A 288358-nucleotide genomic window follows, 5' to 3' on the forward strand; every position below is an offset into this window, starting at 1 on the left:
CTGCTGACCCTTTCCTAAATCCCTACTGGTTCCTCTCCCTCTCTTCCAAGAAAGCTCCAAGTAAATTAAAGTCCCTAGGTTTTAAGTAGTTGTTCCACCACAGTCTGCATAGTGGTGAGACTGAAGTTTTTGATATGCTTTCTTAGACCATTTTTCTGTTCTATAGCTGTGGTAAGTTTGTTGGAAAGTAACACGTGGTTACTCTCCGTAAAGCACTGTGACCTAGTTTTTAGGCTAAAAATAACTGTTTTGAAATTGGGACTTTTTAGTTTTCTGATCTTACTTTTTCCTTTTCACTTATCATAGGTAAAGTCTGAAACCCATAGAAACATGTCTAATGCATAGTATTTCCAGGAGGTAAGTCCTCTGTGTGCCTAAGTTCCGTAAAACAGGTCCTTGCAAACACTCCCTTAAGAAACCTTTACCGCACTTTTGCTGCTGGTGATGGTAGTGAATGCCGGGAGCTCTGTGTCTAAAAAGGGAAGAGCATTATATAAACCTAGAGATAATCTCTGACTTCAGGAAGCTGTGAGCCTTCCTGGAGCAGTGAGGTTTTCAGTTTGCCTCCTGTTCTGTGCTCAATGCAAAGTGATGGTTTCTACCCCCCATTTTGGATCTAGGAAGAAGTTTTAAGTTCTTCTGGGACTGACTATGTGTAAATGTCAGCTCACTTACAGCTCCTCAGGTCTAGCTTAGGCGATTGGCTGCAAAGTAGCACCGATAGTGTCTCCCTTGGTATCCCAGATTCCTGGAACGACAGGAGCTCAGACAAACAGAAGCACGTTGTCCAGATGTGGATCCAGGTCAGCCCTGTATTGCAGTAGCTGGTGTCAGCCATCTTGTGGTGCCACTCTAGGTTACAGGAAAACTGGAGAGGAAGTGTGGGAAGAAAGGCCATGCCTACTGCAGAGCTTACTGCTATTGTGTGCAGTCTGCAGACACCTCTTGTACCAGAGGGTGAGAATGTAATTTGCTTTTTTGATAGTCTGCTATTTTGCCCATCAGGTGAGAAACACGTGTGGATTGGATGCAGAAGCTCAGTATTTCTGACAGAAGAGGGCCATGGTTCTGTAGATTGGGAAGAGGGGGGGTCTGTTAGAAAGCGTGGAGTAAAGGGGTGTGAACTGTACTGTGGTTGCTGTTGGGTTCCTGAGCTTGTCTGTTGCCAATGGTACTAGTTGTTTATCAAACAGGTTTTCTTCTCGTGCAGTTGTGTAAAAAGATAAAAGTAGTTGACACCTGTATAAGGCAGCGCTGCTCTCTGCTGCCTCTTCCCCTGCAAAGACAGGAACATCTCAGTTTGGTGAGCCCAATTAGAGGATGGATTCTGTTCAAACTCACTTTGTTGTTGTTTGCTAAATTTGGGCTTTTGCTTCATTGTTCTGGTTTGGTTTTGTTCCCTTGGGATGGTTCTGGCTGGCTAATTTTATAACCCATAGTTTCAAATGCAAATACCATCACTGGGAAGGGGGTGGGGCAATCACAAGTTCAGTGGTCATCAGATAATTGGGACCACTCCTTTAAGCAGGTTCAGCAAAGCTCCAAGATGCATCATAATTATCTAAAGACAAATTTGCTTCTCTGACCTGTCAGTTAGAGTGTATCCTCCACAAAAGTTGCTCCTGTTTAGTCATGTTGGTGAAACATTCTAGGCTTGTTTGGCAATTCACCTTGTGGCTCGAAACCATTGTATCATGGCAGGTTTGTTCCTTCTGCTGTATTTTTTACTGCCCCTTGAGTGACACCATTTAAATGATGAGTCTCTGAGAGATGATTCATACCAAAGAAGATCTAACAATTGTTACCAGTTATTCAAATCAGTGTTACTGATTTCCCGCATCCACCCACTGGTCCCTTGAGCTCTCCCACCCACTCGTTTGTCCTAATAATTCCCAGACTTTCTGGCTGTAGGCTCTGTATGCCCTCTTCTGTGTTTCTGTGCTGAGGTGTAAGTTATCTAGCTCTTCCCACAGAACATTTAGGGCTTGGCTACAGCAACTTATGTAGGTAGACAAGAACTCTAATTGAGCTAGCAAGGTCGATAGTTAGCAGCTTCAGTAAAGCTTCAAACCGTGTTCACAACACATCTACCTCACCTCACTGTGCTGTGGCTGTGATGTTGGCAGTCTCTGAGGGAGCTAGTTCAAAGCTAGATGAGTAATGTATCTGCAGGCTGAATTGCTGGGGTGCCCAGAACTACAAACTGGATTCTCTAGAGGAGTCCTGCAAAGAATTAGGCTAGTTACACATTGTGCACTAACAGAGACTTGCACCAGTAGTGACCCCATGTGCTGCTGCTGTTCAGTTCATAGTTATGATTGTTTCTTCCTTCTCACAAACAGATCTTCAACCCATGAGGCTTGTTTCTCCAGGCCTGTGAACTGAAATCTGTATTGTGCAGTGATTTGTATTGTCAATGTAAACAGTAAGCTGCTTTTGAGAGCAGCCGTGTTTTCTTCAAGCAGCTCCTTTGTCTGGCCCTGTTTTCCCGTCACGTTCTTTTCTTTTCATATCCCTATGCATTATTCCTTGGTCTTACCTGTCTGAGTCCTTTCCACATCTGTATTCTCATTTCTTTTACCTTCCTCAGTCCTCTCCTCTCTTAGTAATTTTTGTTGGCTGGAACACACTTGATTTGGCCAGAGTTGGATCTGGTGTCCCAGAGATGGAAAAGGATGAGGCTGAATCAGTTCTGGATACCCACAATGAAATATTTCAGAACACATTGACATTAGGGCAGCTGAAGTAGATTTTAGAGATATTTGTGGCTGTGTTAGACTGTCTTGTGCAAGGCCTAAAAGAAACCGACAGCTGTAGAGGTACAGATAAATGTATGGAGTTGTTCTCTCCTAAGCAAGGAGAACAGTATTCACCCTCCCTGTTTATTAACCCCAGGGGCAGGGTGTTAACTGACTTTGGAGAGTGGGAGAGTTGTAGCTTGAAATTTGTGCAGTCAAAAATCCTTATACAGGAAGTGAAAAGCCACTTCTGTTGTGGAGCTCATTTATTTGCTCTTGGTGGGAGGGGTTGGGATGGCAACAACTGAAAATAAGAATGTTCTCCCTGGTATGCGAGGCAAGTTGCTCATTTCACAGGCAGTGGCAAGGAAAATGAGAAGGGTATCAAGACACAGAGACAAGGTCTTGCTTAGTAAGAGGACATGGAGAGCCTCTTCGGATGACAAAATTCAGTCTGTTTACTAGTATTCCCAAGTTTTTAAAGGGGAAAAAAAAAAAGAACAAACACCCCACCACCCTGTTTAGGATTTTCCTGTAGAGGAGATAAGAGAATATTTTATAATACTAAAGAAAGGGATCTAAACCATAATACATCCCTCGCATAGGATTCCTGTGTTTTCTAGCTCACTGTGCGTTATTTTGATGGTTCTAAGCCATCCAGATAAGTAAAAGGATCACAAGGACTGTGGATTGTTGGCTGTGTTTCTGCAGCCTGTGGACTTAACCCCCATATAAGCCGACAGCTCTTCTGGAGAGGAGTGCTTTACATAGCAAACTCCTCTGGTGCTGGACTGTATTCACTGTTGTGTGAGGGGGTGAAACATCCTGTGTAGCGTGTTGGATTGGCAGGATAAGCTCACACAAAAAGAGCAATATAGCTGCCCCCTTTCTTCCTTTCTGGAAAAGCGAGTGGATTTACGGCTGCTCTGTGTGTGTAGTAAAGCTGGCACTACAACCCCTACTTTGTCAGCAGTAGGACAGTTGAGGGGAAGAAAAGCTTGGCGTAACCCTTGGTATGTTATTTATTATCACTTTGCAGCCCCCTGGAAAATGAACTTTAGCAAATTCTGAGCCGATGGTAAGGGTGAACACTGGGAAAGCCCAGGAATCAGCAAATCCATTGTGTTGTGCTGACAGAAAGATACTGTTACAACACACTTTAGCTGCCAACTTGCTGCAGTCACTCAATCCATCATGGTGGGCTGTTGGATCACAAGCCAGTGAAACTCAGCCTAGTGTGTTATTTTAGTCTTAACATGGACTGTGAGATAAACGGGGCATGAACCTGCCCCCTGGCAAGGGGTTGACCCCTGGCGCCCTCATTAAAGTGCCAATCAAAAAGAGTAATGGAACAGGGAATGGAAAGCTGGCTTCTTCAGCCTGTTACCGTGCTCAGCCTGAGCAACTTTCACAAGCCAAGGGAAACATTTCTTTCCTGAATAGGAGCCAGACCTCCAGAAGTGCCTCCTCTCTGCATGTCTCTGGGGGAACAAGTGCAGAGGCTCTTCCGGGTGTCTTGCTTGTGGTAGAAACCTGTTGGTTACTGCTACCTGTTCAGTGTGAGCAGTGAGAAGAAGTGTTGCTGAATGCAGCCCAGAAGGGGTGCGAATGGTTGTTCTGTGGAATATGCAGGCATTGTGCTGTGCTTGTGTTGAGCATCAGCTGGTCAGTTGCATGGTTTCTGTTGCAAATTGCTTATATTTCAGCATTTGTGTATGAAAGACAGAAACCTGCTTTTTCCCCAGAGCAGTCCAGTTACCAGCGTGAGTCTAGAAGGGTTGCTCGTGTGTGCCAGCTGTGAAAGTGGGCTCTTGTGCTGTGTGTGGGTTATTTCAAACCTCCCCAGGAACCCACAGCTGAGAGATCTTGCAGTAATACCGTAAGCTGTGGGTGAATGTACGGCGAAGGCTCAGTGCTAAGCTGCTTATCGTTGATGGTTATAATTCAAATAGGCATTTAACCTCTGCTTTTACAATGGATGCTTGTCTTTCAAATGCTGAGTGCATCCAACAGATGCTGTGCGAATTTCTGGATGTCCTGTGATGCCTTCTGGGTTTTTGGTGTATAAATACATGTTCTGCATGTCAGCTTCCCTCTGGTGTGTGCTCGAAGGAGAGGGCATAAAGGTTGCTATTGGAAAGAAAGAAAAGTGGGTGAAGGTCTGTGTGCTGTGTGGATTTAGCATTTGAAATCAGGAATCTCAGAGCTGGGGAGTTAGCTCTTAAACCTGCTCATAAATGTCAGCTTTTGGTGTGATCTCAGTGTGATTATGGACTTGGCAGCTGTTTATTTTTGCTCATGTTTTCTCAGTAGGTGGTTTCTCCAGGTAGATACTGGTTTGGTTTAATATATGTATTTATTTTCTTTTAATGGGTAGCATCAGCAGTTGGAATTAGTGTCAGTGAAGCAAAATGTACAGTTAGTGTCATGTTACAAGGCCTAAGAGCGAGAACCATAATAGATTCTTCTGCCACAAAACTAACAAGGTGGTCAAATGTCAAGTTGACATACTGTTGCATGCTGAGGCTGGTACGTATTAGGGAAGCCCTCAAGAAACATTAGAGGAAGCTAGTACAGGTAGCAAATAACTGCATCCAGCTCTGGAGCCCTCAGTACAGGGAAGACATGGACCTGTTGGAGCAAGTCCAGGGGGATGCTGCGAGGGCTGGAGCAGCTCTGCTCTGGAGCCAGGCTGAGGGAGCTGGGCTGGGGCAGCCTGGAGTGGAGAAGGCTCCTGAAGGGGAGACCTGAGAGCAGCCCCAGTGCCTGAAGGGGCTGCAGGAAACCTGGAGAGGGGCTTGGGACAAGGGATGTAGGAACAGGCCAAGGGGAATGGCTTTAACCTGCCAGAGGGGAGACTGAGATGAGGTCTTAGGCAGAAGCTCTTCCCTGTGAGGGTGCTGAGGCGCTGGCACAGGGTGCCCAGAGAAGCTGTGGCTGCCCCATCCCTGGCAATGTTCAAGGCCAGGTTGGACACAGGGGCTTGGAGCAAGCTGCTCCAGTGGAAGGGGTCCCTGCCCGAGGCAGGGGTTGGAGCTGGATTTAAGGTCCCTTCCAACCCAAAATAGTCTATGATTCTGTAAATAGCATGACTGAAGATCAGCTTTATACTGAGCTAAGTCAGAAAGAATAATATTACCAATTTATATACAGTATTGTGTTCTTGTTTTATACATATACTTGTCTGAACTTGGCATGTAAATATGCTGTCTTTGCTTAATCCTCTGAAGACTCATACTGCAACTGCTGTTACACCACAAATAAAGATATATTCTGGCACAGATGGTAGTGCTAAATATAACCTTCATATTTCTGGGATGTTTACCTCAAATACTGTTCCTTCCATGCTTTATGATTAAAAGAAAATCTGAGAAATGTATTGGCACACAGAGGATTATTCAGAGGGACCAGAACTGTACATGGGTAGGAGGAAACCATTGCTGGTCTTCCTGGTGTCTTGAGTTTCTGTTTCTGGGTCCTGACCTTACCAAGGAAGGCTGGGGGGGGGGTGTGGGCAGTGTGGTCCTCCAGATGGTGGTTTGCCTTCCTCCCCTCCCCCCACAACTACATGCAGGCACAAATTTCTTGCTCCACCATTATTTCAATACCCGGTGGTTTGCACTCCTGATCGTGGATTGTTTGCCAAAGGCCTTGAAGCAGCAGTCCTCAGGAATGCTCAGTCACCTTCCCAGGTCAAAGCAAATGTTTGCTTTTGCTGTGTCTGAAGGGTTGTGGGATAGTTGGTATGAGAGATTTCTCTTCCATTTGTTAAAATTTCTCTACAGCTACAACATCCAGGAGACTTTTTTTGCTGGCATTTTCAGTGTGCAGAAACAGTTGTTCCATAGCTCCATACACAGTCCTTGTCCTCTGGGTGACCCAGCCATTTATCCAAAATGTAAATGCACATGAAAGCTGTTTACTTTTCTTGTGGCCTTTTAGTACTTCTGAGTCAGACCAGAGCAGGCCTGAGGTGCAAGGTTATTCTTGTCCACGGAGAGAACTCTTTGTGCTGGGCACATTGCTGAGGTAATTGCTTGTGTGTCAGCTACAGAAAAAAAAAAAAACAACACAAAGGCAAACCCCCACCCAAAATTCCCAGCAAACCCCTCTTATGATACTGGAGTCTGATGGCACTGAAGCACCGTCAGTGCACTCCAGGCCATTGCCAGCACGGGTATAATGCAGTAGGTATGCAGCTCTTCTGCAACAGCAACTGCTCCAAGATTATTTTTATGGCTGTATAGAATGTGCTGTCATTCTACTGAGGAAAACAGAAAAAAAAACATTTTTTTCCTCCCCCAGTGTTTGCCAGTGGTTAATGGGTAACTGTTCTCTTTCTGGCAAGCCTCCCTTCATGTGATTACATTGCACTTACACCTATGAGACACACGCAGAGCTGGCCAGTGTGAGGAGTGAGAAGTATGTACATAGGTGCTTTGTCCTCACATTCTACCACTGCAGAAAATCTGCTGCTAGGGAGCTACAAAAAGCTTATGCTTCAGTCCAACTGACCTGTGGCCTCTGGTAATGAACCCTTTTCTCAGGTAGGTAAGTTTATGGTATTATTGAGGAAGATGTCCTTGTGCTGTCCCAGTTCCTTTCGTAAGGTTGTCGGAGCACAGGCCAGCTACCAGTAGGCTGTAATAGACTATAATAAAGCTCAATCCAAAATACAAGTGGGAAAATATAAGTGATTTGGTCCTAGCCCTACATTTACTAAAACTAAGAATCATAGAATAGTTAGGGTTGGAAAGGACCTTAAGATCATCAAGTTCCAACCCCCCTGCCATGGGCAGGGACACCTCACACTAAACCATGTCACCCAAGGCTCTGTCCAGCCTGGTCTTGAACACTGCCAGGGATGGAGCATTCACAACTTCCCTGGGCAACCCATTCCAGTGCGTTGCCACACTTACAGTAAAGAACTTTTCCTTATATCCAATCTAAACTTCCCCTGTTTAAGTTTGAACCCGTTACCCCTTGTCCTGTCACAGTCCCTAATGAAGAGTCCACCCCCAGCATCCCTATAGCCTCCCTTCAGATACTGGAAGGCTGCTATGAGGTCTCCACACAGCCTTCTGCTCTCCAGGCTGAACAGCCCTGACTTTCTCAGCCTGTCTTCATACAGGAGGTGCTCCAGCCCCTGATCATCCTCGTGGCCTCCTCTGGACTTGTCGTTTTTATGTTGAGGACACCAGAACTGCACGCAGTGCTCCAGGTGAGGTCTCACAAGAGCAGAGTAGAGGGGCAGGATCACCTCCTTCGACCACCTGCTGGTCATGCTCCTTTGGATGCAGCCCAGGATACGGTTGCTTTCTGGGCTGGGAGTGCAGTGAAGCTCCCTCAAGTTTCTCATCAACCCCCAAGTCGTTCTCCGCACAGGGCTGCTCTGAATCTCTTCTCTGCCCAACCTGTAGCTGTGCCTGGGATTGTTCCAACCCAGGTGTAGGACCTTGCACTTGGCATGGTTAAACCTCATGAGGTTGGCATCAGCCCACCTCACAAGCGTGTCAAGGTCCCTCTGGATGGCATTCCTTCCCTCCAGTGTTATCAACAGCTTGGTGTCATCGGCAAACTTGCTGAGGGTGCACTCAATCCCACTGTCCATGTCAGCGACAAAGATGTTGAACAAGACTGGTCCCAACACCGATCCCTGAGGGACATCACTTGTTACTGGTCTCCAGCTGGACATTGAGCCATTGACCACAGCTCTTTGTATGTGGCCATCCAGCCAGTTCTTTATCCAACCACCTTGTTGTTTTTCATGTGCCTTAGCATGCCTTCCAGGAGAATTTGCTCCAAGATTTTGCCAGGCACAGATGTGAGACTGACTGCTCTGTAATTCCCCGGCTCATCCATTTTCTCCTTCTTGAAAATGGGGGTTTTATTTCCCTTTTTCCAGTTGTTGGGAGCTTCACCTGACTGCCATGATTTTTCAAATACGATGGCCAGCAGCTTCGCAACTTCATTTGCCAGCTCCTTCAGGAACTGGGGATGGATCTCATCAGGACCCATGGACTTGTGCACATTCAGGTTCTTAAGATGGTCTTGAACCAGATTCTCTTGTTACAGTGGGCCTAGGGTCTTCATTCTCACAGTCCCTGCGTCTGCCTTCCAAGACTTGGGTGGTTTGGTCAGAGCCTTTGCCAGTGAAGAGTGAGGCAAAGTCATTCAGAACCTCAGCCTTCTTCAAATCCTGTGTAGCCAGTTCTCCCAATAGCTTCTGGAGAGGGCCCATGTTGTCCCTAGTCTGTCTTTTATTCGCTACGTACCTATAGAATCCCTTCCTGTTACCTTTCACATCCCTAGCCAAGTTTAATTCTAACTGGGCCTTAGCTTTCCTGACCTGGTCCCTAGCTTCCCGGACAACATCCCTGTATTCTTCACAGGCTGCCTGTCCTTGCTTCCACCTGTTACAAGCCTCTTTTTTCCCTCTAAGTTTCCTCAGCAGCTCCTTATCCATCCAAGGAGGTCTCCTGGCCTTCCTGCTGCACTTCCTTCTAGTTGGGATGCAACACTTCTGAGCTTGCAGGAGGTGATCCTTGAATATCAACCGAGAGTCTTGGGCCCCCTGCCCTCTAGGGCTGTATCCCATGGAACCTTACTAAGCAGGTTTCTGAAGAGGCCAGAGTCTGCTCTCTTGCAATCCAGGGCAGTGAGCTTGCTGCACGCTCTTCTCACTGTCCTGAGGATCTCAAATTCGAGCATCTCATGATCGCTGCATCCAAGGCTGCCCTGGAGCATCACATTTCCAACCAGCCCTTCCCTGTTGGTGAGCACGAGGTCAAGCATGGCACCTCTTCGTGTTGGCTCCTCTATTACTTGCAGAAGGAATTTGTCTTCCACACAATCAAGGAACCTCCTGCATTGCTTGTGCTGGGCCGTACCGTCGCTCCAACAGATACCAGGGTGGTTGAAGTCCCCCATGAGAACAAGGGCCCGTGAGCGTGAGGCTGTTCCTGTCTGTCTACAGAGCGCTTCACCCGCAGAGTGCTCTCGATCAGGTGGTCTGTAACAGGTCCCCACAGTAATGTCTCCCATGGATGTTCTCCCTTTAACCCTGACCCACAAACTCTCTGTGGGCTGCTCACCTGTCCCCAGACAGAGTTCCGTACTCTCCAGCCTATCCCTAACATAAAGGGCAACTCCCCCTCCCCGCCTGCCGGGCCTGCCTTTTCTAAAGAGCCTGTAACCTTCCATCCCAACACTCCAGTCGTAGGAGCCGTGCCACCATGTTTCTGTGATGCCCATTATATCATACCCCCGTAGAGGTGCCCACATCTCTAATTCCTCTTGTTTGTCCCCCATGCTGCGGGCCTTTGCACAGAGGCATCTGAGCCCAGCTCCAAATGCAGCCGGCTCATTGGCTGGAGCAGCTGGAATATCCCTACATTGCTCCGAGCATTTATTATAGGTGCTGACAACTGACTGGGTGTGTTGGGATGGAACGATGCCCACCTCCCCCAACACATCCAGTTTAAAGCATCCTTGACCAGTCTGGCAAGCCTCCTACCAAAACCACTCTTCTCTTTAGACCAGCTCCACCAGCCTCCAGTAGACCTGGCTTCCCAAATTGAGTCCCGTGTTCTAAATACCCAAACCCCTGACTCTGGCACCAAGTGTTCTAACCACTTGTTAACCTGTCCAATCTAGCCTTTTTAAGGTCCTCCCCTTTATCATGGAGAATTGATGAAAAGACAGCCTGAGCTCCAGAGCCCCTAACCACCTCTCCCAGGGCTCTAGTCCTTCTTTATGTTCTCCTACTGCTTTCTGTATTGTTAGCTCCACATGGATCACTAGAAGTGGGTAATAGTCCATGGGACTTACTAGAGCAGGCAGCCTCTCCGCAGCATCACTGATCCGAGCCCCTGGTAGGCAACACACCTCCCCTGAGACCAGGTCAGGCCGACAATGGGTGCCTCTGTTCCTTTCAAAGTAGGGACTACTATGACCCACCGCTTTTTCCTGGCAGCACCAGTAGAGATCTCCTTTACCAGTGCATCAGGTGGCAGTTCATGGTGCGAGTGCGTTTCCTCATTAGATCCCTGCAGAACTGCAAAGTGGTTCTGGGTGGGGACAACAGATTTAGGAGAAAGCCCCTTGCTTCTGATTGTCCTCTTCCTGCTTTTTTTGTAGTTTTGTTTTGTTATTAGTTCCCAGCTTTCTGGGTCAGTGGCCTCCTTTCCTCCACGAGCTAGAGGGGAAGCTTGAGGCCCCTGGACAGGTTGGGCCTGCAGCAAGCAATCCTGCTTCCTCTCGGCTACCCTGACATCGTTTATCCTATTGACAGTGTCCTGCAGCTCAGCCCCTGCTGCAGGAGCACCTCCACCAGGGAGCACCGAGTGCAGCCCTGCCCATTGTGCACACTCCCCTCACCAGGCCAGTGCAGGCACTCTCTGCACCCCGAGCTCTGCACTGCAGCCTCCCCTCTCATCTGCTCTGTCTGGTGCCTACGCGGCCACCGCCGGGGCAGCCAGAGCAAAGCTCCCAGACCAGGCCCTGCCCATGAGGCGAGTGCTCACCATCCCGCTCACCTGCCTGCACGAACTGTGCGCCCCGACTGCTGTGCCACGCACAGTTTGCCTGCCTTGTTTGCCGTGCTCCTGGTCGCTCACGAATGAACCAGTCACAACTACAACAAAGAACGTTTCAACCTGACCATACCATACTGAAATGTGTACGTACAGGTAGGATCTCACCCCTGGTTGGAGTAAAGTGTCAAAAAGTTACACTTTTTTTCCGGTTTATTCTGTGGCTTCAGAAAGCAATTAATTGCTCTTCTTCCAGAAGCAGCAAGTGGGCACGCACCTCATCCACTCAGCCCACCTCTGCAGTGCCAGATCCTGCTACCAGCTGAGGACTATCTCCAGGAATTACATTTGGTTGCAGAATGAGGTAGTGGTGACTGGTGTGGGGTTTGCCATTTTAGCAGCTGTAGTATGCAGACATGCCCTGTACCTTTGTATTTTTGTGGTACCCAGTATTAGCTTGTTCCCAGTAATCAGCTTGGTTCCCAGTAATACCTTGTTTCCTCAGCAAAAAAATTGACCTTGTTGCATTCCCACTGGCCATGAGGACATCATAGAGATAAAGCCAGTATGATCTAGAACTGTAATTCTCCATATTTTCATGTCTTTGTCAGACACAGGGCAACAAAATACAAGGTTGCAGCTGCTGCTGTGGATTTAGGTCAGATCAGGAAGGACTTATATAGTTCTACTAGTCCAGAAGTCTACTAGACTAAAATGACATTGCCATTTATGTTCTTCTGCATATCTTGCATATTAAAAACTTGCTTACCTAATTCAGTCGCAAGTCTGTCTCATTATAGTGACAGCAGCACACTGGGGCTGGGTGTTAGGAATATTAGGATGCATTTTTCCCAGGTAAAAGTATATTAAGTTATAATTTGGAAACGTCCATTATATTTTGGAAATGTCTTGTTTGCCTTAACTCTGGCACAAAAGATGTCTGGATTTTATTTTATAAGATGTGCTTTTTCATTGAAGTTTAAGTACCCTGGCATCTGATTTCTCACTCTGAAATGACTTTTGGATGAATCAGACCATCTCAAAGGCAGATCACCTAAGTGTTTAGGTCAGAGCAATGCAGTGTAAGTAAGTCTAGGTTTGACCTACAGTGACAGCCAACATTCCAGGGCATTGTCCAGCTTTTACCGCAGACATCAGAACTGGAGGATATAATAGCAGTCTTGAAGGCTTTGCCACTCCAGTCTCTCAGAGAATTATTCATTCCTGTTCTCTACAGTCATTTTCTGTTCCTGCACACCATTAATGGTTTTGTAAGGAAGGGCACATGAAGAGGGTGGGTGGAATCAATTTACTGCACTTCTCCAGAATTACTGTGAAATAACTCTTACGTCATTAATCTTTGTTTTACATTCCTTCAGTAGCAACTCCAGCAAGAAAACAAAGCTGGGCAGGGGAGAGAGAGAACAAGTTGTACAGTTCTCAGAAAAATACAGGTAAAATCAAAGCTAATGGGGAATTTAATCTTTATTAGAGTGTGAAGGTGAACAGCTGTTTATAAAGACCTGAGCAAAAAAGCATGAGGAAGCATTGTCCTCCCTGAATTGTACTGGCTATGTGCTAAGGATGGGGGACAGGGTCAGAAAGCTGTGTTCCTGTCTCTCATCAGGGATTTTTTTTCCTCCCCTGCTTCTACAATTTGAAGATTGAATCTGCTTTCATTGCTGTAGCAGTCACACCTCCTCCAATGAAACCAGTATGGCAAGCATACATAAGACTCAGACCCTGAAGACCTGCACTATTCAGTAAATTTGTTACATTTCTTTGCCTGCTTACTGCTTATGTTTGAGCTGGAGACGTGAACTTTACTCTCTGCATCCTCTGAAAACTATTTTTGAGTATGGCCCCTGGAATCTGAAAGTTGTATTTATTCACTGAGTAATAATGGTAGTAGTGCCAATAGCAATAGGAAGTCCACAGTAAGAGTTCTGAAATTCTATAAAAATAGTTGGGTTGCAGCAACAAATAACAGCATTTGCACTTTAAAAAAAAACAACAGTTCTGGTTCAGTTTGGCTTGGAACACTAAGTGAGGCAATATGCTTCTTCCAGCTCTGTACATCGCTCCTTGTCATCAGCACTGGGCTTGTATTGTTAAGAGAAAAACTTGGCCTTGTCCATAGGCAAGTAAGTGCGGAACTCCATCCACTGTACTGAGAAGAGCACAGCACTGGGAGCAGGATCCTAACGTACTGGGCTAACCTAAGCCACTTATGACCATGGTACTCATAAACTCTAGTTTTGTGGGTATACTTTTCAAAGGTTTAAATGTTGTGCTTAATCATTTCCAGCAGTCAAAAGAACAGGTTAAGCACAGTCCAAAAGAAATAAACAGCTACACAAATTAGATCCATTCTCTGTTGTGGTTCCCTGAGGTCAGGTAGCTCAAAGGGTGTACTCTCACACTGTTCTTCAGATGTTTGCACATCAGCTCCTTACTCAGTTGTTACAAAACTTAAGTATTCAAGCCATTTGCCTGTAAATTCTCCACACAGAGCTGTAAATTACTTTTTATTTTCCTTTTCCATCTACATACCATCTTTAGCAGCTTGATACTTGCTGCATTAAAAAAGAGTATTACAGGGGAGAGAAGCAGGGACTTTGGCAGTGGCGTCCAATGAGACTGACATGTTAAAGCACTGTTGAGCCAATGCACTGGTTGAATTCTGCATTTTACTTAAAAAATATGTGGAGAAGTAGACAAAAGTATTGCATTAAACCAGTTTCATTTGTGTAATGGACCTTATGGATTTAATTTCCAGTCACACACTAAACACACATCTGCTGATGCAACATTTTCTCCTTACACAATCCTCCACTTCTCACTTTACAGGAGGTGGGAACTGGTTTCATTCTAACTTGCAGTTTAAAAGTATTTCTGTATGCCTTTGCAAAAGCATATTAAAAGCTAAACAAAGTTGAGCATAAAGCTATGTTGGGCTTCTTACTTTGAGTCAAAGGGAATGTAGGTTACTTAGGCGCTGTAGGAAAGCTGTGTTGTGCAGGGCAAAACACTGTCCTGCACACAGCCCTGAACCATCTCCAGGGAGCAAACACATGGATGAGATCTCCTTATTTCTGTGCATACAGGTATGTAAGTACAACTCATTCCTCAGTCTTCTGTTTGGTTCATGTTGATGAGACAAACAGTAATTGGATGTACAACATTTGAAAAAGCATGTTATTTTTATGTTACTTCTATTATTTCAAAAGCTTAACTTTGAAGAGGTTGTCATGAAGAAAAATGACACAGTGGTTTTCTCTCCCCTCATCCCCAGCATTCCCAATACTAGCAGAATTCTATACTAGTCCTAATGAAGGGAAAAACTGGAGTTAAAGATTTCAGTTGCCAAGGCTGCTCACTTGAATTACTCTAAAAGCAGCTGAGGAGCAGGGGTCTTCAGTAGTGCGACTTTGCAAGGGATGAGTGCTGGTTTTGGAGCAGAATCAGCTTTTTATTGTCTTAATAGTTTGAAAATGTAACTGAATTAGTGAGTCCTCTTTGCAACATTTAACAAAATGCAGGGTTTTTTGTTAAAAATGACGATGACATTTCAGCGAGCAGCAGGTAGATGTGCATTTAAGGAAACCAACCCTAACCAATGCACCCTAATCACAGAGCTAAAGCTCCAACCCACAGGACAGCCATGTACCAACAGTTGCAATTTAACTGTTAATTTACCTTTTAAACATTTATCTATGTTCCTGCACTGTAAAAATCAGCTTTCTCAAGAGACAAAGAAGAGACACAATGGCTAGTTTCAGGTAGTGCAGTAAGACTCTGATAGCTCCTTTAATTTCTTTACACAGTAAACAGACTTCTAATTATACCAACACCCTGTACTGTCTGTACTTTCTTATTTACATGGAACTCTTTTACATATATACATGTTAGCAAAATACAGGGCATGTCCCAGAACCAAATGCATTTCAACTATATCTTTGTTATATAACTAATGCTTAAAAAAAGAAAGCAAGCCCACCACGCCCACCTCCCTTTTCTTACACACACATCTTACATCACACAGTGATCCATTTAGCTGAATACTACAATCAATTTCCTTACCATATAGGACTTTCTCTAGTGACAGAATACCATCAGCTCCAGACCAGTAATTGCAGTTCACTCTAGCAGTAGAAAGAGGTTCAAGAGTCCAGCTCTAATTGGTCTTGATTTTCACTGAGTCTTAACATAAGCTGTTGTTCATAATAAAGGCTCTTTGCATAGTTTATTTCTTGAGACAGCTTTACTGCAAGAACTTCAGATTTCACATTCACCTGCAAACAGAAACATTTTTCATAATGTGGTAGTGCTGTCACCTAAACCAGAATACAGTTATTTTTATCACTTCACTAACCAAAGGGGTTAGCTCTGAAGTCTCCTGTAAGGAACAGAAATGTTTCTGTGGTAATTCCTTCTCAGGCTGAAGTAAGGAAGAACTGAGAGGCAGAGACAGGTAAATACTGATAGGTACTGTAGGATGAGAGCAGAAACATCTTGCAACATCTTAAGTTACCTCCTTCACTTCCCCTCCTACTTTTTATCTGGCTCTTCTGTTTGGAGTGTAAACTGACATGGGTCAGGGGTGAGCTTGTAATCTTGCCTGTAAAACTGACCCCCACACAACTACTGCAGTGAGTGTTATATATAAGAGTGCCGGCTGACTTGTACACGTATGACACACTCCGATCTTAGTATTTATAGGAACAGAAGACTAAATAGGCAGGAAAGTACTTAAGTTTCATGTGCATATTGTAAAGTTAAAAGCCTTTTCCAAGTAAATTGACATTTCCTACTGTAACTTTTCTGCCTGCGGAAGTATCTTAGATTGTGCCTTCAGCTTTTCTCAGGACTTTGGGGAGCAAGTCATACTGTCACCCCAACCTTTCCAGTAGCCCCTAGTTTCACTGTTGGCAGAACAAGGTTTTCATTGTTAAGCAGCGCAGGAAACAAACACTAATGACTACGAACACTTGGGCACCTCTACAGGCATAAAGGGGAAAAGAAAGCCCCACATGAATGAAACAGTAGGTGCTAGATCCTTACCATTGGTTTCTGTTGTGATGGGCCTGGCATAGCTACACCACTACTGGTATTAACAGCTTTCTTTGTCAACTGTATGTACACGTTCCCATGGTCTTTTGAAACAAGGCAGTGGTAGAGATCATCATACTTGACTTCGAGGAATATGGCCTCACGGTCTGTGTAATCACCACTCTTCAGGAAATAAACAGCTTTAGATGAGATGAGAACACAGTAGCTGTCTATGTTCTCCACTGCTATAAAGCTGCAAAAAAGAGAAAAAAGAAAAATTAGTTGCTTGAAGCTAAATATAGTAACCTAACAAATGTCTTCACCTGTTGTGTTTTGTGACCTTTGAAAGGCTTTCAGAAAAATAGTGTAACATGTACAATTCATCTGTATTTAATTTAAACTGTTCAAAAAAAAAAAGCTGATGAAGTACACTCTTAGTTAAAAAAGATCATGCTGTAAATCAAATATTAGTACTAAATGTCGAGCTTCTAGCTCTGGACATGAAAAGGGCATATAAAAATACCCTTTAACAAGGCTTAAGAAGAGTCATTTCCTCACATCGGAACACTGCAAGTCCTCATACTGAAACTTAATTGTAACTCAACTTCAGTTCCAGTGCTGATACATGAAAGGTTTGCAGACATTTATGACAAGAGCATTATCCTTCTACACACTGTAGACCTGCTGTGCTTCCTTTGACCACACATCTCCCCTGCCTTTAAAAACAAAAAACAAGTTTAACCTGCTGTGCCTGGATCAGTAGCTAGAAAAATCAGCTGTTTAACACAGGGGTGAAAGGTTAAGCAGCAAGCAGGTTTCCCCAGAGAGATTAGTCTGAGTGATGAATAGTAGAAGTAGAAAAGAGTGAGTTCAGAATATTGAGAATTATGATGGCTGAAAAGGTAATGCAAATAATGTGTAACAAAAATAACCATAAAGTGAAGTAGATACGTGACACACAAGCTTCTCCCCCACTTACCATTTGCTACTGAAATGAACCTCATTAGTGGGGCTCTTGAAATGCTGAAAGTTTCACAAAATTAAATACAAAATTGTAACTATGGAAGAATGCTACATAGAGTAGTAATGCTCCATCCACAGCAGCAGAAGCATAGCTGTAAAATCAAACTAAGATGCTGCTGCTGCCAGGTGGGTTTAAAATGACTTATTTTCTGAACCGTTGCTTACGCAAGTCCGCTGTTGTCCTAATACCGTGTGCAAACTACTCCACTAGCTCTGAAATCATTGCAGTTTGTTATTACTCATGAGGTTTTGGTAGGTAAAAAAGCTTTACAGTCTGTAATGCTACTGCCAACTCTACCATTTAAGTAATACTTTGCACAAATTACTCTGAGCCGTATCCAAACAAATCCATTACTATAAATGGAATTTTAATAGCCAGAAAAATTTCAAGGTCAGATCATGGTTTCTTTGTGGTGTAAAAGAATAAGTCCAGTAACTTTCTATTGCTAGTTCTCTGAGAGACTGTGTTGTGCACTGACCTTGTTTTTTTCCTGCCCTATGCCTGCTAGCCCTGTCAGCTCACAAGTGCCCTTGCTTCCACAAACTTGGGGAAGGCAAACACACACAAGTCAACAACTTACACTGTCAATGAAGTGCTGAGAAGAGCACAGCCTTTCTAATTAAAAAAAAGGCCTGTAATACACTGTGCCCAGCTCTAACCTTGGATAAAACCATGGAATAGGAAAACTGAATTGTGCTCTTTTAAGTAAAATGGACAAATCCATTTATTTCAGCTTCAGAAAAAACCCAGGTGGAAGATGTTAACACAGTTACTGAAACTAGCAATTGCCCCATAGTTTTCCATCAGGAGTTCAGACACTTTGGGGTAAGGTTCTTGTCTTGAAAATAAGTAGGATGAAGAGTGATATTTTTTTTTGAAGTATCACAGAAAACTTATTTTTAAAAGAGCAGCATTATAGCCTGCAGAATAATAGGCTTGTTCCTTAGGACAGACATACAAAATCAAGTACAGCATCCAGCAGAGGTCCTAGCTCTGACTTGGGTTAGGCCTCTACAAGAGGCGGAACCAGAGGCAACTTCATGGCGCACTGACTTGCTCTGCTTCTTCTCCAGCAGAGAAAGGACCAGACACCCTGAATACTGTGTCCCTCTCTTTTGCTACAGTCACACGGAGGCTGAGAAGCTTGCAGTGGTTTTATCCATCCACAAAAGCATCACAGCTGTGCTGATGGATGGAGGGACATCCGTGAGGAGAACTGAAGCCTGCAAAGCTACTGTAATGCTCAGTGGAAGTGACTGGGTAATTGGGCTGTGGGTTTGTACATTCTCTGTAAGAACAACAGATTATAAATCTAATTTTCCATACAAGATTTTTACTGGTGTCATGTATGTATTTTGAGGGATGGAAATAGAGGTCACTGATTTAATGGCAAAGCATAGAAACATTAGCTGATCTGTGTTCAGGCTCTACATTTTGTCCCAGGTTTGAGTCACGCATTATTACCAATTTGCTCTTGCCAACTGTTTCTTTCTTCTCCGTGTCTAGTTCTCAAAATTGGTATTTAACCTTTTAAGATACTACTTCAAGATACTACTAGTTGGGTTTTTTTTTAAATCCATACTTCTACACTATTAAAAATATCTCAAATTAATAAAACAAAAAATTAAATGAAACATGATCCAGTAGAACAAAGTAGAAGCAACCAGAACTCTGGAGAATTTGTGGGGTTTTTAACAACATCAGGAAGTAATTACACAATATTTTCCAGAAGTGAAACAGCCAGCCTAACTGGAAAAAAATGTGGAAACATTTAGTTAGAACAGTAGAGCAAGGTATTAAACCTCCTTTTATGGATTTAACTCTGAAGGAAAATATGCAAATAATCATGTCTTTAAATGTGTTTCTGATTATGATGCTAGGATAAAAGAGGCATAATTTTGTACTTATTTTCATGACAAGAAATGCTGTGTTCTTGTTGAATGATGTTCCTAATGGTGAAAGTCACAGTGAATTAACAGTGTGACTTGATGACAAAAGCCCACTGATCTGCTTATGGGTGCACTTGCTAAAAGCTGGCAATGCTTTTGGTCACAAGTGGCTCTCTTTCACTTCTCCCTGCCTAAGGCCCAGACTGTATGCATAAAGACACTTACTTAAATGAGATGAAAACAGGATAACAACGGTGTGAGATCACAGGGCTGCAAGCAAGTAGCAGACTGGATTCTGCCTTCAGCTGCCTGCAAGAGCCTGTCAGAGCCTGATCACTGACACTGGTGAAATTAAGATACTAAAACAAATAAATAAATAAAGCTGCAGGTTGTTTTGGTCATTGGCTGTTAACAGCTCAGGAATAACATGTACCACAGGTGTCCAAGTTAGTGTCTCTAAATCAGAGCCACCTTAGCGAGCACTGTGCTGGTCAGTGGTGGTCCATGTTCTGCTGTCAGGAATCACTAGCCACTCACCTAGGCCTTGGGCTGTGTAGAATGGGAGGTAAGGGACAGAGAAGGGAAGAGATACTGGTAATGCCTGGATGGATGTTACAGGGGAAGAAGAGCACAGGCTTGAAACACATGCTGTTTTATCAGTGGAGGGTTGGAGATGCATCATGCTTATTAATGGACATGTTACTTAGAAACTTACTGAGATTTCATCTTTTGTAATGATAGAAGGGGACCAGGGACTTTAATAGCAGCAGGAATCAACAAACTGAAGCTCTGCTTCTTCCCCAGCCTCTATGTGAACCGCAGGAGTCCTATGGCACCTGCAGTGTCCTCTGTGCACAGCCAGTGGACAGGCTGGAGGTGCTTAGGTGCTCCTGCTGTGCAATTAATGGGTATCAACCCAAAACAAACAACATGCATGTGCATGTGGGTGTGTAAAACAGTTTTAGTCCCTCTTCCCCAAAGACACCAAGATACAAAGGCAGCAAACAGAACTACTTGGAGTAACTTTGCCAGTCAGTACTTACAACTCATCTTGGATGTTGTCAGTCAGTTTGAAGAGCTGTTCTTGTCCTTCTGCTTGACTTTCTGAGTAGCGGGGCAAGAGCCCTTGTGGTCCCCTGCAGCAGCGGGGCTTTCTAACCCTCTCTGCTCGTGTCCTGCATGCAAAATAGATGCAGAAAAATGACTCAGTGCCACAGCAGCACTTTTCCTTCCACTTAAATCTGTTAGCACACAGTTTTATTTACTCTGAAGTGTGACAAAGAAATACCAGATCTTTGCAAATACAGCAAATAGATACTGTAATACTTGATGTGGAAGACATGGTGTCTGTTCCTCTGGTTTTACATTTCAAAGAAATGTCTCCCATTTTTCTCCTACAGTTAAGGGGCAGTGTGCTAAATTAATAGGAAGGAGCAACCTAAGATGAGTACACTGCAGATGTGGGATCGATTTATCAGCACAGTTTTACTGATCTGTTTTTTCTCACTGCTCTATAGAAAACAACATTGCATCAACCTAGATAAAGCTCATGTTTATTTCAAAGCATTGAAGAGTTATAGAAATAGGAACATGCAGCTAAGACAAAAGAAAAATCCACATTAACTAGAGGCTCTGCAGTAGGATTTAGGATAACTTACCTTTCTTGAGCATCTATTAAAAATGACAGGAAGAGACATATGTGTGGCCTAACAAACATGAGAGGTTGATACTGGCCCCGGTGCTGAAGAACTACAGGCTAGGTTCCTCCCTTAGCAGTATTTTGTTAAAAAATAACACTCTGAATTCCTTTAAGCTTCTGGAACACCCTACCCCTGAAGAACTGTGTTTCCAGGCTGCCGAGCCCTGCTTTATTCTCTGTCCATTCCAAACAGCATCACCCTGGGTCTGCTGTGTGCTTTTTCATATCTCTGTCAGGCTACCGGTGTTAGGAACTTTCCAAGCCAAATGCACCAATTGTGATTAGTGCTCTCCAATTCCCATCTTGAATCTTTGTACAAACCCTGTGCAGTGAACTGCTCCCATCCTTTTCCATCAAAAGACAGGACAAAAATCCCACGTTAGGTCACATTTTTCTTTCTAAGCTGCCTGGCACTAGCACATAGGAGCAGCTGCCTTCTAAGCTTTGCTTTCTGCTGGTGCTTCCTCCAGAGTCTTGTTTCTGTGTCACCTTTCCCTTTCAGCTGCCCTGTCCCAGACCTGCAACCCAGGTACCCTTTTACTATTTGTTTTCCTTCGAGTCTTTGACATGTTCGCCTTTCAATGGCAACAGACTTGGGGGAGGACGGGGGTGGTTTGCCCCTTCCCTTCTTGGCTGCAGTAAGCATTACTGGAACACCATCTCTTATATGTCATTCATGATTTAGCATCACATTTGCTGCTCTCCCCCTGCAAGATGGGCCTCTTGGTGTTTTGGCTGTCCCAGCTCTGTCTGGTATCAACCAGGCATTTTGCAAACAAGGAATAGAAGCCAAAGATACTGACTGTGCCGCACAGCAGAGGAAAACATCAGCCAATTTCTTTAATACATTATGACTATCTGGTAAGTTCTGATTTTGTTTACGAGGTTATTGCATCCCTAACCTGCATAGTGAACCCCAGCAGCTCAGAAGTAGCGCTTACCAGTGATCCTCTTTGAGAGAAACCAGGAGAGACAGAACACTCTTGACTTCAGCTAAACTACGGTTATGCTAAGAGAGAAAAGTCAGTTTGTCAGCAGGGAGGATGAACTGAAAAGTGGAAATTCTCCAACTAAAAGAATGTGGAACAGAGCAAGGGCTTCAAAAACCATAACAAATGCTGTCGTTAATAGTGCCAGCAATATGTTGTTAGTCAAATTTTCAGTTTTCCCTCTGCTGACAGATGTTCTCATTGTTCTACCTGTCCCACTGCACCACTTTGCTTTTGGCTAGATGTTTATTAAGTACAATGTTATGCATCTAAGCTAAAAAATATCAGTCTGAAAACTGCAATTTGCAGCATAAAGATACTTAGTATTACTTGTATTCTTCCATTTGTAGCCTTTCTCTGAATCAGGGTTACCTAAACACTAGATGATTTCCACAACCCAGGTACGACTTCTGCTGAGTACCAGCTGTGCGCAGTGGTTAGCACTTCATTAGTAAGTAGTACAACTTTGGAGCAAGTCACCTCTCCTGCCCCTTAGATTTTTTAGGTCTAACTAGGATCCAGCTGTGCCAGGTACGGTTGTATGGTATTGTTCCAAACCTACACCAGAGGGGAATAAGTGCCTGTTTTACCTGTTGGATTCTTAGTAGTAAACAAAAGTATGTGCTTGCTTCATGAAATGCAAAAATGTTGAGGCAAAGGGCCAAAGAAATTAAAGAGCTCCAAGCAGTGTAATTCACTTCTTGCTGCTTGTTCTACTTCCTAACTTCCAAAAGCAGTAAAATGGCAGTTTCACTTAGCCAAGAAGTCCCCACAGGCTGTTAAACCTCTACAGCACCTGTAGCTTCTAGTGACAAATTTCAAGAGCGAGTATCTGAAGTGTAATAGAATCATTTAGGTTGGAAAGGACCTTTAAGATCGAGTCCAGCCATTAACCCATCAGGTTTCTCTCTCAATAGTTTCCAGAGCAGGTCAGATAATGTAGTTGTTAATTAACTGTTGGCTAATCAATAACTTTTTAATTGGACACTTTCCTATGATGCATTCAGGAAAGTTGGATAACTGTCCATATAGGAGTTAGCACCAATGCTGTAGAATGGGTTTTACATTAACCAGCTTCCAGACAAAAGCTCAAGTGTGCTGCAGTACCATGAGAAGAGGTATCTGAAGCACTGCAGGAAAAGACTCCTGTAAAAATGAGGAAAGAACAGGGCCTTTTGGTCAGACCTATTCTGAAGAAACCAGAACATCAGCGAACACTGGTTTGTAATATCTGGCTCAGAAGCAGGTCAGAGAGCAAGTAGCAATCCTACAAATAGACAACACCACAGCGGATTTGGCAGTTTCTGTCTTGTGGGTTTGGTTGTGGTTGGGTTTAGGTTTAGTTTTTGTTTTTAAAAGGAAGAAGTACTTGAAGAGTATAGTGCTTACTGTCCCCACTGCTCCTCTTGCCTCTAAGTATTCACCCTGGCGATAAAAGATAATCCTCACCTTAGTGATAAGGTCAGCTGCTTTCAACCAGGTGCCACTAGCATGAGCTTAAACTGCACTGATTTAGTCCATCACCCCCTTTGGCAAACTGCTCTGTTTGGTCTGGACAGCTAAAAACATTCCACACAACTTGATTTTTTCAATCTAAAACTTTGTTCTACTGTCTCAAGTTACGTTCTGCAAATAATAAGCAACACTGATGAAATAAAAAAGCTGCAGATTTGTAAAGCAGACGGTGGTGTGCCCACATCTGTGTTACATTAAACATGCACTCACCAGATTTGCTGATTCTTTTTTAATAAGCACACAAAGGCAACACAAGACAGAAATGCCCTCATGTCTACTAGTCACAGCAGGGTAGAGCACTGCTGAATGAAGACACAGAGATTGGAACTGGTGTCAGAACGTTGAGGCACACACTCAGTTCTTCACTGTTCAGACCAAGCTGAACGCTGGAGAATCACTGCAGATAACTCCAGGCACACTAACAGCAGCTCACGGTGTTCACTGGCTGCCTTCTGCGTAACACCTCACACAACTCCTGTGATTCTGCTGTTCTGTAATCAAACAGATCGCAACCTACTGAGGTAAGGAAGTTGTTCAGGCATTACCGGTGATAATTATTTACCAACTGTGACCAAAAAACTACACAAGACATCACATGTTTTACAGAATTGCTTATTCTTGTTCCTTCACTAATGTCACCATGTCAGGTTTACACTGTCAGGTTTATAGATGTGATTCTTGCTGAGATGCATACACAGTGGCTTTGAGAACAGTAACTGTTACTCATCTTTTAAGCGTTTTGGACCCAAACAATTTTCTCAAAGTGTACTTTTGACAAAGCCATTAAAAAAAAATAAATTAGAAGCTATCAAACTTTGTATTATCAAAGATGACAGTGTGTGAAACAAAACACTGCACTTCCAAAATGATATTCAGATGTCTATCTTTCATTTCCCCAGTATCGCACCCAGAATAAAGCAACTTTAGGAAATTTAGCAACATCTCCTGAGGAAGAAAAGCAGACAAGACAATTCTGATGTCAAACACAGTATCACTACAACTGTCCATTTAAAACATGTATCTGTGGGATTTCCTGTCTGTCCTTGGTAAGAGAGCAGCACTGGCAACTACAGACCTGACCAAAGAGCCCAACTTGAGCATGTGTACAGACCTTGATCCATGATCAGCAGAGTGCAAGAACACCCCAGATCCTCTACAAACAGCTGTCAGTGCCAGGAGATGCAGTTCTGGTGCCTGACACTAGTATTTAATTGAAGAGGCTTCACCTGCTGTACCTGTACTGCATGTCTGGCACCAAGCCTCCAGTCCATTCCAGCTGCAGACACCAGCGGGCAGATCAGGCACATAGGCCCTTCAAAGAGTTCTGTGGCCACAGGGCTCTGCCCCACACTCTCTGGCAATGAAGTCTTCCAGTGAGATCTAGTTCTTGCTGCCACAGCTTCCAACAACTGTCATTGACTCATCACATTCATAAAGGTGTTCCAGTTTAGCCACCTCATCACCCCAGCCCATTCAAAGCAGTAACTTAGTGGTTCTGGAACAGCTCAGATTCTGTGAGGGTTTCCATTGCAAACTTGTTTTTTCAGGTTTGTATAAAATTTGATGAAAGGCTGTTCTGGGCTGTAACTGGTGTACAGACTGCCAGCCTGGGAACAATTTCTATCCCTTGAAATAATTATAAGCTAACCTTAGTTCAAACAAAGGAAACCTGGCAGGTAATAGAAGCCGATGAAACAATTCCATGGCTGCTAGTATTTTCAAGATGTAATATCAATGTTACTTACTTGGCTCTGGAAAAAGCCTGCTTCATAAATACAGGGAGTGCTTTGCCGAAGGCTTTACTGCAGTTCAGACCTTAAGAAGGGACTTGCCTTAGTAAGTTCAAGGAGGAATGGCCTTCCATCTTCTATCACAAGGTATGCAACAACTAAAATACATGCTGCAGTTGCTGGGGTTCAGAACTGGAATGCACCTGCAGCCTTAAGTACCGCCATCACATGCATGTCATGTCCACAGAACACAGAATGAAGATGGTACTTGTCTCACAGACATGTAATGGGAGGGCTCAGTATAAAGCATACTCAAAAGTGCCACAATCAATTAAATGCTAAACAATATATACCTTAAAAATGAACCTGAGAGTTCAGCCATCACAGCAAAAAACTACACCTGATGCGGTCACACCACAGGGGCATATAGAAAACAAATGAAAACAAACATATGCCACTTCTAATTTGGTCTAAGATTTCATATCACCCCTTTACTAAAACCCCACTATTTCCATGATTTTGTTTCAAATAACAGAAATAACCTTTGCAGTAAGAGGGAACATCCCCTGAATTTACTGAGCATAAGGGGACAGGCAGCATTGGGGTTTATGTGCTAGCTGTCTGCATCTGAGAGCATTAAATGACTTGGGCCTAACCTCAAACAAAACCCATGACCATGTAGGTTTCATGTGGCTCTGCTGGCAGAGGGTGGTTATGCATTGCAAAGGGTTAAGTGCAGTTGCGTCCTGCCCAGCACTGGACTTAGGGGGAGCAGTTCCCACCAGGCAGATAATCTCTGGAAGACCTGGCTCCTGAACCCAGAGCTCTGGCGGAATTCAGTCACTGTCTTGGACACAGATGCTTTTGAGGTGTGTTAAAAACACATGCAGCGCAGGCAGCTTGAGTGTTGGATTGGGCATTAGAACGTCTCAGTTAGATGCAAGAATGTGTAAAATCGTAAGCCAGACAGCTCCCTGCTGACTTCATATCTGAGGAAGCTTATATGCGTTTATTCCAGCAAATGCATGGAATATATTGTGCCTGTTAAATGTGTTCCCAAACTGCTAGTTTCAGGCAGAAACATGCAAATAAATAGTGCCTAGGGTTAAAACCTCCCACTTACAGTCAAATCCCTCCTCTTCTGAGGGATCTACCAGCTCAGATGCTCAAGACCTTTATTTGACCCAATATACCTTCAGGAGAACTGCAGCATGCTGAGGAAGCAACTGTTTATCATGTAGGCCATTCCTGCCAACATAGGGATGTAGCTCTTCTTCCCTGTCCCCTTTTCCTTTGTATACAACATCAAAACTATACTGAAAACTGTTCCTTGGGTGTATGACTGTGTACAACCTCTTTGGGCTTCAAGTTCAAAAGGAAGTGAGAGGAACTTAACTGCAACCTCAAGCGTAACTTCTTTAAAACCAGCAGTGCAGCAGCTGCACTCACCCAAACAGCACATTCTCACAGTGTCTGTGTTACAAATCCAAGATATAGGTAAGTTGTGTGTGCCTGCATCCCAGCCAACTGCCTGGCACTTCCACCAGCCACCCTGTGCATCTTTTGACACTTCCTCCCCCTCTGACTAATGGCTGTGCAGCAAACAAACACCTTTTCAAGCACTTTGATACCATCAAACTTAAGGAGTTTACAAAATATAACACTGTAAACGCTGTTATCCCTCTTTCCCAGACTGCGTGTCTTGGCAGAGTCATCACAGTGATGACAAGAGTTGTCACCTTCAACTTTCCTGTCTCAAAACATGTTGCAAAATGCTCCCATTCACCTCCTGATTCAGTGTAAAAGGTACAGCTCCTACCAGGGATTGCTTGGGAACACCCATCTGAAAAACAGGAGCTCAACATGCCTTGGTGAAGATTAAAGTGCCCAGGGCCATGGCATTATTATGGTGCCTCAGGGCACAGGGCAGGGAGGATTTAAAACTTGAGTACAGTCTGCTGGCAGGCAGGGCAGTGGAATAGATGGAGTGTTGGTCTAACTTCTGTACTGATGTTTATAATGGTCCCTTTTATAATAGTCCCCTCAAAACCCATCAGTGCTAATGCCCATGTGATGTAAATGCAAACACAGCCACTTTACTTGAAGTGTAACAGGAATGTTTCCTTATTGTACTCCTACCTTTCTGGGAAAGCATTGTGCTTTCCCCACTTTGGGAAGAATGCAAACAATCAAACCAGGACATCAGCTGCTAGGTGTGCACAAAGCTGCTGTGTGAAAGGAACTGTGATGACTCCAGGTGTTTTCTCTTCAGACTCTTTTATATACTTCTCAGTTAGTACAACCAGGCTGCAGCCAGCACAGCAGAGTCCTCCAGCACAAGCTTTACCTAACCAAGCTACTCAGAATTGTTTTGATTTTTAAAGTCAGCAGTTGCAAGAAAATTCAAATCAACTGTCTGTACTTACAGAACTGATACAGAGAATTCCACATGTTAACACCAACATTAGGTGATAAAATCATCTATATAAATACCAGCCACATGCTAAATGAGGTGACATCAAGGCAATAAATAGCTCCATCTGTACGAAAGAGTTTGTAGAACAACCCAGAAGACATCTTTGAACTAAGAAGTAACTATGGGTGAAGTAGTACTGGAAAAAAAAAGTGGGTTGGATTGATTTTTTCTCTTTTAAATAAAACTCAGTTTTCTCGGATCACTTTATAAATCTGCTGCATGCTCCAAATCACACACACATGGATTTTTTTTTTTTCCCAAGTAAAGAAAGTTGAAGGTTTACATTTTTATAGCAATGTGACTATTTCTGAATGGCAGCCGTATATATTACATGCAGCGTGAGAGGGTTAAACAGGACAGCCTCAACTCTTTATAAACTTTTGCCCTCTGGATATGTACTCATTGGCTGCTGTACAAGACTTGAGCTGTATTACACGCCTTAACGATATGGTTCAACTGTCGGTCAGGCTTGGGGCCTGGCAATAGGCCAGACCGCAATCAATGGGACACAAACCTCCCCCTTTCAGATCATCACTAAGGCTCATATTATCTCCTTTTTGTCGTGCTGGTTAAATTTATGGAGCAGAACCTCGAAGCTGCATTCCTTGGCTTGGGCCGGCCCACGCGGGCCTCCCTTTGTTTGGTACTGTAAGCGAGGCGTGCTTTGGAGGATTGCAGGGTTGTTAGTTCAGGCACTGACTGTTTGCTCATGACTGAAATGAAAAGAGTTCAGTGGAAGGGCAAAAGGACAGCACAAGTGTAAAACCCCATCCCAGCAGGCCCTGGGCTCCCATCTACAGACACTGGACTAGGGCTGAGCAGAAAACCTCACCGACAATGACAAAGGGAAGGTCTGTCTAGAAGCAGGTACAGAGCCCAGCAGCACCTTAGTATGTACTTCACCACAAGGTCCCTCACTTTACATAAGCCTGTAATTACTACATAAATATGAACCTCAACTAATGTGCCTTGAAATACCGCTTACTGGTATTTGCTTTAAAGCAATGAGCAATGCCTTACCTTCTAATTTGAAAATAAAACCTCGCAGTGGACAAACACTCCTGACCAACCACATGGTTTAGTATTTCTACCATTTTAAACACGTGGAGTAACCTCAAAGAAGCTGATGCCTGTGTATTTATTCCTCAGAGGAGGATGTGGCAAGTAATTCTAGTAAGACACAAAACTAGTAGAAATACAATATGTAGCACAGATTTTCATTTTGTATGTCAGAAACATTGCCTACATCTTTATATTTGGTCTCAGAATGGAAAATGGCTACTTGCGAGCATGCTCAACACTATCTACTCCCAGCTTTATCACTGTGGTAATTCAAGGCCACTCCTTGATACAGGTCAGAAAATTAAGGATGTAAAGAAACCTTTTAACACAATCTCAGGTGAAATAATGTGGAGTGAAAGCAAATGGAAAGACAACTTAAAAGATGGTGTTCCCGATACATGCAAGAGAAACAAACACATACACGGACCCTACCAAGGACTCTTACTGGGTATATGCATAACACAAGGTACCGTGTCCTCGTTCCTCAGTACAGATGTCGTTTGTGCTCACCTTCATCACCACTAGGACTAACAAAACCAATGCCCAAAAGGCTGCCCAACCCCATCGCCCCTGTGGCACAAACAGATGCAGTCAGTGCCCTGGCCAGCAGCTCCTGCCACTGCTGCTTTAGAAAGATGCAAATAGACAACTGCTGGTTCCTGTTCCACTACACCAGTTTCTTCTTTCCTGCTATTTTTATGAACTAAAAATACTAGTAAGAGAACCAAAAATACTATAAAACCCCACAGAATGTGCAGTCTGGTGATTTGTCCTGGTACATTCCAACAGCCACGTCTGTTTTGAATAAAGCTTTTGTTCATTTCTGGTGCACATACGCTTTCAACTTATCCCACCTAATTCCAAGCAAGTAGATTTGTGAATGGAAATTGTGGATATTTATTGTCAGGTCTTGGGTGACTTTCCAGATTGTTCTGCTGATGCTAATGCATAAGCCTCAATTCTTTTCTTTCTCTAAGTCTCTCCAATTCCACTCTAGGAGATGCCACTGCAGACTTGTTTATTCTGCAGTGCTCTCCAATTATTTCAACCCAAGAAAACTGCTCCACAGAATACACCAAAACAGCAGCACCATTTAGCAAAGGGCTTTCCAAGTAAGAAGGATCTAAAAATCACATGAATGCCAGAAACCAGGAAACATACAGCACAGAAAGAGGCATTCCTTTCACTTTTTTGCCTTGGTGACCAAAAGCTTGTGCTGAAATGTAAGATAATTTGACAAAATGTGAAGTATTTTCAAGGGAAATATGTTTTTCTTCCTGTTTGGATGCATTCCTTTGAGTCAATGGCTAAATACTGCCCTTGACAGCAGGCAAGTGCTGTACCCACACTGTCCATTTCCAGAAACAGGAGCTTATGTGGCTCCTGTTCTGAACTCAGCAGTCCCAATTAACACCAAAGCCAGGCAAGTTCCTTCACCCACTGACAGGAACATACTTGCCTCTAGTTGTAATTTACCAAGGCACTAGTAAATATGTTGGTTATGTGGTGACTATCACAGTGGGAAGTTTGTATTCATTCATCTCTTTGAGACTATTTGTGGATATGCGTGGACATCTAAAGGAAAATGCAATTTCACATTTTATCCTAATCTGACTACTCACCATTATTCACTTGAGTTTTCACTCTTTCCCTTCACAATGTTCCATTCCAGTGCCTCTGTCCCTTTCTGTTCTTAACCAACAGCCTGAATGCATCCAGGGTATCTTTCTGCCTTCAAATGTCAAGTTAAACACTACGGTTGAGTGGAAAAACTTTCTTTCTTACAAAACAGATGCTGACATTTAGAATGACAGCTTGGTCCCTCATAAAGCCTCCCTTTTTAATGTTACACATGTTACCAGTGGTGAACCCAGCAGTTTTCTTAAACCAAGCTTTTGTTCAGTTGTAGCAGTAGGAATACATTCTGACATGGCAAAGCAAAAAGGTTTTAAACCAAAGAAACTGCACAAGCTTTAACTAAATGTTTAGCACTCCCTACTGGAATTTAAACCATCCAGAGCTTCTTTGCTAATATGCAGGGTGCACTAAACCCCAGAAGTACAGTGTGAAGGGAGCACTTATGAACCTCAGCAACTGTAACCCTTGGGCTTCAAAAACTGTCTTTCTACAAACAGCTAAAGTGTTTGCTTCCAGGTTTCCTTTCTCAGCCCCTGCTACTCCAAGTGTAGCTCGTAAGATACTACTTAATAGATCTGTAAGTATGTAAATACATCAACTTAACAGATGTAAAATGCAAGACCTGTACAATTAAACATGGCCTAACACTGGCCAGTAATTGATATTTTTTTCCTAAAACCTCCTTTTACTTAGAACATTCATATATAGCAGATGTGAAAGTAACCAAAACTGTACAACATTAATGAAGTATGCCGTATGTCCAAACTGTGAGCTTTTAATTCCACTCCTTCCAAATAGTTCCACCGAGTCAAGTTAAAATAAGGGGACAAAGACACCCAACTGTAACGACAACTTACTTCACAAACACTCCGAATGTCAACGGTATCTGGTAATGCAGACACCTAGGAAGGAGCTTCTGGAAACATTACTCAGGCCTAAAGTAAGGTATTTGTAGTCATGCACAAAAAGCATTACAGTTTGATTTTGTGACAGGTACCAAAAGGAAAGGGAATGGGCTCTGTTGGCACAGAGCTTTGGATCTCCACATCATCTGGACTCCTGGGGGTGCTGAGCAGCTAACAGTGCTCTCCTGCAATGAACCAACGTATGGTTCTGAAATAGTGACACTTTTATACGTATGGTTCTAGAATTACAGACTCTGCAATAAAATATTATTAAGCAAAATGAATGTTTTAAAGGTTTGTCTTTCTTTGATAGTCATGAAAACTACATGCAACAGAGTCATTTTCTCCAATCATGCATAGCAAATTCTGCTGTACTGTATGAGTATGTAGAGATTGAGAAGTGCAGTCAAGTGTGGAATGGCAGCACACTCCATCCCCAATTCTTACGATTTTAGGCACTCCAGAAAAGTAACCACATGCCTCAACTGCTTGGATTCTTTCCACAGAGTTCTGAGGGGCTGTAGACTGGTGGAGTGAGTATGCAAAGCAATCCTGCCAGGATTCCACTCCGAGTCACATATAATAATTACCTGAGACTTCCCTGACAAAAAGCCGTATTAGTTCCCTGATGTACAGTACATAAGACTTACTGCTGTACAGTCTAGGAAAGACCACACTTCTCTATCCTGAGTCATTGCTTTCGAAATAACCCTGGGGAAAAGCAAGAAAAAATCAAATCATTCTTACAGAAAGCTGTAAGAAAGAAAACCAGTCACAGCTACAAGGCAGATGGGTCAAATGGCAATGAGGAACAAATGAAGAGGCAAAAGGCACAGAGAAGCATTTCTGTTAATTCTTAGGGTAACTCCATTTATATAATCATAGAATGGTTTGGGCTGGAAAGGACATTAAGATCACCTAGCTCCAACCTCTGTGCCATGGGCAAGGGACACCTCACCCTGGACCACGTCACCCAAGACACTGTACAACCTAATTTCTATTACCTAGAAATCATTTCAGGTTCTGGGTTCTGGATTATTCTCTCTTTCTAGTTAAGAAACTAAAATAGCTGAGGTTCATTTTTGGAAAGAAAAAAAAACTTTAAGGTTTTGAGATTAAATTGTCCACACTGAAGAGGTGCAGGACTGTGGTTAAGGAACAACTTACCCTCCAGAACATCTACACCCTCTTCCTCAGTGAGCCAGCATGGGCATTTCAGGAACAGAGCTACAGGAAGTTATCAGTGATAAATTAAAAGTGAATAGAAGACTCCTGAGCAGGTAAAACTGGTAACAGAAAGTGATTAAAGTTTCAAGGGGGAAGCATCTGCTGAGGTGCTGCAAAATGTCTGGGCACAAACCCAGGCTTGCCTAACTTTAGGGCTCCAGTAAAGGCAGCATTTAAGATCATATTTAGAGAGGACAAATGAGGAGGCTTTTAAAACTCCAGTGAGGACAGTGAAGTACTAAAGGACCTGAAGAGGTCAGAAATATGGCAGGAAATGAAATACGATTCAACCTACAAATTGCAACCTGGTTCATCTGGGGAAAAATAATGCCATACACAAATATGAAATGACAAGGAGATACTCGCAAAGAAGTAAAATAGAATAAAATACAGGAAAAAAAACTGAGGGAAAACAGTGAGCAGGCAACTGGGTATGCGTTTGCAATGTGGTATGCCAGTAAACCCAGCCAGCACAGGCTTGGATGACTTGCAGAGCACAGCTTGTCACAGAGCAGGGATGTGACAGTCACTTTTCATGCAGTGCTTATGGGAACTTACAGTCTGGGGGGATTTCAAAGCAGCTCAACAGCAGCAATGGAAGAATCTGCATACACTAATGACAGAAGAATGGAAACCATAAAGTCAAGTTTAACAGTGACTGAAGGTGGGGCCAACACTGAGGAAAAGCCAACACCTACAGCCATTTGACAGAGTGCCATAGGAATGAAATGGACAAACCTGCTCAAAAGAAAACAGATCATTATAAAAACCTGATATCCCACTGGGAAAAGAGGAAAGAGGGTATCAAAGAAATCATATTGCCCAAGTCATTCACAGATCAGAGCGATGAATCAACTAAATTGTCTTGTGTAGCATTTCCAGATTTACACAGCACAATGAGTATCAGCTAATAAATACATTTTCTCTCTGGTTTCTACCATGAAAATCTTAGGAAGGGCTTACCAGAAGAATAATACCTCCTTCACCAGAGTCGTGGCCCATACACATTTGACATTACTGTGAAGGCTCTTGAAGTCAGATCTCGACTGAGTCTAGTGGTCAGGACAGAATTTGCGACACATAGAGAGGTGTTAAGGTTCAAACCATGTTTATCTATAAAACTTGAGAATCTTGAGGACATACTGTGCAGTATATAAGCTGAGCTGGTGTTCCATATAATTAGGTCCAGATTTTCTGCTTCTTCTGAGTACCACTGATGCTCATCCTCTCAACTCTACTGCTTTTGACATTGCAATCAAAGTCACAGCTCAGAGAAAGGGATGTATAACCAACCAAAAAAAAAACCACATGCTGTTGACACTGTCTCAGACTTTGCAGCCTGGTTGCACATTTCTGAGTGATGACATGAAAGTGGGGAACTAAAGAACAATGAGCACAGGCTACTGCTTTCCAGATGGAGTACAGCTAAAAGAAACAAATATTTACGTAAGAATTTTCTGTGCCCATTCATGGCTTGCCAGCCCAAACTGTTCTTTACTAATGTAGTCTAGTTCACTGACAGAATTCATTTGAATTGGGTAGGTTGTGAAGTTACCTCCTTACTTCTAAGTTTCACCTTGTGACTATCAGAAAACACCACTAACTGCTGCAACAGTTCAGCACTAATCTTAAACTTGCACTGACCTGGCAGAAGCCTGAGAGAAAGTGTGATGGCAGTTTCCTGCACTACTCGGTAAGTTAGACACATGTCTAAATATAAATGTTCTTTCCTTGTGCTGCACTAAAACTTAAAACACATTTCCAGGAGCGAACTTTCCAAGCATATCTAGAGACATAACAGATTTCTTGTTCTGAACTGGCCTTTAAGGCTTTTGGCAGTATATGACCAATATGGAAATAATCAGAACTCTCGTATGTGACACTGGAGCACTTGGAACACATAAACCCCACTCAAATAAAGGTTTCGAGTCCCAGTCATTAGATGTACACTGCATTGTCACAACTATTTTATGCTCCCCTCTGCATTAAAATTGAGAAGTATTAAGCCAGCTTTACTCATAAATAACAAGCATAATAAATTATATGATTACATAATAAGTTATAAGATTAGCCTTGAAAAAGTCCAGCCTAAAGTCACATTTAAGAAGTACTTTCTTGCACTGTAAACCCACTGCCTTTTCCACTATCACCATCAGCTATAAAGCCATTGTCTGCATCTCAGCCCTGTTAGTTTGGCTCCATTTTCCACACACACGGATTGTGCAAGCAACACAAACCAGCACATTCTGAAGCCAAAAGAGACTCGTGTCCTTGCAGCAGCATCACAGTAACACCAGCTACAGAGTCTTTCTCAGAGTTCTATTCAATTCAGTAACTTAGCTGGAATTAGAACGTGCCTTTTAGGAAAACCTACAATGTCAATTAAAATTCTTCATCTCGCCCAAAACTGATCGGTTGAAGTCAAACAGCTTAAATTGAGGGCTTTTTAAAAATTCAACCATGTCATTAGAGATTTGCAAGGGGCCTGTAATTTAGGGTTATGCATCATGCTATTTAAATGCAACTGGAATTAACTGGTTGACTCAACTCTGCGCCAGTACTGGAAACCTGCACACAGTCTCCAGATAAGGTCAGGCCGCTCTTACCACACTTTTAACTCAGGTTCTTTAAGTGTTCAAAAGGACTCTGAGAATCAGTTACCACCATAAGCAGGCATTCCAGGGTTAGCTGGTGCTGTGTACTTAGTTTGGAGAAGCCGACACAGCGCAGCATGCAAAAACATTGTGTTCAACGGAAGCCAGCAGCTTGGGCCTGGAACACTGTTCAGCTTTCATTCCAAACCACGCATATTTGAACAGTTAACAAATGCGGCAGGGGGATAGTGGTACACAGCAGCCCGAAACACATACAAATCCTTTGTTGGTTTGGGGTTTTTTTATACCCCCAAAAGAACAATTTTGTTGCTCCATTATATAAGCACATAAAAAAAAACCCAAACAAAAAAAAACAAAACATGAGCACAAAGTTGCTTATAGGTGGTGGCGTGGCTTTGGGTTTGTTCCCCCCCCCCCCCCCCCCCGCCATTACCTACATAGTCTCAAGTACATTTTTTTATCCAAAGAAATGTTTTCATTAGATTTTACAGACTGGAGAAGTAACTGAAAAAGGGTTTTCTTTCTTTTTTGTTCTGTTTCCACTTGCAGGAGGTTGCTGTGTCATAAACTTTTTGCAGGGCATGTGCAGACATTAAAATCAGTTCACTGTGCTCATCTATGACAACAGTATTTCAGAAGCTAGTGGAAGCAAAACTGTGGTTCAGCTCATGCGTTTTACCCTCATCTCTTAACTGACAGTGAACAGGGTAAAAGGAAATTTGTCACACAGGCAAACACAAGAGATAAGGTGGTTGGAGGCTCTCCCTTTCCCAGCTGCTGTCTAATGTGTCAACTGTTGATAACGTCACTGCTACTGTATAGAGGCTGTATGTCACAGAAGTATGTCAAACATGAATTTCAAGTGTGTGTGTGTGTCTTGAAGCAAACAATAATAAAACCACAGCTCAACTAGTAAGACAACTAACAGTACAGCCAGGTGTGTTTCTCCCCACCTCTGAATCAATCAATCAACCTACCTGTACAGGCACAGAATTAAGACACATATGAGCAAAACAGTAGATGTGGTTTCTCAGGGATGCACTTAAGAGTTCTTGTGTAACTCTCTGTATGCACATGTACTTACTGAGTTGTATCCTTGACTTCTTGGTTTTACAAATCAAGCTAAGTATCAAATACAGAACACGTACACATGTGAACACATCCATTTTCACAGCAAAGTACACTTAGGTTCATTCTTCAAAGCTTCCTGCACCTCACTCACACTTCATCAACCTCATTGTTCTTCACTGAAACACTGACAATGGGCACACCAGGACTCCAAGTGAGGCATAATAAAACACAGGAAATGGAAAAGCCAAATGGGAAGACAAGAAACCCCAACATTTTGCAAACATTCGTCTCTTACTTTCTGACAATAAAATGTACTTGGGATTGTCTTTCACTTCTTCAGCACACAAGATCTCACGTACATACATCAGGACTTCCTGGCATAGTAGTGTCATACAAAGTAAACTCCTGGCAACAAACAGAAGAATCTCCTCTCAGAGTTCCCTTCTGGAACTTGTCCCTTTCCCTCTTCCACATTCACAGTCAGTGCTAATGAACATCCATTTATGTTAAACATAATCATTGTGTTTTGTAGAGAGCACATGAAGCTTGTAACCAAACACAGGAAGTAAGACAAAACCTCTGTCCTGATGTGCTGACAGACAACACCCCCACACACAGAGGTAAACAGGACATTACTGTGGACATAAGGGCATTAGCCACACTTCCTGTAAGTGAGAACCACTGTACAAAATGAAAATTGGAAGGTAACGCTGTACTGTATACCAGAACTCTTCAAACTGTTTTTCTACACAGCTAAGTGGAAGCTGGAGGTAGAGGAGGGAGAAGAAGACTTCCACTTCAACTCTGTGTAAGGATTCCATGGTAGAAGTTTAATGTCATTCCCTATAGCCTTTTGAAAATTTTGCTTTCATCTAATGCTGTATCTGAATAATTCCTATTTTATGTTGTAGCTTTTCTGTTCAAATCTCACTCTTGCTATAGTAATGCCATCTATTACAAAAAAAGCAAACTGAATGAAATGGGCTACATCTCTAATAATGGCTCATAGCAAATTCGATTAAGCTATTGTTTTTTTGGGTAAAGAAAGATAACCAGATCAGAAGTTGCAGAAGGTATTAATACATATTTTCACAGTATTATTGACCAGAAATATAAACTGCTCACTGACCTGGGGCCACTCAGAGTTGCCGTGTCCCTCACTGCCTGTGCAGTTTCCGATGCAAAGTCCAGAGCCCCAGCTACAGGTTTGGTTACTGTGCCCACCAGCCCTTTGCCAAGGCCCGATATGAAGCCACTGACACCTCCTTCGGTCTTCACACCTTCCACAGTTGAAGTTATTACACTTGTCAGTCCTCCAATGATTCCTAGCAAAGAGAAGAACAGCACAGTAGGCCACAAGCGTTGCCTCAAAGCATCAGAGAGCCTTGCACAGCTGGTGCTGTCTGGCTCAACCATCTACTGTGCACCCTGATGGAAACATACTGGGCATTTAATGTAACGCAAAAACTGTGTCAAAATGGGTTACGTGAGCTCGACTTTATATTCCGTATATGCACACATGTAGGCACAGACAATAATAACCCACAGAAAAAAATCTAATTAATCATTAAATATGTGTTTTTAAAAATATTTCTATGTGGTTTTACTTCCCAGCTGTACTTACACTAACAGTCCTCATCTATTCCTGAGGTGAAGCAGTTACTTACAATGTGACAACATCCTGTTACCACAAAAGCTTATACAATTTGAGACAGAAAATAGAAAAGTGCATGTCTCCACGGGAAAAAGTGAATTCAAAGTGGCCCCACATGATTTTAGCTGCGATGCTGCGGACAGATTTCTGTGCATATCTCCATCGCAGGCAACCTGAATGCTCTGAAGAAATCAAGAGCCTACTGAGGCTTCAAAAGACTTGGAACAGTTCACTTGATCTAAGAACCTGCTTTACAGATTTCCAGTCTTGGGATGATGTGATTGCGTTGTTTTTAGTGCACTAGCTTAAGCCCCTATGTAAAAACACTTCCCACCATTCGGCCCTTGAGCTTCCAGCAGCCAGGCATTCTCCTATGGTCTGTAACTAAAATACAGTTCAGACAGCACCTTCACTCCCAAACTTGAGGAGCACAGAGTATTTAAGTCACTTCTCTTGAGTAACTACAGTTTATGGCTAATTCCTGCATTTCAACAGATAGGACGTAGCAGATATTTGCTCTTTTGAAAAACAGTGAACAAAACTGAATAAGGAGCATTTAAAAACTCTACAGAATTAAGACTAAAACAGTCCTGTAAGTTAATGGGTAATACAGCACAATTTCAGCATTTTTCCAATATAACTGATACCAGCCTTTATGGCACACTGCTATGAGAGAAACCTCTCATGATCCAGTTAAATACCTACAGTGTCTCCTTATGACAGAAGCCCAGCACAAAGACTTTTGCTCAGCACAGATAAGATTGCTGCTTTAGTGAAAGCCAGATTAGCTTCACACAGCCTGCAACGGTTGCACTAAAAGAATGACATTTAAACAAACTGAGTCAAGATGCTGCAAAATATAAATATTTGAATATTTGATTTAAACTTGGCTTGTATTGATTTAACTTTCTTCAACAGATAAATCACCAGCTAAATCGATGTGAGATGCTGGCCAAATTAAGACTAGTCCACTGCCTTTTACACAAATTCATCTCTTTTGTTCTTAGTCGACTTAACACTCCCCCCCCCCCAAAACAACAATACAACCCAACTGGTGAAATGCTACTTTAAACTGATTTACTGGTTCTGAGGAACCTCAGGTTTCTGGAACTGAAAGCAAACAGAAGACAGCTACAATCCAGTTGTACTCATTTGTATTTTAATGTCTGGCCCTCAAGAAACCTGTTTGCATGGGTATTTTATACCTCCACAAAGAAATGGAAGTTTTGGATGAACTTTCATTGAAGCTTTATTTTAATTTGCTGAAAAGCTCTTAGTTACATGTGAAAAGACTTCTCTCTTAAATGTAGTTTCTGTCAATGTAAGAATCAAAGAATCCCCCCCCCCCCCGCAAACATACCAATTCAAACATAAAGCCTGCAACAGCTCCACATCCCTGGCTTCAAATAATCACCCAAGGGTAATGCAAACTTTTCAGTCTCATCATTGCTTTTAAAAGAGAAATGAATTAAAACTGCAGCTAAGGCTTACCATGTGCAAGTCCATGGATTCCAGCCACGAGATGTTCTCCACTAGTTGCAGCATGATACCGGATGTATTCTCGTTCGGTCTGATGTCTGCTATCCATTGTCTTTCCCAAACCATCTGACAAGGTCCCAGCAAACTGCAAGAGAGGAACCTTTTCTGTTATTAAAAGAACAAAAGTTGTTTCTCTTATGCACACTTACTGAAGAAAACACCCAGATTCTAGATGTGAAACACAGATTTATACAGTTCCTGTTGTTACATGTGCTCAGTCACGCCATGAAAAAAGCTCTGAAGTACATTAAGCTGCTGCAACTCAAATCCTGAGGTGACAGGAAAAACTGAGTAGGTGCCCACTGCAGTGGTCAAGCCAAAATAAACGAATCCTGCACCAAAAGAAATGCCAGTGACCCAACTGTAAACTTCCAAAATGTCACGAGAATGTTATTTAGAGACAAAGCTTTTCTCCTCAAAGATGTCAAAAGCTTCAAGGCAAATATACCCGTCATGAAACTAAAACATTTGCAAGAGTTAATTGTTTTTAGTAACACAATGTAGAAGTGGCTCTGTTGTGAGAGGAGCTGTTGGAAGAGCACAGTGATACCCACTGCAGCACATGGGGTGAACCAGTGAAAGAGAGCTCCATTGGTAAGCGTCCATGGGTATTACACACTGTAAAAAAAAAGTCTAAGGGGAATCCTGAATATGTATGTGTGGGAAGCGTTTTAACTCCTCACACGTCAAACAATGTGGAGGAAGACTTGAGATATACTTAGAGATGAAAGAGAGCATGTAAGTCCAAACAGGATTTGTTCTGAGAATTCCGACCATTACCGAGTATGAGTCAATGAAAAAGCACCAAATAAAAATGATCTATTGTGATGTGCTGACCTTTGGCATGATGTAATCAGATATAAACCAGAAGCTTGGTGGAGGGAGGGAGGGAGGCAAGAAAAGGAGACAGAAAACCTGAAACCTTACCTCATATTGAGGACTCCTAGCAGGCATTTTCCTGAAATAACCTCCAAAATCCAGCTATTTCTGGTTCTATGTAGGTGGTCATCTTCTGTACCTCCCTCAACCAGCAGCCTTCTTCCAAGTTTCTAACAATAAATGGACTTCTGCTGGAATGATAATTTAATGCTTTGCTGTGTCTTAGACTAGGGCTGGGGAATGTTCCAGGTGCCACATGAATGTGCAAGGTACTCAATGGCTGCAGCAATGGTGAAATCATCACTGTCCTGTGTGATCAGAGCTCCCCTATCATAAAGGCTGTGTACAGATTCTTCCCTACCTGTTGCTCAGCTCTGCTCTGTTGCAGGTACTATCTTCTTTGCATCCCTATTAGTAGTATTAAAAAACCCTCTGTGATTAAGGTTTCTGCCACCTTAGGAGACAACTAAAACCTGCTGTGAAATGCTGATTCTAATAGATCTAAAGATGAAACAAGAAACAAACAGTTAATTAATGTGCACCATGCAACAAGGCTCCCCTCTTTTTTCTGCCATTATTTCCAAGGCTGCGTTTCTTTTTCACTGATGATACCACGTCCTGGGTTTAGATCTTTCTTTGCAGCTCAAAGACAAACTAGTCCAGTGGCTCCAATTATCTAAACAAGTAGACAACAGGAATGAAAATGAAATCTCATGACCCTTCTTGTGACTTGATGACACAAACACTAACCAGAACATAGTGATCAGGGACTGAATTACTTCTGACTTCTTTGTGAACCTCATGTAGATGTTAGTTTTTTTTTACAATTAGCCTGGAAACACAAATCAACCTGAAGCTACCTTTTAACCATGTTTAAGGCAGGTGGGTTTCTGGACAAATGCTTTAAGAAGACAAGAGTAGTCGCTATAAAAATTAAAAGACTCAATAAGCATTCAAAATTCAAACTGCATTACGGAATGTGCCAAGGCCTGAAAAAGATTTCTCAAGAACACATTTTAAAAGTTACATCAGTGCATGATGAGCCAGACAGCAAGAATAAACCAACTTACTAACAGTGGTCAAAATCGGGGAGCTCTCCTTACAGCTCAGCTCATTCCTCCCCTGCCTAAATTCACCAGATCCACCACACCAGCTTTTCCAATGACTATCGTCCAGTCTTTCCTCAGACTTTCCTTCCTCTGTAAAGAAGAATCTGACACCTAATAGTCAGTAACAATCTGGTTTAGTGTATAGCAAGAACTTTAATGTAATAGTAAATTACTCTCTTAGTAAGGAGGAAAAAAAAAATAATTATGTGCGTATGGTTTAAAGTCCTTGTCTCCTTTAACTGCAAAACCAAAGTTAAATGGAGACATTTCTGTTTCTGTTATTCAGAAGTAACACTGAATTGTAGCTGTAAATAGAACAATTTAACAATTCTAATGTACCACAAAATGTTTCCATTTTGCCCTGATATAGGTGAAAAAATCTAAACTCAACACACACATTAATTATGAAACATGAACTTCATGTTGAATCACTTTTTGACACCCCTCCTCCTCAGGTACTGTTTGTTTTCTGCCCTCATTTAACAAACTTTCCCAGCCATCTGCTCCATTTGTACCAAACCCAGTGGGTTCCCTCAGTGAGCACCCAGGAGTGGTCTCTCCTGAGCAATGCAGGTTCAGACTGTAGTGTCACTGTTACCCTCACTTGTGATTGTAACAAGACTTACACCATCTCTTGTACTGTCCAATGGAGATAAAACCATGTGAGTGAAATAACTGATGGAGGTACCAGAAATTTCTAACCATCCTTTTCAGTGCACCTCAGAAATACTGCCCCTGAAATGGCTTCTGAAGCCTATTTCAGCCAATGGGATTATTTCTCTATATAAAAAGGAAATATATAAAAAGAAAAATAAAGATTTCTATGATTAAAAACCCAACCAACCATTGTAAATTTAAGCACTTTAAATCCAACTTAAACTTTGAAGAGAGATTTGAACATGTTAAAGCACAAAGGCAGACTTCCCTTTCCTCCCTCAGATATATCTGGCTTTTAGGTGCCTCCTTTGACACGTGCAATATTAAATACTGAGATACTAGGCCTTGTGGAAGAGCAGTGATTGTGGCTTATTGAGCTGTTAACCCAGGCATGCAGAAAATAAGTCTCCAGATAAACAAAGGTGACACCAACAGTTTGATCCACCCTTGTCTTCTTTAGCTTTTGTTAATAAGGTGTGACCTGGTAACTTCAAAGCTTACTTAAGACCACATAAATGCCAACATAGCTAAATACTACAGTCTGCCAAACAAACATGAAACTAATCAAGTGACTTCTAAAAACCAATCTCCCTCCTCTATCCTAATTTTCACAATGAGTTCTTTGCCTATGTGCCAGTGAAAAAAGAAATTAGCAACTTGGTCTTTTACCTCTGCATTTTTCCCTGTTTCAGATATCCTTTTCCTTGAAATGGAATTCCATCAGGATACCTCAGTACCAGGTAAGTTACCTGCTTCTGAACCAAAAGGCACATGACAGCATTACTGATGCAGCCAGCCCACACACCAGGTACATGAAGGTGGGTATTTTGTCAACCTGGCATCCCCAAACAAAGCGAAGTGTGGGTCTACTCACTGAAAGTTCTGTCATTTCAAGTACTAAAAATATTTCACCTTATCATTAAGATGCACTGCTGAATGCTTTGCCTCATCCATTCTACCTGGACAGAAAAAGCTCTCCAAAAAGCTCCAGCCCTCTGAGCATTTGGCCACCTTCCTCCACAGATCCTCTCATTCTCCTCTGACCTTTTTTGTCCCCAGAGCAGAAGGTCTCTCCTGGATTCCCCCTCTGCAGAGAGACACTGATCTTTTCTTCCAGGTCTACATTCTAAAGACACTTGAACACTGGTTTTCATCCCACACGGGTTCACTTATGATGTGATGCTACCAACTGGTAATGTACTGCAAGCAGAAAATACACCCCACTGCACTTCATTAACCTAAGCCCATGGGGTCTAACATAAACTGATCCTCTTGAGGCAGGTGAAGTATTTCCCTCCAAATTCCAGGACATTATGCTACTGTGAGCTCTATCTTTGGAACAACATATAAACCACTCTCAGCATTTCATGATTACTGGGAATGCTATTACACTGCTCTAAGCCTGGGGCAGGCTGGCCTGAGCCGCCACCTCTGCAGACTCCAGGAAACAGGAGAATCATCATCCCTTGTTTTACATTTACACAGTGTCACCAATGAATGCGACTCATCCACCATGATCTGCAAAAGCAGTTCAGATAGTATCTGTACAAGAAAATAATCTCATGTTTTGTGGTTTTTTTTGGTGTTTATTTTTAAAGGCCCAATAATAAGGAAGTTGCCACAATGACTTGTATCCCTGTTTCAAGCAACAGAAATAAAACACAAACAGCCACATGCAGTGCTTGTGAATCAAAGCTGGTGCCAAACAATAAGGCTCTTTGGGCACAGGAAGAATTCAAAGCAAATGAAAACTAACTCTAGACTTTGTACTGTATGTTCCCTCTATGCCAGATGTGTGAAGCAGACAGCATGGAAATAAGGTTTAAGTCATCTTCTAAAGTCTTGTTAAGCTCTTGGCACTGCGTGGTCATCTAAGGACATCCCAAACCGATAAATACACAATTGTGACTTTAGTCCAAACATTCCATTGTAATTCTAACTTCAGAGAATGGTACAAATATTATTGACTGAGCAAACCAGAACATTCCACGATGGACTCTTAAGGGAGAAAGTGATGAAACAGGTCAGTTATAATTTCTGTGTAAAGCTCACAAGGAGTTGCAGTATTTAAAACGGCATAAAGCATAGCTATAAATTATATAATGAACTCAAGTAGATTGATAGTATTAGAAACCAGAGGCTACTTTGAGTATCCCACTCCCTTCCCTGCTGAACAGAAGTTGTGCCAGTTTCTGTTCAGGCAAGTGATTAAATATAATGGACTATGTCTGAATGTTCAAAATCTAAATGTAAATTTAATCCCTTGTGGCTACTTGCCTTGTAGCAGTATCGTTAATAATCACCTTGATGATTTTGTACATCTCTCCAACCTGTTCCAGTTATTTTAGAGGAAGCCAGTTTTTATGCTGACTTCCAACAGTAAAATAAAATTCAAAATTGAGCATTTATTTCACTATATTGAAGAAAAAATCATCACAGTGTGCACGTGACATCCATCCATGCTGTTAGGGTTTGTGCCTAGAGAAGGGCTTTAGAGCAGTAAGCCATCCTCAGATGGAATGAAAGCACTTACATGCTTAATTTTACAAACTGGATGTCAGTAAGCAGACAACAGCTTCCTCCCTCACATCACGGTGGCCATTTCTGCATTACACCAGGAGTGAAAAATGAAATGCTTTAAGTATGTGAAACAACAGCAGGTGTTTGTCAGATCTGCAGGGCCTAGCTATGTAAGTTGTACCACAAACTACTTTTAACCACAGCTCCAGTCAGTCTCTTAAGAGTTACTCAGATATTTAATCAGAAGAGTTTGTGAATTCAGGTGAATTTGGATGCCATAGATTTTTACACTTTCCTTTACACTTGCACACATACCTAGGTCAACTATTAAACCCAGTCGTGAACAGAAAAGACAGTTCAAACTGAGCCCAAAATGCATTTTTAATCAAGACAAATTGTGCTGAGAGAAATGTATAGTGGAGCTGGGTCTAGGACTGACACACTCTTAATTTAGAACATACAAAATGCTATCATAAGCTTCTCATTTTAAGGGAGATATAAACTTTGACCCTCTCTAAATTACTGACAACCAAGAGGAGGCAACAGTTTTTCTGACTGACCAAATATATGCTCCTTGAGATTCTGGGCCGCATCCTCCCCCACTATTTATGTCATATAACCCAAGTTAAGATTTAATTATCTCACATCCCATCGTTAACTAATCTTCCTAATGCAGCCTGACAGCAGCATGTTGGCTGGGTGATCTCTGACGCCCCCAGCACACTGCTGTGTGGATGCAGGATGGGCCAGGGTCCCAAATCCTGTGGTTCTCGCCATACTGGAGACTGGCAGGTTCCCTGGGGCCCCCCCCCGAGCTGCACCAGCAGGTGCCTCTGGCCATGGGCTCGTGTTACGGGGCTGAGCGAGTGATCCCTGCGGGAACTCCGGCTGCTCTCACAGACACAGAAGGCAGCAAAAGTCCACAGCGTGAACTTGGAATGACCCCAGTTGCAGAGTCACTGGCGGGTTCATCTGGAGGACAATTGCGCTTTATTAAACAACTAATACTCTTAACAGATAACTCCCCTCCCCCCAGATTTAACTCTTGCAGAGCTTTAAGGTCTTCCTGTTTGTTTATTTTGGGGGAATGGAGTTATTTGCTTTTCTCCAACCCCCTCCTTAAAAGCCTTTCTGTACACTGAAAACCCAGGAAAAAGCTTGGAGGGATCTAGTTCAGTTTCCAGAGTTAATACCTAACAACAACATACTTAGCATAGCAGGGTTGGTTTTTAACATCATCTTTACCAACTCTGCTTATTTTTATCCTCATGGCGCATTTGCACCGGCAGTAAACCCCAGTGGTCAGTCTCCTTCCAGCCACTTTTCTGCCTTGTTCCCCTGTGACCACGCTTGGGGTCTCAAAGACCCTCGCATTAAACCTCCCCCGCTTCCTGCATTCCACTAGATTTCCAAACAAAACTAAATGCAAACCTGATAATCCACTCTGCCATCCCATGTGCAGCGTAAACAGTGAACAGCTCTGAGGGGTGATGTGTTTGGATCTGTCAGTCATCTACTGTTACAGCTTCAGAAGGTAACTTGGCCATCTCCCGTGGATATAAAAATACTATTTTCCTTCCCCAGGGACACACAGCCAAGCAATTTCAAGTTTAAATCTGCACTATTTAATATGTATTCTATACAGTAGGGAGGTGTAATTAGCCTTTTGTCAAGACTGAAGTCATTCATTTCAAACCCACACCCCATTTTTCCCCTTCAGATGACAACGGTGATACATGGGATATAAGTGCCCTTTTCACGACATGCTCACCATTCCAAAACTGTAGATTAAGATCAAATTTCATTTCATCCCCATGATAAATGTCTTTTTCTAATTTCACAGCTTATGATTTGGCAACATTTTGCATACCGCATTTTAAATTCTCCTTTTTTTCACTTAATTCCCCAATGAGTCAGCAAAGCAGAAACATTCTATTCTATTTTGCAAGAAGATCAGCTGGCAAAACCCTTCAAAATAAAGCATGTGTAGAACTTAAAGCTTCTAACCTCCTTCTTGTCCTGTCACTTGCAGTTTTCTGTACGCAGACAAGCATCTCACTGTTTGTGGTTGTTGCACTATTGCAGGATCCTCACTTTTGACTAATTTCTCCTGGAAAAGACTCCATCAAAGCCACCACCAGTGCATCAGTTTGATCCCAAATGGGCACATTTAAGACATCAAGTCCAGATCAAAAGAGTTCTTCCCACAGAACTCTTCACTGTTCATTTGATCTTACTCATGCCCATTTCTCCACATAAAAATACTCTGCAGGCAAAGCCTGGTCACAAACACTTTGTATAAGCAGCTTTGCAAAAGAGAGGTTGAATTTAACCTGAACTGTGAAGGAAACTCCCAGCCTGGATGCTGGCCACACACATTTTATCCCATGATACAAATGAAAAACAGGAAGAACAAAATAACACTTCAAACTTCTCAAAGCCAATCCTTTATCCTAAAACCTTTTTCAAAGATACTGATTACAGACACCAGATGTTCTGCACATAAAAAGTGACACTTTCCATGGCTTTTGATTGTCACTAATTGGCCATAAAACTTGCTGTCTTTTAAAACTGCCAGGAAATGGGGAAATGGCCTCATAGCACTCTTAGCACTGAAAATTTCTGCCTGGGAATGTCAATTACTTTCCATTTCATCATCTGCACATTTTCATGCAGATTCTCATTGCTCAGCACTTGAACCTGCATTTGAACCGCTCCCCTCTGACTGAAGCACTGGGTAAACAGTAGACAATCTGCAGTGCCACCTGGATGTGTCACCAGAACCACAGCAGCCGCTACACATCCCTGAGGAAGACACAGAGAGAAAAACCTGAAGATTACACTGAAAGAACCACAAGGGACACTACATTTGACCTGAATTGTACAAACCTCTTCTAGGAATAGAAAAAAAAAAATATTTATGGCCATTGCTACTAAACCCCACAACTTCAATACCTGGACTCCCCTTGCAAAGGACAACTGTCAGCTTTCCCCAAGTAAAACCCAAGTGTAAATCTCTAGAGTTGCTCCCAAGGATAACATGTATTCCAGCCTTCCTCATTTTTATCCAGTATAAGGCTGCCAGTGATGACTCACCTTCTGCTGTTAGCAGTTAAACAGAAGAGTAGTGAGTCTAAGAAAATAATGACATATAGAACAGTAGAAAACTCAGAACCTGAATGCCACTGTGATCCTTCTACGCTATCAGTTGACTGTTTTAATACTCTCCTGAGGAAAATACCACCAAGCTCATCTTCCTCAGCCTCATATACAAAGGCTTTTGTCACAAGTTCCCTCTCACCAAGATATGATTTATTTTTTCAGCTACTCGAATTGCATTTTGAGCTAATATTCCTTGAACTACTAAATCACAGTGTGCCCAAATATGTGAGTGGCAGTTGTTCCTGCTTCTGAATGGTATCGACTAAGTGGTTAGTTACATGAAGTAAGAAGCTCTGAACAAAAGGGAACCATCAGCTTTGACTGCTCTGGAAACATTTCTATTCCTTTTGCAGAACCTCCATAAATCGTACCTACCTTCTGAGCTCTATTACATCCACACCTCATTTTATTTATTGCCAGTTTTGTTACAGTTAACATTTGTACAAGTCAAACACTTGTTCATGATTTGTTTTTAAATAATCCCTTTATTACTTCCTCTTCATTTTCCATTCAGTTATCTTTATTCTTCTGTCACTGCCAACCACCTGAGATTCTGATTTGATTTACCTTACAATGAGGGTTAAAACTCCCTTTTCCCTGCATGTTGGTTTCATGCTCCTTTTCTACAGATGCTTCCATGTCAAAACACTTGCCAGGAGCAGTATCTGTACCCTTACTAGGCTTACAATTTTCTTACCTGGTTCCAACACCATACTTCTCTTTTCCTACCTCTGTTAAGCACCTAAACACCTCTGCCAGCACTCTAAACTGAATTAAAATAGATACAGAATCTAAGTCCAGGGCACCCATGTCCAAGCAGAACTGTGCTTCCTCCTTAGCAATAAAGAAAACAAACACCCACCATACAATATGTTGCAAATCCTCTCTCTATGTATGTATGTTTTTGGCATGCTGGATGCCTGCTCCAAGCCTAAGGAAGCCTGCACCACTCAGAACTCTGCAAGCTTCCACAAAAACCTAACGAGGAAATGCAACTGTAACCATGGCTGCTGCTTTACCTTCCCTTAAGAAGACTACTGTAATTTCTCACTGGAAACTTCAAAGTTCAATATGAAAATTAAGCTCTTTCAAAAAAGTTCATTAAATTCTTTTTATTGGGAGGGAGGGACACAACAATAATTTCCATGCAGAAACAAAGCCCAGCTGCAGAATCATGACAACTACATCACTATGTGCTCATAATTCATAAAAGATAACAGAGTTCCTTGTAAGCATTGAAAGGATCAGACAAATTAAATACAGCATTGACAAGCTGATTAATCTTTTCAATTCTTACTACCAGTTATTTCATTAGGTCAGCACAACACCTAACTGCCAGTAACACATACAACCACGCTTAATTTTCCATGTGGAAAACACATCTATGGAACACTTTCGTTCCAATGATAATTCAGCGTTCAGTATTCATTTCTAATTATCACCTCTGAATCAGGAATAATTTAGGATTTAGTGCTATACTGCATAACGGGAAATATAAAAGTGCGGATGCCAAGAATGCAAGAAAGACATTTCAATGCATATAGCAACTACAGAAGTCTCCATTCAGAGGGAATGAAATTCCCTCAGGTGTCTATATTTAGGATCAAAGAACTTTTCAATATACAGAATCTGGAGTCTCCAAGGAATCAAAATTACAAAACTGTCTGTACTGAACTCTATTTAACCTAAGTTTTTGTGCCAACTTAAATATGCTGCAGCTCTCCACTTGAAAGACAGCATTACCCACTGCGTGTTCTGAAATGCATGGAAAAGCCATTATAGGGATAATCAGCAGAACTATAAAACAGAAAAGCAGTAAGATGACAAAACCAGATACAATTCCAATAGCTTCCTTTTCAATTCAGGCAAACAGTGTTCTTTTAAAGTGATGATTATCATATTAAGGTTCATCTCTCTAGTCACACCTTAAAAGCTGACGAATCTTAAAATCTATTCTAGATTCTTATTTCAGGCATTTTACAAGTCAGGTACTCTAACTAACCCAAATGGGTGGTGTTCCAGGCACCAATTTCTGTGCAGAACACCGGCCTATGCAGCTACAGCAGCTACCAGTGCCACACAACAAGCTGAAGGTGAGGGAAGCCTCTGCAGCACTGCTGCATCAGGTGGAAATTCATGCAGTCAAAACATACTTTAAAATACTTTCCCTACAGAGCACCAGCAGCAAGACAAAAATGACCTACTGCTTCAGTCATGATTTTCTTGAGTAACTGGAATTACTTTTTTTGATTTTCCAAAGCTTCACATGTCCTAGACACAATCGTAAGGCACATGCATGATACAGCAGAAGGGAGTAAAAAACAAAGTTCTACACTGTACCACATGTACAACACATCACAAACTGTACTTGAAATATCTATTTCTTATCATGGGGACATTTTTGGCTTAGTTTTCTAGCAGAATTAGGTGCCTAAAGCAGCGCAACATAAAGGGAAGAATTATTCTGATCATTTAAGCCTTTTTCTACTATTATTTTCTATGTAGCAGAATTAAGATCCATGTTTTGGAAGAAGGATTAATCAAGGAATTCCATAATGTACTAGTACACTTTCCTAAATGATTTAATTCTCTCCTTGTTCTGCAAAAGGATAATGCATCCAAAAAGCTTTTAAAAAGGAATTATGTGACATTTGCATCACAGACATTTCAGATATAACAAGGAGAAAGAAGAAAATACCTGGGAAGATGACAGATAAATAGTCCATGGAGTGATTTTCAAAGGTATAAATGGAAAGCAGGTCCTCAGCTCCCACTGAATTTTGAAGGGAGTTCAGCATCCAACTGCCCTTCTGCCTTTGAAAATCTCCTTCAGAACCCCCTTGGTTACAAACGACTCCAAAGTTCAAAGAATGACCTTGCCCTTGTGGGAAACAGAGGAAGGCTCGTGCCTTTTAAAGAAAGATTTATGAGACTGTTGCTGCAGATGTGACTGTGATGAGGAAACAACACTTTATAGAAAGGAAACCCTAAAGAAACACACTATTGGGTGGGGTGGATGGGTCACAAGAAAGTGGAACCATGAGTAGAAAGTACGGGCAACCACCTAGTGTGGACAGGAATATTAACACAGTGGTATTTTGTTTGAATTTCTTGGAATCGCCCCACATGGGCTAATGCTGGGAGCAAGATACTTACAATAGAGGAGGTGTGTGTTATCTTTCCTCATGGCTCAGCTTGTGGTGTGCCTGAGTTAGACATACTCACAGCTCTGCCCTTGGTGATAAGCTGGGGATCTCTCTGGCAGTTTAACTCAGTTTGATAATGTTAGTCTTGAGCTACCTGTAACTATGCAAACTCTACACATCACATTTTTCATCTTCTGAATTGCCTTTTCCCACTAACATGGGCAAGAAAGTAGATTTCTTTGTATACAAATATTTTACAGGATGAATCATGATAATACAGATGTACAGGCTTACCAGTTTGGAAACTGAAAGGAAGTAAAGAATTTTAAAAAAGCAATTTTAACACCACATCCTTATGTAAAGAAAGCATTATGCCAGTTCTACCTGGGATCACAAAGTTCATTTAAGGTGCATGTTGACACACCATGTATGCAATGAAAACTATTTCAAGAACATATATTTGTTCACTATAAAATACAGTATCAACCATGATCAAACCCACTTCCTCTTAATTGCTGCTGTCACAGATCATAACTCTCAGGCACTAAAGATAGTTATTTTCACAGATAACACATATGAAACTGAATTCTCTCAGTCATTATTAGGAAGGACAAAAGAATGTTCACCATGCAGAGACTTAGGAATTAAACTAAAGATAAATGTTCAGCAATCTGGAGACTCCCTTTTTGTTGCTATTTGGCACAGAAAAACATTAACTGAAGTGTTAGCATAATAACTGATATTCACATAAAAAACCAAAAGTTAACAACTTATATATATATATATATAATGTACGTAACTTTCTTCATTTGCATGTTGGAGATTACACTACACCTGCACAACATTTTAGTTCTCACTGTGCATTTAACCTGCAAATACAAGTGTATCAAGAATAAGGCCTTGAGTGGTTTCCCTGACTGCCGCAAGGTTCCTGGCATCCCTGCAGTGTATATATAAAGTGATTCCAAAGGAATCTACAGTTCAAAATCAATTTTTACAAAATGAACAGGACATAAAGCAATTTAAAGATGGTTAATAATTCTGTTTAACTTGTTTCCCCACTGCTTTTTGCTTATTGTTTTATCAAACGTATTAATATCATAATTATTACCTTTGCAGCTGAGTTTGATACTCCATGTGTGACATTTCTTATGAGACCACCAACGTTGCCATATTTTATAAGCCCAGTAACACCTTCTGAAACATCATTCAACAGACCCATAGGGTTGCCAAGGAAATCCACAGAGCCTAGAATCCTTGCCGCCTGACTAAGCAGCTCCTGGAAAATCAACAGGAAGAATGAAATTTCACTTATGGATCACACTACCAGCAGCACGGTTGATTAAAAGTCCCACCCACAATAAAAGGATATACAAACCCATTTTTTTTTTTTACTGAAGAAATGAACACACAAATAGCAATAAGATCAACAACAGTTTAATCCTAAAACGCAGTGTATTCTTAGAAGCATGTGATGCTATTTCTCCATGTACCAAAGCAACACAGCACTAACACTGAAGCAGAGTCAAGAAAGGGTTCTCACACCCTCAGGATAGAACTCATTGAGCAAGAGAAGCTCAGCCTCTGGCACAGAAAAATCTGTAAGACACTTACCTCTTGAAAGTGTTTCAAAATGTCATTAATGATAAACTCCTGAGTTTCGTATGGATGGACCCTAGTGAAAGGATCCAGATTAATCACAGCATCTTCAAATCGGATTAGAGGAAATCCCAGTGTGCTTTTCAATGCCTAATTAAATAAAAGATATTGCTACTTTAATTTTTCTCTCTCTCATCCACAGCAGCCAAGTGAATTAATCTTTAAATGGATAACAACCCAAAATTAACTGAAGCTGCTAGAGCAGTTTACCACTGCCATGCATGCTTTGATATAGAGGGCAAACACTCCAAAAAACTTTAACTTGTAAGCTACAATCCATTATTAGAACTGCATTTCTTCGGTAACTACACAGTCATAAAACACTCTTCCCAAGGCAATCTGGTTCAAAAAGTTTTTAAGATTCTACACTTAGCACTTTGCCATAACTACTCTAATGTTCAATTAAACAGAACTTTAAATGAATTTCCTTGATACGCAGTGAAGAAAAAACAGTATTTTACACCTGTTGAAGTTCTATGATCAGATTGAGTGTCAGAATGAGCCAGAATTTCTTGCAAACCTGAGGCTCATTTCTTAACATTATGTGGTGTACCGAAATTCTTTAAACCAGCTTTTTCAGTAATTTTCAAGGAAGGAAACTAAGCCACTAATTAGCCCATGGGCCATCTGCAGCATGTACAATCTATACATAAAAAACCCCATACTTAAAGTGGACAAACTACACAGCTGTATATGAAAACATACAGAAAATGTTGGAAAAATAAACAAGAAAACTAATCTTTTAAGAAAGAAAGGCGTCTCTTCTATTTCAGGTCTTGATGATCGCATCTGTACAGTCATCAACATCAAAAAATCTGGAGAAGGAAGAAGCCTGATACTCAAGTACTATCTACCTTCACCACAAAAGCATGCCTGGTTGTAAGTAATGTGAGTGTTTCTGCCATCTGCAGGCACCTAATGTACATTATAGGTCTGAATTCAGTTTGCAAGTAAGAAAGGGCCTATTTATTTTTTCAGTAAATGGATGACTAACTAGACTAGTCCTCATTATTCACTTGGGTAGCAAGTAATTTCCTGTTTAACTATCAGATATTCTATATGGCAACTTTGTTAATATTGGTACCCAATAAAAATAGTCTCTCTACACCAAATTACCAGACAGCAATGCCCAAGACAGGAACATTAGAGGTAGTTAGAAAAACTTCTACAAAGGCTCTGCTGTGATTATTCTCTCCCTCCCACCCTAAATTCTGCTGTGCTACAAAACTGAATGGAATTCTTTATGGGGAAGTCAGTATCTAGAATGCAGTCAGTGACTGCTATCCTTTGGGGGAAGGCAAAAAAATGTACACACCAAGCCTTCTCTTGGGAACACTGCTGGGGGCTGCCAAGACACATCTAGAGGCAATCATATATCCAAGGTTGCAGAAAATCCAAACAGAACAGCGTACATTACTGGGTTCTTAAAGGCACTCATCACTAACACTGTTTTCTCTCTCTAAATTTGAGATAATCAGATGATAAGCATTTTGAAGTTAAAGCTCAAGTGCAAACACATTCAAGACACTCCTGATGTTCAGTGGTAAGGAGTATTACTGCTGCTACTGAATGCTCCTCCTCTGCACAAGGAGTTGGTAAAAGCAATACAAGAATGCAGGACTACTGATACCCTGGGTCATCCTGGCAGGACTCCATGATTTACATTCATTCCATAAAACTTAACTTCTTTAAAAGCTTGCACACCCCAATGTCCTTAATATCAAGGACACAAAAAAGCCAACCCGGTGTCTCAATTTTGGGTTTTGAGTGCAAAAGCTGAATAGGCAGCAGCTCAATTCCTCTACAGTGGAGAGGGTTTTTATGATTTGGTTGGTTGGTTTTGCTTCAGCTCCCCCACCTTGGAGGAAATCAGCTGCATTAGTTCAGAGGGAACTGAAATACTGCCAATCGCTGCCACCTTGTTAGGTCCAGGAAGGTCCCAACACACAGCTTGGTAATACAAGTTGAGTGAGATTATCTTTTTGCTGTAATTTGGAATCCCTGGTTCACTTGAACAACTGTGCCACAACATGTATTACCATGTGAAAAGGACACAGGATTTTCCACTTCTCTAAGTCCACACTCAATCTGAATTCAATTCGATATTGAACCAAACTGCATAATGCTCACGCAAACCCTCCTATTGCAACAACATTTTTTGGACGAAAACACTCAGAGTTGTCCTGTATTTCTGCTCCCTATGTTGAGTAACTTCTTATTTTAATTCTTCACATCAGCCCTTCTGTTTGACAGACGCTCCCTTTAAGCTCTTGACACTACCATGAATGCAACTAAGATCCTTTGAAAAGTAGTGAGTTAGGTGAAGTTGGCTGTGCTTCAACTAAAATTACAAAAATGAAAGAATATCACAGAAAAGACTGTAAGTTATGCACATTAAATAACAGAAGCTATTGGAAGTTCTATTATTTGTAACTTACGTAATGGAAGAGTAAATGAAAATTAACAGCAGTTAGTTAAGGCTGCTGTTCCTTTTTCCTCCTACAATAGAATCTCTTTCCTTGGAAGCATACTCTGTGAATGCTCTGGTGTACCTTGAGGTCCAGAGGCAGCTTGTTGGAAGTGAAGACACTCAACTTGATTTGAGGGACACTGATTTTCAGGTTTTCAAAGTAGTATCGCTTTTGTCCTCCACCTTGTTCAACAACCTTTTCATGGAGGTTTTCATCATACTTCTCAACCTCTGCATCCAGACAAAACACAGGAATCAGAATAGATTGAACAGATTAAACATAAATAAATATGGGGTTATGAATACATACTTATAAAGAGTTAACAGATTCTCTGTACAAATAAAAAGTATGTTCAACTGCTTTTATAGCCAGCAGAAATACTCATGCCTTGTGACACAAGGTTGACCTTTGAGGCTTAAGAATGTTTTTTTTCAGATCTGCCTGCATCTTTAAAACCTGACTGTGTTTGTAGCTAGGTAAAGAGAAGTCATCCAAATGCATAGTTGAAGTTACTTGAGCTTTTAATCTTGCTTCTAATTTATCTGTGTCAGCATAGAAAAACCAGGAGACACAAACGATGCACCATTTCCTACTGTGTAGTCATGGTCTTACAATACCTTTTTCTACTTTCTCTATACTTCCTTACATGCTCAACTACCAACATAATGTACAAAACAAGTAAAGGTGACTATCTTTTCATTTATCACACAGAATGGACAAAATGCCTACATGGAACCATTAAATCAATCCATTTATGTCAAGAGTGAGCCAAACTTGGTTGACACTAACAAGTCCATGTGTTATCTGTATGAGCATCTTGGTGGTGTGAGAAAGCAGGGTGAAGATGAGAAACAACAAAGCCATACGAACTCAGGTTGAACAATTAAATGTGCCGAGTGTAAATGACAATATAGTTTTTGTCTGAATCTTGGTTGACATCATCACCATCAGTGGACAAACTACAAAGACTGGACAGTAGTAAGGAAATAAAAAGCAGCAAAAGCATCAGGGTAAACCAAAACAAAGGACAGGTTAGTAAACAGCAAAAGAGCAAAACTCAAAATCTTGATTTCTTCCTCATCACTATGCTCTAAGTTATTATATGCTCTGTGAAACTGGGGAATGTAATACTCTTTTTTTTTTTTCCAGAGACTGAAGATACTGTATTAGCAAGACACAGAACTCTTGAGCATCATTTGTAGGCTTGCCCCCGTTTGGAATCATGATAAAAATAGTTTTTTTCCTGGAGTAGTTATTTTAGTACATAACCCTACACACCCCACTGCATAAAAGCGACTTTTTCAATTGCCACTCCAAAACAGACATTCCAGAAAGTTTCCATCAAACAGATAAACTCTGCAACATAAGGATTAGAACAATATCTATGAGAAGATTTAAGAGGTCTGTCTTGCCTCACTGAGTGGAAAAAAAGTCCTATTACAATCAAAGCCAGGGGTATGGATGCCACAACTCAAAGGTCAAGCAGCCAAAATTTTCCTTCTGTTAAGGCAGAGGACTGGCCAAAAACAAATGAACAGAGATCCCATTTCTAGCCTTGGGTTGAAATGAACAAACATTACTAAACGAAGTGGTTTGGTAAATTAGTAACACAATTTCTTTTATCCCAATTTAGATGAATCCAGATACAGGAAGTTAAAACAAATACTAAACTTCTTCCCACAGAGGCTCAGCTCAATCACTGAGTACTGGACAACAGCACATTACATGGGTCACTAGCTGAATACTATGTACTTTAGGAGCTTTACAAGGGGCCACTGAGACATCAGCTTTCCAGCTTTCTGTTCAACAGAAGTTTCCAAGCAGCAAAGAGTTTGCCAGGTATTTTGACCTTATTTTAGATGCAAAGATCATAATACTCCTGTACGCTGTAAAACTAGTTTTTGTAATTTCACAGGATACCTGATTCAGACTGATCATAGCCAAAGAAACTCAACAGCTTCAGAAGTAGTTTCTCCTCAATTTGAACGGTGAACTTTCTAGCAGTGATCAGTAGGTGCTATGAGGAAAAACAGGTCTCAGTTTACAATATTAACACTCCATGTAAACCATTAAATAGGACGGTATGTTCTACCTTAACAGAGTATTTTCACTGGAATGGATCTGTAGTAAAATTCCCATCTATAAAATGGCAGTTTACTTCACTTAAAGTTACCTATGACTACTGACACTTATTTCCATTCTTTGGAAGGTATTGTGCTTCACTGACCTAATACTAACAGTTCAGAATCTGATGCTTTGCTGTTCTCCAACACTGAAATCAGCTGTTTGCAAAACAGTGTCAAAATAAACAGGGGAAGAATCCAAGTGAGAAAATAGGTCTTGATAAGCAATTCTGGTTTGCTCTCACAATGCATACCACAGCTGGTGGATACACTTCCAAACAGCTATAGTACACAGAATAGGGTTTATACTGCATGATAACAGCTTATCAGAGAGAAGCAATAACCTTGTACACAACTTATGAAAACCATACACAGATATTCTGGTTCTCTATGGTACCTATCAGTTCTGAGGGGGAATAACTGGGTTGAAAGGTAAAGTCACAGAGATGAACTAAATCTGGCCTAATCTGTTTAATTTTTAAATATATTTATTATCTTGTTCATCACTGTACTGTAGTTTTAAACTCTCTGACCATAAGAAGGTGGATATAGCCTCCTTTAAACCTCAGTATTAATTCAATAAAGCATATTTCTCACATTATTGGAGTATTAGTTAAAATCAGGAACAGTAAAGTTCATTTAAACAATTAACACCCTTATGGCACAATCAAAGGATGATGGTTTGTTTACCTTGTATATATCAGTCAGTGCATTTTTACTGGGAAATTTCATTGCATTTACTTGTACAGCAGGACCAGTTTCCATGGATTCATTTTCATTTGTCTTAGGGGTCAGAAAGAGCATGAAAGGCCGTGTGGTGCCAATAAGCTGGTTGTCCACCTACAGAGACAAGAGAATCTGAATAAATGACGATAAACAACAAAAGTGATCTTCCTTAACCAAGGACTTAAAAGCTTTCAGAAATACCTAATCCCTGAGACAGGGAGGTACTGAATATACTTCGTTTGGTTACTGATCAACACTGAGACCATACCAAAGAACTATTGAGAAATGCCCTCCATTTAAAAAACGGTTGTAACTACCAACAAAACCTGCAATAAAACTTCTGTATTCTCTGATTTTTTTCTCTGTTTCAAAAAACACAGCCAAAAATGTTCTACACCCCCAGAGTTAAACTACTCCTGCACTGTAGTTTATCTGATGCACATTAAGTATCTCGTGTAATGTACATCAGGACCCAAATTCCCTTCAGCTTACCTTCTGAATTTCAAAGAATGAACAGAAAACAGAGGTTAAGGTAAAATTCTGCAAAGTCAAAACCAACAACTATTTGTAAATAAAATATAAGAGGTTTATATTTGTCTTATCTATGATCTGTCATTCATACTGTGGTACTAGCAGTGTTAGGATTCCTGCTTTCAACAGCTGCTTTTTCATTATACAATGAGAAATACCAGGAAGGGAGAAAAACCTCAAACTGACCTGTCTGAAAAATAAAAATAAAATAATTAAAAAAAAAAATATTCTAACTTGCCTATTCGAAATCCATTGCATTAAATACAATCCTCGTCTCAACTACTATTAAGTAGAGGACATGAAAAAAGGAAACACCAATGCAAACTGAAACTTCTACGATATATAAGATTTGACATCTCAGAAACAGGTCTAAACATTTTTCAAACCTGTTATGACAACAAAACCCGCAGAAGACCCATGAGCAAATACACTGGTTTCAAAACAGCAAATACCTGTATGTCTTGCACACTGAGCTCCAACACCTGACTTGCTGACAGCTCTGTGTAGTGGATATTAATTCTTGTGAGGCTTGCAAACAGCAGCTCTTCAGGAACCTTGTTGACCAAAGACAATCCTATTCCACCTTCCAGTTTCACAAGCACCTGAGAAAAGAGTATTTGAACAGAAAAAAAAATCCCACTTACCAACCAACACTGAAAAAAACTGTGATACTGAATACACACTTCTGCAAAGATGTAATTTTTTTAGACTCATCTCTAGAGTTTTAACAGCTCATTGACAGTTCATCTTCAAATGAAGAGGTGTTGACATGCATAAAACCAACTTCTAAGCATGAAGAGTTTTAGCAGGAAAATCTACAAGTTCATAACAAGAAGTGATTATGGGGAAAGTTAACAGCTCCCCCCAGCCTCCTCTAAAATCTATAATGAAAATGATAAATAAGAGAGACAGATACTAGTCGTACAATCTTACTTCTAATTCCTGCTCTTTATCTGGGTTTTTCAACTTGCGCAGATCCTGTTCTGTAATGGGAAGTTCATCTCCTTCGCTGGATAAACGATCATTTCTACGTTGGTTAAAATCCGTTATCTGATAAAAAAATACATGACTAAAATGAGCACTTTCCGATTTACAAATAACAACTACATTGTCCTACCTTATAAAATTAGGTTTTAACAAATAAATACAGTGAAAATTTTTGCTGCAATTATGTCTGGTTTATGATATTCCCCTCCCACTTTGTATCACTATAAAGGAACTTCTGGTAGGAATTTAGAGATGCAATACAGAAAAAGGTATGTCAAGAATAAGCAAATAATGAAACTAGATTCTAGTTAGTTAATGAAGGGTTTTCACCTGTAGAACTCTAGTTGGCCCATCTGGAATGACTCTAACAGCCAGTAGTCCTGACCCAGGCCTCATCTTTTGGTTTATGAACTGCTGTTCAGGTGGAACTGGCCCCAGAAGATCAAGTGAAGTATCGGGACCAAGAACAACTTCTGCTCCATCATGAAGGCCTACTATTCCCCCCTTTGCCTGCAGAAAGAAGAGCAAGGTGAAAAAAACAAGTAAACAATAAGGAAAGGCTTCAGATAATAATTTACATATATTAAAACTGTGTGGGAAAAAATAGAAAAGCATCAAAGTTAATTCTCAACTCTGTAAAAAGAATCCAGGTTTCTGTGCTCATAAATTCTACCATCAGCAAGCAGATTTATCAAATAGTTTGCAACAGTTAGCTGTCTGCAAGTCTAGAGTTTCCTGGAACACAAAGAGACCAAACAGTTCAAACTGCTTCTAAAATTCTTATTACTAAAGTGTCAGAACCATGACTGTGAGAAGTGTTTGTTTATACACAAATCTTGACTTCATCAGGAACACTCTTGGACACAATCTGCAACATTTGGTATGCATGAGAATATCAAGGCCTTATTTATCCCTGCACTGTTATATTTCAACAATGATGTACTAATAATTTTTACTTTTGAATTAATAGTGCAAGATGTTTAATCATTTGAAATAGGTAAGAAAATTCAACCATGAATTTGAACCACATGAGCTGTTTGCCCAAGCATGATTTCCTCTGTAATCTGAACTTTGGCCTCAAAGCTTTTAGCTCAGTTCAATCTTAAACCCAAATGACTGTCATCTGTATCAGCAGCAGTCAAAACAAGTTCAACACAGAATCAGTACTGACCTGGACAACAAGTCCATGAATACCACAGGTCAACTTTCCGTCACGAAAGTTCCATGTCTGGGTAGTGCTGCGCCGTCGATCAGGCTTCCTCAACATCAGGGGCTCATACCTGCAATGAAAGCACACCAACTTGTCACTCCTAGTCTTGCAATGTGTTAATGGCAAACACTTTAATTTTGTTCAAGCTCATTTCCCTAATCTCACTTCTGAAGTGCTCTTTTTGTGCTGCTGAAAATACATTAGTCACGTTTTTAAAAATATTTCCAAGTCACAAAAGTGAACACAAGGTCTGTTCACAAAGACAGATAAAATCTAACTCTTCAACATGCCTTCAGAATAATTTCTTCCTTTATTCAGAGAGCATCACAGAATCATAGAATAGTTTGGGTTGGAAAGGACCTTATTAAGGTTATCTAGTTTCAGCTCCCCTAGACCATGTCACCCAAGGCTCCATCCAACCTGGCTCTGAATGCTGCCAGGGTGGAGCATTTACAGCTTCTTTGGGCAACTTGTTCCTGTGGAACATCATGTTAAGAGTGCTTTCAAAGACATGGTCCAGACCTGTTATCGGTAACAGCCGCCAGGCCTGCAATATCTAAAATCATACAAGAGTCCACATTCCGAGGAGATGCTTTATGGGGGTTTTGAGGAACAGATGAACCTTCATGGCAAAGCATTCCTGTGCTTGTCATTTTCCAAAGCTGGGATCGTTTTCCTGGCTCCTGTTGCATAAAAAAAAAAATCAACATTTAAGTGAACACAGCAGTACAGAGCAAATATTTCTGTTCTGTTTTGCTATCAGATGCTTTGAATTACAGTTCTTGGAATGACTTGCATATATTTATATTCTGAGCCCTGAATTAGAATTAGGAACTAGTTTGCATAAAACCTCTTAATTCAACTCTGATAGCCAATGAATATGCATCCTATATTAGCACTGTTAGATGCAAATCTGTATTTACAAGCTATTTTTAATCTCAGCAATAACTAAATACAGTTCCTATTTCTTAAAAGCTCCAGAAATAGAAGATTTAGCTTACAATGCACCAAAAAGAAAGCATGCCCTACTTTGTTAACTTCATTAGAACATCCAACATATAATTATCACACTTGATTGTCTTAGAGGCATTTACAACATTCCTTACTACTTTTATTCAAATTCCCTTTTCTGTCAGTCTCACACCCTGAAAGTCCTATACAGAAGCACCACCCTAACTCAAGCAACCTCAATTGCAATAACCTGTCACTTTCAGTGGAGTCTGTCTCCATCCTTTAAAAGTTCTCATGAAAATGCTCTTTTTTCCTCTCTCACAGCATATGATTTTACTTCAGCACCCAGCAACAGCATTTTATCAGAATCAAATTTATCTTGGTACCTTCTTTTTCAGTACAACTCTTTGAGTCTTTGGAGAAACATCAAGGACAAGCTCTGCATATGCAGCATGCTTATTCGAAGCAACTGGTCTTACACCTGGCTCCTGTAACCTAGAACACCAAGAAAACACCACCATGTTTATTCAGAGTAGCTGCTGCTTCTGCAGACTGGATTACCTCTGTACCAAAATCCAACTGAGGATCCAACTTAAGCTTCCAATACAGCCAATCAGAATAAAATTCATATTGTTTGGGGTTTTTTTCCCCTCTTGGTATTTTTGGAATTACCAGTGCAAGCTGTGAATTTGGGTACAGTCTAAAAAGGGGCTTTGACTTCTCATTGCTACTAGGAACTTCTCAGGCAAAGGAGATGGATTCCAAGGAAAAATTTCTACCTTATATTGAGGAAAGCAAAAAAGCATGTATCAATCTCCCATAGCTGTTTTCAACAGCATATCAACTAGCGCAAATTTACAATTCACAGGCATGTTATAAGTAGGTATGTCCGGCAGTCAATGTTCTTTATGCACCAAATCAAATTAAGCCCCTGGATGTGACCATAAATATCTCTGTTCTTCCAAGATCAGACAGTGGGAGCACAGCAGATGCCCTATGCTAAACTCTCCTATGTGATAAACAGTGGTAAGCTGCACCTATAAAACCAAGTTATCACAAACAAGGTAAGACACAGGGCTCACCAACTGCCAGACTTAACTTCTGAATTTTGGAATTTCTTCTGCTACCTACAAGGTTGACCCAAGTTTAGCTGCATTTGAATAATTTTCCAACAACAACCATTAAGAGAATATTAATGTAAAGCCTAAAGAACATGGTGAACATTCAACATATTTTCATCTAATAGACAGAATTACCCTGAGAAAGTATATGTAGCAGCAATATAGATGAAGTTCTCGTAGTAAAGCTGCTTGCTCTCTTGGAAGTCATTCATGCTACAGACGATTTCCGAGGAGCCAGCCCCTTTGACTGTCAGCATTATAAAAGGCTGTAGAATCGGTTCGTCCCAGGCATAGTCCAGAGAGGTCATGGGCTTTACCTCAGTGTACAGTCTCGGCTCGACAACACCATGCTGATTAAAAACAACTGGGACCTGCAACAGTTATGAGAGGGGATTTGGTTTCACACAGAAATTGTTAACCAGACAGATGTTTTGTGTTTTGCATTTTGCTGTTTGTTCACTTCTCAGGAGTTGATCACAAACATGTTCAGCTTGCTCCCTCCCCTCCCCAGTGGTTTCACATGCATTTTCTTCCATTCGGGCGTCAATTAAAGAGAGTCTCAAAGGGATGAGAAATGTCATCTTTGCTTTTATCTGTCATCCATGGTACAGAATGTCTTTAGTGCCATAGCAGCATCTCAAACCCACCTAATCAAAATTAGGAGACTTGCCCACTTCTATTTAACAGTTCACTACCAAAATCCAGAATGAGAACCAGTAACTGTAATGAGCTCTGTCTCTTGCTCTGACCACAAGACAGTCAGTAAGTCACAAAGTAAATCCTCTTATTTTTATAATCACTGACAGGGAAGCCCAAAAACAGAGAGAAAGGGAGTGGTAGCATTAGCCTGAATTCTTTTTAAAGGTTATCCAAGTGCTGAGAATAACACAGGTTAGATTAGAAACTATCACACTAGCAGAGTTTTCTCATCACTAATAATAGTATTCTTGTATGTCTTTTAATGCACTCATGAAAGCCAAACATTAGCGCTATTATTTGAACACGAAGAACCAGCTGAGGTACTACCAATTCCTACTAAAACTTCAGAAAATTACAATTATTATCTACAGATACCTCTTGCTACATACACTTTATTTCTTTACATAAGCTAGTCGGCTCCCTCTTCTAACAAACATGAAAGTCCTTCTTTTACTAAGAAATAGACAGAAAAGTGATTTTTTTTTTTCCTCTTTTACCTTGGAAAAATTGTCTATGCGGAAAGGTGGTGGTAACTGATCAGTGTCACTGAATGCAACGCGATATGTGGCTCCTTGAAGAGTAATTTCTACTCTTAAGAAGTAACATTTTCCCAAGGTGTCCCTGAACAAGAACAAACAAGTGCAAGAGAGGTAAGAGTAGGCTTCTGATCTGCTTTACCCAGCTGCTCAACAGCTGCTTCTATCAAAAAAAGGGAAGCATGCTATAGAAGTCTTATATATAATAGCTACCTCATATTAATATGGAATGAGTTATTTTTGTTGACCTCAAAGCCCCCAGACCAAATGCAGTTTGGGACATCCATTAGTCTCACACATAACAACTGATCATAATCATTACGTGGCCAGTGGAACACGACGCTGGAACCAGGAAGTGTGGAGATGTAGCCATCGGGATTGGACGTTCCCTAGTAACAGAAATTGGTAAATACATATCCTACAGGTATTAAAAAATACAATACCTCTCAGATACCAACACAGAAATTATTCTGTTAGGTGGATGCTGGTACTAGAGTAATGAGAAAAATCTCCATTACCAGCCAACAATACTTTCAAGTGTTCCTTTTGGTTAGAAGATGCTGTAACTGACTGCAAGTATTTTACTAACAAGTAACAACAGGAAGCATCTTACCCGACCTCTGGCAAACTCCCGCTGGACAAAGGCAAGCTTGTAGGTTGATTTATTATCTAGCAGGTAACGGGGTGCGAATGTTACCATACATGTGTCAATATAACGGCCTCTGCCTTTTTTAATATCAATACCTAGTGATAGAAACAAGCGAAAAACAAAGCTATTTCTTATAAAAGAAAACAAGACATCTGCCACAATACCTTTCACATAACAAAGGTTCTTTTTCTTGGACACCTGAAGTTCACATGGCTGTACTACTTCTAAGTAGGTTTGAAATCCCACTGCATTACTGCCTTTGATTATTTAGAGTGTCTGTACACTGTAACTGGTCACTCATGTGCTACTTCTGTGGCAGTACTATGGCAGAAACTGCATATCTAACATACTTCTAAGTATATTAGAATGTTGGAATAAAGACACAGAAACAGAACAATGTGTAAATGCAGTTATTAACACTCAGTGATGCAATGTGAAAATAAAAATAACTTAAAACCGATTTTTAAGCTAGTGAAAAAAAAGATACATAAACCCACTTAAAATACTTTTTTTTTGTTTAATAATTTTCTCTGGACCTGCAAAAACCTATAACAACATATGCTTCCCTGCTGCAATTGTTCTGTTTCTGGTGCCACTGACATCATATCTTCACAAGTTCTACAGTGTTTCCCAAAGGTTCCCGTCAGCACATACCAATGCTGTAAATGAGGCCTGGCCTGTTTCCATGCTGAATCACCTTCAGGGATCTCACACCACTACCACCATCCAGGGAAAAACCCTGGCACCAGCCAGGCATGCCTTCAGGATGGATTCCTCTTCCAACCCGCATTGTACAACTAAAGGTGAGAAGAAAACACAGCTTTACTCATTTAAATGAAGGATCAGGTATCAACACAATACTGATGATCAAACACATACCCAGGTACAAAAGAGCACCTGTGTTTAAATATAAAAATATTAGAAGCCACAATAAATCTCTTCTTGAGTAATCCATTCTGCATTTCTGCCAGAAGCTCTTTTAACATATGTTTAAATTCAGTGCAATAATTCAGCAATTATTCAATTAAAAGCAAATATTCAGTGACCACGTCATGTAAAAGGCTTGGAAATTTTCAGACTAATTAAAAGACACACAAATGTTGTCATGGTTAATTTGAAAAGAAAAAATTAAATCATTTTTTGTGATAAATTAAACCATTCATCATTTCAGCAAGAATTCCAGAACACTTCAGGTAAGTTTGTTTTAAATCATGTTCTTATATTAATGGAAAAAGAAAGTTCTCTCCTTGTTGCCAGTTAAAGTAACTGTAAAGTTTCCTCTCCAAAATCCTGCCATTTCCTTTTACATCACAATCACAGTAACTCTGCTGCATGTGGACTTACATGGTTTACTAAGTGAATGCTACTACTTCTCTGTTAATAGTCAGATCTTAGGATTAGAGGGTTGGGTGGGTTTTTTTAGTGGTAACAAAGTAATTTATACAACTTGATAATTCTCTTCAAAAGGTTTTTGATTTTCTTACAAAGAAGTATGAGTTCAAAACATACAAAATAAACCCAAAGCAGCCTGCAGACACAACAGAATTAGCCAACCAAGGACTTTTCAGTACGCAATGTCTAACTATCCAATACGCTTATTTCAGTATTTAGAATCTTAAAAACTTCACAGGCTCTCTTAACAGGGACTTTTCTTACACAATATTCATAGTAGTATCAGCACTCAATCCTCTAAGAATTACTTTCATACTTTGTAAGGCTCCTCCTGTCTGCTGCTCTTACAGTACTACTTACAAGTTTGGCTGTTCTTTATCAGCGTAACAGAAAAGAAGTGGGCTGAGGCTTCTAGCAAGCTCATGCTCTTCAAATTGACCTGCAGCATCTGTTTTTGCATTATCTTGTCTGAAGATAAGTGGTAATCCTTTAAGTAAACACAAAAAGATGGAGTATTAAACTGTGCTTCGCCTTTGCATAAATTAAAATGAGAATGGTAAAAACTACTTCAAATTAGGGAATACCCTAACACTGCATGGAATCTTTATTTCCCATTTTATGATTACAGAAAATACTGTAAACTTACCTGTTTTGTTGATTAACCAGTATGGTGCTGAAATCAGTATTTTTAGAGAACCTTCAGCACGACACACAATCCGGATGGTCAAGTTTAACAGCCGTTTGTTGACATCATACAACCGCATCCGCACCATGTAGTTTTGTGTCCCAGGAGGAATTAACAGCTCTTTGCAGATTGGGAAGTTTTCTAGCAGTATCCCTACAAAAATAAAACCAAACATCACCTACACAGGAACATTGGTTTCTGATGAGCAGAGAGGCTGGTGTTTCTTACAGCTGAACCTTTCTGAGTATTTCATACAGTTTATCCATATTAACTTCAAAACCTCTCCAGCATAGCAACCTCTGACCTCATAAAGAAATGCCTCAATTTAAGTCACAAGCAGCAAAAAAAGTTCTACGAAGAACCCTGCTTAGGGCTAATTACCACCTTAAGCATCAGAAGTCCAGCCACAGTTGAGTGATTTCATACACACTGTCAACACCAACTTTTTCTGTCAGAAAGAACAGCAAAAGATCACACAAAATTTGGGGAATTTATTTCATTTATCCTCTTCTTTATTGCTGTTCTCTACAGTTTCCACTCTCAGGAAAATGAGAAAAGACCTTGAATGAGGAACAGATCAAGATAGCTGACAGATTTAGGGGATGGCAATATTCCTAATTCTCTTGGGATGCGGGCACTTGGTTATTAACTCTAAGAAACCCTGCAACCCAATGAGACAATCATACAAATGCTTTCAATTTTCTCAATACTATGGTTCTTTAGACAAGAAACAATTATACAGAGGTACTCCTCCAGGAGGATCTGAAAGTGGGATCTGAAAAGAACCTTACCAAGCTCAATGTTCTGAGATGTATCAGCTGTGTGCAATGCTGCCTCTTTGCCAGGTTTTAATGTCCCTTTAATCGGTGTTCCTTTAACGTAGAACTCAAGTTCACAAGGCAGCAAGTTGCAGATTACCACCGTTGGCAATAGATAAATAGTATGCCCAGGCTGCCTGAAGATCTGTTTAGCACTGTCAGAAAATATGTTGGAAGGCATGTAATCTGGATAATTTTCTTTCTTTATAGCCACACAAAACCTGTGAAGGCAAACACATGTGAGAAGTCAATGAACTTGACAGAATAATTGAACCCTGTCTTTGTGTACTGCACTGGATCCCACATTATGTTGTACTTTCAGGAGTGACAGCAAAACCATCATTTAGAATTGTTCTCCACCTAAGCACTTTGGAGTTTCATTATAAAGTATTTTGTATTTATTCCTAACATTAAGACAATGGGAGTTTTCTGGTTTTAATCAAAATAATTAATTTAGTCACTGAAAAACTTAACAGAAAATTGCATTTACAGATTACCAACTTTCATAAATTTGAAAAAAACATGTTATCAAGCATCACTAAATAGATTTTAGCTATTAGAGTATAATCATGTTCTTAAGCATACATGACCGGTCTTGCTTAACATCTTCGTCGCTGACATGGACAGTGGGATTGAGTGCACCCTCAGCAAGTTTGCCGATGACACAGCTGTGTGGTTCGGTTGATACCCTGGAGGGAAGGAATGTCATCCAGAGGGACCCTGACACACTTGTGAGGTGGGCTGATGCCAACCTTATGGAGTTTAACCATGACAAGCGCAAGGTCCTACACCTGGGTCGGAGCAATCCCAGGCACAGCTACAGGTTGGGCAGAGAAGAGATTCAAAGCAGCCCTGCAGAGAAGGACTTGGGGGTGTTGGTCGATGAGAAAATGAACATGAGCAGGCAGTGTGCACTCACAGCCCAGAAAGCCAACCGTATCCTGGGCTGCATCCAAAGGAGCATGACCAGCAGGTCGAAGGAGGTGATCCTGCCCCTCTACTCTGCTCTTGTGAGACCTCACCTGGAGCACTGTGTGCAGTTCTGGTGTCCTCAACATAAAAAGGACATGGAACTGTTGGAACAAGTCCAGAGAAGGGCCACAAGGATAATCAGGGGACTGGAGCACCTCCTGTATGGAGCCAGGATGAGAAAGTCAGGGCTGTTCAGCCTGGAGAGGAAAAGGCTGTGTGGAGACCTCATAGCAGCCTTCCAGTATCTGAAGGGGGCCTATAGAGATGCTGGGGGTGGACTCTTCATTAGGGACTGTTGTGACAGGACAAGGAGTAACGGGTTCAAACTTAAACAGGGGAAGTTTAGATTGGATATAAGGAGGAAATTCTTTCCTGTTAGGGTGGTGAGGCACTGGAATAGGTTGCCAAGGGAGGTTGTGAATGCTCCATCCCTGGCAGTGTTCAAGACAAGGTTGGACGAAGCCTTGGGTGAGATGGTTTAGTGTGAGGTGTCCCTGCCCATTGCAGGGGGGTTGGAACTAGATGATCCAAAGGTCCTTTTCAACCCTAACCATTCTATGATTCTATGATTCTAACATGTCCTCCTTCCCAGTAGATGTATCCTTGATTTGGCTACCTGATGCTTAGTTTTTCATTACTTGAGGTAAAATAATGAGTAAGTAAGCCTCCATTTTAAATAATTTGCTAATTTTCCTCCCTGTGATACATTCAAAACCAGCAGATTAAGAAATGAACTACAGAACTAACACACAGCAGTACCTATAAACATTATGTAAAGGTCTTTTCCTGAAACAACTTCCACAATCTCTATTCTTGTATTTCCTAAATTATGAGCATCCCTAAATCCATCATACCACATAACTACAAAATTCCATTAAAGTCCTCACCATGCAATGACATTCTGGAGCTTAGAACAGAGCACAGGATATTCATGACAAAGGACGGGTATTTGGGACCGCACCATGGCAAACCACCATTATCCTCAGTGAGACAGACTAGATAATTTAACAGCAGTACACATTCTGTTTCCTAACCTTTTCCTTTTTACAATAAATATAAATATTGTGCTTACTTTGTGTTCTCAGACTAATGGCACTGTCAAAGGGGCTTCAAGGAGCCCGGCAGAAACTCAGCAGTTATACTTCAGTGCTTTCTCATTTGTCAAAAAACCAAACAAAACATCCCATTAAACTGCAGCAGCTTTCATCTCTAAAGGATCTTCCCTGTTGGTTACTTTCACATGATTTCATTTATTAGAAGCAGATAATACAGAAAAACAATCAGGTCTTAATTACCTGAAAAAACGGCTGTTTTCAGACTCCATTGAATGACACTCTTGCTTGCTGCTACAGACCTCTGCTGTCTTCTGAACATTAGTCCAGTGAATTGGAGCCTTACAGAAAAAGACTCCCATTCCTTTTGGCCTGGCTTGCAAACGCCAAGATGTAAGATGTAATGGAATTGCAAAGGAATCTCCTGGCATAACTGCTGGAAGAACTACAGGTTCTGCAACCAGAGAAGAAAACATACATATTTAAACAGGCCCTTTAACTGGAAACCATACAGTTTTTCATATAGTAAGTCCGAAATTTTTGAAGCAACCTGGTTTGATTTAGCATAAAACACCAGGTACTTTATGTTTGTTTCAAACCCCAATCTGTTGTTTCAAGTCCTATTAATAATCTGGCAGCAGACAAACTTAGGTGTGTAAATCTCAGACAGGAGCCAGACAAAACTGCTAGAATTCAAATTCTTGATTGGATGCTTTAGTGAAAATGCTTATTTCAAAAGGACCTTATTCATTACATTTTGTGTACATCATGAACTTATCGCTACATTTTTAGACTGCTCCTTTGCATGCTAATTCCCCAAGTCTTCTAGACTGCTGCTAAAAGATACAACATACCACATACAGAAGTAAGATTCAGTCTTTGCAGAGTCCCAGCTTTCTCCATTTACCTGAACAATAAGCAAAATTCCTAGCGGGTTCTCTGGGTTACTTTGCTGATTATTTTCTTCTTAATATTACCAACTTCCCCTCCAGGGAGGGCTACTTTGTATAGACGGGTGAATCTTTTTTTTGGAGAAGCTAAAGATTCCCCACAGTATGTAAGAAATATACAACACTTACTGTCAGGAGCAGACGGACTGTCCAGCCTTAGTTCCATTGGTGTTTCCAGCTTGTTCTTCACCATCAAGGCTGAGCGGACTGTTATCACTTTCCGAGCACTACCTTCCATGGTAACTTCAAATACAACACGAACTGGAGGCAATGAAGAAAACTGGAAGATATTTAAAAGCATTAAAAAGCTCAGGTAATGATTATATCTAGAAGAGATAATGGGTTGCCCAAGGAAGTTGTGAATGCTCCATCCCTGGTGGTGTTCAAGGCCAGGTTGGACAGAGCCTTGGGTAACATGGTTTAGTGTGAGGTGTCCCTGCCCATGGCAGGAGGGCTGGAACTAGATGATCTTAAGGTCTTTTCCAACTCTTACTATTCTGTGATTCTGTGATTCTAAGAGGGACGCCTCAGTTTTGAAGCAGTAACTGCTGGAGTAAAAACTTGCCAACTGAGTGCAACCATGTGCAACACCTAAGGTATACATGGTTTGATAATAATGATTTATAATCCTGTACCTCCTCCTCAAAACACAATAAAATTAACTAAAAAATGTAATTCTATGTACTAGTAACTCCATCATCATTTTCAGAATGATGCAAGTTTAAATAAGAGCAATATAGACCCTAAAAGAACACTTTTTACATTCTCTATTACATTATTACATAAATTCATGGATTTTGAACTCCAAGCCTAATATGAGCCACTCATCATTCCTGTCTGTCAAAACTAAAATAAATAAGGTGAAGCTTCCTTAGAATATTCATACTTCCTTCACTCTTAGCTGCCTTCCTACTGAGGTGCTCTATCTCCTACATTAAACAAGTCCACTTATATCCTGAAACCCACATTTTATATGGGCTCCCATGCTGGAATTCACATACTGATTTGAAAGTTCATTCTGTTTGCCTGACTTCCACTTTTGATTAGGTTCTAGAAGGTTGGAAAAGCCAACTCACTGTAGAATTATGCTAGTCTTATTTAAGTAGCTCTTAAATAATAAAAATATATACTCACATAGACTTGCGGATGTATTATATTTGTTCTACTTATTGGGCTTCCAAGCTGGGAAAACAGTAAACAAGAAAGTAAGTTGTTCAACTTTTCAGCTATTACCCTCAGTTGTAATATAGAACATTAATACAGAAGAATAAACTGAGTATTTTTATCGCTTTTTGTTGAGCTGATCTTCAATACAGTTTGGAAAACATTTCAGAAATCTATTAGCAAAACCTGTTTGTAATACTGCTTTGAAAAGAACTGAAGAAAGAAGGCTTGTTGAAAAACAAGAAAGAAGCTACAGAAGATGTTTCTGAACAGCAATTCTCGTTAATTTGCATCCTTTCCCTTCAATAATCAAATTAATCAAAAGACAGATGACGCTTTTTATGATTCCATATGAAAGCATCAGAAATTTCTGATTCAAAGGAGAGACTACTGGCTCTTGTCAGTAGTTTCATGAAACTAAACTCTAATCCTATTTTATACCCAAAAGATCTCCACTTCCAACTTCTCCAGTGCTCAACAATTTTCAGTAGCTGAGCTCAAAACTTAAATAGTTTTGCAATCCATGAGATCATTTTGATCACTGAGCCTGAACCACCAACTGCCAGCCTTCTGATTATTACACCTGCATTTTTCCTTCACAATAAGTATATTTTGTCTAAGCAGCCACATATTTCAACAATCTCTAGGCTTACAGGAAATTGCCAGTCTTATTTATCTCAAGTAAATTAAACACATGAAAAGCATTCCTGCAGTAGAAGAAATAAAAATAGCTGCTGAATTAAAACTCAGTCTCCACGAGTTCATGATACTAACATATTAGTGCATCACTGGGAGCTCTGACTGCAAAGCATAGACTAACCACCAACTACTCTGTGTTTTTGTTATGCATAAAACTGCCAGTTAGGAACACAGCATCTCCAAACTGTTCCAACCCAAGCTAACTGGGAAGAGGACCATCTCGTACAGCAGCTGCTTTAAGATCAAAATCTTGGAGACATCTTTACTCCCAGATCACATATTCTTTTAAAACTAGCACTCAAAATCAGAACTTACAGTAGAAGAGGATGAGTTCTTATCTGGTGCAGCATATCGGAAAAATGTTCCAACTTTATCTACAGACACTGGACTGACTTCTTCCCAGCCATTCACTCTCACTTGCAACTGGTGAATTCTTAGATTGTGAGTGTGCCTATCAAGCCAGATCAAGTTAAATTACTATTAAGCATTATTATGCATCAAACAGTTCAAGAATATCCCCTAGATTCCAAAAAAAGGAATCTCCCTGAAGTGTTAAAAAAAAAAAAAGTCTCAAGAGATTTTCTATCTCATGGATCAAGACATGATTTTACATCTGTTCAACCTTCCCTAGCCATCATACAGAAGTACAACTACCATGTAAGCAAAAATAAAAGCATGCTACATATTTGCTAACATGTTCTTCTAGTTCTTAACACTGACAACACCAGTGCTCAAACAACCAATGTGCCCACTACCCCCCATTTAGAATAAAGTACACAGGATTTGTAATTGAGGCCCGTAAGTCTCTCCAAAAGCTTATGATGATCCAACTCATATCTAGAACAGCTGCCACCAATAGCAATATATGCTGGTTTCTAGACAACTAATAATTTCACTCTGTGAGTTTTATTAAAACCAAAATATTAACAGGAGATTTAAAAAGTATCTGCTTTTTATTTAACATCTGCTAGTGTCCTCAACAACTATGATCCTATATATTTCATACGTGAGTGTGCCAAAACACATCTCACAGCCTGGTCACTTCACCTGTGTCTGAGTTTTCCTCTAGCTTCAAATTCAAATGGAATCTCTTGCCCAGTAATAACTTCTTGCCATTCACTGACATTGTGGGCATCATCCAGCAACGTCCCGTTTTCCTCAGGAACCACACCTGGACTCCCACTGTGAGACAGGGCAGCCCTGAGAAGACAATCACATCATTTCAAAAACTGACAAAGAAACGACTTCAAGTAACAAGTGTTTTTTAGTCTGCCTCAGTCTATACATTCCTGCAGTAAACACATATATACCATGAAGGGGGCTTATATTATCTGAAGGTGGCCTACAAGGATGCTGGAGAAGGACTGTAGCAATAGGATAAGGGGTGATGGGTTCAAACTGAAATGGGGGAAGTTCAGGTTGGATATAAGGACGAAGATCTTCCCTGTGAGGGTGGTGAGGCACTGGCACAGGGTGACCAGGGAAGTGGCAAATGCTCCATCCCTGGCAGTGTTTAAGGCCAGGCTGGACAGAGCTTTGGGTGACATGGTCTAGTGTGAGGCTTTCCTGCCCATAGCAGGGAGGTTGGAACTAGATCTTATCCAACCTTAACTATTCCATGATTCTACAAATGTCTCTGATGGGTTTTTTAACTCTGCTGAGACTCTTGAAAAAAGATAATCTTTTTAGCTGTAAAGCTATTTTATTGCCAAAGAAAAGGCTCTTAATTAAGAAAGACTAGGAGTTGCCTATGTTTCTCGTGAAGAAAACTAAAGTACTGAAAACATTATGGTTTGGCTGACATGGGAGAGAAACCAGACAGTCACAGTGATACCATAACAGCTTCTTACCTGGTAGGAGTTGTAGTTAGGGTGGCAAACCAGAGCGTGCATCCGGTATGATTTCTTAGAGCAAATGGGACAAACGGCTGCCTGCATTTTGGAGTCTTCATTTCAGCTATAAAACAGAATAAAGATTTGTCTAAATGCGTAGGAGAGAAGCATTCATCAGATGTCAGTGTAGGATGAGTCACAACTGCTGCAGAACCACAACCTGCACTAACTAAAGAAAAACAGATCAAAGAATCAGGATAACAGATTGTTAAAATGTAGTAAGTATTACAAAAATGGTACAAAGCAATATCTTCCCCTACACCACCCCTGTTGGGAGCTGAGCTTAATCTAAATATTCTTTTGTTTCTTCAGATGAAGTCTTTTAAAACACAGTGATTCCAGTTCTAACATGTGGAAAACCTAACTAAAAACCCAATCATAAGCAGTAACTTTTCAGGTACATCCAAAGGCTCATAAAGTACTAAACGCATATTCATTTATGATTAATAAAATGTATAATGCTCTATTCAACATGACAAATACAGGACTATCTGCTATCCCCTTTAAATGTGACTTTTATCCTCAAAGACTGAACAAGTAGCAGTATTTCCCTATCTACAAAAATTCCTACTAAAAAGAAGTATGAAAAATAATTTGATGCAACCAAAAGGTTATCTGGCTTTGTTAAAATGCTGGGACAGCAAAACCCCAGAAGAAGAAACTTCACCTATCATGCTTGACTTCTTCCAAGTATGCATTACTATACTAACAAGCACATAAGTGTTGCTCTCATCTTCTGTACTGCAGTACATTGTATCTGTGAAAATACTTACTGTGTTTGGACAGGATAAAAAAAAAAAAGCCTATCAAATTCTAGTTACTTACTTAAAAAGGAAGATAAATGGTTGCTACTTAAGTACATACATCCTTTTGAATGACAGAAGTAGAAAGAAGTCTCACACAATAAATCAGCTGCTTAAACTAAAGGCAAGACAGAAATTAAATCTATTCCACAGAATTTATCTGCAGTCATCCCAGAGGCTGACTGATAACAAGTTCAAGTACTTCATGTTTTGAAACACATCCATCCCACCATATGTCTAACTAGTAACTTAAGCACAGGTCTACAGAGGCAAGAAGGGGTAGTGGGTAGGTACGGTTTTGAAGGAGTTACTGATGATCATATACAACTTTCTTCTAAATAGATGACAGCAAATTCCTGTATAATTTAAACTGCAAGTGGAGACTTAAATCTGATCTCTCTGAAGCTTACAGGAAAGTTCTTTCCAGTTAAATGTCGCGAAGATGGAATTCTTGAAAATGAAAACTGGTTGTTGCCAATTGCAAATAAAACAAATCTTTTCAGTGTTGAGCTTGGCTTTGTACCATCTTTTTGGCTAGCCCAGGTTCTACAAAATTACAGATCAGAAACCAAATGGACTTTTAGTTTGGCATTTAATCAACTGCCAATTTATTGAGACTTTTAAAAAAGAATTGTTGGGACCATGGCCTGAATTTCCAAAGAAAACATAATGTAAAACTTGCATTTTGAGATTATTTCCTGAAAATAAATATTATCATTAAAAGGAGGGTTTTTTTCATAATTCATTTAGTAATTCAGTTGTAACAGCCACTAAAAGCCAATGAATAAATATTGAAGTTTGTATTGTCCATTTGATTTCACAAAGAAAATCCTTCCTGAAAAATACCTCAGAAAAATAAACCCTTCTATCATTTCCCATTTTGTTTTTTTTTTTAAATGTCTATGAACTGCCTGCAACCACTCAGAGAAAATGTTCCTAAGGGGCAGTCTAACAAGCCACAGATGTAGATTTATAGAATTCTTTCTGTCCTCCCATGCAGCAACTTTTCTTCAGGGGCAACATATTCATCAAGTATGCTTTCTGGTCTTCCACAACGTCAAAAATTTCTTAGAAATCTTACTTTAAACTGCATGGTTTTGGCTGAAGACCATAATGTCAAATATAGAACAAAATTAACCAGGTATTTATTAGGAATGCCTTACTCTGAAGGCTTATTGAAAACAGACTGTCCCTTCTGAAGGCATATTAAAAGTTTTAAGTTGCTAAATAAACATGGTGAATCAAGCATAAGTATCAATATTGAACATACTGCTGGGTAATTTCTGAATATAAAATAAAACCTTGTGATTTTATGACACTGTTTTTAATCATACTATATTGTCTCTCTAGAAAAGTGATGCTGACCAGTCAATAATTCTTATAATGTTCCTCAGAAAGACAGTCAATTCAGGACTAGTTATACCTCTCCCTTCTTTCCTGAAGGAATAGAAAGACAGCATGAAATTCTAAGTTAAGCTGCTTAAAAGCCAAATAGCAGTTACGTTGTTTGGTTTTGGGGTTTCGTACATCTGTTTTTTTTTTTAAATATAGAAGCCAATCGATCAGCTAGTCACAAATACAACACAGGATTTATTGTACAAGAGACTTCCAAAGAAGAAAAAATAACCTTTTTGTCTCTCTGTGCTATACAGTACCTCTAGCATAGATCTGATGCTCTAGGTTAGTCAAACTGGCTGTACTCCTAGTTCTAAGGTAGACAAGAGGAAGGCCTGGCAGAGAGGAAAGACAAAGTTAGCATGTAAGAAAAACTGCCTATAACAGGTAGATTCTTCCCTATCATGCATCAGGAAAGAGATAAGACAGTTGGCATCATGCAGTCAGTGTGCGAGTCTCTACCCTTGTGCTTACACTAAGTTGGCATTTAAATTGCAGAAATTTCTTCCAGAAGTAACACTGGGAGAAAGAAGCTGAAAAGACCTGCCACATATCAAGAGCTATTACTTAGAGAATTATTTCATGAATATAACAGCATTTTTTCCAGATATTCAGTCGTGCAGGTCTTTGGGGGTACAGAAAGGAAAAGATAACCTCTGAACCGTACATGCCCTAAAGTCAACACTCAATTTAAGCCTTGACAGGGTAGTCACTCATTAGCTGAGAAAGTGTGAGGAAAAAAGGAAGCAGAAGTAGCCATGCAAAGTTCTCACCCAAGGCTAAGTAGCCAGAAAGGTTTTTTGTTTTAAAGATGGAACACAATTGAACAGAAAATAGCTTTTTTGTCTTTTGCCAAATATCATTAACTATTCATTGTATGCTGTGAACACCAAATATTTATCTCTGTAATACATTAGACAGATTACTGTGTATGTCAGGACTGTTTCTAATAAAGTGTGATTAATAAGGATCATACTCTGCCCAAAACATGGTGGATCCACCGAAGAATCCATCCAGTCTTCTGTACTGATTTCATTCACCTCTTTGTCCTGTTTACAGTAATCTTCCATCCAGGACTGTTTGGTACACGTGTACTGCTCTAGAGGAATATAAGCATAGACAGTGTATGTCTCCAAGGTGGCAGTAAACAAAGCAATTGAAAAGCATGTTACATTCTTAACACTGAAGAAACTTCACTTTAATGGCAGAAGTTGTATTTCACTGCTTTTTCTATGAGCCACTTACACAAGTCAAAACCAAACAAGCAATCACAGCAGAGTCTTCAAAGCCAAATATTTTTATATTCTTAAGATTTTTTTTCCTTTTTTAAAACTTTCAGTGGAATTCCATGTTCTCAAGACACTCCTGTGGCAGTCTGAGAGCTCTCTCTGAAAAGGCAATTAACCTTAAATACTTTCACGGTAGAAGTAGTTTCTGATTTATTTTTGATTTATTTTCTGATTTATATTCTGATTTATTACCTGCACATTCCTGCCTAAATAAACATATAGAAACCAAGAGAGTCCTCTGCACAGTTTTAATCATAAACTAGTCTTACTACTTGTTGTCACTAGTATTAAAAAGCATGATGGGAACTCTTAGGAATCTTTGACTTGCTTCTTTCCCTCCCACCTTGTCTCCCTCTTTCTGCCACAGGATTGCAGGAGAAAGGAAGGAACAGTCAAAGATCAAGGAATGCTCTTCTGTTACATTTGCAAGCTCAGACATTGACATTTTTCTTATTATGTCAGATTACATTCAGATTTCCATACAGAATAAGCAATGATCTTTCTGGGAAATGCACACCATCATAGGCTCACAATACAGAAGCTTACATGAAGTTTGGGTTAATGATGAACAAAATATTTTGATTTCCTGAGGTGGGAATTGACAGTTCAGGTTTTCAGAGACCACAAAATTGAAATGAGTAGCTACCCACTACACCTGTCAAGGTGTTGAAAAATGAGTTGTGCTCAAAAAAGTATTTTTAAGTATTGTAAAGCAGGGAAAGCTTTAGATGAAAGTCTGCTTCTGATTAAAACTAAATTTCAAGTGGCATAGGAATTTGATAGAATTCCTATGACCAAAGAAAGAATTCCTACCATCCTCTAAAATATGCAGCTCATTTCTTTTCACTTCCTCAATATCTGATAAAATACAGGCTGCCTAAATGCACACCTGTGTACAATATCATGGGAAGTATGTAGGAACTGGCATCAAAAATCTCCCTCCCTCCATCTCTGGGACACCAGCAATCAGAAGTGCCTGTCATTTTCAGTACACTGAAACACTGAGAACTAGACTCTACAGTGATGCTCTCAGGGAATATTCATGCATACCCATGAAGACAGAGGTAATGTTTATATCCAGACGGTGTTCAGCCTTTACTTCCAGCTTCAGTCGGGAAGGGTGGAGGCGGCTCGAAGCTTGCTGTTGCCAAGAAACTGAACACTGCCAAGGCTCAATAAATGGCTCCCAGCCTGAGTATGAACAGAAACAGTCACATGTATTACACATTTGAATGCCAAATTGGAATGCTGTTTACATACCTAACTTTTTAATAATGCAACTTTTTAATAATAACTTTCTAATAATGTTTACATACCTAACTTTTTAATAATGCAAATAATGAGATCCCTTTCAATCTGCATTCAAGATGAACTTGTAAGCCTATAGTTAATACAAAGTTGCTCCAGCTCCTCCACTTGAACCAGTGTTTAATGGATGTTGGGTCTTCTGGAAATATCTTAATTCCAAGCAAAGCATTAGAAGGCAATTACAGCTTTGTACTGAAGTTAACTGAAACTAGGTTCTCTGACATAGTTTTCAAAATGATTTTAACACAATTATACCTAAGTTGGCCATTTGGCTATACATTCAGTATCACAAAGGTCTAAAAGCTATTTAAAATCCCCCATCCTATGTATTTTTAAACACAAAAAAAAACTCAGTAACTTAGTTACTGATAGATTATTCCTGAGGTGGTTGCCACCAATTTTATAACAGAAAATTTAGTTTCTCCAGAGAAAACATGTAACTAGATTATTTCTTTTGTGCCTGACCAGTATTGAGGCATAACTTGCTGGTTTATATGTAAAATATAAATTATGATGGTCTTATATTAATCCATTGTCTTCAGCCTATTCACCTCTTCAGCCTCTTCACCTACCCTCACAGCTTTTCCTTCCTGAAATAAGTAACAAACTGAATGCATCAAAACAATTAAGTACTAAAAAAGAGAAGTGAATGCAGAGACAGCTAGTTACCCAACTGTCATGTTCCGGGATAACCTTTTTATGCCATTACATTTGAAAACTCCAGTGCAACTTTCAAAGCCAGGTTGGATGGGGCTTGAAGCAACCTGGTCTAGTGGAAGGTATTCCTGCCCATGGCAGAGGGTTGGAATGAGATGATCTTTAAGGTCCCTTCCAGCCCAAACCAGTCTGCGATTCTATGAACTTTCATATCAGCAATCTCCCTACTTTTCACATCCCTTCATCTGATACCAAGTCAGGATATTTTGTCTAGGATCCCATGTTCTCACACACACACACATACTATCACAAAATTCAACCCTTCACATTCCCTTACATGCACTGCATGTTGGGTGAAGTTCAGGCTACTGCAGTAGGCAAGGCTGTTTTCCTGAACTAAAGAAAACAACAAACCCCCCAGTATTTCACCTGAAAGCTCACGATTGTAATAATCTCCAGAGAGGGTAAAACGAGCATAACCTTCGGGGTTGGCTCTCAAATGCTGGAGGAAATTCAAACCTGCAAAAAAACAGTGAATATTACACTAATGCAAAACAATCAAATTTCCCAATTTCATGAACTGTTAAGCAAGCTATGGAAGGTTTTATATTGCCTTTTAAATTTAAATGGTACAAAAAGTGTATCACAATATGCTTCAAATAACATTTACAGAGAGCAATGTTTTACAACATGCTCAGGACAGATTCCATTTGTTATGTTCTGAAACCAGAAACTTACCACTACAAAGACTGTAATCTTCTTAAACACAAAACTTCAAACAAACAAAAACTAAAAACAAACAACCCCCCCTCCCTCCTCAACCACCACCACCAAAATACCATCTGTTAAAATTTCATGAGCCTTAAGAAACTAAAGCATGATGCTGAACATACACAGTAACTGGCAGTAATTTTATGCAGCTCACTCAGCAAAACAAGATACTTACGTGAAAAGGTTAACTCAGCAAGGGGAACATCACAGTCCATGCAGTCATCAATAAAGCAAATGCATATAATTTCTGCTTTTATTTCCACTCCAGAGATGAACTGAAAAGGCAAAATCCCCAGGCTATCTCGACCAGAAGAGGTCTGGGAAACTGATTTCAAAGGTTCAGCATTCTTAAATAACCAAGTGGCGGCTTTTTTCAAGTCACCTTAGACAAAACCAAACAAGCCATCCATCATCATCGACATTATCAACAAAATGTATTTAAAAAATATATGTAAGCAAACTAATTCCTTCTCTCTTCAGAAGTATAGCAAGACACCAACAGTACCCTGAATGTCTTCTACATACTAACATAAATATGAGAAGATTACAAATACATTAGTATTTGCTAACAAGAAGAAATGTGTTTTCAAGTTTGCACACTGAGTGGCAACATAATATAAAGCTATATTAATACTATGAATGCCTATAAACAAGGTGGGAAACATGACAGTGCTAAAGTCACTTGTGCTAAAGCTCCATCTCTTTTCATGTATTACATGTAGAAATAGATAAAATATATAATTCAGAAAGGAGAGATGAAAACACATGCTCTAAGGAGAAAGAGGAGGATGATAGCAAGAAATAGGTATACCATAAAAGAAAAAAAACAAACCCAAAGCCCCAAAACAACAATCCAACCCCCAGACAAAAATACACTGTAACACTCCACATAGGTGTCCTGGGTTCAGCAGTACCAGTCATTTTTCTTCTTCTTGGTAGCTGGTGCAGTGCAGTGTTTTGACTTTCAACTCAGGAACAGAGCTGATAACAAGGATGTTTTGGTTTGGCCAAGGACTTTGCGAGCCTCATGCTCTGCCAGGGAGGAGGGGAAGCCAGGAGGAAGCAGAGACAGGACACCTGATCCAAGCTAGCCAAAGAGGTATTCCATACCACAGCACATCATGCCCAGTATGTAATTGGGAGTGAGCCAGAAGGGCTGGGACTGTGGGGTTGGAGGAGGTATCAGTGGGTGTTTGGTCAAGCTGGGGGTTGTGAGTTATCAGTTGGCTGGTGGTGAGGTGTTGTATTCTCTTCCCTTGTTATTTCCTTTGTCATTATTATCACTGGTGGTAGCAGTAGTGATTTGTGTTATACCTTAGTTACTAAACAGTTGTTATCTCAACCCGTGGGAGTTGCATTCTTTTTGACTCTCCGTCCCTCTGGGAGTAGGGGGAAGCAAGAAGTGGGGGGAAGTGAGTGAACGAGCTCCCTGACTGGGTTTAAACCACGACAATATGACATCCCAAAAGTAAGAAGAATCCTTCAGGTGTAGGTTCTACACAGCAATAGAATGGAAAAATGAAAATGCTTAAGATTACATGCCAACACACAGCCAAAGTAAACAGGAGAAGGAAATACTGCCTGTGCGTCAGCTACTTTACAGTCTGAAAGTTTTTACTTAGTTGGAAGTTAGGCAGTCTGCAAGGCCTGTTATTTGAAGTTACCTTGGCAGATCAAAAGAGCTTTACGACAGTCTTCCATACTGAATCCCAACTCCTGGAGCCGAGCCAGCTGCACCTCTGTAATTGAACAATTAAATAACCATAAATCCATGACAGTTATCTACTGGTGCTCATTTCTAAAATCAAGCTACATCTGTATGAAAAATAGGGGTAGTTTGTAGAAGATTACAATTGTAGAAAAAGCATATGAGTCAGTACTGCTTTGAAAAAATAAAGCTAAAACAGAACCCCCCAACCTGGTATGCTGATATTCTGGAGTACATGAGCTATTTTTATTCTCCTACAGGAAGCCAATGCACTCCATGAATTTAACTTGGGACTACAATTTTGTAAACCAGCTCTTCATTCAGAACATAATTACCTGGAACTCCCTACACGACTCTCCAGTGCAGTAACAAAGAAGCCTTTTCACTAGTGTGTGTTCTCACTATTGTCAGACAGTGGTTCTGACCACACACAGTATTTGTAAATTTGTTTGTAAAAAATCATGTCAAAGACTGCTAAAGAGGTTAACAAGTAATTGTGATGCTTTCCACTTCACGATCAGTTTACTGTGTTTGAAGAGGTAGCCCCTCTCCCGCTTCAAATCATTGCTACATATGAAGTACTCCATGATGATTTACACTGACAAGCGATGCTAAATAAACTGTAAAACAACCCACTGTCATGCTGCAAAAAGAAATAAAACACCCCCCCCCCCACTTTTTAAAACAGTATCATCACAATGTTATCGTTGATAATTCAAATTAATGAAGGCCTTTACACATGAAGATATCAACATCTTTTGTGTTAAGCATAGAGTCTAGCTTCACACAGCGGAAACCTCCTTCAGATATAAAAAAAACTTCGCTCCAGCAGTTACAAACATACCAAGAACAGGATCCAGCACACGTTTGGATGTATCTCTGTTTTCATGTGTCAAGGAGGAAGTTTCATTCACCAGTGCTGAACTGGAAGGGTTAGCAATATTTTCAGCAGTTGTCTCAGGCATAGCTGCACTAGTCTGTCGAGGAATTGACTTTGCAATTGCCAGGAACAGTTGAACATCATTGTAGGACAGTCTGATATCCAGTGCTTGCAAGTGAATCTAAATGGAAAATTAGAAAATAAGATTCAGTTACCCTTTTCTACATATTTTTCTTGTATGCTTCAAATATTAACGAAATTTTTCACAAAGGAAGACAAAATTTAGTATTAGAATCTGATGACCACACTGTTTTAAACCTCCAGTAATAAAATTACCAAGCTTATTATTATTTACTAACAACTAAAAGCTTGTGTCAGTGGAACAGGCTGCCCAGGGAGGTTGTGGAGTCTCCTTCCCTGGGGACATTCAAAACCCGCCTGGACACATTCCTGTGTAACATTATCTAGGTGTTCCTGCTCCAGCAGGGGGATTGGAATAGATGATCTTTCGAGGTCCCTTTCAATCTCTAGCATACTGTGATACTGTGATACTGTGTGAGCGAAAAAAAAAATTAAAAATTCTTTGGTATAATGGTAAAAAAAGATTCCCCTCTAATAAGCACTGAGATACAGACCACAAAACCTTTTCTTTCAGGTATTAGTAACTATCTAACATGTCAGCCTACTTTTTTCCCCACTACTAATCTCCATAATATATCCCAGAAATCCCTCGCTCCTTACCACTAAGTGCACTTTCTGCATGGTTGCTTCTTTGCCTTTTCCACTTGAGCAAAAATCTGTCTTACTCTTTTCTTATGCATTTGAAAGTAGTCTGTGCAAGATCATGGTCTAGTATCCTCTATTGCATGCAGTTTTATTCAGGTATTTAATCTCACCTCTAGAACAGGAGGAAAATCCTCACTATTGAAAGCATCCAACAGACCTGAACCACTCGGGTAGGAAGCATTCCCAACAAGCTCCAGCTGAATTTGTACTGGATCAATGATTGACAGTGCAGTCTTTTGCTCATTTCCTAACCGGCATGAAAACACCTACAAATTAGAAATGGGTTTAAAAAAATTAGGAAGTGAGAGAAAAGGTCTAGCAAGCACCTCAGAATCAAAGACTATCACGAAACACGACTATAGCCATGAACAAACTCCTTTTTACAGAGCAAACTTTAAGACAGCAAATTCCAAAACTTCTCCAGACAATTTCTTCCAGTGCCCAGCTGTGCTGTAAGTTCTGGAAAAGAGATTCTGGTATGTAACCAGATATTCCCTTTAATGCTAAACTTAACCCCACTCTATCTCTGCCCACCCTCTTCTTCCAAGCAAGGTCTTTTAAACTCTCCCTATACACACTACGTAACCCTCAATTCTGAATGCTCTTATTGCTCTCTCTTCACTTATTCACAGCTTCTTCAGCGCTGTTTCCCCAAGGCTGGCTGCAGCACTCCAACTCTGGTCCTGCTCTGTTGAAGAGGATGCAAGGTCACTTTGCGTACTCAGAATTCCTATTTCAAAAGTCATCATATATATTTATAGTGAAGTATCTTCACAATCTCCTCTAATTTTAGGTGTTTTACAAAACCTAATTGATTTCTTCTTACCTCAATGCCAAACAAACTACCAGAGAAAGGACGATCCAACAACTTGGGCTTATAAGTGAGAACGGTTGTCCCCTTCAAAATAATGGCACTGGTATCGAAACAAGACATGTCTTCAACAACCACAAATTCGGTCCCTTAACAAAACAAAATGTCAAATAATCAACAAGGCAATTGGAAATACCACTAAGGTATTTTACGCATTTGTAGCAGGTCCTTTAACTGACCTGTTTTTCCACTAGCACATGGCTTCTTATCAGAAAAGCTCCTAAGAAAGGCACTAGGAAAGAATACATTTACCTGTCACATTAACCTTTACTTCCAGTTGTTTTTCTGTAGACACATGCAGTGATGAACGCTTTGTAACTACTCCACTTTTCACTGCTTTGGGAACTACAGTTGTCTCACTGCTGTAAGTTCGCTGCCAGGAAGAATGGTGAGTTTCCCGCTTTTTGGTATCTCCAGGGGTATATAAGAAGTCATGAACAAGTAACAACCAGTCAAAGATCAGAAATACACGAAGATTGTTCAGAACAACTGTGAAACTGGAGGAATCCTTTGTAGACCTTTTAGGAAGAGAGAAGGATACATATGAACTTGCATATATTTAAAATGGTGGAGAAAACTATCAGTATTTAGCAAGTAAGAACTACATGGAACTTTGTAGCGATATATTTAATTTACAGAGTGTCTGGCCTTTGGAAACCATATATATATTTAAACAGATTGAAATACATCAAGTCGCTGCACCCACAGAAACACAAGAGATATTAACTGCATGAATTCAAAGCTCTAATGATACAAAAGATACGCTGAAAAGCTATGCAACAAGAAATTAACTTACAAAAGTTCCTTTAATACATTGACATTATCAGTGTTACTTTGCAAAGCCTGCAATTTTAAAACTGATCTTTTTAGTATTGTTTTACATCTGTTCAGTATCAAACCTAACATACTGCCTGTGAAATTCAGACCTGGCTCCATATCCCTCTAAAGCATTAGATGTACAATGTGTTTCCTCTCACACCCTGACAACATTCTGCAGCACAGGAAGCTGCTTTGTCATCCAAAAAAAATGCTAGCCAGCCTCACTGAACTTTTAGCATCCCATTTTGAGTATCTGGCTAGGGGGAATAAAAGAGATTGGTTTCATTCTCTAGATAGAATACCAATTATATTTGGTCATGCTAACTGGGAAAAAACCTACATGCTTAAATACCATGAAACAATTTTATACCCACCACACTCTGAACTATAAAATCTCTAAAGACTGCGGTTCCTTTGTGAGAAGCAGCCTGCCTGCACTGCTTCCCACACTAAAAGCCTTTAACCCTCCCTGGCTCTCCAGGAGATTTCCAAAGGGCACAAGCCAGTATAACACTATCACTGAGCTCTGCAAAAGCTTACATCTAGTGCCAGGGATACTCTCACCAGTAAAAACCTAACACATGCTTATGTGGTTAAAATTTAAAAACATAACAGTTAGGAAGAAAATCTCTGAAACTATCACCCATAACCAGATTACGATGTACTAGGTAAGCTAACCTCCAATCTAGGCAGTTACTGGATCATCAGTTACACCAAAACCATTCCAGTTTTTTGTTTGGTTTTTGTTTTGTTGGTTTTTTTTTAAATCCTATTGCATTTTAGTTCCATTCAAATAAAAATCTTGGGTGCCTTTCTGTACACACACTTATGAAGTACTCAAACCCATCAGGCATTCTCTAAAACTTTACAACAAATTTCTCTCAGTTGCCTGAAGTTTGTTTGGTTGTTTTTTTATGAACAAATGTCTTCCAAGATTTTCTACTGGACTAAAATAGTTCACAGATTTTTTCTTATGCTACTCCTGCAACTGCTTCAGAAGGTATTATAAAAGAGTTAGAATACTGCGTTTGGTAAGTGAGAGTGATAAAAGGCAAAAGCCATGTCTCTAGCCATATCACTTCCCCCTCTTCTTTGCTTGTTAACATCCTTCAACAGAACACCATGTTGTTACAGTTAAATACTGACAATGTATTCCTGGTTTCAATAACAAATTAGAACAAAATAGATATCCACTGTTGTGCCTTTAAGCATTCTAAGGGATCTGGATAAGGAAAACCAAACAGGGTAGGACAGAATACAGAAGTGAATGTAGAAACCGTCTTGCGAAAGAGGTGCCATTTCTGTACTTAATCGATTCTCTCAGAAAGGCAACTGTGACATCTACTGGGAAAAAGCTTTTGTGAAACATATAAAATCATATTATATTATTTTTAATATGCAAGCATGTAAGTGATAGGGCAGACTTTAAGCACTGCTGATTCTAGTAGGCCAGAACTTCATCTGATTTACTACACATTAAAACCTAAAGTTTACTGTAATGGGGGGGGGAATTAAAAAAAATCCAACAACCTTTAGATAATGAATAACTGCAGATTTCAGTCTATTGAGCACCACTGACCACCCCAAAAGAGTCTTCAGATTTGAATACATTGCCAGCAGTTTTGTCTACATTAATAACTGCTATATTAAGAACAGGACAAACCTGATCAAGTATGTCATTATTTAAAAACAAACACATAAATCCCAAGATTACCAACCTGAAGTGCAATTCGATCTGGATTGCTCCTGGACTACTGGTGTTCTTTGATGACTGAAAGATGCAGTTGAATACATTTGGTGTGCCCGTAGCAACCTTCTGTCCAGCGTAACGTGTGTCAAATGCCATCATGGAATGAGAAACCAAATTTACAGACTTTGTTCCATTTGAAGAGCTTTCAAAAAGCAACTTGGATTTCTTGAAATCAAACCTAGGAGAGTAAAAAGCAAGACAATGTATTTAAGAGTCCTGTAGCTCATTAATTTCTAGAAGTACCTTGTTTTAAACGTGCATAGTATACTGCCAATATCTTTCATTTACATATTTTCTAAACCAACTACAATTGCACCTCATGTCAGAGACAGAGAGTAGATCTATACTGTAGGTAATAATATTTCCCACTGATACAGAACCTTCTGGATTAAAAAAACCCAACAAAACAACACAGCAGAAGTCTGGGGTTTTTAAGATTCTCTCTCAACATTTTCTTAAATATAATTCCATTTGCCTCGGGTAAGTCAACTGATAACTAAACTAAACTCTGATTTGAAGGACAACTTAAAAGGCACAGTATCTTTTGACCAGTGCCATTCACTTCCATCCTTCAGGTCATCTGAAACTCTCAATCTGGACTCTGATTAAAAAATTCAGTTTCATTGCATTATTAAACCATACTTTCATGTATTACGTTAACTCCTGTCCTACAGTCTCTCAGAGTAGCGTATTATTCAGGATTAGGTATTCAGTAACAACAGAATTCATACCTGGCTAAAGAGCTGCATCCATCCTTCCCTTTTGGATCCATGAGTTCCAAGCTCACATTAACCATGTCGATAAGGAATGACATAGAAGTATACACTTCTCCACTCAGAACTGTCTGAAAGTGGAAAACACCCACATTCCTTTTAAAACCACCTGTTTAACTTTCATTTCTCAACTAAATGTTGTTATTTCAGACAAAGAGCTGCTGTATCTTTCTCCTTCAAAGAGCTTCATTAACCATTGCTGGGTCAAAGTTACGTTTCACAACGGTGTGGCCTTCAACTTGAAGTTAATCCGTTTTCACACTACTGTTCTAGAGTTTCTTTGTTCTTAAAACATCATCATTATTCCCTAAAAAAACCCCCAAAAGCCAACAATTCTTTCAAACTATTTCTGGTACCTTCTATTATTAAAACAGGTAAGTGGTTTCTAAAATTTAGGGTGCTTTTTTTAAGTTTTAGGTGAGAAGCCTGCCACAAAGACCAAACAAATACCCCTGACATTTCAAGACAGAATTTCTACTGCATAGAGTTCCTCTTACATGAATTTTTGGATCCTGCAAGTCATAAGGCCGCATGAACTCTTCTATAGGCTCCCCAAGGTTGTTCTCCAGCAGTCCCCTTATCAGCTTATACTTGTTCAAATCCAGAGTGCAATGGACTGATGACAGGTTGCCATGTATCGATATGTCTGCAACTGCATGACTTAACTCTCTGCAATAAAGGAAAAAAAAATCAGTATTTTAAGATGCTGTAAACCAGCAGGTGACACATTTAAATACAGTAACAGGCAAATAAAACACTGGGTTTAGGCTGACAACATAAAGTGATCGTTTTTACACTCACTTGTCTAAGTTTCTTTCTACTTGTAACTTCAATCTGAAAGGTTCTGTCAATAAGCTTCCTCCTGTTTGCCTCACGAAGTAGGATGGAAAGCTCAAGTCTGCCTTAGTACCTTCCACAGCCTTTGAACACTCTCTGTGATATCTTTCTGCAGCAAATATGTCCATGTCCTGCAGATCAACCACAATGCAGTCTAAGAGGCAGATGTGACCCTCTGCAAGTGCACAGGAGATAACACATAAAGAAAGAGAAAAAAAATTAAAAATATCTCTACAAAACAAATACAGTTTCTCCTGGAAGTTATTCCATTTCTTTAATCTTTTTTATTCACACTCATCAGTATCTGTAACTACCAGATACCAAGCTCACTCACAGGTAAATGTAAACTCTTAATTAAAAGTCCAACAGTACTCCTTAAATGTCTGCAATATGCATGTCAAAACATGGCCAAATTGCAGAACTGGTCTTCCAGAAACTGAACTACAATTCCCTAATCCATTAAGCTGCAAAAATCAACCTTGAAACTAACAAGTCATTTCTTTCTAAACCTACAACTTTCAGACCCAGAACCTTACTTTGTCAGTGCCACATAAGATACAAGCAAAACTGCACTGCATTATTTTACAAGGAAAAAAGAGCAGCTATGTAGGGTTTCTAGTGTTTGTCACGCACCTGGGCTGTCAGGGTTCGGTACAACAGGGAGCTTTGGTTGCTGCCCTTGTTGCTTACTCAGTGTATTCAGCACAGGTTCATTCTTCAGCTTAGACATGTTTGTTCCTGATGATTTTTTCATGAACAATCCTTCCATTGCTACTTTTGATTCATCAGCACTTGTTTTCTTCATGCTATGTTTGGGAGTTCCCAAAGGAGATGAAAATTGAACTGAATCCTGCTAATAAAAGTAGTTTTGTAATTAATAATAGATTTTTAATTTAAATTCTAAGAAACCAATACACCCAGGTTCAAGTTGAAACAAATTCCTATCAAATAACAAGTATTTTATTTGAATGCCAGTATCTTTTACTGTAGAAAGATGGCCAAAGTTTTTTCTTATAACCCTAACAGAAGAAAAAGTTTACTGCAGCAACATTTTAAAAAGAACCCTGTGAAATCTTTCAATAAGAAATTAATTCAAAACTAGTGGGGTTTGAACAAATTAAAGAAACTCCAAACATATAAATGAAATGAATACAAAATAGAAGGGTATGGCTGTCAAGATGTCAAGCATTCCTGTAGCATAAAGACTGTTAAATATTTACAGCTGGTTTTCAGAACATCTTCAGAAGATGAAAACAGGACATTTCTGCAAGATCATGTCAGCAACTTAGTATTTTATTAGAATAAGGGAACAAATACTTCAATACATTAAGTTATTTTACGTGCTTTAAATATTTCAGTCATCATACCAAAGTGTGTCCCAAATTTTCTCTGCAGTAGCCAAGTTTAAGATTGAACAAATCTCTACCCTTATTGTTAAAATGCCCACAAAAAAAAAGAAAAGAAAAAGAGTATATAGTTCACTAGTAAAATAGTCCCATCAACATCAGGAATTTATTTTACCAAAAAAATATCTGTGGAACAAGCTTATACACTGTGTTTATACTCTGGAGCCAGTTTCAGGGTTCATTTAGCCTGCCCTGATTTAAATTTATTAACTTTATATTTCAATTTTACTCAGCTTCACATGCCCCAGCAGGTAACAGTCACTTGGCTTCAGCGTTCCACTTGCCCCTTTACTCTGGGATTGACCCCTTTACCCGTGACACTAGTATTGTTACTGCCACTTCCCACCTTCTTTCCGTATCCAACTTCTGATGGCACTGTACAATCCTTACCCATAAACTTTCTTTTGGGGTTTTAATTATTAATCTTACTTGCCTTATGTAGTTTTTAAGTATTATTCATTGGAAAAATTCATTGCAGCCAGGATCAAGGATTTTAAGATTAAGAATTTGAAGACATTAACATTTAAGTTTACATTGTAAAGACAAGATTGAAAAGTAGATGCAAAGAAAAATCACCAGATCATCTATAAATACATCAATTTATGCAATAAATACAAATTAATAGCTCCTCAGACATGCATAAAGAGCACACCACAGCAAATTTAAATCTTATTCTTACAGAATTCAGCAGTCTTTAGAACAGAAATGTCATTTTTAATGTATAAAGGAACTTCTGAAGTGCTAAATTCCACAAGAATATTTCCTTTTTTAATGAACAAGGATCACCTGAAAGCTACTCTAAAGACATAAAATACCTCAAATAAAACTGCATCCTTGTATTCATTGCCTTGTAAAAGCCAATCCTCAAAAATAAACATAGGACAGAGAAAAAAAAATGAAAAAAAAACCACCAAAACCACATCAAATGCCACCCACTTCAAACCCTGAAATTTCCACAATGCTAAGTAACACAATATTTTTAAGTTGAAATAAAATTACGATGCATACATCCTTTCTTCTAACTCAAGAATCTACCACAAACCTTTAATCACACTGGCACACTAGAGTACAGAAGACCACTTACTATTACAGTCCAGGATTTCCTTACAGCAAAGACCGGTATATTTAAACCAGATGGAGGTAACAGACACACCACAAACCTGCTGAAGCAGTTTAGTCTACCTAATTTCTGCCCCCTTTAAAATGGGATTAGGGGGTTCCCAGAGCAACTACCCATATTGCATAGGTTAGATATAGAAAGCCAGCAACACGGACCTTCCTTACTCCAAACTTCATGGCTGCATCCCTCACCAGCAACACCAACTATTCCCTGTCCTGCATCTAGCCTTACCTTCAGGCATTCACTGGAAACCTTTCATTAGATTTCACATAGTCAAAGTAACTACAGAAGCTCAGTTTCATTAAAAGTAGAAAAAAAAAATTACAATCCAAACTTACTCTGTTCTCCAATGTGTTCCAGGAAGTCTCACCCCATACAGATCTCTATTTCCTGCCATTCCCAGTGCTGAGATATCACTGGTGAGAGTTGAAGCAGCTTCCAAATAGGGTTAGCTGAAAGCCCGTTATGCTCCCACCTTTAGGCGTGCACCCAACTGTGTCCTGTCTCCTTATAAGGCCAGTTCTACTGAGTTCCACAGAACCATCTCCCCTTCCCCTGCCTGGATGGTTTCAGTGAGCCAGCCAAGGTGCAGAAGGGAGCAGCTGGGTCCAAGCAGCAGCAGGCTGGGTCCAGCAGCTTACCCTGAACACTGGCATGGACTGGTCACTACTAGTAGCACAAAGTGTATATATACAGTAAAGCGTAAGAATCATTTCCCATTTTGATATAGGAACGAAATGCACAAAAACTAGAAAAAGAAACCCAGGCTGCTAAATTAAGAAGTAATGTTCTTACCTTGTTCTTTAATGAAAAAGTGCCCGGCATGCCCGCAAACAGAAATCTGTTCTTGACTTTCAGTTTTCCAAGATTAGCTACAATAAGACTATTAGACTTTGAGCTCTCAGGTATAAGCAGAACAGGAGCACCAGCCTCAATATCAAGAAGAACTCGTGAAGCTCGCTGTGCTTTATCTCTTACCTGGGAAGAGCAAAAATTCAGTACAAAAAATAAACATTAAAGTATAGGAAGTGGGTGATTATTTCACAGTGATTAGCACTGAGTTCATGTGTAGTATGTGCAGCAATATGGAGTGAAGTGTAATATCACCACAAAGAGGCAGAACAGACGCTACTTAGCTCACTACTTAAAGACTACTTAAGACAAAATATTCATAAAAGGGGGAAAAAGCATAATTTAGAGAGGTGTTTCAGCATCAAACTTCCTGATGCACAATGAAGCATTCTAATACAGGCAAGTATTAACTCTTTCTTCCAACTATGAGAAGTGACTTTCTGAACAAGACTGTTAACTATATTCATCACTGCCACATTAGGTTTTGTACAAAACAGGCTATGACTGTCATGATTATTTATCTACTCTATCATGCAGAAGTTTGGCGTCTGATTTTCTCAGTCTACCAGCCATCACCCTTAACCAAAGACATACACCTGAGTAGAACAGAAAGACTTCTCATTCGGTTCTCCTTGGGTATTGTAACTACCTGGTGAACAGTGGAGAAAAAGGCAAAACCTTAAGCCCTTTTTGTCCAGCATCACAAAAAGGAATATACCTGTATGGGTGCAGGCTGCAGGACCCAAGTGCCACAGTTTTCAGTAACATGTAAATTGGTATTCTATGCTTTCAAATAGCAGTAGGACACTCCTAAATAAGATCTTTTAACTACAAGATGGGTATTAGAAATCTCGACCAACATCAGAACTCTAAAACCTCATCATTTCAACTCACCCGAGTTGATGCATTAAGATCAATCTTATACTGCAACTCAACTGTGAAAAACAGACGAGGAAAGAACAGAAAAAAACAGACATACTGTTTGTCCTTCAATTGCTGCTCTTTGCCGTCCCAAGACATCCTGAAGCTGAGTAAAATGTTGGATGAATGACACCACCTCTGCCTGGAAACGCTGAGTGTGCACGTACTGAACAGATGCCATTCGCAGCGTGACACGAATATCACAATCCCGTTGCAGCAATGGATCTGGCCTCCCATATCTGATAAAGGTTGAAAGCAAACTCTAGTTATCCTAGCCAGGTTTTACAAATAGTGCTATTGTTTTGTATTAAAGATAGTAATACAGAGAACATAACTGATGTGCACAGTGTAGAATGAAAACTATTCCAACTGAAAGTGTGAAAACCTGGGTTTATATTAATTATTTCTAAATTACATATATTTAAGTGCTACTGAGTTTTAATTAAGCAAACATGAAAATGCTACATTTGGAATGTACCTCTAATCTCTACAGCTAACAAATATATCTTTGGTGATTTCATACATCTAAAGAATGGTGTAAGGTACGTAGTGCACGATACTACGTAGATTCCACTCGGAATCTGCGTGCTGTTACATTTGAAGTAAATTCCTTAACATTACTGGGATAATTTCTAACCTGATTAATTCCAGCGGGTGAAAGAGGGGGTGGAAAAGCATGAAATGTCACAGAGTAAGAACTATTCCTTTACATAAAGTAGAAGAACTTCAAGAGCACGCTATGACAACAGCAAACCCTTAATTCCAAAATTAAGGAGCAATGGAAAATCTGTTTCATCAGTTGAAAACCTTTTCCAACTTAAAAAACAACTTAGTATTTTATCTAGGAACAACCTATCAACTAAATACTTTCAAGAGGAGCTTTAGACAAAATAAAAAAAACAGTTTTTAGTTTTTTAGCTAAAAAGTCTTAAGTTTATGACTTAAAATGTTCAAAGTCTCATTTAAGTCACAAGCATCCAAAGCAGAATCATGCAGACCCGACAGCTGTGGGTTTGGTTTTTAGTGGGGTTTTCTGGGTTTTGGTTTGATTTTCCTGGGGAGCAGGAATTAATGGTGCTAATACTGAGTAACAAGAAGTTTAAATTCATACTTAAAGACTTGGAAAATGAGTGCTTCTTCTCCACTTGTAGTGAAACGTTCTCTGTAAAATTCTCCATGAGCTGTAAGGTCACTTAAGGACAGACTGCCAATACTTCCTTGCACGGCTAAATCTCCCTCTGCAAAACAAAAGGCAGGCAATTAGTATCTTCAAGCACAGATAAGGTACTAAAACTCTAAAGTCTCTGCTAGTGGCATAAATATGTTACAAGTAATTAAATCATATTAATGAAATATTAAATCTCATGTTCAAAGAAAATCATGTCTTTTTGCTACAAAGATTATATTAACCCAAACATAACTCTACGCTTTACATATAAAATGTGATTACGCCACTTTGATTCATGAAAACTTAAACAGAACTCTTTTTTCCCCCTCTAAAACAGTAATACTGTTGTTCTGCTCTGTGAAAGTGAAGTACTAAAATCCTGGCCAACCTCAACTAAAATGATCAAGGATTTGACAACTGGAAGGGAGGCAAGGACTTAAAATCAAGCCTGAAATAGCAGAAGCAGCTGCAGCAGGAAGAGAATGTGCCTCTTTCCCAGAAACAAACACACAAAAACCCCAATCAGCTCTAGAAAAGTCCCCATTTCAAACCACAAAACCAGTGCACACCTCCTCCTACTTCAAGCTGCATAAAACCTTAGCCATCCAACCTACTCACCAATCACTTCCAAGTGAGCTGCAAGTTTTGACACACTGGCTTTAGCAAGCTCACTAGTTGTCTTATTCAGTACTAATGATAAAGAATGGACCTGCGCAAACAGAAAGGAACAGGTTGGTATTAAACAATGTGACTTCAGAGCTGGAAAATCATTTTAGCTTTTTTATTTTCCAAGACAATTGCATTTCAAGACATAAATGGCAAGCAAGAATTAGCTGACTGGGAGACACTGGAGGAAGCGAACCTTTATACTTCCTTGCTTGCACATTAAAAGGTCTCCCAAGCAACTCGGAATTGTCATCAACAAATCCTAGCACTGTTAACTTCATCCTTTTCTCTTTCAAGACTCGTCATTTTTACGTTAGACTGCAGGACCTCTTGGCAAAGACACATAACTAAATGTATATATACACATTTATACATATGTATATAGACATATATGTTTATATACTTACTAAAACATATAGGTTTTAAATAAAAATAAACTCTGTATAGTACCTAGAACAGCACAGTGACAATTTCAGTATGTCACATCTATAACACTGAAGTAGCCATCTCATTTAAGAGATCACAGTTAGTCTATGCCCTGCATGATCCTGAGAAAGAAGAGTCACAGACTTAGACACCCCAGACTCTTAGGCACAGAGCAGACAGGATGAGGACTGGGGGGTGTCAAACTCTACCCATAACAGCTCCACTGATGAACATGGAGAACTCTTACTTCAGCATCCCTTCAAGTGCTGACCCACAGATCTGAGGGTCACAGATCAAGGGAGGCAGTCTGCAAAGGTTTTGCTTTTCTGTAATTTTTGCACATTTGTTTTTAAACTACATCTACACACACTTTTAATCTACTGTTTCTGAACTTTAAATCTGTTTCTGAATTTATGCACATTTCTCCATGAGACTATAAAGCATCTGAGTTAAATGTCACCTTAAGTTCCTATAAACCATGTTTTATGACAGACAATCCAATTACTATTTTGCATCTCAAGTATACCTTCAGATCCAGCTTAGTGTTTACAGGCTCTTGGGCTTGAGAAGCTGACAAGGTATTTATTTCTGATTTGACTGCCTGCTGAGTATCTTCAGGTTGCAGCTTCATAGCATGGTTATCAGCAGTGGATCCAATCCCAAAGAAATCCAGTATCACTACCCAAGTTTGCAAAGTTATTAAGACATCTAGACAATTAAAATCAACGTCTACACTACGGTTAAGTCTGTTATAGTGAGAAGAAAATTCAGGATGTTTCCTATCCACTAGAAATATATTGATATGAACCAATGAATCATCAAAGTTACTTTTTCCACAAGGTAACTTGGATCTGTCTGCTGTTGGAGAAGGAGGTGGAGTCAGAGGATACTCGGAATCAGCATCTTCTTTTTGCTTCTTACGGGAGGACCAAACTGGTCTTTGGTACAGCTGAAAGACATTAGGCGCTTCTTCCATATGGGAAGGTAGGGAACGGGGCATATCTGGATACTCTACATTGGATACAGAGGGACAAGACTGGGAAAGATATTCCTTATGTGCTAAACTGGATGGCTTGGGTGCTCCACGGGACACCATGAGATTCTTGTACAAAGAGTCTGGGTTCTTCTCCAGAAGATCTTCCATCAGCAAAGAACGCAGGGCAATCTGAATAGACAAAGTCTGAGGATGATCTTTAGCAAACTCAACATCAAAATCCTGAAACTTAAGGCTGACAAGGCCTTGTGCACCAAGTGTAAGGTCACCACTTAACTGCACCTGGAGCTCTGAGATATGAAAGTTTGCTTGAATCTGAGTAAAAGATTTTGTTTCCCTGATAGCTACCAACTTGTTTGGAACAGAATTAAAACTAGAATGGCTGAATAAACCATTTTCTTTCCATTCATTTGAGAATTCTGTGCCTGTACTGGGAAGTGATGTTGAAGGAGAGCTTTGACAAGTCGAAGATACAGAAGTGGTTGGAAATCTGTTCAAGTCTTCACTGTAAATTAAATTATCCAGAGTCTGAAGGACCTGCTCATAGACATGTTTTGCTAACACGACCTACAATGTAGAAAAAAAAAAAAAATCCTCACATTAGAGCTCTCTATATTAATAAAATCTGTACCTATTATTTTAAAACTCACAAATTAAAAGGCTGTGGAATTTCAAACCAGACAAATCTTAAATTTGTCCACAAGTAAAAAATAATCCAAAACAAGGTACAATGCAAAACTGAATCAAACCAGTTCTGTATTAACTCTGCAAGATGACAATCTGGAAACATACAATACAGGATCCTAGAATATGATACCTCGTATTCCCAGGGAAAGTGTTAATTAAAAATAACTCATCATACAAACTAGCCTTAATTTACCATGCTGAGATTATGGAGGAATACATGGATTCTACTTAGCCATTGTCTCCTTAGCTTTAGAAGTTTCAGTTTTGTCTATTTAAAATCTCTATTCCTGAAGAGATTTTTTAGAGATAATGGTTTTTTTAATTCTTAGTTTCTACTAGAACTGCAAATAAACATATTTGGACAGTGACACATTCATTTTCCTTCTGTGATAGGTGTTCATGGTAAGTAAAAGTTAGACTAACTTATAAAGATGTCTAAAATGCTCCAAAACAAGATTAAATTTTGGTCATTGATGTTATGATTTAAGACTGTTTCTTTTATCCACATGTATAAGGACCTGATTTCTCAACTACCAACATATTAAACCTGAAGATATTTGCCTAAAACTACTTATCTTCTATGCAGGGAAACACTTTTATATTGATAATGGAAATACTGCATTACTAAACCTGAAGAGGGTTAACAAATTTCCCTTCAATCTTCATAATGCTTGATATTCCGAAGTCTTCATTACTCAGAGGAAAAGTTAAATCTTTTTCGAGTGGTATCTTTTCCAATTTAAACTGGATGGTGGTGTTATTCAGAATGTGGAAAGCTGTTAAGAGAAAGTCAAAACAGTATCATAGTAGGTGAATTGACTATCCTGTAAAGACTATACAACAGAGGTAACATAGTACCTACTTAAATTGCTCAGAATCTCTTAGAAATGCTACAATAAGTATATGTAACTATGTTACGTTAAACTTCTGCATGAAAGACACTATTTTTTGTTTAGAAGACTAATAATGGATATAAATAAAATAACTTGTCCTTTGTAATTAAAATTGAGCAGTGTATTCCAGGAGGATGGGTGAGACAGAATATACAACAGACCTATGGTCAATATTTTTAGTACCATCCACTACTCATATTAAAACAATTAAGAGTTCTCTGATTAACATACCATGGCCTTTATGTAATGATTCAAAGAAGTCATGACGAGTAAAATGGGGTTCCTCCTGGCTACTAATATTAGCAGGACCTGAAGAAGAATGCAGCCTATGAGATATTTCAATTGCAGGTTCCTTCTTGCTTGTAAACTGGTTGCTATTTAAAGAATACATTTTAATGTCTTTAATTTCAACCTGCAGTCTATCACTTGTAGATTCGTCTTCTCCTGGTACAAAATTCTGAATGGATATTTGTCCTAGATGACCTACAAGCAGTTCAGAGCTACCAGGCTTTCGAGGTATGGAAACTATCGGTGACTCAATGTTTACATTTAATATAAGTTTAATAGTGTCAATTTTGAGTGGCTGTAATCCAAAGGCATAGCCTTCATTATCTTCTAAGTTGGCAACATCTCTTGATCGTGGTGTTGTGTCAAACAAAGAAACCATTTCACTGTATTCAGCAGTTTTAGTTGCCAAGACTGTGGTAACTTTTGAAGCTGCACTTTTCAGCATGCTGCGGAAATTCTCTTCCAATTCATCCATTGACAAAGTTAGTTCTTTCAGAAATTTAGCTGAGTGGTTGTAGTGTAAAGAGGCCATTTTGAGGTTCAGAGAACATTCCTCTTTTGACTTTTCTGTGAAAGTAAAACTTAATGCATCTGGAAGGCTATTCCCATCATCAAGCCTGAAGAATAAAGATTCCAAGTAATCTACATCACCAATGAGATTTTCATACCTCACTGTATTCCCTATGCTGACAACATACTGGTTCTTAACACTATCTTGTGTTAGATCCATCAGCTGAAGGCATCCCAGAGAGCCATTTACATCAAATTTACTACACATGGAGACATTGACTTTGGTGCCACCAATACTGGCTGTTGCAATTTTTCTGCCATATTTTTCTCCATTTGTCATGCCAACTGTCCTGAGGAGGAGTATATTTAACCAGTGAATATCAACTGCTACCTCTGTATTCTGTACGTAAGTTGACTGGAAGGTTTCCTGTTCCCTCCAATCTTTTTCCAAGTCAGTTATTAAAGGCTGAGGACTGGAATCTTCTTTCTCCTTCGGGAAAGATTTCTGGAGAAAGCAAATCAGTTCAACAATAGTCTCCGGGTTAAGGATGATATCCAGGTTGTTCACCTGTACAGAGATCACCTGCAGACTGGAATCCAAATTCATTGATGGACATTCAGCACTCACAAACTGATACTCTAATTTTATCAGGGACTCTTGATCTTTTCCATTGTTACCAGATGAAGTACTTGAAGCTGTAGTGCATCTCTTTGCCAAACTAGCTGCATCAATGGGATATGATTCATGTGGTCCATAAACTGGAGACTGAGCCCTGCTGTCTCGAAGACTTCCTGTTGGCATATCAAAACTCAGATTCTTATGAGAAGCCATCAAAAGATCAAAATCCGTTCCATATGTTTGCATAGTATCAACTAGTAGCAGGCCATGAACAGTCAGAGACACCTCTGCATCATATGGCCTTTTCACAAAGTGGGCATTGGTGCCAAAAACCTTGAGTACAGAGATGTATCGTCCATTACTTTCAACACCCAACTGCATACAATTTACTTTGAATTCAGCCAAAAGCAGCTGGGACTCAACAAGAACTTCCCTGGTGTGTTGCTCTAGCATCACAACACTCTGGGTTAGGTTCATCACAGAATCATGTAAACTGCCAAGCTGGTCTACCTCTGCAAAAATCTTATCTTTCCCTAAATGCAGGGCATCAGAAGACTTAGTTTCAGATGTACTCAGCTGCGTACAACAGTTCTTCAGAGCCAGTATTTTGTCTTCATTGATGTGGATTTTCAAGTCAGGTAGACTTCCAGACAAGACAGCTCCTGGGTATTTTGGGTCAGACGTGTAAATCAACCTGCGCTCCAACTGCAGGTGAACATTGAATTTTTCTACCACATGAGTTGGACCCACATCACTATCTTGAACATGTTTCCAGTTGTCTTTCACTCGGCCCACCATGATCTGAAGGTCCATAAATGAAAGTGTGTATCTCTCATACATTCTTTTACTCATTAAGTTTGCTTGTAGATGCTCCTCACTTATTTCTAGTTCAGTAAACTCAGACATTTTCATGCCACTATTAGTGTTAGATTCTGGTGGTGGAGTATTGGGAGGAGTTGCAAGAGGTGTTTTATATTCCTCATCACTCAGTTCATTGACTTCTGAAGAAAAAGTATCTGTACTCCTTTTGGATTCTTCTGTGGATTAGAAAAGTAACAGTAAACAAATAAACAAAAGTATTCTCCTCCCTCCTTGCTAACTCCCATCATTACCTGATCATCCTGGCTGAAGCTGTGTTTTTTTTAAACACAAAGCATATCCACTACTGTCCTCTCTTTCCATTGTCCCTTTTATTTTCTCAGCAGAAAATCTACTGCACTTCAGATGTCAGTCACAATGTGTTATGAAATCTATTAGACACTATTGCCTCATTTTTAACCCACTTACTCCAAGATTTACTTTTAATCCAAGCTGTTAAAAAAATTAAATCCCTTGCTCTGCCTATGCAATTCTTTTGATCTTCAAACCCAACTGAAAGGTAAGAGCTATTTAACTACAACAAATATTATGATCACAAGGTTTTGTTTAATTAACTTTATTCCCTAATATTAACTTTTCATGTTATTATCGTGCTCTACAAAGCAGGAACACCTTCCAAAACTACCCTTTTTACCTTCTTTTTTCTTTTATTTTTTAACCTCAATCTACTCTGAACAGCCCAATGCCTCAATTACACAGGGAAATACAAACCAGTCTTGCATAAACAATTTGTGGGGGGTTTTTTAGTGTGCCGTAAGACAGAATTTACTAAAAAGGAAGCTACTGAGTCCCTGCAAAGATTAATTCATGCAAGAAAAGATCAAATCATTCGGAGACATCCAGAGTAACAACATTCCACTGTTTCAATTTTGGGCTTCACACCTCAGTTTTCCACTGCACCACAGAGCAGCTCATCCTACAGCTGTACTTTTTAAAAAAGGAACTGCATATCACATAGATATCACTTCCTTTTTTTTTTTTTTTTAGCATATCCTCACACACCATATAGTCCAGCTATATTTTAAGTAGGTCTAATTTTATTTACAGGTTCCAGTGTACTTTCTTTTTCATCTTCCTGCAATGTTTTCCTATTGGAACAGGAAAAAAGCAGTAATTTAAGAAGCAATGACCTAACTTTGCACACAAACACAGGACACCAATTTTCTTTCACTTTCATTCAGCTAGCTATAGACACACACTAAGAACAGAGATTCATGCGACACAAAATCGCAGGGCTTATTCAAAGATACTTTCATTGGGAGCACTGTCCCACAAAAGCATTTGACAGCTAAAACTTACACCATTCTAAGCTTAAAATTATCTCATGGTAAAGTGCCTGATGCACTAACTTGTCATCTGCTCACAGCCTTCATGAACTACAGGACACCACATGGGAGCCTATAATTTAAAAATTAATCGCCAAAAAACCCGAAATCCCCAACAAAGCAAAAAAAACCCTGCACACCCCCATTTTGCTTTTAAAACCAATCTTAATTAAATATTTATTGACAGTAGCAGAATTATGATGTGAAACTAGGCATACATAGGGGAAATAACCTTAAGACAGCTCTACTTTCTACACAGACAAGAGCTTCTGCAAAAAGACTGAAAGAAGAGAAAAGCTGCAATAATTCTAGATTGTACCTTGAGAATTGGTAAGTAATATTCTTCCCAGATCTACAACAACTAACACTGGATCCACAAATTTGAAATCATCAGGAAATATCACCTGAGGGGCAGAAATATCAAGGCACACAGTCCAGCTTTTGCTGTTTTCCTGGAAGTTAAGAAGATATAATAGCCTGTAAGAAATAGTTTCCCCTCACATGCAAGTAAAGCCATATCAGACAAATCAATGTAGTTAGCCACTTTTTCACCTGAAGAGCTAACCTTCACAAATTGAGCCATACTATGGTTTGGTAGCTTGTCAGACCAGAGACTCCAATTATAGTCCATGAAGAGATATTTTCAGTAGGTGAAACATCCCACGCTAAGAGAGATGCAAAGAAGCCCTCCCAGAGGGATTCCCCAACTGTGAGCCAAGGAGAGTGAATCTACTTGCATAGCTAAAAGAAGGCATCTACCTTCTACATGAAACTGGATCAGGAATCTTGCATCAATACAGCTAACTCCAAAGCTAGGCATTAATGATACTGATACACATACTAATACCACTTGAGAACTGCAGATGAGCAAAAAACAAATAAAGTAGAATAATGTTTTCATTTAGAAAATAATCTCTAAATAGCTTACACACAAATTTAATAAGTTTGATGTAACACAGCTCCAGTGCACACTGGAGCCAATATACTGGCATGAAATCAGATAATGTGGGGATCCAGAACAGAAAAATACTTTTCTGCCATTAACTGCAACAGGTCTGCACCACAAGAATGGACTGACAGCAAAAGGAATACTGCAACACCACTTGTAAAACTCCGTACTTACTCAAAAAGAACACCAAATAGACAGCAACAAAAAAGCCCACTCTTTAGAGCTTCAAGTCTTAAAACACATGGCAAAATCAAAAAAGTCTACATAAACATTTGGAGGCAAAAACTTACTATGAAGTCTCCTACAAGTAAACGATCAATAGTTTGCCTGATTTCAGCTTTTGTCTGCATTTTCAGCTTGTTGTACTGTCTTCTGGCAGCTTCAGCCACCCTTGCTTCTAATTCAGACTGGTATCCAAAACCTGCACAAGAGATACAAAACTGACTAGGTATAATTTTGTTCACCTGCTACTGAACGTGGTAAGAAAAAAAGAAAGAGATAAAATAACTATTTAAAATTTTAGTAGTGAAACAGAGAACAGGAAAACACAGCAGCTGAAAGCCACTGGCTGTACCTATACACCAGGCTGTCTCAGAGGAAAAAAGCATAATCTAAGCACAAATCAAACAATCCCACCAAAAAACACTCCCAAACCTTTTTCTGGTCTTTATTTTACAGACCTTCAACCTGAATTCTAATTTAAGGGAGACAGAAAGGTCGTTAAGTATGGCAACAGAGGAAATTCAGACTAGACAGTAAGAAGCTTGTAGAAGTCTTCTTGTTTGGTTGGTTGGTTTGTTTTAACCTCTAACATTTATGGAATTTTCTCATCTTGTGAGAAAGGGTAACTATCATCCCAGCCTTTACGCCAGGTAACTTAAATCTTTTGGTATTTGCCAAAATCGACAGAAAAAGACTTGGTACTTCCAGAACATTTTGATGTTCCTTATTCTTGCCTCTCATCTCCTCACAAACTGAACTTTAACAACTGAAACTGCAAAAGCAGACACTTTATGTTGCACACTCAGGTACTAGACTCCTAAAACTTGCTGCCTTAGAAGCTTAGGGAACAAGTATGTTTAACATCTAAAAATAATGTTCCTCAAAGATGAAAATTTAACTATCAGAAGGGATACAACAGGAGTTAGAACACAATTTCCTCTGCATCATTACTATAAAAAATATTCTGCTTTTAACTGTCCTCTCAAAACTCTATTGTTCTCCAACAACTTCTAAGAGAGACTACAGAAACAGCCTCCTTATTTACTCATTTTAATTTAGGCAGCATGAACATCCACCATGCATAGAGCAGCAACTTGTAATTTTAAAGGTGAAGTTTCAGGAGTCTGCTCAAGTGAAATCTCTGATTCAATTAAACAAAGAAACAGCCATAACAGGAGGAGAAAACATCCAGCAAAGACTCAGCGCACTAATTTGAAATGAAGATTCTTAGATTAATGCTTTTCTGAGATTAAAAACAAATAAAAATCAAAGACAGTAAAAGATGTTATACCACCAAAAATAAGAAAACCCAACCCCACCAAAAAACAAACACACTAAAGGTTAACCTGAGGTATGAACTCTTCCCTTGTAGAAGAAGTCAGCTACTTTCTTAATGGCTTGTGGATTGTAAATAATATTGAGAGGTCTGGTACTGACTTCCAGGCGCCTCTCAAAAGTGCTGTGGATTGGATTTCTTTCATAAAGCATCTCAAAGACTGGGGCATCAGGATCTGCAACCAAATAAAAAATGAGTTACAAAAAGTAGTTGTAAAAAAACCAAACCTGTAACAAACAAATGGACAAAAGCAAAACCCAAACCCTACAGAATTTAGTAACTAATTTTTAACTGGAACTACCAGGAAAGAAGTACATGTCTGAAAATTCTTCTTACCCTTACCTGCTTCTATGATTTTATCTTTACTATTTGCAAGAGCATTTGCATGAATTCAAACTCTAAGCATTCAGTTTTGAAATTGTGATTTATAGGAATGATCTGATATGCTTGTTACCATCAAACACATAATGAAATACTTACCAGTGTTCTGATTAGTCATTTCTGAGGACAAACTCTGGAGTCCAAAGGAAGACATGCAGCCAACCTCTTTCTGCTGAGAAGAATTTAAAAGAAAATGATTGTTTAGATAAAATCAACCAAGCTACTGATATAAGCACAGAAGTCTTTTCTATATTAGTCTTAGGGTCACTTTATAAGTGAACTATTCATTTATCATATTATTATATTATTTTATTATTATTAGTTTATTATTATATGCATTTTTTCCCCTGATGCAGTCAAACAAGAGAAGGAAGCATGGCTAAGCAGCTAACACTATCTACTTGTGTAGCAGAGAGGGCCTTAAGTCTGAAGGGCAGATTTGAGATATCACTACAAATTACAAAGTACAGAATACATGGGAAATTCTCATGGAATTAGATTCAAATTTTGGTTGCTCAGGAGAGATATTTGAAACCTGTTCAGCAAGTCATTCAGAAGGAAAAAGAAGAGTTCTGTATTTCTGCTTTTAGTTTAACAGTATACAGGTGAAGTAAAACCTTACTTGGACCAAAAAGTTTTATGAAAAAGAACAATCACTGATTAAGTAGCAATGCTGATAGTTCCAAATATCAAATCTCAATCAACAAACTATCTTCTTCCCAACACGTATTAACTGTAACATTAACGTTACAAGCATACAGGGCAAACATGAGGAGTTCTATGAATGATGTCTGGAAAGGGAGGGGAAAAGTTAGGTGAAATTCTTCCAAGGCTTTTAGGTTCTCTTTCTGGGACAAGACACAAAGAAGTGTTGAGCTTTGGAACAGAACTATTTTCATACATATGTGTCTCACATAGTAACTTAAAGCAGTTTTGTTCACCTACAGGATTTGGGAAAACGAGAACAGGAAATATGGTCCCTTCTGTTGCCAAATCCCTCAGAAAAAGACCACCAAGCTGAACTCTGAGAAGGGAAGAATTTCTGCGAGGAAGGGATTCTGCTAAGATCTTTACACCTGGAATATAAATACATAAAATAGTTTTATTTCTTTTAGTACACATCATAGCTTTTACTTAAATTTGACAGATAAATCATCCAACAAATAAGTCTTTTGGAAGTGTTTTATATATATTTATTAAATAAATATATTAAAAATATATTTATTTCTACTAAAATAACTAAACATGGACATTTGGAATACATGACTGTCAAGCATATATTGCTATAGTTGCCATTTTTTCATACATAACAGTGTCTAAAGTTAGATTTCTGTGCTGAAATCATACATCTGGAAAAACTTATTTTCACTTGACACATTGATTTCCACAATCTGTTTTCATGTTTTCAGCCTGAACTTTGTTTCAGTATAGTCATTTAAAGAACTGAAACAAAAAGTCAAAGGAAGGACTGAAGGCAGACAAAGCTCTGGCCTTTTTGGAGAAAGAACAGGAATTCACTTAATACCTGAAAACTCCAGCTGCATAAAAGCAGTCTCCTCAGCATGCATCACCTTCTTCTTTTTATGCAACAGAGTGAAAGAGCCACCCTGCAACTGTAGATTAAATTTAGCAAAAATATGATCTCTCTTCGTAAAGGTATTCATGCTAGAAGCATCTGCAGCAGGGTCAAAAAACTCATCTGTACCTAGTTAAATAAAATACAAAACAACGCATTAAGTAAGCCAAGTTTCTGGAAGGCTACAGAAGAATAAAAAAGTTCCTCTGAATTTGAAAATAAAGGTTTTCCCAGCTCTAGGGAAGAAAAACAGAAACAAAAGATAAAGCTGGTATAATTTCTTCTTTAACAAAACTGAATATTCTGGAGAATTCTTCTATTTCAATTAAGGTAATGTGAACCTAAATTTATGAAGGCCCCAATAATTCTGTACTGTTAATGTTATACCCAGTCACCGGAACAGAGAAAGTCCCAAAGCTCTTTGCCATAAATACCTATAATATTGGAAGCAAATGTATACAATATATTGCTATAAATAAGCAGGAACACCAGGTACTAAGATTTTCTAACAAGTTATTAAGCTTTAAACAGGTAGTTGACAGAAACAAAGAGGTGATTCTGCTCACCTTAATAGGTATCTAACTATGGTACAGTTCATAGCCTTAAAAGGAAACAGCCCTTTATTTCCATACCCAGTATGTCCTCTGGATTCCACTGTTCCTTTGGGTCTGTCAGCAGCCCTTCAAATGGTTCCCCTTCGTATGTTTGCTGAGCATATCCATACCAACCTCCCCATCCAGGAAACCATGACTGAAGATACTGCAGCATTCCAGTGCTACTGCCATGTGCAGATTCTGCTGTAGGGGACCCTCCAGGGGAATAAGGCAAGGGCTCTTTAATGCTCTATGTTTGAACATTGAAGACAAACACGTTACTGCTGGTAAGTAAAAGAATACCACAAGCATACAAAAACATCACAATAAAAATGCAGTTCCATCTACTATTTACTCAGCATTCTGCAGTGTATAAGCAGTGATATTTTCAATCAATACTTAGCCTATTAGGAGAGCAGCAGCAAAGAAATGGCAAACCTATTATCAGTTAACTGCTGCATGTTCATATTCGAAGCCATATGGCATGATTTAAATCTTAGTCTAGAAACACTAAATCAAGTAAGTCATTTGACAACCTGATCTAGTTGAAGATGTACCTGCTCACTGCTGGGGGGCTGGACTAGATGAGCTCTCAATGTCCCTTCCAACCCAAACTATTCTATGATTCTATGAGTAATGACATACTTCTAAATGAAAGCAAACACATACTAATACTCTCTAGCAGAAAAGAACACAAAATCTCAGAATAATTCTCATAAAGATTCCAAATATTACCCTGTATGCAGAATGTTCCTCACCTCAGCTAAGTCATGAATTTTATCATGAACTATCTCATATAGTATCTTCAACTCTTCGTAAGTTTGCTCATCTTCAATACGATTCATTTCTGCCTGAAAAAGACAAAAATGGTAAAGTAAGTGAACTAAAAGAATACAGCACCTTACACACAAACATGTAAAACATCTCTGCACTGTGTTAGATTCACTGAAAAACCTTAACATGTCATGTATGGTATTATCTAAGGGCCTCAGCACATGAAGAAACAAACAGAAGTCACAAGGGCAACCATAACACTGATATTCCCTGTGTTACAAATAGTTTATTTGCCTTGTAAAATAAAAGTGTTAAAATAAAGTATTTGTATAAATTCCTTGCCCAACTATATCCTTCTCTCATACATCAGAAGCAAAGTTGGCAGCACAAAATTTAAGCCATGGAAAATAACCTGACTTAACAGAATGCCTAGCATAGCCAGGTGCAAAAAAAGCTTCTGTCTTGAGTAAAGAAGGCAGAGAAAATGCATAAATCAGGACAATGTAGTATTCATACTCAGGTACTCAGATGTGTTGTCCTCTTTGTACTGATTAAGAAGTTCTTTGTAGAAGCTTATGATTCACCCATGTCTAAAAAAAACGTATTATGGAACAAGAAAGCAAAAGACATTTTTCCAGTCCAGTGGCATTGCCCCTGTTACATTTCACAGCTCCGTTGCAGACAACACAAGCTATAGGAAGTCTCCTGCTTTGGCAAGTAGTAGAAAATTTCCAGTACACTGACCAACTCCTACAGTTCGTGTCTAAACAGCACAAGTAAAGATTACATAAAAGTACCAACAGAATCGCACCCGTACTTGAGACAGTACGGGTACATGTTGCCCTGAGCTGTTTTAACTAAAAAGTACTAATACACCTAAGGATAAAAAGCAGCTAATTATAGGTCATGGGCTTTTCTTGTTCTGAAGTAGGGCACAGGTTCAGTACTAGGGGCACTTTACCTCTACATCCTCCATCCTAAAATCAACTGTGGAAAACAAAAAAACCCCAACAAAGCACCCCTAAATACACTGCCAACTAGCCACAATTTCTTCCATATTATCTACCCAGCCATATGGGTGACCTGACACACTTCAGATGTGTAAATACTTTTTGAGTCTATAGAGAACACGAGTTAAGAAAGCATGTCACAGACTGGCATGAGCATTCTGTGACAGTTGATGTTATTTTTGGTGAAAACCAGTGACAGCTCAAAAAAAAAAAAAGACAGCTTTTTGCATAGCAAAACAAAACCACAAAAATCAACACCTCCCACAAGCCCAGGTTTCACGCAATAAAAACTCAGTTGTAGTTAAAGCACAGTCTCTTCAGTGAAAATGGCCTGCAGTAAAACTAAAGATGTGTCTAAACTAGAACAGACCTAAAATTTGAGAAGATGAAACAAATCAAATCAAAGATGATTAATCAACACTGTAGAAAACTCACTCAAATCCAAATACCTGCTCTGCAGCAGACAGTGGTTCCCCCTTCAACTTGGTGTAATACAGGTCCGTGTAAGACACTGCATCTTGGGCCCGATGTAATACAAACTCCCAGGTGGAACGCTGCCTCTGCTCCCTGATCTCCGACAGATTAGCATTCAAAGCAAAGATCCACCACTCTTGGCAGCTGAAATATTTCCAAAAAAACACATGCATATCAAACTGGTGATAGGTCCAGGAGAGGTTCAGTGAAAAAAACAGAGAGCAAGTGGCCAGGAAAAGCAGCAGCATTAGAGACAGCATATGTGGGCCAATTCTGCCAGTTGTGGAGAAAGTCCTCTACATAGTCGCCACCAATCCAGTGGGATTTAGTATAGCTGTCATGGATCAGACATAGACAACAAAAGGTTGAATTACATAGACCTCTAGCCTGAACTGATACTATCATGCTTATTTATCGATAAAAGAATCTTAAGAGAAGCTCTGCACAAAGAAAAACTTCAGAACATCATAATGTGTGCTTTGGGGTACTTCATTGGGGTACTCCAACTTCATTTCAGTTCTTAGAAGCTGTGACAGGATTTAAAGCTCGGGTAAGAATAATTATATTTTAAGTTTGAATTACATCTGAATATTTAAAACTGATTCATGAGGTGTGGAAACAAAACATGAAAATTGGAACTCTAGTATATGATTATTATCTGCCTTTTTATACTTGTCTTTATTGAGGCTCCCTAGCATAGTTTATAATATCATATTAACACTACCACATTTAGATATACTTACTTCTGTGTTACTGGAACCTTTGGTCTCCACTTCCTGAATTTAAGCTGTCGCTCCTTTCTAGCCAGTTCCTTTAGAAATCCCATGATCTGCTGGTACTGCATCTTTTAGTAAAACAGCACACAGATCAATTAGGCAATACTGGAGTGTTTTCCAAAGCAAAGGAAAAGAAAAGACAAAACCTCAAGCATAGGTTTGGTTTATCTGCATCAATGACCTGTAGGTGGCTTCAGAATTAAGGTTGATGTTAATTACAATTCATAATTTGGTTCTCTAGTATCACATATCTTCTCCCAGTAGCTAGCAGCTAATGTGTGACATTCAATTTACAAGTTTCTTTATTTACATACACAGAGAATGAAATCTCCTTCCATGTCAGATTATCAACCTAACATCAGCCACTATTGTATATTCTATAGACTAAAAACCCCCAAATACTTCCCTCCTATTACTATAATGAACAAACAAGAATGTAAGGCTTTTTGCAATAATCGGTTGCCGTGAGATAATTCTGAATGCTTGGGCTTAATACAAACAACTTCTTTGTTATTTGTTCATGTCCCTTTCAGTTGCCTCTAAAACTAAATCTTTAAGAAAATACTAATCTTAAATTACAGTAATTGGTATTTAAGCTGTTCCAAACACTACCTCAGTTTTATAATCCCTACAGGTATTTCACTGTCAGAATCAGTACTTGTTTTCTAAGAGATAACTAATACATGATGGCATTTTTCCAGCAGAATCTTCAGAAGCACGGACATACAGACAACAGCTGGAGCATGTAGGAAGGTAAAAAATACACTTTGTGTCAAACCAATTTGAATTTGTAGACATTGCGGTAACCAAAACATGAAGGACTACCTTCTTTAATCGGTCATTTTGCTAGAAACTGACATAGAGCAGTGTGCAACACAGCATACAGACACCCAAGAAATCTTGAGACCAACTAATCTGGACACTCAAAGCAGCCTAACACAGTTAATAGGACAGAGTTCACAATGGCCTCATTTACCCTGCTTCTCAACAGTCTCTTTCAAATACTGAAAATTAAACGAACAGTTGGTATTTACCTGTGAAAGCTTCAAGGGTATAGTCTCAAGCTGAATGTCACACTCAAGCCGTGGAGTCTGGCGTGATCTTAAAGGATCCTTAGAACAATTTCTCTTAAGAAGAGCAGAAGTGCATACAGGTTCCATGATGTAATTATGATCATGACTTTCCATGCTTTTATCCATTGCTTCCTGTGGGTTACAAGCAAATTTATTCTCTAAGAAATGAGTGTAGAATACCTACTAAAATGTATTGGTTTCATGAACTAGAATACACTTTATTAGGATGCCAGTGCATTAAAAAACTTCCTAAATATGTTTTCTCTTCAAAGGTAAAACAAGGTATTTCAAGCACAGCCTTTGTGAGTTGCACATGCATTCTATCATCATAGCATGGAACTATAAACTCCTTTTGCTCTTAAAAGCACCAGATCCAACAAATTCTAAGTCAATTAGGTCTGAAAAATAGGAAGGAGACTAACAAAAATTACAATCCCTTTTTCATACGCAAAATCTCCCTCTTGTACCTGTAGCTGGCCAGGAGGCAGGTCTCCAAGTAAAGTGCAGTTGGTATCCCCATAAATACTGAAGTCAGCAACATCCAACTGTTTTTTACGCATCAGCTTCTCTACCTGAAGAAGAAAAGCAGAATAAAGTCAAGATCACACACCATGTGCCATGTAGTTTTTATTTTTACATATTCAATGAACAATATGAAATGCCCAGAATCAATTTCTTACAATAACCAGAAGATTATTAAAATTCCCTATGTTTTACTAAATATTTACCAGCACCCATAAAATACAGCACCACATCTTAGCTGCCATGAGTTCATACATAAACTTATACTCACTGGTTCAAATACTGCATTTTGCATGGATACTTTTTTGATGCATATGCCAAATGCAAATGGCTGCAAAGGGTTTGTGACACCATCTTCAAACCTCAAGTGGACATCCTGAATTTTTAACTAAACAGAAAAAGACCCCATTAGAGACAACTACCTACATCATTAGAGCAGACAGCAGTACCATTCATTAATACCACAGCAATTCAATTTCTGCAATTCTACAACAAATTTCTGGTGTTTAGACCTCACAGAAATCCTATTTCTCACTTCTGTTTGGTACTTTCTCATTCTACCTTCTCCTCAGCTACCAGTAGTCCCTACCCTTCTCTCAAAAAAACACCTAGCCACTTTCACAAGGCACTGTACTTTATTTTGCTATGCTATTATTCTCCCATCTTAGAGGCAAATTTGAATTACATCTGTAATTCAATGTGTAATTAACAACTGAAGACTAAAATCATGTACTAGAATCATCAACACTGGCCAGAATTACAAACTATTAACAATACCAGGTAACCCAAACTGATTTTACATTAGTAAAACCAATGCCTCTAGTGAGTTGAAATGCAACCAAATAATATAGTGAGTCTATCTGCATGTAAGAAGACAGAAAGGACAATCCTTTCATGGTGGCAGACAACCTTTAACAACTAATATTTAGACAGCTTCCAGTTCTTAAACACAAATGATTAATGATGTAAATGTTGCTAAAAATGTCATTACCTACATAAGGACTTCCACTAGAAAAAGCAATAGAGCATAACAGCCATACTTTCAAGTCATTTTGAAACTTAGAAGATACATGGCAGATTTTTATTAGTAGTAGAAAAATAATAATTAAAGAACTGGAGAGACAACTCGCAGCGAAATAATCCAAATCATGGACCAGCTAAGAGATTTGTTTCCTTACAAATTATCTTTTTATCAAAACACTTCATGCTCCTCTGCTTCATAAACAATTCAACTATTTCAGTGCGTTTATAAACCAAAGAATTAAAATGTGAGCAAAAGCCATCAAATTTCATGCAAAATCGATATCTACCTACTGTTACAAAACAAAAAAAAAAAGAAAAAGTTTATGTTTGTCCCCTTGGTAAAAGCAGGAATGGAGGGCATTTCCTTTCCAGAAGTCCCAATCAGGACCAGCTTAAGACTGAAGTTATGAAGGTTCAATCTGAAAAGGGACTGTCCTCTGCCAAATACCTGCCTTTCTCCTCTAAGGACTACACAATGTAAAGCACAGTGGGCACAGATAATTCTTAACAAGTGGGAAAGGGTCTACAATGCAAAAGCTTACTTCAATGTTTTCTACAATTCTTGTGACTACAGATGCAGTAACTGAGTACCAGTATGATTCCCCTTTCTGTTGTTCTTTCTGAAACAGAAAATAGGGATAAAGCATTAACCAACACTGTAACAACTGTCAGGAAACAATACACATTGTTACACCAAAATTACTGGGAACAGGGAGAAAATAAAAACCCCGCAGTGTGAGTATTTCCAACATAGGTGGGACACGTGGCATGACAGAGGTGGGGCAGAAACTGCATCATGTTAGCATGTATGAATCAAATTCTAACTTAGCTTCCTATGCATTTGTTCTCCTAGAAACTTGTTATGAATTTCTTAGGAACTCCTAGGAACTTGTTAGGAGACTTAAATGCAATCCATCTACCACAGCAGTTCTTCATCATGAAAGACGTGTGACTCACTTTCCATTTTTCCTCAAGTGCTAGGAGAAGGGCTTTTTTGCGTTCTCTCTCTTGCAACTTCTCCTTTTCCTCATCAAAATCTTCTTTTTTTTCTGGTGCACCAATTAAGTGTAGTTTTGAGATAGATATTACCCATGGATCCACATGTGGACGATAAAAAGGTATCTGCAGTGTTATTTTCCCAATGAAACCTAGATATACAGAACAGAGATGCTATCAGATTCCTGTGTAAATGTACTTCATCACCCTTGCAAAACCTGAAAAAAAAAAGTGGTGCAAGAAACAAGCAAACTAAAATAGAATTGGATAACCTAAAAATCAGGCTACCTCATTTGTTCAAGCTTCTGATTCACAGGTAAATGTTCTTCTAAATTATGCAATACTGCCTGTTTATAAATGTTTGTCCTGCACACATAAGCAAAATACCAACCTGCCTTTACTTCAAATGGTAATTCCAGTTCCTTCAAGGCATCTTTCTTTAGTGGCAAGTTTTCCAATTCAACAGCACCTACACAAAGCAGAAAAATATATTTATATTAGAGATGGTCAACTTGAACATTCTAAGCCTAAAATGATTGTTTTTTAAAGAAAAAAAATAATCACCCAATAGGATGGGAACAACCAACCTGCCACTTCAAGTTATGCTACAATTCCAATGATTATTCAATAATACCACTTGTTAATTTTCCAATGTCATGTGCTGAAACTATTCGATGAGGCCATCTAGAAGCCATCTTCTGCAAGGTTTTAGATCTGCACTTTATTGTAACCAAGGAAAAACCTCCTCACTGTCTGTTCAGGAGAGATACTTAAAAGAATTTTCTCAATACTCCAAAAAGCATGCCCAGAAAAGAACATTTTGAAGTGTTACATTCTCTCCAGAAATAGCAGATAACAGCAGCAAAATGTAAATTAAAAAGCGCTGATTTGAGGACTTCGTAAAAGTACAAGACTTGTGAACATAACGTGCCAAACCAAAGTCTTCATTACTAACTTAACTACTAGCGCCAAAATGGAAGAGGTAAGACTATGGAATAGTGCCACATTCCCTCAAAAGGAAAATTACTGAACAGTATTAAGAAAAATGACATTCAAATATTATATAAATTACACATGCTGATAAAATATGCTAAGCATACTTTTGAATGTTTTTTATAAATTTGCTTAATAATGTTGATAAAAAGCAACAGAGAGGCACACAAGAGATCTGACTGATCATGTAAAGTGCTAGCACAAAACTCTATGCGAAAAGGATTTATATAAATGTTAAACACAGTATTAGATGATTGTTTCTATTCCACCTTCCAGTTATTACAAAAACACAATTTAAAAAAAAAAAAATTAGACCAAACACAATATGCAAGTACTACAGAAAATACTCCAAAGCCTCACCCTTCAGAAGAGCAACTGAAAGCTGGTCTGTGTTCAGGTTGTTGACATATTTGCCCAAATAGGTGTTGAGGACCCAGGCTACCAATCCTTCCAACATGACTGTCCTAGAGGAGGGCAACTAATGTTTTTCTGTCATTTTCTGTATTTCTGTTCCATAGTCTCACTCTGAAAGAAAAAACATGAAGAAAATGACTGCCTGAAACACACACTCTCAGCAGAGTTCACATACTACTATCACTGTAATTTTTACTGTAATTGATCTAAAAAGCAATAAAAACACTAAGCTTGATTTCCACCATAAAAAAAAAATACTTTATGCTATGCCCTTTAAGTCTCAAATCAGAGTTTCATATAGATCTTTGACAACTACAGACCACTTCATTTGCAAATTAAGTTTTCATCCTTCAAATCTTTTCATCCTTTTTCTAATCAGAACACATTTTGTTGCAATAACCAACAAGGCCAATCTACAGTCCTCTTCAAGAAAAGGTAAGACTAAAATTCCACATTCATCTGAAGTAATTTTGCACTGGCCTCCTTGACTTCTGTTGCCAGCATTTTCTTCAAGTTGCCAGCATTGTGGTTTTGGAAGCCTGGTCTAAAGTAACAGCCCAGCCTTTGACTGGATTTTTGTAGAATTCTTACATGATATCTGTGAAACAACTCACCCTCCCTAAACTTTTTCTTTTTTTTTTTTTTTCAGGAAGGCTGTCAGTGTAGGAAGTAATCAGATCGAAATCCCATAAATAGCTCATCAACAATTACTCTTAACAGGTTTTCAAAGTGACAGCACAGATTACTGCATCAAGGAAGGACAAGAAAGCACATGAGAGAAGCAATACTGGTCATACATGTAAACATTTCCCTTCATGCTCTTCTACTATTAGCTTCCACAAGGGCAGGATCAAGCATGTTATTACAGTAAAGAAAAAAGCACACGGGCCATATCTTGTAGTCAGGATGCAGTAAGTGTATCAGTCCCATATTTAGAAAAGTCCAATTACACTTAAGTCCCTAAACCAGCGTACGTAACATTGAGTTCTACAGAACAAAAAAGTAAGTTATGTATGGCACTTACATCTCATGGCAGAAGAAAACAACAACTTCTAGAGTTACATTTTACATTTTACATTAAGATTCAAGGGTTTTACGTAACAATGGTTGCTTGATTTTTGGCAGCCCCTTTTAAGCCTTTGTTTCTTTAAAAAAAAAGTGAGTGGAAATAATTAATTAATATAGTTAAATAAAATTACCAGAATTAAGCAAATAATTAAAGGCTTTATCTAAAGACTCAAAAGTGAAACTATTCTGTCACAGAATCATAGAATAGTTAGGGTTGGAAAGGACCTTAAGATCATCTAGTTCCAACCCCCCTGCCATGGGCAAGGACACCTCACACTAAACCATGCCTCCCAAGGCTCTGTCCAACCTGGCTCTGAATACTGCCAGGGATGGAGCATTTACAATTTCCTTGGGCAACCCATTCCAGTGCCTCACCAACCCTCACAGTAAAGAACTTCCTCCTTATATCCAATCTAAACTTCCCCTGTTTAAGTTTTAACCCGTTACCCCTTGTCCTGTCACTACAGTCCCTAATGAAGAGTCCCTCTGCAGCATCCTTGCAGCCCCCTTCAGATACTGGAAGCTGCTATGAGGTCTCCATGCAGCCTTCTCTTCTGCAAGATGAACTGCCCCAACTTTCTCAGCCTATCTTCATACAGGAAGTGCTCCAGCCCCCTGATCACCCTCAAGGCCTCCTCTGGACTTGTTCCAACAGTTCCATGTCCTTTTTATGTTGAGGACACCAGAACTGTACACAATACTCCAAGTGAAGTCATGCAGAGAGAAAGACAAACATCAAAACCACAGAGAAGTTACATTTGAAAAAGATGTATCTTCATGTTAAGCAAGTGTAACATTTTTGTTCTTGCAAAATTTCAAAATTTTTTTTGCAAGTTTTCAAAAAGAATAGTATTATTCCACATGATAAAGACCGAGCATTTGTACATGTGAGCCACCACTCTACACCATGGGATTTTACTCTAATGAAACTGACAAGAAAGCTGAAGTTCAAACAAAAGCAACTACAGCTATCCTTGTCATTGTCACCCTTAACAAAATAAGTTAAAAAAGCAAGTCCTCTACAAGTGTTAGGAGGCAAATCAGAGGCAACATCTTGAAGAAACAGAAGGGTAGGTTAACATCCCTGTGACTGAAAACCTCTGCTGCATGAACAAGTCCATGCCTCAAGTCATCATAAGAACCGTAAATAAAGTAGATCTAGATCATCCCCTTAACCTAAACTTGCGGAACATACGTAACTACTCGGGAATCTTTCAACTGTCTTAAGGCTTTTACACGTGTAACTTTCTAGTCCACTGCTATACAAGTGGAAAACAAAACACTTTCTACAGCAGAGCTTTTTATTTCCTTGGCATACATAGCACAAAAGGCACAGTGACCACTTATCAGGATGAGACTCAAAGTCCAACCCAGGACCTCGCTCACAGCTGGCTCATCTTCTCTGAAAAAGAAGATGCAATTTTTCCAACAGTGAGGAAGAGGAGGCCCTGAAGGAGCGGGGCCGGAGCTGCTCGGCAAAGAACGATCACGATGGGCAGGGGCTGCCTGTCAGGGCAAAGCGAGGGGGGATTTTCCTCAGGGCCCCTCACAAAACAGGGTGGGAAGGAGCCTTCAGGACCCGGCCCTTTCTCTCTCAACACAAGCAAACCCCCCGCGTGTCGGAAAAGACTTGTTGGCACGCACCCCGGGTCGCAGGCGAAGCGAAAGGTCACCTTGCCCGGGGAGGTGGGAATGAGCCCTGAGAGAACCGCGGAGTGGCCGGCGGCAAACTGGCTGCGACAGGAGTGGGGGAGCCTCAGGGGCGACTGAGAGGCTCCGGCCCGGCACGGGGGCAGCACGCAGCGGAGAACGGGACCGACGCCGACCGCGACCGCAGCCCCAGCCCCGAGCAGATGGGGTGAAGCACTGCAGCGCTGCCCCTCGCCCCCGCGGTGGCGGGGCGGAGCCCCGAGAGGGGCGTGAGATAGGGAGGGGCCCTGCAGGGCCGGGCCCGCTCCCTGCCGCCCCGGCAGAACTCCGAGCCGAGACTGACGCAGGAGAAAACGACAGCCGGGGCCTTGCGCTGCCAATGCGGCTCTGCCCGTGCCCCCCTGCCACCGGTACCTACCTGGGCTCCCGGTGGCGGCCGCCTCCTTGACAGTGCGCGGGGCCGGCGGGCCGCACGCCAATCGATCCAAGCCGACCGACAGGGGCACGCCTGGACAGGGGAACGCCGAGCAATCGATGTGCACCTTCCCCGCCTCCTTGAGGCGGAGCCGGCCCGGCAGAATTGTGGGGCCGGTCTTGCTCCAGCTCTGTTGCGCGCTGCCGCTCGAGGCGCCGTGGAGCGAGCGAGGATCCTTACCTCACCAGGGCCAGTGGGGCCGCTGTCAATCGCCGAGTAAACAGAGAGGCGGAGCCTGCTTGCCACGGCCGGGCGGGGTCACGGCGGTGCCCACTGGCGCCGAGGTGGAGGAGCCGTGCTGGTTGCTGGTGATTGCGGCAGCCGGTGGTGTCCGTGCGCAGGCTTCAGCGGGTCAGCCTTCTTGCGATGAGGGTGTCGCATGATCAGACACAGTCGTTGGGCAAGGAGCAGCTTAACCTGTGCAGAAGAGCCCGTTCTAGAATACAATCATAGAATCAAAAGGGTTGGACCTTTAAGACCATCGATTGCAACCTTTGCCCAGCACTGCCAATGTCACCGCTAACCCATGGCACTGAGGCCTTGTCTACGCCGTGTGTGAACACTTGCAGGGACGGTGACTGCAGCCCTGCCCTGGGCACCCTGTTCCAATGCCTGAGCACCCTCGGGAAGGAATTGTTCCTCAGCTCCATCTAAACCTCCTCTGGCACGGCTTGAGGCTGTTTCTTCTTGTCCTTGTTACCTGGGAGAAGAAACCAACTCCCACCTCACTACAACCTCTTTAATGAAGACATCAGAAAAGTTAAAGGCAAATGTAATTACAAAAATGCAGCCTTTTTATAAGCAGATGCACATTTTTCCTATTTTGACATAAAACTTGGATTTTCCTTCTGTAACACAGCTCTAAAATTTGGAAAACCCAGTAAATTAAGTGCTGTAACAGAATCCTCCTTTTAAACGTTTTTAAAATACTTTCCACTGCTCCTTCATTGTGGTCCTAATATTGGAAGATGACATGAGAATACTCAGCACAGTGCAAGAGGCTCAAAAGTGCTGTATAAAACTTGGTTCTTGCCTAAATCCTTCAGTTTTGTAATAGTTTCAGTGTGTACATTTGCAAAGTCTTTTCTAAATATTCCCTTCAAGTTCAGTATACAGTTGTAAAAGGTTTCTTCACAGTAGAATTAAAGACCTGTTTGCCAGTTCTCAGTTCCAGCAGTAATACTAATAAACCTTGTAGCTGTTGTGGAAGTTTAACATTTGTATTTTGAAAACCTGCATCTCTTCTGTAGCTGTAGAATAAATGCTATTCTGAAATGCCCCTTTTCAGTCTAAGGCCTCAGCAATAACTACTGCATTTAGTTCCTCTCGAGGTAGACTAGTTTAGTTGGAAGGGAAGTACAGTGATCATCTAGTCCAACAGTAGGGTTTATGGCATAAAAAAGTTATGCGCACTCTATGACTTCACTCCAAAGTAATTCAGACATTGCAAGCCAAGTTGCAAATTCTGGTTGAATACAGACGCCACAATTGTTGGGTAGGTCACAGCTGTAATATATAATTACGGGAATTGGGATCCTGAAAATTGACTTCCAAAACCAAAAGACTCCCACTTGATTCAAGGAGAACCTTAATAATTTTGTGTAAGAGGCAGTTAGATCTTCAGCATCATGCAAGAAGAGAAGAACAAGATTTTCTGGTTCCGAGGTTTGAGTCAATCTCACTTCTTACAGATGATGCTATGCCATCATCATGAGTTCTTTTCCTGAGGTCAATGGGCATGAGCTATCTGGCATACGTATTCACATAGATCTTCTCTAATATTCACTGGAACACAGGGAAAAAATATTTTGGGTTTATGGTGTCATGGGTTAAACCCAGGACAATGGTTAACCTCAAAAATGAGGTCAGAATCAATCAAGGAACCACATTAAATCAGCCAGGACACAAAGATTATAAAGAGCTGTCAGGAAAAGGAACTTACTTTCTACTCCAAGATACAACTATTTAATCTAGATTTTCTTTTCTAAAATAAAATGAACTGTACAGCTAATGAAATGGCGTTGTTCAGACATAATAGTTGTAATCTAGTAAAAAAAGGTTGTTTTATACTTAAGGTTGTTTTGAAGTTTGGTCCAATAATGAGCAAAAGCAAACTGTAATAATGAAAGAAATATCCAGGATGATGAGGGCAAGGATGTCCACAAAGATATGGGATAGGAAACTGAGTGCAGTGCTTTTAAAATTAAAATCAATGGATAATTCATTAGCATTGCATGAAAGTTTAACTCCAGTTTCTTGGAAATGCTGGTCACAGCCATGTTCTTGCCAGGTGGCATACCTGAACCCAGGTTATCATCACAAGGAGTCTCAGGAGAAAAATAAACAGCATAAAGCTAGGAAAAATTACCCATTTTCAAATCTGGTAAAGGTCTGCCTAGGGTGTCACAGAAGAATGGGAGGAGTTGGCCATTCAATTTTAAAAAAAGGCATTCAAGTTCTTTAAACTGCAAAAAACATCCTTTGACTCGCAAAGCTGACAAAAGAGACAAAACCCCTCCAAACTTCAGTGTCTATATTCATCTGAAATGTCAGGTCTCTGTAGGAATGCTACATTTAACATAATGATTATTTTGGAAGATAAGGGGCTATTTGGTGAATGTTATCAGTCAGTCAGTATATGATCTGTAATTTCCTTTAACTGGTTTTCATCCCCACATCTTCAACACCCACAGGAAACTTCTTCTGACAGTGAGCCATGAAGTAAATTATCCTTATTTTCCACTGAGGTCTGAATTTCAGTTCCTTTTTTCAAGAGGTGTTCTTCTCTTGAAAGGGGAATTTCTTCCCCTGTTGGGGAATAATAGGGAGCGTTTTCATAATCCATGCTAGTTGAAGTAGTCTGTTCTGGGAACTGGGAACTGCAGTCTGGACTGCATACTTTAACAATACAAGTCACATTCACCTGCATTCTTCCATTACCAGAATGCCCTGTCAAATGAACAGAAAACACATTCAACAGGGAAGAATGAAACCCAGAACAGGACAGTCATATTCTTTTATCCAGTTCTTTGACTTAACGTTAAACAGACACTAAATATCTTCTTGCTTCACTTCATTTAGGCAGGCTGGTGAAGTTGATTCTGTAACATTTTAGGGATTTTTTGATACCATAAAATCATCCCAGAAATAAAAAAACCAAAAAGCTATAAAAATTAATGCAGAGCCCTGGATCAGAGCCAGCTCCCTACCCATCTGGGGCTACTGCAGCTGCCTTGGGCAATATGCTTTTTTACTGTTCCCTTTGGCTCTTAACTTCCATACACAGGTACATGCCTGTGATCACACTGATCCCCTAGTCTCCAACCAGCTTTTGCTCCACTGAGATACTCTTCACTACCTTAGGCTGACAAAACACTCACTTTTTCTTCTCAGTTACTAAATACTCTCTCTGCTGAACATGAGTTTGATGTTTTATCCTATTTAAACTTCTGCTGAAAGACTCATAACTGATAATCAAATTTCAAGTGGTTCTAGATCATTCTTACCTGACCTCACAGAGTTGTGTCTGTCTATGCTGTGACATTTAACATCCTTCTGCAGCTGAATGTTGCTGCTGAAATCCTTCGGTTGTTTTCTTTTCATTGTTCTTGTTACTTATTACATGGACTCTTGCAGATTCAGTTGGATTATTCAGGGAGCTGCTGCTGGACCCAGAAGTTTGCAGGAGATGCTGTTCCTCATGTTTGGAACTGCTGGAGTTTTGCGATCCAGTATTTCTCACTTTTTTGTCACACTGCTTTTCTGTGGGGCAAAAAGGCTGGAACATTTGAAGAGAAATGCAAAACATTAATCTTTTAAGAAAACAAAAACTGGCCAGTACTTGGGCAACTGAAGGAACCCCTGATAGTTGTTATTTGCTTTGTGATGACTGAGCAAAATTCACACCAGCTCATTAATCGTTCAAGAAAATTAACCTGTTTCCTGAAGGCACCTACAGGATTACACTGGCAGAAAAGGCCCTGTCATCGCCTTCTGAAGCACACTTACGGTTTGTTGCTACATAAGTGAGAATAGTACATTATGCCATTTATTTGAGGTACATCTTGCACTCCAACTTGGGGACCAAAGGACCCTCTTCTCATTCCAGTTGTCTTTCTGCTGTGCAGTTTTCTTCTACTTGTAATTAGATAAGACTACATAATTTCTGTGTAACTTTTAAAGGACTGGAAAAGATGTAAAGAAGGAGTGACACTCACCAAATCTGCTTCTGTGGCTGGGGGAGAGTATACAGGGACTGCAAGTAAGGTAGGACAGTTTATTAGCACCCACATTTGTTTCAGTAGCAAGAGCTACTTTCTTAACTAGTCTGAGGGATGCCCTCTGCTCCAAAATAAACTCCAAATGTACATTTATTACACACTGCTTGAAAATGTTGAAAGCTGTATTTTATTAATTTTGTAACGTGGTTTAAAGTTAACCAGCAAGCAAAGAGGACCCCTGCATGAATTAATATTTTTTCTAGTGTGAAGTCAGAGGGAAAGGGTATTGATGACAATAAACTACAGTCATGACTGATTAATGGTAATGATAACGTCTAATATTTAAGTGAGGAAGTGCAACATATTTAACCAAGCTGCAGTACGAGTACAATTGTTGTGCAGTTGCCCAGCTCCACTCAGATGTTTTATGTTTAGACAATTATCTAAAATCTGAGGAATGAGAGAAATCTGAATGGGACATTTGCCTCACTGTATCCCTGTATTGAGATGAATTTCACCCCATGTAACTTAATAAAGATACTTTAAATTATGAAAAATTAAAATGTGAATTCCTGGAGTGTTTTTTTTTTTTTCTATTTTGTTTTTCTGTAGCCACAAAGCTCATGTGCTTAAGCTGATATGCATGCATTTTCTTTCGGTCTCTCTTCTGTTGAAGTTTTTTGCCAATTTCACACCAATGGAACAGAAGAATTGTGTCAAAGCTCCTCAGGGTTTCATGAAGCTATGGGCTGCCAGCTAATGAAGCAGAAACCTGTACCTCATCACCTTATCCCCTTAGGAAAAAAATTAACTCATACATTGTTCAACATCAAATAATCTCCACATTAACGATACTTCATCCATATCCAGCCACAAGAAAAGCTTCAAACAATGACACCATCTTCTAAAAGACACTAATGTCAGTCAACCAGAGGCCTTAAATTAGTAGGAAATGAAGTGACACTCCTTCCAATATTTACAGAACTGCTGTTTTCACTTCATGAATCTTACCTTTTTTTTTGGAGACTAAGCAATACCCCAGAATACTGATTATTAGGACCAATAACAATGGCCCTGCTACTGATCCTGAAAATAAATGATAAATTAGCAGGTTGATCTGACAAAGGATCCAATGAGAAAGAAGCAGTTTTGTAATTTTCTGTCTAGGGCTACAAAAGATAAATTTGCAAGCATCAGCGTGTCTGACATTCAGATTTGATGCCTCTGTTGTCAGATACCAAGGTCTCATTTCAGTCTTTGTCACTTTATAACATGGAATTTTCCTGTCCTGAAAAGTAAGGACAACCTCAATCACTAAATCAGTCTCTCTAGGGTAGCAACAGTTTGTTAAATACAAGACCAGGCAGCCCAGAATGCTCCTGAATGCCTTCTGGAGAGGTTGTAAACAGGAGAGAACACATCCACAGTTGTGGATGCTATAAGGAATTCCTGTCTCAGGAAAGGCTGCCAGAAGTCTCCAAAGACCTCTCACCAGCACCTTTATGAAGTCAAGTTTGCCTCAGTCCAGAGTCTAGAGATATGACCTTTTCTAGCAACTCCTTCATAGTAGCAGTTCTCAGGAAAAGCCTTGTCTAATCTAGTTTGGGGCTTTTTAGGAATATCCCCAGAATTACAAGGCATGTAGAATGCACTGGCCTTGCACAGATGCACAGGTAAATATTATGCAACTCATTACAGGCAGTGTCATACTGAATTAATTCAGGTATTCGGAGAATCTGTTGGGTACAGGTAATTGATCTTGAAAAGAAATAGAGAACTAAATATAAACTTGCTTCCTAGGCAGACCAGAGTGACTTTAGACATGTAAATAGCTCACCAATGATGTGAGAGTTGTCAGATGCAGAGTTTAAAGTGACAGGTCGAGTTGTTATTTCAGGTCTGTTAGAAGCTGAGCTCTGGGTCAGAAGCAGGTTCAAAACAGTGTTGGGTAGAACTGTGACAACTGCTGTTCCCGAGTCCCTGCATGTAGTGTCATTTATGCTGTTACCAGGAACAGCCACTGATCTGCAACTGCAAGCAGCAAAAAAAGAGAGTTAGGAAAGAATGCAACCCTGTGCACAGTTTGGGTTGCTATTAGAAGGAAGCACTGACTTACACTGTGTGTGGTGCACAGCTGGTATCATAAGATTCCTCATGTGAAAAAGTGCCAGGAGGACAAGGTTTACATTCTGTATCTGTGCTGTTTGTCCCTTTAAAAAAACAGGAAAACTCCAGTTAGTCACCTAGTGAGAATCAGAAATGAATAATCAAGGTCTGTGGTACAGATCCTGGAAGTGATATAGAGACAGTACACAAAATACATTCTGTAACCATCACAAAAGAGATCAATTTGAAATACTCAACCCAAGCACAGCTCAGAGATTAATCAGCTGTTAGTGCGGTCCCCTGGATAGCCAGTCTTTGAAAAGAACTGTAATAAACCCACCAAAAGATTAAAAAGTGGTACTGCAGACAAAGTTGAACTTTTTCATTAGTCCCTGACAGACTGACCACCTATGTTGGAGTTTCTGTATCTTTTCAAGTGATTCTTAAGCTCTTAAAAATACTCAGTGTTCCACCTCTGAATATCATTTATCATCTTGAGACAGCTGATATTATCAGTGGTGAATTTCATCGTCTAATAAAAACAGATTAATTCTGCAGGGTAGCAAAGTGTCACCAATACTTTACCTGCAGTTACATTATATTGTATTATAACTATGAATATGCACATTTGTAACCAAAACCTGTTTCAAGGATTTAAGGAGGAATGAAGTGATCTTGAATCTGAGTTACTTACATAATAAGTAACACAGTAGAGCATAACGAAGATTAAGTTGGGTTAGAGAACTGTATGATACATGGTAGTAATAGATTGCAAAATGTCCCTTTAGATATGCCTCTTGAGAATACTGTTGCTCTAAGTTATTGCCTACTTGCTAAGATAATGCTTGCACTAAAAAGAATGACTAACTGTAGGGAATTAAAAGACTATATTCTTGTAATTTACTGAGTTGGAGGCAGATCCAGAAATAGTGATAGATGATTAACACAAAAAAAATAACCCTCTTCATATAGTAAAACAATTCAAGAATTAGATTACCTCTCCTGGAAACTCAGTAACCTTTTCCACATTTTTTATGTGCTTTACATATTCTGCAGTACTCTTATATTTTCAAAATGCTATACTCATTGGGTGGGCAGCTATAGACTCTGTCCTGTGATGTAGTGCATGCTTGATTCTGCACAAGTCCTGGGTTTGAAACACAAATAAAGCAAGATGTCATTAGCAACATTTAAAATTATAGCTTTAAAGAGAATAGCTTCTGGATAGTATACCGTCATAAAACATATGCATTATATGCTCCAACAGCTACATTTTCAGAAGTTTCCTCTCTTGAAAAAGGAGAAATGTGCATTTGTAGAATGCACACTTGCACCTCTGTACCTGCAGTTGCATTATATTGTATTATAACCATAAATATGCACATATGTGTTACCTGTGTTCATCACTGCAGTATCTGGAGACCACACTAAGATTTGTAGTCTATGCAGGTCATGACTGGATGCTGGAAATGGAATTAGCCATTTATCCCAGTGCAAGTTTGGTCTTAAGCTCCCTTGGCCGATGAGCATAAACAGGAAGTTATTCTACTGATGACGTCTGGATCTATTTTAGTGATACAGTGGTTTAGTTTCCAAGAATACAAGATTGGTGTCACATTTTTAGCACTCAGAAAGAAAAATATGCAGGGCTCTCTGCAAGACTTTTCCCTGATTCTTTTAGCCAGATCTTCAAAGTACCAAAAGCATGAGAAGTGATAGACAAAACCTGCTAGTTTTCTTAGGAGAAAAGACTAGGTTAAACCAAGCCCAGTTTTTGAGCAGGTTCTTTGCTAATTCAGTCCTACCTTTCCTGCAGGGTGGTGAGCAGGCAAAGCACTGAGGAGACAGATTCCAGATTGCTGTATACGTGTTAGGTCTACAGGGACTGCACTTCATGTCCACAGTGTGACTGCAGCTCTCTGTCTTATATTGACCTATTAAAAACAAAACAGAGAAAACATCTCACTGGAAAAGATCACTAGGAATTCTTTAAGGCAAGTTTCATTCTTAGCTGTGGAAACCCCTTCCCATCACTGCTGCTATCAGACTGATAAGATACCAAGCGAGTATTGATTTCAAGGAGGACTGCATGTATGTACAGGGAAACTCTGATGGTTTTTGTGTTATTCATGTTTTCCCCTTTTCCTACATTCAGTTCAGTGAATTCCAGCCATGATCAAAACAAGGCAGCCTCAATCCTGCAGAAAACCCCTCAGCATATACTCAGCTGCAGCTACCAGAGTACATAAACCAAACTTGTTACCTGCAGATAAGCTGTGTTTGGTGGGGAAACAAAGGATGGTGTTTCATGATGAAAGTCAGGCATGTGTTAGAATAATGTGTCTGGATGAGGCCCTTACTAACAGATTGCAGGCAGCAAGTGAAGAAGGCATAATAAAGTATTATCACAAACAGACCTGAATTAGAACTTCAGCACTTGTCATTACCAAAGCAGTATGAGCTCACTCTTTTTTTTCTTCACCTCTTTGGTCAGCCCTAATAGATAGAAGCAACAAGTTTCTGAAGCTACTGGCATTCCAGACAAAATCTAAAGCTGTCAGTTTCTCCAATGCTTCTCACTAGCAACAGAGTTCAGTGCAGTGGTGGGAATAAGCAAATAGGAGTTCCAACATATCCATTTTGGACAAAGGAAAACACTTCATTTGCCATTTCCCCCTTGCTTGAAGGGAGGGAGAAGATAAAAAGTCAATGTCTCATGTCCTGTATAGAAATATCCTGGAAAATATACACAGCAAGCAGGACACTGAAAATCTTTAGAGCTGCTTGAAGAATCTCTGTTCTTCAAGAAGAAGAGCAGGCTGTGGAGGTGAACCATAGGAATTATTTCCAAAGACTTTGTTTTTTGCATGAAGCTTAAAATTCCGCCTCCCACATCCTGCTACTGACTTAGGCTTCAATTTTTGATATAGTAAAAAAAAAAAAAAAAAAAATGTAATTCATAATAACAAAAATAAAGATTTTTAGACTTCCTACTACTTCTTGTCCAAACTTTGTTATTCTAAAATACTAAAATTATGGACAATTAGACTGACCAGTGCATACCACAACAGAAAAGGATTTAACCATTGACTCTTTCATAGATCTTTCATCTGTTGTGTTTTTAACAAAGGAAGTTGGGCAGATCTATCTAGATATTTTTTATTAATTCAAGTAACTGTGGCTGCTTCAGTACATGATTTCCTGCTTAAATTCCTGAATCTCGCTAACAGGAACTCAGCACTTACTGAGACAGATTTTGTTTGCTCAGCAAGTAATGGGGGGAAGGGAAAAGCAATTTTTTGCTGTGTTTAATGTAATAATATTAATGTAATAGTATAATGACAACCTGTTGCAAAACCTCTATTATTAAGAGAACCAAACAGCATTTCTCCTCCCATACCCACACAGCTGCCTTTCTGCAGTCAACTTCTGCTAATAAAAGATCGCTAATAATTATCTCTGGAGTTTAAGACATGACATCTGAAGACAGACAGTTTCTGTAGTCTTGCACCCAGTCTCTGATAGTGGTCTGCAATGTCTGATTTACAGTAAGACAACAAAACTCCTTTAATGAGTAATTATGCATCAACCTGTCCCATAGAAAGTCCCTTACGTAAATGATATGATCAAAATACAGTAACTAAGTTCTACCTTATGCCCTGTTTTACAACGTATTTGTTAGTAGTGGGCTTGGATCTGACACTTGTTATCTAATTTCTGTAATTCCCATAATGAGCTGTTGCGCCCCTGCAGTGTTGACTTAAAAATACTCTACTCAAAACATCATGCAAAGTGGTGCTCACAGGAGCTAAGCAGCCTACCTCTCAATAAGCCCCAGCCAGGTTAACCTGATAAGAGAATTCCAGTTCTGATGATCAATGTGGCTCTTCTACAGATACCTTAAGATTCACACCATTCTACTGTCTTCCAGATAGAGTGCATTGCAACAGCAAAAATCCAGTGCTCTTCAGATATATTAATAATCAAAATGTCCTAAGCTCATCTGAAAACTGACTGAATTTGGCTGTGCAGAGTAATAACTTGAATTGTAACCTACCTGGAGGGCACTGGCTACAACATTTATTAAGCAGCTCTTCATAGAATTCAGTGTGGGGATCTTTGCATTGTGCAGACTGTAGTGTATAAGGCAGTGAATAGTCCTAGGAGAAATTAATGGAAAATCATGAGTCGCAAGTGCATTCTGACCCTCAGATAGAGATCAAAAAAACCCCAAACACTAAAAGATCACTGCAATTATAAGACCCTTCCTTTCCAAGGCGCTGATATGGGCTTGATGGAACAGAAAGTATCAGATACCAAAAAGCTGCAGAACACAGTTTATTAGCTACTTGAGACAGTTTAGAGGTTCCTCTTGTCACAAAGTGATCTCTCCAAGTTTTATGTTCAAATGCAATGGAACTATGGGATTATCATCTCACTTGACCACTACCGCATCCCCTGAACCAAAGGGCTCAGCACCTTTTCACCGTTGCCATGATTCAAACAGCCTTCACCAAAACGCCAGTGAAACCTGAGTTCTTACCTGTGGGTTTGTAGGGAGAAGCATTTTCTGCAAAGTGGCTATGTTAAAAATGATACCTTCTTACTTAGTAGGTTGACTCCCTATACGCATTTAGTACCCTATCTGAAAACTAGGAGGTTGGCTTTGCTAATTGCTAATTCCCTCAGGCTTCTTGTGGTGGTGGAAGAGTGAGCTGTGGACCTGGCACTACTGCAGTACTTGAAGGAACCTTTTTGGTTTCGTCAGCGGGTTCAAAGGACCCTGGACACTAAATTCAATTCTTTATTGTGCTTATGTTCATTATCACTTATACCCATGCAATATCCAGGCAAGGTAACCCATCCCTTCAGTCAAAGAACTTGTTCTATTAGAACTGTTTCACCAAAGAAAAGATAAAAAAGGCTTTTATTAGTCCAGACACTTGTGATTCCTTTATGAATGAGAAAGGCTTTGATGCTTGAAAAAGATGTCTCCAAAACTTGCACTGAGGCTTCTGAAAAGGAGCAACTGGCTACAAGACTTAAATGAAATTAAAAATCCTACCTCATATGGTAGGTCAAATACATAAAAAACAGTCATGAAATACAGTATATCTAATTTTTCAGCACATACCAATCAGCACACCTCAATGACTTGAATGAACAAGTGATAAATATTTCAGGACCTACCATCTTTTTTCAAAGGGAAAAATAGACACACTCAGAAGAAAAAGGCTAATGCTATGCCATACAAGTGTAGGGGCTTCCTGAAAGATCAGAAAGATGCTGCTTAAAAAGTATGTGTCACAGCTGAGTTTTATGCAGTCTGAAGAGATTGCTCCATGTATAAATGACACACATTTAGAGACGTACTTTAAAAGCATTATTTAAATGAGAAATGGAAACAGGAACAAGCTCTTGGGAAGCCAGTAATGAAAATATCCTTCCTTCTAACTGAAAAATACATGTTGATTATCTATTGTGTCTTCACATTAGTAGACTAAAACTTCCCACTCAGCAGTTTTTTAAAGGGGACCCAATATTTTCTTATGCAGCTTGTTGAAATATTTCACCTCTTATCTATATATATAGAGGAAGGAGGGTTTCACTTATCTACTCAATGATCAGTGTCAAAAAGAACCTTTCCTGAGAACATGAAGGCAAACAAAGGCCTTCTTCATTTTCAATATTCATTCCAGAAAAGAAAAAAGGAAAACTATTTCATTAGAAGTTTCACAGCTCCTATTTACAACACTGTGAAAGCTGGTGGCACTGACCAGACATCAGGACAATTCTGGTCTGTTCTCACCACTTCAAGACTCAAACCCAAGGAGGCTGGGATGGGTTTCACCATTACCAGCCCCATTTGCTCACCATGAATGAGAAACAGCCAAATTGCAAACTGAAGAACAAATTTGTAAAGAAGCTTTTAACAGGCTAGAAGCTGTGATGAGGTGGGGAAGGATTACCAGAAAGAACAATAATCTTTCTAGTTCTTAAAACACTGGAGTGGGTGAAGTAAGAAACAGCTGCTGAGCACAAGCTGCATTTTACAAGTTCCTCTCTGTGTCTTTTGCTGAGAAGAAAGCCAGTTTTGCAGGAACCATGCTGCAGCCCGAGGTATCTCCAGACTCCACTTTGGCCTCCCATTTTTGCTTTCCAGTTAAGTAGCCTTATTTAAAAGGGCTGGCACAAAGACTGAGGACTTTGAAGCAAAACCAAGAGGGTGGCTTCAACATTATGGGTCTTATCATTATTCATGAGAATAACGCCCATAGCAATTCAAAAAGAAAACCAAGGCTTTTCAATACCTTCTAGGTTCAGTAATAACTGTAAATGCTGGGCTTGGTATTTGTAAATGTGAGCTAACACTAAAATCTGTTTAAGGAGGAAAGCTCTGCCCTCATCTGAAGTATCTGTCATTTAAGTTACTTTCTTGTTTATTAAAAAAAATAAATATCACATTTTTTGTAGTCACTATGATCAACTTTATTAAAACAAGCACTTGAGAGTCGCTTTGAGACGTAAAACTTCACTGCAAAAGCAGACACGGGGGGGGGGGGGGGGGAGGAGAAATACACTAAACCACATCACAAATTATCCTGCTAGTGAAGCTTCCTGGCAAAAAAATTTCTTATCTCATCCTCTGCATTATCTGTCGTAAATACTGCCCTGTGATTTAAAGACACAGGAAAACAAGCTGATGGGTTCACATCCACCTCTCTTAAGTTGTGCATGAAAGTATCTCTCTACTGTCTGATGCAATCTCCCTGATATTTTATCTGATGAGCTGTGCTCCCAATGACATGCAGTTGACAATTTCTTGCCAACTGTCCTCAGAGAACATTACGGGAAACAGAAAGGTACTTGTAACTCACTTAGGTACAATCTGTAAACACACACACACACACACAGACAAGCTCAGCTTTGTTTACGCTAGATGGATGCCATTAGTTTTGGTAGTTATGTCCAATGTGAACTAGTTTACTAAAAGCTGTCAAGGTCAGCAGTCACATCTACTCTGTTGGAGGAAATGTAGGTCTCTTACTAGGTATAAAACTCTCCTTGATTTCTTGGTGATGAGACCCCCCCACTTTTTCTAGCCATCTCTCTGATTTTAAGGTCTGAGTTGGGAAGTGTGATATTTGTATCTGGCATCCAGATCCATTGGCTACTTTGGGCTGAAAAAATGATGAATCTATTCCACAATCTTTGCATTTTGTTACTGTTTGTATCTCTCATAAGTTCTTATTTTGTTTTCTGCTTTTACTGTGATTCAGTGTTTTATGAACAAATTGTGTGAAGGAAAACTAACCTGATGCTGCATCTTTTGCATTATAGCCTTAGAACTTCTCAGATTAGGTAGTGATGTCTAATGGCATCAGACCTTTAAGATATTTATACAGACAAAATGAAGACTTTGGAAGACTTCATTTAATTTGACAAGTAGGAGTAAAATGCCTCATCTGTCAAGCTGCAGAGGCACACATTATTAAATATGAAATTTAGTCAACCAAATTAAGCAATGTCTTTTGGCACAGAAATAGGTAAACTGCTTGGCTTTGCTTACACAACTCATAAAGAAGATTTGTGCAGTGCGTGTGTATTAACCAATAATTAAGAAGTGACATGCAAAAAAGTCAATGACTCAAGGACTCTGTCCAGAGTCCCTTCATCGTCTGAATAATTTTCCCATCTACACTACAGACATCCAGTAGATCTGTGACCTAATTTTTCACTGGAGTGGACTAGCAGCAGTTTCCATACAGAAGGTTTAGTACAGACTCTTCTAAATACGTACGCACAAACAGTTGTTTCCAGGATTCCTTATATACTACCGCCTACCCATCGGAAGCTAAAACTAGCAGAGAACATTCCTGTATCTTATGATTTTCAGGCCTGCAGCTGTATCTGTGCTGTGTGGAGCAGCACTGGTGAAGGGAAAGGGTCTGAAAGCTGTCCCCTGCACACAGATATACCAAGGGCAAGCACAACTGAGACCCTCATGTCTGCACCAGAGCTGAGCCCAAGCCATGAACTACTAAACTAGACTTGGATTCAGAGTTCTTCCAAATTAGAAGGGTTTGATCCAATGCACCAACCTGGCTCTGGCTATTGGTGAGGAAGCCCAGGTCTCAACCACTCACAGCATGTCATGAAGTATTGCATTCACTATGTGCTGAATATTAATTATAATGTACAATTTCTTTTATTTCCAGCCTTAACAGCTTGTCCCTCTATTCTTGGACTTTATGTGTAACTAAATGTAAGTATCTTCTATAATAGAAATAAAACATACCATATGTTATTAATGTATTTAATTTATTAACAAATTTATTAATATATCAATATAATAAATATATAGATATTAGTGAATTCACATAACATTAATTTTCACCTAAGAAGGCCATTCAAAGAAAGATATTTAAGTATTTTAATCCTAACTCATATTTTTATTGATTTCTTTTTCATACAGTTATTTTCTTCAATCTTAAGCTGTCAAACAAAGGAGTCTGAACAGGAACTGCATCTGGTGTGTAATGTTGTTTACGCATATGAAACCACAATGAAGTCACCAAGGATTGTGGTGTTAAAGTCTGTTGCTATGGAAAGGACTTGAGGTAGAGAGATACCTTTTGCTGAGCTACCAAGACTGCTGAAGACAGGAAAAAACAGAATTCTGTTCAAAATACTTAAACTGTTCATTTACAGAAATAATTCTGTTAAAGATTAGTCACCGGATACCACCAAGTCTCACCAAAGCCAGCTGGAGTTCTATCTGGCTGTACCAACTATATTCAAACCATAAAGCTTCTTCTGAAGCTGCTTTCCTGCAAATATCTAAGATTATGGGTCCATCATATGAACTGTTCTCCCATCCTATATTGTACTTCTGTAGAGCAGGAATTCTTGAATAGCCACATACAAACAGATTTGCAAGTCCAGATTCCCCCTTCCTGAGAACACTGTTGCTTTGCTTACTGTTAGGGATTCTACTTCATGCTACTCACCACCGTAAGACAAAAGCACATTCCCAGAAAGAGATGGGAAGAGGCTGCACAGAATATGGAAGCTGTTCACAACATATAACATAATAGAAGCAAGCTGAAGTTTGTAGGAAGACATAGTATGTTTTATTATATATGCCCTCAGGAAAACTTACACATTTTCAGGAATACCAGCTCTTCTGTATCAAAACTTCAGGTTTATGTATCCAAAAGTTGGTCAGTCTTCCCAAAGGTTGCCCTAATAAATTATGTTATCCACTAAACCTGACACAGTAACAGGCACTGTCAAAGCTGATGAGTCTTAAAGGTGTACCAGCCGGAAACACTGCCAGAAGGGATAACTGTCTTCTATCAAGGCCAACTGCCAGAATTGGCAGTTTTCTATTGCTTTGAAACACTATATTCTTGAGATAGTGGTGCTTCTATCACAGATGGCTTTTGCAATGCTCTATTAAGACTTTCAATCACGAACTTTGATACAACAATCACAAGTGTGAATATGTACCACAGCAAAGCTGCTGTTCACCCACAGCCCTCCTGCCTCTGAAACAAGTCCATGAAAGACCATTGAGTAATTCTGCATTCAGTACACATTTCACCTGGTTTCCCTGAACCTTTGTTTTATCAAGGCTGAATTAATACAAATAAACACGTATCTAACGTACACATCCATGAAACAGCAACAGCCTGGACATCTCAGCACCACTTCCATGTTTATCTTCACAAGGCAGAACAATTTAAAATCAGATAGAAAAATGCTATCAATTCACCAGCGCAGCATACACACAATCAAAGTCCAACAGATCCCATCAAGCACTTTATTTTAAATACTTAAAAGCATTCATTTGCAAACAGTGGATATAGAAGAGAACGTCCCAGCTGCATCACGTCACATCTTAGATGTAAATTAAAGGGCTTTTCTATGTAAATAGGGACTAGTTTTAGGGATCCAACACAGCACAACGAACTCTTCCTGTTTCAACAACTCTGTAAAGCACATACAGATTTATACTCTGCACTTGCCAGGACACTCATAGTTTTTGCAAACATTCAAGAGTGCCTCAAAATTCAACCCATTTCCAATGAAAATCTAGGAAAAAAAGATTAGTCATTGCTATGGGAAGCCAGGAAATAACGACATAGCCAAAGGGAGCAGAATGAACTTTAACGAAGCCTAAGAACGGGGGCTGAGGCTCCTGTAGGATCACAGCTAGGCACAAGCAGAGGGGTACAGCTACCTCCAGGGACTGCCAAAACACGGTTACAGAAGCGCCCGCGGTGCCCACGACGCCGGACTCGTCCCGGCTTTGCAACCGGTACGAAGGTCCAGGAAGCGGCGGCTGCCCCCGGCTTGCCCCGCACTCACTTCTGTCCGGCCGCTCGCGGCGTGGAAGAGCAGGGCCCAGCCCGGCCCCATTCCTCCGCCGAGTGCAGGGCAGCGGTCGGCTACAGGGACCTTGGTCCCGGCTGTCTCGGTCCCGGCACCGCCCCGCGGCAGGAGAGAGCAGCGCCACGCTCAGGTTACGCAGCGGAGCTGCGAGCTGGCCGAACAGAAAAGGAACTCCAGGCGTCTGTCAAGAGACTCCCGACCGTGGGGGGATCTCTTCAGCCGCGGGGGTGCTCCATTAGCCCCCGAATCCGAACTCACTCGTTACAGTGTCCCAGCGTTCACTGGTACTCACTGCAGCACGTCTCCTCATGCCTGCTGCAGGGATGGTACAGAGAGACTTCAGTGTCAATTCAGCCCTCTCTGCTCTTGAGAAGCATTCCAGTTGACTAATAGCCTCAATGGCTTTCTTGCAGAACAAGTGTTTTTTTTCTGCAACTGATACATATGCTGAAATTATCAACATCAAAACATTGATATATCAGACAAAAAGTGTGGCTGTGTCTTAAAATCCACCTAATTTTTAATTCACAGATTGCCAGCATTACTAACCCAACCAACTATAATACATCTAGCAGGTTGCAGTGCATATAATTCACCTAGAAAGCTGTTCCAGTAAAAAAGATTTCTTTATATACAGTTAAAATATCAGATCATAAGTTGGTTTGGGACCGTAAAGCTCATCCAGTTCCAACAGGAGGGAAACCTTTCACTAGAGCAGGTTGCTCCGAGCCCTGTCCAACCTGGCCTTGAACACTGCCAGGGATGGGGCAGCCACAGTTTCTCAGGGCAACCTGGTCCAGCAGTTGTTGTTACAGAACACCCTCTAACCATCATGGCCAGGTGAACAGAGTCATTCACAGTACACAAATTGGTGTTGTCTAAAATGAAACAGAAATGCCTGTGTTTTTCTAGAATAAAGTGTGTGACTGGAAAACAATGAACAACCTTGACTGAAAGTGAAGGAAGAGGTTCAGTATTTGTCCCACTCAGTTCTTTCCTCTTCCTTGCATTGCTGTTTTATGACACAGCTCGGTGACTTGGCTTTCTGTTGCACAACAAGCACTTAAACCAAAAAATGTGAATTCTATTTCTTTCTTCACCCCATGTAACTGTCGCTGACAGGCAATACTGATAGCCAAAAGACATTTCAATCTGAGCATTAGGAGCAGCTTGTTTTCTGAAAGCAGGTATAAACACAGAAGTGCACAGAAAGAATTCAGTTATTGCCTCTTGCACAAGATTTGGGACATAAACTAAAATATACAGTGGCAGTAGTTATTTTTAGAAATTATTTTATATTCTAGACTTGCACAGAAGAGTGGAATTCAAGAAGACTGGAATTAACAACACTTGAAATTACACCATGCTCAAATGTACTATAGGTAGATTGTCCACTGATGGAAGTCAGTGGCTTGGTCCCATAATGCTGAGATTCTCCTACCGCATCTCTGGGGCTGTGGTTCCAGAAAAGTAGGAATTTCTCTGGATTTAATTCTTCAGTCACAAAATCTTAATAACATACCTTGCCTTATAGTGTGAGGCTTACTGGCTACACAAGATCCAGTGGACCTACTACATGGGTTTTCAAAAAGCCTTTGATGAGGTTCCACACCTAAGGTTATAGAAGACCAAAGCTGTCACAGGATTGGAGGAAAGGTCAGTTTGTGGATTTACTAAAAGGTAACAGGATACTGAAGTTATGGCTGTTGAAAAGGTAGGAAAGAAAGAGCACAGCATAATGTTCATTTTTCAGGGTAGAAAACAGTTTGCGGGGGGGATTGGTGGGGCCAGTTCCATTCAATATCTTCATCAATGATCTGGAGAAAAGAGCACCTACACAGAAAAAGCAATACTAAACTTCTCCAGGGAGTTACATGACAAGGGAAACAAAGACAGAAAGAGCTCATAAAAAGGTGGCAAATCAGCTTCTCATAGATAAACACAGGGCAATACATCTAGGGAAAAGTCATTTAACCCAGGCATACATGGTACATTCACATCTAGCAGCTACCAGAGGAGCCATCCTGGAGGCATGCTTGACAGTTCTCTGAGATCATCTGCTTAGTGTGCAGGGGTAGACAAAAGAACACAAACAAAATGGTGGGCGTCATCCAGAGAGGCACCAATAACAAAACAGTTTGGCACCATGTAAAACCTTGGCCTACCCCTCTTCAGTACAGTGTGCGCTTCTGGCCTCCAGGTGTCCAGAAGAATATAGTGACATTAGGGAAGATGTGGAAGAGGTCAACTAAAATGACCAAGGCAGTGGAACATCCAGCTTACGTGAGAAATATAAAAAGGTGGGAACTCAGCTTGGAGGCTCAGGAGGATACAGTCAATATTTATAAAAGCACCAAAGTATTGCACAAAATTCTGCAATACAAAAAATAGTGGCACTCACTGAACTTAGCAAGACATCGGTTTTAAAGTGGTAGAAGTACTTCTTTATGCAGTGCATGGTAAAGAAGCAGTCTTTAGTCTGTTGCCACAAGTGCTCCTGGAGGCAGATTGAACCAGGAAATTCAAAAGAGAGAAGAAAAACTAATACGCAATATGAATGAATGCTAGACTGGGACAAACTCTTCAGCATTCTTAATCCAATTACAATGGATGTTGTTGGAACTCAGAAATGTGAACAACAGATATTAACCAGGCTTGTGTGCTCTTCCTAATTAGCATCTCCTTACCATGACTGTTAGGGATAAAACGCTTGGCTTCTGCTATCAGACTGCCCCAAGGTGGTTTTTATGCTCTTAAGGTTTCTTTTCGTGTGTTCTAGGACAGAAGTTGTGCAGTTGCACAGCTGTTAACCACAGTACGCTGGCCAGGGTGAAACTACAAAGCAAATAGTTGTTTTTGTGATTCTTTTTTTTTTTGACTATTAAGGCACACTTTGTCATCTCATTCATTTTTCCATTGTCCTATGCGAAAACACAGCACTATTACATTTGCAGTTAACAAACAAGCAGTGTGAAAGATTGAGAAACAGCATAACACAAGCCAGTTGACCATGAAACAGATCTATTTTTAAAGATTAGATATGCAAATCAGTTTTACCCTGATGATTATGAGCAATTCTAAAACGAGATATTAACAATGTCATAGGAAACTACTGCTGTGCCTGTTTTTTCAGTCCTTTTTTTTTGTAGAAAGATAGTTTTATTTTCTTCATTTCCCTTTTTATAGCCTCCACACTGGCCTAAATCCACAATTCATCCAACATCCAAGTGTTCAGCCAGTTTGGCTTCCATCCAAGGAGGCCATTTTGTACACTTAATTGATGATGTGAAGTAATTAAAAGACATGAATCAGAACACAAGGCCAAGAAAGAGTGGCCTAAAGGCTTATTTGCCTTCTGTTTTCTAGGTCTGCGTGGCATCTTTTGATCCTATTTCCTCAAGAAACATAAAGTCCACAAACTTAAGAGTTCTGTTTGTGGGAAAACTGTTAGGGAAAACTGAAATTGTCATTACTTTCAGTTAAGATTTGAGACTTTAAGAAAAATACCAGATGTTGCAAAATACAAGCCAAAATTAAAAGTACTGACCATACTGGAATAGAAACAACACATGAAACATGTCCGAGTCTCAAGCTTAACTCAGAATTCTGGCTAGAATTTCCATAGCTAATAGAACTAATCAGATATAGATTTCAATCCATTCCTTCATGCAGAGAAAACAAGCTGTGAAACTTGAGTTGGCATCCAGATGTCTTCCGAATTTTGTAGCTTTGATCCATATTTGTTTCCAGTGTGATACTGGGAGAGAGGGAAAGAGAAATACTTGATGTCAGATATGAAGACCAACAGCTTGGATGATCCCTTAGTTTGTTTGATGAAGTAGGTTCTAGCACTCCTCATTTGAATGTATTGCAGTGCATTATATGGGTTTTCAGATAATCTAAGGCGCTATGTGTTTACCTCCCTTCTAGATTCAGGCTTAGTGTCGCACTGTAACTTCACACATCTTCTCAGTGGGTTATCTATCACTTCTCAGTGGCAGTGGTGGGGTGATGAAATTCCTTTCCCTCCTCTTCCACAGGAACCATGACATCATTCCATGGAAAAGACTCTGTTTCCTGCTCTGGATAGTGCATTGCTAGTTCCTCTTCCATGTTTTCCTGGCCATAAACATTACTTTCACATTCTCTAGCCGTACAGTTCTTGCCACTAGGCACTTCTGAAATGGACCCCACAATAACAGTGTCAGCTTTCATGATGTATATTTTTTCTGAGGAAGGAAAAAAATAGTGCTGAGCGTAGTTAACAATCACTGCTGACCCTAGAGATGGTTCCATTTCATGCAAACTTATATTTGGTTCACAGATTTTCTTCCCCCCCCCCGCCTTCTTTTTTTAATCAGAAGCCTGCAGAGCAAGCCCATCACTGTGAAAATACGTAATTCACTAACCCACTGATGTTTTTGGGATTTGCACATTATAAGTTGTCTACTTTGTTGTTAATTTAGAAGGTGCTTTTAAGTTTGAAAACGAAGCACTGGACATACTAAGTGAAGGCCTGCACATTTTATCCTACACTGTCTGTTTTTGGAGCACTGGCAATGGGACTCTGGGCATTTTAGATCCAGTAGGCCTAGCTCCTATGTGATGAAGCCACTGTGCTATGGCAAGGACTACAGGAGAAAAGCAGATTAGAAAAAGCAGAAAGATATTCACAAGAGAAGAAGCAATTAATTGGGATCTGGGGAAGATAGATTTGGAGAACCCAAGATTTATACTCCTGCTGTTTTGAGAAGCAAAAATACTTGCATTAAAAGCAGCTTTTGGGCAAGGATCAGGACTGTTCAGAAGTTCTGGGTAATTATTGGGGGTCCCAGGACCAGCAAAGAATGAGTTCCTTTCCAGTGGAGAATCAGCTACAAAATTTTCTGGGATAGACTTGAACCTTGTGTACAACTTGTTGACCCTTTACAAAAAGTAAATAAGGCCTTTGCTGTGGCTTGGACCACTACATTTTACTCAGAAGGATGCTGCAGATCAGACACTGTGGTTATATATTGTGTTAATATATATGTGGTTAATATTTCTGGGTATAGTAAGTGAAATCATCACATTCATCCCAGGTTGACTACTCTCAGAAAAATCAGAAAGTGCATTTAGTAAGGAAAAGTCAGCTCTAGCAATATCCAAAAAAAACCTTTAAATAACCTCTAAATTTGTTTTGGAAACATTGCCGGAATGTCTTATGTAGACTGTGTCTCAGGTAATAATTCTTCCCCTGTGACTACGCCTCCTTGCCTGACTTTATCTACTACTGTGTGTCATGGTCAAAGACTTTACAGGAACATATGTGAGACACATCTCAAGTTGTTACTGTGAAACCAAGAGAAGAAAATGGTATCTTGAGACATGTGGAGTACAACTCTCACTAAGTATTACAGCATGATTTTCCAGCTGACATATTTTGGATTTCAAATTTCTTCTGCAAATTTACATCTTCTGGAATGAAAAAGAGGAAGAAGAGCATTTTTCTGGTGGGTTCATAAGTGACTGAGGCACAGTAAAATGCAAAAATAAGAAAATATTCAAAATGAATATATGTACCAGAATTTGTATGTCAAAGGTTCTGGAGATTCAGCCCCAATCTCTATTAGAAGCTTGGGAAACTTTGCAGTTTACTGATAATTTCAGAATGACATGATGAACCCATGGCTGAAAAATTGAAAAGGCAAGAGGAAAAAAATAAAAGCAAAACCTACCAATTCGATTATTTGTGTGGTCTCTCACTCGAGAATCAGTGGGACAATCTGGGGCATTTCCATTACTTGGTGCCACATCAGTCAGACTCAGAGGAAGACTATGTGCATTTTCTGTCCTGGAGAACAAGTTATTGTTGGTTTCCAAAGGGAGAGTTCTGTCAATTAATTTATTCTCTTCTGGACCACCGTCAGTAGTCAGTATGATCTGCTGATACAAAGAAGAGAGTAGAAGTGAGGTGAATGTAAAAACAACACTGGGAAGATTGCAGTAGGTCTATGGAATCCTTCTGTGGCAGTTAGAATAACCTGATGCACTTCGTAGCACCACTGTCACAGGGAGTAAAAATTGATTAAGGAGCTTCAGTTCCTGCATCACTTAAAGCCATATTTTAAAAACGCGTTTCTAAACTAAATCAATGACATTTGCAAGAACGTACCTCACTTCCACTGAAATCCAGTTTTCTGGCCCTGCTTGGATGCTTTGGTAAATTCCACTACCTTGTCTGCAATTTAGACGCCCATGAACCTTTGCAAATACACCTATTTGCTAATTTGACTTTTTGCCACATGTCTCCCACTGTATGCTTTGCTGCAGTCTGCTATCCTCTAATGTAGTAGCAGCTTCATTCTGGGGGGCTGAAGCTCAGCAGCACTTTTTAGCAAAGAGTATAGATGTTAGATGCTGGAGGTAAGAATTTTAAGGGATTTTGATATTTAGTTGTGAGATAAGCATCAGAGGACAAACCTGTACAGATGTGTAATCATATAGTGAGAGAGCCAAAACTAAAAATATATGGAATATACATGAAAATACATAACTTCCACTTAAATTTTGCAAAGACCTACCACATTCCTACAGGAGAACAAAACAAGCCAGAGGCTGAACTGGTTGAACTTCAAAATGGAATTGCCTTAGCAGGATCTCAGGTGGGAGCAACAAGCACAGACTAGCTATTAGGTGAAGAATTAATTACAAACAGTCCTTTAAAAGAGGAGCCAGAGTCTGAGAGAGGCTGAAGGTCCCACATGACAGACTTCTGGTGGCTCCTAGCTCTGTTTCTGTTTCCACAAGGAAGATTTTTAAATGTGCAATTTAAAACTCTTGCTCATGTCTGACTCACTATGAAAGCAAGAGTGGAAGCTCCCCACAATTCAGGAATTAGCAATGACACAGTGAAATTAATGATATCTGATTGAAACCAGATCTATTAGAATAAGTAAGGTTTTTTATGTTTGCAGGTGCACAACATTTAAAAGCAAACTGATGTAAAAACAAAAAAAATGAACAGTCTGAAAAGTGTTTTAGCAGATAGGGACATTCAGAGACAGCAAGCCTAAAAACTGAGAAGACTCAGAGGATGAAAGTTGCTGTAATTTCACTGAAAGTGGAGGAATCAGAGCTGTGATGATTTCAGCAACTGGGGAACTGCATTCCATTGTTACCATATTAACTGAGGTTTGTCTTGTTCATCTGCAAACCATACTGTTAAGCCAGAAGCTGGTCCTGATGGAAAGTCTTCCAGACAAACAATACCCACTGTGTGCCCTCATTATAGTCATGCCAAATCCTACAAAGAGGGAAGGTGACATGAGGGGAGACAAAAGAAGATCAAATCCCACTTGTATGACTGGAGTAAGATAAAACGGGGCTGAGAGACAAAGTTATCCAAGGAGGTAGAATGATCCTATGATTTTGGATTTGCCCCATAGAACCCAACATGAATGGTGTTAAGACCAAACCAAATACTCCCCTCACAAGCAAGACTTGAGGCATCACATTGTTTAACAACACATCAAACATAGGCCAAGACATGAAAGTAGCAAACCCCAGCACATCCCATCGCTGCATCTATCATGCGTTGTTGAGGAAAGGCCATCCCTTTTTAACTGGACATTTAAAAATATCATTTACATTGGAAAGGAAAGGGATCTAGTTTGGAATATTGTTCACACTTACTGTACGTTTGTTCACTAGATCGTGACCTGCAATGGAAAGAGGAAAAATTATCAGGAGAAAATTCACAGCTCTCACAGGAATGTGAATAGTTGCCCTGAAAGGTCACCAAGCCATGTCCTAAACCACTCTGCTGCCCAACCCTCCTGCATTAGGCTCTCATTACCACTCAGGGCACACTTACATGGCACTGCTGAGGTGAACCAGCAACATGTTGCTGCCAGGACTCTGAGGTCCTGCTCTCCCCAAAACCCTCTGTGGCCACCCCTATCATTCTCCCCACACCACAACTGGTGTTCATCTAATGAAGTGATGAACTGATTAAACTTTCTAGGTAAGCAGAAGACAGACTTTTTTTTTTTTTTAATTAAAAATGTTAATAACTTTTACTGAATGAGCAAGTTAGATCAGTTCATCATGTGGTCAAGATGAATGCTAAGGATTAAGGGGATAATGGGATTTTATGCAAGGACTGAGGAAGGTAACACTGGAAATGAGAAGAAAGGAGTGTACAGCATCCTTCTGTAGCACCATGCAATTAGATGGACTCAGGCTTACTATTTAATTTCACCCTGACCTGCAGACACCTTTATTTTCAAGGCATCTATAATGCCGCACAGCAACCGTTCCTATTATAAAAGCAAAGTGAAGAAGCAAAAATTCCATTTTGAGAAAATTAAGCTGCACACAAAAGGTTTTAAATTTTATTCCTGCATAAATGAGTGTATAAAGCTCTGCTGTATGGTAATTAGGAGAATCTACCACAACAGAAGAGAATAGATCAGTCAGTGAAAATGGAAATGCTGAGATAGGAATTAGTTAATTGGGCAAAATGTGTGCGCTACAGGGGAGCAGTAGAGGTTGCTGCTGCCAACACCCACTCTTTTTGGAACGCATATGAGTGCTCAGGCATTAACGGGGCGTTTTTCCAGTAAGCCTCCGTGCACTGACGCGCGGCTCAACCGTTCAGTGGGAAAAAAGTGCCACCTAGTGACGTGTCAAGGCATCACCTGCCTGCGCTGGGCACGCAACAGGACTGGCCTTTTGCATGTCAGCGGCGACGTACACTTGACATTGAAAAGTTTCCCTTATTAAATAAAAAAAAAAAAATCCATAAAATAAAGATCCATATTAAAACTATCCACTTATTCTTTAGACATAAAGATTAAAATTCCTGGTCCATCAGACACCTTGAGGTTTGAGCCTGGATTTGCAGGAAGGGATGGAATGCAGATGTGCTGGTTAAAAGAAACTATTCATTAGTAAAACTCATCATGGACTGTACAGGCTCTAACAGCTTTATAGGTCTACAGCCAACCTACATCATGCACATCCTCCTCTCTATAAAAGAGGGAATGTGGTTCTGCAAGCACAACCCATACATAAGTTTAGGCAAAGCTACAGGAAAACAGTATCAGTAAAAATCACTCTTCCTCTCATGCCCAAAGTTCAACCTCATCTGCAGAACCAACAAATACTCACAAAACACTTCAGGTATCATTTAATATTAGAGTCTGTGCTGGGAAAAAAAAAACATTGGTTACCCTTTCCCCACCTGGCTTGTAGTATCTTCCTCCATAAATTCACAGCTGCTTCCATCTTTCTCTCATGTTCTCCAACATCAACTGTTTGCCTAGGAACCTTATCTTGCCCACGCACACTAGGCGGTAGTGAACATTCCCTTACCCAACATTTTGGGATATTTGAATTCCCAGTTGGCGTATACTTGGAGATCAAACAGGAAACAGCTTTAAAAACTCACGTTTTCCTTTGAGGATGAAGATCTGCTGCTTGCAAATTTTCCATTTCCAAAATGACAGCATACCCAAAAGTAGCACCATCACAGAGAGAACCACTCCCCAGAGAACTAGACCTGTAGCACAGAAAGGGAAAGGGATTACAGGAAAGGCTAAGAGAAGGCAGACTGGGAACTATCAGCAGATCTATGTGTTTGAACATAGACCCATGGATATCATTTCACAAGTTGTAGGGAATTTGAAGGAAGCTCCCACATAAAAATTGCCTTTACCAAAGATATATCCAAATAAAATATGCTAGACAGAGTAAATGCTTTATCTTTGTTACCTTCCATTGTTGTCTCCCCCTTGACTGAGGTGGGAAAGGTGCCAGCTGAAGCTTTCTCTTCAGCAGTTGTATTGGGGTTTTCAGTTGTTGTGGCACTTAAAAGGATACCAGTGATGGTCACTAGGCTCTCTTCAAACCTTTTTAGGTCAGAGTTATTTGTTTCATTGTTGAACCTCATGGACAATGTGTTTGGGGTAAGATAGGTGGGCGATTGGTCCAGGCAAACCTGGTCATGTGTTGCATTTCCTTTGCTTAACACGACTTTGTTTAACTTGGCACAGCTAGGGAATGAAAGAGAACAGTGTATCAGCACTAGAGGAAACTGACGTAGTACAAGGTAAGAGTATCTTCCATGCGACAAACATGTGCAACAGGTATGAAGAGGCCTTCCAAGTGCTGCACATAGGCCAAAAGTTATACCATTGCCTCTAAGATAAATGGGTCGGTTTGCAGCAGAAGCAATGAGTGTCCCTTTTTGTCATTTATGAACTTAGCTAGTCATGCTAAAGAGCTATGGACTTACTTTGTGTGGGGCTTGCAGATGTCAGTGCTGGAATTTTCATCAGAGAAGGTCCCAGAAGGGCACTCTTCACAAGTAACATCATTTGTTGAAGTGCCTGAATAAAAGTAACGACTGAAGACTGACCCACCAAAATGCATCAGGTCCAGGCCTATGGCCAAGCTCAGGAAAGGTAAGCTGGACCACAGGAATTCCTACCTCTAACTTTGACTCCAAAACCAGGCTTGCAGAAAGTGTGCTGCTGGCATCTTATGCAGGTGTTCAGAACAGGGGTCTGGCAGAACAGGCCTGGTCGGCACTCACACACACGGCTAGAACTGAAGGAGCAGGGCTCTTTCTCCACAAGGTCAGGCTCTGTGGGGAAGAATCAGATGTGATAACAAAGGATCAAGCTGCAAAGAAAATGTAAAGCAGGGGCCAAAGCCAAAGCCAAACCCAACATCAGTTCAAAGGCTCAGGAAGCAGAACAGGTTGCTGGCACTCTTCACAATGACAACTTAAGTCATGAACTGGAAAAGGCTGTAGATAATGGCTTGTAATATAAGGCAGAAAGCAGAAATCAGGCTTGGACAGCATTGGATGAGAGAATTTTTAGGTAGACCCAGGTCACACAGGAAGCAACCCTGATTATGTGCCAGGTAGAATTCTGCTGTCTAAACCAGTAACCAAGGATGGATAATTTTGCTGCTGGAAATTCAGAATGAATAAAGTATAAATAAAGTGTGAATAAAATATATATAGAAAATATAACTGTGAGGTATGTGTGAGGGAAAGCAAACCTTTTGTGCATGATACACAAGCATCACATCTTGGCTTTTGAAATGCTTCATTCACATACTGTTCAGGTCCACACCTCATGCAGTCTTCACCTGGGTCCCTAGGACATGCTTTCTTCTTAACATAGCCTGGAGAAAGAAAAGAAAATCAAAATATATGGGACACCAATTCAGAATACCAGGAGACAATCATCCTGCAGTTTTCTTGTATACTCATTCACTTGTTAGACACAGTCTTCTCTTTGTATGTGTCTTGGTTTCTCTAGGAGGGTTTTGCCTTTCTCATTCAAGTGTGAAGGGATCACAGCTGTCCTGTTTCAGCAACACTGTGCATGTAGTTATCACAATCAGTGTGGATTGCTGTAGGAAGAACACATGGCAAGGCTGTGGTGATGGCAATATTGACCTGCCATTACTAAGTTCACATGTAATTGTTTCCATGTTTTCCTCTTGACTAGAGCAACCCAGTCCTGATAATTGCTACCTAACCATCACTTTCCCTTCAAAAGTTGCCAGAATCACCTAGGTGCATGTGGATTCAAGCAGGGATAACCCCACCTCCCATGTTCAGAATGGAAGGTTACAAGATGGTGCTCCCTGAGCCATGTTCTGTATCTTCCTAGCAGGTTTGCAGTAGTTGCTTTCTAAGCAGCCCTTCTAGTTTTACAATTGCCTTGACAGTTGTGAGATGGTTTAATTTTCCAACTGTTTTCCTTAAACAAATCAAATTACAGGTATGTCTTTCTGATGCTAGTGTATCTCTGCTGAACATATCCAACTCCTCTGGACCCATTGCTCACTGAAAGCACAGTGCTCAGGATCTCACAGACCTTCTGTGTACATGCAGCACACAGGAGATTGGGCAGCTGGCTGAATTAGATGACCTCTGGAGGTCTTTGCCAAACTTAAGCTATTCTATGTCTCTGTGACTCTGTGCTTGTATCGGGTAATCATTTTCTAATGAAGAGCTTTTAAAAGCATCCATCTGGGAAGCTACGTACAATAGCAGCTAGGAGTATGGGAAAGGCTGGGACAGAAGCATTCCCAACATTTCAGCTCCTGAAGCAACAGATGAGGTATTCTACCACTGGACATAGTACCAAAGAAATTAGAAGGCATAGTGGTAAGCTGTGACCTTGTGGCCTTGCCAGGAAGTAGAAACAACAGAGGGTAAGAAAGAGCAGCGGTTGCAAAGCAAAAGAAAAGCTAAAGTAACAACTTAAAGATAGGAAGAGATGAATGTTTCACAGGTGGGAAACAGGAGAGAAATGAACTACAGTTTCAGCATCCAGCCTGCATCACCCAGTCATAGAGTTAACCACAGGGAGGGAGAACCTAGCAAGGCAATAACTCACTTGGTATGCAGTTTGGCAAGCATGATGTAGTAGTGCAGGTAAAAACAGCCGTGCTATATTTGGCCCACTAAATACCACCAGACAAGCCTGAACCACATCACTCCTGCCTCCTCCAAACTACTTGTCTGAGACTGTTCTTTTCAAGGTGACAGCTGATTGCCAAATCTCAGCACTCAAGCTGCACATATGTACCTGCACGTGTGTCATTTCCCCCTTCCTTCCCCAGTAACCCAAACCCTTTAACTTCAGTTATTTGAGATTTCCTGTACACATGGGTCCCTCTTTTGGGGGATGTATGCCCCAGGTGCAGTAGCTTTGAAGGTTGCATAACAGTGTCTCATGGTTCTGATCTCCACTGGCTGTGTTCACAGCTCAACAACCAGATAAAAGTCACCAGCTGCAATCACCTGTACAGAAAAATGTCCTGAAAGTAAGTAGATGAAATAAGTATTTGAAGTTTTTCTTTTATGAGTACATGCATTCATTCACTCCTGAGGATTTGCTGTTTACTGTGGGTAGGAAACTATCTTGAGTGTTGATTGCAGCACTGTCTCATGGAGATGAATATCTGATTTAGAGCCTAAACAAAAAAAAAAAAACCAAAAAACAACAAAAAACAAAACAAAGCCACCAGAAAAACCAACTGAACAAAAAAGGTTAAAAAGTCACAAACAGATGTGAAGTGGAATAACAACTTCTGCATAACATGAGCTGTTCCAGCATATACCGTTATTTCCCATGAAAGTCTCTGTTGCTCCCCTTGACAGGAGGGAAATACTTTGTTCTGCAGTGACAGAAAGAAACTATTCTTCTGGTATCCCGGGTATGAAGTGTCATTTTACCTGCACAAGAATTAAGTACATGAGAAAAGATGTGGCAGCTGTGGAAATTGATTAGAATGATCTTTTGAGGTTTGGTTTGAAGTTTATCTTGAAATTAACTTTGCAACAGAGGATGGCTTGCATGTGGGCCAGTGTGTTCAGACTGAAGGCTGTACATCTGTGAGCTGGAAGACCAAGGAAAGTAAAGGCAGGGCGCATCTAGAGTTCAAGATGCTGCACTTTGATTAAATAGAATTTTAGAAAAGCTTCTATTTCTTTGCAGTGAGCAGTAGTAGCAGATATGAACAGGTTATTGCTTGAAGGAGTCATACTAGATTAAAATGAAATAGGATTCTTATGGGTTTCTGTTGTGAATGAAGTCCTGGAGGATGGGAAGAGATGTCCAAGACTGGTATGAGGATGTGGTAACAAAATGAGTTGCAAGAATAAGCAGAGGTGAAGTGATTGAGACTGGTGGCTTGCTACAGACAGATATAAACCAGATACCTGCTTTTCACAAGACCTCACTATGACGTCTGTCATTATGGGAGCTTGTGCAAAGTATGGTTTTAAAGGAGAAAAGAGCTTTTCATGGGAGTGACTCAGAGACAGATTCCCACCTCTTTTCTTCTTTTACAGCACCAGTTTCTCCATCCCTTGTCTTACCTACTTTTACAGATTCTGAATGAATCTAGTGGTGTGGCCAGCAGCACAAGATATTCCAGTGGGAACCTCAGTGTAATTGCATGCAAATGATAGCAACTGAGAGCTAAAGCCCTCTTTATCATTAGTGTGCAAATGAATGTCAAAACTTTCCTCTGGAAAAAGAAAAAGATTTCTATAAGAGATTGATGATGGTAAAGTACCTTGAAATGCCCCACCCACTGAGGGGGTTTTAGGCTGATGCGGGTTGTTTCAGACAGTTCCATAACTCTTGTCTCACGGAGGTGTTTCCTGCTTTTTACCCTGTGTGTATGAGTCACAACCAGCTTCCGGCAAAGCTCACTGTGTCTCCTCGCAAGGGGCTGTTCCCTTTCTCATGTGAGACACTTTCTAAACTGTTTTGACTATGAAGATAATGACAGATTTTCCACACCTTGATGTTGGTTTGTTGTTGTTCTTTTTTTTTTTTTCTCTGATCAGAAACATGATGAAATATAACAAGGGAAAGTGTAGAGTCCTGCATCTGGGCAGGAACAACCCCAGGTTCCAGTATAGGTTGGGGAATGACCTGTTAGAGAGCAGTGTAGGGGAGAGGGACCTGGGGGTCCTAGTGGACGACAGGATGACCATGAGCCAACACTGTGCCCTTGTGGCTAAGAAGGCCAATGGCATCCTGGGGTGTATTAGAAGGGGGGTGGTTAGTAGGTCGAGAGAGGTCCTCCTTCCCCTCTACTCTGCCCTGGTGAGACCGCATCTGGAGTATTGTGTCCAGTTCTGGGCCCCTCAGTTCAAGAAGGACAGGGAGCTGCTGGAGAGAGTCCAGCGCAGGGCAACTAAGATGATTAAGGGAGTGGAGCATCTCCCTTATGAGGAAAGACTGAGGGAGCTGGGTCTCTATAGTTTGGAGAAGAGGAGACTGAGGGGTGACCTTATCAGTGTCTATAAATATATAAAGGGGGAGTGTCACGAGGACGGAGCCAGGCTCTACTCGGTGGCAAACAATGATAGGACAAGGGGTAATGGGTACAAACTGGAACACAAGAGGTTCCACTTAAACTTGAGAAGAAACTTCTTCTCAGTGAGGGTGACGGAACACTGGAACAGGCTGCCCAGGGAGGTTGTGGAGTCTCCTTCCCTGGAGACATTCAAAACCCGCCTGGACGCATTCCTGTGTAACATTATCTAGGTGTTCCTGCTCCGGCAGGGGGATTGGACTAGATGATCTTTCGAGGTCCCTTCCAATCTCTAACATACTGTGATACTGTGATACTGTGATAAATTCACTGTGCTATTTCATACCCTGAGGCAAGCTAAAATGAATTCTTAGATCTGCCTACTTCTCCCTACTTCAGAGTGTCAAGTCAATGGATAAACACACAAAAAAATTTAGCAAATTATTTTGCTTGCAATTTGCAGTCTGAAAAGGAGCAAGGCAGATAAAAGCAAGTTCACATCTGAACCCACACTAGGTATTGGTTCCTAGAACTGCACTTATCTTGAAGGACAAAATGTAACTGAGCAGATACACATGGTTCCTACTATCTCTATGAGAAAGGCTCCATGTTAATTTGACTGAATTATAAACATACTGACCTGAGGGACACTGGTAACAGCAGCTTCTTGAAGTTTCATCATAGAACCAATTCATAAGTGCATCACAGGAATGAGATGGAGTTAATGATGTCTAGAAATTGAGAGAGACAAAAGACACAATTAGAAAACCATTAGTTCTGTATTAGAGCAGATCCCAGTATCTGTGTCAAGTTATGGTAGTTGCAGGCAGTAAGGAAATGCCTACAGCTTTCTGAAAGTTCAAGTATCCTGAAAGAAACTAAATTACTGTTGCCCATATGCTTAAGCAAAGATTGCAATATTCTGTGTATTTAACAATAATTCAATATGTAGCTTCACTCAGCAGACTCTTTTGTCTGAAAGTCATTTAAATGTAGGAAAGGAATTGTAGAATCGTAGAATCCCAGACTGGTTTGTGTTGGAAGGGACCTTAAAGCTCATTCAGTTCCAACCCCTGCCACTGGCAGGGACACCCTCCACTAGAGCAGGTTGCTACAAGCCCATCCAGCCTGGCCTTGAGCACTGCCAGGGATGGGGCAGTCACAGTTTCTCTGGGCACCCTGTGCAAACACTTCAGCACCCTCATTTTCTTCTGGCAGGGTGTCCTGGGTTTAGCAGTAGCAGTCAATTTTTCTCTTCCAGCCTGGGAACAGTGCTGATAACACCAATGTTTTCCGTTGTTGCTAAGTGATGTTTACCCTGACCAAGGACTTTGTGAGGCTCATGCTCTGCCAGGGAGGAGGGGAAGCCGGGAAGAAGCAGAGACGGGGCGCCTGACCCAGGCTAGCCAAAGAGGTATTCCATACCACAGCACGTCATGCCTGGGGTGGGAGGGGTAACTGGGAGTGACTCGGAACAACATGGGCTTCTTGGTTGGACTCGTTTCTTGGTGGGTGGTATCGTATTCTCTTCCCTTGTTATTTTCTCTTATCATTGTTGTCGGTGATGGTAGCGGTGGTGATTTGTGTTGTACATTGGTTGCTGGACTGTTCTTGTCTCAACACGTGGGAGTTGCACTCTTTTGATCCTCCTCCCCATCCCTCTGGGAGCGGGGAAGGGGAGAGCCCCGGGGGGGGGGGGCGGCCCTCGATTGCTTTCAGCCCAGCACCACTCACTGGGAGTGAGTGAACAAGCTGTCTGGCTAGGGTTTAAACCACAACACAGGGCCACGGCATGCTCTGGGAAATTACAGCACTACAAATTTACTGATAAGAAAATTTGATTTTTTAATTTGACATGTCCCTTAATAATCCCCTAGAAATGTTATCAGAATTTTCTGTATTTGCTAGAAGGTTTATACGGTACTTTTTTATAAAGACTCAATAAGCACATTCTGCAGAGATTTTCCCACGATACTGGTAAAGCAGTTAATATTTCAGAAAAACTTGCATCTCAGTTTCTGTAGATGAATTTCTCATTGGCCTTTGAAATAATACCTATTGTCTCGTGCTGCTTTTGCATGCAGTGCAACTGCCTCACTAAGTTCACAGCTGTGTTTTCCTGTTTAATACACTGTCCTTTCCATGACAGGGCCATAAAACACAAAAGTTATTCAGTTTGCTCCAGGTTACATCAGAAATCAGGAACTTTTAGTCAAGGACAAAATTAACATAAGGACAAGAAATAGAAATGTACAAACCCCATTAAATTTTATCAAGCTCCAGGTTTGTATTGGGACCAGCATTGTGGCAGGGGATTGGAACTGGATGAGCTTTAAGGTTCCTTATAACCCAAACCAGACTGTGATCCTAGAATAGAACTGAGAAATCCTGCCTGACATCTCTGCAGTAACCACCGGGTAACAGAGCCTCTCCACAAAGCGCTTTTTCTAGCTTACTCTATAGAGGAAATAGCAGATCTTTGCTTGCTCAGCCTGACTCAAGTTTATAAATGTGCACCCTGTGGTGTTGTTTTTTTTTTTTGGTTTGGTTTGTTGTTTTTTTTTTTTGTTGTTTTTTTTTTGTTTTTTTTCTGAAGAGAAAGCCCTGGGCTGTAGGAAAAGGAAGTGGAATCTCTTTTCATCTGTGTGGAGGAGCACTCTGTTTAGCCAGCCACTCTGAGACTAAACTGAGTAACAGGAAACAACACAGTGAGATCAGTCACTAGACAAACGGTCATTCAGGAGTGAATTCAGTGATGTGAAGTGAAGCAAGCAGTTTTATTAAAAAAACTCAAGAATCAACAGCATCCTGGCTGTAGCTAAGTCAATCTGGATTAGCTTCTCTGTAAGAGCTATGGGGAATCACCACAAAACCTTGATCTTCCCTTCTTGGTTCTCCTGGGCAACCAGCTGGCTGTGAATTCTGTTGAATTTTAAATTGGGGAGGGGGGGAACAATATTCTTAAATGATTTATGCAGCACAGAAACTTACAGCTTATACTTGTATCTTTTGAGATTGAAAAGAATAGTGTAAAAAGTGGGAGGGAAGGGCTGCTTTTTAGAAAGTCAACCTTGTCTAAACCACTGAAATCAGGAATTTAGGATTAGATTCTTCTCTTAGTTACAGCAATGCAGATTCCGATTATGAATTTGACCTAATGTTAGTGCTGTGATAAATTAATGTGTGAACTGTGCACACATACTACACAAATTATGAAAATACACATCCAAAAGGGTACTCAACCTTTTTTTTTTTTCCCTTTCCACAAGAGGGATGCTATATACTACAGCCAGCTACATAATACATGACATCCACAGCTTCACAACAAATGTTCCCTTCAAGTATCCAGTTCAAGCACAACCTTGTAGCCACTTTTACTGTTTTGATGAGTCGAGCCCAAGGTGCTCTGCTGTAAAAAGAAGTAATTTTAACAAACCATGACATAATTTCTATGACTGAGGAGCCACTTTCTGAAGACCCTGCTACTTCTAACGCGTAGCTACCTGCAAAATGTCTTTACCAGCTGCCATCTGTTCAGTAGAGGTGTTTCATGAGTATGAAACTTCCTATAGAGCCTTTCAGCTACAAATAATGTACATATCAATGCTCAGTGTCAGTTATCATCTCCCTGTTCTTGTCATTCCGCCCCCTTTAAATCCTATGTTGTTGGATTCCTAATGTGACCTGCAATAGCAATGCAGTGATGCAAAGTTCTGCTCTTAAACTAAGCAGAGAGTAGGCTCTTTGTAGAAAGCACACTTGAAGATGAGGCCCTGAGTATAAACCAAGCTCCCACACCTCTAGGACTTCAGGCTTAAAGGGTCAATATAAACTACATAAGCAATACTGGGGAAGCTTTGCTTATGCGTGGGAAGGCCAGTGTCACTAAAAAATTAAATGGGCTTTGCTTCTTAACGTATGCAAGGCATTTTGTAAACTAAATTTCAATTTTTTATGCATCTGGAATAAAAAGAGCTTGCACTAGGAACCCAGCAAAACTTCCATGAGTTTTTTGGGGCATGAAACAAATCGGTGCCTTAAGACAAAGAACATGACCTGGAGAAACAGCAGAGGTGAAAGGCCATAGTCTCACAATGTTTTAAGTCTTCCATGAGATGGTGGTGCCAACTCATTTTCTTTTAGGAAAAGGATGAATGAAAATACACACAAGGGTAATGTAGTTTTAATTTTTCTGTCTCTGTGTAATGAATATCAGGGTAATAATGCAAAAAAAAGATAACCAGCCAAAGACTTGAAGTGAAAAAGGAACAAAAATGTGCATTATTAGTGGGTAGCAAAAGGTCTGAACTGAGGTAATTCAACCACTCAATGACTGAATATGTGAATGGAAGGATACAGGCTCTTCGGGAAAGACAGGCTGGAGAGATAAGGATTGGGGTTGGAGGTGAATGATTTTTAAGGTCCCTTCCAACCCAAAGTATTCAATGATTCTATGATTCTCTCAGTTTACCACCGGTAACTACTCTTCCCACATGTCAAATACCTCCTCTGATATTTCACCTACAACTAGGGTGCTCAGGAAGAGATCACTGGAAACAATTCAGCAAGAAACACAGGGAATTCTGGATTTCATGTTTTTAAGACTTTTTTGTTTCACAGCTGTTGCCTTTCTAACAGTAGAAATCTAGACATCAACCAGCAAATCCATCCAAATTTGGAGGGACTGCAAAAAACTTCATGCATATTTGTCTTGCTCTTCTTGGACAGAATGACAACTTATTGCTGGAGTTACAAAATACTTTAATGCTGATTAACCAATACTGTTAAAAAGTGAAAAATATTTCAGTGGCTTGGCCAAAAAAAAAAGAAAAATCATTATATTTGCACATATTTATGGAAGCAACATATGTACATAACTTCTCAGAAACTGGGGTTATTGAACCAACATGTCTACTTTCAATAGCAGCTTCTCATTCCTATGTAGTGGTAAGGCTACTACAAACTGCAGCTGGAACACAGTCTGGATCTCTGTTACTTGTGGAGACAGTGTTCTCACGGGAGAATGCATAATTAGTACATAAACTCTGAATAATCCTGAAAGATACAGCAAGGCCATGAGAGGCCCGAAGAAGCTTAAGCAAGCAAGATAAGAAGAAGCTGGAATTCACTGAGTTAATGAGAACTGTGGACTGTTGGCAAGCTTTCGAGGTCAAGTTCTCACACCTGTGCTTAACCAATTATATGTTAGTCACTAAGGGTCTTCAAGACATGTATCCAATCATAATATGCCAAATCACTGTAAGTACATGTAAGAAATAGTATATAAGGAGTTAAGGCTTTGTAATAAATTTGGCAATCGCTTGATCACATTGATCGTCTCTGCGTTGTCCGTGACTCCCGCATCAACAGTTCCTCACCTGGTAATATCAAAATGAGTTGGGTGAACTCCTGTAGTTTGAGTAGTCCAGTACTGAGCTTGGACTTCCAGGCTCAAATCTAAACTGACAGCAACATGACAGTGAGGCCACCAGAAGGGTGAGAGCAGGAAAAGGTCCCTGTAGCTTAATGTTCAAGCTTAATATTCAAGGTTAGTGGTTCCATTGCTAGCTCTGAATGGGGTCTAATGGCAATCTACTGGGTTCTTTTGTGGCGGTACCACCACAGAAACCAGATAGGCTCTATAGGGGCATACAGGGCATGCTGCCTCTTCAGTCCCACTGGGTCCTCAATTTCAGATTTGCTTGTTTTACCAAATCTTGTCCAAACTGTTGCCTATGGTGCTGTAAACGCTTATCCTGCCAACATTTGCAGCTGAATTGCTAAGGGGAGGACAACTGCTACCAGGATAGGTCAGTCTCTTACAGCAGAACTTACACGGTAAGAGACATTGTCTCTGGCTTTTCCAGTGAAACATAAAAGCATCTTACCACTCAGGGTAGCAGTTTGCTCAGGAGGACATCCCATGGCGTTCATAATTAAAACAGGCAAGGGAAAAGCATGTGGCTACAAAAGGAATCTGGTGATGGCACAGAATGATCCTGTTCAAATGAGGGGAAATTCTGAGCAAAATTCCCACCAGCAGTATCAGCACTGATGTCCCCAGCACAGAGACACTGTTTTGAGCTGCACAGACCTGTTTTGGGATGTGTTGCCAGTGGCTGCAGCTGTAGGAGCTGGCTACGTACTGGGTTTCGGGTATTGTGACTGACATGATGGTTGCCAACAGTGGACGCATTTAAAGATCATGTCCCCCTTGTCAAGCCTTAATCAGAACAAGCAGCACCTAAAAGAAGGGAGGGAATCACAAGGGCAGTAAGGAGAAAAGGGGAAATTTAACGTAAAAAGTGGTACTTTATCATATGAGTGCTCAAGAAGAACACAGCAGGAAGGACAAGCATATGTGCTCTTACTGCCCTCATTGCCAACAAAAATCTCAGCCTTTCTAATATATTTCTGGTTGTGAGTGCTTTGAAAATAAAAAGCATTATGAAATGCTGAATGAGACACAGAAGGTTTAACTATAATATAGTGCAAGTCTTCTGCCTTGGACCATTAACCCGTTTGTTAGTATGAACTTGAATGAAAGATTCCATTCTTAATACATTCAAGGGTAACAATGGAAATTTAACCCTGTCACATAAAAAAAGACAAGGAAGAAACCAAACCATGATTATTTTGCTTCAGGATTGTGTGACTATCACTGATAAAACTAATTTTTTCCAGTGCAGAACCAATTTATTTAGCTTAAGACTCTTTGCTAGGCAGAAGCTGAAGGTTAAGGTTTGACTTAGCTGGTCCTAGCTGCTCATAAATAGCTTTTGAAATGAAATGAAGGGATAAATCAAAAAAGGTTTCAGCCTTGCATTACAAAACCCCAACACTATCACCTTCTTACAAAAAAACAGCGTCTGTGAATGTTGGGGTTCACCTTCTTGATTCCATGGTGTGTGTGTGTAGACGCCCACAAAAAAGAAAGTTCTAAGAAATTCCCCACTTAGTGTTGGTCATTTCTCCTGGCTTACAGAAATTGTGAGTCAGCCAGTGAGAGAAGATTCACACCATCACCTTTACCCCTTCCTACTCCCTCTTCTTCTTCCTGGAAACACTAGTCATCTGTACTCAGCAACAACTATTACATAGCTTGGCTTCATCCAGGATATCTCCAATAAACTTTACAGAACAAACTCTCCTCACCTCTGCAAGGAACAGAATAAAAGGCACTAACCTCAAAATCCTGTCTTAACTAACATTCAAAGTCATCTTCTCTTTCATCTTTTGACTGTCCCTCCTCCTTATCCATTTTTGTCTGAATCTCAAGACACACAGAAACAGAAGTTAGATTCTACCAAGGAAATGTAGAATTCTAGCACCATTTCACTTTCTAAGGCACCATTTCCTTCTCTAAAAGGTAATTCATTCTCAATAAAGAAATACCCATTTTATCCCAACTGTCCATTAGTACTGATAGTTCTGGTTTTTAATACGTATTATTAAAAAGCTTTTAAATTCAAAGATCACAGAAGTATTGCTGAATGGTGTATGGAATCCAGCTGTGGTGGACGGTAGGTCTTTGTCCTTCCCACTAATTCTGAAGGAACTCTGGATGGGTCTGTACTAAGAACCGATTAGCAAAGTAGAAATATATGTCTGTTACAGCTACGTTAATCCTGTGGCTCTTTGCCATCCAAGGGTGCAATCCCACTTTCATTCTCTTACCTGTACACACATTTCCCTTCCACTCTAACTCCTTTATTGTTTAAGACAGAGCAATTGTGTTTCCAGGGGATGATTCAGAGTTCTAAGAGTTCATTTGACTGAACACTGTACTTTCTGAATTTGTGAAGCTGTTTTTCAGGGGGTTACTCTACTGAAACAACTCAACCTGTGGCTACACAGTCACTTGCACTAAATTCAATGCAAGGAAGTTGGTAGCACTGTGTAGCCAGGAGCAGAGCCTCCTCTTTGAGTGACGGGTCTCTGCTGACAGGCACAGCTGTAATGGGAAACCTCACAGATGTTATTTCTGCATTTGTCTTCTGTATCAGAATTGATTTGATCTGGATTGGGCATGAGGACACAATCCAGAGTTAATGCTGCTTTATGCCAGCTGTACAGGAGCAGATAAATATTTAAACTACCAAGAAGGTAAGCTGGTGTGGCAAGCCATCACCAGTGTAGCAAAAAGGCTATCACTGCACAGATAGCATGTCCGCAGTTTTTGAACCAATTTGAGCAAGCCATGAGTCTATATCAGACTAATGCAAGAAGTTCTTAAATTGCATTCAGTGAACTGTTCAACTGGAGGAAGACAGAGACTGAATTTCACCAATCTTTTCCTGCATGCATTTCAAATAAGGGGGTTTGATTCAGTGGAAGCTGGAATACATCCTGTGAAAGAAAAGGCCACAATTTTTATCCTGCTTGGACTGCTGTGTAGCAGGCTGACCAGGGATCCCTTGGCTTAATGCTTTTCCTGACCTGTCAGGACAACTGTTTTGTCTTTCTTTAAAGCATTGCAGCTCAAGGCCCAAGTAACTAAAGCAAACAGATTTGCAATGGGTTTTGCAGTGCTCACTTTTTAGAATTTGTTTTGCGAAATAGGATTTTGTAACTCTTCTCACTTTCCTTGTATCTACACATTTGCTATTTCAGTTTAAAAACAGGCAATTGTAAAGATGGGACTGAATTTAGTATGCTACCCTGCAATTCAGTCAGGACAAGGTTTGACTCATTTATTTATGGTCTTTTGAGCTCATAGAGAAAAAGTGATGGTGAGGCAGAGTAAGAAAACAGTTTGCTATAAATGAGCTGTCAGTCAGGAAGAAAGAATATTACAGTAAAATACCCCAAAACTTCTACCAGCATTAGCTATTCTAGAACTGACTAATACTGTAGCAAAACAGTTGACTACCTTTCAAGCTTCTGTCCAAATTCTGACAGTACAAAAAAGCTGATAACCTAAAACTCAAGCAGTCAAGCTTCATCTGCTTGATGGTAAAGACATTATTAGCAAATGAAAGTTGACAAACCCAAACTTTGGGCTCAAATGAGGTGGAATATGATTTAAAATATGATCAATAAGCTGTGATTTGCTCACATTAAATACTATCACTTGTCCTCAGTAACAGTAAAAGCAAGTGTTGCTGTTATAGAGGCAGAAAACAGTGAAAAGCCAGTTGCATATCCCATCGAGATCTACATATTTATTCCAGGTAACTGGTGATTTTGCAGTGAGTCTGAATGTTGACAGAGAATATCAGAAAACCGAGTTTTTTCTCTGCCCCTTCCATTTTGTTAACATAACACCAAAAGCGTTATAAAATAGCAAAAATACCATTTTTTTTCTATTGCCATATGAAGACAGGCTGAGAAAGTTGGGGCTGTTCAGCCTGGAGAAGGCTGTGTGGAGACCTCGTAGCAGTCTTCCAGTGCCTGAAGGGGGCCTATAAGGATGCTGGGGAGGAACTCTTCATTAGGGACCATAGTGGTAGGACAAGGGGTGTTGGGTTCAAACTCAAATAGTGGAAGTTCAGGTTAGATATAAGGAAGAAGTTATTTATGGTGACGGTGGTGAGGCACTGGAATGGGTTGCCCAAGGAAGTTGTGAATGCTCCATCCCTGGAAGTGTTCAAGGCCAGGTTGGATGGAGTTTTGGGTGACATGGTTTAGTGTGAGGTGTCCCTGCCCATGGCAGGGGGGTTGGAACTGGATGATCTTAAGGTCCTTTCCAACCCTAATTATTCTGTGATTCTATGCCTTTCTCCTAAAGCAGTTTGCATTCAGCAGACTGGACAAGCTTATTTGAATGCCCTCCTAAGAATTCCTCAGGTGTGTAAGAATCAGAGATTCCAATCTTACAGTCAGAGATCCTTCTCTTTTTTCAGGAAGAAGACAGTGGCAGGACAGATAACCAGGGCAAAGTAGAGGAAACTTGCAATGTGGGAGGGGAATTTACAACTAAACACACAAGGGCAAACTCCTACTCTTACCAAAACAGCCAGGAGGATATTTTTCAAATGTCTGTGAGGAGGATGCAGGACTTGGTTATTTTCAGAGATCTAATCAGAGTCAGTTTCTTGGAAAAGAATCTCCTGACAGTCCAAGTGATGGGCTATATCATTCAGTTATGACGTACAGACAGGTGCCTTGGACTAATATATGCTCATACTTTCACTACAAGGGAAAACGGCCAAGTCCATGGTCCCACACGGTGCGCTATCACTCACCTACTTGATTTTACCTGTGCAAAGGGCCTCTGCAACTGACCTGTTTTGGTTTTCATGTGTGTGCATAAGTGTCAGCCAGGGAAATTACCGGATTTGTGCCAGGAGCTGAGGGTTAATCATCACAGGATTGACTAGGCAGGAGAGGGTACATGGTGGCAGGGGGGGAGGAAACCCACAGGAGGTGATACGATCTCAGCAGGGAGCTAGCTTGCATCTACAGCATCAGCTGAGTGCAACTAATGGCTATGCTTATTTTAAGTCAATTTGATGAGGAAGTAATAGCCCACTCATGAGGAATTCACTGTCAGAGGGATGTGCAGTTGTAAAAAGGAAGGAATTTTACTGTTGTTTGCCTTTAAACCTTTCATTTTACCAGTCCTGACTCACATCAGCAGCATGAGCAGAAGCCCTCTGAACCCAGCTTTGCAAGGAGCGTGCCTCTCACAGAGCACCTGGCCACCCAGGTGAAAATAAAAGCCACTCACCCAAATAAACAAAACCAGGCCCCCATCCCTATAAAATCTTTCCTCATTCCCATGTGCCTGGAGGTGCAGTAACACTACCAATGCTACCAAAAGAAAAAGATCATAGCTCATATCCCTTGCTCCTGCCTGCAAAGTTCCCAGAGAGGGCAAACTCTCCTCATTGCTCACTTTATAGCTTTGTCACCCTGCATTGCATAAAGTCCATTTCTGTGGATGCCCACTACCCAGCACTCAGCCTATGGGCAGGATACCCCTGTAGCCCATGGTGACCCCAGACCTCTCCAGGCTCCTGCATCCTGAGGGGATGCAGGATCCTGGTGCCACTCTGCCTTACCTGTGGGGCTGTGTGGATATCCTGGAGAAGTAGCAGGAGCCACAGTCCTAGTGCCAGGCTGCAGTAAGCCATCTGCAGTGGTGTTAAATCTCCTTACCCCCCAGCATCACAGGTTAGACAGCCAGGCTGCTCCTCCCAGAGTCAAGATACTCCCAGAGTCCAGCCCAGTCTTGCTTCGTGTCTGTTCATTCAGTGCAGAGAGAGCTATTTCAGATGATCAAGACAAGCAGGAGACAGGCTTTGAGACTCAAGCAAGCTGAGAAAACAATTTAGAAGGAAGGGGAGGGGGAGGGGAGTGGGAAGGGGGGAGGGGGGGAGGGATGATGGACTCCCCACAAAAGAAAAGTAAAACAATAACAAACTAAATCACATCAATCACTAGTCCCGGAGCCATCGTGTTTCTGTGGGTCAGTTGCATGCATTAAGGCTGTCACCAAGGCACACTGCTGGCTGTGCAGAAACACAGGCTCCTGAGTCATCTAAGCTGCCCTCAGAGAGCACTTCAGCACCCAAAGCCTTGGCCAGGCATGAGTCCAAGACCTGCCCTGCCCATCTGCCACTCTCTCAAGAGCTGCAAACGCCTCAAGAGAGTTCCCAGTAAGAAAAGCTCAGTTTTTCTCAATACAGTCCTTCGCCTCCTGCTTGAAGGAGTATGTGAAAACTTACAACCATCCATGGTGACTTCATGAAGGTTTAGGCTTTACATACTGTAATTTAAACACCAACAAACCATCGACCATCATCTTGAGAATCCTTCTCTTCCCTCCAGTCCCACTTGAAATCAATTCCTGTTGCTGACCATCATTTCCCTTGGACTGCTACTTGTCTTTTCACTCATGTCTGTTTGTTCCTCTGGATAACGTTTTTTGGCTCTGGTGCTCAGGAAGAGTTTAGCTGAGTTAAGGTGACATGAAGGTTTCTTATCTGCCCTAAAAGTTTTACTGAAAGTAAAAGTTAGCCACTTCAAAAAGAGACAGACTGTCTTGAAAACTTGCTGAGGTGCTCAGGAAAATGAGAATTTGAATTCTCACACCCATGGTTTGGTTTTCTTTTTATTCTTTTCTTCTCACTCTTATCAGCAAAAAGAAAAACAAAAGAAAGAGGAAAAGATTGAAAGATGGATAACTGATTATTTTATTGAAGACCCACAGCTACCTCACTGCCATCACAGCAGAGTACCAATGAGAGCATTCCACAGGGGATGATGCAAATGTTTTCTTAAACTCACAGCTATAAATCTTTTCTTTTTAACTATCTGCCTCTATTTCTTTCCCCAGAATACCATTTTATATAACCCAGGCACTTCAGATCATTGCATATTGTGTATGTGACACATAAATTTAACCCCCTGCCTTCACTCTGTCAGGTTACTTCTGAGTTTCTAACCATTCTTAGCTATAAAAGCTACTGTGGTAGGGATGCCATTAAGATCTAGAGACAAATAAGTATTTGAATGTCCAAATATAACATACTTGGATTTCCTAATTAAAGAATGGGCTAGAAAACATCTTGTGTAATAATAGGGAATTCTCCCAATCTGTGAGTGCAGTTTCAAATTATGTAGTTGTCAGGGTAAATAGTGACCTCTGTTTGTATTTTTTCTCCCCTCGTTTGTTTTTTCTCCTTTTTCCTTTTTTCTTATGTTGTCTGATCAGCTCCCATTTAAGCTTTTCTAGCAAAAGGACAGGAACCACCTAAGACACAGCCTGGAAAGCTATACAAGTCTCCATAAACTATACTGCTGAGGTCAACACATCTGATATAAAACCTAAGTATCCAGCTACAAAAATTCATGTGTGACAGACTTTCCCAGGACTGTCAACAGGGAAAGTTTTCAGACCTGTTTTCCAGAAAAAAAAGCTAAGACTAAAATGAGTATACTGAGCATTTTGTAATTATATGTATGTCAGTTCCTTTTAAATCAATGAAACCAATGATTTCTTAACCCATTGGTTAAATCTGGCTGAGGATGCACTGTCATTAAGTTTTACAAAGCTTCATGGAATGAGATGACTTAGATACAGAGAAAAGGTTCTACTAATAGCCTCACAGAGGGAAAGGCAGGAGTGGGAGACCAGTGCTCCTCAGAAGAAATAATCGGCCTCACATGCCCAAAGTGAAACCAGGCTTCCCACTGCCATCCTTCTTAGAAATTTTTAGTCTTAAATTCATTCTCACTTGACCTAGATATTTAAAATGGAAGTGGAAAGTGCTTATTGTTGCTGGCTTTTTGGAAAGGCTATTACATCACACAATACTATTACAAGTCACTAATAAAAGCAACAGCAATGATAAGGGTGAAGAGGTTGGGTTTCATAGGAACATTGCAACCTGCATGCATTTTTAAATGAATGCATTAATTTCAGACTTTGTGTGTTTTGATTTCAAATACAATGAAAGGGGCTTTCCAAAAGAAGCCCTATCAGTAACTTTAGTAACTAGAAGAAGCACCTCCATTTTATAACAAACGCACACTATTGTTCTCTAAACGTTGCCTGTATTTTCTAGAAGATAATCCTCTTTGTTCAGATAACTTTAAAGCAAAAAGAAGCAGAACAAATAGAAGCAAACAACCCCCACCAATTTCTCTGCTCATCCATCAGAGGACAATGTCTATCAGAACAAAAACAGGAAAACCCCTTGTCCTGGGTTCAGCAGTATCAGTCATTTTTTCTCCTTCTTGGCAGCTGGTGCAGCGCTGTGTTTTTGACTTTCGACCTGGGAATGGTGCTGATAGCACCGATGTTTTTAGTTACTGCTCAAATATTTGGTCTGGCCAAGGACTTTCTGAGCCTCATGCTCTGCCAGGGAGGGGAGGGGGGGGAAACTGGGAGGAAGCAGAGACAGGACACCTGACCCAAACTGACCAAAGAGGTATTCCATACCACAGCACTTCATGCCCAGGATGTAACTGAGAGTTACCCAGAAGGACTAGGGCACTGCGGGGTTGGACTAGGTACCAGTCGGTGCTTGGTCGGGCTGGGGGGGCGAGTTATCGGTTGGTGGGTGGTGAGCAGTTGTATTCTCTTCCCTTGTTATTTCTCTTATCATTATTATCATTGGTGGTAGCAGTAGTGATTTGTGTTATACCTTAGTTACTAAACTGTTCTTATCTCAGCCCATGGGAGTTGCATTCTTTTCGATTCTCCTCTCCGTCCCTCTGAGAGTAGGGGGAGGGCAAGAAGGGGGGGAGTGAATGAACAAGCTGTCTGGCTGGGGTTAAACCACGCCACCACTCTAAGGCATGTTATTGTTATTTATGATATTTATTTGATTACATGCATCCATCTCTAACATTCAAATCTCTTTTGTTTGAGGTGCTAAAGGTAGCAATACCCAAACACAAGGTTGCGTGGCATTTTCTATTTTAGCTAATTTTGTTAATGCCAAGCTTAGTTAGTGCTTAGGTAAGTTTTACACCCGGTATCTGATCTGTGCTGGTCATGTGTGTGTAGTGTGAAGCTGAGGCGGAGGGGATCAGAGAAGGTCCTGTAAATCAGCAGTTAGTAAAATGTTGCTTGATACTAGGAGCAAATGAATGCAAAGACCCAGCTAAGCCATGAAGGAAAGTTTCTTTAGCACATGCCCATTGTCTATTGAGCTGCAAACAGTGACAGCCTAGTAAAGAAAGTAGTAATGGAATATTGTAGAAATAGCATTATGACACACATGCTCAAGCAAAAGTACTCACTACATTTTCTGGTTTTGAAGTGGCTGATTTTAGTCTCAAATTATACTTTTAAGCATGGTTCTTTCTGTTTTTAAGGAAGTATGTTCAGTTAATATATATCCAGCTGTATCAGTGAAGAAACAGAGATGTGTCATCTCTAAACATCTGTCAAACACATAAAGGAGACCATGAAATTGTCATGGTTTAAGCTCAGCCAGTAACTCAGAAACATGCAGCAGCTCGCTCACTCCCCATCTTCTTCCACCCATTGAGCTTAAAACATGACAGAAATTTAAAAGTATACATCTTAAACTAACCTTGTCTAAAATCTGTATTTCAGTGTCTGCCAGTGTTGCTATTCAGAGCATTGCAGTATGATGATGAAAAATCACTGAGTGCTTGCTACTTAGCTGGATGAAACACCACCAGACACTAATAGTTCACTAGGAGTTCTCAGTAGTACCAAAGGCAGCACTTGCTGGGTTACGTGTTACATGCTATAAGGGGTACAAATGAAAGGTGATTCTTAACAAACTGAAAAAACTAAAGAAAGCATAAGGAATTTATTGTAATACAAAGCCAAGAATCTCAAATGTTAAAGGAAGGAAAGCAAGTAGTCACCACAAACTACTTTCTTGACACCTCTCTCAATAGCATTTCAGCTGTCAGAGAACTCTCTTCCTGGGGATCTTGGAAAACAACGCTCTTGTAACAACACATAGGGAGAGCATTCAGCATCCCAATGATTTTAGGCACTGTAAGTGAAGCCAAGACACTGTAGGTGACATAGTATTTTAACTGAATATGTACGAAGGAACAGCATCTCATTTACGCCAAGTATGCCACAGATAGGCAAAATTGGGTCCCTCTATGTCACTCTGGTACTGACACATTTTCTGGCACACTTCTATTATTCTTAGTGTTAGATATTTGTCAATCCATTTAATTATTTCCCATCAGTCAAACCACTCTGCAATATGCTAAATATATTGCAGATACTGTTGATAACATGATTTGCAGAGCTATATTGATTTAGCAATTTACCTTGGTATATTTATCCACTGTCGTCAATAAGGGAGACTATATGAAGCTCTAGTTGCATGCTTGTTGAAACTTAGCAATGGCTTAAGACAAGAGTTACTAGCAGGAGAAAGAACTGGTTATAATGAGCTGGGGTCATAACCAAATCCCAGTACACAGGGGTAATCCCAAATAATTTCACGAATTGTAGTTTCAGCAGATGGACATTCTCACAGGGTGATTCTGTTATTTAGTAAAAATAACAGAAAAACAAATCAGCTTCCCTGCTTCACATACAGTTTGATGCATACACAAATCAGTAATCTTAAAGAAAAGATCAGACTAGTCCTTAGTTGTTTTCAATCATGACTTTTGTCTCAATCAGCTGTGCTCTTGCACAAGGTGACTTTTTTCCTTTTTTAGTAACAGAATATAAGGTACTTACGTGAAACAACCAACTCCTGACTATGGGAAGCTCAGAAATGTTGTTAAGTCTAATTGTTTTTTTTCTGAATCTGAGACACAACGTAGCTTTGGAAGAGTACTCCAGATAGCAGAGAATCTGGATGTACTAGGAGAAAAGAAGCTTCTCAGCTGATATCAGTCTTACTGCAAGAGGTCTTGCTTCAGCCAAGATCTATAAATCTCCACACACAAAGCCCACTGACTGCATTCATGTGCCTCAGTTTTCATTCGAATTACTTCAAACAGAACATGTCCTCAGTTTAAATATTAAAATATATGGCAATGCTACACTCTAGCCTTCCAGAAGCAGCAAAGTCACTTTTAGTATTGTTAAGCAGTCAGATTTTCTGGAAGTATAACCATGCATTTTCGCTAACAGAGATTTGGGTTTGGTGTTCATATGCAACCAAGATATGATGATATATCTGTCATTTTACCCCCTTTTTGATCAGTTTAAGTCATTCAGGACTTCGACTGAAACAAAAATTTAAGCAGCTAAAAATGTGTCAGACTAATGATGTTAATAATAAAAAAGCTGAATTTTCAATGAGATTTCTTCTATAGATGTTATTTATATAAAGTTGATGTGGATAATGATCTTATAACTCTGTTTCTGTTGTCTCAACTAATCCTATTACCTTAGAGTGATGAAATAACTAATGTAACACAAAAAGCATCTGTACAAAATTTCTTTTTCTGGTGCACAGCAGCTTCAAAACTAAAGTGAATTTTGAGTCAGAACTGAAAAATGAGAAGAGCTGACAAGAGAACTCGGTGCTCTCAGGAAAGACTTGGCTTCCATGAAAGAAACCAAAACCGTATCACAGAATTACTGTGCCCACAAGCTGTCTGAGAGAGAGATGTGACCTTAGAAGAAAGATCACATCAAATCTCTACTTTCAGTAATTCTCACTACAGCTTCTGGAAGAGCACTAGATTTACATGTCATCATTCTCCACAGAAAAAGCACTTGACAATGTGCTTTGTTATTATTTTAATGTCATTATTTTAATGTTATTATTTTAATGTAATTATTTTAATGTCATTTGTATTACACACTTTCTCCAATACCTTGTTAAAAAAAGGAGGCTCAAGGGTGAACATCCAGCCCCTGCTTCGACAGCTGAAGAGCCAGGACAGGAAGATGCTGCTGGGCCTCTTCGGCACACACAGAGGTCCACAACGATGCCGCCGGCATTGCTCCTGCTCCCCGCTTTCCCACCTAAAAGACCAGTTGCGTGCAGCCTCTACGGCGCCCTCTCGCGGCCGATCAGCGGCACACAACGTAGAGCAAAACGTCGGGCCCCTTCTCCCACTGCTGAAGAGCCGGGACAGAAAGCTGGTGCTGGGCATCTTCTATGCGCGGTGCCACCAGCATTGCTGTCGCTCCTCGCTTTCCTACCTCAAACTCCACCTGTGTACTCCTTCTCCTCTCTGGTGCCTGCTCTCAGGTGTCCTTGAGCACAGCTCATAGAGCGCAAATGTCCAGGCCCTACTCCCACAGTAAAAGAGCCAGGACAAAGAGCTGTTGCTGGGCATCTTCTCCACCTGGTGTGCTCTGCAACGGTACCACCAGCATTGCTCTTGCTCCTCACTTTCCCACCTCAAACTCCATCTGCGTATTGCCTCTCCTCTCTGGTACACACTCTCGGGTGTCCTGGAGCATAGCTCACAGAGCACGAACGTATGGCCTCTTCTCCCACAGCCAAAGAGCCAGGACAGAGTGCTGGTGCTGGGCATCTTCTACACGTGTTGAGCTCCGCAATGGTGCTACCAGCATTGCTCTCGCTCCTCACTTTCCCACCTGAAACTCCATCTGTGTACTGCCTCTCTTCTCTGGTGCCCACTCTTGGGAGTCCTGGAGCACGGCTCACAGAGCGTAAATGTCCAGCCCCTGCTCCCAATAGATAAAGAGCCAGGACAGGTAGCTGGTGCTAGGCATCTTCTACACATGGTGAGCTCTGCATTGGTGCCACTGGAATGCTCTCACTCCTCACTTTCCCACCTCAAACTTCATCTGCCTACTGCCTCTCATCTCTGGCCCCTGCACTTGAGCATCCTGGAGCATGGCTCACAGAGCACGAATGTCCGGCCCCTGCTGCAGCAGATGAGGAGCCAGGACAGAAAGCTAGTGCTGGGCACCTTCTACAGTCAGTGAGCTCTGCAACGGTGCCACCAGCATTGCTCTTGCTCCTCACTTTCCCACCTCAAACTCCATCTGCATACTAACTCTACTATCTTGTACCCTCTCTCGGGTGTCCTGGAGCATGGCTCGCAGAGGGAGAACATCCAGACCCTACTTCCACAGCCAAAGAACCAGGACAGAATGCTGATGCTGGGCATCTTCTACACGTGGTGAGCTCTGCAACGGTGCCACCAGCATTGCTCTTGCTCCTCACTTTCCCGCCTCAAACTCCATCACCTTACTGCCTCTCTGGTGCCCACTCTTGGGCATCCTGGAGCATGGCTCACAGAGTGCGAATGTTGGGGTCCTGCTCCCATAGCTGAAGAGCCAGGACAGGTAGCTGGTGCTGGGCGTCTTCTACGCTCAGTAAGTTCCTCGATGGTGCCACCAGCATTTCTCTCGCTCATCGCTGGTTAGTGTTTTCTTTTCCACAGTCTAGTTTTATGCTCTTTCCTCTTTAACCCTCAGCAGTTCTAGAGGAGCAAAGTTTTTTGTACAGCTCTCAATAGTGATTTTAGTGATAGAAGATTTTACCTTTTCTCTTGTAGCTCCAGGTTTGGCTTTTAACTTCTTTTTATGACTTTGTTCTTGTGTTTTTAAAGAGCTCTGTCTGGTGGGTGATATATTTCTTTAATTATAATTTTCACGGGTTTCCAGCCCGCACCTTGCTCCTACAGCTGCCGATCCCCAGGTTCTCCATGTGGGTCCTTCCCTCCGTGTGTCTTCCCTGCCCGTCCCCGGGTCTGTAGTGCTCCTGCCAGAAGTGTGGCGGAGTGGCTCCTGCTCCCCAGCTCCCTGTGCCCAAAGTTCTGGTCGCTACCATTTCCCTTCCGCGGGCAGATTCTCAGCCTGCAGCTGAGGGTTGCTTTTCTCCAGGGGTGTCTTCGCTTGGACTGGGGAGGGGGAGGGACTGGCCCCGGCTGTCTGCGCTGTCGCTTCTGGCCAGGGGACTGAGTCTTGAATTGTCGGGATTTGTGTTCATAGTGTAGGGAAATGGAGGAATCGTTTGTTGTCCATGCATATTGAAATAAAAGAAGCACTTGATGGGGTGGAGCCATCCCCTTATTGCGGGATTGCGGGATGAAGGATGCTGTGAGAGTGCAGGGTGTGGGGGAGCACAGAGCTGCTGCTGTGGGGCCCGGCGGTTTGTCTCCACCGCTCCGTCTGGTGGCAGTGGGCTCCCGGTTCCCGCGAGTCACAGGTGTTGAGAGCGAGGCAGCGGCGACAGCCGCACCACCGGGCGCGGCGGTGGCGGCAGCTCGGGGCTGTTCGGAGCCCTCCCTCCGCTGCTCCCCGCGATGCTGCCCCCGCCTCCCCTAAGACCCCGGAGCCTCCTCGCAGCCGCCCCGCCGGGGCTCGCAGCGCCACCCGGCTGCCCCGCTCTCGGCTCTGGCGGCGCTGGGCGAGGCCCCGCCGCGAGGTGTGGCGTGGCAGCACCGCCCCCTGGCGCTCTCCGGTGCGCCCTAGGCCCCGCTCCGCCCGCCACAGACAGGGGGCGGTATCGCGAGGAGCTTCCGGGCCGCGGCCGCTCCCTCTCTCCACTGCAGACGCCCGGCAGCTGCGGCCGTCCCGGCCCCTGGCTGCCCCGCCCAGCCCTGGCCGCATGGCCCCGCGACCCCCGAGCCGCGGCCGGGTAACGGCGGTAACGACCCGGTTCCGTTTGGCCTGGAGCGGCCAGTGGGGACCGGCGGGGACCCCGCGCTCAGCGGTAGAGAAACCGCTCCGGCGGCTAGTACACAGGTGTTCCTGCAAAAGGGTACAGACGCAGCTCATCAGGCAGATGCTGCCTGCTCCAGGATCCTCGCCCGAGCAGCCCCGGGGGTGCAGGGCCTGCACCGGTGTCCTCACGGAGATGGACACACGTTCCGTGTGATTTAGGTCACAGGATCATGGCAGGAAGGGGACAAGGACATGAGGAATTTGGGGGATCCCAGTGATGTTCTGGGGGGCTCTGCTGACGTTTTAGGGTGTCCATCGGGTGTTGTGGGGTTGGTTTGGTGCAAGGATGGAAGGCACAGACCCAGAGGTAGAGTACAAGCTGGATCGTTTATTGCAAAGGTTACGCAATATTTATATGCTTCCAGGCAATTAGCCAAGCACATCTCTGTTTGCCTTGCAGTTACATCAGGTGAAAGGTCTATCTGATTTTCTTATCGACGTCCTCTTTCTAGTTCTGATGTCCTTGTTCCTTGTCACTTCCAACATCTTCCAAGTACCAGTCAGGGACGGGTCACTCTTAATTGCCTTCCCATGGTCTCTGACAGTTTTGTTACATTCCAAACCCCACAGTTTGTGTGTTTGTTTGTTTGTTTTTGAGATGTTTCATTTGTGTTTCTGGGTGTTATGGGGGTTTTTTAGCGTAGTCCGTTAGAGCAGGTTGCTCCAAGCTCCTGTGTCCAGCTTGGTCTTGAACACTGCCAGGGATGGGGCAGCCACAGCTTCTCTGGGCAACTTGTGCCAGTGTCCCACCACCCTCACAGGGAAGAATTCCTTCCTAATGTCTGATCTAAATCCCCCGCTCTTCCAGCTTAAAGCCATTTTCCCTTGTCCTCTCACTGCACGCCCTTGCAAAAAGCCTTTCCCCTTGTAGGCCCTGTTTAGGTATGGGCTTAGTAAGGTCTCCCTGGAGCCTTCTCTTCTCCAGGCTGACCACCCTCAGCTCTCTCAGCCTGTCTTCATCGGAGACGTGTTCTACCCCTTAGAGAGTCTTTGTGATCCTTTATAAGCCCATCATTGTAGGATCATGAGAGAACAGAGGTTGGAAGGGACCCCAGGAGGTCTCAAGTCGAACCCCTCAGGAGCAGGGTCATAGCAAGTGGTTCAAGGCTTGATTCAGTCTGAGTTGGAAATCCTTAAGGCCAGACTGCACAGCCTCTCTGGGTGACCTGATGCAGCACTTGCCTGAGCCTGTAGAAACAATGTTTCCTTATGTCCTGGCTAAACCTCTCCTCTGTCACTATCCCCCGTTGCCTTTTGTCTTTCCGCCAGGCACCATGGTGAGGAGCCTGGCTCTGTATTCTCCGTGTCCTCCTTGCTGGTACAGGCAGCCAGTCCCCGACAGCTTTCCCTTTCCACGATCTCAGATCCCCATCACCCTTTCCTTCTCTGGGCTGGACAAGCCCAGCTCCCCCAGCTCCTCCAGTCCCTGCCTGTCCTAAGGGCCCGTTGCTCTACCCACTTCTGCTTGCCAATAGCGTTCCTGAATTTGGGATCTGAAACCTGGATGGAGTATCCCAGAGCATCCCTTCCCTTGTTCTCCTGCTGTGCTCCTGCTCATACAGCCCACGATGCTTCTGTCCTCCCTTGCTGCCAGGGCACACGCTGCCTCCTGTCCAGCTCCTGCCCACCCAGACTTTTGTGTGGGCTGCTCCCAGTGAGGCAGCCCCAGCCTGTGCCATTGCAGGGGAGTCCCCTGCAGGGACCCCTGTGTCCCCTGCTCTCCTGCCCAGGACACCCTGAGAGGTCTGCAGCCCCCTTCATGCCATCCCATCTCCCCACTCCAGTAAAACAGCCCCTGGGCTCCTCAAGAGGTCTTCCTGCCCTAGGTGCGGAGCAGCCATCCCAGAGCTGGAGCAGCCAGAATGCTGATTTCATTCCCCTTCACTCCTGCCATGTGAGAAAATATCACAGAGGAGAAGTTAATGCAGGATGGTTTATTGTGCTCAAATAAAATGAGAGACCCCCATTGACACAAAGTCTGTGAGTCAGACAAGGTGCGTGGATATATAAGTAGCAGGGGATGAAAACTGACATGTCTTTTGTGATAAACACATAAATGTATTGGCTTTAGCAAATCATAGGTGTGGTTATGTGGATATTACTGTACGAGTTTACAATAACAGAAACAAAATACGCTAAAGACACAAGACTAGACAAGTTAAAAAGGTTCAGATCTCTTGGTCAAAATGGAGTCACATAGCAAAAGAGTTTGTAAAGGTAAAAGAAAGGGGGAGGGGTGAAGCTTGATATAAGGAAAGCTAGTGCCTGGAAAACATAAAGTACTCTTTAGCTTAACTTAGGTTGTAGAAAGAGAACAATGTTTATGTTGTAAGTCTGTGGAATGTAGTGACCCCCCCTAAACATGAGTTAATTGTTTCATACTAGTCTGCTAAAGAAGAGCAATGTTTGTGTTGTAAGTCTGTGGTGAGATAACAGGATTTAGTGGCCCTACTGAACATGAATGAGTTATTTCACACCATCCTTCTACTTATCAGTTAGTTTAGAGACAGAGACTGCCAAGCATCTGATACCAGGAAATAAAGGGTTAACATTGTGCCTGCTTTCTTAAGCAGTAGCTGTGCTTGGTGAAGCAGAACTGTAGGAGTCAAAGTTGCTAGAATGGTGAAGCAGAATTGTAGGAGTTACAGCTGATAGGCAGAATTGTAGTAGGTAAGATTCATAGCTTAATATTGAAGACATTCTTGTTCAAATAGTATCTTTAGAAAGAAGAGGAACAAAAGATAGCCAGAGTAACAAAATTTACACACTTGACAAGTTTCTACTTTAAGATACATAAAACCGGCTTGTACCGAACCTGAGGTTTGGACAGGAGCCAAAACCCTATTGGGTCTGCGTGAAAGCAAGAGGTTACTCGCGGTGATGAAGAGGAACTACAGGCCTTTGTCCTCACAACCCCCTAACGACCACCACCAGCAGGCACTGCGCAAGCACACCAATGGGACAAATGCCAGAAAACTAATTGTAATACTAGACGGGAATAGGTTTTGCATATGTATTAGGTGTGAAGCAATCTCATGTTTAGGTAATCATTATATGTAATATAAACAAACTGAGTGGCAAAAGGGGGTGCATGCTTTTGGAGGAGAAACCCCCATGTGCCTCAGCACTGAATAAAGCATACCTGCTTTACAACTCTAACGAGTTGTGGAGTCAATCCACGTATCACATCTGCTAGCTTGGGATACTCCTTGTCTGCCCATCCTGCAATAAATTTTGCAGGAAGGGCACACTGTTTTAAATCTTTGCTAGTTATCAGAATAATTACAGATATAGCTGGTTGTGTGATTACTGGGGGGTCCAACTGTGTCAAAGGTGAAAAGTATACTGTGAGGAAGACTGCTTACTTCATCTTGAAGACCCCTGCTCACAAGAGGAAGACTGCTTACTTCATTCTCAAGACCCCTGCCCACAATCACTGCAGAGCAGTGTGCAGACGCCAAGAGGAGGAGACTTATGATAATAAATTCTTGAAGATAGTTGTAATATCCCCCGCCAATATGCGGGAATTATGAATATGTATGTAACTAATGTAATAGTGAAAGTATATAAATCTGTAACAAATGCTAATTACTCGCGCGTCTGGCTACGGTCATGCGCCCAGCACTGTTGCTTATGCTTTATTGACTTTGTCCCTCAATAAAACCTTGTTATCTTGTATTAGAGGAGTGAGTTCGTTTTTCACATCTTTGAAAACAGCAACATCACAAGTGGAAAAAGGAAAACAACTGTAAAGCAGAAAAGGTAGACTTGGCCTGTCATGCCCTACATTTGGAGCCCTTTGCACAGGAAAGCAGGCAGTGTATGGCTGCTGAAACACATCCAGTCACCAGCTTCCTCAGAGCATCCTTGAGCTCCTTGTTCCTCAGGCTGTAGATGGTTCACTGCTGGAGGCACCACCAAGTACAGCACTGCCATCACCCAATCCAGGGATGGGGAGGAAATGGAGGGGGGCTTCAGGTAGGCAAAGATATCAGTGCTGATAAACAGGGAGAGCACAGACAGGTGAGGGAGGCATGTGGAAAAGGCATTGTGGTGTCCCTGCTCAGAGGGGATCCTCAGCACAGCCCTGAAGATCTGCGCGTAGGACCTCACAATGAAAACAAAACACCCAATAGCAATCAGGACACTAACCACAAGAAGCCCAGCTTTCCTGAGGTAGGAGTGTGAGCAGGAGAGCTTGAGGATCTTGGGGATTTCACGGAAGAACTGCTCCACAGTATTGCCTTGGCAGAGGCCAGTGAAAATGTATTGGCTGTGTGCAGCAGAGCAGTGAGAAACCCAGTGCCCCAGGCAGCTGCTGCCATGTGGACACAAGCTTTGCTGCCCAGGAGGGTCCCGTAATGCAGGGGCTTGCAGATAGCCACTTAGTAGTCATAGGACATGATGGTGAGAAGGGCAATCTGCTCCAAACAAGGATAATAAAAAGAAGACCTGTGCAGCACAACCTGTGTAGATGATCCTGGTGTCCCAGAGGGAATTTGCCATGGATTTGGGGACAGTGGTGGAAATGCAGACCAGGTCCAGCAGGGAGAGGCTGAGGAGGAAGAAGTACATGGGGGTGTGGAGGTGCTGGTCACAGGCTGGGCTGGTGATAACGAGGCTGCTGCTCAGGAGTGCAGCCAGGGAGATACCCAGGAAGAGCCAGAAATGCCAGAGCTGCAGCTCCTGCATGTCTGCGAATGGCAGGAGGAGGAACTGGGTGATGGAGCTGCTGTAGGACATCTGCTGCCTCTGGGCATGGGGCACTATCATGGGAGAAAAAGACAGTGACAGGTTAGGACAGGAGGGATGTCAGATATAGAAGTTCAATTTACGCACTTATGACTGAACACTTTTGGGCTGCAGAGGAGAGGCTCATCATGGCTTGGTCATGATTGTCTCTAAGGCTGGTTGGTTTGTTTTTTTTTCCAGTGTGACATCTGAAAAGTGACTTTTTGAGGTATAAAATTCCTAATTTTTTGAAGGCAACTGTGAAGAGTCTCAGCATGGGACAGACAAAAGGGCTAAACTGTCTGGGGGTTAGTGCCTACTCAAGGTTGCTGCAGAGTCCATCAGATCCATCAGAGAACCACTCCATCTGGCTCTCAGCTGCCCTGCACTTTTGTCCTGGGTTCAGCAGTAGCAGTCATTTTTCTCCTTCTTAGTAGCTGATGCAGTGCTGTGTTTCTGACTTTCAGCCTTGGAACAGCGCTGATGACACCGATGTTTTTACTTGATGCTAAGTAATGTTTATGCTGACCAAGGACTTTCTGAGTCTCACACTCTGCCAGGAAAGAGGGGAAGTTGGGAGGAAGCAGAGACAGGGCACCTGGCCCAAACTAACCAAAGAGGTATTCTATACCACAGCAAGTCATGCCCAGTATATAAACTGGGGGCAGTTATCAGAAGTAGATCCCATCAGCAGACAGGACAGCCAGGCCAGGCCAGGCTGGGATCTCCTTTACCGCTGCTGAAGGAAGGGATTCAGCCTGGTTAGTTGAGGCATCTCATCCTGGGATTGTAGCCCTGGGGCTGGAAGGGGACTCAGCTCCCTCCCATGAACACCACAAACCCACAGGAAGTCTCACTTTGTCAGAAAGTGAAAATGTACCATTATATAGATGATGTCTTCATCAGAGGAGATTGCCCCAAAGAACTGCAGCAACAGCAGTGTGGCAAGCACTCCATGGTGCAGAAGTTGAAGTTCCACCTAAGAAACCAAGTAGAAACCAGTCAAATCAGGGGGTACTTGGTGGATAGCAGCAGTGCAGTAATTCCTGCAGACGTCTTCAGAAAAACAGAACAAGGGCAGATGCTCCAGTCTAGGAAGAAATTACAACAGCTTATGGGTCCTCCAGTATCCTGGAGGAAACATGGATGTGGATTCTGTATCATTGCTCGCTCACTGTACTCACTGTTACAAAAGGGAAAGCCATGGGAATGGAATCCAGAGCATGAGGAAGAAGGAAATATCTTAATACAGGAATTAAAACCAGACCAGTCACTGGGACCTGTACTCCCCCACCACTAGAATGGCATTTTGCTGAGCATGGCTCTTACTGTGACCTATTCAAACTGGCCCTGACGGACCAAAAAGAGCGTTAATGTTCAACTTGCCTCTTTTAAAGACACTGAACTGAGATACTCTGAGTGGGAAAAGGGACTCCTGTCTTTAGTTCCAGCAGTAAAACAAACTGAGAACATTGATCAAGAACAACCAGTACAAACCATCCATTCAATCCATTCAGTTGACTTGAAAGTATCCCAAAGGAAACTACTGCTCAGGCTGGAGTTGCACAAACCCACTGGCAGAAAATGGCATGCCTACCTACCGGGGGTTGCAGAGGAACTGAAATTACCTGAAGGACAGGCTGAAGTTTCCAGACTACTCCAGATGCTTGTAAATGCAGAGCCATCAGCTTTACAGCAAACTTTCAAACTCTCACCAGGTTTAGAAGCACCTCCCTTCACTGGGGGAACAACAGAAAACACCTGGTTCACCAGTGCCCCAGCAAAAAGGATCACAGAATCATAGAATCAACCAGGTTGGAAAAGACCTTTAAGCTCATTCAGTCCAACTCTTACCCCAGCACTGCCAAGGCCACCACTAATCCATGGCACTGAGGGCCTCATCTACATGGACGGTGACTCCAGCACTGCCAAGGCCACCACTAATCCATGGCACTGAGGGCCTCATCTACATGGACGGTGACTCCAGCCCTGCCCTGGGCAGCCTGTTCCAATGCCTGAGCACCCTTTGGGGAAGGAATTGTTCCTCAGCTCCATCTAAACCTGCCCTGGTGCAGCTTGAGGCCGTTGTTCCCTTGTTCCCTTGCTCCCTGGGGGCAGAGCCCAGCCCCTCCTGGCTCCATCCTCCTGTCAGGCAGTTGTAGGGAGCCATCAGGTCCCCCCTGAGCCTTCTCTTCTCCAGACTGAACCCCCCAGGTCCCTCAGCCCTTCCCCATCACCCCTGTGCTCCAGGCCCTGCACCAGCTCCATTGCCCTTCTCTGGCCCCACTCCACCAACTCAAAGTCTCTCTTGTAGTGAGGGGCCCAGAGCTGAACACAGGATTTGAGGTGCGGCCTCACCAGTGCTCAGTGCAGGGGCACAATCCCTGCCCTGGCCCTGCTGCCGCACTGGTGCTGATCCAGGCCAGGATGCTGGTGGCTTCCTGGCTGCCTGGGCACAAGCTGCTCATGCTCAGCTCCATCAATCAGCACCCCAGCTCCTTTCCCATGAGCAGTTTTCAACCACTCTTCTCCAAGCCTGGAGCATTGCAGGGGGTTGTTCTGGCCAAAGTGCAGGTCCCTGCACTGCACCCTGTTGAACCTCATCGCATTGGCCACAGCCCATGGATCCAGCCTGTCCAGGTCCCTCTGCAGAGCTTCCTACCCTCCAGCAGATCAACACTCCCACCCGACTTGCTGTCATCTGCAAATTTACACATCTCAGTATGGAGCAGTATGAACCAGTTTGCACCAGTACAGACCAATATAGGCCACTATGACCCTAGATACTGCTGGGGTTTCAATACCCCAGTGCTTCCAGTCCTTGCCGCAGGTCTTCCTGCTTGCAACCATGCTCAACTCCCCATCCCTCCCAGTGCTCCCACTACAGGTGCTCCCAGTCCCTCTCAGTCCTTCCCAGTCCCTCCCAGTGGTCCCAGTCCCTGCCCCAGGTGCTCCTCCTCATCCCCCACATTACTTCCTTGGTCTTTTGGGGGTTACACCCCAAATTAGACAACCCCCACTCTGCGGCTGCCCCCCCATCTCCCTGATACTGGGGGTGGGGTGGGGTGTGTGTGTTGAAATGCCCCATGGGGTATGGTTTGGAGGCAGCAAGGAGCACTTTGGGCCTGGTGGCTTTGGGGGGAGCAGCTTTTTTGGGGGCATCCCCATTTAGGGTGGGGGTGTTTGGTGGGGCCTCTTCAGGATTTTGTGTCCCTGGGTTCATTTTGGGGGGCCAGGGGTGATGGTGGGGTATGGTTCACTTTTGGGCTACCTCATGCCCTCATTTTAGGGATCCTGCCTGCTCTTGTGGTGCTTCAGGGAGATTTGGGGTACGCTAGGATTTTGGGGGTCACCACAATTGCAATGGGTGCCTCCAGGGCCCTTTGGGGGTGCAGCATATTTTTGGGGTGCCCCTTTATTAGAGTGCCCCTTTTTTGGGGTGCCCCTTTTGGGGGATCCACCCCCTCTGGCCCCCTGAATTCACTACCAAACCCAAAGCAATGTTGGGGTCTCTCCAGTGGATTTGGGTCCCAGAGCATCTTGGGGGACCCCCAGGGCAGGTGCTGTGGGGACTCCACTCTTTGGAACACCCCTTTTTTAGTGGGTCTGTGCTACTGCACTGAGCCAGGGTGGCTTTGAAGCTGTCGGCCTTGGGTTTGGGGAAATTTTGGGGGATCCTGTGAGGATTTTGAGGTTTCAGGCTGGTCCACAAAATGTCTTGGTGTGGCTCACTTATTTGGGAGACTCCCCATCTCCTGAAAATGAGAGGTCCATCAATCCCAGGGCAGCCAAATCTCATTGGATGCCCCAGGTAGCCCTGTTGACATAAATTGGAGGAGTATGGGGGTTCTGAGGGATTTGGAGGTTCAAGGAACATTTGGAGGTTTGGGGGATATTCCCCAAAACTCACTGTAGGAGGCACATTATATTGGGGGATCTCCCATGTGCCAAAAACGGGGTACCTGGGTCCCAGAGCACCCTGAGTTGCTCTTGGGTGAGCAATGTTCCCTCAGGGTGGAGATGTGTTGAGGGAAGAGTTTGGAGGTTCAGAGGGGATTTGGGCATTGGGGGAGATCCCCAAAGCTCCCCATGGTGCTGCTGGGATTTTGAGAACACCCAATGTCCCAAAACTAGGGATTGCATTTTTCCCAGGGTACCCTGACTCCCAGGGTACCTTCTCTCATGGATGAAATTAAGGGGGTGTTCCTGGGAGCTGGGGTGACCCTTGCACTCCCCCAGGCTCTCACAGGAAGATAAAAGTTCTCCTGCCCTGCCACCTTCTCAGCACCTCTGGCACCAGCAGCTCCTGCACACAAAAGGCTCCTGCTTTGCCTCCAGCACCTCTGCAGGCAGAGGTGAGCTCCAAGCACATGAACAAGCCCAGTGCCTCCTCCTCACCCATCCCCTGCTCCTACAGCTGGGATGGCACCAGCACATCTCCTGACATCTTCTCCTCGCTTTAGAGCACGCACCCACAATGTGTTTCAAGCCAACACTAAAACAGGATTGCAAAGTCAAAGAACTTGTACCTGGATGAGCAGGGCAGCCAGGGGAGATGCAGCCTCCCGAGGGAGGGGTCTCCTCTGCACCGGTTACTGCAGGGCTCTGGCTCCTTAAATAGCCCATGCTCGTGGTGGGGGCCCCATCACAATGCGCGTCTCCTGAGCAACTGCCACAGCTTTGTGATGGTGGCAGCATCGTGCCCGTGTCCACTGGGCACCCAGGGGTGCTCCAGGAGTCGCCATGGGGGACTAGCTTCTGCCCAGCCAGCTCAGGGGGGTCCCTCACTGGCTGCTCTTCCTCAGTGCTTTTGATCCAGAGCCGGAGCATTGAGGGGTCACAGCTCAACCTGGTCAATGGAACAGGGCATTATGGCCAGCTACGAGGAGTGGAGAGTGACCGATATTTGCAGAGCAGAGAATCATGGAATCCCAGACTGGGTCGGGGTGGAAGGGACCTTAAAGCTCATCCAGTTCCAACCCCTGCCATGGGCAGGGACACCTGTGTCCAGCCTGCCTTTGAACACTGCCAAGGGTGGGGCAGCCACAGCTTCTCTGGGCAAGAGTCTACCACTGTCTCACTACCCTCAATTTGAGGAATATTTTCCTAATATGAAATGAAATTAAATCCTGTTTCCACTTGGAACCATTGTGTGTCCTTAAAAATTATTCTGGAGCTGAAAAAACATCTGACATTTCAGGCAAATAACAGGCTCATTATTTGACTAATGGTCAGTGCAGGGATTGAAATGGAATAGCATAGCACAGCACAGCATAACACAGCATAGCACAGTATAGCGTATCACAGAACAGCACAGAACAGCACTGCTTAGCACAGCACAGCATAGAACAGCATGGCACAGAACAGTACAGCATGGCACAGAACAGTACACCATGGCACAGAACAATACAGCATAGCACAGAACAGCACAGAATAGTACAGCATAGCATAGCTATGGAAATCCTACTGCCCTCATAGCGGAGTATCTGAAGGTGAACTCACCCCCCAGCCCACAGTGCGGAACATTGGGGCCCAGGTTCTGGGGAGACACTGGCTCAGGCGAGTCGTCTGTGTCCCATCTGGTTTGACAAACTGCGACCACAATCCATAAGTGGCCAGTGCCCACTGTGCCCAGAGGCTGGGATGCAAAGTAGAGAGTTACAAGGGTGTCCCAGTCACACTGAGGAACCCCAAATGTGGTTTTATACATGGTTCTCATAACCTGCAAATGGTCATGTACTCACATGGCTCCCCATGTTCCAGACCACCCTTCCTGTGATGGGGCAGCCACAGGTTCTCTGGGCATCCTGTGCCAGTGCCTCACCATCCCCATAGGGAAGAATTTCTTCCCAATATTTCATCTCCATCTCCCCTCTGTCAGTTTAAAGCCATTCCTCCTTGGCCTGTTACTACAGGCCCTTGTTAAACCCCTCCTGGTTACTGCATGTAAGGCAGAAAACATCCTGAAGCTTTGCTTCCAGGGCTGCTCATTGTCCCCTTCCCAGGGTTCTTTCCCATCCCCATGCTCCAGCAGCTCCAATCCTGGTTCCTGCAGCGCAGTACCCGCTGGCTGTGGCACGTGGCAGGGCACCAGCTGTCACTGGAACCAAACAAATCCCACTGGAGTCAAACCCGGGTTCATCAGGTGCCTCCCATGGTGCACTGCAGGTACCCAGGTCCCTTGGTTGTCACCTTGGTTGTGCCTTGGCTTTTGCACCTCTTGGGTGTCATTTCCTGGTGGCCCCTGCTCTCCCCATCCCACACAGGCACAGAGCAGTTCTGGAGAACTCTTTTTTTTAATGGAAACATTTTAATGGAAACAAGGAAAAGCACTCATTAACTCTACTATAACACCCCTCAACTCTCAGTGCCTCCCCTCTGCCTGCTCTCACCATCACCCCTCACTCGTGCTCTGGTCTACCACCCTCCTGGCATCCCCGAGCTGGCTACAAGAGCCCGGTGCTTGGTGGGTGACTTTGGCAAGGTGCTCCCACCCTGCTTCATCCCCCTCTTCTGTACTCTGGCAGGCTGGGATGGTTCCAAGTCCATCTCCACAACCACCCATTGCCCATGGGGCTCCATCCTGATGGTGTTGAATCCTTTCAGGCTCAGGTTGGCACTGGAGGTCTCTGGGATAGTGCAGTTGGGGGTGAGCAGCTCCTCAGTAACTTGAAGGCATTGGCTGTGGGGACAGCAGAGGAGCTGGGGTGGATGTCTCTGCCCAGGATGATGTTACTGCCCAGGGGTGTCCCCATGGAGGTGGCTGTGAAGATGTTCATCTGAGCTAAGTGCTGCACCATGAGCTCATGGCCAGAGATTTTCAGCAGCACTGGCGTGGCCTGGGGCACAGCTGATCTTTTTTTCTGCTTGTGATGTTGCTGTCTTCAAAGACATGGCAGTTTTCATCCCCTGCTACTTATATATCCACACACCTTGTCTGACCCACAGACGTTGTGTCAATGGGGGTCTCTAATTTTATTTGAGCACAATAAACCATCCTGCAGCAACTTCTTCTCTCTGATATCTCCTCACATGGCAGGAGTGAAAGGGAATGAAATCAGCTATCTGGCTACTCCAGATTTGGGATGGCTACTCCGCACCTGGAGCAAGAAGAGCACTTGGGAAGCCCAAAGTCTGGGGCTGTTGTGCTGGTGTGGGGAGATGGGATGGCACGGGCGCACTGCAGACCTCTCAGGGTGTCCTGGGGAGGAGAGCAGGGGACACAGGGATCCCTGCAGGGGACTCCCCTGCAATGGCACAGGCTGGGGCTGCCTGGCTGGGAGTAGCCCGTTTAAACGCCTAGGTGGGCAGGATGCTAGAGATGTTGCATGCAACTGGGTTTTTAGGTGGGAAATTGAGAAATGACAGCAATGGTGCTGGCACAGCTGTGCAGATCAATCTCTGCAGAAGAGGCCCAGGAGCAGCTTTCTGCCCTGGCTCTTTGGCTGTGGGAGCAGAGGCCAAACGTTTGTGCTTTGCTCACTGTGATGGAGGATGGCTGGGAGCAGAGGCTGGAGAAGTTGGACTCAAATAGACTTCAAGGTGGGAAAGTGAGGAGCAACAGCAATGACGTTTGCACTGCTGCCAAGCTCAGAGATCGCAGAAGAGGCCCAGCAGCAGCTTTCTGTCCTGATTCATGGGCTGTGGGAGCAGAAGTCTAACATTTGTGCTCTGCTCACTATGCTGCAGAACAGCCGCGAGTGGTTGCCGGAGAAGTTGGACTCAAATGGACCTTTAGGTGGGAAACTGTTGTGGTTTAAGCCCAACCACACAGCCTCTGTCTCACTCCCCTCCCCTTCCTCCCGCCGCTTCCGGGGGGATGGGGAAGAGAATCCAAAGAATGTAACTCCCACGGGTTGAGATAAGAACAGTCCAGTAACTAAGGCATAACACAAAACCACTACTGCTACCACAATAATAATAATGATAAGGGAAATAACAAGGGAAGAAAATACAACCGCTCACCACCCGCCGACCAATCTAGCCCTTCTGGGTAACTGCCCCCAGTTCTACATCCTGGGCATGACATGCTATGGTACGGAATACCTCTTTGGCTAGTTTGGATAAGGTGTCCTGTCTCTGCTTCCTCCCAGCTTCCCCTCCTCCCTGGCAAAGCATGAGACTCAGAAAGTCCTTGGTCAAACTAAGCATGACTTAATGAAGACTAAAAAGATCGGTGTTACCAGTGCTGTTCACAGGCTGAAAGTCAGAAACACAGCACTGCACCAGCTATTAAGAAGGAGAAAAGTGACTGCTTCTGCTGAACCCAGGACAGAAACCGAGGAGTGACAGCAATGGTGTTGCCACCGCTGCAAAGCTCACTGTCTGCAGAAGAGGCCCGGCACAAGCTTTATATCGTGGCTCTTCAGCTGTGGGAGCAGAAGTCAAACATTCGTGCTCTGCTGACTCTGCTGCAGAACGGCTGGGAGCTGATGCTGGAGAAGATGGACTAAAATGGACTTTTAGGTGGGAAAGGGAGGAGCAACAGCAATGGTGTTGCCACCGCTGTGAATCTGTCTGCAGGAGGAGCCCACCACCAGCTGTCTGTCCTGGCTGTTTGGCTGTGGGAGCAGAGGCCAAACGTTTGTGCTCTACTCACGCAGCTGCAGGACAGTCAGGAGAGGTTGGAAACAAACATTTAGGCATGAAAGCAAGGAGAGACTGTAATGAGGGTAGTACCGCTGCAGAGCTGTCTGCAGAAGAGGCTGAGCAGCAGTTTTCTGTCCTGGCTCTTCGGATGTGGGTGCAGAGGCCAAACATTCATTTTCTACTCACTGTGCTGCAGAATGGCTAGGAGCCAGCGCTGGAGAGGTTGGATTCAAGTGGACTTTTAGGTGGGAAACCAAACAGCAACAGCATTGGTGATGGCACTGCTGCAGAGCTGACTGTATGCAGAAGAATCCCAGCAGTGCCTTTCTATCCTGGCTCTTCAGCTGTGGGAGCAGCAGCCAAACATTCATGCTTTGCTCGCGGGGCTGCAGGAAGGCTGTGACCAAAGGCTGGAGAAGTTGGACTCAAATGGACTTACAGGTGGGAAAGCGAGGAACGACAGCAATGCGGGTGGCACTGTTGCAAAGCTCACAGTCTGCAGAAGAGGCCCAGCTGCAGATTTCTGTCCTGGCTCTTCGGCTGTGGGAGAGGAGGCCAAACATTCATATGATACTCACTCGGCTGCTGGACAGCTGAGAGAGGGAGCAGCAGAGGTTGGATTCAAATGGACTTTTAGGTGGGAAATCGAGGAGTGACAGCAATTCACATGGCACCGTTGCAAAGCTTACTGTCTGCGGAAGAGGCCCAGCACCAGCTTTCTTTCCTGGCTCTTCGGCTGTGGGAGCAGAGGCCAAACATTTGTGCTCTAATAACTCTGCTGCAGGACAGTCGAGAGTGGGTGCTGCAGAGCTTGGATTCAAATGGATTTTGAGGTGGAAAAGCGAGGAGTGACAGCAATGCATGTGGCACTGTTGCAAAGCTCACTGTCTACAGAAGAGGCCCAGCACCAGCTTTCCCTCCTGGCAGTTCAGCTGTGGGAGCAGAGGCCAAACATTCGTGCTCTACTCACTGTTCTGTAGGACAGATGAGAGCGTGCACGGCAGATTTTACACTCAAATGGACTTTTAGGTTAGAAAGTGAGAAGTGACAGCAATGCTGGTGGCACTGTTGCAAAGCTCTTCTACTGTCTGTAGAAGAGGCCCAGCTCCAGCTCTCAAACCTGGCTCTTCAGCTGTGGGAACAGAGGCCACATGTTTGTGCTCTACTAACTCTGCTTCCAGACGGCTGAGACCGGACGTCGCAGAGGTTGGATTCAAATGGACTTTTAGGAGGGAAAGCGAGGAGTGACAGCAATGCGGGTGGCACCGTTGCAAAGCTCACTTTCTGCAGAAGAGGCATAGCGCCAGGTTTCTGTCCTGGTTCTTCAGCTCTGGGAGCAGAGACCAAACGTTAATGCTCTACTCAGTCTGCTGGTGGACAGCTGAGAACTGGGCGTTTCAGAGCTTGGATTCAAATGGACTTTGAGGTGGGAAAGCGAGGAGCAACAGAAATGTGGGTAGCCCTGCTGCAAAGCTCACTGGGGCATTCAACAGAAGACTCCATCCGTTGCTCCCACATTGGAAGTTCCAGGGCAGAAAGTTGGTGCTGGGAATCACCTGCACAGAGTGAGCTTTTCTTCAGTGTCAGCAATATGGCAATGTGCACAGCCTTTCTAATGTAAAGTCCATCTTCCTACAGAGATTCTTTGATGTTCCCGTGCAAGATCCATGAGCAGCACTTACAAACTCCAAACGTCAAGCTAATTCATACAGATCCGAGGAGCCAGAGCACAAAGATGCTGCTCATAGTCAGAAGCAAACAGGGATCTCTGCAGCAGTGTCACCAGCATGTGAAGGCACCCCAGGTTTCCTGCTCTAAACGGTAGAGGGCAGGCTCTCAAAAGTGCGAACATACAGCTCTGCTTCTCCAGGGGAGGAGGCAGAGCGGAAAGCTGCTCCTCGGCGTTAGAAGCAAACAGTCACCTCTGCAGCAGTGTCACCAAAATTTCAATGCACCTCAGCTTCCTGTCTAAAACGGTAGAAGCAAGGCTCTCCAAGTGCCAACATACAGCTTCTGCGTCTCCTGTGGAGGAGCCAGAGCTGAAAGCTGCTCCTGGGCGTCAGTAGCAAGCAGGCAGCTCTGCAGCAGTGTCACTGGCATGTCAAGGCACGTCAGCTTTCTGCCTAAAATGGTAGAAGCAAGACTTTGGAACCTCGAACATGTAGCTTCTGATTCTCCAGTGGCAGAGCCAGAGCAGAAAGCTGCTGCTGGACATTCAAATGAAGGAAGGCTCCATCCCCAGCTGCCACAGCGGAGGTGGCAGGCCAGAAAGCTGGTGCTGGGAATCACCTGCACAGAGTGAGCTGTGCTCCAGTTACAGCAACATGCCAATGTGCACGACATTTACAATAGAAAATCCATCTTCTTAAAGCTCCTCTTTGATGTTCCCTCGTCAGATCCAGGCACAGTGCTCACAGATTCAGAACGTCCAGCTAATGCAAACAGATCTGAGGAGCCAGAGCAAAAGGCTGCTGTTCAAAGTCAGAAGCAAGCAGCGAGCTCTGCAGTGTCACCCGAATTCAAATGCTCCTCAGCTTCCTTTCAAAAACAGTAGAAGCAAGGCTCTCAAAGTGCGGACAGACAGCATCTGCTTCTCCAGTGGAGGAGCCAGATCAGAAAGCTGCTGCTGGCCATTCAAATGAAGGAAGGCTCCATCCCCTGCTCCCACAGTGGAGGTGGCAGGCCAGAAAGCTGGTGCTGGGAATCACCTGCACAGACTGAGCTGTTCTCCCAGGTAAGGCAAGGCTAGGCAAAGCAAAGTCAGGCAAGGCAAAGCAAAGCAAGGCAAGGGAAGGCCAGGCCAGCTCAGGACAGGCCAGGCAAGGCCAGGATAGGCTAGGCCAGGCAAGGCCAGGCCAGGCCAGGCAAGGGCAGGATAGTCAAGTACAGGCAGGAGCAGGATAGGCAAGGCAAGGCAAGGCAAGGCAAGGCAAGGCCAATCCAGGCAAGGCAAGTCCAGGCAAGGCAATGCAAGGCCAGGCAAGGCCAGGCCAGGCCAGGCCAGGCCAGACCAGGCCAGGCAAGGCAAGGCTAGGAAAGGCAATGCGAGGCAAGGGAATCTGATTCAAGGCCAGGCAAGGCAATGCAAGGCAAGGCAAGGCAAGGCCAGGCCAGGCCAGGCCAGGCAACGCAAGGCAAAGCTAGGCCAGGCAAGGCCAGGCAAGGCAAGGCAAGGCATGGCAAGGCAAGGCAAGGCAAGGCAAGGCAAAGCAATGGAAGACAACGCAAGACAAGGCAAAGTAAGAACAGGGCAGGTACATTTGAATGCAACCTCTCCGGAGCCAAAGAACCAGGATGGAAAACTGGCGTCTGGCATCTTCAACGCACAGTGAGCTTTGCAACAGTGACACCTGCATTGCTGTCGCTCCTTGCTTTCCCACCTAAAAGTCCATTTGAATCATACCTTTCTGGTGCTCGCTCTCAGCTGCAGCAGCAGAGTGAGTACAGCATGAACGTCTGGCCTCTGCTCCCACAGCCAAAAACCAGGATAGACTGGTGGTGCTTGGTATCTTCAGCACACAGTGAGCTTTGCAACAGTGCCACCTGCATTGCTGTCACTCCTTGCTTTCCCACCTAAAAGTCCATTTGAATCCAACATCTCTGGTGCTCGCTCTTGGCTGCCCAGCATCAGAGTGAGTAGAGCACGAATGCCTGGCCTCTGCTCCCAAAGCCAAAAACCAGGATAGAAAGATGATGCTTGGTGTCTTCCCTACACAGAGATCTTCGCAACGGTGCCACCCGCATTGCTGTGACTCCTTGCTTTCCCACCTAAAAGTCCATTTGAATCCAAGATCCTTCGGTGTTTGTTCTCAGCCGCCCAGCAGCAGTGCGAGTAGAGCATGAACGTTTGGCCTCTGCTTCCACAGCCGAAGAGCCAGTAATGAAAGCTGGTGCTGGGCATCTTCAGCACACAGTCAGCTTTGCAACGGTGTCACCATCATTGCTGTCGCTCCTCACTTTCCCACCTAAATGTCCATTTGAATCCAACCTCTCCAGTGATCGCTTTCAGCTGCCCAGCAGCAGACTAGAGCATGAATGTTTGGCTTCTGCTCCCACAGCCAAAGAGCCAGGATTGAAAGCTTGTGCTTGGTATCTTCAGCTAACACTGAGCTTTGTAACAGTGCCATCCACATTGCTGTGGCTCCTCATTTTCCCACATAAAAGTCCATTTGAATCCAAACTCCTTTGGTGTTCGCTCTCGGCTGCTCAGCAGCAGAGTGAGTAGAGCACGAACGATTGCCCTCTGCTTCAACAGCCGAAGAACCAAGAGGGAAAGCTTGTTCTGCGCATCTTCAGCACACAGTGAACTTTGTAATGATGCCACCAGCATTGCTGTTGCTCCCCGATTTCCCACCTAAAAGTCCATTTTAATCCATCCTCTTCGGTGCTCGCTCTCGGCTGCCCAGCAGCAGAGTGAGTAGAGCACGAACATTTGGCATCTGCTCCCTCAGCCAAAGAACCAGGGTGGAAAACTTGTGCTGGGCATTTACAACACACAGTGCGCTTTGCAACGGTGCCACAAACATTGCTGTCGCTCCTTGTTTTCCCATCTGAGAATTCATTTGAATCCAGCCTCTCCTGTGGTCACTGTCGACTGCCCAGCAGCAGAGTAGAGCACGAACTTTTGGCTTCTGCTCCACAGCCAAAGAACCAGGATTAAAAGGTGATGCTTGGTAACTTCAGCTCAGACTGAGCTTTGCAATGGTGCCATTCACATTGCTATTGCTCCTTGTTTTCCCACATAAAAGTCCATTTGAATCCAAACAGCTTTGGTGTTCGCTCTCGGCTGCTCAGCAGCAGAGTGAGTAGAGCACAAACGTTTGGCTTCTGCTCCCACAGCCGAAGAACCAAGAGGGAAAGCTGCGTCCTGGCATCTTCAACACACGGTGAGCTTTGTAGCAATGCCACCAGCATTGCTGTCACTCCATGCTTTCCCACCTAAAAGTCCATTTGAATCCAAACACCTTTGGTGTTCGCTCTCGGCTGTCCAGCATCAGAGCGAGTACAGCACGAGCGTTTTTTCTCTGCTCCCACACCCAAAGGACCAGGATGGAAAACTTGTGCTGGGCATCTTCAGCACACAGTGAGCTTTGCAACGGTGCCACAAACATTGCTGTTGCTCCTTGTTTTGCCACCTAAAAGTTCATGTGGATCCAAACTCCTTCCATGTTTGATCTCTGCTGCTCAGCAGCAGAGTAAATTGAGCATGAAAGTTCCGTCTCTGCTCCCACAGCCAAAGAGCCAGGAGGGAAAGCTGGTGTCTGGCATATACAACTGTAGTGGTTTAAACCCAGTCAGGCAATTAGTTCACTCACTTCCCCCCGCTTCTTGCCCTCCCCCTGCTCCCAGAGGGATGGGGAGGAGAATTGAGAAGAATGCAAATCCCATGGGTTGAGATAAGAACAGTTTAGTAACTAAGGTATAACACAAATCACTACTGCTACCACCAGTAATAATAATGATAAAGGAAATAACAAGGGAAGAGAATACAACACCTCACCACCAGCCGACCGATAACTTGCCACCCCCCAGCCCGACCAAGCTCTGACCAATGCCTCCTCCAACCCTGCAGTCTCCCAGCCCTTCCGGCTAACTCCCAGTTACATCCTGGGCATGACGTGCTGTTGTATGGAATACCTCTTTGGTCAGTTTGGGTCAGGTGTCCTGTCTCTGCTTCCTCCTGGCTTCCCCTCCTCCCTGGCAGAGCATGAGGCTCACAAAGCCCTTGGCCAAACCAAAACATCGCTATCAGCTCTGTTCCCAGGCCGAAAGTCAAAACACTGCACTGCACCAGCTACCAAGAAGGAGAAACATGACTGCTACTGCTGAACCCAGGACATTTTCCGCCCCTTATTTCATACCATTCACATCATGCTCAGAGCCCACATTTTCAATATACCATCACTCTTATCAGCGCACTCTTATCTTAGTGCACGGACCAGTCCCTATAAAGCTGCTGCGTCCATCTAGTCCATGATGTCAGGCTCCATCTCTTGTAACAGTCTTCCAGAGCAAGAGAGACTGTGTGCAGTGTTCACACTCGTGAATAACCTGGGCAATAGTGTCCATTGCTAAGTCTACCCCTTGATCATGAGTCCATCTCTATGTTGCATCTCTGCTCTGATGGCCTGAAGTGCCATGAGCCCACCAGGCTTAAAATAATTCACTGCCCCCTTAAGCAGTTTCTGCAGCTTGTTGCTGGGGACTCCATACAGCTACCTTCCAAAGCACTGGAGGGGCCCAGTGGACTAGATACTTGCCCATACTGTCCTACACACCCTGCCACTCATGACTGTCCAGCCTTGGGAAAATCTCCTGGTCCCCCTATATTGTCATCTAACCCCAGACAAGACCCAAACCTGACTCTGCTTAACTTCTGAGATCAGACAAAATGGTTGTGGGTAAAACACACTCTGTATGTGTGCCAACATGCTGATCCCCATGACAATCAGCAGGCAGGTCCCAAGGATACCCAAAGGCCATTCAAAACCTTCAGAACTCTCAAACGATGCTGCTGTACTTGTCACTGGGGCTGGTGTAGCTGCTGTACTTGTCACTGGGGCTGGTGTAGCTGCTGTGCTTGCCGGCTCTGCCACCACCAGCTTCTCTTTTTCTGAGTCTCGCTCTTCCTCCTCTGCCTTGCTGGGAAATGCTGCGTGGTCTCCTGCATCCTCCTGGGGCTCTGCGGGTGGCTGCGGGGAATGCTCTCGGCAGTCACGGGGCTGGGGTTGGCCGCGGGGCTGGGCTCGGCCGCAGGGCTCGGCTCCTCCGCCGCCTTCTCCCGCTGCTCGGCAGCCGCCTCCTTCCGCTCCTCGACCGCCCCGACCTCCTCCACCCGCAGCCGTCCCCTCGCGGCCTCCGGCCCCGCTCCTGCCGCCGGTTGCTCCCCGGGGCCGCTCTCCCGGGCCGCTTCAGCAGCCGCCGACTCCTGGGGCCGCTCCTCCTCGGCTCCCTGCGGCCTCACGAAGACGGAGGAGAGGATGAGGGCCAGGACTGTGAAGAGCAGTGGGACGGCCAGGTACAAGTCCACGGCCACGTCCGTCCCGCCCTGCTGCTGGAGCCCGCCCGTATTACAAGTCATTGCCATAAAGCACAGTGAGACAAGAACCTTAGCCCAAGCCCCACACTTGATAAACACTAACACAGCAAATACCGGCTCTAAGTAAGTTACAACATTCTGAAGCTGTGAGATCAAGAGGAACAACTCTGAGAGCCAATAAATCAGCATTGTGACGAGTGACTATTAATCCGGTCAGCCCCACGTTGGGCGCCAAAAAGAACTGTAGTGGTTTAAACCCAGTCAGGCAATTCGTTCACTCACTTCCCCCCCTTCTTTCAGTCCCCCTACTCCCAGAGGGATGGAGAGGAGAATCAAAAAGAATGCAACTCCCACGGGTTGAGATAAGAACAGTTTAGTAACTAAGGTATAACACAAATCACTGCTGCTACCACCAATAATAACAATGATAAAGGAAATAGCAAGGGAAGAGAATACATCACCTTACCACCAGCCAACCGATAACTTGCCCCCCCCCCCCCCCCGGCGCGACCAAGCACCGACCGATACCTCCTCCAACCCTGGAGTCTCCCAGCCCTTCTGGCTAACTCCCAGTTACATCCTGGGCATGACGTGCTGTGGTATGGAATACCTCTTTGGCTAGCTTGGATCAGGTGTACTGTCTCTGCTTCCTCCTGGCTTCCCCTCCTCCCTGGCAGAGCATGAGGCTCACAAAGTCCTTGGCCAAACCAAAACATCCTTGTTATCAGCTCTGTTCCCAGGCCGAAAGTCAAAACACTGCACTGCACCAGCTACCAAGAAGGAGAAACATGACTGCTACTGCTGAACCTAGGACAACAACACACAGTGAACTTTGCAATGGTGCCACCGGCATTGCTGTTCCTCCTTGGTTTCATACCTAAAAGTCCATTTGAATCCAACCTCTCCGGTGGTCACTCTTGCCTTCCCAGGTGCAGAGTGAGTAGAGCAAGAAAGTTTGGGCTCTGCTCCACAGCCAAAGAATCAGGATGGAAAACTGGTGCCTGGCATCTTCAACACACAGTGAGGTTTACAACAGTGCCACCAGCATTGCTTTCGCTCCTCGCTTTCCCACATAGAAGTCCATTTGAATCCAACCTCTCTGGTGCACACTCTCCACTGCCCAGTAGCAGAGTGAGTAGAGCATGAACCTTTGGCCTCTGCTTCCACAGCCAAAGAACAAGGATATAATGCTGGTGCATAGCACCTTCAACAAAAACTGAATTTTGCAACGGTGCCACCCACATTGATGTAGTTCCTTTTTCTTCCCATCCAAAATTCCATTTGAATAAAACTCATTCCTTGCACCATCTCCGCTGCTCAGCAGCGGAGTAAATAGAGCACGAACCTTCGGACTCTGCTCCAACAGCCGAAGAGCCAGGAGGGAGAGCATGGGCTGGGCCTCTTCAGCACACAGGTTTGCAACTTTGTCACCATCATTGCTGTATCTCCTCGGTTTCATACCGAAAAGCCCATTTGAATGGAACCTCTCTGGGGCTCGCTCTCAGGTGCCCAGCAGCACAGTGGGTAGAGCACGAACATTTGGCCTCTGCTTCCACAGCCGAAGAGCCAGCAGGGAAAGCTGGTGCTGGGAAACTTCAGCACACAGTCAGCTTTGTAACATGGTAACCATCCTGGCTGTCGCTCCTCACTTTTGTACCTAAAAGTCCATTTGAATCCAACTTCTCTGGTGGTCACAATAGGCTGCCCAGCAACACAGTGAGTAGAGCATGAACATTTGGCCTCTGCTGTCACAGCTGAAGAGCCAGGAGTGAAAGTTTGTGCTGGGCATTTTCAGCACACAGTCAGCTTTGTAACAGGGTAACCATCATTTCTGTCGCTCCTCGGTTTCATGCCTAAAAGTACATTTCAATCCTACCTCTCTAGAGCTTGCTCTTGGCTGCACAGCAGTACAGTGAGGTGAGCACAAATGTTTGGCCTCTACTCCCACAGCCGAAGAGTCAGGAGGGAAAACATGAGCTGGGAATCTTTAGCACACAGTCAGCTTTCCAACTTTGTCAGCAACATTGTTGTCACTCCTTGCCTTCCCACCTAAAAGTCCATTTGAATCCAACATCCTTCAGTGTCGTTCTCAGCAGCCTAGCAGCAGAGACAGTAGAGCACAAACGTTTGCCTTTTGCTCCCACAGCCGAAGTCAGAGGAGGGAAAACTGGTGCTGGGTATCTTCAGCACACAGTGAGACCTGCATTGCTTTTTCTCCTCGTTTTCCCACCTAAATGTCCATTTGAATACAACCTCCTTTGGTGTTCGCTCTTGGCTTCGCAGCAGCACAGTAAATAGAGCATGAATGTTTGCCCTTTGCTCCCACAGCCAAAGAACCTGGATGGAATATTGCTTCCTGGTATCTGCAACACACAGTGAGGCTTGCAACAGTGCCACCCACATTGCTGTCGCTCCTCGTTTTCCCACCTAAAAGTCCATTTGAAGCCAGCCTCTCCGGTGGTCACTCTCGGCTGCCCAGCAGCAGATTAGAGCACGGATGTTTGGTTTCTTCTCCCACAGCCAAAGAACCAGGGTTAAAAGCTGGTGCTTGGTATCTTCAGCTCACGCTGAGCTTTGCAACGGTGCTGTGGCTCCTCGTTTTCCCACATAAAAGTCCATTTGAATCCAAACTACCTTGGTGTTGTCTCTTGGCTGCTCAACAGCAGAGTAAATAGAGCACGAATGATTGGCCTCTGCTCCCACAGTCAAAGAGTCAGGAGGGAAAACTGGTGCTGGGCATCTACAACATACAGTAAGCTTTGCAATGGTGCCACCTGCATTGCTCTCACTTCTCTCTTTGCTACCTAAAAGACCATTTGAATCCAACCTCTTCAGTGCTCGCTCTTGGCTGTTCAGCAGCAGCGAGAATCGAGCACAAACGTTTGGCGCATGCTCCCTCAGCAAAAGAACCAGTATGGAAAACTGGTGACTGGTATCTTCAACACACAGTGAGCTTGGCAATAGTGTCACCTACCTTGCTGTCACTCCTCGCTTTCCCACATAAATATCCATTTGAATCCAAGCTCCCTGTGGTCACTCCAGGCTGCCAGGCAGCAGAGTGAGTACAGCACAAACGTTTGGTCTCTGCCTCCTCAGCCAAAGTACCTGGTAAGAAAGCTGTTGCTGGGGATCTTCAACACACAGTGAGCTTTGCAGCTGTGGCACCCTCGTTCCTGTCGCTCCTGGCTTTCCCACAGGAACATTCATTTGAATACAAACTCCTTCGGCGTTGGCTCGTGGCTGTCAAGCAGCAGAGTGAATAGAGCATGAACATTTGGCCACTCCTCCCACAGTCAAAGACCAAGGAGGGAAAATTGGTGCTTGACATTTTCAGCACACAGTGAGCTTTGCAACACTGCCACCCGCATTTCTGTTTCTCCGCCTTTTCCCACGTAAATATCCATTTGAATCCAAACTCCTTTGGTGCTCTCTCTCGGCTGCCCAGCAGCAGAGTAAGTAGAGCAAGAATGTTTGGCCTCTGATCCCACACCCAAAGAACCTGGATGGAGTATTGGTACCTGGTATCTTCAACACACAGTGAGGTTTGCAACAGTGCCACCTGCATTGCTGTTGCTCCTCGCTTTCCCACCTAAAAGTCCATTTGAATCCAACCTCTCCGGTGGTCGCTCTCGGCTGCCCAGCAGCAGAGTAGAGCACGAATGTTTGGCTTCTGCTACCACAGCCAAAGAACCAGGGTTAAAAGCTGGTGCTTGGTAATTTCAGCTCAGACTGAGCTTTGCAACAGTGCCATACACATTGCTGTGGCTCCTCATTTTCCCCCTAAAAGTCCATTTGAATCCAAACACCTTTGGTGTTTGCGCTCAGCTGTCCAGAAGCAGAGTGAGTAGAGCACAAACGATTGACCTCTGCTCCCACAGCTGGAGAGTAAGGAGGGAATATTGGTACCTGGTATCTTCAACTCAGAGTGAGCTTTGCAACAGTGCCACAAACATTGCCGTTCCTCCTTGTTTTCCCACCCAAAATTCCATTTGAATCCAAACTCCTTCCGTGTTCGATCTTGGCTGAGTAAATAGAGCATGAACATTCGGCCTATGCTCCCACACCCAAAGAGCCAGGAGGGAAAACTGGTGCTGGGCATCTACAACATAGAGTGAGCTTTGCAATTGTGCCACCTGCATTGCTGTCGCTTCTCGATTTCCCACCTAAAAGTCCATTTGAATCCAACCTCTCCAGTGGTCACTCTCGGCTGTCCAGGTGGACAGTAGAGCACGAACGATCAGCTTCTGTTGCTACAACCAAAGAACTAGGTTTGAAAGCCTGTGCTCCGTATCTTCAGTTCACATTGAGCTTTGCAACGGTGCCATCCAGATTTCTGTGGCTCCTCGTTTTCCCACATAAAGTTCCATTTGAATCCAAACTCCTTTGGTGTTTGCTCTCAGCTGCTCAGCAGCAGAGTAAATTGAGCACGAATTATTGCCCTCTGCTCCAACAGCCGAAGAACCAAGAGGGAAAGCTGGTGCTGGGCATCTTCATCTCACAGTGAACTTTGCAATGATGCCACCCGCATTGCTGTCGCTCCTCGCTTTCCCAACTAAAAGTCCATTTGAATCCAACCTCTGTGTTGGTTGCTCTCAGCTGTCCAGCAGCACACTGAGTAGAGCACGAACGTTTGGACTCTGCTCCACAGCTAAAGAACCAGGATGGAAAACTTGTGCTGGGCATTTACAATACACAGCGCGCTTTGCAACGGTGCCATCAACATTGCTGTTGCTCCTCGGTTTCCTATCTAAAAGTCCATTTGAATCCAAACTCCTTCCATGTTTGATCTCTGCTGCCCAGCAGCAGAGCAAATAGAGCACAAACGTTCGGCCTCTGCTCCCACAGATGAACAGCCAGGATGGAAAACTGGTGCCTGGCATATGCAACACACTGTGAGCTTTGCAATGGTACCACCTGCATTGCTGTTGCTTCTCGATTTCCCACCTAAAAGTCCATTTGAATCCAACCTCTCTGGTGGTCACTCTCGGCTGCCCAGCAGCAGAGTGAGTAGAGCAAGAACGTTTGGGCTATGCTCCACAGCCAAAGAACCAGGATGGAAAACTTATCCTGGGCATTTACAACACACAGTGAGCTTTGCAACGGTGGAACAAACATTGCTGTGGCTCCTCATTTTCCCACCTAAAATTCCCTTTGAATCCAAACTCCTTCCAATTTCGATCTCGGCTGCTCAGCAGCAGAGTAAATAGAGCATGAAAGTTCAACCTTTGCTTCCACAGTCGAAGAACAAGTAGGGAAAACAGGGGCTGGGCATCTACAACATACAGTAAGCCTTGCAATGGTGCCACCTGCATTGCTGTCGCTCCTCTCTTTCCCATGTAAATGTCTATTTGAATCCATTCTCCTTGGTGCTCGCTCTTGGCTGCTCAGCATCAGAGTGAGTAGAGCAGAAACGTTTGGTGTCTGCTCCCTCAGCAAAAGAACCAGCTTTGCAATAGTGCCACCCCCTTGCTGTCACTCCTCGCTTTTCCACATAAAAGTCCATTTGAATACAAACTCCTTTGGTGTTTGCTCTTGGCCGCCCAGAAGCAGAGTGAGATACAGGACAAACGTTTGGCTTCTGCTCCCACAGCTGGAGAACCTGGAAAGAACTCTGGTGCTGGGCATCTTCAGCACACAGTGAGCTTTGCAATGGTGCCACCATTGCTGTCGCTCCTCGCTTTCCCACCTAAAAGTCCATTTGAATCCAACCTCTCTGATGGTCACTCTCGGCTACCAAGCAGCGGAGTGAGTAGAGCACGAACGTTTGGCCTCTCCTCCCACAAGACCCAGGAGGGAAAACTGATGCTTGACATTTTCAGCACACAGTGAGCTTTGCAACAGTGCCAACCACATTGCTGTGGCTCCTCGTTTTCCCACCTAAATGTCCATTTGAATCCAAACTCCTTTGGTGTTTGCTCTCGGCTGCCCAGCAGCAGAGCAAGTAGAGCACGAACGTTTGGCCTCTGCTCCCACATCCAAAGAACCAGGATGAAATATTGTTGCCTGGTATCTTCAGCTCACACTGAGCTTTGCAACGGTTCCATCCTCATTGCTGCTGCTCCTTGCTTTCCCATCTGAAAGTCCATTTGAATCCAAACTCCTTCCGTGTTCACTCTCAGCTGCTCAGCAGGAGGGTGAATAGTGCCCGAACGTTTGGCCTCTGCTCCCACAGCCAAAGACCCAGGAAGGGAAGCGAGTGCTGGACATCTTCAGCAAACAGTCAGCTTTGCAACGGTGTCACCATCATTGTTGTCACTCCTCGGTTTCATACCTAAAAGTCCATTTGAATCGTACCTCTCTGGAGCTTGCTCGAGGGAGCCCAGCAGCACAGTGAGTAGAGCACGAACGTTTGGCCTCTGCTCTCACAGCCGAAGAGTCAGGAGGGAAAGCTGGTGCCTGACATCTTCAACACACAGTGAGCTTTGTAACAGTGCCACGCGCATTTCTGTCGCTCGAAGCTTTCCCACCTAATAGTCCATTTGGATTCCAAATGAGTTGGTCGCTATCGGCTGTCCAGCAGCAGAGTGAGTAGAGAACAAACGATTGGCTTCTGCTGCGACAGCCAAAGACCCAGTATAGAAAGGTAGTGCTGGGCATATTCAGCACACAGTGACCTTTGCAACGGTTCCACCTGCATTGCTATCTCTCCTCGTTTTCCCACATAAAAGTATATTTGGATCCAATCTCCTTTGGTGTTTGATCTCGGCTGCTCAGCAGCAGAGTGAGCAGAGCACAAACGATTGACCTCGTTGTCACTGGTCACAATTGTGTCACTGTCACAATTGGTGTCACTGCCCACTTTCATAGATGAAAAGCATTTGAATGCAATTTCTCCAGAGCCTTCTCTCAGCTGTGCAGCAACACAGTGAGCCATGAACATTTGGCCTCTGCTCCCACAGCCGAAGAGCCAGGAGGGAAAGCTGGTGCTGGGCCTCTTCAGCACACAGTCAGCTTTGCAACGGTGTCACCATCATTGCAGTCTCTCCTCGGTTTAATACCTAAAAGTCCATTTGAATACAGCTTCTCTGGTGGTCGCTCTCAGCTGCCCAGCAACACAGTGAGTACAGCACAAACGTTTGGCCTCTGCTCCCACAGCAGAAGAGCCAGGATTGAAAGCTGGTGCGGGGCCTCTTCAGCACACAGTCAGCTTTGCAACAGTGCCTCCATCATTGCTTTCACTGCTCACTGTCATACATGAAAGTGCATTTGAATGCAACCTCTCCGGAGCCTGCACTCTCCAGCCCAGCAACTCCCTGAGTAGAGCACGAACGTTTGGCCTCTGCTCCCACAGCAGAAGAGCCAGGAGGGAAAGCTGGTGCTGGGATTCTTCAGCTCACAGTCAGCTTTGCAAAGGTGCCTTCATCATTGCTGTCACTGTTCACTTTCATACCTGAAAAAGTATTTGAATGCAACCCCTCTGGAGCTTACTCTAAGCTGCCCAGAAGCACAGTGAGTAGAGCATGAACGTTTGTTCCCTACTCCCACAGCAGAAGAGCCAGGAGGGAAAGCTGCTGAGAGTGATATTCAGCACGCAGTCAGCTTTGCACCGGTGCCTCCATCATTGCTTTCACTGCTCACTTTCATACATGAAAATGAATTTGAATGCAACTGCTCCGGAGCCTGCACTCTGCTGCCCAGCAACACAGGGAGTAGAGCATGGACGTTTGTTCTCTACTCCCACAGCAGAAGAGCCAGGTGGGAAAGATGGTTCTAGTGATGTTCAGCACACAGTCAGATTTACAACGTTGGCTCCATCATTGCTTTCACTGCTCACTTTCATAGATGAAAGTGCCTTTGAATGCAATCTCTCCGGCGCCTGCACTCTGCTGCCCAGCAACACAGTGAGTAGAGCATGAACTTTTGCCCTCAGCTCCCACAGCCGAAGAGCCAGGAGGGAAAGCTGGTGCTAGTGATATTCAGAACACAGTCAGCTTTGAAACGGTACCCCATCATTGCTGTCAGGGCTCACTTTCAAACGTGAGTTTGCATTTGAATGCAATCTCTCCGGAGCTTGTTGTCTGCTGCCCAGCAGCACAGTGAGTAGAGCATGAACGTTTGGCATCTGCTCCCAAAGTAGAAGAGCCAGGAGGGAAAGCTTGTGCTGGGGCTCTTCAGCACACAGTCAGCTTTACAATGGTGTCACCATCATTCCTGTCACTGCTCAGTTTTATACGTAAAAGTGCATTTGAATAGTGTATCTCCGGAGCTTGTTCTAGGGGGCCCAGCGCCACAGCGGGGAGAGCACGAACGTTTGGCCTCTGCTTCCACAGTCGAAGAAGCAGGAGGGAAAACTGCTGCAAGCGATCTTTAGCACACAGTCAGCTTTGCCATGGTGCCTCCATCATTGCTGTCACTGCTCACTTTCATATCTGAGAGTGCATTTGACCGCAACATCTCCGCAGCTCCCTCTCGCCTACCCAGCAGCACAGTGAGTAGAGCACAAACGTTTGGCCTCTGCTCACACAGCCGAAGGGCCAGGAGTGAAAGCTTGTGCTAGTGATCCTCAGCACACAGTCAGCTTTGCAAAGGTGCCTCCATTATTGCTTTCACTGCCCACTTTCATACATGAAAAGCATTTGAATACAATCTCTCCAGAGCCTGCTCTCAGCTGCGCAGCAACACAGTGAGCCATGAACATTTAGCCTCTGCTCCCACAGCAGAAGAGCCAGCAGGGAAAGCTGGTGCTGGGAATCTTCAGCACACAGTCAGTTTTGCAACGGTGTCACCATCATTGCAGTCTCTCCTCGGGTTAATACCTAAAAGTGCATTTGGATACAAATTCTCGGGGGTCGCTCTCAGCTGCCCAGCAACACAGTGAGTAGAGCATGAACATTTGGCCTCTGCTCCCACAGCAGAAGAGTCAGGAGGGAAAGCTGGTGCGGGGCCTCTTCAGCACACAGCTTTGCAACGGCGCCTCCATCATTGCTTTCACTGCTCACTGTCATACATGAAAGAGCATTGGAACGCAACCTCTCCGGAGCCTGCACTCTACTACCCAGCAACACAGTGAGTAGAGCACGAACGTTTGCCATCTGCTCCCACAGCAGAAGAGCCAGGAGGGAAAGATGGTGCTGGGATTCTTCAGCTCAAAGTTAGCTTTCAAGTGTGTCACCATCATTGCTGTCACTGTTCACTTTCATACGTGAAAGAGCATTTGAATACAACCTCTCTGAAGCCTGCACTCTGCTGCCCAGCAGCACAGTGAGTAGAGCATGAGCATTTGTTCTTTACTGCCACAGCAGAAGAGCCAGTAGGGAAAGCTGGTGCTGGGATTCGTCAGCACACAATTTTACAAAGGTGTCACCATCATTTCTGTCACTGCTCACTTTCATACGTAAAAGTCCATTTGAATTGTACCTCTCTGGAGCTTGCCCTAGGGGGCCCAGCAGCGCAGCGAGGAGGGCAAGAACGTTTGCCCTGTGCCTACACAGCTGAAGAGCCAGGAGGGAAAGCTGGTGCGAGTGATCTTCAGCACACAGTCAGCTTTGCAACGGTGCCTCTGTTAGCGTAAGAACTGACACATAATCACCAGAATGGTTATATGAGGTGCTTTCTTGCAGCACTGGGAAACCAGGGGCACGCACCCAAATCTGGCTTCAACCCCGTTACATCGCGCTCGCCATTTATACACTAAAAATGTCGTCACTGATGCATATTCAACACAGATTACATCATTGACTAATACATATGCATCAAGGATTGCCACATCAGTCTATTGCGACATCAGCCTCTTCTGCGCTTGCGCAGCCCCCTCTGGTGGTCGTCCTGATGAAGTAAGGAGTCTTCCTCGGATGAAGTAAGAAGTCTTCCTCAGGTCATCCTGCTCACTTTTCTTTTCCTTGGACATGTCCCAGTCATTATGTGGACTCCAGCATTCTCTTATTTTCACTTGATTACTCCTGGTACCTTTGTGAGTTCTGCTTCGGTAGAGTTTCACAATACTCCCCTGGATCCACCTATATACCCTTCCCCATATATGGCTATGTTAATTGCATATCATTATAGCTACCATTGTAATATTTAGTTATAAAGTAACTAAGAGACACAATAGCAGAATTTCAACTTGTTCTTAATACAAAAGAAACCCTCTACTGATTAACAGATTTTCAAATATAATCATCTTTTCTCTTTGTATTATTTTTTCGATGCACAATTTCACCTATTACTAACATTTCCCCCCTTTGAAATACTTCATTTAATTTAAGCAAGTATTTTAATTTCCTTAGGTGATTGTCTCCTGATAGGTAGATGGAGGTGTGTTGGGTGCTTTGGATATACCATAGTTACTGCTCCTATAATTCGACGGGTCCATGCACTGCTTCGGGCTATTTCTTTCCAGATACAAAGATACATCAGATATAGCATTAAAAATACAATCAGTATCACAATTACAGTTTGCACGAGTTGCACTGTTCACTTTCATACCTGAAAGAGTGTTTGAATGCAATCTCTCTGGAGCCTTCACTCTGCTGCCCAGCAGCCCAGTGAGCAGAGCATGAACGTTTGGGTTCTGCTCCCACAGTAGAAGAGCCAGGAGGGAAACATGGTGCTGGGACTGTTCAGCACACAGTCAGCATTGCAACGGTGCCTCCATCATTGCTTTCACTGCTCGCCTTCATACAGGAAAGTGCATTTGAATGCAACCTCTCCGGAGCCTGCGCTATGCTGCCCCTCAACACAGTGAGCAGAGCATGAACGTTTGACTTCTGCTCCCACAGCAGAAGAGCCAGGAGGAAAAGCTGCTGCGAGCGATTTTCAGCACACAGTCAGCTTTACAGCGGTGTGACCGTCATTCCTGTCACTGCTCACTTTCATACGTAAAAGTCCACTGGAATTGTACCTCTCCAGAGCTTCCTCTAGGGGGCCCAGCAGCACTGCGAGTAGGGCACGAACATTTGCCCTCTGCTTCCACAACCGAACAGCCAGGAGGTAAAACTGCTGCGAGTGATCTTCAGCACACAGTCAGTTTTGCAACGGTGCCTCCATCATTGCTTTCACTGCTTTCATACATGAAAAGCATTTGAATGCAATCTCTCCGGAGCCTGCACTCTGCTGCCCAGCACCACAGGAGCAGAGCATGAACACTTGGCCTCGGCTTCCACAGCAGAAGAGCCAGGAGGGAAAGATGCGGCTGGGCCTCTTCAGCACACAGTCATCTTTGCAACGGTGTCACCATCATTGCAGTCTCTCCTCGGTTTCATACTTAAAAGTCCATTTGAATACAAATTCTCTGGTGGTCGCAATCAGCTGCCCAGCACAACAGTCAGTAGAGCACGAACGTTTGGCCTCTGCTCCCACAACAGAAGAGCCAGGAAGGAAAGCTGGTGCTAGTGATCTTCAGCACACAGTCAGCTTTGCAACAGTGCCTATATCATGGTTTTCACTGCTCACTTTCGTACATGAAAGTGCATCTGAAAGCAACCTCTCCGGAGCCTGCACTCTGCTGCCCAGCAACAGTGAGCAGAGCATGATTGCTTGGCCTCTGCGCCCACAGGGAAGAGCCAGCAGGAAAGCTGGCGCTGGGCCTTTTCAGCACACAGTCAGCTTTGCAACGGTGTCACCATCATTGCAGTCCCTCCTCGGTTTCATACCTAAAAGTCCATTTGAATACAAATTCCCTGGTGGTTGCTCTCAGCTGCCCAGCAGCACAGTGAGCAGAGCATGAATGTTTGGCATCTGCTCCCACAGCCGAAGAGCCAGGAGGGGAAAGCTGGTACTGGGATTCTTCAGCTCACAGTTAGCTTTCAACTATGTCACCCTCATTGCTGTCACTGTTCACTTTCATACCTAAAAGATAGTATGAAAGCAACCTCTCTGGAGACTGTACTCTGCAGCCAGGCAGCTGAGTGAGTAGAGCATGAATATTTCTTCGCTACTCCAACTGCAGAAGATCCAGGAGGGAAAGCTGGTTATGGGTCTCTTCAGCACACAGCACGTCAGGTTTGCAATGGTGCCTCCATCATTGCTTTCACTGCTCACTTTCATACCTGAAAAGCATTTGACTGCAATCTGTCCAGAGCCTGCACTCTGCTGCGCAGCAACATAGCGAGCAGAGCATCAACGTTTGCCCTCTGCTCCCACAGCAGAAGCACCAGGAGGGAAAGCTGCTGAGAGTGCTCCTCAGCACACAGTCAGCTTTGCAACAGTGCCTCCATCATTGCTTTCACTGCTTTCATACATGAAAAGCATTTGAATGCAATCTCTCCGGAGCCTGATCTCTTTTGCCCAGCAGCTCAATGAGCAGAGCATGAGCGTTTGGCCTGTGCTCCCACAGACAAGAACCAGGAGGGAAAGCTGGGACTGGGCCTCTTCAGCACACAGTCAGCTTTGCAATGGTGTCACCACCATTGTATTCTCTCCTCGGTTTCAAACCTGAAAGTCCATTTGAATGCAAATTCCATGGTGGAATGCAAACTCTCCGGATCCTGCACTCTGCTGCCCAGCAACACAGTGAGCAGAACATGAACGTTTACCCTCTGCTCCCACAGCCGAAGAGCCAGGAGGAAAAGCTGGTTCTGGGAATCTTCAGCACATACTCAGCTTTGCAACTTTGTCACCATCAGTGCTTTGGCTCCTCGGTTTCATAGCAAAAAGTTCATTTGAGTCGTACCTCTCGGGAGCTTGCTCTCTGCTGCCCAGCAGCACAGTGACTTGAGCACGGAAGTTTGGCCTCTGTTCACACAGCCGAAGAGCCAGGAGGGAAAGCTTGTGCTAGTGATATTCAGCACACAGCTTTGCAAAAGTATGTGCTGAAGATTCCCAGAACCAGCTTTTCCTCCTGGCTCGTTGGCTGTGGTTGCAGAAGCCAAAGGATCATGCTGCGCTCACTTTTACTTCCGGGCAGCAGAGAACAAGCTCCGGAAAGGTTCCATTCAAACTTTTAATAATGAAACCGAGGAGCAACAAGATTGATGTTGAAACAGTTGCAGAGCTGACAGTGTGCTGAAGATTCCCAGCACCAGCTTTTCCTCCTGGCTCTTCCGCTGTGGGAGCAGAGGCCAAACATTCATGCTCTGCTCGCAGTGTTGCTGGGCAGCAGAGTGCAGGATCCAGAGAGCTTGAATTCAAATGTACTTTCATGGATGAAAGTGAGCAGTGAAAGCAATGATGGAGGCACCGTTGCAAAGCTGACTCTGTGCTGAAGAGGCCTAGCACCAGCTTTCTTTGCTGGCACTTCAGCTGTGGGAGCAGAGGCCAAACGGTCCTGCTCTAGTTACTGTGCTGCTGAGCAGCTGAGAGCGACCACCAGAAAAGTTGTATTCAAATGGACTTTCAGGTATGAAACCGAGGAGAGACTGCAATGACAGTGACACCCTTGCAAAGCTGACTGTATGCTGAAGAGGCCCAGCACCAGCTTTCCGTAATGGCTCTTTGGCTGTATTAAAGAGGCCAAACGTTCGTACTCTACTCACTGTGGTGCTGCGCAGCAGAGAGCAGGCACTGGAGAGGCTGCATTCAAAGCTTTTCAGGTATGAAAGTGACCAGTGACACCAATAATGGAAGAACCTTTGCAAAGCTGACTCTGTGCTGATGATCACTAGCACCTGCTTTCCCTCCTGGCACTTCTGCTGTGGGAGCAGAGGCCAAACATTCATTCTCTGTACACTGTGTTGCTGGGCAGCAGAGGGCAGGCTCCGGAGAGGTTGCATTCAAACGCACTTTCATGTATGAAAGTGAGCAGTGAAAGCAATGATGGAGGCACCGTTGCAAAGTTGACTGTGTGCTGAAGAGGCCCAGCACAAGGTTTCCCTCCTGGCTCTTCGGCTGTGGGAGCAGAGGCCAAACGTTCATGCTCTGCTTACTGTGTTGCTGGGCAGCAGAGTTCAGGATCCGGAGAGCTTGCATTCAAATGCACTTTCATGTATGAAAGTGAGCAGTGAAGGCACTGATGGAGGCACCGTTGCAAAGCTGACTCTGTGCTTAAGAGGCCCAGCACCAGCTTTCTTTGCTGGCTCTTTGGCTGTGGGAGCAGAGGCCAAACAGTCCTGCTTTAGTCACTGTGCTGCTGGGCAGCTGAGAGTGACCGCCAGAGAATTTGCATTAAAATGGACTTTTAGGTATGAAAGCGAGGAGAGAGTGCAATGATGGTGACACCGTGTCAAAGCTGACTGTGTGATGAAGATTCCCAGCACCAGCTTTCCCTCCTGGCTCTTTGGCTGTGAGAAGAGAGGCCAAATCTTCGTGCTCTACTCACTGTGGTGCTGCGCAGCAGAGAGCAGGCTCTGGAGAGGTTGCATTCACTTGCAATCTCATGTATGAAAGTGAGCCCTGACAGCAATGATGGAGGTACCTTTGCAAAGCTGACTCTGTGCTGAAGATCACTAGCAGAAGCTTCCCCTCCTGGCTCTTCGGCTGTGGGAAGAGTTGCCAAACGTTCGTGCTCTATTCCCTGTGCTGCTGGGCAGCAGAGAGGAAGCTCCGGAGAGGTTGTATTCAAATGCACTCTCAAGTATGAAAGAAAGTACTGACAGCAATTGTGCTGGTACCGTTGCAAAGCTGACTGTGTGCTAAAGATCACTAGGACCAGCTTTCCCCTCCAGGCTCTTCTGCTGTGGGAGCAGAGGCCAAACATTCGTGCTTTAGTCACTGTGCTGCTGGGCAGCTGAGAGAGACCACCCGAGAATTTGTATTCAAATGGACTTTTAGGCATGAAAGCGAGGAGAGACTGCAATGATGGTGACACTGTTGCAAAGCTGACTGTGTGCTGAAGAGGCCCAGCACCAGATTTCCCTCCTGGCTCTTCTGCTGTTGGAGCAGAGGCCAAATGTTCATGCTCTGCTCACTGTGCTTCTGTGCAGCAGAGAGCAGGCTCCGGAGAGGTTGCATTCTAATACACTCTCACGTATGAAAGTGAGCACTGACTGCAATGCTGCTGGTACCGTTGCAAAGCTGACTGTGTGCTGAAGATCACTAGCACCAGCTTTCCCTCCTGGCTCTTCTGCTGTGAGAACAGAGGCCAAACGTTCGTGCTGTACTTACTGTGCTGCTGGGCAGCAGATAGCAAGCTCCAGAGAGGCTGCATTCAAATGCACTCTCACGTATGAAGTGATGCGCAGATTGAGTCCACAGCTCGTTAAAGTTGTAAAGTAGGTATGGTTTTTATTCAGCGCTGGGACGCACAGGGATAATTCCTCAAAGTCATGCGTGCCTCAGTGTTGTTTCCCTCTACATTTATTCGCTAAAGTTATATATATTCATAAGGTTGCACAACACGCCTATACATATTCATGTCCTATCCCCGCTTCGTATTATAATGAGCCAGAAGGTCCTCTGCACCTGTGCAGTGCCCCCTCTGGTCATGGGCAGGGGTCTCAAGAAGTGAATGACTCTTCCTCCTGTGGGTAGGGGTCTTCAAGATGAAGTAAATGAGTCTTCCTGTTCTTGCACTTTTCACGTTTTAGTCTTCACGTATGGCCTTAGGGTTTGGTCGGTATCCCAGCCATAAACCATCTGCATCTCCCCTTTATCAGTAGATTCACGCATCTGCATTTCCTCATCAATAGCTGCTTATCAATAGAACCAAGTGTCTGCTTTTCCTTATCAATAGGACCAGGTGTCTTTGTTCTGCTTAGCAGGAATTTACAACAGAAAATACCTTAGTTTAAGCAAGCAAATTCCTCAAACCCCCTTGTACAACTCCCCTGTACAATCCCCGTGTACATTGGTCAACTCTCTGCATCAAAAGTGACAACTGACAGCAATGATGGAGGTACCGTTGCAAAGCTGCCTGTGTGCTGAAGATCACTAGCACCAGCTTCACCTCCTGGCTCTTCGGCTCTGGGAGCAGAGGCCAAACGTTCATACTCTCCTCACTGCGCTGCTGGGCAGCTGAGAGCGACCACCAGAGAATTTGTATTCAAATGAACTTTTAGGTATGAAACCGAGGAGAGACTGCAATGATGGTGACACTGTTGCAAAGATGACTGTGTGCTGAAGAGGCCCAGCACCAGCTTTCCCTCCTGGCTCTTCGGCTGTGAGAACAGAGGCCAAACTCTCGTACTCTACTCACTGTGGTGCTGCGCAGCAGAGAGCAGGCTCTGGAGAGGTTGCATTCCAATGCACTCTCACGTATGAAAGTGAGCACTGACACCAATGATGGAGGCACCCTTGCAAAGCTGATTGTGTGCTGAAGATCACTAGCACAAGCTTTCCCTTCTAGCTCTACGGCTGTGTGAGCAGAGGCCAAATGTTCATGCTCTTGTCACTGTGCTGCTGGGCAGCTTAGAGCAAGCTCCGAAGAGGTATGACTCAAATGAACTTTTTGCTATGAAACCCCCTTGTACAACCCCCCCTGTACATTGGTCAACTCTCTGCATCAATCTCGCCTTTTTCTATAAAGTTAGGAAATTCTTTTACTATATTATTCATGACAGAACTTTCCATGTTCCTTCTATCGATTTATGAAGTTATTTTGATATACACTGTATTATACAAGGTACAGTCATTAAAATGAGTAGTCCTATAGCCAAGATTAAAAGGCCTTGTTTCAGTATGTTCCTGAACCATCCAGTAACTCCTAGGTTATTTAACCATTCATCCAATCCGCCTCCAACAATTCTAAGCTCTTGCATATTTTCCTGCAATTTTCGCAGCTTAGCATGAATTGATTCAGAATGGCCAGATAAGTTCATGCAGCACATACTTTTGAAATCCCCACGACCATCCTATAACAATCTTTGTTACCTCCTGGGCTTGTTTGGAAAGTCTTCTGGTCAACCTGAAAAGGTGTCTGTTAGTATTAACAAATGTCTATACCCCCTTTTTCTGCCCTTTTGCAAATTCTTTTGCAACATATTTTCATCCAGAGTCTTTTTGAAATAGTTTCTTGTTTCTATTTGATATTTAAATTTCATTTCTTTTTCAATTTTCATTGTTTATCATAGATCATTTACAAATCCAGGATGTAAATTTTGTCATACCACAAGTAATCAATATTAAAACAATTAATAGTAATATTCCTGCAACCAGTTGCCTTAACCAGGAGAGATCAGGTAACCATGAAGTTAACTTTTTCCATATTTCCTCTATGGTTGCTGAGCTATTTATGATTGCCTCACAAAACATCTCACAAAATGCAGTATTCTGTTCAGCAATAGGGTTAAACCCTCGCTTGACCAATACCATCCTTTACCTTCAGGAATCAAGCTATCACTGAACCATGATACCATCTATACAATTTGAATAGTGACTTACACATGTGGTATTTAAATAAACATAGTCTCCTATTCTGGTTCCTGGTGTAATACGTATTTAAATTTCATTTTTTATCTGTTTCAGGAAGGCCCTGATCTTCTTCTGATTCAGGCAACTGTGCACACACCCAACAGTCACTAAAATTAACAACTTTAGTAACATTCTGCATTAATTTCAGGTTGTCCTGGGTTCAGCAGGGACAATAAACTGGGACTGATATGGTCTTCTGGTTTTCTTTGGCCAATGGTAAGCAAAAGAAAGAGTCCTTTAAATCCAAGACGGCAAATCATTTTTGATTCGATTTAGTCAATAAGGATTAGCTATTACTGAATAGCCTCTACAAATGTGTTGATTCCTGAGATCTTGAACCAATCTGCAACTTTTCTTTACTGGCAAGATAGGAGTATTATATTCCAATTCACATTCAATTAAGAATTTATATTTTAAAATTAATGATTTTTTTTTAATTCCCTTTCCTGCAATTTTAGGGGCTACTGTTTTATTCTAATTGGGCAGGCCCCCCTTTTTATTTCTACTTTAACAGGTAAAGCATTTTTCGCTTTACCTGGAACTTCAGATGTCCATATTCCCAGATATACCTGGATTAAGGATTTCTTCTGTTTCAGGGAGGTCGTCCTGTTCACTTTTTCTGTTGAATTAAAGATAAACTCAAAACTGCAGTTAATTGATTTTTAACTCTTTAATTCCATTTTGCCTTCTTTAAATGTTGCTTCTTGTCCTAATAAGGATTTCCAAGAATTTAGTATGCATAAAAATTTTATGCATTTGTATTTGTTTTCCCAATTTGTGCTTCTTTTTGCCGTTTTTTTGTTTTGTTTTGTTTTGTTTTGTTTTTTTTTCTTTTCCTTGGTGGCCAGTAGCTCCCCCATCTGTAACAAATTCTTTTCCCTCTGAATTAAGGCCGAATAAGTTGCTCCTGTATCCACTAAAATTCCAGTTTATTTCCTCTGGTCTCTAGTTTTAATTTAACCAGTGGATCTACTAGGGTAGATTCCCCAGGTCCCTTGTCAGTCTAGTTTCAATTCAGCCGCCAGAGTCACTCCATGGCACTCTCCCCCCAGGGCAGTCTCACTTCCAACTTCCAAAACTCTCCACAGCACACACACACCGATCCAGTCCCACAGGAGAAGAACTCACTTCCCCCACCTTTGTCTGACATTCCTCCTTCACCAGTTTCAAAACATTCAACAACCCCTCAGTCCCGTCTATCAACATGTCTGTTCCCACTTGTTTGCCTGCCCCAGCACCCATCCCGTGCTCAAACACAGGAGCTGTGCGAGCTCCCCTCCTTTCCCCCTTAGTTTCCTCCTTTTTTTTTTTTTTTTCCCCCTTCTCATGGCTGCTCACCCTGCTCTGCAGGGGTTGCAGATGCCTGCCTCTGCAACAGCACTTCTGGTTTAATGTGAATGTGCTGCTTGTTGCCAGTGACAGAATCTCCTCCTCCTTATCAATATCTGATAGGACAGATATAGAGGATGCTCCTCTCAGAGGTATCTGTGATATATAATTTTTCTATTTATTTTCCTGTCCTTTTTCAAAGCCAAAATTAGGGATCTGGCAGAGCTATATTAATTTCACATTCTGTCTGCCACTCCGGGTGGTTTCTTAAAGTGAAAAACCTATCTGTATATAGTACTTCATCCCATTTTCCTGGCCACCTCAAAACCAACATTCATTGTAACAATGTATTATAATTCAAAGTTCCATTTTTAGGTCATTTCTCCTGATCAGAATTATAGAATTAACCAGGTTGGAAAAGACCTTTAAGATCATCAAGTCCAACCATTACCCCATTACTGCCAAAACCACCACTAAGCTATGTCATTAAAGGCCTCATCTCAATGTTTTTTGAGAACTTCCAGGGACACTGATTCCACCACTTCCCTGGGCCACCTGTTCCAATGCTTGACCACCTTCTGGTGAAGAAATTTTTCCTAATACCCAGATTAAGCCTCCCCATGCCCAGCTTGAGACATGTCATTAGGAGATTAAAATGTGGTGGGGTTTTTTTTTTTTTTGTCTGTTTTTTTTTTTTAATATCTCTCCTACAATTCAACCATTTTCATTGCTTTATATGATTAAATTCACTAAAAGTTACCAGACAATGGGAGCTGTAGCCCCATTTTCTGGTCTGACAAATTTAAAATAAATTATACATGTACGCACTGCCATAAAGGATCCTCTGCCTTAGGCATCAAACATCCTTAAAGAACTGCTATCAAACCCTAACACACGACAGACAGAAGGAGGAATCCAAGCCAGGGAAAATTCCATATCAAATTGGAAAAATGCTTAGCAGTCTCCAGAACAATCCAAGTCTGGAAAGGCAAATCAAACACATATGGATGATGACCATGGGAAAGTCATTTCATTGACACACTGTTCTCTTTCCATATCATTCCTGAATGTCTTATGCGTTTTTTACAGATAAGCATATAATAAATAGGGGGCTAACACCTGTCCTCTGGTACTCAGCTTCAGAGAATTCACACCAAAATCCCAATTAATACTTTCCCCAATCTCATAAACAATCACAAGCTTGGCAATTAATTTTTCAAAAGTAAGCTTTTTGCACTCACAATATTTTTACAGATAGGAACATCACAGTCTTTATAAAAAGATACACCTGCACACAAGACCTGATATTCCATACGTATGCATCAAGTACTCAACTTTATCCAGAAGTTTCCTATCAAATTTAAAAATTAAAAATAACAGGGGTGTACATCATGCAAAATTACAGGAGTGGAGAATTTTAACTTTTAAGTTGGCAACAGTAACTAAAAACAGACATTGGTTACAATATTTTATCAACGTTTTCTTGTTTACCGAACCCCCAGAAGACCCTCCCAGTTCTTTCCAATGTGCCAAAATGTAACCCAATGGGCTTTTCTTCAGAATTCCCTTATTTTGACCGGCTCCCATTTAAAACAATCTTTTACAAATCTGTTGCAGAATGGCTCCAAGAGCAAGGCCATGGATCCTTAGAGGCTTTGTGTGAGCAAAGCAAAGTGTAGGCCTCACAGGTAACCGGAAACCGGACGTGGGAGGAGAATGTGAAGGAAGCCGTGTAGAACTAACCAATACTGTTGTGACTAGTAGGCGTGGCTAACACCATGCGGATATAAGTGATGTGTGCCACGAATAAAGTAGAAGCTTGCTTATCACCCATATTGGGTTGGCGTGTCTTGCTTCTCGCCGTTAACACAAATCTATGGCTTCTCTTTCCCAGTGCTCTGCAAATGCACTTAAAAATATGAGAGCACCTACACACAAGTTTTATGATATTCTCAGGGGTTCAGTAAAATAATATCTCTGGGTTCTGCAGATCAGTTCCCCTGTTGTTAGATCATAGTTTTGGTTCCAGCAAAATTTACACTGTCCTAGTATCCACGGGAGGTTCCACTGATCAAAAGTTACTATGCACCCATAGGTGAGACTACAAGCCTCTGGTACTGAGTGTAAAGTCCAGATCTCAAGAATAGGACTACAGATATTAGAGGTTATACTTCTCTTATACAGCCACTGGGGCGCAGAGAGGGAACTCTTCTTAAACCCCCATTAGCCACAGTTTACTTTTGTCTACTCCTCCCCCACTGCTTAAACACTAATCTTTAACACTAACAACAGACATATACACACACAAAGCACTTAGGCACAACACAAAACAAAGACACTTGGTCTGTCTCCGGCCGCTCTCCTCGCGGAGAACACGGAACTGCGAATCAGGACTCCACACTCGCTTCGTAGCTATGCTACGTCTCAGTCACACAGAAACACAAACACACATGAGATCCCACACACTCACACTGTGGTTCCGCCTTACCCTTCTCCTGCTTCTTATGGTAGCAGGTCCGTCCTGATTCCCAGAATTTGAGATGCAGCAGAGACCTGGTGGGTTCGCCTACCCCTTGACCTGCTTCCACTACGATCATTATCAGATCCTTCCTGGCTCTCAAAACTTGGGATGCAGTGAAAACCCGAACTCAACTGATCCACCCTCAGGATCGCTAGCGGACGCTCTACCGGTCGGCGAGTCCCCTGCTTGCAAGCCCCACCTGCCAAGGGGAACTACGCTGTGCGCCAGATGTCTCTGTGCGCCTTACCAGCAGCCCCTGGCTACGCGGATGCCTTAGAGGCACCCTAAGTTTCAAGCATACAGTTTCTCCGCAGACAGCCCAGGTTGTTGTCTGTCCTCACAGTGAGCAGACGAGGAGCAGAGCTCCTGAAGGCAAGCGGCCTGGGGCACCTAGGATGTCACCCCTCAGCCGATCCTGCAGCCTAACAGAGACTTCCTGGCTGGCTCGCCAAATGGATGCATGGACTGACTCCACAACTCGTTAAAGTTGTAAAGTAGGTATGGCTTTTATTCAGCGCTGGGACGCATGGGGATAATTCCTCAAAGTCATGCGTGCCTCAGTGTTGTTTCCCTCTACATTTATTCGCTAAAGTTATATATATTCATAAGGTTGCACAACACGCCTATACATATTCATGTCCTATCCCCGCTTCGTATTATAATGAGTCAGAAAGTCCTCTGCGCCTGCTCAGTGCCCCCCTCCGGTCGTGGGCAGGGTTCTCAAGATGAAGTAAATGAGTCTTCCTCCTCTGGGCAGGGGTCTTCAAGATGAAGTAAATGAGTCTTCCTCTTCTTGCACTTTTCACCTTTTCTAGTCATTACATGTGGCCTTCGAGTTTGGTCATAATCCCAGCCGTAAATTCTCTGCTTCTCCCCTTTATCAGTAGAGTTTGGTCAGTTTCCCAGCCATAAATTCTCTGCTCCTTCCCCTTATCAGTAGAGTTTGATCAGTGTTCCAGCCGTAAACCTTCTGCTTTTCCCTTTATCAGTAGATTCAGGCATCTGCTCATTAACAGGACCGGAGGTTTCAGGCATCTGCTCATTAACAGGACCGGAGGCCTCTGTTTTGCTTAGCAGGCATTTACAACAGGTAGTCTATTTGTTTAAACAGATTCCTCTAGCAAACAAATTCCTCTAACCCCCTTGCACAATTCCCCGTTCAACCCCCCTGTACCACAACCCCTGTACTACCCCCCCTGCACTACCCCCCTGTACATTGGTCCACCCTTTGCATCAATACCCCCCTGTACATTGGTCAACCCTTTGCATCAGGAGCAGAGGCCAAACGTTCGTGCTGTACTCACTGTGCTGCTGGGCAGCTGAGAGACACCACCTGAGAATTTGGATTCAAATGGACTTTTAGGTATGAAACCGAGGAGAGACTGCAATGATGGTGACATCGTTGCAAAGCTGCTTGTGTGCTGAAGAGGCCCAGCACTAGCTTTCCCTGCTGGTCCTTCTGCCGTGGGAGCAGATGCCACTGTTCATTCTGTGCTGACTGTGTTGCTGCCAGCAGAGAGCAGGCTCTGGACTGATTCCATTCAAATGCTTTTCCTGTATGAATGTGAGCAGTGAAATCAGCGATGGAGGCACCAATGTAAAGGTGATTGTGTGCTGAACAGGTCCAGCACCAGCTTTCAATCCTGGCTCTTCTGCTGTGGGAGCAGAGGCCAAACGTTCGTGCTGTACTCACTGTGCTGCTGGGCAGCTGAGAGAGACCACCTGAGAATTTGGATTCAAATGGACTTTTAGGTATGAAACGGAGGAGAGACTGCAATGATGGTGACACTGTTGCAAAGCTGACTGTGTGCTGAAGAAGCCCAGCACTAGCTTTCCCTGCTGGTCCTTCTGCTGTGGGAGCAGATGCCACTGTTCATTCTGTGCTGACTGTGCTGCTGCCAGCAGATAGAAGGCTCTCGACTGATTCCATTCAAATGCTTTTCCTGCATGAATGTGAGCAGTGAAAGCAACGATGGAGGCACCAATGTAAAGGTGATTGTGTGCTGAAGAGGCCCAGCATGAGCTTTCCCTCCTGGCTCTTCTGCTGTGGGAGCAGAGGGCAAACGTTCATGCTCTGCTCAATGTGGTGCTGGGCAGCAGAGTGCAGGATCCGGAGAGGTTGTATTCAAATGAGCTTTCATGTATGAAAGTGAGCAGTGACAGCAATGATGGAGGCACCGTTGCAAAGCTGACTGTGTGCTGAAGATCACTCGCAGCAGCTTTCCCTCCTGGCTGTTCGGCTGGGGAATCAGAGGGCAAACGTTCGTGCCCTGCAAGCTGTGCTGCTGGGCCCCCTAGAGCAAGCTCTGGAGTGGTACAATTCATTTGGACTTTAACGTATGAAAGCGAGCAGTGAGAGAATGCTGGTGACAGCGTTCTAAGCTGACAGTTAGCTGAATAGCCCCAGCCCCAGCTTTCCCTCCTGGCTCTTCTACTGTGGGAGCAGAACCAAAAGGGTCATGCTCAACTCACTGTGCTGCTGGGAAGCCGAGAGGAAGCTCTAGAGATTTTGCATTCAAATGCACTTTTAGGTTTGAAAGCTAGGAGAGACAGCACTGATGGTGACACCGTTGTAAAACTGACTGTGTGCTGAAGAGGCCCAGTCCCAGCTTTCCCTCCTGGCTCTTTGGCTCTGAGAACAGAGGCCAAACCCTTGTACTCTACTCACTGTGGTGCTGCGCAGCAGAGAGCAGGCTCTGGAGAGGTTGCATTCCAATGCACTCTCATGTATGAAAGTGAGCACTGACACCAATGATGGAGGTACTTTTGCAAAGCTGATTGTGTGCTGAAGATCACTAGCACAAGCTTTCCCTCCAGGCTCTTCAGCTGTGTGAACAGAGGCCAAACGTTCAACCCACAGTGCTCAACTCACTGTGCTGCTGGGAAGCCGAGAGCAAGCTCTAGAGATTTTGCATTCAAATGCACTTTTAGGTTTGAAAGCTAGGAGAGACAGCACTGATGGTGACACCGTTGTAAAGCTGACTGCGTGCTGAAGAGACCAAGCCCCACCTTTCCCTCCTGGCTCTTCTGCTGTGGGAGCAGAACTGAAAGGTTCATGCTCAACTCACTGTGCTGCTGGGAAGTCGAGAGCAAGCTCTGGTGACTTTGCATTCAAATGCACTTTTAGGTTTGAAAGCTAGGAGAGACAGCACAGATGGGGCAGGATCGTTTGGCCTCTCCTCACACAGCCGAAGATCCAGGAGTGAAAGCTTGTGCTAGTGATCCTCAGCACACAGTCAGTTTGCAAAGGTGCCCCAGTCATTGCTTTCAGTTCTCACTTTCATACATGAAAAGGATTTGAATGCAATCTCTCTGGAGCCTGCAATCTGCTGCCCACCAACACACTGAGCAGAGCACGAACGTTTGGCCTCTGCTCCCACAGCAGAAGAGCCATCAGGGAAAGCTGGTGCTGGGAATCTTCAGCACACAGGCAGCTTTGCATCGGTGCCTCCATCATTGCTTTCACTGCTCACTTTCATGCATGAAAATCATTTGAATGCAATCTCTCCAGAGCCTGCTCTCTGCTTCGCAGCAACACAGTCAGCACAGAATGAACGTATGGCCTCTGCTCCCACAGCAGAAGAGCCAGGAGGCAAATCTGGTGCTGGGTCTCTTCAGCACACAGTCAGCTTTGCAACAGTGTCACCATCATTGCAGTCTCTCCTCGGTTTCATACCTAAAAGTCCATTTGAATACAAATTCTTGGGTGGTCTCCCTCAGATGCCAGGCAGCACAGTGAGTAGAGCACGAACGTTTGGCCTCTGCTCCCACAGCACAAGAGCCACGAGGGAAAGCTGGTGCTGGGATTCTTCAGCTCACAGTCAGCTTTCAAGTGTGTCACCATCATTGCTGTCACCATTCACTTTTATACCTGAAAGAGCATTTGAATACAACCTCTCCGGAGCCTGCTCTCTGCTGGGCAGCAGCACAGTGAGTGGATCATGAGCGGTCGGTCTTTACTGCCACAGCACAAGAGCCAGGAGGGAAATCTGGTGCTGGGATTCTTCAGCACACAGTCAGCTTTACAACGGTGTCACCATCATTCCTGACACTGCTCACTTTCATACGTGAAAGTCCAATTGAATTGTACCTCTCCGGGGCTTGCTCTAGGGGGCCCAGCAGCACAGCGAGGAGAGCACGAACGTTTGGCTTCTGCTCCCACATCAGAAGAACCAGGAGGGAAAGCTGGGGCGAGTGATCTTCAGCACACAGTCAGCTTTGCAACGGTGCTTCCATCATTGCTCTCACTGATCACTTTCATATCTAAGAGTGCATTTGAATGCAACAACTGCGGAGCTTGCTCTCACCTCCCCAGCAGCACAGTGAATAGAGCATGAATGTTTGTTCTTTACTCCCACAGCAGTAGAGCCATCAGGGAAAGCTGGTGCTGGGAATCTTCAGCACACAGGCAGCTTTGCATCGGTGCCTCCATCATTGCTTTCATTGCTCACTTTCATACATGAAAATCATTTGAATGCAATTTCTCCGGAGCCTGCTCTCTGCTGTGCAGCAACACAGTCAGCACAGAATGAACGTTTGGCCTCTGCTCCCACAGCAGAAGAGCCAGGAGGCAAATCTGGTGCTGGGCCTCCTCAGCACACAGTCAGCTTTGCAACGGCGCCTCCATCATTGCAGTCTCTCCTCTGTTTCATACCTAAAAGTCCATTTGAATACAAATTCTCGGGTGGTCATCCTCAACTGCCCAGCAGCACAGTGATTATAGCACGAACGTTTGGCCTCTGCTCCCACAGCAGAAGAGCCAGGAGGGAAAGCTGATGCTGGGCCTCTTCATCACACAATCACCTTTGCATCGGTGCCTCCATCATTGCTTTCACTGCTCACTATTATACATGAAAGGACATTTGAATGCAACCTCTCCAGAGACTGCACTCTGCTGCCCAGCAACACACTGAGCAGAGCATGAATGTTTGGCCTAAGCTCCCTGTTTGGCCTTTTGCTCTGAGCAAAATAAAGCATGTTCAAGAGCATTCTAATGACCCATAGAGGTTCTCAAACCTAACCGTAACCCTAACCCTAACCCATTTCTCCCCTGTAACAGTAACAAAGTGAGTGTAATACTATATATATAGATATATAGGAAAACACAGTAAATGTAACGAAGTGAGCAAAATAAAGCATGTTCAAGAGCATTCTAATGACCCACAGAGGTTCTCAACCCTAACCCGAATTCTAACCCTAACCCATTTTTCCCTGTAACTGTAACAAAGTGAGTGTAATACTATATATATAGATATATAGGAAAACACAGTAAATGTAACAAAGTGAGCAAAATAAAGCATGTTCAAGAGCATTCTAATGACCCACAGAGGTTCGCAACCCTAACCCAAATTCTAACCCTAACCCTTTTCTCCCCTGTAACTGTAACAAAGCGAGTGGAATACAATATATATAGATATATAGGAAAACACAGTAAACGTAACAAAGTGAGCAAAATAAAGCATGTTCAAGAGAATTCTAATGACCCACAGAGGTTCTCAACCCTAACCCTAACCCTAACCCATTTCTCCCCTGGAACTGTAACGAAGTGAGTGTAATACTATATATATAGATATAAAGGAAAAAACAGGAAACGTAACAAAGTGAGCAAAATGAAGCATGTTCAAGAGCATTCTAATGACCCACAGAGGTTCTCAAGCCTAACCCTAACCCTAACGCATTTCTCCCCTGGAACTGTAACAAAGTGAGTGTAATACTATATATATAGATATATAGGAAAACACAGTAAACGTAACAAAGTGAGCAAAATAAAGCATGTTCAAGAGCATTCAAATGACCCACAGAGGCTCTCAAACATAATCCTAACCCTAACCCTAACAATAACCGTAACAATAACCCGAACCCATTTCTCCCCTGTAACTGTAACAAAGGGAGTGTAGTACTATATATATAGATATATAGGAAAACACAGTAAACGTAAAAAAGTGAGCAAAATAAAGCATGTTCAAGAGCATTCTAATGACCCGCAGAGGTTCTCAACCCTAACCTGAACCCTGACCCTAACCCTAACAATAACCCTAAACCTAACCCTAACCCATTTCTCCCCTGTAACTGTAACAAAGTGAGTGTAATACTATATATAAAGATATATAGGAAAACACAGTAAACGTAACAAAGTGAGCAAAATAAAGCATGTTCAAGAGCATTCTAATGACGCACAGAGGTTCGCAACCCTAACCCTAAACTATTTCTCCCCTGTAACTCTAACAAAGTGAGTGTAATACTATATATATAGATATACAGGAAAACACAGTAAACGTAACAAAGTGAGCAAAATAAAGCATGTTCAAGAGCATTCTAATGACCCACAGAGGTTCTCAACAGTAACCCGAACCCTAACCCATTTCTCCCCTGGAACTGTAACAAAGTGAGTTTAATACTATATATATAGATATATAGGAAAACACAGTAAACGTAACAAAGTGAGCAAAATAAAGCATGCTCAAGAGCATTCTAATGACGCACAGAGGTTCTCAACCCTAACCCAGCAATAACCCTACCCCTAACCCTAACCCATTTCTCCCCTGTAACTGTAACAAAGTGAGTGTAATACTATATATATAGATATATAGGAAAACACAGTAAACGTAACAAAGTGAGCAAAATAAAGCATGTTCAGAGCATTCTAATGACCCACAGAGGTTCTCAACCCTAACCTGAACCCTAACCCTTAGCCTAACAGTAACCCTAAACCTAACCCTAACCCATTTCTCCCCTATAACTGTAACAAAGTGAGTGTAATACTATATATATAGATATATAGGAAAACACAGTAAACGTAACAAAGTGAGCAAAATAAAGCATGTTCAAGAGCATTCTAATGACCCACAGAGGTTCTCAAACCTAACCCTAAACCTAACCCTAACCCCAACCCTAACCGTAACCCATTTCTCCCCTGGAACTGTAACAAAGTGAGTGTAATACTATATATATAGATATATAGGAAAACACAGTAAAAGTAACAAAGTGAGCAAAATAAAGCGTGTTCAAGAGCATTCTAATGACTCAGAGAGGTTCTCAACGCCAACCCTAACCCTAACCCTAACAATAACCTTAACCATAACGCTAACCCATTTCGCCCCTGGAACTGTAACAAAGTGAGTGGAATACTATATATATAGATATATAGGAAAACACAGTAAACGTAACAAAGTGAGCAAAATAAAGTATGTTCAAGGGCATTCTAATGACCCACAGAGGTTCTCAAACCTAACCCAACAATAACCCTACCCCTAACCCTAACCCATTTCTCCCCTGTAACTGTAACAAAGTGAGTGTAATACTATATATATAGATATATAGGAAAACACAGTAAACATAACAAGGTGAGCAAAATAAAGCATGTTCAGGGCATTCTAATGACCCAGAGAGGTTCTCAACCCTAACCTGAACCCTAACCCTAAGCCTAACAATAACCCTAAACCTAACCCTAACCCATTTCTCCCCTATAACTGTAACAAAGTGAGTGTAATACTATATATATAGATATATAGGAAAACACAGTAAACGTAAAAAAGTGAGCAAAATAAAGTATGTTCAAGGGCATTCTAATGACCCAGAGAGGTTCTCAAACCTAACCCAACAATAACCCTACCCCTAACCCTAACCCATTTCTCCCCTGTAACTGTAACAAAGTGAGTGTAATACTATATATATAGATATATAGGAAAACACAGTAAACGTAACAAAGTGAGCAAAATAAAGCATGTTCAAGAGCATTCTAATGACCCAGAGAGGTTCTCAAACCTGACCCTAAACCTAACCCTTAACCCCAACCCTAACCCTAACCCTAACCCATTTCTCCCCTGTAACAAAGTGAGTGTAATACTATATATAGAAATATATAGGAAAACACAGTAAACGTAACAAAGTGAGCAAAATAAAGCATGTTCAAGAGCATTCTAATGACCCAGAGAGGTTCTCAACGCCAACCCTAACCCTAACCCTAACCCTAACAATAACCTTAATATATATATATAGATATATAGGAAAACACAGTAAACGTAACAAGGTGAGCAAAATAAAGCATGTTCAGGGCATTCTAATGACCCAGAGAGGTTCTCAACCCTAACCTGAACCCTAACCCTAAGCCTAACAATAACCCTAAACCTAACCCTAACCCATTTCTCCCCTATAACTGTAACAAAGTGAGTGTAATACTATATATATAGATATATAGGAAAACACAGAAAATGTAACAAAGTGAGCAAAATAAAGCCTGTTCAAGAGCATTCTAATGACCCACAAAGGTTCTCAACTCCAAGCCTAACAATAACCCTAACCCTAACCCATTTCTCCCCTGTAACTGTAACAAAGTGAGTATAATAATATATATATATATATATACATAGGAAAACACAATAATCGTAACAAAGTGAGCAAAATAGTGCACGTTCAAGAGCATTCTAATGACGCACAGAAGTTTTCAACCCTAAACAGAACCCTAACCCTAACCCTAACCCATTTCTCCCCTGGAACTGTAACAAAGTGAGTGTAATACTATATATACAGACATATAGGAAAACACAGTAAACGTAACAAAGTGAGCAAAATAAAGCATGTTCAAGAGCATTCTAATGACCCACAGAGATTCTCAACACTAACCCTAACCCGTCACCCTAACTTAACGCTTAACCCGAATCCAAACTCCTAACCCTAACCCTTAACCCTGACCATAACCCTAACCCTAATCATAACTGCTAACCCTAACCCGTCACTCTAACCTTAACACTTAACCCTACCCTAATACCTAACCCTAACCCTAACGCTAACCCTAACACTTAACCCTAACCATAACCCTAACCCTAACCCCCTAACCCTAACCCCTAACACATAAACCTAACATTAGCTCTAACCCTAACCCTAAACCTAACCCAAACCCTAATATTATCCCTGACCCTAACCCTTACCACTAACACTAATTTCCTCAACCTAACTGTAAACCCTAACCCTAAACGTAACACTTAACCCCAACCAAGACCCTAACACAGAATACACGTGGGCCTTAAGTTAAAACCTAACACTATCCCATCCGAAAACAAACATGAACCCTAAATCTAACCATAACCCATAACCTTAAACCTTACCTAACGCCTAACCGTAACTGCTAACTCTAATGGCTGCCACCTTAACCCTAACCCGTGACCCTAACACTAGCCATAACCCCTAACCCTAATGTCTGCAACGTAACTGTAACGCTTAACCCTAACCAAACCCTATTCGTAAGAGTAACACATAGTAACCCTAACCCTTACTCTAACCCATAAAACTAACCCATCGTAAACCTAACACTTACCCTAAACCTAACCATTACCCATAACGTTAACCCTTACCCTAACTCTTAACCCTAACCCTTAACTCCAATGGCTGAAACCTTAACCCTAATCCCTGACTCCAACACTATCCATAAGCCATCCTAACCATACACCTAAACCTAACCCCTAATACTTACCCTAACACCTAACCCTAAACCTAAGCCTAGCACATCCTAACCCTTACCCTACCACTAACTCTTACTCTAAACCCTAACCCTTAACTCTAACCCTAAACTTAATCAGTCCCAACCCATAACAATTACCTCTTCTCCCATAGGCAAAGAACCTGGCTAGAAAGCTAGTACTGGGAATGATACCCACACAGTGAGCTTTGCTACGGTGCGACCCACATTGGTGTCACTCCTCACTTTCCCACCTAAAAGTCCATTTGAATCCAACCGCTTTGGTGGTAAGTCTTGGCTGTCCAGCAACAGAGTGAGTACAGCACTAATGTTTGGCCTCTCAGAGCCTAAACTAGACTAATCTAATCTAACCCAACAAAGAATCGGCTGAGCTAGGCTAACGCAGGCTAGGCTAGGATAGACTAACCTAACCTAACCCAGGCAGAGCTAGGCTAGGCTTGGCTAATCTAACCCAGGCTAGGCTAATCCAGACTAGGCTAGGCTAGGCTAATCTCACCTAGCAGTGCTAGGCTATGGTAATCTAACAGAAGCTAGGCTAATAAATGCTAGGCTAGTCTATTGTAATCCAAAGCAGGCAGAGCTAGGCTAATCTAACCCAAGACAGGGGAGGTTACGGTTAGGGCTATGTAATGTAATCTAACCCAGGCACAGCTAGGTTATGCTAAACTAATCTAAGGCAGGCTAGGCTAAAGCAGGCCTAACCTTACCCCTGACCCTAACCCTTACCCCTAACCCTAATGTCTTCAACCTAACTGTAACCCCTAACCGTAAACATAACCCTTAACCCTAACAATGACCCTAATTGTAAGAGTAACACATTATTACCCTAACCATTATCCTAAACCCTAACACTAACCCATCCTAAACCTAAACCATACATTAAAACTAACCATAACCCATAACCTTAACAATAACTCTTTTTCTAACCCCTAACTCTAATGGATGCCAGCTTAACCCAACCCACTGACCCTAACATTAGCTATAACCCATCCTAACCATAGACCTAACACTAACCCCTAATGCTTACGCTAACACCTAAACCTAAACCTAACACATCCCAAAACTTACCATACCATTAACCCTTAGGATAAACCCTAACCCTAGCCCCTAACTCTAAACCTAACCCTAAACCTTACCCTTAATCCACCCTAATTTCTAACCCTAATCCTCTACACTCACAGCCAAAGAACCAGGCTAGAAAGCTGGTGCTGCACATCTTTGGCACAGAGTGTGGTTTGCTACGGTGCCACCCACCTTGGGGTCGCTCCTCACTTTCCCACCCAAAAGTCCATTTGAATCCAACCCATTTGGTGGTACCCTAGGCTGCCCAGCAGCACGGACAGCAGAGCTCTCTAGCTTGGTTCTTTGGCTATGGGAGTACAGGATTAGGGTTACAAGTTAAGGTGCATTAAGGTTAGGGTAAGGTTTAGGGTGATGGTTAGAGTTAGGGGTTGGGGTTACGGTTTAGGTTAGGGGTTATTGGTGTGTTTTAGAATGTGTTAGGCTTAGGTTTAGGGTTAGGTGTTAGGGTAAGTATTAGGGGTTAGGTTTAGGTGTACAGCTAGGATGGGTTATGGCTAGTATTAGGGTCAGCGGTTATGGTTAAGGTGGCAGCGATTAGAGTTAAGGGTTAGAAATAAGAGAGTAAGGGTTAAGGTTATGGGTTATGGTTAGGTTTAGGGCAAGGGGCAGGTTTAGGATGGGTTAGTGATAGGGGTTAGGGAAACAGGGGTCTCATGTGTTACGATTAGGGTCATGGTTAGGGTTAAGTGTTAGGTTTATGGTTAGGGGTTATAGTTAGCTTGATGACATTGGGGTTAGGGGTAAGGGTTAGGGTCAGGGGTAAGGTTAGGCCTGCTTTAGCCTAGCCTACCCTAGCTCTGACTGGGTTAGGTTAGATTACATTAGCCTAACCTAGCTCAGTTTGGTTTAGATTAGCATAGCTCTGCCTGCCTTAGATTACAATAACCTAGCGTAACCTCGGTTAGCCCAGCCTCGGTTTCCTTATCATAGCCTAGCTCTGCTGGCCCAGATTAAACTAGCCTTGCCTAGCCTGGGTTAGATTAACCTAGCCTAGTCTGGTTTAGCCTAGCCTGGGTTAGATTAGCGCAGCCTACCCTAGCACTGCCTGGGTTAGATTAGGTTAGACTATTCTAGCCTAGCCTGGGTTAGCCAGGGACACCCGAGTCAGGGCTGGGGTAGATTACATTAGCCTGGCTTAGCTTTTGAGAGGACAAAAATTCATCCTCTACTCACACTGCTGTTGGGCAGCCGAGAGCTACCCCCAAAGACATTGATATCAAATGGACTTTTAGGTGGGAACGTGAAGATCAACACCAACGTGGGTAGCACCGTAGCAAAGCTCACTGTGTTGGTAACATTCCCAGCACCAGCTTTCTAGCCTGGTTCTTTGGCTATGGGAGTTCAGGGTTAGGGTTATGGGTTAGCATGGATTAAGGTTAGGGTTAGATTTAGGGATTGGGGTTAGGTTTTAGGGTAAGGGTTAGTGGTAGGGTAAGGCTTCAGATGTGTTAGGCTTTGCTTGAGGGTTCGGTGTTAGGGTATGTATTAGGGGTTAGGTTTAGGTATACGGCTAGGATGGGTTATGGCTAGTTTTAGGGTCTGGAGGTTGGGTTAAGGTGCCAGGCCTTAGAGTTAGGGTTAGAAATAAGAGTTAGAGTAAGGGTTAAGGTTATGGGTTATGAGTAGGTTCAGGGTAAGGGTCAGGTTTAGGATGGGTTAGTGTTAGGGGTTAGGGTTTTGGTTAGGGTTCTTATGTATTACTCTTACAATTAGGGTCATGGTTAGGGTTAAGGGTTAAATTTACGGTTAGGGGTTACAGTTAGGTTGAAGACATTGGGGTTAGGGGTAAGAGTTAGGGTCAGGGGTAAGGTTAGGCCTGCTTTAGCCTAGCCTGCCTTAGATTAGCCTAGCCTACCCTAGCTATGACTGCGTTAAGTTAGATTACATAAGCCTAACCTAGCCTAGCTTGGTTTAGATTAGCCTAGCTCTGCCTGCCTTAGATTACAATAACCTAGCCTAGCATTTATTAGCATAGCCTCGGTTAGATTACCATAGCCTAGCGTGGCTAGGTTAGATTAGACTAGCCTAGCTTAGTCTGGGTTAGCCTAGGCTAGCCTAGTCTGGATTAGCCTAGCCTGGGTTAGATTAGCCAAGCCTAGCCTACCTCTACCTCGGTTAGATTAGGTTAGATTATCCTAGCCTAGCCTGGGTTAGCCTAGACCAGCCGAGTCTGCCTTGGGTTACATTAGATTAGTCTAGTTTGGCCTCTGAGAGGCCAAACATTCGTGCTCTACTCCCTCTGCTGCTGGGCAGCCGAGACCTACCACCAAACAGGTTGGATTCAAATGGACTTCTAGATGGGAAAGTAAGGAGCGACACCAATCTCGGAGGCCCTGTAGTAAAGCTCACTGTGTGCTGAAGATGCCCAGCACCAGCTTTCTAGCGTGGTTTTTTGGCTATGGGAGAAGAGGATTAGGGTTACGGGTTAGGATGGATTAAAGTTAGGGTAAGGTTTAGGGTTAGAGTCAGGTTAGGGTTATGGTTAGGGTTTAGGGTAAGGGTTAGTGGTAGGGCAAGGCTTAGGATGTGTTAGGGTAAGTATTAGGGATTAGTGTGAGGCATATGCTTAGGATGGCTTTTGGATAGTGTTAGGGTCAGGGGTTAGGGTTAAGGTGGCAGCCATTAGAGTTAGGGGTTAGAAATAAGAGCTATAATAAGGGTTAAGGTTATGGGTTATGCTTAGCTTTAGGGTAAGGGTTAGGTTTAGGATAGGTTAGTTTTAGTTTTTAGGGTAAGGGTTAGAGTTATTATATGTTACTCTTATGATTAGGTTCATGGTTAGGGTTAAGGGTAAGGGTTAGGGTTAGGCCTGGTTTAGCCTAGCCTGCCTTATATAAGCGTAGCCTCCCCTAGCTCTGTCTGGTTTAGATTACATTGCCCTAACCTAGCCTAGCTCTGCCTGCCTTAGATTAGAATAGCCTAGCCTAGCATTTATTAGCATAGCCTCGGTTAGATTACCATAGCCTAGCGTGGCTAGGTTAGATTAGACTAGTTTAGTCTGGATTAGCCTAGCCTATCTTAGTCTGGATTAGCCTAGCCTGGGTTAGATTAGCCGAGCCTAGCCTACGTCTACCTCGGTTAGATTAGGTGAGATTATCCTAGCCTAGCCTGGGTTAGCCTAGACCAGCTGAGTCTGCCTTGGGTTACATTAGATTAGTCTAGTTTAGCCTCTGAGAGGCCAAACATTCGTGCTCTACTCCCTCTGCTGCTGGGCAGCCGAGACCTACCACCAAACAGGTTGGATTCAAATGGACTTCTAGATGGGAAAGTAAGGAGCGACACCAATCTCGGAGGCCCCGTAGCAAAGCTCACTGTGTGCTGAAGATGCCCAGCACCAGCTTTCTAGCGTGGTTCTTTGGCTATGGGAGAAGAGGATTAGGGTTACGGGTTAGGATGGATTAAAGTTAGGGTAAGGTTTAGGGTTAGAGTCAGGTTAGGGTTATGGTTAGGGTTTAGGGTAAGGGTTAGTGGTAGGGTAAGGGTGAGGATGTGTTAGGGTTAGGTATTAGGGTAAGTATTAGGGATTAGTGTGAGGTATATGCTTAGGATGGCTTTTAGATAGTGTTAGGATCAGGTGTTAAGGTTAAGGTGGCAGCCATTAGAGTTAGGATTTAGAAATAAGAGCTATAATAAGGGTTAAGGTTATGGGTTATGCTTAGCTTTAGGGTAAGGGTTAGGTTTAGGATGTGTTAGGTTTAGTTGTTAGGGTAAGGTTTAGGGTTATCATATGTTACTCTTATGATTAGGCTCATGGTTAGGGTTAAGGGTAAGGGTTAGGCCTGGTTTAGCCTAGCCTGTCTTATATAAGCCTAGCATACCCTAGCTCTGTCTGGGTTACATTACATTGCCCTAAACTAGCCTAGCTCTGGCTGCCTTAGATTAGAATAGCCTACCCTAGCCTGTGTTAGCCTAGCCTCGGTTAGATTTTCATAGCCTAGCTCTGCTAGCTTATATGGGACTAGCCTAGCCTAGTCTGGCTTAGATTAGCCTAGCCTAGTCTGGTTTACCCTAGCCTAGGTTAGAGTAGCCTAGCCTTGCCTACTCTGCCTGCATTAGATTAGATCAGGCTATCCTTGCCTAGCCTGGGTTAGACTTGCCTAACCAAGCCTGAGTTAGCCTAGCCTGGGTTAGATCAGATTAGCCTAATTTAGCCGGTGACAGGCCAAACATTCGTGCTCTACTCCCTCTGCAGCTGGGCAGCCAAGAGCTACCACCAAAGAGGTTGGATTCAAATGGACTTTTAGATGGGAAAGTGAGGAGCGACATCTATGTGGGTGGCACCGTAGCAAAGTTCATTGTGTGCTGAAGATGCCTAGCACCAGGTTTCTGGCCTGCTTCTTTGGCTGTGGGTCTAGAAGGTTAGGGTTACGAGTTAGGGTTAGGCTGGAGTAGGCTTAGGGTAAAGTTTAAGTTTAGGGTTATGGATTACAGTTAGGGGGTAGGGTTAGGGTTTAAAATTAGGCTTACAGTTAAGGATTATGGTTACCGTTAGGGGTTATAGCTAAGGGTTTAGGGTTAGTGTTAGGGTTAGAGTTTAGGGTAAGTGTTAGGGTAAAGTTTATGATGTGTTAGGCTTAGTTTTAGGGTTAGGTGTTAAGGTAAGTAATAGGGGTTATGCTTAGGTGTATGGTTAGGTTTGGATATATTTAGTGTAAGAGTAGGTGTTTAGGGTTAAGTTAGCACCCATTAGGTTTAGGGGTTAGGGTTAAGAGATAGGGTAAATGTTAAGGTTATGGGTTAAGCGTAGGTTTAGGGTAAGGGTTAGGTTTAGATTCTGGATTCGTTAGTGTTAGTGGATAGGGTAATGGTTAGGGTTATTATGGGTACCCTTATGGTTAGGGTCATGCTTAGGGTTAAGGGTAAGGGTTAGGGTCAGGGTTAGGGTCAGGTTGAGGCCTGGTTTAGTCTAGGCTTCCTTAGATTAGCCTAGCTGACCATAGCTCTGCCTGGGTTAGATTACATTAGCCTAACCTAGACCAGCGTGGGTTAGATTTGCATAGCCCTGCCTGCCTTAGATTACAATAGCCTAGCCTATCCTCGGTTAGCCCAGTCTTGGTTTGCTTATCATAGCCTAGCTCTGCTGGCTTAGATTACACTAGCTTTGCCTCGCCTGGGTTAGATTAGCCGAGCCTGCCCTAGCTCTGCCTGGGTTAGACTCGGTTAGACTATCTTAGCCTAGCCCAACCGAGGCAGGGTTGTGGTAGATTACATTAGCCTGGCTTAGCCAAACATTCATGCTCTACTCACTCTGCTGTTGGGCAGCCGAGAGCTACCACCAAAGACATTGATATCAAATGGACTTTTAGGTGGGAACGTGAGGAGCGACACCAATCTCGGCGGCACCGTAGCAAAGCTCACTGTGTGCTGAAGATGCCCAGCACCAGCTTTCTAGCCTGGTTCTTTGGCTATGGGAGTTCAGGGTTAGGGTTATGGGTTAGCATGGATTAAGGTTAGGCTAAGGGTTAGGGTTAGACTTAGGGGTTAGGGTTAGGGTTTGGGTTTAGGGTAAGGGTTAGTGGTTGGGCAAGTGTTAAGATGTGTTAGGCTTAGGTTTAGGGTTAGGTGTTAGGGTAAGTATTAGGGATTAGGTTTAGGTGTATGGTTCGGATGGGTTATGGCTAGTGTTAGGGTCAGGGGGTTGGGTTAAGGTGGCAGCCATTAGAGTTAGGGGTTAGAAATAAGAGTTAGAGTAAGGGTTAAGGTTATGGGTTATGGTTAGGTTTAGGGCAAGGGGCAGGTTTAGGATGGGTTAGTGTTAAGGTTTAGGGTAATGGTTAGGGGTCTTATGTGTTACTCTTATGATTAGGGTAATGGTTAGGCTTAAGTGTTAGGTTAACGGTTAGGGGTTACAGTTAGGTTGAATACATTGGGGTTAGGGGTAAGGGTAAGGGTCAGGGGTAAGGTTAGGCCTGCTTCAGCGTAGCCTGCCTTAGATTAGCCTAGCCTACCTTAGCTCTGCCTGTGTTTGGGTTACGGTTAGGGTTAAGAGTTAGGGTAAATATTATGGTTATGGGTTATGTTTATATTTATGTTATCGGTTAGGTTTAGGATCGGTTAGTGATAGTGGTTAGTGTAAGGGTTAGGGTAATTATGTGTTATTCTTTAGATTAGAGTCATGGTTATTTTTATGTGTTAGGTTTAGGTGTATGGTTTACAGTTAGGTTGAAGAAATTAGGTTCACGGGTTAATTTTAGTGTCAGGGGTAAGATTCGGCCTTGTTTAGCTGAGCCTGGTTTAGATTAGTTTAGTTTACCCTAGCTCTGCCTGGGATAGTTTACATTAGGGTAAAGTAGCCTATCTTGGTTAAATTAGCCTAGCTCTGCCTGGCTTCGATTACAATAGCCTAGCGTAGCCTATGTCAGCCTAGGCTTAGTTTGATTATCATAGCCTAGCTCTTCTAGGTCAGATTAGACTACCCTATCATAGCCTGTGTTAGATTAGCCAAGCATAGCCTAGCTCTGCCTGGGTTAGATTAGGTTAGACTATCGTAGCCTAGCCTGGCTTAGCCTAGCCCAACCGAGTCAGGGTTGGGGTAGATTACATTAGCCTGGCTTAGCCTGTGAGAGGCCAAACATTCATGCTCTACTCACTGCTGCTGGGCAGCCCAAGGCTACTACCAAAGGGGTTGGATTCAAAAGGACTTTTAGGTGGGAAAGTGAGGAGCGACACCAATGTGGGTCGCACCGTAGCAAAGCTCACTGTGTGCTCAAGATGCCCAGCAGCAACTTTTGAGCCTGGTTCTTTGGCTATGGGAGTAGTGGATTTAGGTTACTCGTTAGGGTGCATTAAGGTTAGGGTAAGGTTTAGGGTTACAGGTTAGAGTTAGTGGTTACGGTTAAGGTTTAGCGTAAGGGTTAATGGTTAGGCTTAGGGTTAGTGGTAGGGTAAGGTTTAAGATGTGTTAGGGTTAGGTGTCAGGGTAAGTATTAGGGGTTAGTGTTAGGTATATGCTTAGGATGGGTTATGGCTAGTGTTAGGGTCAGCAGTTAGGGTTAAGGTGGCAGCCATTAGAGTTAGGGGTTAGAAATAAGACTTAGAGTAAGGGTTAAGGTTATGGGTTATGGTTATTGACATGCATTCTAAAACTCATACCATGATTCTGATACTAAGATCAGCATTCTAAGTCATACTTTCTAAGACAGACATGCACCCTAAGACTAACACCAGAAGTCTAAGATGAACACCAACATTCTGAGATTAGGACATGGATTTTAAGACTAAGAGCAGCATTTTAGCACTAAGACTTTCATTTTAAGACTAACACCAGAATTCTAGGACTAAGACATTCATTTTAAGTTGAACAGCAACTTTCCAAGACTAGCAGTTCCATCCTATCCCTAACACCAGCATTCTAAGGGCAATATCATTAACATTTACCTACATGAACTTAATTAGTAGCATCATACATTTCATTTAAATGCATTTACATACATAAATGACACAGTTCACTTTTTACAGTTCATCCTTAGAAAACCAGCAAGGCTTTACTACTTACACAAAACGCTCGACAGGTAGCATGCTTTGTCAGATAACCATAAGATGTCCTTATACACACAGCAATTGTATCCATTTGACATGGATAGGTTTCCTGTCTCCATCTGAAATCTTCTACATGTTGCAAGCAGCCTTCCAGAACAGATGGAGCTCCTCTGGTATCTACAGGTTCTCAACATAATAACCTGCAAACAGAAACACATTTCTATCAATATCATTACAATATGACCTCTAAACATCCTCCCCTCCATTTATTTACCCATATGTCTATAAAGCTATATATTTGCACCCAACCGACAGCACTCACTGCACCAAAACATAGTTCACCGCCACCTACACCCATATATGAATCTTAAAGGCTGCCACACCAACTGTGATATGTTCTTTCCTAATACAAAACAACACCCCTCCCCCCGCCCCCCAGCCTGGATTCAGGAATTCTCAGCAACTAAATTCCCCAAAGCCTCAAAATTACCCTACCTGAAAACACCGTATGTGCACCGACCCCTGCTCAACCATAGGTGGTGACGAACATCACCTTGGTGACTGGCTGGAAGCACTAAAACAAGCCTAAATGGGGGAGGAAAAGAAAAAAAAGCCCATGTCGGCTATTTTAGTTTCTAAACATCTAAAGACCTGAAAAGAAAAAATATTTAAAATCGACAAGCCATGTCCCATGCACACACACAAGCCCTAAGTGTAGAACCACCCTCACACGCTTCCACGTATCTACATCCAGTCACTCTCTTGGCAAATGCAGCAGCCTGATGCCTTTCACACAGGCTCAAACTATACCTCCACTAGTCCCCGACAAGAACACCTCTGCATTGCTAGAATAAATTTGCGGGAAACATATTCCCAGGAACTTAGTAAGAAACCTGGCTGCCAAAACTATGTCGCTGCAAAGACCGCTGTTCAAGGATAAGCCATGAGAAAAGTTGTCTGTCATAGAAATGATTAAAGGTACAAAACTATACTGTAATTATAAAATACCACCACAGATGTTCAAAAGTTGAAAAATTCCAGGTGACAAAAAAACAGACAAAAATATAGAACTGTCAACAAGCTTAAAAGTACCAGAAAATTTTCAAATATCGCAAGATAAGCAATACCAAACACTACTACTAAACGCATTGAATGCATTTTACTCAATTCTAACCTATCTCAAACACATACAAACCCCTTACCTCCTCACAGCCCTCCCCACTTGGCCCCTTCACCTCTCCCAAGTTACCTGTGGCACCTGAAACACAAAGGCAAACAGACAAACCCTGAGAGAGGGTTCAAAGTCACACCCTCCCCTCCGGAAGACCCCGCTCCCTCTCCCGTCGCTCTGCTACTCCTCCGCTGGCCTTTGCTCTGCTTCCCTCCTCTTCCTTGAGCCCGCGAACCACCTGCAGAACACAACATGAAGAGCTGGTTTTCATTTCACAAAACCTTCAAGACGCTCACTCACTCACTCGCTGCTGCACTCTGCTAAGCGGAACTCACCGAGTCCAGGACAGCTCTGGGGCACCCAGCTCCGCTTCGCTCCTCGCTCCGCACCTACCGATTTAAAAACACACAGCCAGGCATAAGATAAGCACCCCCAGGAGAATCAACTGGAACTGGCTGCTGACACCACAAAGTCACTCACTTGGTACCCTCACTCAGCTCAACCCTCCTCCATCAGCCTCTCACACGGGGCTAACCACCAAGCCATCTGCAAGAACAACCGGGCCTTATTCACAGCAACGCCAAGCAAAAGCTTATTCTGCCTCTAAGTCTCAGCCCAAGCTCACGCCGACCCGCAGGTTTGACAGGCATACACAGACTCATATTCAGACAATCTCAACACAGACCCTCACACCCTCTGGCTCAGACACTCACTCGACATAGACTATCACGCCCACTCCCAAGCAGACTCTCTGGCCCCGACTCATTAACTACAAGCTTATTCTCAGAGCTCTCCTGTCCATTCACACAGCTCATCAAGAGGAGAGAACTACACTGTCAATATAAAACCCCACCACCTACCTTCCACAGTTCAAGAATTCCAGCTGACAGAAAACCAGAGACAAGCAGAAAACTCACAGCTAGCTTATCAATACAGAAAACTATACAGATAGCAAAGCATGCTTCTCATGGTTCCTTATCTTACCAACCCCAAGGACCCCAGGAAGACCATCGGCAAACCAGCTCCGACAATCGTCATGGCAGTGCCAGGTGGCAGGCGCAACCTTAGCGGGCGTCCCCGCGCAGGCAACCTTCACCTGCCTGGGATGAGCTTCTGCCTCCCTCACACAGCATGAGGCTCGGGCTTTCATACTCACAAAAACGCACGCTCATTGCTACGCAGGGGGCCAGCCCGCGTCGCAAGAAGCGGCCAACCGTATCTAGGAAGGTCTCCCAGGGTCAGGACTTCTCCAGGCAGTTCTAAAGCACAACTCTCTGGCTAGGAACCAAAGCTGGACTTCGCCTGAAGCAGCCACAGCGCAACTCTCTGCGAGGAGCCAAAGCAACAAACACTACTTTCCCACCCTTGCCTGGTTCACCAAGGACCGTTACCTACTGCCCCTGACACGACACCCCAGACTTAAGCCCCACTAACAGCACCTTCTCATCCTGGCATTTAACTCCCAGGCACTACCTACGCTGAAACTGACCATTCCCCTCCCAGGCACCTCCCAAGCGTCTTCTCAGACATTCTGCTTCACATACTACACGGGAAGGCTACTTCTCAAAGCCCTTCCTGCCATTCTGACACTGCACCCCAGCCCCTCGCCTCACAAAAGTGTCCCTGTACTTAGCGTGCATAGTCCCATGCGTCTCTAGGCAACCTCACTGCTCACAACTCCCACGGCAGACGCCAGCCATGCTGCAGAGCTTGACAAGTTCCTCTTCGTCATCTGCCAGAAACAAACCAAAAACAGGGAACAGCCTATGGTGGCCCTCATCTCCACCCCCCCAGACATCCCGCCCAGCCTGTTCCTTACCAACCCTCGGGCTCCTCCAAAGCTCCTCAACACTGGCCTCGCCTGTCCCAAAGCCATTCCACAGTCTGATTCCAAGCGTCTCCTGCTCTCCATGCCCTACAAGAGCAAAAAAATCCAATGGCCACAATTCTTGCAAAAGTCACCGAGCCCGCAATCCTTCTCCTTACCTCCCTGACTCATCACAAGCCTTTATCTGACTCCAAATATCCAGGGCAAGACCTGCAATATCTAACACAAAACTGAAGTCCTTCGCTGTGTTCTTCTGAACACTGAGTCACCGTACTCTAAAACAAACCCTCACCTTTTCACAACCGGAAAAGGAAACTGGAGCAGTGCCCCAGAAGACAATTGCTGAGTTGTCTGAAGCAAAATCTGTTCTTTTCTGAACTCTTGTAAGTACTGAAAAGAAATACATAGCCCACTTTTAAATAGCCAATGTAATCCATCAGAATATGAAGAAGTCCAAATAACAGGCTTACCATGTTTAGTTTTAGTTGTGATGTGGAAGTGACAACACAGATCACAATCAAATGCACTCATTGAAACTGTCAAGCTGTACTACCCTGCCCACTATGAGATGGTGCTATAAAAAATCCCATTTCATTTTTGTCATCTTTATGGCACATTTCAGACCTATTCCTGCTATTCTGATGCTGTTCCCCATCCCTTTTCTGCCAAAAAGTAGTCTTTCTGCTTAGATTTTATAACAACCTAAGTCTCAAATAATACTTATTGCTCAGGGGTCCCATACTAGACACCTGAGTGTTTACAGCATCCACCCAATTCATTTCTCTCATCTGCCATAACAACAGGAAAAAAAAAAAAATAACATTGTAGCCATATAAGATTTTAAAAGCAAACAAATAAAGAGAAATACTCTGAAATCTTAACTACATGCAGACTGTAAAGAACCAGCCTCTCCTATGCTTTAGACTTTTAACATAATGAAAGAGCTGACTAGAAACCGTTCTTAGACCTTTCTCTACCAAATACCACCATTTCTTTAAGAGCCTCATCGCAAAACAATAATAGTATTCCCTTTTAGTGTTCTGTAAACCTAAGCATTGAACTTAGATTTTATAATACCACAGACCCAAAAGCACTCTTATAAAACTCTTAGTCACGTAACCTGTATATTTATTCAGTAACTACAACATGCAAAAAAGCACAGAAACAATCTACCATTAATGAGAACATAAACCAAAACCAACTTCTGCGATTATTTCTGTAGCTGAAAACAACAGAAAAAAAACACTTAGCTTAGTACCACCAATAACATCTCAAAGAAAAACACAGCACAAAAGACTTTAGTGGCACATACACACCTAAATATACTGGCAGCTTAAAACTTAGACCTAAAAAAAAAACATTGTTAAAAATTACAAAAAACAGAAAACTTTAAAAACACAAAACACCCCAGAAACCTTACTATAGCAAGAGCCCAACTTTGAAAAAGCCCCTTTGATTCAAAGCTGTGCCTTATATACCCCAGGCCCTACCCAGAACCCCTCCCTCAATTCCCTGGCTCAGGGGTGGGGAAAATTACCAGCTAGGATAAAAACAGCCTGACAAGGTACAGCTGGATCTTTTCAATCTGGGTTTTGTTTCTTGGTTGCTTTCTGGTTTGAACTTTTTTGGCTTTATTTTTTTGCTTTAAATTTGCATTCAGAAATTGCAAACTACATAGCTTCGCTTTTATTCTGTTAGATTTTGAATTATATTTGGTTTCAGACCACATAGGGTTTTTTTGTCTCAGATTTTGGGGCTCAGACTCACATGGGTTTCTTTCCACACAGGCTGGTTCAGTCTCATGTATTTAAATTGCACAGACACTCCAGCTGAGACTTGGGCTCAACCTGGCATTCACTGACTCACACATTCATATAAGTCATACATTGAGACTCCCTGGCTCAGACTTGCTTTCACACTTTAAGTGAAAAAAGACATTGAGGTTATTTAGCCAGGGTCAGCCATGCTTAGAACACCCAAGTAACAACTTATTTCATGGTCTTGTCATTTTCATAAAACTGTTTTTTTTACTTCTTGTTAGTGTTTTCTAAGGGGTGTACATGTTAGAATAAAGGGATGGAAAACCTTTGAAGTTTAGTGGATGAGTAGTGAAATGACAGGAGAGAGAAATGATAGTTGCTGAGGCAAGGGTACAGCTTCTATATTTCTTTGCGTGTCCTTGTTTCCATTTCTTTTGTAGGTGTTGCAGATAACTCCAGAGAGGTGAAGCTGCAAACTGAGGAGGGCTGTGAGAAGGTAAGGGGGTTGTCTGGGTGTGTTTGGTGATTTAGATTTGAGAAGAGCATGGCAAAGGGGTTCAATATTTGTATTTGGTGTTGCAGGGCCTGCCTTCTTCCATTGGAGTCAGATGAGTGCTTGAGGTGTGTCAGGGAGGCAAGGAGAAGGGTTGTGAGGTTGGGCACTTTTTCTAAGCACTGTGGTCATTTGTCTCTATTGTACTCCTAGGACCTGGAGAGAAGGAGAGGCTCAGTGTTGGACTCTACTATGGGATTGGAACAGGAAAGCATAATGTTGAGGAGCTTTGAAGGAAGAAGAGGGCTGTTACAGACTAGGTCAGTATTGGTGGGTGGGGTGGTGGTGATGATGATGGCCAGCACTGGGTGTTCCTGTTGGTTCCTTTGTTTGTTGCAGGTTAGACAGAGGAACTTGGTAGCTGTGGCAAGATCCCAAGACTTTGATGTGGGTGTCCTGAGCATCCATGAGACCCATGGCACTATGGAAGTTAAATAGAAGGATTGCTGCTTGGGACTGGAGAGTGAGAGACAAGGTCAGGAGGGCAGGAAGGGGTTTGAAGTGTAGCATGGGGCTGAGGGGAAGACAGGGGGTTACTTTGCAGCATGAGCTTACATGGGTAGGGCTGCTACAGCTTGACTGTGTTATGGAGTGAGGATGTCCCCCACAACCCTTCCCTTAGTGCCCTGAATTAAGGGTGGGGCAAACCCCCAGCTGGGATAAAAACACCCTAACAATCCACAGCTGGGTCTTATTTTACCTGCCTCTGGTTCATTGGCTGCTCCCCAGCTTTCATTTTCTGGCTTTCTTTCTGTGGTTTAACTCACATTCAAGACTCGGAGACCACACAGGTTCCTTCTCACACAGACTGGTTCACACTCATACTCGCGTTTAAATTGCACAGACACTCTCTGGCTCAGATTTTGCCTCACACTTGCTTAGGCTCAGTCTGACACTGACTGGCTCATACATCCACATAAATCTCTTACTGACTGTATCACAGAAGTTCTGGTTCAAACTACTTGGATAAGGCTCCCTGGTTCAAACTACTTGGATAAGGCTCCCTGGCTCAAACTCACTCTCACTGTCTAGCTGAAAACTAACATTCAGAGGACTCAGTCAAGGTGAGCTATGCTTGAAACACCCAAGTAGTAACTTATTTCAGGGTTGGCTGCAGCTTCTATTTTTCTCTCTGTGTGTGCTTGTTTCAATTTTGTTTTTAGGTGCCACAAGTAACTCGAGAGAGGTCAAGCTGCCAACTGCGGAGGGCTGGGAGAAGGTAGAAGGCTTGTTTGCGTGAGTGGTGCCTCAGAGCTGAGAATAACATGGCAAAGGGTTCAGTACTTATGTTTGTTATTGCAGGTCCTCCCTTCTATCTCTGAAGTCAGATGAGTGTTTGAGGTGAGGCAGAGGGGTAACAATAGTGGTTTTGGGGGTCCGTCACTCTTTGCAAGCACCATGGTCGATTCTCTCTATTGTACTCCTAGGTCCTGGAGGGGAGGAGAAGCCCAGCATCGTATTTTGCAGTAGATTAGTAGAAGGTGAACATAATACTAAGAAGGCAAAGTAGAGTTACAGAAGAGGCTGGCATCGATGGCTGGGGTGGTGGAGATGACAGCCTGCGCAGCATGTTACCCTTAATTTCTTTGTTTCTGGCATATGATGAAGAGGAACTTGGCAGTGGCTGAAGCATGGCTGGTGTCTGCCGTAGGAGTTCTGAGCAGGGAGGCTGCCTCGAGACCCATGGCACTATGGACGCTTAGTAGAGTGACTCCTTTAAGAGGCGAAGGGGTGGGGGACAATGTCAGAATGGCAGGAAGGGTTTGAGATGTAGCATTCCAATGTAGTATTTGAGCCAGAATGTCTGAGAAGATGCTGGGAGTGCCTGGGAGGGGAATGGTCAGTTTTAGCATAGGTAGTGCCTGAGAGTTAAATGCCAGGATGAAAAGGTGCCGTTTGTGGTGCTCAAGTCTGGGGTGTCATGTCAGGGACTATAGGTAATGGTCCTTGGTGAAACACTCAAAGATAGAAAGTACTGTTTGTCGTCTTTGGCTCCTCGCAGAGTGTTTTTAGAGCTTGGATGCTTTTAGAACTTAAAAGTTTTAGAAATTAGCGTCTAATTGGAGAATGTACTGTCTCAAAGGAGAACTTGGTATCTAATAGATGATCCTAGTCTGTGATTGGAGAACCTTGTGTCTAATTGGAGAATGTATTGTTTCAATGGAGAACTTAGCGTTTCACTGGGGAGTGGAGCATTTCAAAGCAGGACATACCCTTTCAATGCAGATTTTAGCATTTGAATGCTGAATTTAGCGTTTGAATGTAGAATCTAGTATTTCAGTGCAGAACTCAGCTTTTCTATATTAAACTGAGCATTTCAATGGAGAGTTTGTTTACTTCTGAAATTAATGTTTCAACTTAGTGTTTCAATGCCCAATGTTAATGGAGAACCTAGTCTTATATTTCACAACCTAACATTTCAATGCATATTCAAATGGAATTTCAGGTATGAAACCGAGGAGAGACTGCAATGATGGTGACACCGTTGCAAAGCTGACTGGGTGCTGAAGAAGCCCAGCACCACCTTTCCCTCCTGGCCCTTCTGCTGTGGGAGCAGATGCCAAACGTTCATTCTGTGCTGACTGTGTTGCTGCGCAGCAGAGAGCAGGCTCTGGACTGATTCCATTCAAATGCTTTTCCTGTATGAAAGTGAGCAGTGAAAGCAATGATGGGGGCACCGATGCAAAGGTGATTGTGTGCTGAACAGGCCGAGCACCAGCTTTTCCTCCTAGCTCTTCTGCTGTGGGAGCAGAGGCCAAACGTTCGTGCTGTACTCACTGTGCTGCTGGGCAGCTGAGAGAGACCACCCGAGAATTTGGATTCAAACGGACTTTTAGGTATGAAACCGAGGAGAGACTACAATGATGGTGACACCGTTTCAAGGCTGATTGTGTGCTGAAGAGGCCCAGCACTAGCTTTCCCTGCTGGTCCTTCTGCTGTGGGAGCAGATGCAAAACGTTCATTCTGTGCTGACTGTGTTGCTGCGCAGCAGAGAGCAGGCTCTGGACTGATTCTATTCAAACGCTTTTCCTGTATGAAAGTGAGCAGTGAAAGCAATGATGGAGGCACCGATGCAAAGGTGATTGTGTGCTGAACAGGCCCAGCACCAGCTTTTCCTCCTGGCTCTTCTGCTGTGGGAGCAGAGGCGAAAGGTTTGTGCTGTACTCACTGTGCTGCTGGGCAGCTGAGAACGACCAGCTGAGAATTTGGATTCAAATGGACTTTTAGGTATGAAACCGAGGAGAGACTGCAATGATGGTGACACCGTTGCAAATCTGACTTTGTGCTGAAGAGGCCCAGCACCAGATTTGCCTCCTGGCTATTCTGCTGTGGGAGCAGATGCCAAATGTTCATTCTGTGCTGACTGTGCTGCTGTGCCGCAGAGAACAGGCTCCGGAGAGATTGCATTCAAATGCTTTTCAGGTATGACAGTGAGCAGTGAAAGCAATGATGGAGGCACCTTTGCAAAGCTGACTGTGTGCTGAAGATTCCCAGCACCAGCTTCCCCTGCTTGCTCTTCTGCTGTGGGAGGAAAGAACAAGCGTTCATGCTCTACTCTCTGTGCTGCTGGGTAGGCGACAGCAAGCTCCGCAGATGTTGCATTCAAATGCACTCTTAGATATGAATGCGAGCTGTGAGAGCAATGATGGAGGCACCGTTGTAAAGCTGACTGTGTGCTGAAGATCACTCGCACCAGCTTTCCCTCCTGGCTCTTCAGCTTTGGAAGCAGAGGGCAAACGTTCGTGCTATCCTCGCTGTGCTGCTGGGCCCCCTAGAGCAAGCCCCGGAGAGGTACAATTCAAATGGACTTTCATGTCTGAAAGTGAGCAGTGTCAGGAATGATGGTGACACCGTTCTAAAGCTGCCTGTGTGCTGAAGAATCCCAGCACCAGATTTCCCTCCTGGCTCTTGTGCTGTGGCAGTAAAGAACGACCGCTCATGATCCACTCACTGTGCTGCTGGGCAGCAGAGTGCAGGCTTCAGAGAGGTTGTATTCAAATGCTCTTTCAGGTATGAAAGTGAATGGTGACAGCAATGATGGTGACACACTTGAAAGCTGACTGTGATCTGAATAATCCCTACACCAACTTTCCCTCCTGGCTCTTCTGCTGTGGGAGCAGAGGCCAAACGTTCATGCTGTACTCACTGTGCTGCTGAGCAGCTGAGAGCGACCACCTGAGAATTTGTATTCAAATGGATATTTAGGTATGAAACCGAGGAGAGACTGCAATGATGGTGACACCGTTGCAAAGCTGACTGTGTGCTGAAGAGGCCCAACACCAGCTTTCCCTGCTGGCCCTTCTGCTGTGGGAGCAGATGCCAAACGTTCATTCTGTGCTGTCTGTGTTGCTGCGCAGCAGAGAGCAGGTTCTGGACTGAGAGCATTCAAATGCTTTTCATGTATAAAAATGAGCAGTGAAAGCAATGACTGTGGCACCGATGTAAAGGGGATTGTGTGCTGAAGAGGCCCAGCACCAGCTTTCCCTCCTGGCTCTTCTGCTGTGGGAGCAGAGGCCAAACGTTCGTGCTCTACCCACTGTGCTGCCTGGCGGCTGAGACCGACCACCTGAGAACTTGGATTCAAATGGACTTTTAGGTATGAAACCGCAGAGAGACTGCAATGATGGTGACACCGTAGGAAAAGGGAAAATAGGGAAATCTGGTGCTGGGATTCTTCAGCACACAGGCAGCTTTACAACCGTGTCACCATCATTCCTGACACTGCTCACTTTCATACGTGAAAGTCCAGTTGAATTGTACCTCTCCGGGGCTTGCTCTAGGGGGCCAGGCAGCGCAGCGAGGAGAGCACGAACGTTTGCCCACTGCTTCCAAAGCTGAAGAGCCAGGAGGGAAAGCTGGTTCGAGTGATCTTCAGCACACAGTCAGCTTTGCAACGGTGTCACCATCATTGCTCTCACTGCTCGCATTCATATCTAAGAGTTCATTTGAATGCAACATCTGTGGAGCTTGCTGTCGCCTACCCAGCAGCACAGAGAGTAGAGCATGAACGTTTGTTCTTTACTCCCACAGCAGAAGAGCCAGGAGGGAAAGCTGGTGCTGGGAATCTTCAGCACACAGTCAGCTTTGCAAAGGTGCCTCCACCATTGCTTTCACTGCTCACTGTCATACCTGAAAAGCATTTGAATGCAATCTCTCCGGAGCCTGCTCTCTGCTGCGCAGCAACACAGTCAGCACAGAATGAACGTTTGGCCTCTGCTCCCACAGCAGAATAGCCAGCAGGGAAAGCTGGTGCTGGGAATCTTCAGCACACAGTCAGATTTGCAACGGTGTCACCATCATTGCAGTCTCTCCTCAGTTTCATACCTAAAAGTCCATTTGAATGCAAATTCTCGGGTGGTCGCTCTCAGATGCCCAGCAGCACTGTGAGTAGAGCACAAACGTTTGGCCTCTGCTCCCACAGCAGAAGAGCCAGGAGGGAAAGCTGGTGCTGGGCCTGTTCAGCACACAATCACATTTGCATCGGTGCCTCCAACATTGCTTTCACTGCTCACTTTCATGCAGGAAATGCATTTGAATGGAATCAGTCCAGAACCTGCCCTCTGCTACGCAGCAACACAGTCAGCACAGAATGAGCGTTTGGCATCTGCTCCCACAGCCTTTAGTGGTGAGCCGATTAGAGAGGAAAAGAGGAGTGGAGAGGAGAGGAGTGGACAGGTGAGGAGAGGGGAGGGGAGGAGAAGACGTGAGGGGAGAGGAGGGGAGAAGAGAGGAGAGTACGGTAGGGGAGAGGAGCGAGGAGGAGAAGATAGTGGACAGGAGAACCTTTGAGAGTTGAGGTGAAGAGAGGACAGGAGATGAGAGGAGAGGAGAGGGGAGGGGAGGAAAGGGGAGGGGAGGGGGGGAAAGGGGAGGGGAGGGGAGGATCGGAATGGACACTGGAAGCCTTGAGAGGCAAGGCGAAGAGAGGAGAAAAGTAGAGGAGAGGAGAGGAGTGAGAAGGAGAGGATAGGAATGGACAGTCGAAGCCTTTAGAGGTGAGGCGATTAGAGAGGAAAAGAGGTGTGGAGAGGAGAGGAGTGCACAGGTGAGGAGACGGGAGGGGAGGAGAAGACGTGAGGGGAGAGGAGGGGAGAAGAGAGGGGAGGATGGTAGGGGAGAGGAGTGAGGAGGAGAAGATCGTGGACAGGAGAATCTCTGAGAGTTGAGGTGAGGAAAGGAGAGGAGAGGAGAGGATGGATGAGAGGAGCGGATCGACGTGAGGAGAGGAGAGGAGCGGAGAGGAGAGTAGAGGAGAGGAGAAGAGAGGAGAAGGGATTGGAGGGGAGAGGAGGGAAGAGGAAAGAATATTTTAGGAGAGGAGATATTACGAGAGGAGAGGAGATTTTAGGAGAGGAGATTTTAGGAGATGTTAGGAAATTTGAGGAGATTTGAGGAGAGGAGATGAGAGGAGAGGAGAGGAATGGACACTGGAAGCCTCGAGAGGCAAGGCGAAGAGAGGAGAAAAGGAGAGGAGAGGAGTGAGAAGGAGAGGATAGGAATAGACAGTCGAAGCCTTTAGTGGTGAGGCGATTAGAGAGGAAAAGAGGAGTGGAAAGGAGAGGAGTGGACAGGTTAGGAGAGGGGAGGGGAGGAGAAGACGTGAGGGGAGAGGAGGGGAGAAGAGAGGAGAGGATGGTAGGGGAGAGGAGCGAGGAGGAGAAGATAGTGGACAGGAGAATCTCTGAGAGTTGAGGTGAGGAAAGGAGAAGAGAGGAGAGGAGAAGACAGGGGCAGAGAGGAGAGGATCGATGTGAGGAGAGGAGAGGAGAACACAGGGGCAGAGAGGAAAGGAGAAGAAGGGAGAGGAGAGGAGAGGAGAAGAGAGGAGATTTGAGGAGAGGAGAGGAGAGGATGGATGAGAGGAGCGGATCGACGTGAGGAGAGGAGAAGGTATTGGAGGGGAGAGGAGGGATGAGAAAAGAATATTTTAGGAGAGGAGATATTACGAGAGGAGAGGAGATTTTAGGAGAAGAGATTTGAGGAGATTTGAGGAGATTTGAGGAGAGGAGAGGATAGGAGAGGAGAGGAGCGGAGAGGAGAGGAGCGGATAAGACAGGGGCAGAGAGGAAAGGAGAAGAAGGGAGAGGAATGGAGAAGAGAGGAGATTTGAGGAGAGGAGAGGAGTGAGAAGGAGAGGATAGGAATGGACAGTCAAAGCCTTTAGAGGTGAGGCGATTACAGAGGACAAGAGGAGTGGAGACGAGAGGAGTGGACAGGTGAGGAGAGGGGAGGGGAGGAGAAGATGTGAGGGGAGAGGAGGGGAGAAGAGAGGAGAAGATGGTAGGGGTGAGGAGCGAGGAGGAGAAGATAGGGGACAGGAGAATCTCTTAGAGTGGAGGAGAGGAGATAGAGGAGAGGAATGGACACTGGAAGCCTCGAGAGGCAAGGCGAAGAGAGGAGAAAAGGAGAGGAGAGGAGTGAGGAGAGGATAGGAATGGACAGTCGAAGCCTTTAGAGGTGAGGCGATTAGAGAGGAAAAAGAGGAGTGGAGAGGAGAGGAGTGGACAGGTGAGGAGAGGGGAGGGGAGGAGAAGAGAAAACGTGAGGGGAGAGGAGGGGAGAAGGGAGGAGAGGACGGTAGGGGAGAGGAGCGAGGAGGAGAAGATAGTGGACAAGAGAATCTGTGAGAGTTGCGGCGAAGAGAGGAGAGGAGAAGAGAGGAGAGGAGAAGACAGGGGCAGAGAGGAGAGGAGAAGAAGGGAGGGTAGAGGAGTGGAGGGGAGGGGAGAGGAGAGGAGAGGTGAAAAGAGGAGAGGAGAGGAGTGGAGACGAGAGGAGAGGAGAGGAGAATAGAGGAGAGGAGAATAGAGGAGAGGAATGGACAGTCGAAGCTTTGTAGGCCAGGCAAATATAGGAGAAAAGAACAGAGGAGAGGAGAGGAGAGGAGATTTGAGGAGAGGAGAGGAGGAGAAGACAGGGGCAGAGAGGAAAGGAGAAGAAGGGAGAGGAGGGGAGAGAAGACGAGAAGATAGGAGAGGAGAGGAGATAAGAGGAGAGGAGAGGAGTGGAGAGGAGAGGGGAGGAAAGGAGAGGAATGGACAGTCGAAGCATTGTAGGCCAGGCAAATATAGGAGAAAAGAACAGAGGAGAGGAGAGAAGAGGATAGGAGAGAAGAGGATAGGAGAGGAGAGGAGTGGAGAGGAGAGGAGAGGAAAGGAGAGGAGAGGAGTGAAAAAGAGAGGATAGGAACGGACAGTCGAAGCCTTTAGAGGTGAGGCTCTAAACACTGTTGCTCCTTGATTTCCTACCAAACGTCTAATTGTGTGCAACTTCTCAGGTGCCCTCTACTGCCGGTCCTGCAGTAGAGTAAGTAGAGCATGAATGTTTGGCCTCTGCTCCCACAGCCAAAGAGCCAGGACAGAAGGATGGAGCTCAGCCTCTTCTGCAGTCAGTGAGAGTTGGATCAATGTCACCCGCATTGCTGTAGTTCCCCGCTTTCCCACCTAAAAGTCCCTTTGAATCCAACCTCTGCAGCGTCATTTCTAGGCCGTCCAGCTATAGAGTGATTAGAGCACAAATGTTTGGCCTCTGCTCCCTCAGCCGAAGACGCAGGACATAAAGCTGACACTGGACCTCTTCTGCAGACAGTGAGCTTTGCAATGGTTGTACCCACACTGGTGTCGCTCCTCGTTTTCCTCCCTAAAAGTCCATTTGAATTAAACATCTACAAAGACATCTCCTGGCTGCCCTGCAGAACAGTGAGTAGAGCATGAATGTTTGGCATCTGCTCCCACAGCCAAAGAACCAGGACAGAAAGCTGCTGCTGGGCCTCTTCCACAGACAGTGAGCTTTGCAACAGTGCCACATGCATTGCTGTAGTTCCCCGCTTTCCCATCTAAAAGTTCATTTGAATACAACCCCTGCGGCAACAGATCTCACCCGTCCAGCAGCAGGCTAAGTAGACCACAAATATTTGGCCACTTCTCCTACAGCCGAAGAGCCAGTATAGAAAGCTGGTGCTGGGCCTCTTCTTCAGACAGTGACCTTTGCACAGGTGCCACCCGCTTTGCAGTCACTCCTCCCATTCCCAACTAAAAGTCCAGTTGAATTAAACATATACAGAGCCCTAATCTGGCTGTCCTGCACCGCAGTGAGTATAGCGCAAATGTTTGGCCTCTGCTCCCACATCCAAAGATCCTGTACAGCAAAGTGGCACTGGACTTCTTCTGCAGACCGTGAGCTTTACAACGGTGCCACCCGCATTGCTTTCACTCCTCGCTCTCCCACCTCAAAGTGCATTTTAATCCAACATCCAGGCCTTCAGCTCTCTGTTGCCATGCAGCAGTGTGAATAGAGGACAAATGTTCGGTCTCTGTTCCCACAGCTGAAAAGCCAGGACAGAAAGCTGGTGCTGTGCCACTTCTGCAGACAGTGAACTTGGCAAAGGTGCACCCGCATTGCTGTCACTCCTCTCTCTCCACCTAAAAGTCCATTTGAATCCAACCTCTGCGGCACCAGCTCTCGGCTGTCCTGCACAGAGTGAGTAGAGCACAAATATTTGGCTTCTGCTCCCAGAGCAGAAGAGTCAGGACAGAAAGAGAGCTCTGGGCCTCTTTTGCAGAGAGAGAGCTTTGCAAAGGTACCATTGGCATTGCTGTCACTCTTCACTTTCCCACCTAAAAGTCCATTCGAATGCCACATTTGCAACACCCGCTCTTAGCGGTCCTGCAGCCGAGTTCGTATGACACAAGTGTTGGGCCTTTGCCCCCACAGCCAGATAGCCTGGAGATAAAGCTGGGGCTGGGCATCTTCTGCAAGCAGTGAGGTTTGCAACGGTGACATCCACATTGCTGTCCGAGTTCGCTTTCACACCTAAAATTCCAATTGTATTCAACTTCTCTGGAAGATGTTTGGCCTCTGCTCCCACAGCTGAAGAGCCAGGACAGAAAGCTTGTGCTGGGCCTCTTCCGCAGACAGTAAGCTTTGCAACAGTGACACCCGCATTGCTTTCACTCCTCACTTTCACACCATCTAACATCTATGGCGCCTACTCCCAGCTGTCCTGCAGGAGACTGAGTATAGCTCGAATGTTTGGCCTCTGTTCCACAGCCGATGAGCCAGGATAGCAAGGTGGTGCTGGGCCTCTTCTGCAGAGGGTGAGCTTTGCAACAGTGCCAACCGCATTAACGAACCTTCTCCCTTTCCCACCTAAAAGTCCATTGGAGTTAAAGATCTACAGTGTCCTCTCCAGGCAATACTGAAGCAAAGTGAGTAGAGCACAAACGTTTGCTCTCTGCTCCCACAGCCTAAGAGACAGGACAGAAAACTGGTGATGGGCCTCTTCTGCAGACAGCGAGCTTTGAACCATGCTACGCGAATTGCTTTCCCTCCTTGTTTTCCCATTTAAAATGCAATTGTGTGCAACTTCTCTGGTGACCTCTCCTGGCTGTCCTGCAGCAGAGTGAGTAGACAACGAATGTTTGGCCTCTGCTCCCACAGCCAAACAGCCAAGACAGTAAGGTGGTGCTGGACCTCTTCTGCAGACAGTGGGCTTTGCAAGGGTGCCAATCACATTGCTGAACCTCCTCGCTTTCCCACGTAAAAGTCCCTTTGAATCCAACCTCTGCAGTGCCCGCTCTCGACTGTCATGCAGCTGATAGAGTAGCTCATGAATGTTTGTCCTTTGCTGCCACACCTGAAGAGCCAGGACAGAAATTTGGTTCTGGGTCTCTTCTGCAGACAGTGAGCTTTGGAAAAGTGCCACACGCACTGCTGTCGCTCCTCGCTTTCCCCCATAAAAGTCCAATTGTGTGCAATTTCCCTGTTACCCTCTCCTGGCTCTCTTCCATCAGAGTGATTAGAGCACAAATGTTTGGCCTCTGCTCCCACAGCCAAAGAACCAGGACAGAAAGTTGGTTCTAGGCCAAAAAAAGTCCAATTGCGTGCAAATTCTCTGGGGCCCTCTCCAAGCCTTACTGGAGCAGAGAGAGTAGAGCACAAACGTTTGGACTGTGCTCCCACAGGCCAATAGACAGGACAGAAATCTGGTGCTGGGCCTTTTCTGCCAACAGTGAGCTTTGCAACGGTGGCACCCGCATTGCTGTCACTACTCCATTTCCCACCTAAAAGTCCATTTCAATCCAACATTTGTGGCTGTCCATCAGTAGAGTGACTAGAGCACGAATGTTTGGCCTCTGCTCCCACAGGCAAAGTGCGAGGACAGAAATCTGGTGCTGGGCCTCTTCTGTAGACAGTAGACAGTACGCTTTGCAGTGGGGCCACCCGAATTGGTGTCGCTCCTCTGTGATCCAAGTAAAAGACCATTTAAATCCAACCTCTGCGGCGCCCACTCACGACAGTCCTGCAGCCGAGTGAGTAGGTCATGAATTCTTGGCCTCTGCTGCGACAGCTAAATAGCCAGGACAGAAAGCTGGTCCTGCTCCTCTTCTGCAGATAATGAGCTTTGTACCCATGCCACTTAGATTGCTGTTGCTCCTCACTTTCACACCTAAAAGTCCAGTTGTGTGCAACTTTTCTGGTGCTGGCTTCTGGCCATCCTGCAACAGAGTGAGTAGAGCACGAAAGTTTTGCCTCTGCTCCCACAGCCAAAGAGCCAGGAAATGAAGTGGGTGCTGAGCCTCTTCTGCAGACATTGAGACTTGCAATGGTGCCACACGCATTGCTCTTTTTTCCCTCCTAAAGTCCATTTAAATCCAAAACCTGCAGCACTCTCACTTGGCTGTCCTTCAGCAGAGTGAGTAGAACATGCATTTTTGGCCTCTGCTCCCACAGCCGAAGAGACAGGACAGAAAGATGGTGCTGGGCATCTTCTGCTGGCAGTGAGATTTTCAACGACACCTGCATTACTGTAGTTCCCCGCTTTCCCACCTAAAAGTCCATTTGAATCCAACCTCTGCTGCACCCACTCTCACCTGTCCTTTAGCAGAGTGAGTGGAGCACGAATGCTTGGCCTCCGCTTCCACAGCCGAAGAGCCAGGACAGAAAGCTGGCACTGGTCGTCTTCTGCAGAGAGAATTGCAACGTTTCCACCCGCATTGCTGACACTCCTGGGGATGGGCACTATTGCAAAGCTCACTGTCTTCAGAAGAGGCCCAGTACCATCTTTCTTTCCTGGCTCTTTGGCAGTGAGAGCAGAGGCCAAACATTCGTGCTCTACTCACACTGCTGCAGGGCGGCGAGGAGAAGGCACCAGAGAAGTTGCACACAATTGGTCTTTTAGTAGGAAAGCGAGAAGCAACAGTGATGTCAGTGGCATCGGTATAAAGCTCAAAATCTGCAGAAGAGGCCCATGACTAGATTTCTGTCCTGGCTCTTCAGCTGTGGCAGCAGAGGCCAAACACTCATGATCTACTCATTCGGCAGGAAGACAGTGGAGAGCAGCACCGCAGATATTGGGTTCTAACGGTCTTTTCGCGTGGGACAAAGGAGGAGAGAAAGCAATTCAGGTGGCCCCGTTGCAAAGCCCACTGTCTGCAGAAGAGGACCAGCACCAGATATCTCTCCTGAGTCTTCGGCTGTGGGAGCAGATCTCAAACATTCGTGCTCTAGTCACTCTGATGCAGGACAGCCTTGAGTGGACGCCAGAGATGTTAGACTCAAATGGAGTTCCGGTGTGAAAGCTATGAGTGAAAGCAATGCAGGTGTCACCGTTGTAAAGCTCACTGTCTGCAGAAGATGCCCAGCACAAGCTTTCTGTCCTGGATCTTCCACTGTGGGAGCAGAAGCTAAACATTGGAGCTCTACTCAATATGCTGCAGGACGCCGGGAGAGGACACCAGAGAAGTTGCACACAATTGAGCTTTTAGGTGGAAAAGCAAGGAGCGACAGCAATGAGGGTGGCAGCCCTGCAAAGCTCTGAGTCTGCAGATGTTGCCCAGCACCACCTTTCTGTCCTGGATGTTTGGCTGTGGGAGCAGAGGCCCAACATTCGTGCTATACGTACTCGGCCTCAGGACAGCCGAGAGTGGGAGCCACAGAGGTGACATTCAAATGGACTTTTAGGCGGGAAAGCAAGGAGCGACTGCAATGGGGGTGGCACTGTTGCAAAGCTCACTGTCTGCAGAAGAGGCCTAGCACCAGCTTTCTGTCCTGGCTCTTCAGCTGAGGGAACAGACTCCAAGCATTCGTGCTCTACTCACTCTGTGCAGGACTACCATTAGAGGGCACCAGGAAAGTTGCACACAATTGGACTTTCAGGTGGGAGAGCGAGGAGCGACAGCAATGAGGTTGGCACCGTTGTAAAACTCTCTGTCTGCAGAAGAGGCCCAGCACCACCTTGCTATCCTGGCTCTTCGGCTGTGGTAGCAGAAGCCAAACTTTGGTACTCTACTCGGCTGAAGGGCAGCCAAGAGGGAGTGCTGCAGTGTTTAGATTCAAATGTACTTTTAGGTGGGAATGGGAGGAGCGAAAGCAATGCGTTTGGTACCGTTGCAATGCTCACTTTCTGCAGAAGAGGCCCAGGACCAGCCTTCTGTCCTGGCTCTTCGGCTGTGGCAGCAGCGGCCAAACATTCACGCTCTGCTCACTCTGCTGCAGGACAGCTGAGAGAGGGAATGCGAGAAGCTACACACAATTAAAATTTTAGGTGGGAAACGAGGAGCGACAGCAATGCGGGTGGCACCATTGCAAAGCTCATTGACTGCAGAAGAGGCCCAGCACCAGCCTTCAGATGTCAGGGCAGAGGCCAAGCATTCATGCTCTACTCACTCTGCTGCAGGACAGCCAAGAGCAGGGGGCCACAGAGGTTGGACTCAAATATACTTTTAGGTGGGAAAGCAAGGAGCGAAAGCAATGCGGTTGGCACTGTTGCAAAGGTTACTGTCTGCAGAAGAGGCCTAGCACCCGCTTTCTGTCCTGGCTCTTTGCCTGTGGCAGAGGAGGCCAAACATTGGTTCTATTCTGCTGTGGTACAGCCGACTGAGGGCACCAGAGAAGTCACACACAATTACACATTTAAGTGGGAAAGCAAGGAGTGAAAGCAATGCGGGCGCCACCATTGCAAAGCTCAATGTCTGCTGAAGAAGCGTGGCACAATCTTTCTGTTCTCGCTCTTTGACTGTGGGAGAAGAGGCCAAACATTCATTCTTTACTCACTGTGCTGAAGGCCAGGCGTGGGCACCCAAGTATTTGCACACAATTAAACTTTTCGGTGGGAAAGCGAGCAGCAAAAGCAATGCGGGTAGCACCGTTGTAAATCTCACTGTCTGCAGAAGAGGCCCAGCACCAGCTTGTTGTCTTGTCTCTTTGGATGTGGGAGCAGAGGCCAAGCATTCATCCTCTACTGACTCTGCTCCAGGACGGCCAGGAGAGGGACCCAAAGAAGTTGCTCAAAAATTGGACTTTTTGGTGGGAAAGCAAGGAGTGACAGCAATGTGGCTGGCACCGTTGTAAATCTCACTGTCTGCAGAAGAGATCCAGCACCAGCTTCCTGTCCTGACGGTTTGGGTGTGGGAGCCCAGGCCAAACATTCTTGCTCTTCCCAGTCTGCTGCATAACAGCCAAGAGGGGACACCGCACAGGTTGGGCTCAAATGGAATTTTAGGTGGAAAGCAAGGAGCGACAGCAATGGTGGTAAAACCGTTGCAAATCTCTCTGTCTCCAGCAGAGGCTCAGTGCCAGCTTTCTGGCCTGCATCTTCAGCTGTGCGAGCAGAGGCCAAACATTCGTATTTTACTCACTCTGCTGAAGGACAGATGAGAGAGAGCGCTGCAGGTTTGGATTCAAATGGACGTTTAGGTGGGAAAGGGAGGAGCGACAGCAATGCGGGCAGCACCGTTGGAAGGCTCACTGTCTGCGGAAGAGTCCCAGCGCCAGATTTCTGTCCTGGCTCTTTGGCTGTGTGAGCAGAAGCCAAACATTCATTCTCTACTCACTGTGCTGCAGCAAAGACGAGAATGAAAGCTGCAGAGGTTGGATTCAAATGGGCTTTTAGGTAGTAAAGCGAGGAGTGACAGCAATGGGGGTGCCACCGTTGCAAAGCTCACTTTCTGCAGAAGATGTCAGTACCAATTTTCTCTCCTCGCTCAACGGCTCTGTGATTACAGGCCAAACATTCATGCTCTATTCACTCTGCTGCTGGAAAGCTGAGACTGGGCACAGCAGAGTTTGAATTCAAAGGGACTTTTATGAGGGAAAGCAAGGAGCAAGAGAAATTCGGATGGCACCTTTGCAAAGCTCACTCTCTGCAGAAGAGTACTTGCACCAGCTTTCAGTTCTGGCTCTTCATCTGTGGCAGCAGAGGGCAAGCATTCATGCTCTACTCACTTGTCAGCCCAATCAGAAGAGAGCGGACACGGCAGAGGTTGGACTCAAATGGACTTTTATTGGGCAAGCAAAGAGTGACAGCAATGCGGGTGGCACCGTTGCAAAGCTCACTGTCTGCAGAAGAGGCCCAGCACCAGCTTCTTGTCCTGTCTCTTCGGCTGAAGGAACAGAGGACAAACATTCATGATCTACTCACTCTGCTGAAGGACATAAGAGAAATGGTGCAACAGGGGTTGGATTCAAAATGACTTTTAGATGGGAAAGGGAGGTGCGACAAACAGACGGGTGGCACTATTGCAAATCTCACTGTCTGTGGAAGAGCTCTAGCAGCAGCTTTATGTCCTGCCTCTTTGGCTGTGGGAACAGAGGCCTACTGGCTCTTCTGAAGGAAAGCCAAGAGAGGGAGCAGCAGATGTTGGATTCAAATGGATTTTTAGGAGGGAAAGGGAGGAGACACAGCAATGTGGGTGGCACCGTTGTACAGCTCACAATCTGCAGAAGAGGCCTGGCACAAGCTTTCTGTCCTGGCTCTTCGGCTGGGGGAACAGAGGCCAAACATTCGTGCTCTACTCACTCTGCTGCAGGACAGTCGAGAGTGGGCTCCACAGAGGATGGATCCAAAGGGACTTTTAGGACGGAAAGCGAAGAGTGAAAGCAGTGCTGTTGCAACAGCAATGGGGGTGGAACCGTTCCAAAGCTCACTGTCTGCATTGGAGGCCCAGTACCAGCTTTCTGTCCTGACTCTTTGGCTTTTGTAGCAGAGGCCAAACACTCCTTCTCTACTCACTCTGCTGAAGGAGAGCCATGAGAGGGCACCGCAGAGTTTGGATTCTAATAGACTTTTAGGTGGGATCATGAAGAACTACAGCAATGCGGGTGGCCTTCTTGCAAGTCTCACTGCCTGTAGAAAAGGCCAAGCGCCAGCTTTCTGTCCTGGCTCTTTGGCTGTGGGAGAAGAGGCCAAACATACGTGTTCTACTTACTCTCCTGCAGGAAGGTCAAGAGAGGGCACCAGAGAAGTTGCACAGAATTGGAGTTTTGGTAGGAAAACGAGGAGCAATAGCAGTGCTGCTGGCACCGATGCAAAACTCCCTGTCTGCAGAAGAGACAGTTGATCAGTTAACAGACAGTTTGTGGGCCAGCTTTAAAGGGAAAACATCTGTGGGAGACATTACTGTGGGGATCTGGTACAGACCGCCTGATCAAGAAGAACCTGCAGATGAAGCACTCTATAGACAGATATGAAAAGCCTCACGCTCACAGGCCCTTGTTCTCCTGGGGGACTTCAATCACCCTGAAATCTGTTGGAACGATGGTACAGCCTGGCACAAGCAATCCAGGAGGTTCCTTGATTGTGTGTAAGACAGTTTCCTTCTGCAAGTAAGAGAGGAGCCGACAAGAAGAGGGGCCATGCTTGACCTTGTGCTCACCAACAGGGAAGGGCTCATTGGAAATGTGATGCTCCAGGGCAACCTTGGACGCAGCGATCACGAGATGGTCGAATTTGAGATCCTCAGGACAGTGAGAAGAGCGTGCAGCAAGCTCACTGCCCTGGACTTCAAAAGAGCAGACTTTGGCCTCTTCAGTAACCTGCTTAGTAAGGTTCCATGAGATACAGCCCCAGAGGGCAGGGAGGTCCAAGACTCTTGGCTGATATTCAAGGATCACATGCTACAAGCTCAGGAGTGTTGCATCCCAGCCAGAAGGAAGTGCAGCAGGAGGGCCAGGAGACCCCCTTGGATGGACAAGGAGCTGCTGAGGAAAATTCAAATGAAAAAAGATGCTTATAAAAGGTGAAAACGAGGACAGGTGGCATGGGAAGAGTACAGGGATGTTGTCTGGGAAGCTAGGGACAAGCTTAGGAAAGCTAAGGCCCAGTTAGAATTAAACTTGGCTAGGGATATTAAGGATAACAGGAAGGGATTCTACAGGTACATAGAAAATAAAAAACAGACTATAGAGAACGTAGGCCCCTTCTGGAACCTCTCGGGACAACTAGCTACACAGGATTTGGAGAAGGCTGAGGTTCTGAATGACTTCTTTGCCTCGGTCTTCACTGGCAAAGGCTCTGACCGCACCACCCAAGTCTTGCTGATGAGATGCTTGCTGGATGGCCGCAAGCAAAGAATTGTGGTCAATGGCTCTATGTCCAGCTGGAGACCAGTAATGAGTGGTGCCCCTCAGGGATTCGTGTTGGGACCAGTCTTGTTCAACACCTTTGTTGCTTCATGGCGCTGGGCATTTTCCTTAGACAGTGAGCTTCACAACACTGCCACCCGCATTGATCTCAGTCTTGGCTTTCCCACCTGAAAGTCAAAGTGTGTATAACTTCTCTGATGCCCTCTCATGGCCATGCTGCAAAACAGTGAGTAGAGCACAAATGTTTTGAGTCTGCTGCCAGAGCTGAAGAGCCAGGGGAGAATACTGGTGCTGGGCCTCTTCTGCAGACATTGAGCTTTGCAACAGTGACATGCGCATTGCTTTCGCTCTTTGCTTTCCCACCTAAAATTTTCTTTGAATCCATCCTCTGTGGAGCCCGCTGTCCTGTAGCAGAGTGAGGAGAACACGAATGTTTGAAAGATTGTGCCACGCTTCTTCAGCAGACATTGAGCTTTGCAATGGTGGCACCCGCATTGCTTTCACTCCTCGCTTTCCCACTTAAATGTGTAATTGTGTGTGACTTCTCTGGTGCCCTCAGTCGGCTGTACCACAGCAGAATAGAACCAATGTTTGGCCTCCTCTGCCACAGGCAAAGAGCCAGGACAGAAAGCGGGTGCTAGGCCTCTTCTGCAGACAGTAACCTTTGCAACAGTGCCAACCGCATTGCTTTCGCTCCTTGCTTTCCCACCTAAAAGTATATTTGAGTCCAACCTCTGTGGCCCCCTGCTCTTGGCTGTCCTGCAGCAGAGTGAGTAGAGCATGAATGCTTGGCCTCTGCCCTGACATCTGAAGGCTGGTGCTGGGCCTCTTCTGCAGTCAATGAGCTTTGCAATGGTGCCACCCGCATTGCTGTCGCTCCTCGTTTCCCACCTAAAATTTTAATTGTGTGTAGCTTCTCGCATTCCCTCTCTCAGCTGTCCTGCAGCAGAGTGAGCAGAGCGTGAATGTTTGGCCGCTGCTGCCACAGCCGAAGAGCCAGGACAGAAGGCTGGTCCTGGGCCTCTTCTGCAGAAAGTGAGCATTGCAACGGTACCAAACGCATTGCTTTCGCTCCTCCCATTCCCACCTAAAAGTACATTTGAATCTAAACACTGCAGCACTCCCTCTTGGCTGCCCTTCAGCCGAGTAGAGTACCAAAGTTTGGCTTCTGCTACCACAGCCGAAGAGCCAGGATAGCAAGGTGGTGCTGGGCCTCTTCTGCAGACAGAGAGTTTTACAACGGTGCCAACCTCATTGCTGTCGCTCCTCGCTCTCCCACCTGAAAGTCCAATTGTGTGCAACTTTCCTGGTGCCCTCTAATGGTAGTCCTGCACAGAGTGAGTAGAGCACGAATGCTTGGAGTCTGTTCCCTCAGCTGAAGAGCCAGGACAGAAAGCTGGTGCTAGGCCTCTTCTGCAGACAGTGAGCTTTGCAACAGTGCCACCCCCATTGCAGTCGCTCCTTGCTTTCCCGCCTAAAAGTCCATTTGAATGTCACCTCTGTGGCTCCCACTCTCGGCTGTCCTGAGGCCGAGTACGTATAGCACGAATGTTGGGCCTCTGCTCCCACAGCCAAACATCCAGGACAGAAAGGTGGTGCTGGGCAACATCTGCAGACTCAGAGCTTTGCAGGGCTGCCACCCTCATTGCTGTCGCTCCTTGCTTTTCCACCTAAAAGCTCAATTGTGTGCAACTTCTCTGGTGTCCTCTCCCGGCGTCCTGCAGCATATTGAGTAGAGCTCCAATGTTTAGCTTCTGCTCCCACAGTGGAAGATCCAGGACAGAAAGCTTGTGCTGGGCATCTTCTGCAGACAGTGAGCTTTACAACGGTGACACCTGCATTGCTTTCACTCATAGCTTTCACACCGGAACTCCATTTGAGTCTAACATCTCTGGCGTCCACTCAAGGCTGTCCTGCATCAGAGTGACTAGAGCACGAATGTTTGAGATCTGCTCCCACAGCCGAAGACTCAGGAGAGATATCTGGTGCTGGTCCTCTTCTGCAGACAGTGGGCTTTGCAACGGGGCCACCTGAATTGCTTTCTCTCCTCCTTTGTCCCACGCGAAAAGACCGTTAGAACCCAATATCTGCGGTGCTGCTCTCCACTGTCTTCCTGCCGAATGAGTAGATCATGAGTGTTTGGCCTCTGCTGCCACAGCTGAAGAGCCAGGACAGAAATCTAGTCATGGGCCTCTTCTGCAGATTTTGAGCTTTATACCGATGCCACTGACATCACTGTTGCTTCTCGCTTTCCTACTAAAAGACCAATTGTGTGCAACTTCTCTGGTGCCTTCTCCTCGCCGCCCTGCAGCAGTGTGAGTAGAGCACGAATGTTTGGCCTCTGCTCTCACTGCCAAAGAGCCAGGAAAGAAAGATGGTACTGGGCCTCTTCTGAAGACAGTGAGCTTTGCAATAGTGCCCATCCCCAGGAGTGTCAGCAATGCGGGTGGAAACGTTGCAATTCTCTCTGCAGAAGACGACCAGTGCCAGCTTTCTGTCCTGGCTCTTCGGCTGTGGAAGCGGAGGCCAAGCATTCGTGCTCCACTCACTCTGCTAAAGGACAGGTGAGAGTGGGTGCAGCAGAGGTTGGATTCAAATGGACTTTTAGGTGGGAAAGCGGGGAACTACAGTAATGCAGGTGTCGTTGAAAATCTCACTGCCAGCAGAAGATGCCCAGCACCATCTTTCTGTCCTGTCTCTTCGGCTGTGGGAGCAGAGGCCAAAAATGCATGTTCTACTCACTCTGCTGAAGGACAGCCAAGTGAGAGTGCTGCAGGTTTTGGATTTAAATGGACTTTAGGAGGGAAAAAAGAGCAATGCGTGTGGCACCATTGCAAGTCTCAATGTCTGCAGAAGAGGCTCAGCACCCACTTCATTTCCTGGCTCTTTGGCTGTGGGAGCAGAGGCAAAACTTTCGTGCTCTACTCACTCTGTTGCAGGATGGCCAGAAGCCAGCACCAGAAAAGTTGCACACAACTGGACTTTTAGGTGTGAAAGTGAGGAGCAACAGCAATCTAAGTGGCATGGGTACAAAGCTCATTATCTGCAGAAGAGGAGCAGGACCAGCTTTCTGTCCTGGCTATTTAGCTGTCGCAGCAGAGGCCAAGAATTCATGACCTACTCACTCGGCTGCAGGACTGTCGTGAGTGGGCGCCGCAGAGGTTGGATTTAAATGGTCTTTTACTTGGATCACAGAGGAGCGACACCAATTCGGGTGGCCCCACTGCAAAGCGTACTGTCTACTGTCTACAGAAGAGGCCCAGCACCAGATTTCTGTCCTCGCACTTTGCCTGTGGGAGCAGAGGCCAAACATTCGTGCTCTAGTCACTCTACTGATGGACAGCCACAAATGTTGGATTGAAATGGACTTTTAGGTGGGAAATGGAGTAGTGACAGCAATGCGGGTGCCACCGTTGCAAAGCTCACTGTTGGCAGAAAAGGCCCAGCACCAGATTTCTGTCCTGTCTATTGGCCTGTGGGAGCACAGTCCAAACGTTTGTGCTCTACTCTCTCTGCTCCAGTAAGGCTTGGAGAGGGCCCCAGAGAATTTGCACGCAATTGGACTTTTTTTGGCCTAGAACCAACTTTCTGTCCTGGTTCTTTGGCTGTGGGAGCAGAGGCCAAACATTTGTGCTCTAATCACTCTGATGGAAGAGAGCCAGGAGAGGGTAACAGGGAAATTGCACACAATTGGACTTTTATGGGGGAAAGCGAGGAGCGACAGCAGTGCGTGTGGCACTTTTCCAAAGCTCACTGTCTGCAGAAGAGACCCAGAACCAAATTTCTGTCCTGGCTCTTCAGGTGTGGCAGCAAAGGACAAACATTCATGAGCTACTCTATCAGCTGCATGACAGTCGAGAGCGGGCACTGCAGAGGTTGGATTCAAAGGGACTTTTACGTGGGAAAGCGAGGAGGTTCAGCAATGTGATTGGCACCCTTGCAAAGCCCACTGTCTGCAGAAGAGGTCCAGCACCACCTTACTGTCTTGGCTGTTTGGCTGTGGGAGCAGAGGCCAAACATTCGTTGTCTACTCACTCTGCTGCAGGACAGCCAGGAGAGGTCACCAGAGAAGTTGCACACAATTGCATTTTAAATGGGAAAACAAGGAGGGAAAGCAATTCGCGTAGCATGGTTCAAAGCTCGCTGTCTGCAGAAGAGGCCCATCACCAGTTTTCTGTCCTGTCTCTTAGGCTGTGGGAGCAGAGAGCAAACGTTTGTGCTCTACTCACTTTGCTTCAGTATTGCCTGGAGAGGACACTGTAGATCTTTAACTCCAATGGACTTTTAGGTGGGAAAGGGAGAAGGTTCGTTAATGCGGTTGGCACTGTTGCAAAGCTCACCCTCTGCAGAAGAGGCCCAGCACCACCTTGCTATCCTGGCTCATCGGCTGTGGAACAGAGGCCAAACATTCGAGCTATACTCAGTCTCCTGCAGGACAGCTGGGAGTAGGCGCCATAGATGTTAGATGGTGTGAAAGTGAGGAGTGAAAGCAATGCGGGTGTCACTGTTGCAAAGCTTACTGTCTGCGGAAGAGGCCCAGCACAAGCTTTCTGTCCTGGCTCTTCAGCTGTGGGAGCAGAGGCCAAACATCTTCCAGAGAAGTTGAATACAATTGGAATTTTAGGTGTGAAAGCGAACTCGGACAGCAATGTGGATGTCACCGTTGCAAACCTCACTGCTTGCAGAAGATGCCCAGCCCCAGCTTTATCTCCAGGCTATCTGGCTGTGGGGGCAAAGGCCCAACACTTGTGTCATACGAACTCGGCTGCAGGACCGCTAAGAGCGGGTGTTGCAAATGTGGCATTCGAATGGACTTTTAGGTGGGAAAGTGAAGAGTGACAGCAATGCCAATGGTACCTTTGCAAAGCTCTCTCTCTGCAAAAGAGGCCCAGAGCTCTCTTTCTGTCCTGACTCTTCTGCTCTGGGAGCAGAAGCCAAATATTTGTGCTCTACTCACTCTGTGCAGGACAGCCGAGAGCTGGTGCCGCAGAGGTTGGATTCAAATGGACTTTTAGGTGGAGAGAGAGGAGTGACAGCAATGCGGGTGCACCTTTGCCAAGTTCACTGTCTGCAGAAGTGGCACAGCACCAGCTTTCTGTCCTGGCTTTTCAGCTGTGGGAACAGAGACCGAACATTTGTCCTCTATTCACACTGCTGCATGGCAACAGAGAGCTGAAGGCCTGGATGTTGGATTCAAATGCACTTTGAGGTGGGAGAGCGAGGAGTGAAAGCAATGCGGGTGGCACCGTTGTAAAGCTCACGGTCTGCAGAAGAAGTCCAGTGCCACTTTGCTGTACAGGATCTTTGGATGTGGGAGCAGAGGCCAAACATTTGCGCTATACTCACTGCGGTGCAGGACAGCCAGATTAGGGCTCTGTATATGTTTAATTCAACTGGACTTTTAGTTGGGAATGGGAGGAGTGACTGCAAAGCGGGTGGCACCTGTGCAAAGGTCACTGTCTGAAGAAGAGGCCCAGCACCAGCTTTCTATACTGACTCTTCGGCTGTAGGAGAAGTGGCCAAATATTTGTGGTCTACTTAGCCTGCTGCTGGACGGGTGAGATCTGTTGCCGCAGGGGTTGTATTCAAATGAACTTTTAGATGGGAAAGCGGGGAACTACAGCAATGCATGTGGCACTGTTGCAAAGCTCACTGTCTGTGGAAGAGGCCCAGCAGCAGCTTTCTGTCCTGGTTCTTTGGCTGTGGGAGCAGATGCCAAACATTCATGCTCTACTCACTGTTCTGCAGGGCAGCCAGGAGATGTCTTTGTAGATGTTTAATTCAAATGGACTTTTAGGGAGGAAAACGAGGAGCGACACCAGTGTGGGTACAACCATTGCAAAGCTCACTGTCTGCAGAAGAGGTCCAGTGTCAGCTTTATGTCCTGCGTCTTCGGCTGAGGGAGCAGAGGCCAAACATTTGTGCTCTAATCACTCTATAGCTGGACGGCCTAGAAATGACGCTGCAGAGGTTGGATTCAAAGGGACTTTTAGGTGGGAAAGCGGGGAACTACAGCAATGCGGGTGACATTGATCCAACTCTCACTGACTGCAGAAGAGGCTGAGCTCCATCCTTCTGTCCTGGCTCTTTGGCTGTGGGAGCAGAGGCCAAACATTCATGCTCTACTTACTCTACTGCAGGACCGGCAGTAGAGGGCACCTGAGAAGTTGCACACAATTAGACGTTTGGTAGGAAATCAAGGAGCAACAGCAGTGCTGTTGGCAATGTTGCAGAACTCACTGTCTTCAGAAGAGGGCCAGCACAAGCTTTCTGTCCTGCGTCTTCGGCTGTGAGAGCAAAGGGCAAACATTCATGCTCCACTCAGTCTGCTGTATGACCTCCAGGAGAGTTCACCAGAGAAGTTGCACACAATTGGACGTTCAGGTGAGAAAGCCAGGAGGGGCAGCAATGCGGGTGGCACCATTGTAAAGCTCACTGTGTGCAAAAGAGGCCCCACACCAGGTTTCTGTCCTGGCTCTTCTGTCTTTCTCTACTCAGTCTGCTGCAGGATGGGCTGGAGAGGGCACCAGAGAAGATGCACACAATTGGGCTTTAAGGTGGGAAAGCGAGGAGCAACAGAAATGTGGGTGCCCCTTTGCAAAGCTCTCTGTCTGCAGAAGAGGTTCAGCACCAGCTTTCTGACCTGATTCTTCGGCCGTGGGAGCAGAGGCCAAACAACTGTGCTCTACTCAGTCTGTTGCTGGATGGCTGAGAATTGGTGCCCCCGAGCTTGGATTCAAATGGACTTTTTTGTGGGAAATCTGGGAACTACAGCAATGCGGGTGGCTCTCTTGAAAAGCTCACTATCTGCGGAAGGGGCCCAGCACCAGCTTTCTGTCCTGGCTTTTCAGCTGTGGGAGCAGAAGCTAAACATTTGTGCTGCACTCACTGTGTTGCAGCACAGCCGAGAGCGGGTGCCGCAGAGGTTGAATTGAAATGGAGTTTTAGGTGGGAAAGCGAAGACTAACAGCAAGGCAGGTGGCTCTGTTGCAAAACTCACTTTCTGCAGAGGATGCCCAGCACCACCTTTCCTTCCTGGCTCTTCGGCTTTAAGAGTAAAGGCCCAACATTCTTTCTATAGGCACTCGGCTGAGGGACAGCTGAGAGCAGAAGCCATAGAGGTGGGTTTCAAATGGAGTTTTAGGTGGGAAATCAAGGAGTGACTGCAATGACGGTGGCACCGTTGCAAAGCTCACTGTCTGCAGAAGAGACCCAGCTCCATCTTTCTGTCCTGGCTCTTCAGCTGTGGGAGCAGAAGCCAAACATTCCTGCTCTGATCACTCTGCTGCAAGACAGCCGAGAGGGAGCGCCGGAGATTTTGTACTCAAATCTACTTCTGGTAGGAAATCGAGGAGCAACAGCACTGCTGGTAGAACAGGTACAAAGCTCAATATCTACAGAAGGGGACCAGGACCAGATTTCTGTCATGGCTCTTCAGCTGTGGAAGCAGAGGACAAATATTCATAATCTATCAGCTGAAGGACAGTCGAGAGTGGGCACCGCAGAGGTTGGATTCAAATGGACTTTTAGGTCGGTAAGCGAGGAGGTTCAGCAATGTGATTGGCACCCTTGCAAAGCTCACTGTCTGCAGAAGAGGTCCAGCACCACCTTACTGTCTTGGCTGTTTGGCTGTGGGAGCAGAGGCCAAACATTCGTTGTCTACTCACTCTGCTGCAGGGCAACCAGGAGAGGGCACCAGAGGAGTTGCACACAGTTTGGCTTTTAGGTGGGAAAGCGAGGAGGGACAGCAATGTGATCGGCACCCTTGCAAAGCTCACTGTCTGCAGCAGAGGTCCAGCACCACCTTATTGTCTTGGCTGTTTGGCTGTGGGAGCAGAGGCCCAGCATTCGTGCTCTGCTAACTCTGCTGCAGGGCAACCAGGAGAGGGCACCAGAGGAGTTGCACACAGTTTGGCTTTTAGGTGGGAAAGCGAGGAGGGACAGCAATGCTGGTGGCACTGCTGTGAACCTCGCCCTCTGCAGAAGAGGCCCAGCACCACCTTGATGTCCTCGCTCTTCAGCTGTGGGGGCAGAGGCCAAAATTTCATGCTCTAAGCACTGTGGTGCAGGACGGCCAGAAGAAGGCACCAGAGAAGCTGCAGACAATTGGACTGGTTTTAGCAGTAGCACTCAATTTTTCTCCTTCTTGTTAGCTGGTGCAGTGCTGTGTTTTGACTTCCAGCCTGGGAACAGTGTTGGTGATACCGATGATTTCGGTTGTTGCTAAGTGATGTTTACCCTGACCAAGGACTTTCTAAGGCTCATGCTCTGCCAAAGAGTAGGGGAAGCCGGGAGGAAGGAGAGACAGGACGCCTGACCCAGGCTAGCCAAAGAGGTATTCCATACCACCGCACATCATGCCTGGGGTGGGGGGTAACTGGGAGTTACCCAGAAGGACACGGGCTTCCGGGTGGAACTCGTTTCTTGGCCGGTGCTTTTCTCTTCTCTTTGTTGTCGTAGGTAGTAGCGGTGCTGATTTGTGTTGCACATTGGTTGCTGGACTGTTCTTGTCTCAACCCGTGGGAGTTGCACTCTTTCGATCCTCCTCCCCATCCCTCTGGGAGCGGGGAAGGGGAGAGCCCCGGGGGGGGGGGGGGGGGGGGGGCATGACAGTTCTTTTGGCACCCAACGTGGGGCACGAGGGGTTGAGATAATGACAGATCTGTCCGGATTAATAGTCACTCATCACAATGCTGATTTTGACACATTGTATTTTATGGTAATGACTTGTAATACGGTAGAATCATTGATCATGAAGCTAATCTGGCTTATGTTCCCAGTGTGGTCACCACCTTTATACTTTGGGAGGTATATAATAGAAGTGCTTAGCAACTACACATCTTTTTTCTCCTTCTCAGGTGCTCAACCTGTGAAGGCAACATTCTTTTACCCTCCCAGTCCTCCCTCCAGACCATTTACATTTGAGAGTTTTGAAGTTTTTGAATGGCCTTTTAATGCTGTTGAGACTTGTTTGCTGATTGTGATGGGGATCACCATGTTCGCACGCATACAGAGTGTGTTTTGCTCACAACTGATTTCAAGAGTTAAGCAGAGTCAGGTTTGGGTCTTGTCTGGGGTCAAACGACGATATAGGAGGACCAAGAGATTTTCCCTGAGGCTGGACAGTCATGAGTGGCAGGGTGTGTGGGATAGTATGGGCAAGTATCTAGGTCAGTGGGCCCCTTCAGTACTTTGGAATTTCACTACCAAACAACTGCAAAATCCAGAAGAACTAGTAAAACACTTACATGAGGTGTGTGGTCATTCTGGCCATACCAGAGACGGACAAACCATGGCAACGTGCTGGGGCTTGGCCTATGCTTACAGGGCCTTGTTCAACACTATCCAGCACCTTCAAAAGGAAAAAAAAATGTCGGTGGATATGAGGGCAAAGCAACAGTCCGTGCAGCTCCTCCAGCTCCAAGCACAGCAGCTTCACCACCCCCAGCGACAAGTACAGTCACTACTCCAACTTTGGCTGCAATGAACAGCGCAGCTACCCCAGTGGCAAGTAAAGAAGCTACTCAGACTTCAACTGGAACAGACAGCGCAGCTACCCCAGCTCCAAGCACAGCAGCTACACCACCCCCAGCAACAAGTACAGCCGCTACTAAAACCACAGTGATAATCACTGCAGCCAAACCAGAGGACCAATTCATGCCAATATCGGTTGCCCCTGTACGCAAGAGAAAAAGCAAAAAAGAGGCAAGAAGGGTGAAGCAAGATGAAGAAACAATGTAGTCACCACCCAGTAAGAAAAAAGAACTGTCGTGGTTTAAACCCTAGCCAGGGAGCTTGTTCACTCACTTCCAGTGAGTGGTGCCGGGCTGAAAGCAATCGAGGCCCCACCCCCCCGGGGCTCTCCCCTTCCCCGCTCCCGGAGGAACGGGGAGGAGGATCGAAAGAATGCAACTCCCACGGGTTGAGACAAGAACAGTCCAGCAACCAACGTACAACACAAATCACCACCGCTACCACCAACGACAACAACGATAAGAGAAAATAACGAGGGAAGAGAATACAAAACCACCGGCCAAGAAACCAGTCCCACCCGGAAGCCCGTGTCCTTCTGGGTAACTCCCAGTTACCCCCCACCCTGGGCATGACATGCGGTGGTATAGAATACCTCTTTGGCTAGCCTGGGTCAGGCGCCCTGTCTCTGCTTCCTCACGGCTTCCCCTCCTCCCTGGCAGAGCATGAGCCTTCCAAAGTCCTTGGTCAGGGTAAACATCACTTAGCAACAACCGAAAACATCGGTATCACCAACACTGTTCCCAGGCTGGAAGTCAAAACACAGCACTGCACCAGCTACCACGAAGGAGAAACATGACTGCTACTGCTGAACCCAGGACACCTCTCTATCATGTGACCCGGAAGAAGAATGATTTTAAAAGGGGCCCTGATCAACAACAAGCCTTTTAGCAAATTAAACGCGAGATAGTTCACGCAGTAACTCTTGGACCAGTCCGGACCGGGCCAGATGTAAAAAACGTACTGTACACTGCAGCCATGGAGAATGGTCCTACCTGGAGCCACTGGCAGAAAGCTCCAGGGGAAACTCGAGGTCGACCCTCGGCTTCTGGAGTCGGGGATACAAAGGATCTGAGGCCAGCTATACCCCAACTGAGAAAGAGATACTGGCAGCCTATGAAGGGGTTCGAGCTGCTTCGGAAGTGATTGGCACTGAAGCACAGCTCCTCCTGGCACCCCGGTTGCCCGTGCTGAGGTGGATGTTCAAAGGCAGGGTCTCCTCTACACATCATGCAACCGATGCTACATAGAGTAAATGGGCTGCAGTAATTATACAACGAACTCGAATAGGAAATCTCAGTCGTCCAGGCATTCTAGAAGTCATCATGGGCTGGCCAGAGGACAAAGATTTTGGAATATCACCAGAGGAGGAGGTGATGCGTGCTGAAGAGTCCCCACCATATAATAAACTGTCAGAAAGCGAAAAGCGGTATGCCTTGTTTACTGATGGGTCCTGCTGTACTGCGGGAAAGTATCAGAGATGGAAGGCAGCCGTATAGAGTCCTGGACGACAAGTTGCAGAAACTGCTGAAGGAGAGGGTGAATCGAGTCAATTTGCCGAGGTGAAAGCCATCCAGCTGGCCCTGGACATTGCTGAACAAGAAAAGTGACCAGTACTTTATCTCTATACTGACTCATGGATGGTGGCAAATGCCCTGTGGGGGTGGTTGCAGCAGTGGAAGCAGAGCAACTGGCAACGCAGAGGTAAACCCATCTGGGCTGCTGCACTGTGTCAAGATATTGCTGCCCGGGTGCAGAACCTGGTGGTGAAGGTACGTCATATAGATGCCCATGTACCCAAGAGTCGGGCCACTGAGGAACACCAGAACAACCAACAAGTGGATAAAGCGGCTAAGATTGAAGTGGCTCAGATGGACTTAGATTGGCAACATAAAGGTGAATTATTTTTGGCCCAGTGGGCCCATGACACTTCAGGCCATCAGGGCAGAGATGCAACATATAGATGGGCCAGTGATCGAGGGGTGGACTTAACAATGGACACTATTGCCCAGGTTATTCATGAGTGTGAAACGTGCTGCAATTAAACAAGCCAAACGGTTAAAGCCTCTTTGGTATGGAGGACGATGGCTGAATTACAAATATGGGGAGGCCTGGCAGATTGACTATATCATGCTGCCGACATCCTGCCAAGGCAAGTGCCATGTGCTTACCGTGGTGGAAGCAACCACCGGATGGCTGGAAACATACGCTGTGTCCCACGCCACTGCCCGGAACACTATCCTGGGCCTTGAGAAACAGATTTTGTGGTGACACAGCACCCCAGAGAGAATTGAGTCAGACAATGGGACTCATTTCCAGAATAACATTATGGATATTTGGGCCAAAGAGCATGGCATTGAGTGGGTATATCACATCCCGTATCAAGCACCAGCCTCTGGGAAAATCGAATGGTACAATGGGCTGTTAAAAACTACACTGAGAGCAATGGGTGGGGGAACTTTCAAGCATTGGGATACACACTTACCAAAGGCCACCTGGTTGTTCAACACCAGAGGATCTGCCAACAGGGCTGGCCCAGCCCAGTCAGAACTTTTACATATTGTAGAGTGGGACAAAGTTCCCGTGGTGCATATGAAGAATTTGCTGGGGAAGACAGTCTGGGTTATTCCTGCTTCAGGTAAAGGCAAACTCACTCGTGGGATTGCTTTTGCTCAGGGTCCTGCATACACTTGGTGGGTAATGCGGGAAGATGGGGAAGTCTGATGTGTACCTCAAGGGGATTTGATTTTAGGCGAAAACAGCCAAGAGGTATTCCACGTCATGCCTGGGGGGGGGGGGGGGGGTTACCTGGAAGGACAGGGGCTTCTGGGTCAGCCTCGTTTCTCGGCGGGTGGTATTGTATTCTCTTCCCTTGTTATTTTCTCTTCTCTTTGTTGTCGTTGGTAGTAGCGGTGGTGATTTGTGTTGTACACTGGTTGCTGGACTGTTCTTGTCTCAACCCGTGGGAGTTGCACTCTTTCGATCCTCCTCCCCATCCCTCCGGGAGCGGGGAAGGGGAGAGCCCGGGGGGGGGCCTCGATCGCTTTCAGCCCGGCACCACTCACTGGGAGTGAGTGAACAAGCTGTCTGGCTAGGTTTTAAACTATGACAACATGGGAAAGGGAAGAACGACAGCAGCGCGGGTGGTGCTGTTGCAACGCTCGCCGTCTGCAGAAAATGCCCAGCAACAGCTTTCTGTCCTAGTTCTTCGGCTGTGTGAGCATATGACATATGACATATGACAAACATATGTGCTCTACTCACTGTGGTTCAGTACGGCCAGGAGAAGGCCCCGTAGGTGTTTTATTCAATTGGACTTTTAATTGGGAAAGCGAGGAGCGTCAGCAATGCACATTGCAGCTTTGCAAATCTCACTGTCTGCATAAGAGGCCCAAAACCAGCTTTCTGTACTGGATCTTCGCCGGTAGGAGGAGAAGACAAGCATTAGTACTCTACACACTCTGCTGCAGGATGGGTGAAATCTGTTGCCGCAGAGGTTGGATTCAAATGGAATTTTAGGTGGGAAAGTGGGGAACTACAGCAATTCTGGTGGCACTGTTGCAAAGCTCACTGTTGGCAGAAGAGGCCCAGTTCCAGCTTTCTGTCCTGGCTCTTCGGCTATGGGAGCAGAAGCCAAACATTTGTGCTCTACTCACCCTGCTGAAGGACGGCCAGGAGAGGTAAACAGAGAAGATGCACACAAAAGGAGTTTTGGTGGGAAAGCGAGGAGCAACAGCAATGCTGTTGGCACCGTTGCTAAGCTCACTGTCTGCAGAAGAGCCCCAGAACCAGTTTTCTTTCCTGGCTGTTCGTCTGTGGCAGTAGAGGCCAAACATTCTTGCTATATTCATTCTGCTGCGGGACAGCAGAGATTGGGCGCCACAGAGATTGGAATTAAATATAGTTTTAGGTGGGAAAGTGAAGACGGACAGCAATGTGGGTGGCACAGTTACAAAGCTCACTGTCTGCAGAAGAGGCGCAGCACCAGCTTTCTGTCCTGGCTATTTGGCTGTGGGACCAGAGGACAAACACTGGTGCTCTGCTCACTCTACTGCAGGACGGCCAGGAGAAGCAATCAAAGTAATTACACACTTTTGTACTGTTAGGTCGGAAAGCAAGGAGCAACAGCAGTGCTGTTGGCACCGTTGGAAATCTCACTGTGTGCAGAAGAGGCCCAACACCCGCTTTCTGTCTTGGCCCTTCGGCTGTGGAAGCAGAAGCCGAACATTCGTGCTCTACTCAACCTGCTGCTGGATGGAAGAGAGCAGGTGCCGCAGGGATTGGATTCAAATGGACATTTAGGTGGGAAAGCAGAGAACTACAGCAATTCGGGTGGCAGTTTGCAAAGCTCATTGTCTTCAGAAGAGGCCCACTTTCAGCATTCTGTCCTGGCTCTTCGTCTGTGGGAGCACAGGCCAAGCATTCATGCTCTACTCTCTCTGCTGCTGGATGGCTGAGAGCTGGCGACGCAGGCTTTGGATTCAAATGGACTTTATGTGTGAAAGAGGGGAACTACAGCAATGCGGGTGTCACTGTTGGAAAGCTCACTGTCTGCGGAAGAGGCCCAGCACCTACTTTCTCTACTGGCTCTTCGGCTGTGGGAACAGAGTCAGACATTCATGCTCTACTCACTCAGGTGCAGGACATCTGACAGCATGCGCCGCTGAGGAGGGATTCAAATGGACTTTTAGGTGTTTGGGTAACACCGTTGCAAAGCTGACTGTCTGCAGAAGAGGCCTAGCACCAGCTTTCTGTCCTGGTTCCTCGGCTGCGGGAGCAGAGGCCAAACATTTTTGGTCTACTCACTGTGCTACAGGACGGCCAGGAGAAGATGATGTAGATGTTTAATTCAAATGGACTTTTAGGTGGGAAATCGAGACTCCACAGCAACGCAGGTGGCACCGTTTCAAAGCTCACTGTTTGAAGAGGAGGAGTACCACATGCTTTCTGTCATGGCTCTTAGGCTGTAGGAGCAGAGGCCAAACATTCATGGTCTACTCAGACTGCTGCAGGACAGCCGAGAGAAAGCTCCACAGATGTTGGATTCAAATGGACTTTTAGGTGGAAATGCAAGGAGTGACAGCAATGCCGTTGGCTCCGTTGCAAAGCTCACTGTCTGCAGAAGAGGCCCAGCTCCAGCTTTCAGTCTTGTCTCTTCAGCTGTAGAAACAGAAGCTAAACATTCTTTCTCTCCTCACTCTGCTGCAGGACGGTCAGGAGAGGGCATCAGAGAAGATGCACACAATTGGACTTCAAGGTGGGAAGGAGAGGAGCAACAGCAATGTGGGTGCACCTGTGCAAAGCTCACTGTCTGCTGAAGAGGCCCAGCACCATTTTTCTGTCCTGGCTCTTCAGCTGTCATCGAAGAAGCCAAACATTCTTGCTCTACTCACTCTGCTGCTTTACTGACACAGCAGAGGTTGTATTCTTGAGCAGAAACCTGGTGGTGGGAATCACTTGCACAGTGCTGTGCTCCAGTGTCTGCAACATGGCAATGTGCACATCCTTTTTAATGTTAAGTCCATCTTTCTACTGTGCCTCTCTGATGCCCTCCTGCCAGATGCAGGCGCAGTGGTCACAGACAGCAAACGTACATCTAATGTGTATTGAGCCAAAGAGCCAGAGCAGAAGGCTGCTGGTGGGACTAAGCAGCAACAAGGCACATCTGCAGCAGTGTCACCAGCATGTCAATGCACTCTATCTTTCCTGGATAAAAAGGTAGAAGCAAGTCCCTCAAAGTCCCAACTTGCAGCTTCTGCTTCTCCAGAGCACGAGCCAGTACAGAAAGCTGCTGGGGGCATCCAGCTGAAGGTTCCATGCCCTGCTCCCACAGTGGAGGTGGCAGGGCAGAAAGCTGGTGTTGGAAATCATCTGCACAGAGTAAGGTGTGCTCTAGTGTCAGCAAAATGGCAATTTGCACTACCTTTGTAATGTTAAATTCATCTTCCTACAGTGCCTCTTTGATGTTCCCTCGCCATATCCAGGTGCAGAACTCACAAACTGCAAACCTCCAGCTAATGTGTATAGAGCCGAGGAGGCAGAGCAGAAACCTGTTGGTGGGCCTAAGCAACAACCAGGCACCTCTGCAGCAGTGTCATTAGGATGTCAAAGCACCCCAGCTTTCCCACCTAAAACGGTAGAAGCAAGTCTCTCAAAGTACGAATCTACAGCTTCTGCTTCTTCAGAGCAGGAGCCAGAGCAGAAAGCTGCTGCTGGTCATTCAGGTAAAGGCTCCGTGACCTGCTCCTACCATGGGGGGTGCCACTTCCAAAACCTGGTTCTGGGAATCACCTGCAGAGAGTAAGCTGCTCTCCAATGTCAGCAGCATGACAATGTGCACTTTCATTGTAATGTTAAGTCCATCTTCCTACCGTGACTCTTTGATGTTCCCTTGCCAGATCAGGCGTAGTGCTCACAGTGGAAAACTCCAGCTAATGTGCACAGATCCAAAGAGACAGAGCAGAAAGTTGCTGCTGGGAATAAGCAGCAACCAGGGAGATCAAGAGCAGGGTCACCAGCATGTCAAAGAAGCCCAGCTTTCTTGCCAAAAATGGTAGAAGCAAGACTCTCATTCTACAAACAGGCAACATCTGCTTCTCCAGAAGACAAGACAGAGAAGAAAGCTGCTGGGGGCATTCAGCTGAAGGCTCCATGCCCTGCTGACACAGTGGAGGTGACACTGCAGAAAATTTGTGCTGGATATCACCTGCACAGATTGAGCTGTCCTCCACTGTAATCAACATGGCAATGTGCACTACCTTTGTAACGTTAAGTCCATCTTCCTCCACTGCGTCTTTGATGTTCTTCACAGGTCCAGGAGCAGTGCTCACAGACCGCAAATGTCCAGGTAATGCGTATAGATCCAAAGAGCCAGAGCAGAATAAGCAGCAACCAGGGAGCTTTCAGCAGTGTATCCAAGCATGTTGAGAGTACCCCAGCTTTCCTGCTTTAAGCAGTAGACGCAAGTCTCTCAAAGTGCGAACATAAAGCTTCAGGTTCTCCTGAGTATGAGCGAGAGCAGAAAGCTGCTGCTGGATGTTGTGGTTTAAACCCAGCCGTAAATCAAGCAGTCTCTCTCTCACCACACACACACACACACACACACACACACCCTTTCCTTCCCCCTGCTCCTGCAGGGAGAATCAAAAGAATGCAACTCCCAGGGGTTGAGATAAGAACAGTTTAGTAACTAAGGGATAACACAAATCACTACTGCTACCACCAATAATAATACTGATAAAGGAAATAACAAGGGAAGAGAATACAACACCACCACCAGCTGATCGATAACTCTCCCCACCCCACCCGACTGAGCACCGACCAATACCTTGTCCAACCCCGCAGTGCACTCGCCCTTCCGGGTAACTCTCAGTTACATCCTGGGCATGACGTGCTGTGGTATGGAATACCTCTTTAGGTTGTTTGGGTCAGGTGTCATGTCTCTGCTTCCTCCCGGCTTCCCCATTTCCCTGGCAGACCATGAGACTCACAAAGTCCTTGGTCAGACTAAACCATCTGTGCAGTAACTAAAAACATTGGTGTTATCAGCGCTGTTCCCAGGCTGAAAGTCCAAAACATAGAATTGCACCAGCTACTATGAAGGAAAAAAATGACTGCTACTGTGGAACCCAGGACACTGGATGTTCAGATGAAGCTTCCATCCCTTTCTTCCTCTCTGGAAATGGCAGAGCATAAAGCTTGTGCTGTACATCACCTGCACAAAGTAAGCTGTGCTCCAGTATGAGCAAGGTGGCAATGTGCATTACCTTTGTATTGTTAAGTCCATCTTTCTACGGTGCCTCTTTGATGGTCCCTCGCCAGATCCAGCAGCAAGGCTCACAGAATGCAAACATCCACCTAATGTGTATTGAGCCAAAGAGCTAGACCAGAAAGCTGCTGGTGGGCCTAAGCTGCTGAAAAGGCAAGAGCGGGCACTGCAGAGGTTGAACTCAAATGGACCTTTATGTTGGAAAGCAAGCAGCAACAGCAATTTGGAGGGAACCTTTGCAAAGCTCACTGTCTGCAGAAGATGCCCATCACCAGCTTTCTGTCCTGGCCCTCCAGCTGTAGGAGCAGAAGCCAAACATTTGTCCTCTACTCAATCTGCTGCTGGACGGGCGAGAGCTGGTGCCACAGAGGTTAGATTCCAATGGACATTTAGGTGGGAAAGCGGGGAACTACGCTATTTGGGGGTCACTCTTGCAAAGCTCACTGTCTGCAGAAGTGGCACAGCACCAGTTTTCTGTCCTGGCTCTTCTGCTGTGGGAGCAGATGCAGACAATTGGACTTTTAGTTGGGAAACTGAGGAAATATAGCAAAGTGGGTGGCACCGTTGAAAGCTCACTGTATGCAAAAGAGACCCAGAACCTCCTTTCTGTCCTGGCTCTTTGTCTGTGGGAGCAGAGGCCAAACTTTCGTTCTCTACTCACTCTGCTGTACGACAGACAGGAGAGAGCACCAGAGAAGATGCACACAATTGGACTTTAAGTTGGGAAAGTGAGAAGCAACAGCAATGTTGGTGCACCTTTGCAAATCTCACTCTCTGCAGAAGAGTCCCAGCACCAGCTTTCTGTCCTGGTTCTTCAGCTGCGGGAGCAGAAGCCAAACATTTGTGCTCTACTCAATGTGCTGCAGCACAGCCAAGAGCAGGTGGCACAGAGGTTTGAGTCAAATGGACTTTTACATGGGAAAGCCAAGACCCACAGCAATGCGGGTGGCACTGTTGCAATGCTCACTGTCTGCAGAAGATGCCCAGGCCCAGCTTTCTGTCATGGCTCTTTGGCTCTGGGAGCAGAGGCCCAACATTTGTGCTACACGCATTCGGCTGCGGGGCAGCCGAGCACGGGAGCCACAGAGGTGGGTTTCAAATGGAGTTTTAGTTTCTCCAGAGCACAAGCAGGAGTGGAAAGCTGCTGGGGGCATTCAGCTGAAGTCTCCATCCCTACATCCCACTGTGGAGGTGTCAGTGCAGAAAGCTCTTGCTGGGAATCACCTGCAGAGATTGAGCTCTGCTCCAGTGTCAGCCACAAGGCAATGTGCGCTACCTTTGTAATGTTAAGTCATCTTCCTAGAGTGCCTCTTTGTTGTTCCCTCCCCAGATCCAGGGGCAATGCTAAGAGAGTGCAAAACACCAGCTAATGCTTATAGATCCAAGGAGCCAGAGCAGAAAGCAGGCAGATCTGCAGCAGTGTCACCAGATTTTCAAAGCGCCCCAGCTTTCCTGCCTAAAACGGTAGAAGCAAATCTTTCAAAGTGAAAACATAGAGCTTCTGCATTGCCAGAGCAGGAGACAACAGAAAGCTGCTGCTAGTCATTAACATTAAGGCTTAATCCCTAGTCCTAAAAGTGGAGATGGCAGGGCAGAAAGTTGGTGCTAGGCCTCTTCTGCAGTGAGCTTTGTAACGGTGCCACCCGCATTGTTGTCACTCTTCGCTTTCCTACCAAAAGTCCAATTGTGTGCAACTTCCCTGGTGCCTTCTCCTCGCTCTCCTGCTGCAGAGAGTGCACAGCTCGATCGTCTGGGCTCTGCCGCAACATCCGAAGAGCCAGGACAGAAAGCCTGTGCTGGGCCCCTTCTGCTCCTACCCGCTCCCCTCCTCTCCTCTTGCTCCTCTCCTCTCCTCCCGCTCCTCTCCTTTTGTCCCCTCACCACTCCTCTCCTCATCTCCCAGCTCCTCTCCTCTTCCCTAATCTCCTCACTTCTCCTCTCCTCGCTCCTGCTCTCCTCTACTCTCCTCCCCGCTCCTCTCCTCCCCACTCCTCTGCTCACCATTCCTCTCCTCACTTCACCTCTCCTGTCCTCTTCTCTCTTCTCCTCCCCGCTCTTCTCCTCTCCTCTCCCCTCGTCTTCTCACTTATTTCCATGTCTCATCTGCTCTTCTCTACTCTCCTCTTCTCACCTAAACTCTCCGCTAATCTCCTCTCCTCTACTCACCTTCCCGCTCCTCTTCTCTCCTCTCTGCTCCTCTCCTCTCGTGCCCCCTCCTCTCCTCTCGTCTCAACGATTCTCCTCTCGTCTCTTCTCCTCTCCCAATTCTCCTCTCTACTCTCCTCCCCGTTCCCATTCTCTCCTCCCCCCTACTCTCCTCTCATCTCCCCGTTCTCCTTTCCTCTCTTCTCCTCCCCTCTCCTTCCCGCTGCTCTCTTCTCCTCTATTCCGCTCCCTTCTCCTCCCCTCTCCTCTCTACTTGTGTCCTCTATTCTGCTCTCCAATCCTCTTCTCTCCTCTTTACTTCTCTCCCCTCCAATTTTCTCCTCTCCTCTCCTTTTCTCCTCTCTTCGCCTTGCCTCTCGAGGCTTCAAAGGTCCATTCCTCTCCTCTCCTCTCCTCTCCTCTCCTCTCCTCTCCTCTCCTCTCCTCTCCTCTCCTCTCCTCTCCTCTGTTCTTTTCTCCTATATTTGCCTGGCCTACAAAGCCTCGACTGTCCATTCCTCTCCTCTCCTCTCCTCTCCTCGCCTCCACTCTAAGAGATTCTCCTGTCCACTATCTTCTCCTCCTCGCTCCTCTCACCTACCATCCTCTCCTCTCTTCTCCCCTCACGTCTTCTCCTCCCCTCCCCTCTCCTTACCTGTCCACTCCTCTCATCTCCACTCCTCTTGTCCTCTCTAATCGCCTCACCTCTAAAGGCTTCGACTCTCCATTCCTATCCTCTCCTTCTCACTCCTCTCCTCTCCTCTCCTCTCCTTTTCTCCTCTCTTCGCCTTGCCTCTCGAGGCTTCCAGAGTCCATTCCTCTCCTCTCCTCTCCTCTCCTCTCCTCTCCTCTCCTCTCCTCTCCTCTCCTCTCCTCTGTTCTTTTCTCCTATATTTGCCTGGCCTACAAAGCTTCGACTGTCCATTCCTCTCCTCTCCTCTCCTCTCCTCTCCTCTCCTCTCCTCTCCTCTCCTCTCCTCGCCTCCACTCTAAGAGATTCTCCTGTCCACTATCTTCTCCTCCTCGCACCTCTCCCCTACCATCCTCTCCTCTCTTCTCCCCTCACGTCTTCTCCTCCCCTCCCCTCTCCTTACCTGTCCACTCCTCTCATCTCCACTCCTCTTGTCCTCTCTAATCGCCTCACCTCTAAAGGCTTCGACTCTCCATTCCTATTCTCTCCTTCTCACTCCTCTCCACTCCTCTCCTCTTCTCCTCTCTTCGCCTTGCCTCTCGAGGCTTCCAGTGTCCATTCCTCTCCTCTCCTCTCCTCTCCTCTCCTCTCCTCTCCTCTCCTCTCCTCTCCTCTCTTCTTGTCTCCTCTCTTCTCACTTCTCTTGTCCACTCCTTTCCTGTCCCCACCTCTTCTTTCCTGTCTTCAGCTTTCTTCTCCTGACCACTCCTCTCCTCCTCACTCTACGCTCCTCTCCTCTCTTTCTCCTGAATTCTTTTCTCCTCTCCTTCCCTCTTCTCTTCTTTCCTTCCCTCTTCTCTCCTTTCACTCACTCACATTTCCTTTTCTCTGCTGTCTTCTACTCTTTCCTCCTCTCCTCTCCTCTCCTCTCCTCTATTCTCCTCTCCTCTCCTCTCTCTTCACCTCCCCTCTCAAAACTTCTAATGTCCATTGCTACCCTCTCCTCTCCTCTCCTCTCCTCTCCTCTCCTCTCCTCTCCTCTCCTCTCCTCTCCCCTCCCCTCCATTCTTCTCCTCTCCTCTCCTCTCCTCTCCTCTCCTCTCCTCTCCTCTCCTCTCCTCTCCTCTCCTCTATTCTCCTCTCCTCTCTCTTCACCTCCCCTCTCAAAACTTCTAATGTCCATTGCTACCCTCTCCTCTCCTCTCCTCTCCTCTCCTCTCCTCTCCTCTCCTCTCCTCTCCTCTCCTCTCCCCTCCCCTCCATTCTTCTCCTCTCCTCTCCTCTCCTCTCCTCTCCTCTCCTCTCCTCTCCCCTTTTCTCCCCTCCCCTCCCCCCCTCTCCTAAAATCTCCTAAAGTCTCCCCTCCTCTGCCCTTTCTTCTGCTCCTCTCCTCTCCTCTCCTCTCCTCTCCTCTCCTCTCCTCTCTTCTCCTCTCCTCTCCTTTCCTCTCCTCTTTTCTCCTATATTTGCCTGGCCTACAAAGCTTCAAATGTCCTCTCCTCTCCTCTCCTCTCCTCTCCTCTCCTCTCCTCTCCTCTCCTCTCCTCTCCTCTCCTCTCCTCTTCTCCCCTCTCCTCTCCTCTCCTCCCCTCTCCTCTCCTCTCCTCTCCCCTTTTCTCCTCTCCCTCTCCTCTCCTCTCCTCTCCTCTCCTCTCCTCTCCTCTCCTCTTCACTTCTCTCTTCGCCTCACCTCTGGTGACACAGTTGATAGCTGACTTTGAGCAGAAGAATCCCAGCACCAGCTTTCCATCCTGGCACTTCTGCTGTGGCAGCAGAAGCCTAACGTTCATTCTGTGCTGACTGTGTTGCTGCACAGCAGAGAGCAGGTTCTGGACTGATTCCATTCAAATGCTTTTCGTGTATGAAAGTGAGCAGTGAAAGCAATGATGGAGGCACCGATGCAAAGGTGAGTGTGTGCTGAAGAGGCCCAGCACTAGGTTTCCTTCCTGGCTCTTCTGCTGTGGGAGCAGAGGCCAAACATTCGTTCTGGACTCACTGTTCTGCTGGGCAGCTGAGGGCGAGCACCCGAGAATTTGTATTCGAATGGACTTTTAGGTATGAAACCGAGGAGAGACTGCAATGATGGTGACAGCGTTGCAAAGCTGACTGTGTGCTGAAGAGGCCCAGCACCAGCTTTCCCTGCTGGCCATCTGCTGTGGGAGCAGATGCCAAACGTTCATTCTGCGCTGACTGTGTTGCTGCGCAGCAGAGGGCAGGTTCTGGACTGATTGCATTCAAATGCTTTTCGTGTATGAAAGTGAGCAGTGAAAGCAATGATGGAGGCACCGTTGAAAAGGTGATTGTGTGCTGAAGAGGCCCAGCACCAGATTTGCATCCATGCTCTTCTGCTGTGGGAGCAGAGGCCAAACATTAATTCTGTGCTGACTGTGGTGCTGCGAAGCAGAGAGCAGGTTCTGGACAGATTGAATTCTAATGCTTTTCGTGTATGAAAGTGAGCAGTGAAAGCAATGATGGGGGCACCGATGCGAAGGTGACTGTGTGCTGAAGAGGCCCAGCATCAGCTTTCCCTCCTGGCTCTTCTGCTGTGGGAGCAGAGGCCAAACATTCATTCTGTGCTGTGTTTCTGCGAAGCAGAGAGCAGGTTCTAGACTGATTGCATTCTAATGCTTTTTGTGTATGAAAGTGAGCAGTGAAAGCAATGATGGGGGCACCGATGCAAAGGTGACTGTGTGCTGAAGAGGCCCAGAATGAGCTTTCCCTCCTGTCTCTTCTGCTGTGGAGCAGAGGCCAAACATTCATTCTATGCTGACTGTGTCGCTGCGAAGCAGAGAGCAGGCTCTGGACTGATTGCATTCAAATGCTTTTCGTGTATGAAACTGAGCTGTGAAACCAATGATAAGGGCACCGATGAAAGGTGATTGTGTGCAGAAGAGGCCCAGCACCAGATTTGCCTCCTGGCTCTTCTGCTGTGGGAGCAGAGGCCAAACATTCATTCTGTGCTGTGTTGCTGCGAAGCAGAGAGCAGGTTCTAGACTGATTGCATTCTAATGCTTTTTGTGTATGAAAGTGAGCAGTGAAAGCAATGATGGGGGCACCGATGCAAAGGTGACTGTGTGCTGAAGAGGCCCAGCATGAGCTTTCCCTCCTGCCTCTTCTGCTGTGGGAGCAGAGGCCAAACGTTCGTGTTCTACTCACTGTGCTGCTGGGCAGCTGAGAGCGACCACCCGAGAATTTGGATTCAAACGGACTTTTAGGTATGAAACCGAGGAGAGACTGCAATGATGGTGACACCGTTGCAAAGCTGCCTGTGTGTTGAAGAGGCCCAGCACCAGCTTTCCCTGCTAGCCATCTGCTGTGGGAGCAGATGCCAAATGCTCATTCTGTGCTGACTGTGTTGCTGCGTAGCAGAGGGCAGGTTCTGGACTGATTGCATTCAAATGCTTTTCGTGTATGAAAGTGAGCAGTGAAAGCAATGATGGAGGCACCGTTGCAAAGCTGACTGTGTGCTGAAGAGGCCCAGCACCAGATTTGCCTCCTGGCTCTCCTGCTGTGGGAGCAGAGGCCAAACGTTTGTGCTCTACTCACTGTGCTGCTGGGCATCTGAGAGCGACCACCTGAGAATTTGCATTCAAATGGACTTTTAGGTATGAAACCGAGGAGAGACTGCAATGATGGTGACACCGTTGCAAAGCTGACTGTGTGCTGAAGAGGCCCAGCACCAGATTTCCCTGCTGGCTCGTCTGCTGTGGGAGCAGATGCTAAACGTTCATTCTGTGCTGACTGTGTTGCTGCGCAGCAGAGAGCAGGTTCTGCACTGATTGCATTCAAATGCTTTTCGTGTATGAAAGTGAGAAGTGAAAGCAATGATGGAGGCACCGATGCAAAGGTGAGTGTGTGCTGAAGAGGCCCAGCACTAGGTTTCCTTCCTGGCTCTTCTGCTGTGGGAGCAGAGGCCAAACATTCGTGCTGTACTCACTGTGCTGCTGGGCAGCTGAGGGCGAGCACCCGAGAATTTGTATTCAAATGGACTTTTATGTATGAAACCGAGGAGAGACTGCAATGATGGTGACACCGTTGCAAAGCTGACTGTGTGCTGAAGAGGCCCAGCACCAGCTTTCACTCCTGGCTCTTCTGCTGTGGGAGTAGAGGCCAAACATTCATTCTGTGCTGACTGTGTTGCTGCGCAGCAGAGAGCAGGCTCCGGAGAGATTGCATTCAAATGCTTTTCCTGTATGAAAGTGAGCAGTGAAAGCAATGATGGTGGCACCTCTGCAAAGCTGATTGTGTGCTGAAGATTCCCAGCACCAGCTTTCCCTCCTGGCTCTTCGGCTGCGTGAGTAAAGAACAAACGTTCATGCTCTACTCACTGTGCTGCTGGGTAGGCGACAGCAAGCTCCGCAGATGTTGCATTCAAATGCACTCTTATATATGAAAGTGAGCAGTGAGAGCAATGATGGTGACACCGCTGCAAAGCTGACAGTGTGCTGAAGATCACTCTCAAAAGCTTTCTCTCCTGGCTCTTGTGCTGTGGCAGTAAAGAACGACCGCTCATGCTCTCCTCACTGTGCTGCTGGGCAGCAGAGTGCAGGCTTCAGAGAGGTTGTATTCAAATGCTCTTTCAGGTATGAAAGTGAATGGTGACAGCAATGATGGTGTCACACTTGAAACCTGACTGTGAGCTGAATAATCCCTACACCAGCTTTCCCTCCTGGCTCTTCTGCTGTGGGAGCAGAGGCCAAACGTTTTTGCTGTACTCACTGTGCTGCTGGGCAGCTGAGAGCGACCACCTGAGAATTTGTATTCAAATGGACTTTTAGGTATGAAACCGAGGAGAGACTGCAATGATGGTGACAGCGTTGCAAAGCTGACTGGGTGCTGAAGATGCCCAGCACCAGCTTTCCCTGCTGGCCCTTCTGCTGTGGGAGCAGATGCCAAACGTTCATTCTGTGCTGTGTTGCTGCGCAGCAGAGAGCAGGCTCTGGACTGAGAGCATTCTAATGCTTTTCATGTATGAAAGTGAGCAGTGAAAGCAATGATGGAGGCACCGATGTAAAGGTGATTGTGTGCTGAACAGGCCCAGCACCAGCTTTCCCTCCTGGCTCTTCTGCTGTGGGAGCAGAGGCCAAACGTTCGTGCGCTACCCACTGTGCTGCCTGGCAGCTGAGACCGACCAACTGAGAACTTGGATTCAAATGGACTTTTAGGTATGAAACCAAGGAGAGACTGCAACGATGGTGACACCGTTGCAAAGCTGACTGTGTGCTGAAGAGGCCCAGCACCAGATTTGCCTCCTGTCTCTTCTGCTGTGGGAGCAGAGGCCAAACGTTCATTCTGTGCTGACTGTGTTGCTGCGCAGCACAGAGCAGGCCCCGGAGAGATTGCATTCCAATGCTTTTCGTGTATGACAGTGAGCAGTGAAAGCAATGATGGAGGCACCGATGCAAAGGTGATTGTGTGCTGAACAGGCCCAGTGCCAGCTTTCCCTCCTGGCTCTTTGGCTGTGGGAGCAGAGGCCAAACGTTCGTGCTGTACTCACTGTGCTGCTGGGCAGCTGAGAGCGACCACAAGAGGATTTGTATTCAAATGGGCTTTAAGGTATGAAACCGAGGAGAGACTGCAATGATGGTGACACCGTTTCAAAGCTGACTGTGTGCTGAAGAGGCCCAGCACCAGCTTTTCCTGCTGGCCATTTTGCTGTGGAAGCAGATGCCACTGTTCATTCTGTGCTGACTGTGTTGCTGTGCAGCAGAGAGCAGCCTCTCGACTGATTCCATTCAAATGCTTTTCCGGTATGAAAGTGAGCAGTGAAAGCAGCGATGGAGGCACCGATGCAAAGTTGATTGTGTGCTGAACCGGCCCAGCACTCGCTTTCCATGCTGGTTCTTCTGCTGTGGTAGCAGATGCTACTGTTCATTCTGTGCTGACTGTGTTGCTGCGCAGCAGAGAGCAGGCTCTGGACTGATTCCATTCAAATGCTTTTCCTGTAAGAAAGTGAGCAGTGAAAGCAACGATGGAGGCACCAATGTAAAGGGGATTGTGTGCTGAACAGGTCCAGCCCCAGCTTTCAATCCTGGCTCTTCTACTGTGGGAGCAGAGGCCAAAAGTTCGTGCTGTACTCACTGTGCTGCTGGGCAGCTGAGAGAGACCACCCGAGAATTTGGATTCAAATGGACTTTTAGGTATGAAACCGAGGAGAGACTGCAATGATGGTGACACCGTTTCAAAGCTGACTGTGTGCTGAAGAGGCCCAGCACCAGCTTTTCCTGCTGGCCATTTTGCTGTGGAAGCAGATGCCACTGTTCATTCTGTGCTGACTGTGTTGCTGCGCAGCAGAGAGGAGGCTCTCACTGATTCCATTCAAATGCTTTGACTGTATGAAACTGAGCAGTGAAAGCAATGATGGAGGCACCGATGCAAAGGTGATTTTGTGCTGAAGAGGCCCAGCACCACCTTTCCCTCCTGGCTCTTCTGCTGTGGGAGCAGAGGCCAAACGTTCGTGCTGTACTCACTGTGCTGCTGGGGAGCTGAGACTGACCACCCGAGAATTTGGATTCAAATGGACTTTTAGGTATGAAACCGAGGAGAGACGGCAATGATGGTGACACCGTTGCAAAGCTGACTGTTTGTTGAAGAGGCCCAGCACTAGCTTTCCCTGCTGGTCCTTCTGCTGTGCGAGCAGAATCCACTGTTCATTCTGTGCAGACTGTGTTGCTGCGCAGCAGAGAGCAGGCTCTGGACTGATTCCATTCAAATGCTTTTCCTGCATGAAAGTGAGCACTGAAAGCAATGATGGAGGTACCGATGCAAAGGTGATTGTGTGCTGAACAGGCCCAGCACCAGCTTTCCCTCCTGGCTCTTCTGCTGTGGGAGCAGAGGCCAAACGTTCGTGCTGTACTCACTGTGCCGCTGGGCAGCTGAGAGCGACCACCCGAGAATTTGGATTCAAATCGACGTTCAGGTATTAAACCGAGGAGAGACTGCAATGATGGTGACAGCGTTGCAAAGCTGACTGTGTATTGAAGAGGCCCAGCACCAGCATTCCCTGCTGGTACTTCTACTGTGGGAGCAGATGCCACTGTTCATCCTGTGCTGACTGTGTTGCTTCGCAGCAGAGAGCAGGCTCTGAACTGATTCTATTCAAATGCTTTTCCTGCATGAAAGTGAGCAGTGAAAGCAATGATGGAGGCACCGATGCAAAGGTGATTGTGTGCTGAACAGGCCCAGCACCAGCTTTACCTCCTGGCTCTTCTGCTGTGGGAGCAGAGGCCAAACGTTCATGCTGTACTCACTGTGCTGCTGGGCAGCTGAGAGCGACCACAAGAGGATTTGTATTCAAATGGACTTTAAGGTGTGAAACCGAGGAGAGACTGCAATGATGGTGACAGCGTTTCAAAGCGGACTGTGTGCTGAAGAGGCCCAGCACCAGTTTTTCCTACTGGCCCTTCTTCTGTGGGAGCAGATGCCACTGTTCATTGTGTGCTGACTGTGTTGCTGCGCAGCAGAGAGCAGCCTCTCGACTGATTCCATTCAATTCTTTTCCGGTATGAAAGTAAGCAGTGAAAGCAGCGATGGAGGCTCCGATGCAAAGTTGATTGCGTGCTGAAGAGGCCCATCACCAGCTTTCCCTGCTGGTCCTTCTGCTGTGGGAGCAGATGTCACTGTTCGTTCTGTGCTGTGTTGCTGCGCAGCAGAGAGCAGGCTCTGGACTGATTCCATTCAAATGCTTTTCCTGTATGAAAGTGAGCAGTGAAAGCAATGATGGAGGCACCGATGCAAAGGTGATTGTGTGCTGAACAGGCCCAGCACCAGCTTTCAATCCTGGCTCTTCTGCTGTGGGAGCAGAGGCCAAACGTTCGTTCTGGACTCACTGTGCTGCTGGGCAGCTGAGAGCGACCACCCGAGAATTTATATTCAAATGGACTTTTAGGTATGAAACCGAGGAGAGACTGCAATGATGGTGAACACCGTTTCAAAGCTGACTGTGTGCTGAAGAGGCCCAGCACCAGTTTTTCCTGCTGGCCCTTCTGTTGTGGGAGCAGATGCCACTGTTCATTCTGTGCTGACTGTGTTGCTGCGCAGCAGAGAGCAGGCTCTGGACTGCATCAATTCAAGTGCTTTTCCTGTCTGAAAGTGAGCAGTGAAAGCAGCGATGGAGGCACCGATGCAAAGGTGATTGTGTGCTGAACAGGTCCAGCACCACCTTTCCCTCCTGGCTCTTCTGCTGTGGGAGCAGAGGCCAAACGTTCGTGCTGTACTCACTGTGCTCCTGGGCAGCTGAGAACGACCAGCTGAGAATTTGGATTCAAATGGACTTTTAGGTATGAAACCGAGGAGAGACTGCAATGATGGTGACAGCTTTGCGAAGCTGACTGTGTGCTGAAGAGGTCCAGCACCAGCTTTCACTGCTGGTCCCTCCGCTGTGGGAGCAGATGCCACTGTTCATTCTGTGCTGACTGTGTTGCTGCGCAGCAGAGAGCAGGCTCTGGACTGATTACATTCAAATGCTTTTCCTGTATGAAAATGAGCAGTGACAGCAACGATGGAGGCACTGATGTAAAGGTGATTTTGTGCTGAACAGGCCCAGCACCAGCTTTCCCTCCTGGCTCTTCTGCTGTGGGAGCAGAGGACAAACGTTTGTGCTGTACACACTGTGCTGATGGGCAGCTGAGAGCGACCACCCGAGAATTTGGATTCAAATGGACTTTTAGGTATGAAACCGAGGAGAGACTGCAATGATGGTGACAGCGTTGCAAAGCTGACTGTTTGCTGAAGAGGCCCAGCACCAGCTTTCCCTGCTGATCCTTCTGCTGTGGGAGCAGATGCCACTGTTCTTTCTGTGCTGACTGTGTTGCTGCGCAGCAGAGAGCAGGCTCTGGACTGATTCCATTCAAATGCTTTTCCTGTATGAAAGTGAGCAGTGAAAGCAAGGATGGAGGCACCGATGCAAAGGTGATTGTGTGCTGAACAGGCCCAGCACCAGCTTTCCCTCCTGGCTCTTCTGCTGTGGGAGCAGAGGCCAAACGTTCATGCTGTACTCACTGTGCTGCTGGGCAGCTGAGAGAGACCACCTGAGAATTTGGATTCAAATGGCCTTTTAGGTATGAAACCGAGGAGAGACTGCAATGATGGTGACACCGTTTCAAAGCTGACTGTTTGCTGAAGAGATCCAGGACCAGCTTTCCCTGCTGGTCCTTCTGCTGTGGGAGCAGATGCCACTGTTCATTCTGCGCTGTGTTGCTGCGCAGCAGAGAGCAGGCTCTGGACTGATTCCATTCAAATGCTTTGACTGTATGAAAGTGAGCAGTGAAAGCAATGATGGAGGCACCGATGCAAAGGTGATTGTGTGCTGAACAGGCCCAGCACCAGCTTTCCCTCCTGGCTCTTCTGCTGTGGGAGCAGAGGCCAAACGTTCGTGCTGTACTCACTGTGCTGCTGGGCAGCTGAGAGAGACCACCCGAGAATTTGGATTCAAATGGCCTTTTAGGTATGAAACCGAGGAGAGACTGCAATGATGGTGACACCTTTGCAAAGCTGACTCTGTGTTGAAGCGGCCCAGCACCAGCTTTCCCTGCTGGTCCTTCTGCTGTAGGAGCAGATGCACTGTTCGTTCTGTGCTGACTGTGTTGCTGTGCAGCAGAGAGCAGGCTCTGGCCTGATTCCATTCAAATGCTTTTCCTGTATGAAAGTGAGCAGTGAAAGCAACGATGGAGGCACCGATGTTAAGGTGATTGAGTGCTGAACAGGCCCAGCACCAGCTTTCCCTCCTGGCTCTTCTGCTGTGAGAGCAGAGGCCAAACGTTCGTGCTGTACTCACTGTGCTGCTGGGCAGCTGAGAGAGACCACCCGAGAATTTGGATTCAAATGGACTTTTAGGTATGAAACCGAGGAGAGACTTCAATGATGGTGACACCGTTTCAAAGCTGACTGTTTGCTGAAGATATACAGGACCAGCTTTCCCTGCTGGTCCTTCTGCTGTGGGAGCTGATGCCACTGTTCATTCTGTGCTGACTGTGTTGCTGCGCAGCAGAGAGCAGGCTCTGGACTGATTCTATTCAAATGCTTTTCCTGTATGAAAGTGAGCAGTGAAAGCAAGGATTGAGGCACCGATGCGAACGTGATTGTGTGCTGAACAATCCCAGCACCAACTTTCAATCCTGGCTCTTCTGCTGTGGGAGCAGAGGCGAAACGTTCGTGCTGTACTCACTGTGCTGCTGGGCAGCTGAGAGCGACCACCTGTGAATTTGGATTCAAATGGACTTTTAGGTATGAAACCGAGGAGAGTGCAATGATGGTGACAGCGTTGCAAAGCTGACTGCTGAAGAGGCCCAGCACCAGCTTTCCCTGCTGGTCCTTCTGCTGCGGGAGCAGTGCCACTGTTCATTCTGTGCTGACTGTGTTGCTGCACCGCAGAGAGCATGTTCTGGACTGATTCCATTCAAATGCTTTGACTGTATGAAAGTGAGCAGTGAAAGCAATGATGGAGGCGCCGATGCAAAGGTGATTGTGTGCTGAACAGGCCCAGCACCAGCTTTCCCTCCTGGCTCTTCTGCTGTGGGAGCAGAGGCCAAACGTTCGTGCTGTACTCACTGTGCTGCTGGGCAGCTGAGAGAGACCACCCGAGAATTTGGATTCAAATGGACTTTTAGGTATGAAACCGAGGAGAGACTGCAATGATGGTGACACCGTTTCAAAGCTGACTGTTTGCTGAAGATATACAGGACCAGCTTTCCCTGCTGGTCCTTCTGCTGTGGGAGCTGATGCCACTGTTCATTCTGTGCTGACTGTGTTGCTGCGCAGCAGCGAGCAGGCTCTGGACTGATTCCATTCAAATGCTTTTCCTGTATGAAAGTGAGCAGTGAAAGCAAGGATTGAGGCACCGATGCAAACGTGATTGTGTGCTGAACAATCCCAGCACCAACTTTCAATCCTGGCTCTTCTGCTGTGGGAGCAGAGGCGAAACGTTCGTGCTGTACTCACTGTGCTGCTGGGCAGCTGAGAGCGACCACCTGTGAATTTGGATTCAAATGGACTTTTAGGTATGAAACCGAGGAGAGTGCAATGATGGTGACAGCGTTGCAAAGCTGACTGCTGAAGAGGCCCAGCACCAGCTTTCCCTGCTGGTCCTTCTGCTGCGGGAGCAGTGCCACTGTTCATTCTGTGCTGACTGTGTTGCTGCACCGCAGAGAGCAGGTTCTGGACTGATTCCATTCAAATGCTTTGACTGTATGAAAGTGAGCAGTGAAAGCAATGATGGAGGCGCCGATGCAAAGGTGATTGTGTGCTGAACAGGCCCAGCACCAGCTTTCCCTCCTGGCTCTTCTGCTGTGGGAGCAGAGGCCAAACGTTCGTGCTGTACTAACTGTGCTGCTGGGCAGCTGAGAGAGACCACCTGAGAATTTGGATTCAAATGGACTTTTAGGTATGAAACCGAGGAGAGACTGCAATGATGGTGACACCGTTTCAAAGCTGACTGTTTCCTGAAGAGATCCAGGACCAGCTTTCCCTGCTGGTCCTTCTGCTTTGGGAGCTGATGCCACTGTTCATTCTGTGCTGACTGTGTTGCTGTGCAGCAGAGAGCAGGCTCTGGACTGATTCCATTCAAATGCTTTTCCTGTACGAAAGTGAGCAGTGAAAGCAATGCAGGAGGCACCGATGTAAAGGTGATTGTGTGCTGAACAGGCCCAGCAACAGCTTTCAATCCTGGCTCTTCTGCTGCAGGAGCAGAGGCCAAACGTTCGTGCTGTACTCACTGTGCTGCTGGGCAACTGAGAACGACCAGCTGAGAATTTGGATTCAAATGGACTTTTACGTATGAAACCGAGGAGAGACTGCAATGATGGTGACAGCGTTGCAAAGCTGACTGTGTGTTGAAGAGGCCCAGCACCAGCTTTCCCTGCTGGTCCTTCTGCTGTGGGAGCAGATGCTACTGTTCATTCTGGGCTGTGTTGCTGCGCAGCAGAGAGCAGGCTCTGGCCTGATTCCATTCAAATGCTTTTCCTGTATGAATGTGAGCAGTGAAAGCAACGATGGAGGCACCAATGTAAAGGTGATTGTGTGCTGAACAGGCCCAGCACCAGCTTTCAATCCTGGCTCTTCTGCTGTGGGAGCACAGGCCAAACGTTCGTGCTGTACTCACTGTGCTGCTGGGCAGGTGAGAGAGACCACCTGAGAATTTGGATTCAAATGGACTTTTAGGTATGAAACCGAGGAGAGGCTGCAATGATGGTGACACCGTTGCAAAGCTGACTGGGTGCTGAAGAGGCCCAGCACCAGCTTTCCCTGCTGGTCCTTCTGCTGTGGGAGCAGATGCCACTGTTCATTCTGTGCTGACTGCGTTGCTGCGCAGCAGAGAGCAGGCTCTGGACTGATTCCATTCAAATGCTTTTCCTGTATGAAAGTGAGCAGTGAAAGCAATGATGGAGGCACCGATGCAAATGTGATTGTGTGCTGAACAGGGCCAGCACCAGCTTTTCCTCCTGGCTCTTCTGCTATGGGAGCAGAGGCCAAACGTTCGTGCTGTACTCACTGTGCTGCTGGGCAGCTGAGAACGACCAGCTGAGAATTTGGATTCAAATGGCCTTTTAGGTATGAAACCGAGGAGAGACTGCAATGATGGTGGCAGCGTTGCAAAGCTGACTGTGTGCTGAAGAGGTCCAGCACCAGATTTGCCTCCTGGGTCTTCTGCTGTGGGAGCAGATGCCAAATGTTCATTCTGTGCTGACTGTGTTGCTGCGCAGCAGCGAACAGGCTCCGGAGAGATTGCTTTCCAATGCTTTTCATGTATGACAGTGAGCAGTGAAAGCAATGATGGGGGCACCTTTGCAAATCTGACTTTGTGCTGAATATTCCCAGCGCCAGCTTTCCCTGCTGGCTCTTCTGCTGAGGCAGTAAAGAACAAACTTTCATGCTCTACTCACTGTGCTCCTGGGTAGGCGAGAGCAAGCTTCGCATATTTTGCATTCAAATGCACCCTTAGATATGAAAGTGAGCAGTGAGAGCAATGACGGAGGCACCGTTGCAATGCTGACTGTGTGCTGAAGATCACTCGCACCAGCTTTCCCTCCTGGCTCTTCAGCTTTGGAAGCAGAGGGCAAAGGTTCGTGCTCTCCTCGCTGTGCTGCTGGGCCCCCTAGAGCAAGTCCCGGAGAGGTACAATTCAATGACTTTCATGTATGAAAGTGGGCAGTGTCAGGAATGATGGTGACACCGTTGTAAAGATGCCTGTGTGCTGAAGAGTCTCAGCACCAGCTTTCCCTCGTGGCTCTTCTGCTGTGGGAGCAGAGGCCAAACATTCGTGCTCTACTCACACTGCTGCTGGGCAGCTGAGAGCAACCACAAGGGGATTTGTATTCAAATGGACTTTTACGTATGAAACCGAGGAGAGACTGCAATGATGGTGACGCCGTTGCAAAGCTGACTGTGTGCTGAAGACGCCCAGCACCAGCTTTGCCTGCTGGCCCTTCTGCTGTGGGAGCAGATGCCAAATGTTCATTCTGTGCTGACTGTGTTGCTGCGCAGCAGAGAGCAGGTTCTGGGCTGATTGCATTCAAATGCTTTTCGTGTATGACAGTGAGCAGTGAAAGCAATGATGGAGGCACCGATGCAAAGGTGATTGTGTGCTGAACAGGCCCAGCATCTACTTTCCCCCCTGGCTCTTCTGCTGTGGAGCAGAGGCCAAACGTTTGTGCTCTACTCACTGTGCTGCTGGACAGCTGAGAGCGACCACCTGAGAATTTGTATTCAAATGGACTTTTAGGTATGAAACCGAGGAGAGACTGCCATGATGGTGACAGTGTTTCAAAGCTGACTGTGTGCTGAAGAGGCCCAGCACCAGATTTGCCTCCTGGCTCTTCTGCTGTGGGAGCAGAGGCCAAACGTTCATTCTGTGCTGACTGTGTTGCTGTGCAGCAGAGGTCAGGCTCCGGAGACATTGCATTCAAATGCTTTTCATGTATGAAAGTGAGCAGTGAAAGCAATGATGGAGGCACCTTTGCAAACCTGACTGTGTGCTTAACACGCCCAGCACCAGCTTTCAATCCTGGCTCTTCTGCTGTGTGAGCAGAGGCCAAACGTTCGTGCTGTACTCACTGTGCTGCTTGGTAGGCGAGAGCAAGCTCCGCAGATGTTGCATTCAAATGCACTCTTAGAATGAAAGTGAGCAGTGAGAGCAATGATGGAGGCACCGTTTCAAATCTGACTCACGGGTGAGTGAACTGAAGAGGGGAGCAAGGGCCAAGACTGATCGTCCCATGAGTGCTACGGCTTCAGTCTCTGGTGAGCAGTTTCTCAGATGGAATGGAAGAGCTGATTTTACTCCAGGTCCTGTGATAACGAAGAATAATCCCTTTCACCACACTTAAGTGTCCAAAGCTGTGACGACCATTAGAGGGGCCCTGCCTCCAGCCAGTTGGAGGTAGGGGACAATCGGATTTACTGGACTGTGTGGATCAGACGGCCTGACACATCAGTCCCACAGAAGTATATGGCTCTAGTAGATACCGGTGCACAGTGCACCCTGATGCCATCAAGCTGTCAAGGGGTGGAACCCATCTATATTTCTGGAGTAACAGGAGGATCCCAAGCGTTGACTGTGCTGGAGGCTGAAATCAGCCTGACTGGGAGGGAATGGCAAAAGCACCCTATTGTGACTGGTCCAGAGGCTCCATGCATCCTCGGCATAGACTACCTCAAGAGAGGGTTCTTCAAAGACCCAAAAGGGTACCGGTGGGCTTTTGGTATTGCTGCTTTTGAGACTGAGGAAATTGAGCAGCTGTCCACCTTGCCTGGTCTCTCAGAAGATCCCTCTGCTGTGGGGTTGCTGAAAGTTGAAGAACAACAAGTGCCAATTGCGACCGCAACAGTGCACCGGTGGCAATATCGCACCAACCGAGACTCCCTGATTCCCATCCACCAGCTGATCCGTAGACTGGAGAGTCAGGGGGTGATCAGCAGGACCCGCTCACCCTTTAATAGCCCCATATGGCCAGTGCGAAAGTCTAATGGAGAATGGAGACTAACAGTAGACTATCGTGGCCTGAATGAAGTCACACCACCCTTGAGTGCTGCCGTACCGGACATGCTAGAACTTCAGTATGAACTAGAGTCAAAGGCAGCCAAGTGGTATGCCACGATTGATATTGCCAATGCATTTTTCTCAATTCCTTTGGCAGCAGAGTGCAGGCCACAGTTTGCTTTTACTTGGAGGGGTGTCCAGTTCACTTGGAAACGACTGCCCCAGGGATGGAAACACAGCCCTACCATTTGCCATGGACTGATCCAGACTGCACTGGAACAGGGGCAAGCTCCAGAACACCTGCAATACGTTGATGACATTATTGTGTGGGGCGATACAGCGGAAGAAGTCTTTGAGAAAGGGAGGAAAATAATCCAAATCCTGCTGAAAGCCGGTTTTGCCATAAAACGGAGTAAGGTCAAGGGACCTGCACAGGAGATTCAATTTTTGGGAATAAAATGGCAAGGTGGACGTAGACAGATCCCCACAGCTGTGATCAACAAGATAAGAGCAATGTCTCCACCAACTAATAAGAAAGAAATGCAAGCTTTCTTGGGTGCAGTGGGGTTCTGGAGAATGCACATCCCAAATTACAGTTCGATTGTAAGCCCTCTCTATCATGTGACCCAGAAGAAGAATGATTTTAAATGGGGCCCTGAGCAGCAACAAGCCTTTGAGCAAATGAAACGCGAGATAGTTCATGCAGTAGCCCTTGGACCAGTCCGGACCGGGCCAGATGTAAAAAATGTACTGTACACTGCAGCTGGGGAGAATGGTCCTACCTGGAGCCTCTGGCAGAAAGCTCCAGGGAAGACTCGAGGTCGACCCATCGGCTTTTGGAGCCGGGGATATAAAGGATCTGAGGCCAGCTATACCCCAACTGAGAAAGAGATACTGGCAGCCTATGAAGGGGCTCGAGCTGCTTCGGAAGTGATTGGCACTGAAGCACAGCTCCTGCTGGCACCCCGGCTGCCCGTGCTGGGCTGGATGTTCAAAGGCAGGGTCTCCTCTACACATCATGCAACCGATGCTACATGGAGTAAATGGGCTGCACTAATTACACAACGAACTCGAATAGGAAATCTCAGTCGTCCAGGCATTCTAGAAGTCATCATGGACTGGCCAGAGGGCAAAGATTTTGAAATGTCACCAGAGGAGGAGGTGGTGCGCGCTGAAGAGTCCCCACCATATAATAAACTGTCAGAAAGTGAAAAGCAGTATGCCTTGTTTACTGATGGCTCTTGCCGTACTGTGGGAAAGCATCGGAGATGGAAGGCAGCTGTATGGAGTCCTGGACGACAAGTTGCAGAACCTGCTGAAGGAGAGGGTGAATCAAGTCAGTTTGCCGAGGTGAAAGCCATCCAGCTGGCCCTGGACATTGCTGAACGAGAAAAGTGGCCAGTACTTTATCACTATACTGACTCATGGATGGTGGCAAATGCCCTGTGGGGGTGGTTGAAGCAATGGAAGCAGAGCAACTGGCAACGCAGAGGTAAACCCATCTGGGCTGCTGCACTGTGGAAAGATATTGCTGCCCGGGTGCAGAACCTGGTGGTGAAGGTACGTCATATAGATGCCCATGTACCCAAGAGTCGGGCCACTGAGGAACACCAGAACAACCAACAAGTAGATAAAGCGGCTAAGATTGAAGTGGCTCAGATGGACTTAGATTGGCAACATAAAGGTGAATTATTTTTGGCCCAGTGGG

At 44.1% G+C, this 288358-nt stretch overlaps 3 protein-coding genes and 1 pseudogene across 5 annotated transcripts; all 4 read right to left on the minus strand.

The window, feature by feature from the left end:
* Positions 1-15048: 15048 nt before the first annotated feature.
* VPS13D (vacuolar protein sorting 13 homolog D) lies at positions 15049-117987 on the minus strand. 3 transcript variants are annotated; one of them, XM_061479318.1, is made up of 70 exons: positions 117767-117987; positions 114577-114741; positions 113615-113692; positions 113185-113375; positions 112770-112847; positions 111476-111592; positions 111150-111254; positions 110644-110814; positions 109577-109677; positions 108809-108977; positions 107334-107426; positions 106615-106825; positions 105932-106111; positions 105352-105482; positions 104506-104578; positions 104036-104200; positions 102758-102888; positions 101838-101970; positions 98129-100351; positions 97635-97780; positions 95850-96884; positions 94850-94940; positions 94175-94301; positions 93122-93302; positions 92086-92268; positions 89398-89614; positions 88729-88939; positions 88425-88596; positions 87886-87998; positions 87123-87332; positions 84838-85103; positions 84541-84674; positions 83825-83980; positions 82893-83109; positions 82005-82079; positions 80516-80722; positions 79999-80088; positions 78655-78795; positions 77292-77414; positions 76576-76650; positions 74076-74181; positions 73273-73425; positions 72541-72676; positions 71497-71544; positions 70492-70642; positions 69656-69866; positions 67362-67609; positions 66532-66723; positions 66246-66372; positions 65148-65290; positions 64458-64588; positions 64058-64233; positions 63806-63929; positions 62745-62980; positions 61875-61983; positions 61060-61220; positions 60499-60607; positions 59658-59837; positions 59274-59390; positions 58793-58942; positions 57774-57923; positions 56881-56977; positions 55042-55190; positions 52445-52579; positions 51942-52109; positions 39310-39442; positions 37294-37489; positions 20281-20412; positions 16337-16577; positions 15049-15567 (listed from the first exon to the last, which is right to left on the minus strand). In XM_061479318.1, the coding sequence occupies exons 2-70, from the start codon at positions 114671-114673 to the stop codon at positions 15436-15438; spliced, it is 13158 nt and encodes a 4385-aa protein (XP_061335302.1). In that variant the 5' UTR covers positions 114674-114741; positions 117767-117987; the 3' UTR covers positions 15049-15435. The 3 variants fall into 3 exon arrangements, with proteins under 3 accessions (XP_061335302.1, XP_061335300.1, XP_061335301.1); XM_061479316.1 differs by lacking the exons at positions 108809-108977; positions 109577-109677; positions 110644-110814; ... (5 more) ...; positions 114577-114741; positions 117767-117987 and having other exon boundaries at positions 89398-89617; positions 106615-106791; positions 107334-107421; XM_061479317.1 differs by lacking the exons at positions 107334-107426; positions 108809-108977; positions 109577-109677; ... (6 more) ...; positions 114577-114741; positions 117767-117987 and having other exon boundaries at positions 89398-89617; positions 105932-106019; positions 106615-106727.
* Positions 117988-119779: 1792 nt separating this feature from the next.
* TNFRSF1B (TNF receptor superfamily member 1B) lies at positions 119780-134590 on the minus strand. The gene is given in 12 exon segments (XM_061479328.1): positions 119780-120518; positions 120520-120772; positions 121330-121369; positions 121371-121601; positions 122041-122078; positions 123055-123129; positions 123881-124074; positions 124160-124253; positions 125147-125296; positions 125955-126083; positions 128207-128309; positions 134524-134590. Coding segments are annotated over 12 exon segments (1398 nt in total). The 5' UTR covers positions 134575-134590; the 3' UTR covers positions 119780-120478.
* A 3076-nt stretch (positions 134591-137666) lies between these two features.
* Positions 137667-160618, minus strand: TNFRSF8 (TNF receptor superfamily member 8). The gene is made up of 11 exons (XM_061479331.1): positions 160398-160618; positions 150032-150122; positions 145603-145728; positions 145022-145177; positions 144827-144920; positions 144304-144584; positions 143981-144091; positions 143409-143456; positions 142222-142247; positions 140265-140472; positions 137667-138776 (listed from the first exon to the last, which is right to left on the minus strand). Exons 1-11 carry the CDS (start codon positions 160467-160469, stop codon positions 138532-138534), a joined length of 1458 nt encoding a protein of 485 aa, XP_061335315.1. The 5' UTR covers positions 160470-160618; the 3' UTR covers positions 137667-138531.
* Positions 160619-173162: 12544 nt separating this feature from the next.
* Positions 173163-179011, minus strand: LOC133282978 (olfactory receptor 14A16-like; annotated as a pseudogene).
* Positions 179012-288358: the final 109347 nt, after the last annotated feature.

The sequence above is a fragment of the Pezoporus flaviventris genome, unplaced genomic scaffold (assembly GCF_033815535.1).
Source record: "Pezoporus flaviventris isolate CSIRO_AGI_PZ_B2104156 unplaced genomic scaffold, CSIRO_AGI_Pfla_v1 ptg000148l, whole genome shotgun sequence".
Classification (NCBI taxonomy): Eukaryota; Metazoa; Chordata; class Aves; order Psittaciformes; family Psittacidae; genus Pezoporus; species Pezoporus flaviventris.

What these genes read in the sequence shown, in the direction of transcription:
- TNFRSF8 (XM_061479331.1), bottom strand. Translation starts at nt 160,469, where the DNA reads ATGGCTTACTGCAGCCTGGCACTAGGACTGTGGCTCCTGCTACTTCTC. An exon ending in CTGTTACCAGTGTCCCTCAG is followed by an intron (nt 145,729 to 150,031) that starts GTCAGTATGTTT and finishes TTCTTTCTCCAG; the next exon opens with GCTATGTTAAGAAGAAAGCA. An exon ending in ATCTAGTGAACAAACGTACA is followed by an intron (nt 140,473 to 142,221) that starts GTAAGTGTGAAC and finishes TCTTTGTATCAG; the next exon opens with CAGATCATACTGACTACTGA.
- VPS13D (XM_061479318.1), bottom strand. Translation starts at nt 114,673, where the DNA reads ATGTTGGAAGGATTGGTAGCCTGGGTCCTCAACACCTATTTGGGCAAA. An exon ending in GCATAGACAATTTTTCCAAG is followed by an intron (nt 62,981 to 63,805) that starts GTAAAAGAGGAA and finishes TAACTGTTGCAG; the next exon opens with GTCCCAGTTGTTTTTAATCA. An exon ending in CACTGACTGATATATACAAG is followed by an intron (nt 56,978 to 57,773) that starts GTAAACAAACCA and finishes TTTTCCTCATAG; the next exon opens with CACCTACTGATCACTGCTAG.